General features: G+C 55.6%; 7 protein-coding genes across 13 annotated transcripts; 5 read left to right on the top strand and 2 right to left on the bottom strand.

Annotated features, from left to right (window-relative positions):
* The first annotated feature begins 3,562 nt into the window (after positions 1-3,562).
* Positions 3,563-123,963, top strand: TMEM214 (transmembrane protein 214). Of its 2 annotated transcripts, XM_063123698.1 has the most exons (17): positions 3,563-3,567; positions 97,784-97,815; positions 99,500-99,650; positions 101,041-101,175; positions 102,028-102,110; positions 102,457-102,562; positions 104,720-104,801; positions 106,408-106,509; positions 117,562-117,703; positions 118,961-119,052; positions 119,323-119,371; positions 119,705-119,818; positions 119,905-120,022; positions 120,163-120,259; positions 120,471-120,639; positions 121,294-121,445; positions 122,714-122,939. In XM_063123698.1, exons 4-17 carry the CDS (start codon positions 101,148-101,150, stop codon positions 122,838-122,840), a joined length of 1,461 nt encoding a protein of 486 aa, XP_062979768.1. In that variant the 5' UTR covers positions 3,563-3,567; positions 97,784-97,815; positions 99,500-99,650; positions 101,041-101,147; the 3' UTR covers positions 122,841-122,939. The 2 variants fall into 2 exon arrangements, with proteins under 2 accessions (XP_062979768.1, XP_062979767.1); XM_063123697.1 differs by lacking the exons at positions 3,563-3,567; positions 97,784-97,815; positions 99,500-99,650 and adding an exon at positions 123,885-123,963 and having other exon boundaries at positions 101,049-101,175; positions 122,714-122,872.
* Positions 8,035-37,289, top strand: DPYSL5 (dihydropyrimidinase like 5). 2 transcript variants are annotated; one of them, XM_063123695.1, is made up of 12 exons: positions 8,035-8,295; positions 24,872-25,030; positions 26,337-26,516; positions 27,364-27,432; positions 28,058-28,102; positions 28,346-28,421; positions 28,833-28,989; positions 29,337-29,478; positions 30,700-30,842; positions 31,951-32,158; positions 33,768-33,936; positions 37,092-37,289. In XM_063123695.1, exons 1-12 carry the CDS (start codon positions 8,035-8,037, stop codon positions 37,175-37,177), a joined length of 1,695 nt encoding a protein of 564 aa, XP_062979765.1. In that variant the 3' UTR covers positions 37,178-37,289. The 2 variants fall into 2 exon arrangements, with proteins under 2 accessions (XP_062979765.1, XP_062979766.1); XM_063123696.1 differs by lacking the exon at positions 33,768-33,936 and having other exon boundaries at positions 8,041-8,295.
* On the top strand, positions 50,206-94,333 carry MAPRE3 (microtubule associated protein RP/EB family member 3). 2 transcript variants are annotated; one of them, XM_063123707.1, is made up of 7 exons: positions 50,206-50,230; positions 87,784-87,911; positions 88,053-88,198; positions 88,476-88,632; positions 90,262-90,413; positions 92,857-93,009; positions 93,178-94,333. In XM_063123707.1, exons 2-7 carry the CDS (start codon positions 87,791-87,793, stop codon positions 93,244-93,246), a joined length of 798 nt encoding a protein of 265 aa, XP_062979777.1. In that variant the 5' UTR covers positions 50,206-50,230; positions 87,784-87,790; the 3' UTR covers positions 93,247-94,333. The 2 variants fall into 2 exon arrangements, with proteins under 2 accessions (XP_062979777.1, XP_062979776.1); XM_063123706.1 differs by having other exon boundaries at positions 88,476-88,677.
* A 5,767-nt stretch (positions 123,964-129,730) lies between the features above and the next one.
* Positions 129,731-154,472, top strand: AGBL5 (AGBL carboxypeptidase 5). Of its 4 annotated transcripts, none has more exons than XM_063123676.1 (18): positions 129,731-129,783; positions 132,063-132,381; positions 132,793-132,964; positions 134,538-134,704; positions 139,324-139,461; positions 140,054-140,231; positions 141,297-141,475; positions 142,018-142,543; positions 143,206-143,375; positions 143,939-144,074; positions 146,978-147,165; positions 147,828-148,033; positions 149,369-149,536; positions 152,363-152,490; positions 152,854-152,900; positions 153,166-153,317; positions 153,462-153,553; positions 153,771-154,472. In XM_063123676.1, the coding sequence occupies exons 2-18, from the start codon at positions 132,128-132,130 to the stop codon at positions 153,840-153,842; spliced, it is 2,973 nt and encodes a 990-aa protein (XP_062979746.1). In that variant the 5' UTR covers positions 129,731-129,783; positions 132,063-132,127; the 3' UTR covers positions 153,843-154,472. The 4 variants fall into 4 exon arrangements, with proteins under 4 accessions (XP_062979746.1, XP_062979748.1, XP_062979749.1 ...); XM_063123678.1 differs by lacking the exon at positions 139,324-139,461 and adding an exon at positions 138,676-138,732; XM_063123677.1 differs by lacking the exon at positions 129,731-129,783 and adding an exon at positions 130,541-130,619.
* OST4 (oligosaccharyltransferase complex subunit 4, non-catalytic) lies at positions 154,435-155,128 on the bottom strand. Its single transcript, XM_063123711.1, has 3 exons — positions 155,022-155,128; positions 154,722-154,876; positions 154,435-154,626 (listed from the first exon to the last, which is right to left on the bottom strand). Exon 2 carries the CDS (start codon positions 154,873-154,875, stop codon positions 154,762-154,764), a length of 114 nt encoding a protein of 37 aa, XP_062979781.1. The 5' UTR covers position 154,876; positions 155,022-155,128; the 3' UTR covers positions 154,435-154,626; positions 154,722-154,761.
* A 20,491-nt stretch (positions 155,129-175,619) lies between these two features.
* Positions 175,620-189,678, top strand: EMILIN1 (elastin microfibril interfacer 1). Its single transcript, XM_063123675.1, has 8 exons — positions 175,620-175,919; positions 180,575-180,700; positions 181,387-181,586; positions 183,686-185,737; positions 185,855-185,962; positions 186,853-186,870; positions 188,069-188,206; positions 188,716-189,678. Exons 1-8 carry the CDS (start codon positions 175,741-175,743, stop codon positions 189,048-189,050), a joined length of 3,156 nt encoding a protein of 1,051 aa, XP_062979745.1. The 5' UTR covers positions 175,620-175,740; the 3' UTR covers positions 189,051-189,678.
* Positions 189,679-194,317: 4,639 nt separating this feature from the next.
* Positions 194,318-217,192, bottom strand: LOC134398253 (cGMP-dependent protein kinase 2-like). The gene is made up of 20 exons (XM_063125509.1): positions 217,117-217,192; positions 215,787-215,946; positions 215,517-215,683; positions 213,521-213,634; positions 211,924-212,029; positions 211,328-211,391; positions 211,122-211,199; positions 210,382-210,470; positions 209,916-209,981; positions 206,811-206,849; positions 202,099-202,143; positions 199,947-200,076; positions 199,420-199,565; positions 199,025-199,114; positions 198,664-198,805; positions 197,734-197,897; positions 197,277-197,393; positions 195,750-195,812; positions 194,690-194,765; positions 194,318-194,571 (listed from the first exon to the last, which is right to left on the bottom strand). Exons 1-20 carry the CDS (start codon positions 217,190-217,192, stop codon positions 194,485-194,487), a joined length of 2,019 nt encoding a protein of 672 aa, XP_062981579.1. The 3' UTR covers positions 194,318-194,484.
* Between the last annotated feature and the right edge of the window lie 17,617 nt (positions 217,193-234,809).

Raw genomic sequence — 234,809 nt, 5'->3', positions numbered from 1 at the left:
TTATTATTATTATTATTATTATTATTATTATTTATTTATTTATATAGCACCATCAATGTACATGGTGCTGTACAGAGTAAAACAGTAAATAGCAAGACCCTGCCGCATAGGCTTACATTCTAATAAAATCATAATAAAACAATAAGGAGGGGAAGAGAATGCAAACAGGCACAGGGTAGGGTAAACAGGCACTGGGTAGGGTAAAACTAACAGTATAAAGTCAGAACAAAATCAAGTTTTAAAAGCTTTAGGAAAAGCTTTTAGGAAAAATTTTAGGAAAAATTTAATAGGGATAAATGCCAAGTTCTACATTTAGGGAATAGAAACCAAATGCACAGTTACAAGATTGGGGACACTTGGCTCAGCAATACTACAAACGAGAAGGATCTTGGAATTGTTGTAGATCACAAGCTGAATATGAGCCAACAGTGTGATATGGCTGCAAGAAAGGCCAATGCTATTTTGGGCTGCATTAATAGAAGTATAGCTTCCAAATCACGTGAGGTACTGGTTCCTCTCTATTCGGCCCTGGTTAGGCCTCATCTAGAGTATTGTGTCCAGTTCTGGGCTCCGCAATTCAAGAAGGATGCAGACAAGCTGGAGCGTGTTCAGAGGAGGGCAACCAGGATGATCAGGGGTCTAGAAACAAAGCCCTATGAAGAGAGACTGAAAGAACTGGGCATGTTGAGCCTGGAGAAGAGAAGATTGAGGGGAGACATGTCAGCACTCTTCAAATACTTAAAAGGTTGTCACACAGAGGAGGGCCAGGATCTCTTCTCGATCCTCCCAGAGTGCAGGACACGGAATAACAGGCTCAAGTTACAGGAAGCCAGATTCCGGCTGGACGTCAGGAAAAACTTCCTGACTGTTAGAGCAGTGCGACGGTGGAATCAGTTACCTAGGGAGGTTGTGGGCTCTCCCACACTAGAGGCATTCAAGAGGCAGCTGGTGTCATCTAACCATCTGTCAGGGATGCTTTAGAGTGGATTCCTGCATTGAGCAGGGGGTTGGACTCGATGGCCTTGTAGGCCCCTTCCAACTCTGCTATTCTATGATTCTATGAATCTCGCACTTTGAACCAGCCTTTGTGTTTATGGGTCTGATTCCAGTCAAAGAGATCTTGGCTTTGGATTTAGTTCCAGCTCATGGAAAACCACTGCCTGTAGTTCAGAGATTTGCATGCGGAGGCCCTGGGTTCAGACCCTGGCCTCTCTGCTCAACAGGCTGAGGTTGGAGGTGATGACAAAGGAAGGCCCCGGAGAGCTGATCCTACTGCTAACACCATCACCAGCCAGATCAGAAAATACTGGGCTGGGTGACAGAGCAGCCTGGCATGGCTGAATGGGTTCCAGTGGAGCCTTCATTGAGGATTCCCTCTTTTAACTAAGACACACCTTCATCTGTGACTCTGTGGAAGGAGTTTCCATGGGCCTGGCATTTGGGGCAAACCCGGGAACGGTCCTCTGTCCTGGTCCCCCGCTTCACTCAGCAGTCCCTGCAGGACTGATCCACACAGCTCCTGGTTGCTACAGCGGAGAGCCAGGCCCTGTGCAAAAGCAGGAGGGGGCGGACTGCGCTGTGGTGGGGGTTCTGTTTTGGTTTTTACTAGGACGCAGAGGTCAGAGCCAGACACAGAATGGTGGCGCAGGGGGCAAAGTCTATGATCTACAGCCCCCACCCCAAAACCATTTTGTTGTTTATTCGTTCAGTCGCTTCCGACTCTTCGTGTCTTCATGGCCCAGCCCACGCCAGAGCTTTCTGTCGGCCGTCGCCACCCCTAGCGCCCCCAAGGTCAAACCATACACTGGGATATATACAAATCTTCTTGTGACTTCCCAGAATTCTAAGACAACACTCTGAAGCTGGCCAGCAGAGCTGAAGGAAGAGCTGGTCCAAAGCGACCCACTAATACTCCTGTTTCGCAGGTGTGGCCGAGTCAGGCAGAGAGACGTGGTCCTTGCAGCGTTTGCTAAAAGTTTTGGGAGTCAGAAAGCCTCGGAGCTCTTCTGCCAGTCACCCAGCAGACCCTGATCTGCCTTCCGCTTGCCCCCGCCGCGCAGACATGTTGAGACGGTGCGGCGCCTCCCTCCGAGGCCTGGGAGAAGAGTCCTGCGCGAACCGCAGCTCGTACTAGAAATGCACGATTCTCTAAATGAGGCCAGGGTGCGATCCGTCTGCGCTGTTTCTTTGCCGTCCTCGGTCCCTCAGATGTCTCTAATGGCTCTTGTCATCAGCAAACTGTCAACACTCACTGGGAGGACTTCAAAGCAAAGAGCTGTGTAAAAATCCACAGCTGCACTGATATGTCGTTGCTTGAATCTGCACAACCCCCCTTTCTGCTCAGTACACTTTCCTCAGCCGCTGCGGTCGTTAAAAAGGACCTGCTCTCATCTCTGTGCTGCTGCAATGCACCAGGCGTTACCGAAAATGGCTGGTGCTTCGGCAAGAGGTGAAGGTCTGGCCACTGACTCGGTCGGAGAGTCTTTGTGGGCACGTGACCCCTGCTGTCGAAATCCACGGCGGCCAGTGCCAAGCAAGGACAAGCATCCTTTCTCTTCTGCAGCGGCCAAAGTGTTGAGCCTCAGTTGCCCCCGCCCCCATTGAAGGGGGCCAATCTACCTTTGCCCCCCACCCCAAAGACTCTGCCTAGGTGAGGCTGCCTGCTTTCGGAGGTGCCGGCGGCCTCCAAAGTGTCCAAAGGGGGGGCTGGGCGCTGCGAGCAGAGGGAGACCCGGCCTCTGGGAAGTGGGCCGGCTGCCACACGGGCCGAAAGTGCCTTTGGGAAGAGCTGTGTCCTGCCTCATCTCAGGAGGCCTCGCAGCCACGTCCAGAAAGAGCAGCCGTAGCCAGGAGCCGGTAAGGCGGCGGCGGCGGTCTCTAGCCATGCCCATCCTTGGACTGATGGGAGGGCTGCCTTTGCCCCTCCGAGCCACTGCAGTGCGTGGCCCAAGCGGTGGCGCCTTGGGGGCTGCATTGCATCCTCTGGGCCCTCGCGAAGGGTCTCGGGGGGCCCCTCTGGCCTCACCGGCTGCCTCGCTGGCTGTCACTTGGATGCTGGAACAGGGCTGGTGGCCCAAGGAATTAAAAATGACTGAAGGTTGGGGGCGCGGGGAGGGGAGGGGAGGGGAGCATCACACAGCGGATTCTGTGGGCTGGGAGGAGGGAAGCTCACACAATGGCGATGGGACTGTCGCTCCCTCCCAGGGCACAAAGGCTGTTGTGTGTGGTGGGGGCTTCCACTGTCTCATTGTGGCTTCTCTTCCCTGGGGAAGAACAATGGCTGGCATTTACCAGCCCCAGCCGATGACTGGGAAACATTCAGTGCCACCTGTGGGCCAAAGGGCTCCCGGGCGAGGGGCTCCTGTTTGGGAAGAGGCAAGAGCACTGAGAGTCTGGGGGAGGGGGGTCTGGGACTGAAAAGTGAGTGGCAGGAAGGAGCAGGCAGAGGAAAGACGTGGATTCAGAAGTGGATCTCGAGGAGGAGGCGGCACCGCACCCCTTCCTTGGAGCTTGGGTGTTAGAACGTCTGTCCGTATTCCAATATGCGAGAGAGGAGGCCGGCCCTTCTCCAGGGTAAACGGGCCAAGAGCAGCTGCAGTCGCCTTGCGTTGCTTCTGGAAGGGATCCAGGCTGTGGCTGGATCCTGCGTGAGTCTCTAGGAGAAGCAGATTCTGCAGCTTGGAGGCAGCCGTTGGACGCGGCTTTGTGTGTGCCGGCCAGATTGGCAAGTGGATTGGAGAAGTCACCGTGGGGTGGTGGTGGTGGAGGAGGAGGAGGAGGAGGAGGAGGAGCCTTTGTTACAGCAGCCACACAGTGGGTTGAGCGCTAACCGACGCGTCAGCTGGGGTGGTGAGGGGTGGTGATTAATCCAGGTCTGAGTAGAGGAGCTGAACCCTTTAGCCTGAAAGGCGACGGTCATGGACCCAGCTTCCCCAGGCATGGTGGGATGCTTAGTCAGCACCCAGCCGATAGGCCTAGAATTGAGGGGCTTTAGCTGGCTCCCGTCACAACCAGGATCCGCGCGCCTGGAAACAATCCCTCAAAATAGTCCTTGGCTTTACCAAGGGCAGACACAGTGCCACCCCAAAGCCTCCCCCGCCCCCGTTGCTCAAGGCGTTTCCCTCTTAAGGACTTGATCCGCGAGGTTGCAGTGCCTTGCCAGGACGTTGCGCCCTTCTCTCTTGGCAGCTTCCTGCTGGGCCGGGGGGGTCCGTTTTCATGGCCTCCCTTGGACAGCAGTGTCAGGAGCGTTGTGCTCTGCGTGAGCGGCTCTGTCCCAGCACAGCAGGGCTGCTGCACAGGGTCCAGCTTCCTCTCCTAACTTCCTTCCTTCCTCTCTGTCTTCCTCCCCAGCTGCTGCTCTTGACACATGCTCAGCTGCTGCAGGAGAGACAGGGTGATGGTCTCAGGGTGATAGCTCTGTCCTGACTCCGTGGAATGGGATACAGGGTCAAGCAGGCAGCTGTTGGCTGCACTTGCTGTGCAGGGCTTTCTCGCCCGCGTCCTCCATCTCTCCCCGTACAAAGAATAGGCACCAAATCAGACCGTCCCAATAAGGCTACGGATGGAATGGGTTTTTTGGCAGGGCGGGGTCATTTTGCCTGAGGTCAGCCCGTTCATGAGAACTTCAGCAGGGCACTGATGCTGGACCAGACCGAGGATCCATCCAGTCCAGCACTCTGTTCACAGAGGGGCCAACCAGCCATCGGCCAGGGACCCACAAAGCAGGACATGGTGCAACAGCACCCTCCCGCCCATGTTCCCCAGCAACTGGTGCCCGCAGGCTTGCTTCCTCAAATACTGGAGGTAGCACACAGCCATCAGACCTAGTAGCCATGGATACTGTTCAGTGGGTTGCAGGGTCTGGTCTCTGTGAATGGGCTGGGAAGGGCGAACGGCCCATATCAAGCAGTGGGCTACCCCGCTGCCCTGATCCACGGCTCTGGTGCGGCCACACCTGGAACAAGGCTTGAGCAGTCTAGCAGTGTGTCCCCCCCCCCGCCCCCGCTGAGGGCAGGCTGTTGACAGAGAAAGACGGGAGGGAAGCAGAGAATTCTGGCTGGCCAGTGAGGTGCAGGGAGCGGCTGGGGAAACGGCTGGGCAGCGCCCAGGGAGCTGTGACCAACCGGAGCAAGTCTTGCAAGAGGCAGTAGGGATAAATCCAGAGCAACTTTGGGAGAGGAAGAAGAAGAAGGAAGAACCCAAGTATTTATTTATTTATTTATTTAATTACATTTATATACCGCCCCACAGCCGAAGCTCTCTGGGCGGTTTACAACATTTAAAAATAGTAAACATTAAAAGTATACAATTTAAAACACACACACACACACACACACACACAAAAACAGTATAAAAACAACAGTATCCATTTAAAAACAACAATTGTGGGGTCCATTAAAAACAAACTTAACGTTGTTAAATGCTGTTAAAATGCTGTTAAAAATGCCTGGGAGAAGAGAAAGGTCTTGACCTGGCGCCGAAAAGATAACAATGTTGGCGCCAGGCGAGCCTCATCGGGGAGATCATTCCACAGTCGGGGGGCCACCACTGAAAAGGCCCTCTCCCTTGTTGCCATCCTCCGAGCTTCCCTTGGAGTAGGCACTCGGAGGAGGACCTTAGATGTTGAGCGCAGTGTACGGGTAGGTTCATGTCGGGAGAGGCGTTCCATCAGGTATTGTGGTCCCAAGCCATGTATGTCCCTTGTTTCAGAGCAAGCGCCCTCCGAGGACCTCACGGCCTGGTGGGGGGCGGATACCTGGCAACTCAGTGGAACCTAGGGAGAAAGGGAGCTGCCTCGTGCCTCAAGCCGCATCAGGCCGTTGATCCATCTTGCCCAGTATTGTCGACACTAGCTGGCAGCAGCCACTCCCTAGGGATTCAGGCAGGATTCATTCCTCACCCCACCGGTGGAAGCCGGGGATTGAACCGGGACCTTCAGCGTTCCGCGCACGTGCTCCGTCACACTGAGCTGTGGCCCCTTAATGAGTGGACACAGGCTACCTGCTGGTTTACAAGCTTGTGGACAAAAAATCCAAATGGGGGGAATCGTCACCCTGGCTGCCGGGACCGTTTTGCGCACCACATTGTCTAGGGCTGATGGGTCCAGAGACGGTTGGACACCTGAGCCCAAGGCGAGGCTGAGCGGCTGATGAAGCTGCTCCTGGGGCGCCAGAGCCAGACCGAGTCTGCTGGCAGAAACAGAGCTTGGAAGGGAGCAGCCCTGAAGCGAAGGTTTCTCCTTGGATCCTGTTGACTCATAAGGACGTAAGAACAGCCCTGGATGCTGGGTCAGCCCCAAGGGTCCATCCAGTCCAGCCCTCTGCTCACACAGTGGCCAAGCAGCCATCGGCCAGGGGCCAGCAGAGCAGGACACAGGTGCAACAGCACCCTCCCACCCATGTTCCCCAGCAACTGCTGCACACAGGCTTACTCCCTCGAGTACTGGAGGTAGCACACAACCATCAGGGCTAGTAGCCATGGATAGCCTTTGCGTCCAGGAATTTATCCAGACCCCTTTTAAAGCCATCCCAATGGGTGGCCATCACGACATCTTGTGGTAGTGAGTTCCATAGTTTCGCTATGCGCTGTGTGAAGACGTCCTTCCTTTTATTTGTCCTGGATCTCCCACCCATCAGCTTCATGGGATAATGACCCCGTTGGGTTCTAGTATTATGAGAGAGGGAGAAAAATGTCTCCCTCTCCACATTCTCCACACCAGGCATAATTTTGCACACCTCTGTCAGGTCTCCCCTTACTCTGAGGAAACCTTTAGAAAGAGAGGCAAGGGAACTTGGGAGAAGGAGGCAAGGCGGGGAGGCTGGGGTCATGTACGTGTGTGTGTGTGAGAGAGCGAGAGAGAGCGCAAATGGTCAGGAAGGTGCTGGCACGCACCCAGAGTTCCCCAGCTTTGCACACTGCAAGAGGGCAACTCCTCCGTGGTTCAGTGAAGGCAGAGGGCACCTAGGTCATGCGCCACAATGGCAATAAAGGCCTGGTGCTCCTAGCTGCCATGGAATGCTTACTCTCAGGATGACAATCTGTATTAGACGAGGCGCCATGGCGATGCCAATTAAGTGCTGAAACATGGAGCCCTCATGGCTGAGCCTTTCAGTAAAACGAGCTCTCATGGGTGTGGTGATAGGCTTGAAAGTAAGCAAGCACTGCCTGGAGAAACCTTAGGAGTCAGGGCAGTGGCCCTGATGGCGTTTAAACCCTCTGCCCAGGACCAGGACCGATTGTGTAGACCCGTCTGTCTTGACTTTTGGCATGGGAGCAGAGGTCTCCTTTGTGTGTGGTTTAGCTCCGAGTATGCAGAGGCCTGCCTGGAGGTTGGGCAAAAGTGCCGGTAGGGAAGCTGTGGATCTGTTGACCTGGCTTTGCTTGGGTCTGGGAATTTGGGTCCCCCACCCACCCCCTGCCCAGAGCAAGTGGGGAGCCCCTGGGGGGCTGTTGCCTTGGGTGCTGCCGCTGCCACCGCCACCAGAAATAGTCGTTTGGGGGTGGGTTCGCATCAGGCAGCGAAATTCCCTCCCCAGCTCGGCTCCATTGCAACTTTTGGGGGTCCTTTTGTTCCACCGAGCCTGCTTTCACTCCCCCCTCTCTTTACCAAGCGCGCCTCCTTGGAGGTGGAACAACGACAAGAGCCTCAGAAGCTGAGCAAAGGTCACACGCCGCCTGGCCTGGGAGGTGGTGGCCCCGGAGGTCCCTGCCTGGTTGCAGCCTCTGTGTTTTGAGCCGGTCACATCCTGGTGACCATGGCTGCACGGGAGCAGCCCTGTTCTTGGGCCTTTGCGCTCCCTGAGCCCGGGGCGGCCTTTGGGTATCTGGGTCTGGGTGGTTCTGTGCCGCGGGAACGTGTGTCAGGCCTTGGGCAGGGTCTGTGAATTGGCCGCGTGGCCTCCCGGCTGTGGCGCTCTCCACCCGTTGCGTGGATTCCGTGCGCTGGGGAAATGGGGTCTTTGGGATGGCCGTTGTGCCTGGGCAACCTGCGCTTCTCCTGACCTGCTTCCTGCTGCGTCCTTTCCCAGAGCCATGCTTGCCAACGCGGCCACCATGCGGATCCTCATCAAGGGGGGGAAAGTGGTGAATGACGACTGCACCCTGGAGGCCGACGTCTACATCGAGAACGGCACCATCCAGCAGGTGGGCCGCGAGCTCATGATCCCTGGCGGCGCCAAGGTCATCGATGCCACCGGCAAGCTGGTGATCCCAGGGGGCATCGACACCAGCACCCACTTCCACCAGACCTTCATGAACGCCACCTGCGTGGACGACTTCTACCACGGCACCAAGGTACGTGTCTCTTGCCCGGGAGGCTGCGGGGGGTGCGGCGGAGGGTGGCCTCACCCGGGGCAGTGGCGTAGCGCCCAGGGGCTGGCTTGCAGGGCCGAGAAGCAGGCGGTGGCTGGGGAGACGTGAGTTCCTTGACGTTGTCTCGGGATGGGGAGTTATTTATTTATTTAAAACATTGATATCCCTCCCTATATCAATAAGACCTCAGGGCAGCGTACAGATAAAAGCAGATAGCATAAAACAGTAAATATACACAGCTAAAAACAAACCATAAACCAAGTTAAAACGATATATAATTTTAAAGCAGTAAAACTATTAAAACCATTAAAACAATGTGTCAACTTGGTGAATTCAACCATTAAATGCTTTGTTAAAAAGCCATGTTTTCACTTGGTGCCGGAATAAAATCAGCGTTGGCGCCAGTCGGGCCTCCAAGGGCAGGGCATTCCACAGTCGGGGTGCCACCACAGAGAAGGCCCTCTCCCACGTCCCATCATAGCGAATGTGTTGTGCTGGTGGGATGCGGAGAAGGGCTCCTCCAACAGATCTCAAGTCTCTGACAGGCATGGGCTAGGCCGGGACCTGGAGGCTGGCCCCGGGTTTGAAATGCCTCGGAATACACGGGGCATTGTTGGAGCGGCCGCCTCCTCTTTGCCCACCTGGCACTCAGTCAGCTGGAAGAGGCTGCGTCTCTCTTCTCCCGTCTCTGAACTGTCTTTGCATTGACAGATTGGGTGCAGTTTTGCGTAGCCTGGAACGCAATGGATGGTTTGGGGGTTGGAAAGAGCTCCCAAAGGACCCTTCCAAACTTGCGGAGGTGGGCATTGAAATGGCCAATGCAGTTCAGGAGAAGCAAGTGGGCGCGACAAGGGGAGCGTGACCTCAGCAGCCTTTGGGACTCTTGTCCATGGGAGCCTTCTGGGCCAGCTCAGTGGGTTGGGAGCTGGATGCCCTGTATTGCAGGGGGGGGGGCACTCCCACCTGCAGGGTGGATTCCAGAGGGAGGCGTCGAGAGGCTGGCTCTCTCCCCCTCCCCCCCCCGCCCCTGCTCCCAGCTTTTCTGCAGGGCATCGTCTTGTCCCCGGTGCTGTGTAACATCTATATGACGCCCTTGGCAGTGGCCGTTCGGGGATTTGGAACAGAGTGTCACCAGCCGGCTGGAACGAGCCCCAGCTCTCTTTCTCTGTCATCAGGCGTGGCCGTGCAAGTGCTGGGGCTGGACCAGTGCCTGGACGCAGCGGTGGGCTGGATAAGGGCCAGTAAAATGAGGCTGAATCCTGGCGAGTGGTTCTCATGCCTGGGAGAGAAGTAGGCCGCCTGGGCTGGACGCAGTTGTGTGCTCTCCCAGAGGGATCAAGTGCTCAGACTGGGGGGGATTCTGGATCCGTCCTTTTTGCTGGAGGTCCAGCTGGCCGCAGTGTCTCAAGAGTGCTGTGTACCACTTTGGCTGGCATGCCACCTGCAGCTGTTCTTAGACCAGGGTAGCCATCGAGGTCCAGGCTCAAGGTTAGATTATTGCAGTGTGCGTCACGTGGGGCTGGTCCAGAAGGTGCGGCTGGTGCAGAGGGCTTCAGCTAGGCTCTTGAGCGCACCTGTGCTGAAGGAACTTCGCCGGCTGTGTCTTTGCCGCCAGGCCAGGGTTAAGGTTTTGCTGGTGTAGTCTATGTGTTCGTATTGTATTTGTATGCTTTTATGCCTGTACTACTTTGGAATCTTGGGATTGTGGTGGAGAGCTCACGGAAAGTGTCCACAGCAGTGTGTGGAAAAGGCAGATTCCATCTTGTGGATCATCAGGAAAAGAATCAGAAATAAAACTGCCGATCTCATAATGCCTTTTTACAAACTTTTCAAGCAGAAGAAAGGGAGGCAGCTGCAAAAGGGCAGCGACAAGGCCTCAGACTGAGGCTTGGAAGTAAAAAGCAAAACTGTCAATATGGTACTCATCCATGGTGCAACCTCCGCTTGGAACGCTGTGCACTTCTCCGGTCACTGCGCCTAAAAACGGGTATTGCAAAGTAGGGAAAAGGGGGCTGAAAGGGGCGCCCGAAAGGGTCCGGGGGCTGGAGCATCTCCCCTTTGGGAGGATGCCTACAAGGTGTGGGGCTGTTTAGCTTAGCAAAAAGGTGAGTAAGGGCAGACATGATAGAGGGGTACAGAACGACGTATGCTGTGGAGAACGTGGACGGGGGGACCTATTTTCCCTCTCTCCAAGGAGGTCATCTCTCGAAGCTGATCAGGGTCAGAGAAAAGGAAGGGTTTCTTTACACAGTGCAGAAGTTAAGCTATGGAACTCACTACCACAAGTTGTGGTGATGGCCACTGGCTTGGATGGCTTTGAGAGGGGATTAGACAAATTCCTGGAGGAGAAGGCTATCCGTGGCTCCTAGTCCTGATGCCTCTGTGCTACCTCCAGTATCACAGGGGGCATGCCCCCCGAATACCAGTTGCTAGCATTTGGGGGCAAACACGAGTGGGAGGGGAGCATCGCCCTCATGTCCTGCTGATGGGCTTCCTGTTGCGGGGGCACATGGTTGACCTGTGTGTGAAGGGAACGCTCTATGGACCCTTGGTCTGATCCACCACCGCTGCTCTGACGTTCTGACCTTGAAGGCCCAACACACTGCAAATCTTCTTCAGGAGCAAGATGATGTTGGGCCTGTTCCACATCTGCATGGAACCATTATTATTATTTATTATTATTATTTATTTATATAGCACCATCAATGTACATGGTGCTGTACGGAGTAAAACAATAAATAAATTGGCAGGAAGTGGCTATTCAGAGGTGTGGCTGAGGTGTCACCAATATGCAGATGACGCTCAGCTCTACTTCTCCGTTTCCCATCAAATCCAGGTGGGGCAGTGGGCGTTCTGAACCAGTCTGGCCTGCATGAGGTAAGGGCCTGGATGAGGACAAATCAACTGTTATCCCAAGTGATTGGGGATTGGGGTTAAGGGAGGGTTGTACCCTGCCCTTGACAGAAAGGATGCCAGCAAATGACCCTGAACAGCTCTCAGGCTGTAGTTCCTTCTCTGCTTCGACTCAGGCTCCAAAGGTGGAGGTCTGTCTAGCAGATGGGTTGCAGTGGGTCTGTGCTGTTCTGTGGGGGCCGTGGGGGCCCCCCAATGCCCTCCCTCCCTCCTTCCCTCTGGGCCAGGAGGCCCTTACTTTCCCCGCTGCCCATTCCTGAAGGCTGCCCTGTGTGCCTCCTCCTGAGAGGGCAGTGATTGCGCACTAGAGGGGCAACGGATCACTGGTGCTGCCTGGCATCTGCTGGCGGATGCGCCGAGGTTTAAAGCGGAAGTTGGTGCTTTGTGGAAGAAGTGGTAGGAGTCCCTGCGTGCGTGTGTGTGTGTGTGTGTGTGTGTGTGTGTGTGTAGCAGCGCTCCCTGCGGTGGACTCAGTGGGCTGCCCACGGCTACGTGGCTGTATTATTATTATTATTATTATTATTTATTTATATAGCACCATCAATGTACATGGTGCTGTACAGATAACACAGTACATAGCAAGACCCTGCCGCATAGGCTTACAATCTAATAAGTTGTAGTAAACAATAAAGAGGGAAGGAGAGTGCAAACAGGCACAGGGAAGTGTAAACAGGCACCGGGTAGGGTAAAGCTAACAGTATAGAGTCAGAACAAACTCAATATTTGAAGGCTATAGGGAAAAGAAAAGTTTTTAGCTGAGTTTTAAAAGCAGTGATTGAGTTTGTAGTTCTCAAGTGTTCTGGAAGAGCGTTCCAGGCGTAAGGGGCAGCAGAAGAAAAAGGACGAAGCCGAGTAAGGGAAGTGGAGGTCCTTGGGAAGGCGAGAAGCATGGCAGGTTTCTTATCTGGAAAATGGCAGCTGTGGCGGTCCACCAAGTGGGGACAAGAACATCAGAAGAGCCCTGAGGCTGGATCAGACCGAGGGTCCATCTAGTCCAGCACTCTGCTCACACAGGGGCCACCCAGCCATCGGCCAGGGATGAACAAGCAGGACATGGTGCAGCAGCACCCTCCCGCCCATGTTCCCCAGCAACTGGTGCACACAGGCTCACTGCCTCGAATACTGGAGGTAGCACCCAACCATCAGGGCTAGTAGCCATGGATAGCCTCCTCCTCCAGGAATTTATCCAACCCTCTTTTAAAGCCATCCCAATGGGTGGCCATCACTACATCTTGTGGCAGGGACCGCTAATATGAAGGCTACGAATGAAAACGTGGGGAGGGGAGGGGGGCCGTTCTCAGCACCACTGGACTGGTCTGGATGCAGGAGCCGCGGGTCCTCGAGTGTATCTGCTCAGTGCCCAGACTCTGAAGTCTCTCAAGAGAGCGTGATTGTTAAAAACCGCTCATAGCCGCTCAGCGGGCAAGTGAGCACCGGATGGGGTGGCTCCACTCAGTGGCACGCATAGAAGGAGCGCACGTGCGCCATCTCTTTAGCTTGATACACACACCAGCATTGAAACATCCACAACGCTTTAGTTAATGCTACTGTAAATACACTGGTGCCTCCACCCCCGGAGGTGTGCATCAGCAGACAGGTATAATCATGGACTTTTGCCTGTTGCAATGTGTGGTTACGCATCTTTGACTGTGTGGGATGTATGCTGTTCGTGAACGTTGACAACGGAAGAACTGCACAAACTTTTTGCCTTCTTGGTTGGAAATCTTTGCATCTATAATTCCCTTTCTAATTCCTTTTTAAGTTTTTCAATAAAGCTCTTTTGGTTATTTATTTATTTATTTATTTCATTTTTTTGTCACCCAATAGCCAAAGCTTTTTGGGTGGTTCACAAAAATCAAAACCATAAGTACAGCATAAAATATAGTATAAAAGCTTAAAACCACAATATAAAAGTACAACCAGAATAAAACCGAGCAGCAATGCAAAGATTTATTTATTTATTACATTTCTATACCGCCCAATAGCCAAAGCTCTCTGGGCGGTTCACAAAAATTAAAATCATAGTAAAACAATCAACAGGTTAAAAGCACAAATACACAATACAATATAAAAAAGCACAACCAGAATAAAATACAGATTTAAAATGCAGATTTAAAATAGCAGAGTTAAAAGTCTAGGATAGTAAATTGCTGAAATACTGGGAAAATTAAAAGGTCTTCATCTGGCGTTGAAGAGAGTATAACGTAGATGCCTGGCGAACTTCTCTGGGGAACTCATTCCACAGCTGAGGTGCCACAGCAGAGAAGGCCCTCCTAGTAGCCACCTGCCTCCCTTCCTTTGGCAGGGGCTCACAGAGAAGGACCCCTGAGGAGGATCTTAGGATCTGGGCAGATACATATGGGAGGAGGTGTTCCTTCAGATAACTTGCCCCCAAGTCATTTAGGACTTTATACCAGCACTTTGAATCGGGCCTGGACCTGGACTGGCAGCCAATGAAGCTGGAAAAGGACTGGCGTGATGTGGTCTCGTCGGCCAGTCCCTGTTAGTAACCGTGTTGCCCTGTTTTGGACCAGCTGAAGTTTCCAGACCATTTTCAAAGGCAGCCCCACGTATAACGCATTGCAGTAATCCAGGCGAGAGGTTATCAGAGCATGGATAACTGTAGCTAGGCTACCTCTGTCCAGATAAGGGTGTGATTGGTATATCAGCTGTTAAAAGTGCTCCTTGCCACTGTGTCCACCTGTGCTTCAAGTGACTGTTCTGGATCCAAGAGCACCCCCAAATTACGAACCCGATCCTTTAGGGGGAGTGCAATCCCCACTCCAGAACAGGTCAAACCTCACTTAGCCATAGTTGATGTTCAGGCTGATATCTTACTTTGATGTAAATGTCCCTGGGAACCATTTGGCTGAAACTTGGTGCAATGACACGTTCTGTAGCACCGTCCCTTTCCAGAGTGTTTCATGGAGGCGAATAAACAGTGGGTGATTCCCTGCCATGATGAGCTTACAATCCCAGTTTCAGCAAGGATGCTCAGCCTTCCCTTCCGTTGTGAGCACGAGAAGGCCTTGTGCTGCCAAGACTCTGCTTCTATGGCAATGTGGAAGGCAGCAGTTTGGAAGGCCCCCTACCCTGCTCCATCGTCTGCCACTGTGCTTGAGACCCCAGGACCCAGAGCGGCCTGCGCAGAAGCAGGAAGGCAAAGGTCAAGTGGTGGCTGACTGTGAGCCGCCCCAGAGCCAGGCTGGGAGAGTAAGTGGTCCTTTTTGCTCCCTTGGGCCCCACCTGAGCCTCCCCAACCGCTCTTCAGGGTCTGCGGCTGATCCTGGAACCTGGCGCTGCTTCCTAGGAACATAACCTATGATGGGCTGTGATGCTGCATCAGACTGGGGCTCGCCTGGAACAGCATTCATAGAATCATAGAATAGCAGAGTTGGAAGGGGCCTACAAGGCCATCGAGTCCAACCCCCTGCTCAATGCAGGAATCCACCCTAAAGCATCCCTGACAGAGGGTTGTCCAGCTGCCTCTTGAAGGCCTCTAGTGTGGGAGAGGCCACAACCTCACCAGGCAACTGATTCCATTGTCGTACTGCTCTAACAGTCAGGAAGTTTTTCCTGATGTCCAGCTGGAATCTGGCTTCCTTTAAGCCCGTTATTCTCCCACAGCAGCCTGCCAGCAGCCTGTGGGAAGGCCTCAGCCTGTGGGAAGGCCTCGGTGGGGGTGGGGGTGTGTCTCTAGATGCAATGGCTCCTCCCCCCAGGAGCCTTGGGCCATGGAACTGAGACCCTGGCCCGGAAACAAAGCCCTACATTCCTCCCTGTCTTTACAGCAGGCAGCGCCGTCATAACGGGTCCAGACGGCATCGGTGCGCTGTCGTGGGTTCCTCCACCTGCCATTGCCGAGAGGCTGCTGACGTCCAGCAACATTTTACTCCAATGCTCCCAGGCCAATCTGGCGCACAGGCAGGAACAGGCACAACCCTCTCGGCCCTCCCTCGGGCCATTCCTCAACTCCTTTTGCTTTGAGGCTGGAGCTCACCATCAGCTGTACTGCCGCATCTCTTGGCTGGGCCAAGTGATGGCTGTGTGTGTGTGGGGGGGGAGAGGGCTTCTTTGCTATTGCTTTAAATGGGCTTAGCTGTTATCTATGTATTATAGGGGTTTTAAAAAGAAAGAACGCAAAACCGTGGCAGAGAGCGAAGGCATCTGCCTGCTGGATCCCCAAAGTCTGGCCGGCAGCAGCAAGGCCTTTGGCCTCCAGCAGGCCCAGGGCAGGGCAGGGGCACGTGCTACGCTGGCCATTCTGGGCCCCGGGTGCCGCGACGGAGTGGGCTCTTCCCTGCGCTCCACCAGCCACGCCTCACGGGGAGGCAGAAGTCGCCCGAGGACAGCGTCGTGGCGGCAGAGGTGGCCTGCCCGGCATCCTGCTCCCAAGTTGTGTTGGCCGCTGTGGCCCTGTGGGGCTGAGGCTCTGTGGCTCCGGTCTCCCTCCATTTCTGGGCAGTCGACCCCTCCGGCTTGAAGCTTGTCCAGTTCACTTCCTCGATTCGTGGCCGGCTGCTCTGCCTTTGGAACAGGGCCCCTCTTTGTCTCTCTCATCTGGTGAAACAGACTCTCCCCACCACCACCACCGTGCCTGTATGCACATACATGTGTGCGCACACTAGATCTCTGGTGCGAGACCATCACCATCCACAGCATGTGCTTGAGGGGGAGGGGGCCTTGCCTATGGAAGCTCGATGAGCTTGTGAGTCCTTAAAATGCCCGTTTTGTCCCTAGAATTCGGGGGGGGGGTTTGTGTCTGGTGTGCTGTGAGCCCCTTTGCATGCCTGGCGAGATCTGGCACCTGCCCATTCCCCAGTGCTCTCTGCCTCACAGGATACCGGCCTGCCTCTGTGGCAGGGCCACGGCTGCTTTGTGTGGTGTGCCGTGGCAGCCTGTGGCAAGGGACTGCTGGTCCTTGGGAGAAGCAGCCGTGGTGGGGGTCGTGGGTGGTGCCATTTCCATGGAATGCGAGCAACCTGGATATTCCTCCCCACACCCCAGCCCAGCCCAGAGGAGTCTGCTCCAGTGAGGGTGGATTCCTCTTTGAGGCCACTTCTGGAGGCCACTACCTGTGGGGCCTGCGGCAGGCAAAGCCGGTTGTGCCTCTGGACACCCCCTTAGAACTCTGCCGCCTGCATCTCGACCGTGACTGGCCCCGTGCCCCGGTACAGCTGCCTGCACAGTCCCACCGTGCTCCTGCAAGAGCATCATGGATCCTTGCGTGGGACGTCACAGGGCTTTAAACTTCCTGGGAGGGGGGAGAGGCTGCGAGAGTTTTAAAATACAAGAAAGACCTATATAATATAATAACTTCCAGGAGGGTGACTGTGTTAGTCTGTTGCAGCCGAAACAGGTTCTCGTGGCCCCTTAAAGGCTGACATGAGCTTTCATAGGCTATAGCCCACGTCATACATCTGATGAAGTGGACAGCGTCCTTGGAAGTTTATGCCGGAATAAATGTGTTCGTCTTTAAGGGGGCCACACGACTCTTTGTTGTAAATAAAGAAAACGGCTCTTGACCCTTTGTTACACTGTGTGCACGCAGTTGTGTTGGAAGGGCCTGGCTTTACAGCTGTGGGCTGAACCAGCCCAACCACTCGACTCTGTATAAATCTTGGGGGGGGGGTAGGCCTAGGCCCCCTCCCCCAATGCGAGCCACTCAAAGGCCTGGTGTGGAATAGCCTTGAAGAGAGGCAAGTCCAGAACCCCTCGCTCCCCTCCCCTTGGACGCACAGATGCCCCCCCCCGTGTGTGGGGGGGGCCTGCGGGCACGGTGAAATCCCTTCCTGCTCTCCTCCTGGCTCTGCTTGCAGAAGCTCCTTCGCCCCTGTTGCCCCCCTCGCCCTAGAGGCAGCAGCCTCCTCCTCTTGCCTCTTGCCCCCTGGCCCATCCCTCCCTCGGCTTGTGCTCTGGCTGCCTGAGAGTCCCCCTGCCCAGGCTCCCTCTTGCTTTACACGACCGACTGCTGCTGGTCCTGGGTGTGGGGGGGGGGGGACGCCTCGCCCCTCCCTTGAGCATGCACCGAAAGCAAGGAAGAGGCGAGGGCACGGAGGGGGGCCGGGAATGACAAGGTGGGGCCTGCAGTGCAAAATGACCCCCTCCGGCAGCTGTTGCTGCCTCTCGGTGGAGCGGAAGGGGGGCGGCCAAGCGGTGCGGAGCAGGGGCAGCTGTTTGTGTCACTTGCAGGGCAGGCGTGGCGAAGGGCCGGGCTGCTCAGGTCTCCCTCGGCGGAGGGGAAGCAGAAACATTCTCTGGGTTCGAAGGGTCGGCAGGGGAAATGACGCAGCGCCGATTCTTTCCCCGCCCCGCGTGTGCCGTGGCAACTGAGCCCGCATGTGGCGCGGGCGTGGTGCCTTTTCACACACACCCTGATGACCCCTGCTGTGAGCTGTGGCTCATAGGCTGGGTGAGAATGCGCCGTGAGAATGTGAGAATGCAGATGTAGCAGCAGCAGCAGCAACCCCTGATATGGGCATTTAGGGTGGTCCCAGGTTATGAGAACCTCCGCGGCTGATCGCCTGAACAACCCCACGGCTTTGCACGGTCAGGCAGAAAAAGCGTCGGTCTCCAAAGCTCCGTTGCGGCTGGGTGGGCGGGCGTGAGGGCGAGGGGCCCGCCTGCTCTGGCAGGCAAAGCGCCGCCGCTCCGGCCGGCCGGGATGGGCCCTGATTCGCCCAGCAGCCAGCTCCCCACTCGCCGTGAAGCGCCTGCTCCTGTCGCTGCTGTGCGCTGTCCAGGCTGCTGGTGCTGAAGGCGAGGGGCTCGCTCTGCACTCCGCCGGGACGCAGCACGTGGACGGGCTGCCAAAAGGCGCAGGCGTCAGGCGCAACATCCCGCCTGCCTGCCTGCTGCCTCAGCCGGGCCTGGAGCTCTGACCTGCGCCAAGGCGAGAGCCCCGTCCCAGCTGGCTCTTCTGTCTCCCCGGGGCGCGTGAGAGCCCTGCGCCTGTGCTTCAGGAGGCCGTGGGCGCTCTCACTTGGGCAACGAACGGCATCCTCGGCCTAGCATAATACGGTCGAGGCTTCTAGCTGGTCCTGCCCCAAGGTCACACACTGCTACGGGGCACTTTTTGGATCCAAGAGAGTCATTGTAGCTGTGGTGTGACCCCAAAAGGGATTCCCGTTTGCTTCCGTCCCACCCCCACGGGCCCCTTGCTGATCCCCGTGGGTCATTTGTGGGTTGGTTTCTTTGGCTGTGTACAGACTCCTGTTCCCTAAGCGGCGCACCTGCGGTGGTTCTGCACCCCTTCTTGGCCAGATGCCCAACTTCCCTAGCAGGTCCAATCTCAGGGGCAGCTGGCTCCCTCTGTTTCTAGCAGACGCCAGCGATGCAGCATGGCGGCTGGCTGTTACCGATGGTTACGAAGCCCCGTCCCTCCCGGGCCGGCTGTGCAGCATGCCGATTCGCTGGCTCTTGTGCCAGTCATTGGACCCTGTCCAGTTTTTAGAAGATGGGCTGGCTTCTGAAACAATAATACTGAATATTAATGGCCTGGATAAGGAGATTGATGGGCTTCTTATCAAATTTGCGGATGACACAGAACTGGGAGGTCTGGCCATGACCCATGAGGACAGAATGAGACTGACAGGTTGGAAGACTGAGCTGAGAGGAACAAGACGTCCTTTAACAGGGAGGGGAATGGAAAGTATGACACTTGGGGAGGAAAAACGTGTGGTTCACATACAAAATGGGGGGATTCGTGGCTAGGGAGCACTAGGGAGCATTGCTGCTGTTTTTATCTGGTTGAGCTTTTATATTTTATTTTATATTATAGTTTTATACTGTTGTTTTATACGCTGAATGGTTTTAATTTTTGTGAACCGCCCAGAGAGCTCCGGCTATTGGGCGGTATAGAAATGTAATAAATAAATAAATACATTGGGGGAGGATTTGGATGTGGTCGTCAACAGCAAAGTGAATGTGAGTCAGCCGTGCAAAATGGCCGCTAGCAGGGCGAACGCAGTTCTGGGCTGCATCAGAAGAAGCTTTGTAGCAAAGACGCATGAAGTCCTTCTTCCTCTCCACTCGGCACGAGTGAGGCCACACCTGGAGTATTGTGTACGATTCTGGGCACCACATTTCCAGAAGGACATTGAGAGGTTAGAACAGGTTCAGTCGTAGATCTGATCACTTTAAAGCAGCTGGGGCATTCTGGGAGGTGCAGTCCAACACATCTGGAGCGCCCCAGGTTGAGGAAGGCTTCTTTAAATAGTGATAGAATGGACCAGGATGCATTGTCTCTTTAGGTACCGAAGAAGCTTTTGGGGGGGAAATGTATTGGTAGTTTATTTTTGCTACTTTGACTAAATTTGGCTTTCTTTTAGAACTTTTGAAGTGGGTTAGAATTTTATATTCATTTCCAAGAGCTAGAGTTATGACTTTTTTGCCGGGGGGGGGGGAATTCACCTGAGAGGAGAACCAGACAGGGATGTCCACTTTCTCCTTTGAGATATGATTTATATTTGAAAACTCCGGCTTGTGCTATTTGACAGAATAATAGTATTCATGGATTTGTGCATAATTGAATAAAACTTAAAATTACTTTTTTTTAATGCAGATTATTGTTTATTGTTTATTTCTGAACTCCAGTTGCCTGTGCTGGCACAGATGCAGCTGATTAAAAGGTTTGGTAATTTGTCTGCTTATTCAGTTAATTGCTCAAAATCCAGACTGTTGCTGATTGGAGATCAGTATCTTGTAGTGTATTAGCTGATTGGCAGCTTTGGTCGTGCCTGGATGTTATTACTTACCTTGGGATACTTATTCCCAGAGATACAACTCAAATGATTTGAACTTAATTTGAACAATTGATTATCATAGAATCATAGAATAGCAGTGTTGGAAGGGGCCTACAAGGCCATCGAGTCCAACCCCCTGCTCAATGCAGGAATCCACCCTAAAACATCCCTGACAGATGGTTGTCCAGCTGCCTCTTGAAGGCCTCTAGGGTGGGAGAGCCCACCACCTCCCTAGGTCACTGGTTCCATTGTCGTACTGCTCTAACAGTCAGGAAGTTTTTCCTGATGTCCAGCTGGAATCTGGCTTCCTTTCACTTGAGCCCGTTATTCCGTGTCCTGCACTCTGGGAGGATCGAGAAGAGATCCTGGCCCTCCTCTGGGTGACAACCTTTTAAGTATTTGAAGAGTGCTATCATGTCTCTCCTTCTCTTCTCCAGGCTAAACATGCCCAGTCCCGTACAATCCGCCCCGCACACTCAGGTCCTCTGGGAAGAATTTACTCCAGTCAACAAAAACAAGGCTGACAACTATTACTCAGAGGACCTTTTCTTCTGCCTCTCCCAGTTTGTGGAATGGCTTGCTGGGAGAGATTCGTCAACTTAACAGTCTTCCAGAATTTAAGAAAGCCATAAAGACTGGTCTCTTCCAGCAGGCCTACCCAGATAAATTTTAAATTTGCCTTTTAATAATGTGCTGCTTTTAATAATGTATTAGTTTTAAATGTTTTAATTAGTTATATGATGTTTGCATTTGTGTTGTACCCCGCCTCGATCCAGAGGGAGAGGCGGGTAACAATTATTATTATTATTATTATTATTATTATTATTATTATTATTATTTTAGTCTCTCCCCATAGGGCTTTGTTTCCAGACCCCTGATCATCCTGGCTGCCCTCCTCTGAAACCCCTCCAGCTTGTCTGCGTCCTTCTTGAATTGTGGAGCCCAGAACTGGACGCAATACTCAAGATGAGGCCTAACCAGTGCAGCCTAGAGAGGAACCAGTACCTCACGTGATTTGGAAGCTATACTTCTATTAATGCAGCCCAAAATAGCAGTTGCCTTTCTTGCAGCCATATCGCACTGTTGGCTCATATTCAGCTTGCAATCTACAACAATTCCAATTCCAATACTCATTTGTAGTATTGCTGAGCCAAGTATCCCCCATCTTGTAACTGTGCATTTGGTTTCTTTTCCTAGATGTAGAACTTGGCATTTATCCCTATTAAATTTCATCCTGTTGTTTTCAGCCCAGCACTCCAGCCTATCTAGATCACTTTGAAGTTTGTTTCTGTCTTCCAGGGTATTAGCTATCCCACCCAATTTTGTGTCATCTGCAAATTTGATAAGCGTTCGCTGCACCTCCTTATCATTAATAAAAAAGCTGGAGAGCCCTGGGCCCAGGACTGAGCCTTGCGGTGCCCTGCTCGTTAAATCCCAAGAATGAGATTTCTCGGGATTTAGATAGATGGGCATCCTTATAGCGGAGTTTGTGGGGTAAGGTAAATATTCTTAAGATTAATACTATACCTCTGATAGTTTGTGTTTTATGTGGGAGTCTCTTTACCTGGCAAATATTTTCAGAAAATCAATCTATGTTTTGTAAATTTGTGGGAGTTACCTCTCTGCCAAGATTATCTCTGAAACAGATGCAATTTCCAGTGAACGAAGGTGGGTTTGGCTTTCTGGGTTTTGCCTCCTATCATCAGGGCTTATTTGCTGACTCAATAGTGAATTTTGGTCTTTCTGTGTCAGATCTTCCATCTTGGTCCATTTTGGAATCTTTTTGTCTATTTCCTCACCGTAAATGGATGGCATGAGGTCCTAGAGACATGTGCAATGTCGTATCAATTACGCTTTGACCCTTTTCTCATGCTAATTTGACTTTATGGGGCAATCCAGATCTAAAGACTGGTAAGAAAATGTTTTTGTGGTGGGCATGGACAGAAAAGGCAGTTTTTACCTTGGATCAACTAGGGGGTTCCAGTGATGAGTTTTTGTCGTTTTCTGTTCTGGGTGCCAAATATGACTTGAGAGCTATGGCTGAATGTTACTATTTGCAATTGCAGCATTTGTTAGTATATAAGCTTGGCCCAACCGCTTTTACAGCACCAGAAACTCTGTCGTTACTGGAAGCAGTTATTGGGGCTTGTCAAGTAAAGCGACCCACAATCCATGTCCATTAATAACTAGTATTGGTGGATAAATATGAGAACTTTTGTTTCATGTCTATTGGACATCACAACGTCTCCTTAATACAGGATTGTCTAATTTGGCTAATTGCTGGCGGTGTAACGCAGCGAATGCTTCTTTTAAATATATGCTTTGGCAATGTCCAGTAGTTGTTTCTTTTGGATAGGGGAGGTTATTATATGGATAAATATTGTATTGGAACAGTCTTTAAAATTTGCTGATGTGCACACTCTTCTAAATTACCTGTTTTGTGGAAATTAATGAATGGTCAGCATCAATGGATTCTCTGTGCCCTTTTGATTACTAAAAGACTGATATTACAGCATTGGAAGGGTAAACACTCACCTACTTCAATGCAACAGATTGAGGACTTTATAATGATATCAGCATTTGAACAGGTGGCATATAGCTGCCATCTTCAAATGGATACTCATTTGGATATCTGGTACGCTTTTGTTGAAGCCTGTGTATAATTGCTAGTAAGCTATATATATTTATTTTATTTTATTTATTTATTACATTTATATACTGCCCCACAGCTGAAGCTCTCTGGGAGGGTTACAAAATACATATTCCACATGTATTTCTTGCTATGGATATATGCAAATCTATATATGTATATTTAAAAAGCTCAAAAGGATAAAAACCACATCACGCCAGTCCTTTTCCAGCTTCATTGACTGTCAGTCCAGGTCTGGGCCCGATTCAAAGTGCTGGTATTGACATTTAAAGCCCTAAACAGCTTGGGGCCAGGCTATCTGAAGGAATGCCTCCTCCCGTATGTACCTGCCCGGACCCTAAGGTCATCCTCAGGGGTCCTTTTCCCCGAGCCCCTGCCAAAGGAAGCGAAGCAGGTGGCTACCAGGAGGAGGGCCTTCTCTGCTGTGGCACCTCGGCTGTGGAATGAGCTCCCTAAGGAGGTTTGCTTGGCACCTACATTATATGCCTTTAGATGCCAGGTGAAGGAGACCTTTTTATTCTCCCAGCATTTTAAGAGTCTATAAATAAATTTTAACTAGGTGTTCTAAATTTGTAATTTTGCATTGCTGCTGTTTTTATCTGGTTGAGCTTTTATATTGTATTTTATATTATGGTTTTATACTGTTGTTTTATACTTTGAATGGTTTTAATTTTTGTGAACCGCCCAGAGAGCTCCGGCTATTGGGCGGTATAGAAATGTAATGAATGAATGAATGAATGAATAAATAAATAAATAAGAAAAGACAAATTAAGCCATGGGCTAAGACCTCCGTCCCCCTTTGGCCACATGCAGATGGCTCACTGCCCCCCTTCTATTCCTGTTACTTCTCCTGACATGCCTGGAGAAAACTGCAGGGGCTTCTAGGCCCCAATTTGGCCATTCATGGGCTTTTGTTCCACTCCCCATGACCCTCGCCCCCCACCCCTGCCAAAACATAGTCTTGCAACCGTGTGGCCTGTACTGCCCCTCTGGTTCTGTGTGGAAATGAAAGCAGGGAAGTTGGCTTCTCCTCTCTGGGGGGCCTCTGCCACCTCCCCCCCACCCTCCAGCCTCCAAAGCAGCTTTGGAGATTAGCTAGTGGATTCCCGGTGTCAGCTGAGGACACAGCCTTCCCCTTACACCAGCAGGAAAGACCCCTTGCAACAGAAAGGCTGGGGTGGGTGGGGGTGGGGGTGTTCACAACTAGGGAGGGGGCTCTTCCTCAGGGCCCATCTCCCTAAGGGTCCACCGAGGGCTCCCCGGGACGCGTGGGGAGTGGGTCTGGGGGAGCAGGACCCTTCCAGATCATGCGGTGTTTCTTACTTTAGATCTGAATTAGTGCAGTCATCTGATTAAAGAAATCTTCATTTTTAAAAAATGCCCGCCTGTTATTTTAATAATGTATTAGTCTTACATGGTTTTAATCATTTATATATTTTATAGTATTTTTATATTTGATCCAGAGGGAGAGGCGGGTAATAAATAATAATAATAATAATAATAATAATAATAATAATAATAATAATAATAAGATTGTTTCTGTCTTAACGGATTCCTTCGCTCCTGTGCGAACATGCCCTTGCAGCTGAGATCCTTCTTTGGAGGCCCTTCATCTGCAGCGTTTAGATGGGCAGCTGCCAGGGTGAGGGACGGGCATTTCTGTGCTTGTGCCCCAACACCTCCCTTAGTTGTTTCCATTTTCTGAAGGCCTCCAAAGGTTGAGGCCGTCCGAACGGTCAGTGGTGCAACGGCCGCAGCCTTTCCTCTCCCCTCCTGTGTGGCCCTTCTAGAGTTGCGGTCCGCAATTTAAGGGCGATGTTAGGACGAAACTACGCCGTGGCCAGGAGATGCCTCCTCTTTGCCCCCACAGCCTGTTCGCTTCATAGAATCATAGAATAGCAGAGTTGGAAGGGTCCTACAAGGCCATCAAGTCCAACCCCTTTCTCAATGCAGGAATCCACCCTAAAGCATCCCCCCCTCCCCGAAATGCCTCTACCCCAAACTGACAGTTATCTTTTCAATGCCAGGTGAAAGCCTTTTTATTTGCCAGGATGCTTTGGAGGACGTGACACTGTTTTCTCTTCCAGCGTTGGGTTTTTAAGTGGTTTGACATCACCCCTGTGGCGAATGCTTTATTGTGAGGTGCCTGATGCTTTGGAAGTGGTTGAGTTTAGCTGTCCTAGAAGCTCTTGGGACCATGGGTAGAAGTACCTGTAAATCCACCCCAGGGCTCCTCTCTCTCCGCACACAGGCTGCCCTGGTTGGGGGAACCACCATGGTGATTGGGCACGTGCTCCCGGACAAGGACGTCTCCCTGCTGGACGCCTACGAGAAGTGCCGCGACTTAGCTGACCCGAAGGTGTGCTGCGACTACGCCCTCCACATGGGCGTCACCTGGTGGGCCCCCAAGGTAAGGGGCTGAGAGGGGCCCTGGCAGCTGCCTTAGACCGGGCACTGGGCCATGCTGCTCGGGAGGGTCTCTTCCGTCTTCAGCCCCCTGACGTTTCTGCTACATCTGAGCGGGAGCCGCTCCTGCTGTTGCCCTCCCACCGGAGGTCAGGCTGAGGCCCGGTAGGGGGGCCTGACCCACCAGGAGGAGACCACGGGTTCCCTACCTGGGGCCTGCTGTTGTTGTTGCTTTTGTACTACAACCTCCGTCCCTCCTAACCTTTGGCTCTGCTGGCTGGGGGTGATAGGAGTTGCAGCCCAGCCACATCTGGGGATGGCGTCACTGGTCCGCACTGCCGGGGGTCCAGCAGCGGTCTTGGGCAGCCCTCCCTGGAGCTGGGGGGCCTGGGCCGGGGGGAGCCGGCCCCACGTGTGCGTGCCCCACGTGTGGGGCCTGGGCTCCGCGGCTCAGTCCTCTCCAGTCCCTGCAGCCTGCTGGGGTTACCTTGGGCAGGCCTGAGGGCAGCTCCTCCCCGGCCTCCTCTCAGGGACGGGGCCGTGGGTGTTCGGCCTGTCTGGGGCGACGCTGCTTCCCAGGCGCAGACTCCCCTCCCCGGGGCTCCGGCAGGAGCTGCAGGACAGCTGTTGGGGGGAGGGTTTCATTCTGGTGGGATTAGACCCCTCTCTGCCCAGAGCCATCCTGTCCCCGAGCCGCTGCTCCTGGCTGCTTGACTTGATCTCATCAGCCTCTTGTTTGGGCTTTTGTGGTTCAGCCCTTTTCCTCTGGCCGACCTGCCTTTTCCCTCTACAGCGTCTCATTGGCGGCTCTTTTCCCGGCTCCCTTTGGCAGCTTTTGGGGGGCTACTTCCTGCCCTCTAGTGGAAGAAGATGCTCTCCTGCCCCCCCCCGTCTTGTCCGTAGAATGACTGGAGGCCCCTTGTGGAGCTGGGAGGGGGGGAGCCGGATAGGAGGGGGCGTCTTGGGGCCCGAGTCCGTGGCGCTAGGAAGCCTCCGTGGACTTCAGGCCTAAAAGCTTCAAAGCAGACGTTCCCAAGCGCTGCCTCCCGCAGGAAAAGACACCCCCCCCCCCATCCAAGATAGGACCCGCAGGCTTGGCTTTAGAGCCTGGGCACCCTGGAGCTGTGCAGCTTTTGCCCGCGGCCATTGGACCCGGGAGCCCCCTGACCTTGGGGCTCCAGGCTTGCGACATTCGCCCGTCATTTCTGCTCTTGGTTCTTTTGGCTGGGTGGGAGGTCCCCCTTGAAGCCGTGCATGGTGAATAACGCAGCCCGCCCCCCGCCCCCGCCCCCGCCCCGTGCGTGCCTCAGGTGAAGGCCGAGATGGAGACCTTGGTGCGGGAGAAGGGCGTCAACTCCTTCCAGATGTTCATGACCTACAAGGACGTCTACATGCTGCGGGACAGCGAGCTCTACCAGGTCTTCCGCGCCTGCAAGGACATCGGGGCCATTGCGCGCGTCCACGCCGAGAACGGCGAGCTGGTGGCGGAGGTGAGCTGCCCCTGGGGCTGGGGGCGGGGGGCAGGGGGGCTGTCCCCGGGGTCCGGTCACGGCGCTGGGGAGGGGGTTGGGCGTCCCTGCAATCCCAGCGGGCCAGAGGTTTGGGGGAAGGTGTCGCCCCCCCCATGCACACATCTGGATGGCCCTCAGGCCTGTGCCTCACACGGGCGCCCACCTGATCCGGGCTGAGTGTTTGGCGCTCCTTCCGTTCACGAAGCTGGTCCTCCTTCCTCCGAGGGCGGCAGAGACCGCCACGGTTCTCTCTACTGGTGTTGGATGGGACCGTGGCCATGCCCTGTGCTCGGGTGGCCCCTTTGGGCTCCGTGGGAAGGAGTTCAGGCCTCCCTGCGCTTCTCCCGGCCCATGCCGGCGGGCGCCAGGAAGGCCCGCTCCGCCCCATCGCGCTGGCCCTCTCCAGGGGGCTTCCCCCAGCTGGGTGCTCGGCCTCTCGCCCTCGCTGTGTGGGCCACGTGCAGCGGTCTTAAGGCAGAAGTCACCGTGGAAGAGCTCCGTGGCAGCGAGCACCAGCCGTGCCGGATTCACTGCCCCTCTGGGTCCACGTCCTCCGTGAGGGCCGTGGGTGGCCCCCGTCCCGTTGCCCACAGGAGCGTGGCAGAAGGGAGGGCCCAGCCCATGTTAATCTGGTTCTGAGGTTACAAAGGGCCACGTTTACAGCGCGCAGCATGGGAGCGCGTTGCACCTTCCACCGGGCGGATGGGCTAAGCAGGGATCAATGCTCGCTGACCCTCAGGTTGCAGGCAAAGCCACAGGGGCCCGGAGGAGGGGGACACGCCCCCTTGCCGTCCCCCCACCCTAGACTAACCCCCTCGTCCTGCAGGGCGCCAGGGAGGCTCTGGACCTTGGCATCACCGGCCCCGAGGGGATCGAGATCAGCCGCCCGGAGGAGGTGAGGCCCTCACCAGACCTTCCCTTCTCAGCCGGCTTCTGGCTGTCAGGGGCTGGCTGGGGGTTCTGCGTGGTCTCGGGGGCCGCTGGCACCCTCCGGAAGAGGCTGCGGTGTGGCCTGGGGGGAGGGGGTTCGGGGGGGTGGCGGAGGGCTTCCCTCGACTGGGGCAGTGAGAGCAGAAGAATGGTGAGCGCCTGGGGGGGCTCGCGGCAGGCACAGGGCAGCCTGCGTGGATTGGGCAGAGGACCCTTGGGCAGTGCGTGGCGCAATCTCAGCACCATTTTGTGGCTGAGGAGGGACGGCAGTGGCTGCGGGAGGGGGCACGTCCCCCTCCGCTTCTGGGGCCAGCCCCCGGCGCTGGGAGAGGCAGAGCGGTTTGCGCTGGCTCGTCCATCCCTTCCCGCTGGCTGCTGCGGCAGATCCCTGCCCTGGCTCCCTGGGGGTGGCTCCCTGGGGGTGGCCAGTCGGAGCTCCGTGCCCTCTGCCCTGGCTCTCCTCAAGCTCAGCCTGGCACAGCCTGGCACTGCCTGGACGACGGATGGGAGGCGTGGGCAGGCACGGGCACCGCCTCCCGGCTGGCTCCCCCTCCCCCCATGCATCATCTCTCCTCCTCCCTGCCTTGCAGCTGGAGGCCGAAGCGACACACCGTGTCATCACCATCGCCAACCGGGTGAGCAGCCGGCACCGGGTGGCCCCGAGCGCCAGTCCGCCCCAGCGGCCTTGGTCGACGCTGGGATGCCTTGGTCCCCGACTTCCCTGGGGCTGTTTGATCCCCAAACGCCCTGCAAGGGAGGGCTGGGTGACTCCCCCCTTCTGTACACCCTCCCCACCCACCCCGGTGGTGGTGGTTGTGGTGGGGGCAATGCTGCCCTGCAGCCAGCCTGATCCCTCCCCCCTTCTCCCCTCTTGGCAGACTCACTGCCCCATCTACCTGGTCAATGTCTCCAGCATGTCAGCCGGGGATGTCATCGCCACGGCCAAGATGCAAGGTGAGAGCAGCAGCGGCAGCAGCAGCAGCAGCTCCTGGGCTCTGGGGGCTTTTCTGGAGCCCCTCCCTCTGTGCCAAAGGGGTGACTCATGTCCTTGTAGCAGCTGGAGGAGGGCTTGGAAGCCAGCCCCCCGCTCCGGCCCAGTCCAGCCCCTTCCAAGTGACCAAGGCAGGGAGTGCCTCCCCCACCCCACCCCACCCCACCCCACCCAGGCCCAGAGGATTCCTGGGGTTGTAGGATAAGGACTGGTGAGGGTGAGGGTGAGGGTGAACCCCTGCCCAGGCCTCCCCTCTCCTCCTCCTCCTGCCACACCTCCTGGCCATCCGAGGGGGTCTTCCAGCCTGGGCTGAGCTCCCCCCGCCCCAGATGTGTCTCACCAGGCCTGAGGCTCCTGGCCTTGCTTCCCTGCAGGGAAGGTTGTGTATGCAGAGACCACCACCGCACACACCACGCTGACGGGCTTGCACTACTATCACCAGGACTGGTCCCACGCAGCAGCCTACGTGATGGTGCCACCCTTGCGGCTGGACACCAACACCTCCACCTACCTCATGAGCTTGCTTGCCAAGTAAGGGGGCTTTGGGGGCTGAGCGATGGACCGGGCCGTCAGTGCTCATCACAGCTCCAGCTTGGAAGGGAAGGAAACGGGCGTTGCCAGGAGGGACGAATTGGGGAGCCCTGGGCTGGGGAGGGGCCTGGCGCCAGAGCCCCCCACGGCTCACCAAGGGAGATGGGAAGGAGCCTCCTGGCAGAAGTGGGGGGGAGGAAGGGAGCAGAGCAGAGGTCTCTGAGATGGAGCGTCTCTCAATGGCGAGGCGGAGCAGCCTCGTCTCTGGAATGGCATCCCCGGGGACGTGAGCTCTGGCCTCCCTTCCCCCTACGTCACCCACTTGTTTGCCTCTCCCCTCCTGCAAGTGACACTGTGAACGTCGTGGCCTCTGACCACCGGCCATTCACCACCAAGCAGAAGGCCATGGGCAAGGAGGACTTCACCAAGATCCCCCACGGAGTCAGCGGAGTGCAGGACCGCATGGCTGTCATCTGGGAACGTGGAGTGGTACGTGGCAAGGGGCAGCAAAGCAGTGGCTGGGGGAGGAAAGATGGGAAAGTGGGGGGCCTCCCCTGGGATCTGAAAGCAGCATTTGGTGATGGAGAGGGGAGGAGAATAAGGCTGTTTAGTAAATTAACTGAGTGGCCAATTTCAGAGCTCCCTTTGCCGTGTTTTGCTCTCTGGAGACTGATTGAGAAGGAAACAGACTGGGTTGTGAAGGGGAGCTGCAGCCAGGAAGGAAGAAAAATCTGGAAACGGTTCTTTTGGGAGAGAGGGAAAGGCTGGGTGACCCAGCATTTTTACCCCTGGTTTTGAAGACGCGTGCTTGCTGCGTTGCGCTGGGACTTGCCAGGGAAGTGGGGGCAAGGCTTCATTGGAAGAGACCTGCAGGGCACCCAGGCTTAGGGGGAGCCGTGGCATCTGGACTGTTGGCCCGCCTCCTTAATCCTGTGGCAGGGGCAGGCTGCCACTTATGGGGTGGAAAGGGGACGGCACTCTGCTTGAAGTCAGAGGCGCTTGCTGCTAGTAGAAATAACTTGTGGCTACTAAGCCATAGATTTGATGTGGTATGTGTGTGTGTACACGTAATTATTTTTCTTATATCGGAAACCTCAGAGAAAACTTTTTGTTTTGGGGGGCATGCAAATGCTACTGCTCCCCCACCACGTTCTTCAACAACCGCTTGTCCCTGATCAGCGTAGAAACGAAAGCTGTGGGGCTGCTCGCCGGCAAATCTGTCCACAGGGCTCCGCCTGCATGCCAGAGCCGCCCCCTTCCGCCGTGGTTCCCTCCCACGTAGGCTAGGGGCCAGTCCGTAGGGCAAGGCAAGAGGGACGGAGGCAGCATCCCAAAGGCTACGGCAGGGAGCAGCCCGCGGCAAATGGGCAGGAGGCAGCTGGCAGCTCCGTTCCCAGGGTGGGAGGCCAGGAGCAGGATTTGAAGAAAAATTAAACAAATGCTTTCATCTGCGTAAGCTTTAACAATAAAGACATCAAAATTGGCACAGTAATAGATATTAAGGAGAGCTTTAAGCATACCAAATTTGAATCGGATTGGGTCATCCGTTGATTTTTTATGATTTTTTTACATTCCTCCCCTTAAACCCACTTGCTGGTATGCAAAGGATCTAGCCGCCCGGTAGCAACAATGGCGACAGCTTAGCGCTGCAGGGGATAATTCGAGGGAAACAGGTACGTGGGACGAAGCTCTTCCTTTGCGCCATTGCAGGTCGGGGGCAAGATGGACGAGAACCGCTTCGTCGCCATTACCAGCTCCAACGCCGCCAAGATCCACAACCTCTACCCTCGCAAGGGCCGCATCATTCCCGGGGCCGACGCAGACGTGGTCGTGTGGGACCCTGAGGCCACGAAGTAGGCACCGGGGAAGGAGGGGCGCTGGGAGGGAGGGGCCCTGCTTAGCCCGGGGTGGGCGGGTGGGAGCTACAGCGAAGAGACGGACATTAGGGCGGGCCTGTGGCAAGTGCTCCTCCGCGTCCCTGCCACATCCACGCAAGCCATGCGCCCCTCCGTCCGTCCGGCCTGCCTGCCACGGACAGGAGGAGCCACAGGCTGGCGGGGAGCTGTGAGGGAGGACTTTTGCCCTGTGGGACGATACTCCCGCATATGGTTTTCCGTGCCCGGTTCTCCTCCGCACTGTCGGCTGCCCCTGCAGACTCCGGAGCTGAGCGTCCTTGCAGCTGGATTAGCCCCGCGTGCCGTGAGTCAGGGCCTGGGCTGCCGGCCTGGTTTCAAAACCGGGACGTGACGCCACGGAAGAGTGGGCAGTGGAGCCATCTGGGGCGGTCCCCTGTTTTATGTCTTTCTGTGTCCTAGCCAGTAAGCGATTTGTTTTATTTATTATAAATATCTTTACATTTCCTTCAAATGAAAGTTCTCAGCATGGCTGACATAGAAAGAAAATACAAAACAACGGAAACACAAATAAAAACATTGGGAAGGATCCTAAAATATATTAAAAGCCAGATAAATCTAATCAGCGAGACTAAAATTACGTCAGATCAAGCAGTGGGTACCTGCAGCCCGATCCAATCATATTTACTTGAACGTAAATTCTCCTCTGTTCAACGGGGCCTCCTTCGAAGTCAGTCTGCATCAGTTCGCAGCCATAACTAGCCAACGTTATGTAACCACAAAGAGTATAAATCCAAAATAAATAGGAATAATAATAATAATAATAATAATAATAATAATAATAATAATAATAATAATAATAATTTCCCTTTAGTTCAGCCTTCCCCATCCTGGTGTCCTCCAGACGTGTTGGACTACAATTTCCAGAATCCTCCAGGTAGCATGGCAGGCTAAGAATGCTGGGAGTTGTAGTCCAACCTATCTGGAGGGCACCAGGTTGGGGAAGGCTGCCTTAGACATACAAAAACTGTGACCTCTGGGAGCCCTCCCCTTCCTGGAAGGGCCACAGGGTCCCGGCGGGTGCTGAGTGCTCCCTGCTCTCCCGTAGGACCATCTCCGCCAGCACCCAGGTCCAGGGGGGCGACATGAACCTGTACGAGAACATGCGCTGCCACGGGGTGCCGCTGGTCACCATCAGCCACGGACGCGTGGTCTACGAGAACGGCGTCTTCATGTGTGCCGAGGGCACCGGCAAGTTCTGCCCGCTCCGCTCCTTCCCGGACTCCGTGTACAAGAAGCTGGTGCAACGGGAAAAGGTACCATGACAGGCTGGCCGGCTGTGTGCGTGTGTGTCTGTGTGCGACTAGCGGGGGCCCAGGAGGGAGCTCCGTGCACTGCCCGCGGCCTCCCCCACAAGGCCCTCTCGCCTGGCAGCAACATCAGCCCCAGCACGGGAGGCCTTGGGGAGCTACGGGGCTGAGGGGATGCGGACGTCCTCTCGGAAAGGAAGCCACGTTGACCACAGTGCTGGCCTGCCTTCTGGGGTGCTGTGTGGCTCAGGACGGAAGGCCACGGGCGTGAAGCGCTTTGGGCGCTCTGGCGGAGGGAGGGCTGGCAGCGGCGGCGGCTGTGCTGTGCATTGAGCATCCTTTTCCTCAGCTGGAGCGCGGGGAGGGGGCGGCTTTAGTCTGTAAACCATCGGTGTAGCTGTCAGATGCTGGAGCAGAGGCCAGGGGTGGGCTTGTTGTGGGCAGGGTGGGGTGGGGGTGGGGTAAGAACTATGCGCGCACCCACCCACCCCATGCGCGCTTGTGGCTGGGATGCTCAAGAGCAGGCTTTGGGCCATCAGGAGTTTAAAGCTGTTGTCCAGCGGTTTTCCTGCAAGGGAAAGAATTGTGCCACGTCCAGACTCGGCGTGGTCAGCAAGGCTTGCCGGGAGAGGAAGAAGGGTGGAGGTGGCATTACTCACACACCCCGGGCGCTGCCCCTTCGCTCACGTAGCAGCCGCAGGAGAAGGACGCCTCGGCAGGGAGGGGGACGGTGGCGAAGGAGGGGCGCCTAAGGAGCTCAGGCGGCGGAGAATCTCCATTCCCAGGGAGACACTTCCGAGCCTGAGGGGAGCTCTGCCCTCGGGGCCGGGGCCGGGCTGGGGGCAGTTTGGGCCCCAGTGCCCCCTGACAGAGCCCCTTCACCCACGTGCCCGGATCCTCACCTGAAAGCCCCTCCCGCAGGCCCAAAGGGTGGGGCTGTGCAGGTCGGGGCAGGCTCCGCGGGGTAGTAGGTGAGTGGCGCTGGGAGGAGGGGGGGCACAAGTAGAAGTGGGGGAGGGCATTTGTACGCGTGGGGGGGGGGGGAAGCCAGGGGAATATTTCTAGGGAGGGGGATGAAAGTGGAGCATGAAAGGACGGGGCGGGAAGGAAAAGGACTGGAGGCCCCCCCCTTCGTCCCAACTTCCCCTCTTTGGGCCAGCTGAGGCTGCTGGGCAGGCCGGCCGAGGGAGGGGGGAGGCCTCTTTCTCCGTAGAACTGCAGTGGGGCGGAGGGGCGCAGGCAGGCAGACAGGCTGCAAGGCCTGGATGATGAGGGCCCTTGGAGGCCAGGCCCTCCGGCCCGACACAACCCAGCTGCAGGTCAAGCGGCGCGTGCTTGGGGCGCCTGCCGTGCCGCAGCGTCCTCGCCACGAGACACACGCCCCGCCCCGCCCCGCCCCAGTGCAAGATCTGTGTTGGCGCAATCCAGCCCTGGCCAAAGGCGGCTGCCTCCCCCTCTCCCCAAAGTCTCCTCCCCCCATCCCACCCCACCCCGCCCCGCTCACTTCCCACATGGGCACCGTGGCTCCCCAAGGGGTCTTGAGTTTTCACAGGTAGCATTTTCGGGAGGGGCTGACAGTTAACTTTTATTTTGTGTATTTATTTTGTTTGATTAGAGTTTAAAGCTTAAGGGCGTGGACCGCACCCCGTACCTGGGGGACGTGGCCGTGGTTGTGCACGCTGGGAAAAAAGAGACGGGGACGCCACTTGCAGACACCCCCACCCGACCTGCCACGAGGCACGGGGGCATGCGAGACCTCCACGAGTCCGGGTTCAGCCTTTCTGGTAAGAAGGGGGCTGGAGCGGGTCTTCGGTGGGGAGGACGCCACACTGGGAGGCGCTGCCCCCGCCACGTGCCACGCTCCTCTGGCCCCCATGCTCAACCCCCGCCCCGAGGTCTCTGCCTCGCGGACCCCCTGCCCCCCCCCCCCGGCAGCTTTCCCTCCCTCCTTCCCGGAGGCCCGGAGGGACTGGCAGATTCTGCACGCCCTGCCAATTGGACCCGGCTTCCGGGGGCAGGATCCAGGCCCCCTCCCCCTCCCTCTTCCCCCCGCTTCTGCTTCTAAGCCAGCTGCCCCTGCTCCGACCCAGCTTGCTGCCTTCACTGCCTGCCCCTGCAGCCTCCCCTCCTCGGCTTGGGTGTGTTGTGGACAGGGCCGTGGGTCTCTGTATTGGCTGGGCGGGGCGGGGGGGAGGAAGGGAGGGGGCTAGAAGGGCGGGCCGGAGCGCGATGCGGGGCGAGCGGGAAAGGCAGGAGAGGGGGCCGGGGGGGGGGGGGAGATGGCTGCTGCAAGAGCTCCAGAAATGGGCCCCCGCCAGGATATTTGGGCCTCATCCAGGTTCGTTTGTTTCAAACGTTTCCTAGCTGCCTCTCAAGACCGCTGTCTGCCCGAGGCGGTGTGCAATAGGAAACACACCAATAGAACTGACTCACCAAGCTGCACATCAGTTCATCTGGAAAGAGCTGGTTGCAGTGAAATATGAAGAGAGACTGAAAGAACTGGGCATGTTTAGCCTGGAGAAGAGAAGATTGAGGGGAGACATGATAGCAGTCTTCAAATACTTAAAAGGTTGTCACACAGAGGAGGGCCAGGATCTCTTCTCGATCCTCCCAGAGTGCAGGACACGGAATAACGGGCTCAAGTTAAAGGAAGCCAGATTCCGGCTGGACATCAGGAAAAACTTCCTGACTGTTAGAGCAGTGCGACAATGGAATCAGCTACCTGGGGAGGTTGTGGGCTCTCCCACACTAGAGGCCTTCAAGAGGCAGCTGGACAACCATCTGTCAGGGATGCTTTAGGGTGGATTCCTGCATTGAGCAGGGGGTTGGACTCGATGGCCTTGTAGGCCCCTTCCAACTCTGCTATTCTATGATTCTATGATTCTATGATTCTATGAATGAAACCCTACTGCAGACCCATTATCACCTGGAAGGGCTGCAAGTACGACAACGAAGGCGTTGAGAGGCCGCGGTGGACGGGGCTGGCTGTCTCTCCCTAGGGAGGGCATTCCTTCGGGGAGGGGGCAACGCCGAGAAGGCCCCGGCGTTCGTGTCTGCCAACCTTCAGATAACCTGGACTCGAACAGTTTAAGGCTGGAAAGGTCAACACCAGCACTTTAAAGTTGGGTCTGGAAAGGCGCTGGCGCCAGTGTAGCGCGTACAAAATGGGTGCGCTGTGATCCGAGCATCTAAGCCCCAGCGAGGTGACAGGCAGCCGCGCTCTGCACTAGTTGACGTTTCTGATTGGTCTCCAGAGGAAGTGTTGTCGTTGTCGTCATCCCCCCCCCCGCCCCCTCCGTAGAGCACGTTATTCTAGCCCAGCCTGGAAGTCACCAGTGCATGAAGAACGGAGGCAAACTCCGCTTCCCCCAGATGAGGTTTGCAGCTGACGTCCCAAGCCGGTCCGAGGCGCTCCTGGCTGGCATCCCCACCTGCGCTTCCACAGCCCGCAACGGGTCCGGAAGATCCCCAGGCTAGAGAGGCGGTCCTTCAGGGGGAGGGCGGCCCCACCGGGCACCAGCTGGGCCCCTCCATCTGGATGGGAAGGTTTCCCACCGTACGTCTGTCGGCAGCCTTTGTAGCCTGGTCGCCGCCTCTCTCTCCCCGCCCCCCAAGGCACGATGGCTTTTTGGCACAGGGCGGGGGCGCTTTGTGGTCAAGGACTCTCTCCAAAATGGGGAGACGCTTCGTTACGGGAGCTGGGCAGCCGCGCTGACGTTTGTGGGGGGAGAGGGGGAGGTTTTGCTCTTTCTCTCCCCCGGCCGAGACGAGAGCCTCACCCTCCCTTCAGCCCCCATGGTGAGAACGGCTCCCCGTGAGCTGCCTCTAGCAGCTTCAGACTGTGGGTGGGGGGCTTCTTTTCCCCCTTAGGGGAGCCGTGCAGGGTGCCGGCTCCTCTAGCGTCGCCGAAAGGGCAAACAGTTCTCCATACCGCTGGACGGGTCTCTGTGCGTTCACTTCTGGGCTGTGGGTCTGGGCTCCACCGGCTGAGCGTGAGGGGCACTTGGGTTTAGGGGGTACCTGTTCTGTGGGGCCAGTCCTGTAGGGTGGCCGGCCTCGCTGGGGCATCCATGATGGGACACTCTGGGCAAGGGCGTGGGCCGATGTCTTTGTCACGTGGGGGGCCGGGCCGGGCCGGGGGTGAAATGTGCCCTATAGAGCGAGAGGGGAAGGTTGTGAGGCCGCCTCTCTTGGCTCGCTCATCTGGTTAGTCCACCTGGGCACATCCTGCGTCTCACTGAAGCCGGTAGTAATGCATCTAAAAGAGTGAAATACTCGCGTTTAAATTTCGTCAGTCCAAAAGAATGGCAAAAATGTGAGTTTTTATTCTGGACTCTGAAGTCCTGTTTTGGAATGATCAACACATAAGAACCGCCTTGCTGGTGGGTCAGGCCTGGAAGGTGCAAGTTGTCCAGCACCCTCTTCCTAACAGATGCCCCCCTCCCCGGAGCCCTGGCCCGGGAAGAGGGCCTGAAAGCAGCCCCCCCTCTTGGGGATCTCATGGAGAAGTATGGGGGTGCCAGTAATGGAGAGAGGGGCCCCCCTGCTCTTCCTCCTTGGTTTGGCCCAAAGGCTCCGGGCAAGGGGGGAGGGGGCCCTGCCGCTCCTCCCGTCTCCTCCCCCTCCCCACGTCTTCCCACTGCTTGAGTCACCCGCCCACCCACCCACACAGCCTCTCTCGCCTCGCTTCCTGCAGTGCTGCCCTGTGCCCCAATCGCTGCAAACTGTTTCAGGACCTGAGGTGGGTGGGGTGGGGTGCGGAGGGCTCTGAGACCTGGTGCCCAGCACGGGGAGGGAGGGAGGGAGGGAGATGGTGAGCTGTTCCCGGGATCCCCCCTGCGCTGTTCCCCTCCCGGGTCCTTGATGGAGAGGGTGCGCCCCTCCCCCCGCCAGCCAGCTTCTGACCCCCTCTCCCCCCTCCCCGCTTCTCTCGCTGCAGGTTCTCAGATCGATGACCATGTTCCAAAGCGAGCTTCGGCCCGGATTCTCGCTCCCCCCGGAGGCAGGTCTAGCGGCATTTGGTAGCTGCCCCCCCGACTTGTCCCCCAACTAAGGACACCCTCGCCACCCCCGCCCTGCGAGCTCCAGGCAGCCGCCTTCCACCGGAGCCAGCGACCCCGGCGCGCCCTGTGCGGACCCCCACGGGAATGAGGCTGAGAGGGCGGGGCCCGGCCCAGCCCCTCCCCACCCCACGGCTGCACGGGACGGCCCGAGGGGGGGCCTGCCTCTGTCTCCGGGTTCCTGGGGGGGTGAGGGGGGCTGGCCGGGGGAGGGCGCGGGGCCACGGGGGCCTGTCTGTGCCGGTTCCTTTCTGTTTTGCACGTTGGGTTTTGGATAAGTGACATTTTGACTTGTTTGTGCATCACGTGGAAAAAAAATACTGAAATGAAGGTGCTTTGTGTGACTAGCGGTAGGATAGAGGGGGGAGGCTTGGGCCGGGGTGGGGCGGGGCTGGAGATGGAAGCCCCCCCTTCAAGCAGCTGCATTTGTTGGGCTGGGGGTGGGTGTTCAGCCGAGCCCCTGTGGGCTCTCTTCCCTCGGGGGGGGGCACGAAGGCTTCTGCCCTTGGTCCCAGCGGACGGCTCTCATGAGGGCGCTGGTGCAGGCGAAGAGGGCAGAGCTCAGAGGGCAAACCCCTCCTCCTGTGTCCCACTGGGCAGGAATGGGGGGGTGGGGGTGGAGGTGGGGGGGCTGTACGCCACTATGTGGAGCCAGGGCTTGGAGGGGGCTGGTTGCCGGAAGCCCTGTGCCCCCCCCTCTCCTCCATGATCCTGGACGGAGCACAGACTTCCTTCTTGGCCTGTTCCAGGAGCCATCTTTTCAAGGGCCTGGAGTGGCCTGAAATCCCCCCCCCCCACTTATGAGTCTCAGTGTCCCAAAGTGGGTCAGCCCCATTCCCAGACGCCGTGAGCCCTTTAGACCTTGCAGAGGAGCAGCTCCTGGAGCCCTTACAAAGGGGGGGGGCAGCTGCGGAACCCCGTTTGGCGCTGAAACGGCTTGTGGGGAGGGCCAAGCCAGTGGCCCAACCCACGCTGCTCCCACTTTGGCCAGGCATGCCGGTTGGCCTGGCAGCTCCTCTCTTGGCCCTGGGCTCCAGAGCAAGGGTGCCCTCGGCCATTGCGATAGGCCGAGCCGAGGAAGGTGGGAGGGTGAGGGATTCAGCCCCAAATGTTTTGCCAGCCTGCTGAGCCGGGGGTGGGGCTTCTGAACGAAGCCAGCACGCTCTGACGCGCCCCGTCCCTCCCACCCCGTCCCTCTCCCAACACCATGGTGCTGCTCACCCCACCTTATGCCCACCTGACGCTGGGGGCCCAGCGGAGCCCCGTCCCAGCCCTGCCCCCAGGTCTCCCTCTGGAATAGCGTGACATGTGAACTGTTCCTTGTGCACTCCCCCCCCCTAGTTGGTCCCCGTAGGTGTGTGAGGCCGTGCAGCCAGGCGCGACGGAGTCCTCGGCTCCCAGGACCGCAGTGGAGGACTCGGCTTCGGCGCACAGCAGCCCTGTGCCGGTACATGTTGGAATAGTCTCGTAATGGCTGTTTAGCACCTGCAGTGCATTTCTGTTTCCTCATTAAAGATTGTTCTCACGGTACGAGGCTCCTGCGTCTGTGCTTCTGAGCCGGCCCGTTAGCGGGGCTGGTGTGTGCGTGTGCGCTCTGGTGCCCTGCGGGCTGAAAGATACAAGGACTGCCTTCATGGATTGGGCCAAAGGGCCATCATAAGAACATCATAAGTGCCCTGATGCTGGCTCAGACCCAGGGTCCATCTAGTCCAGCACTCTGCTCACACAGGGGCCAACCGGCCATCGGCCAGGGACCATCAATGCAGCACATGGGGCAACAGCACCCTCCCACCCATGTTCCCCAGCAACTGGTGCACCCAGGCTTACTGCCTCGAATGCTGGAAATAGCACACAACCATCAGGGCTAGGAGCCATGGAAAGCCTTCGCCTCCAGGAATTTATCCAACCCCCTTTTCAAGCCATCCAGATTGGTGGCCATCATAGAATCATAGAACAGCAGAGTTGGAAGGGACCTACAAGGCCATCGAGTCCAACCCCCTGCTCAATGCAGGAGTCCACCCTATCTACCACATCTTGTGGTAGTGAATCCCAGAGTTTATGTGCTGTGTGAAGAAGTCCTTCTTTTTATTTGTCCTGGATCTCCCACCAACTAGCTTCATGGGATCATGACCCCCCACTGGGGTTCTAGTATTTTGAGAGAGGAAGAAAAATGTCTCCCCATCCACATTCTCTACTCCAGGCATACTTTTGTCCACCTCTATCATGTCTCCCCTTAGCCTCCTCTTCTCCAAGCTAAACAATCCCAGCTGTTGTAACCTTCCCTCCTAGGGGAGATGCTCCAGCCCCATCATCATTTTTGTTGCCCTTTTCTGCACTTTTTCCTGCTCTATAAATATCCTTTTTTAGGTGTGGTGACCAGAACTGTACACAGTATTCTGAGTGTGGTCGCACCATCGATTTGTATAAGGGCAGTACAATACTGGCCATTTTATTCTCAATTCCTTTTCTTATAATGCCTGACATGGACTTTGCCTTCTTTACAGTGGCTGCACACTGGGTGGACATTTTCATCGAGCTGTCCACCACAATCCCAAGATCTCTTTCTTGTTCGGTCACCGCCAGCTCCGATCCCATTAGGTTATAGTTGAAGTTGGTTTTTTTTGCCCCAACGTGCATCACCTTACACTTGCTTACGTTGAACCGCATCTGCCATTTGGATGCCTTTTTCTTCCAGCTTGGAGAGGTCCCTCTGGAGGTCTTCACAATCCCTTTGTGTTTTAAGCACCTTAAATAATTTGGTGTCGTCGGCAAACTTGGCCACTTCACTGCTCACTCCTATTCCATATCATTTATGAACAAGTTGCAAAGCATTGGTCCCACTACCGATCCCTGTGGGACCCCACTATTTACTTCCCTCCGTCGGGAGAATTGACCGTTTATTCCTGGTCTCTGCTTTCTGTTCTTTAACCAGTTTCTGATCCATAAGAGGACCACCAGCTGCCTCTGGGAAGATGGCAAGCAGAACCCAGGTAGACTGCTGCTGAACATGGAGGCCCCGTTTCTAGCTCATTCAGCTGAAGGCTTCCAATAGGACCTGCCCCTGCCCTCTGTTAATTACCTCCTTTCCTTTGGAAACCGTGTTACTTAAGGAAATATCTCTGCTCGTTTGCCCTGAACTTGACTGCCAGTCAATTTAAATAGGATTTATTTTGAATAAACAAGTTTCCCATTGCGGCAAATTCTAAAGCAAAAGCGGAGTTGCAGCACACAGAACAAAGTGTCTTCCGGCCCCTTAAAGACTACCAATGATATTGTGGCCTAAGTGTTTGGGATCCCAAAGCACACTTTGTCAGCCAGAAAGTCAGAATGGTGGTCAGGGGGCGCTTTGGGGGGCAAGGAGCCCTCTGACCTGGTCCTGTTGCGTTTCATGGCTTGCTGCTGGGTCACATGTGCAGACCTTCACGTGTGTGTGTGCGCGCACACATGGCCCCACAACTTGCCAGCTGCGGGTAATACCTCGGGCATCTGAGAAGTGGGCTTGCTCCTGTCCGCAAATATTCATGCTTCCATCAATTTGTTTCCAAGGTGCCTCAAGGCTGTTCACTCCCTCCACGTCACCATTCATAGTCTACAAGCCATTCCTTTGCTCCTCTTCTGGCACGTGCTTCCCTTAAGCGAAAGTCCTCTGCTGTTTAGCCACAAGGAAGACAATCCCACCTCTGGGAGCCCTCTGGCCATCTTTCGCCAGTCCTGACGGGCCAGGGAGTGCTTCCACCACGAGGACAAAAGCGCTGCTACCCAGTGGAGGGCGAGTTTCATAGTTCATAGCTTGACACTCTTCCCTTTCTCTGATGCCTCCTCGCATGCTCATTTGGTCAGACAACATAAATTAGTAACAATTTTTTCACAGGGGAGTTGCTGGCTTTGTATGGGGAGGGTGGTCTTCTCTCCCCACAAAATCGGGGGGGGGAGAGAATACGGGGCCCCACAGCAGCTGCATCACCTTCTTTTGTTGCCCCCAATGTGGTCCCTCCAGACCTGGCTTTGGGCCAGGCAGGATAGGCTGCAGCTGAGGACCGAAGGCGCCTTACGCCCCAGCTCCCGTCTGCCAGGTGGGCACGTGGGTCCCACGGCATCCATCAGCCTGCTTGTCCTTCCTTTGTACATCTCGGATGGCTCTGCAGGAGGCGGTGCCGTGGCCTTCTCTGTGGCTGAGGACGCTGGCAGCCCGGGCTGCTTCCACCCCAGCTTGTTCCTCTAGACATGCCACCCTTTGTTCAGTCTCCATACAAAACGTCCTGATGATGTCACTGTCATACCAGCAAATTCCAGTATTTACTGGGTCATGCTCTTGCGGGGTTGGTTTGTGTTTTGGTGATGTGTGTGTGCGCGCTGATTTGTGGTTATTTGTCGCAATAAAATGCTATTTCAGGGCCAGCTTGTTTAGTCTAGGCAGACAGAACACTGCTAAAGTTTGTTTTTTTGAGGGGGGGAAGGCAATTAGTAATGAAGCGGTCTCTCAATTTCTCCTTGAATAGCTCTCCTTACTTGCCTCAGTGTCAATTCCATGTTTATTTACTAAGTGTATCGACTGCCCTTTGGTACAGATTTCCCAGGAAGGCAGAGAATTCAGAATCCATAAAATAAAAATGCTTAGAATAAAAACAATACAAACTTACATTAAAAGAACAGCAGCTATGTCAGCATTAACAACATTAAAATCCAGTGGATCTATAGAACCACACATTAAAATGAGCTGCAGAAATCTAGAATGTATGGGCATTTTTTAAAAAAGAAAAGAAATCAAAGTGTTCTTTGCGTGCCAAAATGTAATCCGGATCGGTCCCAGGTGAGCTTCCCTGCAGAGGCCGTTCTTCACCTGGGAAGGTACCACAGCCCCAACTACCCTCTTCTCAGGTGCCTTCAGAAGGTGACGGCTTTGGTAGGCTGACAGGGTGGCAGGCAGGCCTTCCAGGGAACCAGGTCTTTAGCCACTTGGGCTTTCACTGGTACACTTGGCACCCTGAATCGGGCCCTGGGATGAGTCCTCAGCACAGGTAACTATCTAAGCCAGAGTGGAGAACTGCAGGCCCAGGGTGCCAATTTGCAGAAGGCCCGCCCCCTTTCCCCTGGGGTTATTTCTGTCGTCATCATCAAAATACCGTATTAAAACCTTTAAAATTAAATTCTCCAAAATAAAACAGTATGTGGTTATGCAGGGATGACTTGCATAAATAAAAAATGTCTTCAGCAGGTGCTGAAAACGAAACGTTGGTGTTTGCCTGGCATCAACAGGCAGGGAGTTCCACAGTGAGGGAGCCAGTATGCGAAGAGCTCTCCTTTGAGGGGACTCCGGATGGACTGCAGGTCCATGGGGAAGTGCCCGGAGTGCCTCACCAGATGACCTCCGTGACTGGGCAGGCTGGTAAAGGGAGAAGGCGCTCCCTCAGGTCCATGGGGAAGTGCCCGGAGTGCCTCACCAGATGACCTCCGTGACTGGGCAGGCTGGTAAAGGGAGAAGGCGCTCCCTCAGGTCCATGGGGAAGTGCCCGGAGTGCCTCACCAGATGACCTCCGTGACTGGGCAGGCTGGTAAAGGGAGAAGGCGCTCCCTCAGGTATCCTGGTCCCAAGTTGTCTAGGGCTTTATGCGCTCATATCTAAAACTTTAAACTTGGCCCGGTAGTGGACAGGCAGCCGGTGCCATTTCCTTTGCAAAGGAGTTCCATGCTCAAAAGGGCCAGCTCCTGGCAAAAGCCGAGCTGCTGCATTCTGCACTAGCCCCGGCTTCTGGACCCGCTCTCAGCACAGCCCCACTCAGGGTGTGTTGCACTAATCCAGTCTTGAGGCCACTAGCGCCTGTGCCACTGGGGCCAGGCCGTCCCTGTCCAGGAGAGGCTGAGGCTGGTGGAAGGCACTGCGAGCCACCCACACATGCACCCTTAAGCTACAATAAATGGGTGTTTTGGGGACCCCCACCCTTTCACTTTGATTCCAGACCCTTTGCTGTCACCCCCTGCCCACCACTAGAATGTGGTGCAAGAGCTTCTCCAGAACTGAATCCAGTCCTTGGGTTGAAAGAAATTCCTCTGATTTAAGAAGGGAAAAGATGTCACTCCTTTTGTTTTATCTTATTTGGGTTGATATAAATAGAATGCAAAAACAAATGTAAAACAGAGCAGCATAAATAGCATAGTTGTCAAAAACAATATGTTACAACCTTAAATCATAGAAATTGCTTAAATATCATAGAATAAATAGCTTAAATGAATAGATAAGAATACGATAGTGCAAGGCTTATTACTCAAGATCTGTAAGACAAATTTTGCTAATTTTTGTTTTAAACTGAAGCTTGAGTAGTGTAGATGTGCAGAAAAATTTGAACATTAAAAAAAGTCCATAGCTCGAGCTTTAATAGCGATTCATTTCCTCTGCACCAAACAGGCGGGATGATGGACAGCCCTGTTTGGCCAATCAATGTGGCGTGAAGGTGAGCCCTGGGTGCAGCTGCACAGTTAGGTTGCCACCGCCAGGACAGGGAAGGGGGTGGAGGTGGACAACCAGGGTGCACAAAGGAGGGGCCGAGACCATGATGCATGCAAATTCCGGGGGGGGGGATTCACTATGCATGAGTGACACTTACATTATTCATGTGCTTCTCTGTGGTGCATGACTATGAGCACCCACCGTGACATGAGCTCTACACTGGTGCATAAGGGTGACTACCTGGGAACCCCATGTACATTGATTCCTGCATTGAGCAGAGGGTTGGACTCGATGGCCTTGTTAGGCCCCTTCCAACTCTATGATTCTATAAATGATTCCTGTATAAGAATACGATAGCGTAAGGCTTATTACTAGAGATCTACCAGACTGATTTTGCTCATTTAAAAAAAATGAAATTGAAGCTTGAGTAATGCAGGTGTGCAGAAAATTTTGAAACTGCGAAAAAAGTTCAAAGCTCGAGCTTTAATAGAAAAACACTATTTTTCTTGGCTCTGCGCCAGTCTCCTATTCCTCTGGCAACGGCAATCTCACGATAGCGTTTGTATTCCCATCGCTGCCCAGAGCAAACATGGCGGCTCTTGTGAGGCCCACCCGGGCTTCCCTCTTGTGCTGAGGTTGACCTGGGGCAACGCGTGCTTGGCCGGAGAGGAGCAGCCCAATCCACCTGCTGCCCTCACTTGTGCAGGTGCAACAGCAACAGCGCGTCCTCCCCTGCTCCGCTCAGGCCCATCACGGGCCAACCCCATAGCCCTGAGCCCAGCCTGGCTCCAGAAGAAAGGAAGCCCCCCAAGAAAGCAGCCACCACATGCTTTGGGAGTTGTAGTTTTTAGTGGGTGGTGATGGGGGGGGCCTTCACCCCCCCCCCAAATCCACATTCACAGGGGTGGTGATGGGGAGTAACCCTCTGCCCAGGGACTTGTGGCTCTGGAGATTTAGCTTTTCAACTTTAAAAATTAGTAAATGCTCTTTTAAAAACCAACATAGCATAGAATCGCAGAGTTGGAAGGGGCCCACAAGGCCATCGAGTCCAACCCCCTGCTCAATGCAGGAATCCACTATAAAGCATCCCTGGCAGAGGGTTGTCCAACATCTTTTCGTTTTGTTTTCACCTCTGCTGTTTTAGGTGGAGTAGAATTATTTTTTAAGTGTACAATTCTCCCAGTGGGAATGGAAATGGGCAAAGATATTTTTATCCAGTCATTCTCACACCACTAGCCCCTCGGGCAATGTGGGGTTTACACTAGTATGTGCAGAATGAAAGAGCGTAAATAGTAAATATCATGAGCAAGGTGCCCAACATTTAAAGCACAAATGGCCATCATAAAACACCAAACTAACGCCATTTTCACAGGAGCCACAATGACCCAGAGGGGCATATGCCCCCCTCCCCTCCCCCGGCTGCAAGCCCTACCCCAGGTGCTGCTTTTAGGCCAGCTGGCCTGTTCTCAGTCTCTCAGGCACACGCATGCCGTGGCAGCTCTAGGGCCCTCTTTCCAGGCTGCTCATGGCCTGGTCACCACCTTATCCATGATGCCCAGAAGGGTTTAAGCCTAGTTCGCCCTACACACACACACACACACCTGTCTCTTTCACACACACACACTGACCCCCCCCCCACCAGTGTAGCTGGGAGTGAGGAAACCCCAGCAGGGAGGGGACCCCTGACCACCGTCACTTAGCAACCGCCACGTTCCCTGGCGGCACGGCAACCACCCAGGGCTTCCTCCCTCAGAAAGTAGCCAAGCTCCCAGCTGGGACTACCACATAGCGATGGCAGTGGAAGGAGACTCACCTCCAAGGTAAGCCGCAGGGGCCCCATTGGAGATGGCACGGGGATCGTGGAGGGCAAGACAGAGGGGCCGCCTCGGGGGCCTTCCTCGGAGAACGTGCCCCTCTCTCCCCGGCTTGGCTCTCGCTCCTTGCTGGCCCCCCCCCCCCGGCCCTCAGCCACGGTGCCCCCTGAGCTGCCGGCACAATCGCTGTGGAGGGACAGGAACCTGGGCCCAGTGGCCCTTGCGTGACTCCCCAAGGCAGATCCTGGCCAGCCAGTTTGGTACTGGAGTGGCCTGGGATGCAGCCAAGAGGCGGCTGGGCCAGCTGGTCCTTCGGTCCACGCTTTATGTAGCCATCTCCCAGCGGGGCTGCCGGGTAACCTCAATTTCCCTCTGGCCGTGGTTTCTGCATTGAGGTGGATTCCTGCCTTGAGCACGGGGTTGGACTCGATGGCCTTGTAGGCCCCTTCCAACTCTGCTGTTCTATGATTCTCAAGGCAACAAGACCCAGGAGCTCCAGGCGGGGAGTGAATACACATCTCTCTCTTATGGGGGGAATTCATGTGCAGCTCCTGGCTCCGGGGCTCCGCCCTGAGCATGGAAGGAGGCAGCGCAAGCAGCAGCGCCCAACATAGCTGGCCTGAGTGCACAAGGAGCCCAGGAAGCCGGGGGCCACCAGAGAGGTTGCGGGCTCGGGGGACCCCACGCACCAACCACCACACACCGACACGTGGTGCAGCTGGGCTGCGGCTCAGTCCGCTTGGGCCAGCCCCGCTTCTGCGCATGTGCTCAGTCCGCTTGGGCCAGCCCCGCTTCTGCGCATGTGCTCAGTCCGCTTGGGCCAGCCCCGCTTCTGCGCATGTGCTGCACACCCACAGTGGAGCTGCTGCACTTTGCCTTTGGACTTCCATTTGCAGGCCAAGTTCACCTGAGCCCTGTAAGGCGCCAGCCTCAGCCCTGGCACCCCATCCCACAGTTATTCACGCGCAAGAGCACCTTTTTATCCCTTGCCATCTCATTGTATGAGCCTGACCACCTTGGCTTTTGTGGACCGCATGGATCGTCAGCCACAGACCTCGAGCGCGGCCCGGTCTGGCCCACTACAGTTCGACTGGCGCCAACTTCGCAAGGGCGACATCTTGAATGAAGCAGAAACCCAGACGGCTTTTGAATTCCTCCTTCAAGTTTAGATGTTGGTGGGTGGGAAATGTTTTCGGAAAGCAAAGGTGTCCCCCTTCGGCAGGCCCCGTTCGATTGCAATGTGCATTTTTTAAAATTTTGGTATAATTGACTGCTTAGAATCATAGAATAGCAGAGTTGGAAGGGGCCTACAAGGCCATCGAGTCCAACCCCCTGCTCAGTGCAGGAATCCACCCTAAAGCATCCCTGACAGATGCTTGTCCAGCTGCCTCTTGAAGGCCTCTAGTGTGGGAGAGCCCACAACCTCCCTAGGTCACTGGTTCCATTGTCGTACTGCTCTAACAGTCAGGAAGTTTTTCCTGATGTCCAGCTGGAATCTGGCTTCCTGTGACTTGAGCCCGTTATTCCGTGTCCTGCACTCTGGGAGGATGGAGAAGAGATCCTGGCCCTCCTCTGTGTGACAACCTTTCAAGTATTTGAAGAGTGCTTTCATAGAATCATAGAATAGCAGAGTTGGAAGGGGCCTACAAGGCCATCGAGTCCAACCCCCTGCTCAATGCAGGAATCCACCCTAAAGCATCCCTGACAGAGGGTTGTCTCCCCTCCATCTTCTCCATCTTCTCTTGCGCTGCAACGCTTTCCAATTACTTGGAACTTCTTTCATCGCATCCTCTGCAGTGCCTGCTCTTCCTTGGGTCTTCTCCGGTGATGCCATCGGCACAGTTTCCCCTCCCTGCTGAAGGTGCTGAACGGTGCTGAGTACAGAGCAGCCCCTTTTGGCACACCAGGGACTTCGCTTTCTAGCCCTGTGTGGCAGCCCCTTACCACGCGTGGCTTCCTTAGGACGCCCGGGCAGCCTGTGGACGAAATGGGGAGGCGCAATGTCACAGCGCACCCCCCCCCCTGGCCCCTCTGGCAGCCAGAGGCAGCCAGAGAGTGGGCGCTTCAGGCAAGCATCGGCCACAGAGGAGGGAGGGAAGGAGCCACGGGGAAGCCACGCCAGGGGGTGGGGTGGGGTGGGCAGGCATCCCCACAGGGCGCTCTCTGGTGCCAGATATTTCCGGATGCTTCTGCCATGATGTGCTCTCTCCTGCCATGGACATGCTAGGCTTAAAAGAAAGACATGGATCAGTTGCGGACCGTCCTGGCTTCTCACTCACTCGCCCTTCCTTTACTTGGCTGGCTGGCTGGCTTGGCCCAGCCTCCCCAAATGGATCAGGGCCGGTGGATCCGAAGGAGATCCCTTGACACACACACCCGGAGCAGCCGCACAGTGGCAGGGAGGCTGCTGCGTACTGTCTGGGCAGCCCCACCTCTTGCACTAAGAGGGCTGTCGTTCCAGTGGCTGCTGGAGGAGCCCAATCCCATCCCATGGGCCAGAATATCGCTCTCCTGGAAGCAAGTCACATCGTCAGCCGTTCCATTTGTTTCCCGTCCTTTTCCCACGTCCTTCTGACCGTGGCAGAGAGGCACGGCGTCATTTTGTACACCTCTATCAGGTCTCCCCTTAGCCTCCTTTTTTCCATGCTGAACAATCCCAGCTGACGTACCCTGCCCTCACAGGGGAGATGCTGCAGCCCCTTCATCATCTGAGTTGCCCTTTTCTGCCCTTATTCCAGCTCTATAATATCCTTTTTTAGGTGTGGTGACCAGAATTGTGCACAGTATTCTAAGTGTGGTTGCACCTTTGATTTGTTATAAGGGCAGTGTGATACTGTCCGTTTTATTCTCAATTCCTTTTCTTATATTGCCTAACATGGAGTTTGCCTTCTTGCCACACACTGAGTGGACATTTTCATTGAGCTGTCCACCACCATCCCAAGGTGGGTTTTTTTTGCCCCAACGTGCAGCACCTTACACTTGTTTATATTATTTATTTATGTATTTATTTATTTAGAATATTTATATACCGCTCCCCATTGAAAAATTTCAGAGTGGTGTACAAGATAAAATGAAAATAAAAACGGAATAAAACAGTTAAAACAAAATTTAAAAGAAGCAAAAACAGAGATCCAAGGCTGCATATTAAGGAAAGGCTTCTTGGAATAAAGATGTTTTCAGGAGGCGCCGAAAGGAGTACAAGGTTGGCGCCTGCCTGACCTCCAGAGGCAGGGAGTTCCACAGGAGGGGGGCCACCACACTGAAGGCTCTTCCCCTGGTGGATTCCAATCGGAGGATGGATCCAGGTGGAACCACCAGGAGCAGGCCCTCGGATAACCTCAGTGACCAGGCAGGTTGGCAGGGGAGAAGGCGCTCTCTCAAGTAGAATCATAGAATCATAGAATAGCAGAGTTGGAAGGGGCCTACAAGGCCATCGAGTCCAACCCCCTGCTCAAGTATCCTGGTCCCAAGTTGTTTAGGGCTTTGTACACAAGTACCAGAACCTTCAACCTGGCCCGGTAGCGAATAGGCAGCCAGTGCAGCTCCCTCAGCAGAGGAGTTCCATGCTGGAAAGGGGCAGCTCCAGACAACAGCCGAGCTGCAGCATTCTGCACTAGCTCCAGCTTCCGGAGCAGCTTCAAGGGCAGCCCCACATAGAGCGCGTTGCAGTAATCCAACCTTGAGGTTACCAATGCCTGTACCACCGTGGTCAAGCTATCCCTGTCCAGGAGAGGCCAAAGTTGGTAAAAGGCACTCCGAGCCGTGGCAGCTACTTGAGCCTCCAACGACAGAAATGGGTCTAAGAGCACCCCCAAACTACGAACCTGTTCTTTCAGAGGCAGAGCAACCCCATCCAGGACAGGCCCTGAGCCTCCCTCCCGGACTCGGGAACCGCTCGCCCACAGGGCTTCCGTCTTGCCAGGATTCAGTCTGTTTATGGGTTCTCATCCAGCCCATTACAGAGCCTTGGCACTGGTCCAGGACCTGCACAGCCTCACCTGGTTCAGTTGTCACAGGGAGACAGAGCTGCGTGTCATCAGCGCATTGATGGCATTTAGCGCCAAATCCCCCAATGACCTACATCATATTGAGCTGCATCGCTTAAAACGGGGCCCTTCTGCCCGTGGCTGAGAGGCAGGGCGTCCTGTGCGCCATTGAAAAACAGGCAAATAACCTGGTCTGCACATGCTCAGTGCACCTTGCCTATTTTTTTTTTAATAAAGCTTGTTCCTCTGCCAAGGCTAAAAGCACCCTGCACATGCTCAGAGGCATTCGACCCAGTGGGGGTTTTTTTTGAAGACAGAAAGAGGGTTGCAAAACGTACAAAGCGGCGCTCGAGCGGCCCAGGCTGAAGCGGTCCGTGGGGAGCTGGGGACCGAGGAAGGGGCCCTGCGCGTGTGGGGCAGGGCCGGCCATGGGTCGCCGGTCAGAGGTCCCGGGGGGCGTGGCGTGGCGTGTGGGCGGAGCCTTTGATGCCGCCGTTGCCATGAGAGCAGCAGCAAGTCGCTCACTCCCCCGCCCTTTGCGGTTGCTATAGCAGCGGAGGGGGCGGGGCGAAGGACGAGGCCCGGTCTGTCGGTGCTGAGGGGGCGGCGCATGCGCGGGAGTCCCGTTTCCCCCCTCCCTCAGAGCCGGCCCGGTCGGTGCGGAGTGGGAGGAGGAGGAGGAGGAGGAGGAGAAGGAAGGCAGGCCGGCCGGATCCGGAGGAGGAGGAGGACGGAGCCCGGCTGCCAGCCGCCGTTGCCGCATCGGCACCGCCGTGAGTGCTGGACGAGGGGGGAGGGGAGGGGAGGGGAGGGGGGCGGCGGCGACGGGGGTCCCGGGGCCGCGGCCGCCGCCGCCTGCCGGCCAGGTGAGCCCCGCGGGCGGCCGCGGCTGGGCAGCCCCCGGGGGCCAGGCGAGGCCAGGGCGCCCTTGGCCGGTGCGTGCGCTGCCCGGGCTGCGCGCCTCCTTGGGCCCAGGCGGAGCCCGTCGCGGGAGCGCTTGCAGCGCAGGCCGGGGCTCCGCACCTCCTCCGGGCGGCTGCGCGGGAGGCGGGGAGGGTGGCGGTGGCCGGGAGGGGGAGCAGGGGGAGGGGGAGGCGATTGCGGGGCTCCCCCCCCGGCCTCTCTCCCTCCCTCCCTCTCTCTCTCGACTGCGGCCCTGCGGGGCTCCCTCCCGGCCTCCCCCCCTCCGGGCCCCGGGTGCGTGTCGGGCGCGCGCCGTGGCTGGCTGTAAAATGGCTCCTGCCTGCGCGTCCTTCGTGGAGGGGCTCGCCCCCCTCGCCCCCCCCCCATGGCGCATCCGCACAGGTAGTTCGCAGGCGGGCGGGAGGCAGGGAAGGCGCACGTGGGCCCCGCCGGCGGCCGCCCTGGTCCCCGTGCACCGAGGCGAGCCTGCCGCAGTTGCTGCGAGTCCGTCTCCCTCCGGCCGGTCCCGCTGCCGTCGAGCCGTGGGAGGAGGAGGAGGTGGTGGAGGAGGAGGTGGTCCCGGTCTCGGTCTCGGTCCCGGTCGCGGGCCTGGAAGGGGCCTCGGGGCGCTTCCGCTCGCCGCCTGTCAGGCCAGCCCAGGCGAAGGGCCGCCCAGGTGGGCGCGCTGGTAGGACTCGGCTCCCGAAGATTGTTCAAGGGAGCCAGTGGGGCTTCGTCGCTGCTTGAAGCCTAGCCCTCAGTTGTGGCCCCGAAACTGAAATCGGGCCCTTTTATCCCAAACCCCGCTCGCCCGTCTGTGCCTTACTGGCCACAGGTATGTGCCCCCTTAGCAAAAGGTGGGTTTGTGTGGCACACACCAGGGAGGCAGGTCTTGTTCAGGCGGAGACCAGCTCAGCAGCAGAACAAGCCCCCTGGGTGAGCGTGGTGCTTCGCTTCTCCTTCCGCCTTGCCTTTTTATGGGACCTTTGGGTGAGCCGGATGGCCTTTGGGTGGTTTTGTGAGTTGTATGCGTATCCAAGTGCTGGATCCTATTGCCAAGACAGTTCATGATATTTTTGGCCCTTTATTAAATACGTTTGTGCATCGTTGTTGTTTCATTGGCCTGTTGGATGCCCACAAGTCGGCCCCTTAGGAATTCTTGGCATCATGTGAGAGGGTGTGTCTGAAGGGCCCTTTCAGCTGCAAGCCACCTGTGGCCTCTGCTTTTGCTCACAAGAGGCCGGGCAGCAATGTAGCTGTCAGCTGGCGGGGCTGCTTGGATCGGGGCGTGACTGCTGCTGCTTATGAATCCTGCAAGCATATTTGGGTGAATGCCCGGCCCTGGGGCTCCAGCAGGCCTTCTCTGGGCACCTGCTGCAGAGGGCAAAGGCAGGTGTGGCTGTGCTCAGCTGTTGGGAGTCCATTTGCTACAGCCAGGGGCCTCTGATCTCGTCCACCACAGGGTGCCTTTTTTCACTTCTTCCTCCTCGGCTTTGCTGTCGGCTGCTGTGGTGTCTCAGCGTTCTCTCTCAAACGGTAGATGCTCGCGTGTGGCGCTCTTCCTGGCATGTGCTTCTCTTTATGCTGTGTCACAAGAGAGACCTAGGTGATTCTCACAAGTTACTGGCTGGCCCGGCCCGGCCTGGCCCACTGTATAGCTTGACTGATCAGCAGTTCTTGCCGGCGCTCTGTGCCAAGAGGGCTTTTAACCCCCCTTGCACGCTTCCCTTGAAACCCATTGGGGGTGGGGGAGAACATGAAATTATCATATAGAGGTGCGTGTCTGACGAGCTGTGTGAAGAGGCTCGGTTGAAAAGCTGTGTTTGGAACGGTGTGACAATCCTGTCCGTGATGGTTTATTCCTCCGCGCAACCGTTAGACTTGGTACTTGGTACGGGTAGCCTAAGGGAGAGCAAGAGACCTTTTCCTCCCTGCCATGGTGGGAAAAGGGCTGGGAAGAGGCTGTCGCTGTTCTGCATGGCCTGCTCATCACCTTTGCACTCGGAGGCCATCAATATTTATGTGGCTGCCAGATGGAATAATTGGTGCTTGTGTCCGAGACGCGCTTTCCCTAAATGAGCATTGCTGGTACTGCCTGCCTCTGCATAGGCTTCAACAGGTAGATTTGGCATGGGGTGTGTGTGCGTGTACGCATACTATTCAGATGGATCAAAAGCTGTGCACCTTGCTCTTGACTTGCGTGTGGGAACAAGGTCCGCTCTATGTTACATCCGAGGAGCCCTCTTAGGTAACTGGAGGAAATGGGGGGGGCACGGGTGGAGGAGGATGGAGCTGTATTTGTTTTGTCGTGTCCCTTTTGGATGGTTCACTGAAAACAGCATTTTCTACCTTTACATTCAACTTGCATATCAAACTGGCCTAGTGAGGGAAGGGAAGAATGACAGTCAGAAAGAAAGATTGCTGTCATTCTGGTGATGACTGGAGGAGGGAGGGTGGGGGGGACAAGGTTCCAAGTGATGGCAGGAAGTGCTTGAGGAGGCAAAATCAAGGCACAGGGCTGGAGAAACCGGGTGGAGCTCTTGGCTGAAGCCTCTGCCTTTTCGGGGGAGGCAGCCTAAGAATTTTACGCTCCGTTCTTGCACAGGCCTGTGTAAAATTTCAGATTTCTCAGCAGCTGGGGATTTTTCCAGCTCAGACAAACAGCTGCTGATAGATGTCTGTCTGACCTTCCCTAGAAAATGTTCAAGGAAAGAAATTCCACAACCTCCCCAGGCAGCTGCTTCAGCTGATCCTTGCCTAATCCTGATTTCGCCCCTCTCCCTTTTGAAACACTTTTAAATATTTGAAATCACTCAGCATTTCTGGATTGGGGTGGGCAGAGACTGGAGTCTCTTGCTTCGTTGCAGGGAGGAATTTAAACTTAAGAAGGCAATGATGAAGCAAGTGAACTGATAGGGGAGCGAGTAGTGGATGGACGAGCTGCCCAGCCACGAGGGGGGTGCTGCCACCGCCCTCTTGTTTCATGGCGTGCCGTTGCTGCTCTTTGTGCCCAGGTTCGAGGCACACGTGCTGAGAGTACCAACTGGGCCAGGCTCTCTGCAGGTTTTGCTGGCACTGGAAACTTCTTCTGCTCTCCTCAAGCTAGTCAGCAAAGCCCAGCTCACCTGTGCCACCTCTCAAGGCTCAGCACTCAGCCTTGCGATGACATTTCTGTTGGAGAAATCCCATGTGCCTGCTAAATTTGACATTGGCCTCCACAAATACATTTTTTTGCTGTTCCAAAAAATGTGGAGGAGGCCTCCTGGTTTGGCTTCTCACCGGTCTGCAGTGGGAACCATTTTAAGGTACTGTCTGAGGGCATTTCTCAGTTCACGTTGTGATGTGGGCTCTACCACCTTGGCAGTTATGATTTTTTTCTGAAGCTAGATATTTGCAGCATCGTTTGGGGCAGACAACAGCAGCGGAACTGCAGGAGAGGCAGAAGTTCAGAAGGCTCTCAGTGGATTTGATAGTGCTCATAGGCCCACCTGTTTTGGAAGAGGAGGGTGTGGGGTTTAGCATCAGTGATCCATTGTGGCTCTGGGGGAAAGCTGAAATCCACACCCACACACCCCTGTGTAAGTGTGTGAGCAAATCTTCCTTTTATTTATTTATTTATTACATTTATATACCACCCCATAGCCGAAGCTCTCTGGGCGGTTTACAAAAGTTAAAAAACAGTGGACATTAAAAAGTATGCAAAATTTAAAACCATCAAAAAATATAAAAACAACAGTATACAGTATCCATTTTAAGCAACAACTGTTCTGGGGTCCATTAAAAAACAAACAAACTTAGCATACGTTGTTAAATGCTGTTTAATGCCTGGGAGAAGAGAAAGGTCTTGACCTGGCGCTGAAAAGGTAACAATGTTGGCGCCAGGCGAGCCTCATCGGGGAGATCATTCCATAATTGGGGGGCCACCACTGAAAAGGCCCTTGTTGTCATCCTACTCCGAGCTTCCCTCGGAGTAGGCACTCTGAGGAGGACCTTAGACGTTGAGTGCAGTGTACGGGTAGGTTCATGTCGGGAGAGGTGTTCCGTCTGGTATTGTGGTAGTTTTGACAGTCACCACAGCTCACGTCTGTCCGAGACAGCCCATCTGTGTTGGCATTTTCCTGGCACCGTTCTCGGTGGCCTGCCAGGGGTTACCACCTGGGTGGTTCACATGCTGATGGCCTCGATTGTCGTCAGTGCTAAGGTGGAGTGGTGGCTGGGAACCTGCTGGGGAATTTGCTAATGACGTTTTGGTGGTGGCAGTGGCTGTTTTGCCTGCGTTCAAAAGCCGCCGCCGCCACCGTGGTTGTGGCGGCGGTGGCGGCAGCCCTGTGCAATCCTGCTTCCTTTGACTAGAGCTTTGCCACTTCATTCCAGATGGGCCCCCGCCCACCACCACATACAATGTTTGTTTTTCCAGCATTTGTTTTTCCAACATTTGTGGCAGCAAACAGGACTGTTCTTCTGGAATTCCCTGTGGAAGGAGATGCAGTCTTGTGTCCCAGGTACTGAAATTCAGAAGTTTTTCAAGAAAAAGTGGCTGTGGAGTTTTGCAAGGACTGTTACCGAGAGGGGTGGTAGTGAAATGCAGACACAGAGGTCTTTTTGGTTGTTAGATGGAAGGCCAACGCTACTGCTTCTTCAGATGTATGTGCACGAAGGAGAGCGTGCTTATGAGCTGAAAATGTCCCGTAATGGCTGCCTTATGCAAAAGCCCTGAGGACAGCTGCGTGGCCTGGGTTAAATTCCTGATCTCCACTGTTACTGCTACTATAGAGTTCTTTATATAGTCTTTTAATTTGCAACATGCCCTGTCAGATAGGTCTTCTTTATTCCCATTGCATTATGAGGAGAGGTTTGAGGTCTGATCCATGTCTACCAGACAAGAGTGCAACATGGGCCTGGGTGTGAGTCCCCCCTCCTCTGCTGGGGAAGTTTAGGGGCAACTGTATTATTCACTTGGAGCTTTGAATATGTGGCCTCACAGAATCAGTCAGAAACGTGCTGCCACTGTGTGTGTGGCAAGTTGTGGACATGTAACGCAATGTCATGCGCACAGACCTCTGGCAGGAGAGCTGCAAAGAGCGGAATCGGCCCTGTTACGCAGCAGGATGAGGCAGCCTCCTTCAGGTGCCGCTGGGAGCGCTGGGGGATGGATGAGTGCAGGAATTTGTATCTGAATGGTACAGGGAGGCTTTTTTGAAGTAGTGGTGCTACTGGAGGGGGCAGTGGCAGAGGGCGGGGGAGACACCGTTTGGCTCAAAAATGTCTTGTTCTGGAACTGGCAAAATATTTTGGAGGGTGGGGTTGTAGCAGTGGGAACGCTGGCCAAGACGCAGCCTCTTTGGGTTGCCCCCGAATCTTGTCCCTTCAGCTCCTTCATGGCTCTTCCTGTTCTCTTGAGTTCCTGGGAATCCAGAGGTTTGAAAATATTAAAAATACACAAATAGAAGGAATTAATCTTGAATGTTAAAGCAGATGTGGTTGATCACCTGCACTCTGTATTACCCCACTCCTGACTAGTCTTCCTTCAAGCGTCCCTAATAGGTTGAGACACTCTGCTTGACTTGCTGTTTGCACTGGCCAGATCACAGAGAAAGTGCTAGATGACGGGCAGGGCGGGTGGGACGGTGGCGTGCATGCATGGAGTTCCTCCCCTCCTGCCCCCCTCCCACTTTCTTCACTGTCTACATGGACTACTGGACGTCTTAGGCTAGGATCTGGGGTTGGCCAACTCACCACTACTTGAGCTGTCCAGCACACCTGCTTATAAGATCTTAAAAGAGCGTAAGAAGAGCCACGCTGGATCAAACCAAGGCCCTATCCAGTCTAACATTCAGTTGCCAGCCTGGTGCCTGTGGGAGGCCCACAAGCAGGACACGAGCGCAGCTGCCTCTGAACAGACAGCCATCGTGACGAGTAGCCATTGATAGCCTTACCTTGTGCACACAGTGCTTTGTGAGTGGGGTATCCCCACTTTTCCTCCCGCCCTTTGGAGTTGCCAGGATGTCTGGGCGTGCCTGGCTTTGCCAGTACCACGTGGCCCTGTGGCTTTATCAGCACACTCTTGTGACAGCAGGGTTTACCACATAGGCATAACAAACTGTTTCCAAGCCATATGCTTCCTCTGAAGAGTCTATAGACACGGAAACTGTCAGCGGGAGGCCGTGTTGCAAACCTTCCAGATGGAAGGCCATGGGAAGGTGGGGGGGGGGGTGACGGTGCAAGGGTTGGGCTTGCGGAGGGGTGCAGCACTGTCAGGTGGGCACAGCCGAGACCTGGGGCTTCTCGCAAAGAGCCAGGGCTGGCCTCACTCCTCTTGTATGAGCAGAGCCCTGGAGTTCACCGTTGCCACTGGAACGGTTCACAGCCTGCTCTGCAGGTCCTTCTCCCCAGTCCTAGAAGTGTGGTTGGTTGGGGAAAGGGCCTTGGGCCTGTGTTTCGAGGGGACGCGCTCCTTCACATGTTCTAGGGCTGAACCCTTATCCTGAGTAGCTGCACTGAAGTAGTCCTGGCCTATTTGCTCTGTGCCTGTGTTTTCCCAGGGCTGGTAAGGGGCAGCTAGTGGGAGTTGAGAGGTTGGGGCTTGCTTTGGATTTGCAGGCAAATGAGCTGGGAAATGCTCAAAAGAAGTGGTGTTTGTGAAGCAAGCGGTGAGGAGTTGGAGCTAGGCTGCCCCTTCCTTGTTACGGCGAAGGTTGCAAGCGGCAGCTTGTGTTGACAGCAAATTCCCATCGTTAGGCTTTAGAAAATGGTGCGCTCTTCCAGTTTTGCATACGCAGAGCAGATCTGAATAAATGAGAGGGATGTTTGCTCTCCCAGCTCTGGGCTGTGTTTGGGTTGCCCTCCAATCTCTCTTCCTTAGTTTGTCTTTGTAGTAGCAGAGTGATACTCTGCGGAGGATCCCAGGGGCCTAGAAATGAGATGCTGGTGCTGAGGGATGCAAAACATTTTTTCAGCCCTGCTTGAAACTGTTCTTGGTCGGCTTGTAGTCTGTTGCCTCATTGCTTTCCTCCTGAGCAAATGTCTGTATCTACTGTTGGAGCTGGGGTGTCAGTCTTGAGAGGATTAATTTCTCTGGCCTTCTTGTCCCAGAGGATCTTATGCCACGACACAGGCTCTGAACACCAGACCTCACGGCTGCCACCACTTCTTACGGGGCGACACAGGCTCTGAACACCAGACCCGGCCGAGGCTACTCCCTGCTCAAGCCAAGCACCACCGCTTGATACTCCTGAGGCAAGGGATAAAGCCCACCTTCCTCCAAACTATGTGGAGGAAGGGGTTTAAAATGGAGAAGGATTATTAATGTATATAATAATGCGCTGTGAGTTATACCTGCTTAGGTGAATGATTGTCAGAGAGGGTGTTATATGTGTAAACTTAAGATGATAAACGCCAAACAGACACGTGGGATTTTTGTGGTAGTTTTAAAAACAAAACAACCAAAATTTATTTTTAAAAGTTCATAAGCTTTGTTTCAAATAACAACATTTAAAAACCTTTTTGAAACCTTCCATACAATCCGGTCACTCATTCACATTCGCGCTTTCCTTTCTCTCACACAATCACTCTTGAACTTTCTTTATTCTCAGTATTGATTAATATGCTTCCACTACGGGCACACCACACTCCAAAGACAGCGCTCTCTACACTGACCCTCAAATTTCCCAGAACTTAAGTACCATAAACACAGAGAGCACTACAGACTCTAAGAGGACCTAACAAGTCTCCCTGAAAAGCTTTCCTGAAAAGAACAAGAACAAGGACAAGAACTCTCCATCCCCTCCTCCGTCCTTCCCTTATATATGACTCCTCCCCCCTCCCAAGACATTCTAACTCCGCCCACTCAGGCCAACATTCTAAAAACCACAGACTTACAAACTGCAGACATACCTTTGGGAACTGACTTGTGGGGTGTAACGCCACACTTACCAGTAGCTGATAAGTCTGGAGTGGAAGGCCCTGCCCATTTTCCTGCAAACTGTGGCTCCTGGAAGAACATTGGGGGTGTGGTACAGTATCTGCACTGTCTTTGGTCAGCCCTTTGGGCACATTCAGAGAACTGATCTTGGCTTACAAAGGTTGAGCCTAGCATACTTAGCTGTTGCACCATGTCCTGCTTTGCTGGTCCCTGGCCGATGGCTGGTTGGCCCCTGTGTGGACAGAGTGCTGGACCAGATGGACCCTTGGTCTAATCCAGCCTCAGGGCCCTTCTTTATGTTCTTATACCCTAGAGACCATTACTTCCTTTTTATCTCATTACAGTCTGTATGTGTTCTCTTAACAGAGTAACCTGTACCACAAATCACAAACACGGCTGAGAGTCATGGCTGCCCCTGCAGCTATGGCCCCCCTGGCCCCCCATCAAAACCAGATTAATAACCGTCCAGTATCAGAGGCAGTAAACCTATATACACCAGTTGCTAGGGAAAGTGGGTGGGAGGGTGCTCTTGCACCCTGTCCTGCTTGTGGGTCCCTGGTCGACAGCTGGTTGGCACTGTGTGAACAGAGTGCTGGAGTAGATGGACCTCTGGTCTGACCCAGCAGGGCTCATCTTCTGGAAGATGTCTAAATCCTTCTGATCTGGAGCCATTTTTGCCAACTGGTGTTAGGTGGAGTACTTAAACTGGTTGCATTTTTATTAGTGTATTTGCAGTGTAACCACTCCCCCCAGCCAAATATCATTAGAGCCAGAGTATCTTGACAACTATAGGCCAGTGGCTAATACCCCCTTTCTGGGCAAGGGGTAGACTGTGAGCTGACCAACCAGATCCAGGCACTCTTTTACACTTGGTTTTGGCACTGAAACTGCCTTGGTCACCCTGTGGGAGCTCCTATGCTGGGAGCAAGATGCAGGAAGTATGACCCTGTTGGTTCTGTAGGACTTCTTGGTTCTTTTGATAGCTTTGATCATGGGTATCCTTCTGAGTTGGGAGTGGATAAGATGGCTTTACAGTGAGACAGTTGGCATGTAACCACAGAGCATGAGTTGAAGGAGCCATGGGCTGTCGGGGAAGAGTGGGAGAGGGCAGACATGCTGCCTGCAGTTGCCCGTCACTTCTGCTTTTACTCAGCAACTCCTTCGTAGGTTGCTGAACCAGTTGGGTTATTTAGGGGCTAAATAACCCAGCAGTTAACCGAATAATAAACCACGGGTTAATTGCTGGCTTCTTTAGCCCCTAAACAACCCAGCGGTCCTTGTTCGCATATCACATTGAACAGTCTACAAAGAAGCCACGTGTGGGTTGCTGAGTAAAAACAGAAGTGGCGACTGCCTTGCTGGCAGCACTCCTGCTCGTCCACAATAGCCCATGAGTTGTTTAACCCATGGACTGTTGTTATGTGCGAACCAGGTCAGTGTTTCCTGTCATGTCTGCGTGACCATTTTTAGCAGATGCTACTGGGGGATTTCTGCTCTACCCCTTGGCATTTATGCTGTATGGTTCCTGAAACTTCCACCTTGTCCCTGATGCTGTTCAGCATTTGTATTAAACTGCTGAGTGAGGTTATCCGGAGCTTTAGAGTGCAGTGCTATCAGTATGCTGATGACATGGAGCTCAATCTCTCCTTTTCATCAGATCCAGTTGAGATAGTGAAAGTGCTTAATCAGAAATGGACTGGATGAGGGCCAGCAAACTGAAGCACAATCCAGCTAAGATGGAGGTGCTATAGGCTGGCAGCTTGTCTGTCTGCGGTAGTGGTGCTCAGACTGTTTTGGAAGGGGGCTGCACTCCCCCCACGAGGATCATGTTTGTTGTTCAGGAGTTTGGTGGACCCACCCATCACTAGAGGCATAGAGTTCCTTCTACCTGCTTAGGCTGGTATACCAATTGCACCCCTACCTTGGTGGTGATAGCTTGTCCTCAGTGATCCATGCCCTTGGCACCTCCAGTTAAGATTAGTGAAAAGTGCTGTTTGTGGGTTTGCTTTCAAAGACTTTCTGAAAACTTCAGGTAGTAGAAAATAAGGCAGCTGCCAGTTCATTTCCAGGCTCAGGGTTTAGTTAAAAGTGCTGGTTTTCATCTGCAAATCACTTTGTGGCGTGAGGCCATGGCCTCTGAAGGATTGTTTCTTCTCCTGTGTTCATAGAATAGTAGAATTGGAAGGGGACTATGAGGCCATCAAGTCCAACCCCCTGCTCAATGCAGGAATCTACCGTATTCCTTCGATTGTAAGATGCCATCGATTGTAAAACGCACACTAATTTCAGTACCACTAACAGAAAAAAAAAACCTAAGACACACCCGCGATTCTAAGATGCACCCCATTTTTAGAGATGTTTATATGGGGAAAAAAGTGTGTCTTAGAATCAAAGAAATAGGGTACCCTAAAGCATACTTGACAGATACTTGTCCAGCTGTCTCTTGAATGCCTCTAGTGTGGGAGAGCCCACAACCTCCCTAGGTAACTGATTCCATTGTCGTACTGCTCTAACAGTCAGGAAGTTTTTCCTGATGTCCAGCTGGAATCTGGCTTCCTTTAACTTGAGCCCGTTATTCCGTGTCCTGCACTCTGGGAGGATCGAGAAGAGATCCTGGCCCTCCTCTGTGTGACGACCTTTGAAGTATTTGAAGAGTGCTATCGTGTCTCCCCTCAATCTTCTTTTCTCCAGGCTAAACATGCCCAGCTCTCTCAGTCTCTCTTCATAGGGCTTTGTCTCCAGACCCCTGATCATCCTGGTTGCCCTCCTCTGAACACGCTCCAGCTTGTCTGCGTCCCTCTTGAATTGTGGAGCCCAGAACTGAACGCAATACTCTAGATGAGGCCTAACCAGGGCTGAATAGAGAGGAACCAGTACCTCACGTGATTTGGAAGCTATACTTCTATTCATGCAGCCCAAAATAGCATTTGCCTTTCTTGCAGCCGTATCGCACTGTTGGCTCATATTCAGCTTGTGATGTACAACAATTCCAAAATCTTTCTCGTTTGTAGTATTGCTGAGCCAAGTGTCCCCCGTCTTGTAACTGTGCATTTGGTTTCTATTCCCTAAATGTAGAACTTGGCATTTAGCCCTATTAAATTTCCTCCTGTTGTTTCCAGCCCAGCACTCCAGCCTATCAAGATCACTTTGAAGTTTGTTTCTGTCTTCCAGCTATCCCACCCAATTTTGTGTCATCTGCAAATTTGATCAGCGTTCCCTGCACCTCCTCGTCCAAATCATGAATAAAAATGTTGAAGAGCACTGGGCCCAGGACTGAGCCCTGCGTCACCCCACTCGTTGCCTCTCCCCAGTTTGAGAAGGTTCCATTGATAAGTACTCTTTGAGTCCGATTCTGTAGCCAACTGTGGATCCACTTAATAGTTGTTCCATCTAGCTCACTTTTAGTTAGTTTGTTAATCAATATCATGGGGGACTTTGTCAGAAGCTTTGCTGAAGTCAAGATATATGACATCCACCGCATTCCCACAGTCCACAAGGGAGGTTATCCTATCAAAAAATGAGATCAAATTAGTCTGACAGGATTTGTTCCTGACAAATCCACATTAGCTTCTAGTAACCACTGCGTTGTTTTCAAGGTGTTTACAGATTGACCCTAATCTGCTCCAGAATTTTCCCAGGGATGGATGTCAGACTGACTGGTCTGTAGTTCCCAGGTTCCTCCTTTTTACCCTTTTTGAAGATAGGGACAACGTTAGCCCTCCTCCAGTCGTCCGGCACCTCACCCATCTTCCATGATTTTGCAAAGATAATAGACAAAGGTTCTGAGAGTTCTCCTGCTAGCTCCTTCATTACTCTAGGATGCAGTTCATCGGGCCCTGGAGATTTAAAGTCATTCAAGGAAATTAGTTGTTCCCTGACCATTTGTTGATCAATCTCAAGCTGCAATCCTGCCCCCTCAACTTCTGCTCCACTTTTCCCAGGGGTGTGTGTGTGCCTACCGGCACTCTGAGATCGTCATCTGAGGCCCTGCTCTGAGTGCCCTTGCTGCGTACTGAGATTCAGCAGGTGGCTACTTGTTTCAGGCTCCAGCTCCTGGGCGAAAGACCAGCACCTCCAGGGACTATTCCGAACAGGACCATGTGTATTCTGTGTTTTGTACAGGTTTAACAGGTTGGCGTAATCACTCATAGTTGGCATAATTTTGCTTTTGCTTGTCATGGGGAGGAACAAGGAAGATGAACTGCTGGCAAGGGACGGGTTGCACCTCACAAGGGCTGGGAAGAATGTGTTTGGCCGCAGCGTGAAGAACTTCATCAGGAGACTTTAAACTGAATCTTACAGGGGCGGGAGACATAAACCTGGGGGCAACAATGGATGAAGGCTTATGCACCATAACAGGGAGAACAGCTCCAATAGTGCCCCCAAATAGTCTTCGCAATAGCATAGGAACGGAGCCAGACTATGAAGCACATGGTCTTCGATGTCTATATAGTAACACCCAGAGCATGGGAAACAAACAGAACGAACTTGAACTCTTATTACATGAAGGCAAATACGACTTGATAGGTATAACTGAAACTTGGTGGGATGACTCCCATGTCTGGAAAGTAGCCATTGAAGGATATAACTTGTTCAAAAAGAACAGAAGAAATAGAAAGGGAGGTGGAGTTGCACTGTAGGTTTAAAATACCTATCCCTGCACAGAAATACAGGAGGATTAGCCTGGGAGCCCCATCGAGAGCATCTGGATTAAAATAAATGGGGCAAGGAAAAAAAAGAACATGATAGTCGGAGTCTACTACTGACCACCCAATCAAGGAGAAGACGAGGACGAAACTTTTGAAAAGAAAGTTGCCAGTGTTTCAAGGAAGTGTGACGTAGTAGTGATGGGGGACTTCAATTACCCTGATAACTGTTGGATTACAAATTCTGCCAATTTCCCTTCCAAGAAATTCCTGACATGTGGGTGATAACTTTCTCCTACAGAAAGTTATCCTTGGCTATCCTTGACTTGATACTGACCAATAGGGATGACTTAGTGGATAAAGTGACAGTTATGGGAACTCCGGGGGAAGTGACCACGTCATGCTTGAATTTTTGATTTTAAAGGAAGCAAAAGCTGAGTGTCGCCATACACAGACTCTGATTTTAATAAACTCAGAACTAGGATAAGTAAGGTCCCGTGGCCAGTGGCCCTAATGAGGAAAGGAGTCCAAGATGGGTGGGAGTTCTTTAAAAAAGGAATTTTTAATGGCACAATTGCAAACAATTCCAGCAAGGAAAAAAGATAGAAGACAATAGAAGAAAGAAATGTGGCTCCACAAAAAGCTTAGAGACGACCTGAAAACAAAAAAAGGACACATACAGGAAGTGGAAGGAAGGCCAGGCTACAAAAGAAGAGTACAAACTGATAGCACAGAAGTGCCGAAATGGCGTCAGGATGGCTGAAGCTGAGAATGAACTGAGGCTAGTGAGGGATGCTAAAAGCAACAAAAAAGCTTTCTTCAGGTAAGTGCATAGTAAAAGACAGAGAAAAGAAATGGTGGTTCAACTGCTTAATGAGGATGGCAAATTGATAACAAATGACAAAGAAAAGGCTGAAATGCTCAATTCCTACTTTGGCTCAGTCTTCTCCCAAAAGCGGGTCTTGACCCTCTTGGCAAAAGGGCTAATATTGTCCCTATCTTCAAAAAGGAGGCACTTGGGAACTGCCAGACTAATCTGATCTCATTTTTTGATCGGGTAACCTCCCTTGGGGACTGTGGGAATGCTGAGGACACAATATATCTTGAGTTCAGCAAAGCTTTTGACAAACTACCCCATGACTTTCTGATTATATATTGTATTTTGTATTCACATTTTTAAATTGTTGGTTGTTTTTATGCTTTTCATGGTTTTAATTTTTGTGAACCGCCCAGAGAGCTTCGGCTATTAGGCAGTATAAAAATGTGATAAATAAATAAATAAATATTAGTAAACTGGCTAAAAGTGTGCTAGAATGGAACAACTATTAGGTGGATTCACAGTTGGCTACAGAATCGGACTCAAAGAGTACTTATCAATGGAACCTTCTCAAACTGGGGAGAGGCAACGAGTGGGGTACCGCAGGGCTCAGTCCTGGGCCCAGTGCCCTTCAACATTTTTATTAATGATTTGGACGAGGAGGTGCAGGGAACGCTGATCAGATTTGCAGATGACACAAAATTGGGTGGGATAGCTAATACCCTGGAAGACAGAAACAAACTTCAAAGTGATCTTGATAGGCTGGAGTGCTGGGCTGAAAACAACAGAATGAAATTTAATAGGGATAAATGCCAAGTTCTACATCTAGGAAAAGAAACCAAATGCACAGTTACAAGATTGGCTCAGCATTACTTCAAGCGAGAAGGATCTTGGAATTGCTGTAGATCACAAGCTGAATATGAACCAACAGTGCGATATGGCTGCAAGAAAGCCCTCTGAAGAGAGACTGAAAGAACTGGGCATGTTTAGCCTGGAGGAGAATAATAATAATAATAATAATAATAATAATAATAATAATAATAATAATAATAATAATTATTACCCGCCTCTCCCTTTGGATCGAGGCAGGGAACAACATTAGAACAGGAATCAATACATCTTAAAAAATCATGATTCAACATTGATCTGGATAGGCCTGCCGGAAAAGGCTAGTCTTTAAAAATGCCTTAAAATCTCACATAGTGTTAATTTTACGAATCTCCTCCGGCAGGCCATTCCACAATCTGGGGGAGACAGAAGAAAAGGTCCTCTGGGAAACTGATGTCAGCCTAGTTTTAGCTGACTGAAGTAAGTTCACCCCAGAGGACCTGAGTGTGCGGGGTGGACTATATGGGAGAAGGCTATCCCGCAGGTAACCTGGACCCAAACCATTTAGGGCTTTAAAGGTGATGACCCAGACTTTGTACTTTGCCCGGAAACTAATTGGCAGCCAGTGGAGTGATTTTAATGTTGGTGTAATGTGGTCACCCCTAGGTGTACCGGTGACCAACCTGGCTGCCATATTTTGAACTAGTTGAAGTTTCCGAACTAGGTACAATGGTAGCCCTATGTAGAGCGCATTGCAGAAGTCAAGCCTTGAGGTTACCAGCGCGTGCACTACTGTCTTTAGGTCTTCTGACTCTAAGAAGGGGCGCAGCTGGCGTATCAGCCGAAGCTGATAGGAGGCACTCCTGGCTGTTGCATCTATCTGGGCTGTTATTGGAGCGACGGATCCTGGAGCACCCCCAAACTGCGAACACAGTCTTTCAGGGGGAGTGTAGCCCCATCCAGAAGTGGTTGCCACACCTCTAAACTTAGGTCAGAGCCCTTGACAGCAAGCACCTCTGTTTTGTCTGGATTCAGCTTCAGTTTGCTTTTCCTCATCCAGCCCATTACTGCCTCCAAGCATTCATTCAGAGGAGACACACTATCCTTAGCTGATGCTGTTATTGAAGGCATAGAGAAATATATTATATATAGAAGAGAAGATTGAGGGGAGACATGAGAGCACTCTTCAAATACTTCAAAGGTTGTCACACAGAGGAGGGGCAGGATCTCTTCTCGATCCTCCCAGAGTGCAGGACACGGAATAACGGGCTCAAGTTACAGGAAGCCAGATTCCAGCTGGAGATCAGGAAAAACTTCCTGACTGTTAGAGCAGTACGGCAATGGAACCCATGACCTCGGGAGGCATTTAAGAGGCCGCTGAACAGCCACCTGTTCAGCGATGTTTTGAGGTGGATTCCTGCATTGAGCAGGGGGTTGGACTCGATGGCCTCATGGGATCCTTCCAACTCCACTATTCTATGATTCTGTCAAATACAACAGTGCAGCATCCCTGGGAGGTGGGGGCTGCACTTCCTGGCCCAGCAGGAAGGAGTGGTGTGAGCACGCTCCCTGTGCCATGGTGGTTGGCTTCCAGCACAGGCATGTTATATCTGGGGCATGGGGGGCAGAAAGTGCTTTGGTCTGGGCCCCTGTCTGCATGCTTTGTGTAAGGCCCTGCCTGGGAGCAGTTGGTGTACAGAGCAAAGTACCAGGGCTTATTTGATCTCAGAGGGAGCCGCTTGGCGAAGGCTGGTGCGGATCCACTGCAGTTGCCTTCCTGAGCATAATGGCAACCGCTTGCTATCCTTCCATAAAGCAGCAATAACTGGGAAAGGGGGTAAAAGCTGCTCTCTTTAGACTGCCCAAACTGGGCTGCTGCTGAGAAAAACTCCTGGAAATGGAAGCTGGGCCCCTTCTCTTAGGCCTGCTGTTGCCGTGCTGCACCTCCCCTTCTCCTTGGGCCTGGGCGCACTGCACGTGCTTGATCCGGGTCCGTCCTGCGAGGTTGGTTGCTGGCGTGCTGCCCGCTTCGGCTTGGTTCCCCTTGTTCGAATGCCTTTGCTGCTGTTCACGGGCGGATGGCTCTCCGAAGCTGAGCGCCCTCTGGATGCTGCCGCCCTGGGACTTGAATAAGCAAGACGGAGCAAACAATGGGATTGCTGGCCAGAAAGAAGAGCCCGGCTATTGTTGGGCGGGTGGGCGGGGGCACCGTCAGTGTGCGAGCGGCCTGGAACATGCTAGCTGGGCAGCCCGTGCTGAGTGGCACCCACAGCTCCCTGGGCGCTTTGTGAGCTCCCGCTGTGCTGAGTCGGCGGCGGGGAGCTGTGCAAACACAGGGGATTCAGCGGGGAGATTAGAGCGGCATTGTACCTCGGGTGGCCTGCGTCTGGGCTGGCACCGCATGTGTGGCTAAGCAGAACCTGCCAGAGCCTTGTCAGTCTGTTGCAGCAAAACCAACCAAGAGTCTTGTGACATCTTAAAGGTGAACAGATTTATTAGGGCAGAAGCTTTCATGGACCAGAGTCCATCAGGTGCCTGAAGTGTTATCCTAAGTTGGTAGGCATATTCGCACATGGATGTAAAGGGAGGAGGAAATGTAAAAAGTGGAGCTGGCTGGTCATGAAATGCACAGCCTACGTGATGCTTCAATGAGCTGCCCTCTGGGATTGCTGCAGGGTTTGGCCCCTGTGCTTGTTTCATCTTTTCAGTGGAATAGACACGCACGGATCAGACCCTGCAACAAACGCAGATGCCAACTCTGTCCCCACACCCACTTGGGCAGCACCATCACGGGACCCAGTAATGGTGATCATCCACAGCATGAGGGGTTCATTCCTGGCTTGTCCCCAATGTGACTCATGCTCTTGCCAGCCAGCAATGCCCTGTTGCTGTCCACGTGGGTCAAACAGGTCAGTCTCTGTGCAAAAAAATAAATCTGATACTGGATAGGGCAATATTCCAAGACCGGGGGACGGGACATTTCAGCCTCCCAGGATACACTGGGCTGACCGGAACGTGGCCATTCTCCAACAACAGAATTGAAGGGGTGACTCCAGTGTGAAGCTGTGAAGTTTGATTATGTTTAGCTTTGAATTTGAAACAACAGTTTCCTGTTCACTAAAGGTGCTAATTAACATGACAAAGCTCAGATAATTGTGTGGTCACCATTTTCTGCTGTTTTATTATTCATTTATTTGGATATTCATCAATATTCTGTTGCGAATAGCCACAGAGCATGTCATATACATTGGAGCTTTACATAGGATGGCCACAGACGATACCTTGTGCGTTTCATAGCCAGTCGGCCTCACTGTTGACAGTGTTCTCGCTGTACCCCCACGTGCCTCTACTTGCCCCTGCCCATGAGATTGGCCTCTGTTGCCCAAGCTGTGGGCCTGTGGCCTCCTGGCCAATGGGCCTCTTCACTGGCTGTTTCGCAGTTGGCACCGTGTTTAGAAAATGGAGTTAGCTTCTTTCTTTCTTTCTTGGATATTAAACGGAACGTTTATTGTTAGGTGATTTCTTATTGTTTGGTTTATTTTATTGATAGAATTGCATTTGCTTTTTATGCTTTTTATGTGTTAGAAACTTTGGGCTTCTGTGAAATGAAAAATGGATATAAAAACTTAAATGAAATAATATACCTAACCATTGGAGGATAACACTTCAGGCACCTGATGAAGTGGACTCTAGTTTCTGATACAATAAATCTGCTTTACTAAGTAACTCTGTCCTTAAATAGGCAGGGTGCAGAGAGACCTGCCTAGAGATGGGGGCTGCAGTCTAGTGGTAGACCACTTGCTCGGCATGCAGAAGCTCCCAGGTTCACCCACCCACTGGTATCACCAGGTGGGCTTGGAAAGTCTCCTTCCTGAAACTCTGCAGAGCCGCTGTTGCCCGTCAGCGCTGACAAGACTCTACCATAATGGGAGAGAGATGTGGAGTGGGGCCGGGGGAGTGCCCAGCAGGAGGGAGCAGTCTGTGCTTGGCCTTAAAGCTGGGGAAGCAATTCAGATTATCATTATTTTAGGCTACTGCTGAAACCATTTTGGGATGTACGGATTGTAGCAGTGTCTGAAAGGCTTCAGCAGCTCGGTGCTCGGGGTCATTACCAATATGTGGATGAAAGGACCTGTCTGGAAACTGCAGCCTGCTGGGTGCAGATGAGTGTCCTGCCTCTGTTTCCTTCTGCATGGAGCCAAGCTGGTGTGGTGGTATCCTTCCAGTAGCTGCTGTCTCGAGAGCTAGGGCTGATGTTGTTGATCAGCCACGAGAATTCCAAATCCTCTAGCAATAATAATCTGGCATCCTCTTCAGATAACCCACATTACACCATTGAGCAGGCTTCCCCAGCCTGGTGTCCTCCAGATGTTTTGGACTTCAGCTCCCATCAGCCCGAGTGAGTACGGCCAACGGTCTGGAATGCTGGAAATTGTAGTCCAAAACATCTGGAGGGCACCAGGTTGGGGGAGGGCCATACCTCAGTGGTAGAGATTTGCATGCAGAAGGTCCCAAGTTCAATCCCCGGCAGCATCTCTAGGCCTCCAGCGAGAGAGACGGATCTAAGAGTACCCCCAAACTACGAACCTGATCTTTCAGAGGGAGTGCAACCCCATCCAGAACAGGCCATCAGCCTATCTCCCAGACTCGGGAACCACTCACCCACAGGGCCGTCTTGCCAGGATGCAGTTGGCCCTCATCCAGCCCATTACTGAGTCTGGGCACCAGTCCAGGACCTGCACAGCCTCACCTGATTCAGTTGTCACAGGGAGATAGAGCTGCGTGTCATCAGCGTATTGATGGCATTTAGCTCCAAATCCCCCAATGCCCGCTCCCATCGGCTTCATATAGATGTTAAATAACATTTGGGACAAGATGTGGTGCCCTGTGGCAACCCATACGCAATTGCCAAGGGGCCGAGCAATGGTCACCCAATGCTGCTCTCTGAAAAGAAAACAACCCCGTAGGAAGGACTGGAACCTCTGTACCACAGTGCCTCCGTTGCCCATCCCATGGAGTCGATCCAGGAGGATACCATTGGTCAATGGTAGCAAAAGCCGATGAGAGATCGAGAAGAATTAACAGGGTTGCATTGCCTTTGTCCCTCTCTCAATAAAGGTCATCCACCAGGGCAACCAAGGCTGATTCAGTCCTGCAGCCAGATCGAAACCCAGACTGGAATGGGTCTAGATAATCAGTATCCTTCAAGAGTGCCTGCAGATGCTCCGCCAAAACCCTCTCAAGTATCTTCCTTAAAAAAAGGGGTGTTTGCGACTGCGTGGTAGTTGTCTAGTACCATCGGGTCCAGGGTGAGTTTCTTCAGGAGTGGTCGCACTACTGCCTCCTTAAGGACAGCAGAGACCACCCCTTCCTGAAGGGAAGCATTTATCTCCCCCTGGACCCACCCAGTCAAACCCCGCGGCTTGCTTTTATAAGCCAGGAGGGACAGGGATCGAGAGGGCAAGTGGCTGATTGCATTGCTGCAAGCACCTTGTCCACATCCTCCGGCCACAATAACTGGAAGTATCACGCCCACCTGGATGCTGGTTTTTGATAGTGGCAAACATTCTAGAGGCCTGTCGACTTTGTTTTCTTGGACATCCAAAAGGCTTTTGACAAAATCGCTCACCAAAGACTCCTGAGCAAACTCGTCAGTCATGGCATGGAATAAGAGAAGTCCTCTTATGGATCAGTAACTGGTTAAAGAACAGAAAGCAGAGAGTAGGAACAAGCAGTAAATTCTCCCGATGGAGGGAAGTAAATAGTGGGGTCCCACAGGGATCGGCACTGGGACCAATGCTTTGCAACTTGTTCATAAATGATCTGGAATTAGGAGTGAGCAGTGAAGTGGCCAAGTTTGCCAATGACACCATTATTATTATTTTTAGAATGGTGAAAATGAAAAGGGATTGTGAGGAGTAATAATGGAATAACGGGCTCAAGTTACAGGAAGCCAGATTCCGGCTGGACATCAGGAAAAACTTCCTGCCTGTTAGAGCAGTACGACAATGGAATCAGTTACCTAGGGAGGTTGTGGGCTCTCCCACACTAGAGGCCTTCAAGAGGCAGCTGGCAACCATCTGTCAGGGATGCTTTAGGGTGGATTCCTGCATTGAGCAGGGGGTTGGACTCGATGGCCTTGTAGGCCCCTTCCGACTCTGCTATTCTATGAGTTCCAAAAGGGATCTCTCCAAACTGGGAGAGTGGGCATCCAAATGGCAGATGTGGTTCAATGTAAGTAAATGTAAAGTGGTGCATGTTGGGGCAAAAAAATCCCAACTTCAAGTATAAGCTGATGGGATCTGAGCTGGCTGTGACTGACCAAGAAAAATGAAAACGTTGATCCAGTGTGTGGCTGCTGTTAAAAAAAAAGAAAAGGCAAACTCCATGTTAGGCATAATTTAAAAAGGACTTGAGAATAAAACTGCCTGTATCATACTGCCCTTATACAAATCTATGGTGTGACCACACTTAGAATACTGTGTACAGTTCTGGTCACCATATCTAAAAAAGGATATTATACAGCTGGAAAAAGTGCAGAAAAGGGCAACTCAGATGATGAAGGGGCTGGAGCATCTCCCCTAGGAGGGAAGGTGACATCAACTGGGATTGTTCCGATTGGAAAAAGGGAGACTAAGGGGAGACGTGATAGAGGTGTACAAAATGATGCCTGGGGTGGAGAATGTGGACAGGGAGGCATTTTTCTCCCTCTCTCAAAATACTAGAACCCAATGGGGTCATGATCCCATGAAGCTGATGGGTGGGAGATTGCATACAGATAAAAGGAAGGAATTCTTCACACAACACATAGTTAAACTATGGAATTCACTACCACCAGATGGCCACCAATTTGGATGGCTTTAAAAATTCCTGGAGAAAGCTATCAATCGCTGCTAGTCCTGATGTCTATGCTATGTCCAGTATCAGAGGCAGGAAGCCAATGGCTGCTAGTTGCTGGGGAACATGGGTGCTATTGCCCTAATGTCCTGCCTGTGGGTTTTCTGTCGACAGCTGTTCAGCCGCTGTGTGAACAGAATGCCGGACTAGGTGTACCCTTGTTCTGATCCAGTGTGTTACGTTCTTATGTCTCCTCAATATGTGGGCCCCCATTGGGGGACCCTCCCCCATAGCCCAGTCCCAGCTACTTCACTTCCGTGTGTAGCTGCATCTCATACCCTAACGAAAATGGAATGGCAGCTGTCCCAGGACACCAGCTGGCACTGTGAGCGGTGCATGTGCAGGACAGAACATGGCCCAGGGCAGCAGTTCACGAAACGATGGTCCATTGCGTAGCTGACTGAATATTGCTCCTTTGATCCCAGCCTTAAGACAAGTCAAGCGCAAGCCTCTGGCTGCTCAACTCCCCTGACGTTTGCAGAGTTTCTGGGTAGCCCAGGGCAGAAAGGGCCCAGCACTGCCCAGGGCACGAGTTGTTTCCCTGCAGATAACAAAGCCGTCAGCTTCCCACTGGTTTGCTCTCTTACCCGCCCACTGGTTTGGTCCGCGCTGCGGACGTGGGCCCTAGCAGGGCTTGCTTTCATTCTCCATGCAGACGGCTGCTCTGTCCTCCTTCCAGGTTGCCCACGAAGCTGCAGCTCAGTGTGTGTGTTTGGGGGTGGAGGTGGCTGTGGTCTGCGGTGTCCTAGCAGAGTGCCGATGACCTATGTCCCTCTTGCCAGGGCCTTTTGGGACTCTAATCCCATCTTAAAATGAGATTTGGTAACTGTCTAACTTTGCTGGGATTTAGGTGCCTTATTTAGACTTGCTTCTGGAGGTGCCTTTGTGAGTTCAGGAAAAGAGAGAGTCAGGCGCAGCAGAAGGGACTGGGCAGCCTGGCTGCTTACTGTCTAGCAGGGAGGCAGGCACAGGGAATGTCCCTCTCCACGCCCGGCTCAGCAGCAGCAGCAGCAGCATCACAGGCTGGCCCCCAAGGGAGCGGGTCTTGAAGGTGTGGTCTGCTCTGTCCCAGCCAGGTAGGTGCTGCGGCCTGAACAGGGCGTGCTCACTCCAGCAAAGGAAAGCAGAGCAGAAGGGGGCTGATCCCGGAGGGGTAATGGCCTGCTGTGCACACCTCCCCCCCCCCACAGGTATGAAGTCATCTGAGGTGCTGTTTAGGGACAGGGCGCCCCCTCCCTCCCTCCCTCCTGGGGAGGGGTCGTGGTGCAAGCCCCACCCTGGCACCAGTCGCACGACAGACAGCCCAGGAGGAGGCGGGCCTCTTGCCCTCAGAAGAGAGCCCCAGATTTATAGCTAAAGGATCTTGCAAAGCGAGAGGGGCGGCAATTTTAATTTGGGCTGAAATTGTTTTCAAAGAGACAAAAATAATGAAAGATAAGGAAGGAAGATTTATCTTTGTGGAAGGAATTTTGAAATAATACTAAAAAGTAGAAATCATAATTAGAAGGAAAAAAAACCTGTTGAAGTTTTAACATTTTACAGGGAACACATCTACCAGATACGTGGAAACAATCAAGGATAACTCTTTTATTAAAACCTGGGAAAGCTCCAGAACTCGCTGATATGTATCGGGCCATTACATTATTAAATGTGGATTATAAATTTTTTGCTACTGTATGGCAAACAGACTAAAGACAGTAAAATACCAGTTTGGATGTATTCCAAAAAAGGTATATAGCGGATTCTGTTAGAAGACTTTATAGCGTAAATACTCACATAAAAAAATTGGAAACACAATTAGTGATTTTGGCTTGGATCTCTATAAGGCAGCCTTCCTCAACCTGGGGCGCTCCAGATGTGTTGGACTACAACTCCCAGAATGCCCCAGCCAGCGGCATTCTGGGAGATGCTGTCCAACACATCTGGAGCACCCCAGGTTGAGGAAGGCTGCTATAAGGCCTTTGACAGTGTAAACGTAAAATTTCTATTCAATATTTCACGTATACAAATCCGCACCCAAATTCTTACATATTCTACAAATAATCTATGCCCAAACATCAGTGACAATCAGATTTAATAATTTGGAAACATCCCCCTTTAAAATTCAATATGGTACCAAACAGGGATGTCCTTCATCCCCCATTATTATTTGATCTGGTAATTTAATTTCTACCAGACAAATTAGGAAACAATTATAATATCAAGGGAACCTCAATCAAAAATCAAACCAATTTAATAAATTTGTATGCTGACGATATGGTACTCATGCTAGAACACCCCAAACAAACATAATGCCCATTCAAGACGAACTAGAACGTTTCCAGAAAGCATCAGGATTGAAAGTCAATTACACAAAAACAGATTTGCTGTGTTATAATATACTTCTCACCGATCAAATTGCCATTAATTTTTGTGAACTGCCCAGAGAGTTTCAGCTATTGGGCGGTATAAAAATGCAATAAATAAATAAATGTCTAATCAACTAAAAATCCTGTTAGTTTGCAATTCCTTTTATTCCTTCCTTTTAAATTATGGAAGAATATGGAAGCAAATAATATCAGATATTAAAAGATGAAACAAAATGAACTTGTCACTACTGAGCAGAATATTGGTTATAAAGATGATGATGGTGCCGAAATTTACATACCTTTTCTATGTATTATGCACTGATATTGCACTAAAATTATATTAAAATTTGGCAATCGACAATTGACATGAATTCATCTGTTAAGGTTAAAGACCTAGGACACCAAAAAATTTAGGGCAGAGGATGGGGGATACCCCAGTTAAAATTATATTATGAATCCTGTCAACTTAGGTTATGGAGCCTATCAACTTAGACAAGACAAACATTGAGTTCATATAGAAAAGGCTTAAAATAAAACGGGTATTCAACAACAACAACAACAACAACAACGTGGTGAGCCTGTGAAGGTATCCAAAAGTTCTGGATGGAAATATTTCAAGAAATATCTATTATAATGGAAACAACAATAGTAAAAACACCAGAATTGGCATTACTTAATAAATTTGCACTTTTGCAACAGAATAGTGGTGTTTTATTACACATCCCAGCAAAAGAACCACATCAACACAGGTTCCAACTGCCTTTAACAGCTTACGGCTGCAATAACATTTCATAGAATCATAGAATAGTAGAGTTGGAAGGTGCCTCTAAGGCCATCGAGTCCAACCCCCATTAACCCAATGGAAGGAGCAGAACGGTGATACGTGTAGAATTTCCGATTGTTCTCATTAAATACTTTCTCTGGAGAAAAAATAGTGGACAAATATACATTGTCAATCCGGTTGTTGTTACAGTTGAAGAGTTTATAAAGATTAAAATTTAGTTGAATTGTAAGTAATAAAGCTGAGAAGACAAAAGCATACTTACCTATCTAACCGTATGGGAAAAATATTGAAGTGATTGAATTGTATACTGTGCTGTATGCTGAAATGGAAAAAGAAATAAAATCCATTCATACAGACGGAAGAGAGGTCTGCCCGCCCTTTCCCCTCCCCACCTGAACTCTGCTATTCTCACTGAGAAGAGGCCAGGGCCCTGTTACGCGGATCTTGTCACTGTGTGCATGTAGGGTTAGGCCCCCTCTGTGCTGCTCAGGGGCCAGTGGCTGAGAGAGGAAATGGGCACAGCGCCAGTTCGGAGAGGAGTCCGCAGCTGCGGGAATACGGGCAGAGCTCCAGCCATGGCAAGTGCAATTTGTGCTGCCGCTGCCCGGTGCGATCAAGCACCAGCCCCACCTGCAGCATAACGGCACTGCTTCTGGCGGTGCTGCTGATGGCACCGAAGGGGGGAAGTGTTGAAACTCAGAACATCAGAAGAGCCCTGATGCTGGACCAGACCGAGGGTCCATCCAGTCCAGCATTCTGTTCACACAGGGGCCAACCAGCCATTGGCCAGGGATGAACAAGCAGGAGATGGTGCAACAGCACCCTCCCGCCCATGTTCCCCAGCAACTGGCGCACGCAGGCTTACTGCCTCGGATACTGGAGGCAGCACACAACCATGGGGCTAGTAGCCGTTGATAGCCGCCTCCTCCAGGAATTGATCCAGCCCCCTTTTAAAGCCATCCAGCTAAAACAAGTGATGTGCGTGCTTTGATTTATAGAACCAAAGAAGGTTAATTCTGAGCAGCCACCGTTCATTCATGTATAGAACATCCACACACACACAGAGCAAAGAGAGACGGCAGTTTCTTCCTTCTCTCCATGAAGTGTTTGCATTGTCCTCCCCACGGACTGCGGAAGCTTGGACTTCTAATAGGGCTCTCAGTGCTGGGACTGATGTTCCAGCAAGACCAGGAAAAACCAAGCCAGCAGCTGGACCTTCGAAGGGATATGTGAGAGGCCTGCGCTCCTCTGGATACGGCTGGCCCGTTACGTGGCTGGGTCGGTGCAACGTGCAGCCTCTTTAAGACACGGGTGGGTGGTTGTTTGTTCAATGGACTTCTATCACGCCCTTCAATATATTGCGTTTCCACTACAACGAGGCAAAGGCAGGGGGTGGATTTGGGGTGTCACAAGGCTTGCCAGAGTGGGAGAGGCAGCTCCGAGCCATGGGGCACAGCTGGCTGGGAAGGCCTTATTTGCATGGCAGCGCTGTTCCTTGATGAGCTCCCATCCATTTCGGCACATACATGGAAGAGCGCCCTGCTGGATCGCGCCCGTGTATGTGCTGTTTGACTGTTTCTGCATAATGCATCGGGCCAGTCTGCATGTCGTTAATTTTATAGCATTCTGTGACGGTGTGCTAAAGTCACGATTGATGAGACGGTGTGAAAGAAATAATGTGCTGCTTTTTGCCTATGTGGAGCGTGCTGGAAACCAGCGTGCCGCAGACTGGAAGGTGCCCCCAGGGAGTAGCCCGTGCTGCTGCACTCCGCCTCCTGAGCTCTGCCCTCCTGCCTTCGTTCTCCTGCTGCGGAGGGTTTTCGCCGGACGCTGCTCGTTGCTGTTCCCTCCTAGAGCCCCTTGGCTTGACGCAGATTGGCTGGTGTCCTACTTCAGGCGTTGGCTGTGTGCTACACCTGATGCCTGGTTGTGCTGATCAGCTCTTAAAGTCACGGCGTTCCATAAGCGAGCGTATCAGAGCGCCTGTTTAATGCGTGGAACACTGACGTTGGCTCCAGTCAACTGCAGAGGACAGCAGCCATGAGCTGTAAGTTAACGACCCGTTAGGCTAGCAGTTCATTGTGTAGCATGGAGAACGCTGAGATTTCAGGATTGTGATTAAACGAAGAGTGTTTTGAAGCTTTAGCTGTGCTCACATCTCTGCGTCATGTCGTTGCATCGTGTTTGTCATGTATGCGGTTAGAGCTTCCCTCTCTGAGAGGTTTCACTACATCCAGGGAGCAAACCTGCTTGAAGCTGTCACCAGCTGTGGCTTGTGGAGCTGCCTGGGCTGCAAGGAGGGCGAGGCCTGAGCGGGGGCTGGGCTGGGGCTGGGGAGACCCACACCTGCAGCCCCAGAGTGGCCTGCTCCCTCGTGAGGTGTTCCGTTCTCGCCTGGCCCTCCATGCCAGGCGCTGGGTGCGTGGAAATGGCTGCCTGGGCCTTCTGCCTTGTGCCGCTCGGAGTGCGGGCTCTTCTTTCCTGAAGTATGCCTGGTTTGTCGCCCGCAGCCTGGAGCCGTTCTTCCCCAGGCAGCGGCTCTGTAAGGAGGAGACGGACAAGGAGACAGCAGGCAGGAGCGTCAGCAACACTTCCTGCCCTCTGTGATGGTCTTCCCTTAAGTGCCTTTTCAGACATTCGCCAGATTCATGGGTTTATCCATCCTTAGGTCTTCCAGCCATGAGAGCGGAAGGAGGAAAGGAAGCCTTGTCTTGGGAGGCAATACACCTCTGAGTCCCACGTGCTGAGGCCCCGCTGTCGGGCACTGCCTGGGACTTTGTGTATTTCCAGCAGTGCGTGCGCACTCCTTTGGGCTTCCCATGTGGGCGAGATGGACGTTTGGTCTGACCTTCTGGCAGAGCCCTCCTGCTGCTGCTGTGTGATGCAGGCCAGTGATTCCCGCATCCTGCATTGAGCAGGGGGTTGGACTCGATGGCCTTATGGGTCCCTTCCAACTCTACTATTCTATGATTCACCCCAGCAGCCTTTCTGCATGCACAGGCTCTGCTGGTGAGCCTGAACCCAAGTTGCTGCTCCTGTGCTCAGCTGTCCGTGGGGTTTCTGGCCCCCCTCCTTCCTCCCCTCCCTGCCTTGCCTCCATGGGAGCATTGGCGACTCACCCATGGCTGGTATTTCTCCAAAGTGGCATCCAAATAATCTCCCCCTTTCCCTGGCTAAATGGCCCAGCATGTCGTGTTCCACCCGCAACGGCATTGCAGCGGTGCCCGTCAGCAGCGGTCCAGGGAAAGATGCACTTTGGGGCGGCAAGCCGTGGAGGCTTGTCAGCGACACAGAACGTTGCAGCAGCCTTGGGGTCTCAAGCCAAGCTGCCTCGTGGCTTCTGCAGGTGTGTCTGATTCCACGGGCCTGGTGGCCCCAGATGCATTTGGTGCCCTCCCCAAAGCAAGGGAGGGAGCGATCCTGCTCGTGGGACCTCTGTGGGACTTCCTTTTGCTGGAAGCTGCCCCAACCCTTTTCTGGGCTTCTGTTCAGGATGGTTTCCTCTGGAAGCCTATTTGGGGTTTTAGTCATCTTGCAGCTGAGCCGTGAGGGTTTTTTTTAATGGCTGAGCCACTTACGGTGTGACCAATCGTAAGCTGCTCGGGGGGTTGGACTCGATGGCCTTATAGACCCCTTCCAACTCTACGATTCTACGAAATGCCATTTTGGAGCTGCCTGGAGGCTGCTTCAGGAGGTGATGGCCTTGGCCGTTGCCTGGGAATGGCTTCGCGGGGGAGGCTTTTCATCTCTGTTTGGGAGGGGGGCTGCAGGGCTTGCTAGAGCGGGTGCCTCTGTGTCCCTTGGTGGACGGGAAAGTCACGCTCTCCCATGCATCGCTCCGTCCCGGCGTGGCCTCTCGACAGACCAGCTGGAAGCTGCTCGCCAAGCAGCCCTTGGGCAGCTGGGGGCTGCCGCCACCTTGGTCCTCTTGGACAGCGGTTGCGGGCTGCCCTGGGGCTCGCTGCCCCCTTCCTCGCACTGCAGCGCAATCTGCTCTTCTAATCCCCTCTGGAAAGAGCCTTGCTGGAGCCGGGTGGTGGAGCGCTCTCAGCGTCCGGCCAGATGTGTGCTGCTGCCCGGCATCCCTTGCGCAAGCAGGAGGGAGCTTATTGGCTCACGGCCTACTTTGCCCATTCTGCCCTCGGGCAGGGAGGCAGCCAGGAATGGGGCTCCTGAATAGGGCTCTCAGCCCTGGGGCTCCGCAGAGGGAGGGGGGGATTCTGGCTTGGGCAAGGAGGGGAGGCAGCAAGAGGCCAGCAGCCTGCTGAATATTCAGAAGCCGCCCAAGAGAGGTGTGTGTGTGTGTGTGTGTGTGTGTGTGTGTGTGTGTGTGTGTAGACCACGCTCCCTGGGGTAGCCAAGCAAGGAGCAGTGGGGCTGCCAGGGGTTCCTGGCAGCCCCCCTCCTGCTAATCCTGACACTCATTGTTGCTCTGTCTCTGCTCAAAAAAGCACTCAATCTCTGCTTTTTCAGCAAAAGTGAAAGCAGATTTAGCCCCTTAATCTGATCTGGTCCAGCCTTTCCTCAATCTGCCCCCAATTCCTGGCTCTTGTGGATGCAGTGGGGACAGTTTAGGGTCCGAGCAAAGGGCAGGCTTTAAGTACCTGGGGGTGGTGAGTGACTTTGGTGGGGGGGTTAGACATTGACCAAAGGGGAGCTGGAGGTGATGTGACAATGGGATCTGGCTCCACTGGGTTCTCTGAAATCAACTTGGATTGTGTTGGAGATATGCTTTAAGGTGGATTCCTGCATTGAGCAGGGGGTTGGACTTGATGGCCTTGTAGGCCCCTTCCAACTCTACTATTCTGTGATTCTATGGAGGAAAAGAGTGGGGTCTGCGAGTTCCTTGGTGGCCTGGAGGCCTACAAAGCCTTTAGGGTGGAAAGAGGCTTCCTATGGGTCAAGGAGGGTTAAAGGGGTCCTTGCTTTAATTCAGGGAGGTAGAAAAAGAACATTTCTGTGGCAGCTGCAGATGATGACGGAAGTGGGCCGAGCTCCACAGAAGTGCTTTCTGTGGTAGGGAAGGAAGACGAGGGAATTGTGATCTCCTTAGTAAAGGTTGCTTCTGGTTTTCTTATTTATAAGAATATGAAAAGAGCCCTGAAGCTGGATCAAACCAAAGGTCTTTCTAGTCCAGCATTTTGTTACCACAGTGGCCAACTACTTCACACAGCTGTTGAATTCACTACCGCAAGATGTAGCGATGGCCACCCGTTTGGATGGCTTTAATTGGGGGTTGGATAAATTCCTGGAGGAGAAGAAGGCTATCCATGGCTACTAGTCCTGATGGCTGTGTGCTATCTCCAGTATCCGAGGCAGGAAGCCTGTGTGCACCAGTTGCTGGGGAACATGGGTGGGAGGGTGCTGTTTGCACCCGTGTCCTGCTTGTGGGGCCCTGGTCGACAGCTGGTGGGCCCCTGTGTGAACAGAGCGCTGGACTAAATGGACCCTTGCTCTGATCCAGCATCAGGGCTCTTATGTTCTCGATGCCCCATGGGGAAATGCCCCACAAATAGGACGTGAGCACTCTTCTGGTCATGTTCCCCTGGTACTGGAGGGGGTATATGGTAGCTATTGATAACCTTATCCTCCATGAATTTATCTAATCTTCTTTTAAAATTGGTGGCCATCACTACATCTTGCGGTAGCGAATTCCATAGTTAAGCGAGTGAAGAAGGCCTTCCTTTAATCTGTCCTGAATCTCTCAGCCATCAGCTTCGTGGGATAATGACCCCACTGGTTTCTAGTATTATAGGAGAAGGAGAAGAGAAATGCCTCCCTGTCCACGTTCTCCGCACCAGGCAACATTTTGTACACCTCTGTCGGGTCTCCACTTACCCTCCCCTGGAGGTGTCCATCTGAATTTGCATTCCCATTTGTCAGTGCTGGTCCGTTCCTCCTCCTCATGGCCTGTAGAACTGATTTGGCAACGGCAGCCTGTTTACTGCTTGGTCTGCAGAGGCCTCATTCAGGTGCTCTGCAGAAAGGTGATGGAGCAGTCAAGAACGCTCAGATTAAAGCATTTCATTAACGTTTATGAAGTGCCAAAACACCCAGCAGTTTTCCGGTGGTCTCCAGGGAGCTCTAAGCAGACCGGCTGAGCCTTAAGTTCTGCCGTTAAGAGGTGTGCAGACGCACCTGGGGTCACAGACGTGACTCCTTAAGGCCAGGGCATTGCCAGGCGGGCCCAGTGGGCCAGGCTGCAGTTATTTATTTGTTTCATGTATATGCCGCCCCATAGCCGAAGCTCTCTGGGCAGTTTGCAAAAGACTTGTAGCCCCTCTTCACTTGAGGTGACAAGATGGGGGGGGGCAGGGTTGCTCAGGAGCGCCCCCTAGTGACTTGCGCTCTCCTACAGTGGCTCACGGTAGGTGGTCAGCTGCCATGTGGTGACTGGGGTGGGGCTCTGTGCCCATGTCCTTCCTTGGCACGATCCTAGGCTGCGCTTGTCCGCCCTCCGCGCCACCTCTGCTCAGGAGTTTGGGGAACAGGAAAGAGGGCCAAATGAGAGGGGGGACACAGCCTGAGGAAGGAAGCCACCCTTCCCTTTCTCTTGCTGGTTGTCTCTGGTTTTGTGGGCAAGATTCAGAGCTGGTGGCTATCGGGGTAATTGCTTACCCAAAAATATAGCAGAGTGCGAAATAGCAGCAGCGTAGAGTCTGGAAATGGTTTCAGCTTGAATTTAGGAACAAAAAGAAGCACTCACGGTCTTTGGTCAGTAAGAAGCTTTACTGACACTAAATAAATTACTTACAGAATAAATGGTCATATATACAGTCCTTTCACAGTACAGCAACAACGTAGCAGTATAACATCAGCAGTAAGTTCCAGCAGTAAGTTCCAGCAGTAAGAAGCCATACAACATGGACTTCTTAAATACACTTTTCTCCTTGGCCCAATTAACCAATAGTCTCTTCATCTTGTACATCTCGTACCGCACGTAGGCCAGGGAAGAATCTGCTTCATACTGGACTTCTCCTGGCAGAGACAATCTGGCCAAGGACATCTTTTTAACTCTTTAGAGTCCTTTTCCTTCTGTGGTTAAAAACCTAACCACAACACCCTTTCATTTTTAACTACAGAAAAAATACAATTTACATTTCATTACATTTCACCTGTAAGAAATCAACTTTACATGTTTACAACAATCCCAACATTGTGTACATTTCTCTGTGTGTTACATTTCCCAGAGACTTATTTATATGTAAGTTTTTCTTTTCTTCTTCTTCCAAGCACTGTTGAAAAACTTTGTGCTTTGGGGCGTTGAACTACTTTGCAATCTTCCAACTTGCAAACTTTCAGCAATTTTAAAACTTTCTGCTTCTGGCTTTTTAGGTAATTTCCTTTGGAAACTTTTCTACCTCTACACCAAGGTAACACCTAACTTTCCCCAGAGACTTCAGTTTCAACCCTTCCTGCAGCTTTGGGCTGAGTTTTCTTGAATGTGGTCTTGGGAACTCCCTGCCACCAGTAGACGAACCACTAGCTCCACAATCATGTACTCTTTTGCTTGCCCCTTTGCATACAGACACGTGTGTTTGAAAACACCCCCTTTCAGTTTTCGCTGCCTGAAAACACTTTTCTTGCTCTTGTTCAGACAATTTCAACACATCACTGTAACTCTCAGGTTCAGACTTCACACAACACACACTGAATTCATCTGAATACTTTAAAGGTGGAATTCCTTTGTTTTTTCTTTGTGAACGACGAGGTACACTGGCAATTTCTTCCTCCCTTTCATTTCCCTCCTCCCTTCCACTTTTGGGAGTGGAAACACTCTTCTCAGAGATGTGAGGGCTCTGAGAAGTTAACCCTTGAGTTACTGTTTTCTCCTGGTTGTTCACGGTTTCTAACAGAACTTGGGAACCTTGAATCCTGTCCCAACCTGCCTCCTGAAAAGTAGCAGACCTAGAAACAACCACCTTCCCATGACTTAGGGAAAAACGCCAAGATTTGGATTGCATGCCAGAATAACCCACAAAACGTAATTTCACAGACTTGGTTTCACCTTTAGACCTTTTGGACTTTGGGATATGCACGTATGCCCAAGACCCCCATGTTCTCAAGTGAGACAAATCTGGCTTTGAACCAAAAAGTAAACAGTAAGGCGAACTGCCTGTAACCCTGCTCCAGGTTCTATTACACAGATAGTTTGCGGTTAAAAATGCTTCTCCCCACAAATCTTGCTCAGCGTTTGCATCAGCCATGAGAGAATCTTTCTTCATTTGAAGTACTCCAATTCTTCTCTCAATTGACCCATTTTGAAAAGGAGTTTGGGGATCTATTAACCTGTGTGTGATTCCTGTCTTCCTAAACCACTCACAGAACCTTCCAGAAACAAACTCACCCCCACGGTCCGACTGCACAGAAATAATGGGCTTGTTAAAGAACTTTTCCGCCCAAGTTTTCCAATCCCTAAAAGTTTCAAAAGCTTCTGATTTTCGCTTCAGTAAATAACACCAACTAAAGCGTGTGTAATCATCCAGAATTACAAGCACGTAACTGGATCCCCCTTGTGTAGGCGTGAATGGCCCTACCAAGTCAATAAACACCAGTTCAAAAGGCTTTTGTGACACCCTGTCACTTTTCCTGCAGATGTTCTGCACCCGGGATTTGGTCTGATGACAGATTGAACAATCCAAGAAATTTTTACAGTTTCGCAAGCTTAACCCTGTACACACTTGAGGCATGTGACTTAACACTTTAAAACTTGCATGACCTAAACGCCTGTGCAACTCATGAACACAATTTTTATGGTCTGGCACGTTACCAGTTTGTGCCACCCTTTCTTTACCTGCACCCATGTAGAACAGTCCATTTTTAACATGTCCCAGTGCCACATTTTGTCCATCCTTAATCACTTGGCACTCATCCTTCTGAAACGTAACAACGTATCCTTCAGACGTTAGAGCACTAACAGAAAGGAGACAAAAATCTAAATCTGGAACATACAGAACCTGTTCACACTCCTTTTGCAGACATGGAACGTAGCAACAGCCAATTCCTTCCACCCTCGACGTTCGTCCATCTGCAAGCGTGATTGACTTCACCTTGCTTGGTTCCAACTTCCGAAACGCCTCTGGATTATTAGAAATTGTTCTGGACGACGCAGAATCAATCAGCCAAACCTCTTGGGCCTCGTTACACCTCACTGTGGCTGAAACAAATGCATTCGAGCATTCCTTCTCCTCTCCAGCCTGTGTAACTCCCTTCTTCCTCTTTTTACAGAAGCGTTTGATATGACCCGGCTGTTTGCAAAAATAACACTTTCTTATTGCAACTGCGGTTCTCTCCACACTGTTGTCTTGGAAACACTTATCTTTCTGCATTCTTTCTCTGCTGCCAAGGGCTGACTGCTTAACCCTTTCCTGGCAGTTTTCCTCCTTCCTGGAAAGACGCCGTTTCTCTTCTTGGAGCAAACGACCCGTCAAATAATGAAGAGTGAGTTCATCAGTCTTCATACTTTCCAGACTGGTTGTCAGAATGTCCCAGCTTTGAGGCAACGACCCTAAAATCAGGTAGCACTTATGCTCTTCCGTAAAAACGATTCCGACCTCCTGCAACTGGACAAATAGAGATCTCACCTGTTGGAGATGATTTGCCAAACTTCCAGCCTCCTCCAACTTTAACCGATACAGCTCTCTGGTGAGGCTCAGCCGTGTGCTTGCCGACGCACGCACATAAATCTGTCTCAGCGCATTCCAGCTGTCTCTTGCCGTCTCATCTCTGTTGATATGGACAATTTGCGAGTCCTCCATACTCAAGACAATGTTTGCTTTGGCCCTTTCATTCTGCTCTTCCCACACTTGTGCTTCTTGAGCAGTCTGACCAACCGGCCTCGGGACACTCACGACGTTCCAACATCTGTCCCGCTTCAAAAACATTTCCATCTTGAATGACCACGTTAAGTAATTTCTCTCATTCAGCCGTTCCACCGGAATACTGGATGCCATCTGAACCTGGGCCATCCTCACCGGCTGGGCTGGAGCGCGACTCACACTGGATACAGACCCGTCTGAGCTCGATGAACTGCCTGAGCTCGACTCCGTCTTTCCCTCCAGCGTTCCTTTGCTCTCAAGCTTTCCAGCAACCAAAAATTATGCCTTCCAGACTTTCTCTGGGCCCATAACCTATCGGGGTAATTGCTTACCCAAAAATATAGCAGAGTGCGAAATAGCAGCAGCGTAGAGTCTGGAAATGGTTTCAGCTTGAATTTAGGAACAAAAAGAAGCACTCACGGTCTTTGGTCAGTAAGAAGCTTTACTGACACTAAATAAATTACTTACAGAATAAATGGTCATATATACAGTCCTTTCACAGTACAGCAACAACGTAGCAGTATAACATCAGCAGTAAGTTCCAGCAGTAAGTTCCAGCAGTAAGAAGCCATACAACATGGACTTCTTAAATACACTTTTCTCCTTGGCCCAATTAACCAATAGTCTCTTCATCTTGTACATCTCGTACCGCACGTAGGCCAGGGAAGAATCTGCTTCATACTGGACTTCTCCTGGCAGAGACAATCTGGCCAAGGACATCTTTTTAACTCTTTAGAGTCCTTTTCCTTCTGTGGTTAAAAACCTAACCACAACAGTGGCCTGCCGGCCTGCCAGGGAGCCCTTAAGCTGCTCCTCAGCCATTCAGTGAAATGCCCTCCCACTGGTGGCGGTGGGGGGAGAGCTGTGAAGGAGCTGGACTCTGGGCTCCAGCTTCCCCCCCCCCCTCCAGCCCAGCGTAGGGAGCAGGCCTCTGTCTTGGCAGGGCCAAATCGCAATGCAGCTGGTGGGCCCCCGCATCCTGCAATGTGCGGAAGTGGAGAAGGTGGCGGCCAGGGCCCAGGGGGGATCCATCGGGATCATCTCTTTGCAATGGCCCTGCAGGGTGATTCCCCCAAAGAGCCGTGGCAAAGGGATGGATCTGGGGAGGCAAAGTGCAAACTGGACCGATCTGCCTCATGGGGCACCACCCACCCGGAAGCCCTGCTGAAGCCCGGTTTGCCCTGCTCCTCCCCGTGGGGCTTCCCGGCGGATCGTGGCCTCGTGATGCTAGTTAGGCAGGGCGCCGTTTTGGCTTCTCTGCTTTCGCCGCCCCAGGGCCAAGCAGCAAACGTGCTGCTCTGGAGGCAGAGCGGTCTGGCCTCTGGGCCCCCGGACTTCAGCACCGAGCGGGTGTGGAGCCCTGCCCCTAACCCTAACCCTAACCCTTCCCCGGTCCCTCAGGATTTCTCCTCGCCCTCTCTGAAGTTCACCATAGTTCAGCACTGGAGCCCTGAGCCTCCCGTCTAAGGAAGCCAGAGTGGAAGGCCTTCTCCCCAGGAGGGACTGCTGCTTTGTTCCCAGGGACCCGGGGCTCGCGAGGGTGGGGCGTGGGAGGACAACCGCGCTCCTTCCCCTCTGCTGCCCCACATGCAACGCTTTGCCAGGGCTGATTGGAGGGCTGCCCGGGGGTGGGGGCGCTGGCTTGCTGGCCGTTCCAGAGGGGGAGGAGGGGTGCTGGCCACCTCTGTGTGCCTGGTGGTGATGTGCCAGTTCTGCCGCCTGATTGGCCGAGAAGGTGGGGGGCTTTGTGACATGCCCAGGAGTTAGTCGCTGTGGCTCTTCCCCAGGCCTGCCCCTCTGGAGCTGCATGGCGGGTGGGGGTGGGGCTGGCCAGAGCCTCTGTCCAGGTGAATGGATGGCTTTGTCCCTCAGCCCCTCGGGCAGGGGGCAGGGGGCAGCGGGTGGTCTTTCCCCTGGCGAGGGCCCCCCTCTGTGCTCAGTGCCAGCCGGTCCTCTGCTCTGCAGGGCAGGCCAGACCTGCCTTGGGCATCTCTGCAAGGGCAGCTGCCCACCACAGCCAGGAGCGGCGGCCAACGTGCCCCTGGGCGCCCCCTGGTGGTGCCACAAATGCTTGCAGGCAGGGAGGCGGGGCTGTGCCGGGTGGCCTGGCCCTGGTAGGGTGCCTCTGCCGGTGTCTGTCGGCAGCTCTGCAGAAGCTCTGCAGAAGCGCAGAGGCTTGGAGCCTCTCTCGTGTTGGGAAGGCCGGGTGAGAGTTGGATGAGCAGAACTTGGGGCAAGTGCCGAGATGCAGAATCCCAGAATCGTAGCGTTGGAAGGGGGCCTCTAAGGCCATCGAGTCCAACCCCCTGCCCAGTGCAGGGATCCGCTTGAAAGCCTCCCTGGCAGGTGGCTGTGCTGCTGCACGGTGGGGCCTGCGGGTGGCGGCTGCAGTCTTTAGAGAGCGGCACCCTCCTTTCGTGCTCTCGCGTCTGTGCTTGAAAAGTGGTGCCCTCTGTGATTTTAAAGCAGCTTTGAAGACTGGCCTTTTCCGGCAGGCCTACCCAGATTAATGTAAAATCAAGAGTTTTAAAAAATGTGTTGATTCCTGCACTAATGTTGTTCCCCGCCTCGATCCAAAGGGAGAGGCGGGTAAGAAATAAATAAATAAATAAATAATAATAATAATAATAATAATAATAATAATAATAATTATTGAAAAGTGGTGCCTTCTGACATATTTTAGCACAATTGGCGTCTGGATCGGCCCTGAGCATGTGGCCATCACACAGGCAGCCTTGGGCCATTGCCTGTGCGAACTGTGGGCCCCAGCAGAAGGAGGGGTGCTGGGTCTGCCAGAGGGGCGTTGGGGGGGGCTGCCCACCGGGGCATGGAGTCTCCTGCCGTGGGGAGGAGCAGCTCTGGCTAGCGCCCCTTCATGCCCTCCCCCTCCTGGCTGGAGCGTCCGGGTCTTGTGTTGCGTCCGTGAATTACGTTCCGTGATACAAGCGAGCCCCCGCACTGAGGCTCCTGGGTCTTCCTTGGGTCCCCAGCGCGTCCCCACCGGCACCTCTTCTTTCAGCGGGATCACAACGGGGACCAGGCTGTTGCTCGGCCCTTTCAATTTCCTCTCCCCCAGATGGGTTTTGAGGGTGCCAGGGAGCGGGGACTTGGCGTGTGGGTGCGGAGACGTGTTTGGCCTTTCCGTGTCGCGCACGTGCATCACCCAGAGCCGTTTGCTCACAGGCGGAGCGAGCGCCCGGTGTGGGTGCAGAAGGTCTCGGGTTCGGTCTCGGGCAGCTTCTCCCGTTCACCTTCAAGGACTGGGGTGCTGGGCAAGGTCTTTGCCTTCCGGGCCTCGCCCATTTGGTGCTGGCTGGCCGGCAGGCCGACTCGATGGTGACGCCCACCTCCCTTCTCCCTGCAGTTGGGGCATGGCCGTCAATGTGTATTCCACATCTGTGACGAGCGAGAACCTGAGTCGCCATGACATGCTATCCTGGGTCAACGACTCCCTGCAGCTCAACTACACGAAGATCGAGCAGCTCTGTTCAGGTACCGCGTGGGCCCAGTGCCGCCGCCGCCTCTGGGGGTGGCATCGGTGGCAGGGAGCCGAGGGGCCGGGATCCCTGCGGGAGGCCACGGACCAAGGGGCGTGCGGGCGTGAGCCAGTGCTCATGTCTCTGCCCTCGGCAGGTGCTGCCTATTGCCAGTTCATGGACATGCTGTTCCCGGGCTGCATCCACTTGAGGAAGGTGAAGTTCCAGGCCAAGCTGGAGCATGAGTACATCCACAACTTCAAGGTGCTGCAGGCGGCCTTCAAGAAGATGGGCGTGGACAAGGTGGGGCTGGGCTGGGGGAGGGGCTGCTTTCGGCCCCCGCTCTGCGCCTCTTGGCTCTCCTCCCCTCCGCCCCCAAATGAAAGAACGGCCTCCCAGGCCTCCAGCTTGCTGATGCTGAGGCCCATTGAGCAGCTGCTGCGACCCAAAGCGGACCTGGGCGTGGGGGGCACGCGGAGCAGGGCCCTGTGGATTGGGCCACGGGCATCTGCCCCACGGGCGGGAGCCGTGAGCCGCTGACCCCCCCTCCCCCCTCCCCTCGGCTTGTGCGTCCCTGCAGATCATCCCCGTGGAAAGGCTGGTCAAGGGGAAGTTCCAGGACAACTTTGAGTTCATTCAGTGGTTTAAGAAGTTCTTTGACGCCAACTACGACGGGAAGGAATACAACCCGCTGCTGGCGAGGCAAGGCCAGGAGGTGGCGCCCTCCCCAAACCCAGGTGATCAGACCTTCAACAAACTCAAGAAACCCATTGGCACCGCAGGTAATGTTGCTGGAGACAGCAGGCGGGCCAGGATCCGGCCTCGAGCATGACCCCGGCGCCCCGGCATCCGGCTTGGCAGCTCCTGGGGCACGGAGGGAGGGCCGGCTCCGTTGGCTGGGGAGGCCGCGACCTGCTGCAGGGCACGTGGGCTTTGCGGGGCAGTGGGGGGGGCACTGAGCCAAGGCCCCGCTTGCCTCTTCCGGAGGAGCCACCCTCCCCCTGGCATGCACCTCTGCCGAGGCAGGCGAGGACTGGTGTGCAGGAGGGCGCCTTGCTGCTCTTCTCTGCAGGGGTTCAGCACTGCGGCCGGTCAAGCGCTGCCTTCGCGGGAGAGGGCCTGGGCCGGGCCGGGCCGGGCCGGGCCGGCCTGCGCGGCTCAGCCGCCGAGAGCACCCCTGGTGGCTCCGCGTCAGCTTCCCCTTCGGGGGCTTCCTCACGCGGTCACGCCTTCCTGTTTGCTGCTGCTGCAAAGCCGCGCGGGCCGCCCCCAGGGCCCAGACCTCCCTGATGCCAGCCCACAGGCCTTTGGGGCTGCTCCCCGCCTACGCACCACACCGGCCAGCGCTGGGGGGTCTCCCGGTACCAGCCTGTCTGTGGGCTCTTTCCTGCCCTGACAGTTGGCTGGGAGGGAGCGATTTGCCCCAGGCGCCGGCCTGGGGAACTTCGGGGCCAAGAGCAGATTAGAACCTGGATCTCGGCATCCAGAACCTCCCACAGGTGAAGGGCCCCTGCTGGGGTGAAAGAAGAGGCCCCCATTCCACACGCAGGCTCTGGAGTCCATCTGGGCCATCTCCACCAGCACCAGAGCTCCCGCTGGGTCTCCGCGTTCTGCCTCCCGCAGGAGTTGGTCTTGCGGGGTCCACAAACGGCCCAGACGAAAGGCGCAGGGGGCTTTGGGCTGTCCTGGGCACAGGTGCCAGGTGCACCCTCCCCTGGAGCTCCTGCTCTCGAAGGGGGGCAGAGAGGCCTGCCTCTTGGGTCGAGTCCCGCCACGTGCACGTGCCGCCGGGAGGGGTTGTAGGCGCCGTGCGAATGGGCAGCGCCTGTGCCTGCCTGCGGAGTCAAGGAGAGGCTGCGGGTTCCAGGGAGGCTCCGGAAGCCGCCTTCTGGCTCTGCATGGCGCCCCCCAGTGGGGCTCGCTTGCTCTGGGGTGGAGTGGCGGCGGCGGCGGTGGCAGCAGCACACTCCTGGGTGGCTTTGGGTCAGCTGAGGGGATGCCGGGGGTCACGGCTCCCTTCCCTGCATGTAGCTTTCTTCCCTCACTTGTGGCTAGGGTGGGCAGGGAAGGCCTCTGTTCCTTCTGGTGGGTCGGAATGCTTGTCCTTGGCTTTGGGGGGGCAGGGAGGGGAACCCAGAGCCAGGAGCCTGCCTTTCTCGGGCGATACGTGGCTCAGAGGCACCCGGTTATGGCTGGTTGATCCCCCTCTGCAGCCTCTCCCGGGGGCTCCAGCTGGGCCCACTCACTCGCTCACTCTCTCTCTCTCTCTCTCTCTTACACACTTACACACACACACACTCTTCTGATGGGTGTCAGACGCGCGGGGTGATGCCAGGGTCTAGAATAACCTCTCTCTCTTCATAAAGTTCCACAGAGAACCTCCCCAACAGGCCCCAAGAACTTGCAGAACCCAGTCCGAATGAACGTCGCTCCCAGCAATATTGTACGGAAAAATCCTCCTTTAGCCCGGAATGGGGGCAGTGAAGCTGATGCCCAGATCGTGGAGCTCAACCAACAGGTGCGCTGTGGCGAAGGAAGGGCGAACGCCTCCCTCACGCAACCCCGCCCCCCTCCTCTCCCTCCCTTGGCGGTGGCTGCGCCCCGAGCAGGAGGCTGACCCGGACGAGCCGCCGAAGGAAGGGTGCTGAACGGGTGGGCCAGGAGCAAGAGGCGGCAGCTGGGCCTGCTCTTTGGACGGACCGGCAAGCAGCGCTGCGCCTGGCTCTCCTCCTCCTGGTGATGGGCGGACGTGGGTGTCACCGTCGCGTGGGCGGGAGGGGGCTGTCTCCAGCCTGCCTTGCTGGTGGGTCCTTGGCGGGCCACTGGGTGAACAGAGAGTGCTGGACCAGATGGAGCCTTAGCCTGGCCCCGCGTCAGGGCTCGCCTCATGTTCCTAGGGCATCGCTCAGCGGCAAACCATCTGCTTGGCATCTTGGGATTCCCCCCCCCCCCCCGGGTTAATTGCGGCCTAGGAATTGTTAGTGCGTCAGGAATTCCCTGCCACACGTAAAGAAAAGAATTCTTTCCTTCCTAGTCTACTGGGCTTGGCAATTCTGCTTGCCTGCCAATCACACACGTGGGGCGGGGCTTTCAGGTTCCTGCTCCTTCTCCCCCACCCCCCAAATAACTGGAGGCTGTGGGGGGGGGTGGCATTTTCATAGAATCATAGAATAGTAGAGTTGGAAGGGGCCTATAAGGCCATGGTGTCCAGCCCCCTGCTCTTGCCTTTTCTCTAAGGAGCTTGGGGTGGCGTACATTTTGTGGGATGCTGAGGGAGAGGAAAATAGGAGGAGCCCTGCCCCTGGATCAGGCCCACGGCCCACCGGGGTCAGCAGCCTTTTTCCCATCATGGCCAAAGCAAATGCCCCTGAGGAATAACCCCCCCACACACCCCACACCCCATCCCCAGCAAGATGTGAGGGCAACAGCTCTCTCCCCGCCCCCCTAACAAGGCGTCTTGCTTTCAGAGATGTGCTCCCTCTAGGCCTGAGATTCCGTCCCGCCATCTCCAGCAGGGTGGCCCACGGGACTCTGTTGTAGCAAAACCGGCCAAGAGCTCCGTGCACATTGGGACGAACACATTTATTCTGGCACAAGCTTTGGTGAACCCGGTCGAGGAAACAGCCGTCAGGGTCCATATTAGCTTACCCAGGGCCGTCTAATAAACTTTGTGGGTGATGATGGGCAATTTGAATCCAGGTCTCCTTGGTCCCGGTCTCTAACCATTGCACCTCACCGCTTCCCCACCAAATAGATGCCCCCCAGGATTTGTGGGGTGAGAGGGTCCTTCCAGACAGTCACCCTCCCCTGCCAGAGGCAAAGACCACTTCCTTTCCAGTGCTCACGCGGTGGCATCTACGTGCCACGGTCCTCGGGACCTAGGACGCTAAGCTGCCTGATCGTGTACCAGCCCTGGGTCCCTCTAGCCCAGTGTTGTCGACACGGACTGGCAGCCAGGGATTCCTTCCTCGCCCTACCTGGAGACAGCGGGGGTTGAACCTGGGGCCTTCTGCCTGCCGAGCAGGGGGGCTTTGATCCACGGAGCTGTGGGTGGATTGTGGCTCTCTGGCTACTCCCTGCCTGCTCTTTGTCACCGAGACTGGCCTCTTTGCTCCTCTTGGGCCGCAGCAATTTTCCCCAGGAAGGCTGGAAATAAGAGGCGAGTGAGCCAGTGCCCCCCTCCCCCTCCCCGAAGGAGCATTTAGCCTTTAACCATAGAATCATAGAATAGCAGAGTTGGAAAGGGCCTACAAGGCCATCGAGTCCAACCCCCTGCTCAATGCAGGAATCCACCCTAAAGCATCCCTGGCAGGTGGTTGTCCAACCCAGGGAGCTGAAGCTGGGGAGGGGGCAGGGCAGAGGTGAGAAGGCAGGGGCCCCCGTGCTGTGAGCCACAGCCAGTGAGCAGGGCCTGGGCAAGCCCCCTTGGGGTGAATGGCCCCGAGAAGAGTGGTGGGGTGAGGGCTGGGGAGCTTTCTTCCCAACCCCAAAAGTGATGATGAAAGGGAGGAATCCGAGGCTTCCCCTTAAGCTCTGCCCCCCGCCCCACCCCCACCCCCACTTGTGGAATGGGAGGGATCGGTCCCGCCATGACCAAGGCCCACTCTTTGGGGGCGAAGGTGTGACCTTCCGAAGCAGAGCAGGGGCCGGACCCAGCCGTTTCCCCCCCTGCCCAAACTCTGAGGAGCTGGAGGAGGGGACGGCCCCCGCGGTGGCGTGAGTGGGCTCTCCCTCTGCATCACCGGCAGCAGAGAGAAGCCGCGCCCCGGGGGAACTGGCCCGAGCAGCCCCTGCCCGACGCCGTGTGCCCGGCTGAAGCGCCCGCCTGCCTGCCTGCCTGCCTGCCTGCCTGCCGGCAGGATCGCCCTCCGCTGCGGGGGTCAGGGCACGCTGGGTCGGGAGGGCGTCACGCCTGCAGGGGCCAACCTGCTCAGACGTGCTGGTTGTCTCCTCTGGGGCAGCTGATGGACCTGAAGCTGACGGTGGACGGGCTGGAGAAGGAGCGCGACTTCTACTTCAGCAAACTACGGGACATCGAGCTGATCTGCCAGGAGCACGAGAGCGAGAGCAGCCCCATCGTCTCGGGCATCATTGGCATCCTGTATGCCACAGAGGTTGGTGCGGAGTGGGCTGGGGAGCGGGCGGAAGTGCGTGAGCAGGCCTGGCCGCAGCGTGCTCTGGAGAGGCCGGGACGCCAAGGCTGGCCCTCGGCTGGCCCGTGCCCGGCGGGTGGGATGGCGAAGAGCGCGGCCTCGCTCATGCCCCTGCCCGTGCCGTTGCAGGAAGGCTTCGCCCCGCCAGAGGACGACGAGCTGGGAGAGCAGCATCCGGAGGACCAGGACGAATACTAGCTGTGCGCTCGCCCGCCTGCTCGCCCGCTCGCTGTCCCGCCATTACAGACCGCCCCACGCTCCTCCTCCTCCTCCTCCTCCTCCTCCTCACTGACCATGGACATTTAAGGTTTTGCATTGTACAGCCTCGTCCTGCACAGTCACACATTATAACAGGTTTCTACCGACACGAGAGGCCCACGGTGGTTTCTGGGGGTTTTGCAGATGCCGCGGGAGGCCCACAGCGACCTGGTAGCTAGGCGTCCGTGGAGAGAGGGGGTCAGCGCCATCAGTGGGCCTGCGGTGGGGCAGGCGGGGCCCCCGGCTGGCTGCCCTGGGCTCCTCCTCACCCCTCCCCCTCCTTCCCGGTCCCCAACTCATCTTCCTTATTTATTGATTTTAGTTGTCTTGGGTGTGAGCGCTCCCAATTCCTTGTATTATATTGAGAGACAAATTCCTTGTATATTTTTCCGTACTGGATTTCACTAGCACTTTGCCTGTCGTGTTCATGCCCAGCCAAGCTCTGCTTCCCCCTCCTGGCTTCAAAGAATTTGGGAGCGTTTGAGCCTGGAGGCCAGGCTCAGCACTGGAAGCGCGCCCAATGGGTGGGTGCAGGGGGAGGGCTTGGGCTCGGAATATTTATTTATTGGGGGGGTATTTTAATGATGCTGCTGAGCTGGGGGCAGATGGAGAAGCCGCCATCAGACATATCAAGTGGGCTTGCGGGGAGGAGAGCCAAGCAGATGGTGGCTGGTTCTGGTTGGGGCTTCGTTGTGGAGGTGGGGGGGGGGCAGCCCCGGCGGCAGGGCAGCCTTGGCGTTTGGGAGGGAAGGGGAGCCCCCCCAAATGTTTTGTTCCCCAGAAGCACCTCTGCGTTTGGCCTGTTGCACTTGGGGCCCACCGTTGGGGGCGGGGGGCACCGGCCTCTGCCCCTCCTCCTGCTTCTGGCCCCACCCAGGCTTGGCTCATGCTGTTTTGACCAGATTGCCACACAGACCCTGCCTTGATCTGTTCCCCGTTTGCATTGCCTGTTCGGTCACAGACACTGGTGTGCAAAGCCCTGCATCTGTGTTGCATTTTATTTGAAATAAACTTGTGTGGTTAACAATCCGACCCACTGTGTCTGTGCTGTGAAGGCCCACCTCCGTTCCGACGGGCAGCCATGGCTGCTGTCCTGTGTGCCGGGTCCAGGGCTGTGCTCTTTGCCGAGAATCATAGAATAGCAGAGTTGGAAGGGGCCTCTAAGGCCACCGAGTCCAACCCCCTGCTCATTGTAAGAATCCACCTTAAAGCATCCCTGACTGGTGTCTGTCCGGCTGCTTCTTGAAGGCCTCTCGGGTGGGAGAGCCCACGGCCTCCCTTTGAACCTGCCTGTGGAGGTGTAAAGCAAAATGGCAGTTTCTGCCTCTGGCAGGCCACGTCTATGGCCAGGGGAGGGCACGTGCAGGCTGTCTGTGCTCAGGGTGATCTCCTAAGCACCGTGGCTGAGGGGCAATTGGAGCCCAGGTGCAGTTTTCAGAGGAACAGGGAGGCAGCCCCGTTACAGCTCGAAAGCGAGGCTCCATGGGGACGAGCCGGCAGCCTCGCCCCTCAGCCTGGCTGGGACGCTCTTCTCCGCTGCTCTTGTATCCCGCCAGGCATTTGTCGCGGCCTCTTTCCCCAGCCCAGAGCAGGCGCTTGACCTGCTGCGCCCCACCACTCCCCGTCTCTCCTGCCAGCTGTCACCTCGGCTTCTACAAGGGGCTTGACGGCGTCTGCCGTGGGAGCCCAGCGCCTTCTGCCACAGGGCCAGGGGCGGTGATGCCGGCGGCTCCCTCACCAGGGAAGCAGCCTGGGGCTTGGGTAGATCTTGAGCTGTGCCCCTCTGCGCCCCTTACAAGCCCCAATTTGGCCCTTGTCCAGAGGAGCAGCAGCAGCAGCAGCAGGGCATTAAAACTATGGCCACAGCTTGGAGGCTGACTAGCTGTGTCTCACCAGAAGCTTTGGTGGGTAAAAACCTCCATCAGCTGTGTGAGGTGACAGATATTATACCTGAGAGGTGCACTGGGGGGATAAACCAAGATCATGCATCTTAGGGATTCAGACCCACCCCTCTGGGGTCTTTGTTTGCCCAGACTATAACCCCATGGTTTTCTAACTTCATAATTTACAAGCACCCAATTAATGGGACAGGTGCCGGGGGGGGTGGGGGAAGGAAAACATGTTGGGACTCATCCATTCTGTGAGCAGGAGGCAGGCTGGTTACCCTGTCAGCATCTATCTATGGTGCTGTGCTTCCTTGCTCCTTTGGAGGCTGAACTCGGGTCGCTGTGTTCTGCATAAGCCTTGAAGTGGGCTAAACACCTGTGTCAGTCCCTGAGCCGGGCAACTCCAATGCTAGCCTTCCTCCCCAGGTGTTTTGCACTTCAACTCCCAGCAGCCCCAGGCAGCATGTCCAGGACCCAAGGAGTTGGTGTTCCAATCCTCTCCACCACCACCCCCGCTTTCTGGTTCCCAGGCACTTGCTGTGGCTTGGACGTTAGGTGAGCCCGTTCTCAGTTCCGCAGGGGGCGCTTTGCCACATCAGTCTCCCTGCAGTGGTGCTGTGCCCTAGTTTGTTTATTTATTATTACATTTATATACCGCCCCATAGCTGAAGCTCTCTGGGCGGTTTACAAAAGTTAAAAACAGTAAACGTTAAAAAAGTATACAAGATTTTTACAAATGTAAAACATCCTCAGCAGCAGGCCGAGGCCAGAGAACACTGGCCGGCAAGCAGTGGCCTAGCGCTGGTGTGGATAGCCTGGTGTGGATAGGGAGACATTTTTGTCCCTCTCCCATAATACTAGAACCCAGTGTGGATCATTATCCCATGGCGCTGATTGGTGGGAAATTCAGGACAGATAAAAGGAGGTCCAGAGTTAAATAATAATAATAATAATAATAATTGTTATATTTATTTGTATCCTGCCTTTTGCCCAATGTTGGGCCTCAAGTTTACAAAGTTTAAAACATACATGGGGTGGGGGTGAGGGTGGGGGAAACGAAACCATAAATGTTTAAAATACACAACAAAATTATAAGACATTAACATAGATGGAGGGCCAGATTATTCTCCAAAGGCCTGTCGAAACAAACAAGTTTTAGCCTGCTTCCGAAAGCCCATCAAGGAGGGAGCTGGTCTAGCTTCCCCAGGGAGAGAGTTCCAGAGCACGGGAGCCACCACCGAGAAGGCCCCCTTCTCCCATGTTCCCACCAAGCGCGCCTGTGAAGAAGATGGCGGGACTGAAAGAAGGGCTTCTCCAGAAGATCTCAAAGCACGGGCAGGCTCATAAGGGAGAAGACGGCCTTTAAACCATGGAACTCACTGCCACAAGAGGCGGTGTTGGCCACCCCTGGGGGCCGCTGACTCAGGCGGTCGTCATAAGTCGGCATCGCCTTGAAGGCGCCTAAGACTGACTAAGAGGGTCCCATTTCCCCCCATGGGAAACCCACAAGCAGGACTCGGGCGCCACAGCACCCTCCCACCCATGCTCCCCAGCCACTGGCGCACGTAATAGGCTCAACTGCCCCTCTGGCCCTGCAGGGAGCACGGAGCCTCCCACCGCGGGGGCCTCCTCCCTGCCCGCCCCCGCTCTGCAGGTGGACTCAGCCGCGCCTCGGGCTGGGCGGGGCCTGAACCGGACGACCACGGCCGCGAGGCGGCGCCCGCGAGCCGCTCCCAGGCCGGAAGTCGGGTGGCGAGGATTCGCGGAGCGTTTCCGCCGTCCTCTCGGCGCCGCGCCAGAGCCGCCCAGGAGGCGGGGCTTGGGACGTCACGTGGGGCGGGGAGGCGGGCTAGAGGGGGACGTGGCACGCAGAGCGGCCGGCCGGGGTGCGCGCGCGAGAGAGAGAGGGAGAGAGAGAGGGAGAGGGGCGGGCCCTTCCCATCAGCGCCGCCAGCTGACCGCGGAGAGCCAATCGGCGGCCCCGTCCGCCCGGCCGTTGCGCGTGCGTCGTCCGCCCGTCGTTGCCCCGTGTGTGTGTGTGTGTGTGTGAAGCGGCCGGGGTGGAGGAGCGATGGCGGCGGCGGCGGCGCCGGTCCGTTGGGAGGTGGTGCGCAAGCCCGGGCGGAGGGCGGCCGGCGGAGGGCGAGGCGGCGGCGGCGGCGGCGGCGCGGCGGCTCGGAAGGCCCTGGGCGAGGCCAACGGGGGCCGCGGGCCGGCCCAGCCGAGTGAGTGAGGGGAGCCGGGCGGAGAGGGCGGGGGCCGCGGGAGCCTGGCGGGCGTTGGTGTCTGGGCGAAGGGGCGCCGCTGCCTGCCTGGGCCTGGCGGAGGGCGTCGTCGTCCCCCTGCCCCTGCCCCTGCCCTCGCGCCTGACGGGCCCCCTCCTCCCTCCCCCCCCGCAGCCCCCCTGGCGCCTTCGGAGACGCTCTTCGAGCTGGGCTTCGAGAAGCCGGCCAAGCGGCAGAGCAAGGAGCAGGTGCCCCCGCCGCACGGGCAGCAGCAGAGGCGGCCGCCGCCCGCGGGCAGGAGCGCCAAGAAGCTGCCCGCCAACGCCGCCGCCCCCGGTGTAGAGGCGCCGCCGGCCAAGCAAGCCCCCTTCCGGGCCCTGGAGGAGGCGCTGAAGGCGGTGAGTGGCGCCGGGCCAGGCCCAGGGACCACCAGCCGCCACGTGCGGGTTGTGGATGGGAAAAGCCACGCCGGCCCCTTCCACACTCCGGAGGGACCGTGGGCCGGCCCAGGAGCAGCGGAGGATTGGGGGGGGGCGCTTGAGGTACCTCACGGGTGCAGGCGGTGGGGTGGGAAGGCGACTCCTGAGCATGTGTGGAGGGTGCCCTCCGGAGGCTCACCCTCAGCCCGTGGGCACAAGACAGGCAACACGAGTCTGAAAGCCAGGCGTTCTTTGGGGGCTTTCACTGGCTGCGAAGCGCCCAAGGAGCTTCAGCGACTGAGTGGTATAGATAGGGAATGAACACATAAATAAATGGCAGCAACCACCTGCCAGAGGGAAAGAATCCCCGGTCTGCCTGTGTCTGCTTTACAGCCCTCAATGGTCCACTTAAAAGGTTGTGTCGCACAGAGGAGGGCCAGGATCTCTTCTCGATCCTCCCAGAGTGCAGGACACGGAATAACGGGCTCACGTTAAAGGAAGCCAGATTCCGGTTGGACATCAGGAAAAACTTCCTGACGGTTAGAGCAGTACGACAATGGAACCAGTAACCTGGGAGGTTGTGGGCTCTCCCACACTAGAGGCCTTCAAGAGGCAGCTGGACAACCACCTGTCAGGGATGCTTTAAGGTGGATTCCTGCATTGAGCAGGGGGTTGGACTTATTATTATTATTATTATTATTATTTATAATGGCCTTGTAGGCCCCTTCCAACTCTGCTGTTCTATGATTCTATGAGCTGCAAATGCTTTGCCTCTTTTCCTCCTCTCTCTCCTCCCTCAGCTTGAAAAGCAAAGGGTAGAAAACACGCCTCACATATTTGGAGAAGAAACAAGGGCTGAGTTCAGACGACACAGGCTAATCACCGAGGCGGGTAATAGGGACAGAGCGGGGAACAACCGCTGGTTAGCGTGTCGACCGAACTCAGCCAAGCAGAGTTGTGGAAGGAAAGATGCAAAGAGCTCCAGGTGTGTTAAGGAGTGTGGGCAGGATTTTATCTGTACGCTGCCCTGAGATCTTTGTGATATAGGGCGGGATACAAATGCCCTAATAAACAAAATAATAAGTAAATAAGTAGCTCATAGTGAGCTGTGTGGGATACTTCTGCCTGTCTCTAAGAACATCAGAAGAGCCCTGATGCTGGATCAGACCGAGGGTCCATCTAGTCCAGCACTCTGTTCACACAGTGACCAAACAGTTGTCAGCCAGGGACCAACGAAGCAGGACATGGTGTTCCATTTGCTGTTCTACTTTGGCGTTTTATTTATTTATTTAATCCTTTCCTACAATACTGCCGTTCTGCCAGGAGTCTGAGGTGGCTTACATTTTTGAAATGTTAAAAAAACACACACGTTACCAAGCCCTCACCCCCCGCTTCTGATATAGTTCTCCCAGGAGGATTGACCGCCTCTTCAAGAACCTCCTGGCCTTGGCTTCTCCTTTTCTGCCTTCCTTCGGGGCACATCGGTAGCCCCAGGGAATGCAGGACAGGTGTCGCCAAAGAGGCAGTTGGTGCTCTCTTCAGTTGTCTCTTCAGCACTCAGACCTTACCCTCCACACACACACACACCCTGTCAACACTTAATACTGGACTGGCAGTTCCTGCTTTCCAGCTGTTCATTTAGATCTTTTCCCCCCCACCCCAGCTTGATCTGGTAGAACTTCAGAAGGAGTTGGATAAAAGCCTGAGCCTCTTCCCGGAGAATCCTTCCGTGTGGGTCAAAGACTTGGCTGGATATCTGAACTACAAGTTGCAGGCCCCAAAGAGTGACCCCACCCTCAGCCCGCACCCTCACGGTCAGTGGCACCTTGGAAATGGCTTCGCTGTCAGTCGTGCTGGGGAGGCTGTTGTCGCTTGCACACGCTTGGTGGGCATGCCTGGTGCGGGCGTGGCGTGGCGTGTGGGCTGCACAGCTCCTTGCACGGCATTCTGACCTGGTAATTCATTAATCGCTAAAGGAGAAATGAGACAGATGTTAGTAAATGGCATGCTGATACGCTCTTGTGTGTGGGATTTCCAATTCTACAATTAGAAAAAAAAATTCTGTGGTTGAATTAAGTCTTGTAAATTGCGGTGGGTGGGTGGATTTACCGGTATTTGCATGCTTCGTGAATTTGCATGATTGAACAGTTTGTTTGTTTATTAAATGTATATATCTTTCCGCCAAATATGGCACTCAAGGCAGCTAATAGTAATAAAAAAACAAAGACTAGATATTCAGAATATAACAGCACAACAGATCAACGCAATTAAAAATACAATAAAAGAAATCGACAGCACCCAATCAAGTAAAAGCCCTTCCATAGAGGTCCTCCGTTTAGCTCTTTCCCGCCCCTGAACCAGTTGAATTGCAGCTTCTTTTAAAGAACGTCAACACCGCCTTTGTCTTCTGTGCTCAGAGTGCCCTTCAGAAGAGCACTTTCCAGGCAGGGCAGAGGTCAGCTGAGCCTGCGGGAGTCAGATGGTCTCAAGGGGCTCCGCCTGAGTCCACAGGGACGTGGGCTTTGCGGCTGCGTAGTAATAGGGCTGTGTTGGCAACAGTGCCGTTACTTGGGCTGAGACTCTGCAAACTCTGGACTTCATCCATTGCTATCGCCAGCAGTGCAGGCAGGGTATTTTGCTGCCTCCTCTGTTACACTTTGCTTCCTCCACTACATTGTGCTGGTTCTGTTCCTGATGAACAAGACCAGAAACCTTGACCTTTTTAAGAAAAAGCCCCCTCCCCCAGCCATGGAGGGCCCATACTAAAGAGTCAGTATTTGTGGTAGAAGGTAGGCCGGCATCCCTTGAAGTCTGACAGGGCAAACCTCCCTAATGGCGGGGCCGGAGGCACTGGGCTCCTTAGAGCACCTCCTGCCGTGGTGCTGGCAAGGCAGCAGCTGAGCCCCGTCTGTCGGTTCCAGTCGGAGAGGCCGGGAAGAACCCAGCATGCTCCTGCCCCCACATTATTGTGCCCCCACCACCACTGCTATGTCTGTTCAGTGTCGTCCTTGGATGGTCAAGGCCAAATGGGGTGTTCCTGAGAGGTCCTGGTGGTGGGCTGCACAGCTCATTCAGAGGGGGCCTCCCATCCATGCCTGGTGTTTGTCTCCAGGCACCAGCTACGGGAAGCACAGGCAGCAGTGGAGGGTCAGTGGTTGCCGGCCACAAGCCTTCCTTTACGCCCCCTATTCTGTTTGGTTGCAGACTATCCCTATTGCCTTGTGAGCAAAGAGCTGAGGAGCATCATCAAGTCCCTCCTGGCGAAGGCTGTGGGTGTGCTGGAGCTGTTCTTTGACCACTGCCTTTACACAATGTTGCAAGAGCTGGACAAGAGTCCTGGTGAGGCTGGAGCAGAGCCTGCTCAGCAAATGCATCTTTGGGTCAAAGGTTCTGCCACGTGGGTGTCCTTGAAGAGAGAGGACAGCCCAGCGTGGTCACCTGGGGGGGGGAGGGGGGCACTGTGTGTGGCTGAGGGCCGGCAGGCAGGCAGGTCCCGCTTCCAAGGGGGGCGCACTCTGGAAGCAATGTTCGGGAGAGGGGAAGGGCCCCAAAAGGGACCAGGGCCGTCAGTGAGGCGGTGCGCCTATCTAGCTTCGCTCCTGCCTGATTCCTCATGCTGTGAGGTGTGGCAGGGAGGGGAAAGGGCCGTGCGGAAGACGCGGGCTTTATGCTGGGGGGGCTGGACAACAGAGGAGCACGGGCCGAGGGAGAAGTGTGCCAGGCATGTGCTCGGACCCCTTGAAACCACACCCTTCCTTTCATTACACTGACCCCGTTCAGACAACATGCAAAGCCACGGTGGTTAAGCATGCCGAGCTAAACGTTCAGGCTTAGTGTGTCATGTGAGCCGTTCCTAACCCTGGTGGCTACATAACCATGGTTTAAACACGCTCACTAACCATTTGCTGCAAAGGGGTTAGTGGCATAACCATGGCTTAGCACGTTGTTGTTGTTTTTATTTTTTACATTTATATACCGCCCCATAGCTGAAGCTCCCTGGGCGGTTGTCTGAGCAGGCCCAGTGTGAGGAGCTAAGAAGGTGTGAAATCAGGTTTGCTCACTCTCGGCAGGTCCCTCCCAGCCTGGCCCTACAGTAGCTTTGCTGGGGGCTCAGGGCGGGCCTGATCCCAGGCCGCCGTGGCCTGCTCTTGGTGTCGCCTAATTGTCTGCCCGGCTGTTCTTCCCTCCCAGGGGAGTCGCTGCACGGCTACAGGATCTGCATACAGGCTGTGCTGTTGGACAGGCCTAAAGTGGCCACGGTGAACTTGAGCAAGGTGAGTAGTTGGAGCCGCCCCCTGCATAGCGCATGGGTGGCAGCGGTGCCCTTGCTCTCAGTGGCAGCATGTGTATGAGCATTATGATGTGCCTTGGCGGTTCTGAGCCATTGGGAAGTGGGGAGCTGCTCCAGCTGAGCTCTTCCTCCGGCCGGCAGGGGCGAAGGTACCTGAATCAGCCCAGCAGCCTGGCGCTGACGCTGTGTGTGGGATGCAACCCGTTGGGTTTCGGCCGTTGTCCCTGTTGCTTGGAGAGTTCCCCATGCAGCTGCTCTGCATGCCTCCCTCCCTTCCCACTGGGAGCGTTGTATTAATGCTGCTGCCTTTTGCTTGTTTCTTGCTTCAGTATCTCGAGTTGCTGAGGTCCCATCAGAACCGGCCAGCTAAATGTCTCACAGTCATGTGGGCCTTGGGGCAAGCTGGATTTGCTGATCTTACAGAAGGACTTAAAGGTGAGGACAGCAGCACCTCCTGGGAGGGAGAGTGAAGGGTTTTAGCAAGGCCTCTTTGTGAGCACCAAGTCAGGCGAGATGCGGCAGAGGTGTACAAAACGATGCCTGGTGTGGAGAATGTGGGCGGGGAGACATTCCCCCCCCCCCCCATAATGCCAAAGGAATCATCCCATGGAGCTGATTGTTGGGAGATTCAGGGCAGAGAAAAGGAACGACTTCTTCACACAGGGCAGAGTTAAACTATGGAATTTGCTACCACAAGTTTCAGTGATGGCTTCAATACATTCCTGGAGGAGTAGATCGCAAGCGGAATATGAGCCAACAGTGTGATATGGCTGCAGGAAAGGCAAATGCTATTTGGGGCTGCATTAATAGAAATATAGCTTCCAAATCACGTGAGGTCCTGGTTCCTCTCTATTCGGCCCTGGTTAGGCCTCATCTAGAGTATTGCGTCCAGTTCTGGGCTCCACAATTCAAGAAGGACGCAGAAAAGCTGGAGCGTGTTCAGAAGAGGGCAACGAGGATGATCAGAGGTCTAGAAACAAAGCCCTATGAAGAGAGACTGAAAGAACTGGGCATGTTTAGCCTGGAGAAGAGAAGATTGAGGGGAGACATGAGAGCACTATTCAAATACTTAAGGGGTTGTCACACAGAGGAGGGCCAGGATCTCTTCTCGATCCTCCCAGAGTGCAGGACACGGAATAACGAGCTCAAGTTAAAGGAAGCCAGATTCCGGTTGGACATCAGGAAAAACTTCCTGACTGTTAGAGCAGTACGACAATGGAATCAGTTACCTAGGGAGGTGGTGGGCTCTCCCACACTAGAGGCCTTCAAGAGGCAGCTGGACAACCCTCTGTCAGGGATGCTTTAGAGTGGATTCCTGCATTGAGCAGGGGGTTGGACTTGATGGCCTTGTAGGCCCCTTCCAACTCTGCCATTCTATGATTCTGTGAAGGCTATCCATGGCTACTAGTCCTGATGGCTATGTGCTACCTCCAGTAGCAGAAGCAGTAAGCCTAGTTGCTGGGGTACATGGGTGGGAGGGTGCTGTTGCACTGTGTCCTGCTTGGGGGTTCCTGATCAACAGCTGGATGGCCACAGTGTGAACAGAGTGCTGGACTAGAGAGGCCTTTCATAGGAAGGATCACGGAGTTGGAAGGGGCCATTTAGGCTAGCGAGTCCAATTCCCTGCTCAGTGCAGGAAACCAGTTTAGAGCAGCCCCTGCGGACGGATGTCCAGTCTCTGCTTGTACACCTCCAGGCTGAGCGTCCATCCAGTAGCTCTTTCAACAGCCTCGGACGCCGTTCATCTGGGCCTGGTTTCCAGTGCTTGGATGTTTCCTCCATCTCTCTGCCAAGCCCCTTCGTCACATATGGCAAAGGGGCCTGATTAATCTCCAGCTGCTGCTGCTGCTGCTGCAGCGGTTTCTTGGAGTTCATATAAGCAAGCGAACTGGTCCGAGCGCTCATAGTTGCCATTTCTCATTGTAAGGTTTTTGCCTTTCCAATCTCTGCAGGATTGCTCTGTGTGAAAACAAGGGCTCTTCGCACACGGTTTCCGAGGAGCGATGCCGCCTCCTGTGCCTGGCTTCAGGGATCCCCTTGGGAATGCTTTAAGGGGCTTCCCGCTCTGTGAAGGGGGGGGGGCTTCAGGCATGTGTCTTCCACGGCATCAGGGCCCACTGGGAGGGGTCAAGCGCAGTGTGCCTTGCTGCCCATCGCCTTTCCCTATGCATCTCATTGCTAACAGCAGTTTGTGAGCTGTGCTATAAGGCAGGGCTCACGCCAGAGTCGCCGGGTGGCGTGGGATGGTTTGTGTCCCAAAGCGCCTCGCTTTGCGAAGGGAGAGGAGGGCGAGGCTCCGCCCTGAGGCTCTCCAGGAGGAATCCGCGGCTGGAAGTAGAGCCAGAGCCTGAAGGGGCTCTTCCAGCCCTTCCTTTTCCGCCCCTCCCCAGTGGCCCAGCCGAGAGACGTGTGGTTGCATGGTCTGCAGTGGCCCTTCGGAAGGCGGCAGGACTGGGTCTGGTCTGCACCTGGGAAAGCCCCGCGTGCGCTGCCTTGAGCTCCGTTGTGAAAGAAAGGAGAGGAGAGGAGAGGCGTGTGTGTGTGTGTGTGTTTTGTTTTTAAGCGCTGCTGTACCAACTCTTCTCTCTGCAGTGTGGCTCGGCATTATGCTCCCTGTTCTGGGCATGAAATCTCTCTCTCCGTACGCCATCACCTACTTGGACCGGCTGCTAATGTGAGTTCCTGCATACTTGGAGGCGGCTCTTGGTGGCAGGGCGTCCGTCTTGACTCGGTACCATTGCTCCCGGGGCCCTGTGGGCAGAGCCCCTCCTTCTTTCCCTCCGCCATCAAATGCCTCCCTGGATCTTGACTCTGTGTGGATGTGGCCAGGATCCGTGAAAAGTGCCTCCCCTTTGCCATACAGCTTGTAGAACAACTGATGTGAAATGGCGTGAACCGGAGCCCCTCGCCGGTGGTCAGAGCGAAGGTCTGTGCTGAGCATCCAGCTGTGGGGGGGGGCTCCCCTCTGCCTGGCGGTGGAGCTGCGGCCCCCTTGGAAGCACCCGCTCCTCGCCCTCATGTCGTCTCCCTCCGTGTTCCTTCCTTATGGAGCCGGTGAGGAAGGGGGCTTCCGGACATTTCCCCCTCGCAAATCAGGCTCATTTGCATCGGAAAAAAGGTTCAGCTTCTATCAGAAAATGTCCTGTTGCCCTAGAGCAGGGGTGGGCCCCCAGAGGTTTTGGCCTACAACACCCACCCACCCCAATCACCCCTCCCCGTTGGCTATGCTGGCTAGAGCTGATGGCACCCTAGGCCACCGCCCCCTGCCCCAGAGAGATCACGTTTAGCAGGGTTGTTTTACTTGAATTTAGTAAACTAAATTTTTAAAAAAATACCCCATCATAATTAACCCCCCCTCCCCCAATACACAAGTATTTGACCTGAAATATTTGAGGGGGAAATTAAAGCATACTTACTGTGATTTAAATGTTGTATTATGTATACAATTTTTTTAACAGCTGTAAAAATTTAAAGACAATAGCATGCATTTCATCATCATTTCCTTTACGTGGTTTAAATTGAAGGCAAAGGTACTGAAAACTGTTGGCACACTTAACTAATTTAGCCAGCCCAAAGTCCTGGGCATGAGAAGCTGCCAGCCGCTGGCCTGTTTCTACAGAGTTCGGCTTTCTCCCGTGCAGGTTCTTCGGGCCGGGGCGGGGGGGCATCTTCAGTCTCACTGAGCCGTTTCAATGACCTCTTTGTATTCTCTCACATACTGGTTGAGGATACTCACCTGAAAAACATCTGAACCTGCCGCGCTTAGCTAATATTGTGCTTGTGATTGGTGTTCTTTCATTTTTACTAATGAACTTATGAAAAGGGGAAAAAATCCATTGAAGAATAAAGCACCGGAAAACGTTCTGCTCCACATCGCTGGTGTTTAGCCCCACAGGGAAGGGAAGGGGGGGGGCGTGTGCTGATGCGGAGGCAGGGAGCTCAGCGTGACGAAGGCCGAAAGCATCGTCTTGCCCAGGGCTCTCTGCATGCCCAGTGCCGGGGCCTTGGGCTGTGGAGCTTCTTCCCCGGAGGGATTTCCTACCGTGGGAAATGTGAGCCAAATGAGGCTCCTAGGAGGACACATCCGGTGACTTCTGGCAAGAGGGACTGTGGACCGGGATGGATGGATGGTGCCGATTTCTCTTCCTGCCGTTAGTGCCTTGCACGTGGGGAGGAGGCTGTGGGCTGGCAGAGGGGCGGGGGGAGTGGAATTGGCACTGCATCTGGTGGGGCGTGGCTGAACTGTCCCGACTGAGACGTGCCGTTTCTCTCTTTGGCAGGATGCATCCCAACTTGACAAAAGGCTTTGGCATGCTAGGACCTAAAGACTTCTTCCCTCTCTTGGACTTCGCCTTCATGCCCAACAACTCCTTGTCCCCCAGGTATGGCAGTCAGGGGGAGAACCGCTCACAGTCTGTGTGCGCGTGAAGAGGGGACCCTCCCCCAAAGGTGGCCAGGGCTTATCTGCTGCTGACGCAGATGGCCGTGCGTTCAGGTGTCGGGCAGGCGTGCTGCTGCTCGAAAGAATGGATGCTGCCTTTCTCCCCCTTCCCTTTGGGTCTTCAAGGTGGCTTCTTTTCTGTCTGAGCAGAGGTGGCTCTCACCTGTAGGTCTTTGGCCTTAGGACAAGCCAGCAGGCTCCTCGCCTTACGCCGGAGGGTCTGCCGCCAGGCATCGCCCCTCCCCGGCAGCACTGACCCCTAGAGCAGTCTGGGGAGGAGCAGAGCACAACCGCTGCTCAGGGCTGCCCCCCCTTCCCCCATTCTTCCCATGGCTAGCTGGCTCGATGGCCCTGAGCATCCTCACAGGAGCAGGTGGGGTGGAATTTCTGGCTGTCTCAGCAGCATTAGCAAAGGTTACGGAAGGGAAGAGGGTCAGCCGGGTGTCGTGCTGGGGCTGCCAGGCAGCCTTTCCCTGCGGGGGCTGGTCCTGGTGTTAGATCAATGTTCTTTTCACCCAAGGACGAGATCCAAACAGCCCTTAAGCACGACTCCACCATTCCAGCGACAGAGGGTTCAAAAGCGCTTTATTGATTAGTAATCAAGGCCTGGTCTCTTCAAAGGGAGCAATCAGACAAAAGACATAGGGAATATGGTACAGTATTAAAGCTTTCAAGGGGCAGGGCCCAGTAGCAGCATTAACCAATCAGAACATAACACTGAGGCATAGTTAATTATGCTAAACAGTCCTGTAAACAATACCTTTGGCCTGACAGTAAGTTACAGAGAGTTAACTCCAACACAGACAGCTGGAGCCAGGACTCTTGTTTATATTAGTAATCAAGGATGCAAGGACGCACACAAGGAGACATTCTTATACAGGGCATTTTGACATTTTGCTTGGAGTGCAATGGAGATTTTACAGTTTCCTGTTAAAAATGGAGGTGGTTCTGCTAACAATTTCCCCCCTTTTAAAGCAATTCAAAACTTAAGCTTGCTAGCTTCTTTTAGATCATCTGTGGCTAAGGCTTCACAATACAAATACATTTGCTGGTGGATTACAGACTTTGCAAGACTTTTCACAAAAGACAAAATACAGGGAAGGCAAAAAGCAAGGATAAACAAAAATCATTACAATGGAACAAAATACAATGCAAGAAATCCCTCTTTTAACTACTCCATATTGGATAACTAGTGAGCCATCTAAATAGATCATCAGTGGGTGGTTCAACTGCTTAATGAGGAAGGCAAATTGATAACAGACAACAAAGAAAAGGCTGAAGTGCTTAATTCCTATTTTGCCTCGGTCTTCTCCTAAAAGCGGGTCTATGACTCCCCTGGAAAAAGTGAAGCAGAAGTTGAGGGGGCAGGATTGCAGTTTGAGATTGATAAAGAAATGGTCAAAGAACACCTAATTTCCCTGAATGAGTTTAAATCTCCAGGGCCCGATGAACTGTATCTAAGAGTAATGAAGGAGCTAGCAGAAGAACTCTCAGAACCCTTGTCTATTATCTTTGTAAAATCATGGAAGATGGGTGAGGTGCCGGACGACTGGAGGAGGGCTAACGTTGTCCTTATCTTCAAAAAAACAAAAAGGAACCTGGGAACATGGGAACTACAGACCAGTCAGTCTGGGAAAATTCTGGAGCAGATTATAAAGAAGTCAATCTGTAAACACCTTGAAATCAATGCAGTGATTACTAGAAGCCGAAATGGATTTGTCAGGAGGTGTAGGGAACGCTGATCAAATTTGCAGATGACACAAAATTGGGTAGGATAGCTAATACTCTGGAAGACAGAAACAAACTTCAAAGTGATCTTGATAGACTGGAGTGCTGGGCTGAAAACAACAGAATGAAACTTAATAGGAATAAATGCCAAGTTCTACATTTAGGGAATAGAAACTAAATGCACAGTTACAAGATGGGGGACACTTGGCTCAGCAATACTACAAACGAGAATTGTTGTAGATCACAAGCTGAATATGAGCCAATAGCACAATATGGCTGCAAGAAAGGCAAATGCTATTTTGGGCTGCATTAAGAGAAGTATAGCTTCCAAATCACGTGAGGTACTGGTTCTTCTCTATTCAGTCCTGGTTAGGCCTCACCTAGAGTACTGCGTCCAGTTCTGGGCTCCACAATTCAAGAAGGACACAAACAAGCTGGAGCGTGTTCAGAAAAGGGCAACCAGGATGATCAGAGGTCTAGAAACAAAGCCTTATAAAGAGAGACTGAAAGAACTGGGCATGTTTAGCCTGGAGAAGAGAAGATTGAGGGGAGACATGATAGCACTCTTCAAATACTTAAAAGGTTGTCACACAGAGGAGGGCCAAGATCTCTTCTCAGAATGCAAGACACGGAATAACAGGCTCAAGTTAAAAGAAGCCAGATTCCGGCTGGACATCAGGAAAAACTTCCTAACTGTTAGAGCAGTGCGACAGTGGAATCAGTTACCTAGGGAGGTTGTGGGCTCTCCCACACTAGAGGCATTCAAGAGGCAGCTGGACAACTAACTGTCAGGGATGCTTTAGGGTGGATTCCTGCATTGAGCAGGGGGTTGGACTTGATGGTCTTGTAGGCCCCTTCTAACTCTGCTATTCTTTGTTAACTTTCATTTACAACTACCGTAGGGCTCTAAAAGTCCTTGGGTGGAATCATAATATGTGTACACAATTCTGATATTTTGGCTTGTGTGGTGATCACAAGCTTTTGCAGGGCAGGAAGATAAGCTTTTGCAAAGAACATTTGGCAGTTGTGGAACGAAGCCAAGTTACTTATGAGTGGTAAAAGGCACAAATCCTTTCTTAAAAACATTTGCTATGACAATTAAAGAAACACTTGGAACCTACTAAAGTAAGAATTATCAAAATTACAACTACACAATCTTCACACACATGTAAGATAACTTTAGTGTCTTTTAAATGTTGGGTTGAGTACCTAGGTTGCTCCGTGCTGGTTTTTTCGCCTATGTTGCTGGTGGCTTCCGGTGCACCAGAAGGCAGATGAACTTTGCTTTGCCTGTGTCCTTCTGGCACAGGGGAGGCTTTATTTTAGAACAATGTGTCCATTTATCTGTCTATAATAATTTCACTTACAACTTACAAGTACAAAGCAGCAAGGGCTTTCTCAATCCTGGGGTCCTACTTTAAGCAGGTAGGCTGGAATAGGCAGGGTTCTTCTAACGACAATCTCTGGAAAGGTGCAGGTAACGATGGAGCTGGAAAAGAGAAAACTGCAGGGCAATTACATATTCTTGGAATAAAACATTTCCCAATTCCTATTTAATTCTTTCTTGTTCCCCCACTAAAAACTGAGAGGAAAAGCCAAACATTAGCTCAAAATGAAACAATTTAAGACCTTTTTCTGATTTTAACAATGCAATTGGAAATACATCCACCCATTTCAAGGAAATTTCTAATTTAATTTTTGCTAGGGTCTCTTTTCAGGGTCCTATTAACTCTATCTGCCTACCAGACTGGAATCTTCATGAGATGCCAGCCTACTTTTAGGACAAAAGTGCCATGTTCTACACTACCTAAGAAGTAAAATAGCTTTCTAGATCTGATTCTATGGTTTCAGGCCTGAACAAAACAGTAGGTGTTCAGAAAAAACTTTTACATTTCAACAAAGTCAATCTGGATTCTTAAAAAAAGATAACAAGTCCATGTCTGCAGAGGCCTCTCTTTTGATGCATTTACAAATGAAGCCAGTAAAAACAATTCACTGTGCATTTATATTCTTTGGCTGATTCAGGGAGGTCATGACAGGGAGGTCATGATGATTCTTGGCACATCAGGGGTAACAAATCCCATCTTTCTGGGTTCTCGAAAACTTAGAGTTATTGTGCTAATTCCAAGTCTTCTTTTTCTTAAGGTGGATTCAAATACTGAGAAATGGGCTAGCTCCAATTATGGCAGCTCGCTTGTAGACAAATTAGCCAATTCTTTTGGCAACATCAGGGCTTTTAACAGATCAACTGTTAATTCTCCATGGGTCACTGCTCCATGGGCAGTCACAAATCTTCTTTCTTTCCAAATCTGTCCATGTGATATTTTGAATCAGTAAATATAGTCCTTTGCCTGAAACAAGCATCAGGGCTTCTGTGCATACTACGAGTTCAGCTGCTTGTTGTACAATTGTAGCTGGATCCATCAGTAAACAACTCGAGGTCATCATATAGGTCTGGGCGAAGTTTGGTGCCAAGTTGCAAGACTTCAAGGCATTCATGCTCTGGAACTTCTTTTCTTTGTAGTTCAGGTATCAACGTGGCAGGATTCAATGAGGCAAGCCTTGGGTCCACGAGGAGGTTGATCTCATATCTGGACTGGCAGGCAGGGTTCAGGTGTTAGCTTCTGCCACTGTACTCCACTGGTCTGTGCCACGTTTTTGGCACAGCACACTTGAGGCTGGTAGGGCAAACATAGTGATGCAAGCTGGAGTTTTTAATTGCTTTAATCATTTCACAAGTCCATTTTTAAAAAGCAATAGTTGTATTCTTCTTCTGGCTTCTAATTTCAAAGGATACTGATGCAAGAACACAGGGGTGCTTTTAGGCTTCAATTGTAGTTGCATTTAGGGCTCAGGCTCAGGGCTCAAAGCATTTCAAAAGTTCTATTAGGCCAAAGTTAGAATATCTCTGCCCCCAAAAAAAAGAACCACTGGGCAATTTTCAGAACACAACGTTCAAAACACACACAAAAATATAGCAATTCAGTATTTCCAATCTTCATCAGCAGAGGATGCAAGATTGTCCATTCACTAACTTTTTCAAGGCAGGGCTTCTTCACCCCCCTTTTCCTTCTGGTCAAAAACCATGCCACGTACACTAACCTTCAAACACTTTCCTTTTTCACTACGTTTCAACTTCTCATCTTCTTCACCTCTGCTATTCACATACTTTACTCTTCTTCAAATCAACTTCACTTCAAATCAACTTCTTTTCAAAACAACCCAAACAACCTTTTTTCAAACTATCTCTTCTGCACAGCCTTCGCTCTCTCTCTCTCTCTCTCTCTCTCTCTCTCAGACATTTCTCTTATCCACTTTTAACAACATACTTTTTCTTTCTCTCATCTTGGCAAAACGGTTGGCAAAACTATTTGTACAAGGACTTGAGCTTTTCAACTCAGGCAGTGAATCTTCAAAGCTATGGAAGACTATATCTTCCATGAAAATGGGGTTCTAATTATCTGAGGTTTGTGAAAGAGAAAATACACAAAGTCTTCAAAATCTAAAACAAAAACTTTCACTGAATAAAACTGCTTATCTCTAGCTGCTAAGCATAGGAGAAGCAAAAAACACTAGGGAGGAGAAGGAAAACAAAAACTTCAAATTTCTTTCACTTGGGCCGGGTGGAAAACACAAACTGACAATTTTTTTCCTTTCACTTTAACACAACACCAACTTTTCTGTAATTCACATTCCAACACTAAAGGGCGATCCTTTGAGAGGTACATTTACTCAATTACATTTCTATGTTTGCAAATTGATTCCAATGACACAGCTGAAATTAACTTTGGATCAAGTTCAAAAAAATCCACAATCTAACATAAAAAAGACATTCATTCACAGTCACAAACATTTTTAACTCATTGTTACACTGTTACAGTTTCAAAATCTCAATTTCAATTTCAATGAAAGCTTTCCCAAAGACAACAACCCCAATGGGCTCGGGGACTCTTTTCCAATACTGACTATAAGCTTCCCATTTCTGAGGTCAATTGTGAACACCCACTCCCTCCATTTCCCGTCAGGGTCCATGGGATTAAAGGTTTCACTCACCAAATAGCCGTCTCCCGTCTTCGCCCTTTCTAATCACGTCTGATTGCAAATTGTTGTTGCCTGTTCCTTTCCATCTGTCGGGTGGAGTCGATTTTGTAACCTTGGCTCGAATGGTCCCGTCAATTCGGTCTCCATGTCTGCACAGTGCATGTTAACCTACTTGAGGCAAGAGAAATCTCTCTTGGCGATCGCTTCTCAATCTAGGCTCCACTGGCAGGCATGAATCCGTCTTGGGGTAGATCCGAGTCAGGCGCCATTTGTTAGATCAATGTTCTTTTCACCCAAGGACGAGATCCAAACAGCCCTTAAGCACGACTCCACCATTCCAGCGACAGAGGGTTCAAAAGCGCTTTATTGATTAGTAATCAAGGCCTGGTCTCTTCAAAGGGAGCAATCAGACAAAAGACATAGGGAATATGGTACAGTATTAAAGCTTTCAAGGGGCAGGGCCCAGTAGCAGCATTAACCAATCAGAACATAACACTGAGGCATAGTTAATTATGCTAAACAGTCCTGTAAACAATACCTTTGGCCTGACAGTAAGTTACAGAGAGTTAACTCCAACACAGACAGCTGGAGCCAGGACTCTTGTTTATATTAGTAATCAAGGATGCAAGGACGCACACAAGGAGACATTCTTATACAGGGCATTTTGACATTTTGCTTGGAGTGCAATGGAGATTTTACAGTTTCCTGTTAAAAATGGAGGTGGTTCTGCTAACACTGGGACAGAAGCAGCCATGGGAGGAGGAGGAGGAGCAGCTCCCCTCCTCCAGTGGTGGCAAGCGGCAGGCGAAGCGCACAAGCCGCCAGGTGCATGATCTTTTCTCTAGCCCAAAAGGCTAAAGGGGCCAGAGGAGGCGCGCCCATGGATGGCACTCAAACACAGCATCGGACGGCATACACGCCGCGTTCTCCAACCTGGTGCCCTTCCGATGCTTTGAACCCAACTCCAGCATTCCTGGCCATTGGCAGTTCTGGCTGGGGCTTGATGGGAGTTAAAGTCTGAACCATCTGGTTGGGGGAAGGCAGGTGTACAGGGAGGAGCTGGACCTGTTTCCTCGGCCCCCTGCAGCCACACGCAGTTCACGGCGTCCCTCTTCCCTTCTCCGTAGTTCTCACCGAAAGGTGGACGTTTCTCCAGCCTCCGCCTGTGACTTTGAAATAGCATAGAGTTAAAGTTCTCTCCATAGTCAAAGGGACATCAGTTGTCCTTTATCTATATTGTTCGCTAAGGGTTTTAAAAAACGCATGAAATGGTGCAGGTGTGATGGTGGGGGCAGTTGACAGCCATCAAACACTTGAAATTTAGCTAGGCTGAATTTGCATCCCACCAGGACACTTGGGATCAGTCCAAGGACCCGATCATCAGAGTTTTCCCCTCAGAAGCTCTCCTTGGCAGTTGTGGGGCCAGTCTGGGAGCTCGATCAGTTTTTTCTTTGGGGTTTGAAGCTGGTCTTAAGTCAGGGATGTGCTGACTTAAGGAAAACGTGTTGTGCTTTCGCAGCTGTTTTACAGAATGACAGAATAGTAGCGTTGGAAGGGGCCTATAAGGCCAATGAGTCCATCCCCCTGTTCAGTGCAGGAATCCATTGATGTTTTAGCCTACGTCTCCCATCATGCCTCATCATTCGTTATGACGGCTAGGACTTTGAAGCTCTGGGAAGGAAACTGAAGAACTTTGGGGCCCAGGTAGTTTTCTTATCCATCCTCCCGGTTCTTGGAAGAGGATTAGAAAGGGAAAGAAAAATACTCCGGATGAACGACTGGCTTCGAAGGTGGTGCCGACGTGAGAGTTTTGGATTCTGGGACCACGGGCTACGCTACTTGGAACATGGACTGCTGGCAAGGGATGGGTTGCACCTCACAAGGGCTGGAAAGAATGAGTTCGGCCACAGCATGAAGAACTTCATCAGGAGGGCTTTAAACTGAATCTTGCGGGGGTGGGAGACGTAAATTTTGAGGCAACAATGGATGAAGGCCAATGCACCACAGTACAGAGAACAGCTCCAACAGTGTCCCAAAATAGTGTCTGCAACAAGGTAGGAACAAAGCCAGACTATAAAACACATGGTCTTCGATGTCTATATACTAATGCCCAGAGCATGGGAAACAAACAGAATGAACTTGAACTCTTATTACATGAAGGCAAATACGACTTGATAGGTATAACTGAAACTTGGTGGGATGACTCCCATGACTGGAATATAGCAATTGAAGGATATAACTTGTTCAAAAAGAACAGAAGAAATAGAAAGGGAGGTGGAGTTGCACTATATGTTAAAAATACCTATCCCTGCACAGAAATACAGGCGGATGAGACTGGGAGCCCCGTCGAGAGCGTGTGGATTAACATAAATGGGGCAAGAAATAAAAAGAACATGATAATCGGAGTCTACTACCAACCACCCAATCAAGGAGAAGACGAGGATGAAACCTTTGAGAAATAAATTGCCAGTGTTTCAAGGAAGTGTGATGTAGTAATGATGGGAGACTTCAATTACCCTGATATCTGTTGGGAGACAAATACTGCCAAAAGCAGCCCTTCCAAAAAATTCCTGACATGTGTGGGTGATAACTTTCTCCTACAGAAAGTGGAGGAAGGAACTAGTGGATCCGCAATCCTTGACTTGATATTGACCAATAGGGATGACTTAGTGGATAAAGTGGCAGTTACGGGAACTCTGGGGGAAAGTGACCACGTCATACTTGAATTCTTGATTACGAAGGAGACAAAAGTTGCATGTAGCCATACACCTACTCTGGATTTTAGGAAAGCTGATTTTAATAAACTCAGAACTATGATAAGTAAGGTCCCGTGACAAGTGAGCCTAATGAGAAAAGGAGTGCAGGATGGGTGGGAGTATTTAAAAAATGAAATTTTAAAGGCACAGTTACAAACAATTCATCGGGCACTGCAGTTCAGATCTCCAGGGCCCGATGAACTGCATCCTAGAGTAATGAAGGAGCTAGCGGAAGAACTCTCAGAACCATTGTCTATTATCTTTGCAAAATCATGGAAGACGGGTGAGGTGCCGGACGACTGGAGGAGGGCTAACGTTGTCCCTATCTTCAAAAAGGGCAAAAAGGAGGAACCTGGGAACTACAGACCAGTCAGTCTGACATCCATCCCTGGGAAAATTCTGGAGCAGATTATAAAGAAGTCAATCTGTAAACACCTTGAAATCCATGCAGTGATTACTAGAAGCCAACGTGGATTTGTCAGGAACAAATCCTGTCAGACTAATTTGATCTCATTTTTTGATCGGGTAACTTCCCTTGTGGACAGTGGGAATGCTGTGGACGTCATATATCTTGACTTCAGCAAAGCTTTTGACAAAGTACCACATGACATTCTGATTAACAAACTAGCTAAAAGTGGGCTAGATGGAACAACTATTAGGTGGATTCACAGTTGGCTACAGAATTGGACTCAAAGAGTACTTATCAATGGAACCTTCTCAAACTGGGGAGAGGCAACGAGTGGGGTACCGCAGGGCTCAGTCCTGGGCCCAGTGCTCTTCAACATTTTTATGAATGATTTGGATGAGGAGGTGCAGGGAACGCTTATCAAATTTGCAGATGACACCAAATTGGGAGGGATAGCTAATACCCTGGAAGACAGAAACAAACTTCAAAGTGATCTTGATAGGCTGGAGTGCTGGGCTGAAAACAACAGAATGAAATTTAATAGGGAGAAATGCCAAGTTCTACATTTAGGAAATAGAAACCAAAGGCACAGTTACAAGATGGGGGATACTTGGCTCAGCAATACTACAAACGAGAAGGATTTTGGAGATCGCAAGCTGAATATGAGCCAACTGCGATATGGCTGCAAGAAAGGCAAATGCTATTTTGGGCTGCATTAATAGAAGTATAGCTTCCAAATTACGTGAGGTCCTGGTTCCTCTCTATTCGGCCCTGGTTAGGCCTCATCTAGAGTATTGCGTCCAGTTCTGGGCTCCACAATTCAAGAAGGACGCAGACAAGCTGGAGCGTGTTCAGAGGAGGGCAACCAGGATGATCAGGGGTCTGGAAACAAAGCCCTATGAGGAGAGACTGAAAGAACTATTTATTTATTTATTACATTTTTATACCGCCCAATAGCCGAAGCTCTCTGGGCGGTTAACAAAAATTAAAACCACAATAAAACAACCAACAGGTTAAAAGCACAATTACAAAATACAGTACAAAAAGCACAACCAGGATAAAACCACGCAGCAAAATTGATATAAGATTAAAGTACAGAGTTAAAACAGTAAAATTTAAATTTAATTTAAAATTAAGTGTTAAAATATTGAGAGAATATTATTATTTATTATTATTTATTTATATAGCACCATCAATGTATTCACCATCAAATGTTTTATTCACCATCAAATGTTTTATTCATCAAATGTTTTATATAGCACCATCAATGTATTCACCATCAAATGTTTTATTCACCATCAAAGAATAAAAAGGTCTTCAGCTGGCGACGAAAGCAGTACAGTGTAGGCGCTAGGCGGACCTCTCTGGGGAGCTCATTCCACAACCGGGGTGCCACAGCGGAGAAAGAACTGGGCATGTTTAGCCTGGAGAAGAGAAGATGGAGGGGAGACATGATAGCACTCTTCAAATACTTAAAAGGCTGTCACACAGAGGAGGGCCAGGATCTCTTCTCGATCCTCCCAGAGTGCAGGACATGGAATAACGGGCTCAAGTTAAAGGAAGCCAGATTCCAGCTGGACATCAGGAAAAACTTCCTGACTGTTAGAGCAGTACGACAATGGAACCAATGACCTATGGAGGTTGTGGGCTCTCCCACACTAGAGGCCTTCAAGAGGCAGCTGGACAACCACCTGCCAGGGATGCTTTCGGGTGGATTCCTGCATTGAGCAGGGGGTTGGACTCGATGGCCTTGTAGGCTCTTCAAACTCTGCTATTCTATGTGGGGCAAGGAGGGGACAGCATTGTTGGGTACAGAATGTTGCTGCCCCCAAGTGCAGGGGTGATGGAAGGGAAATGCGACGCACATCTACTGAGGCGTTGTTGCACATTTCCTGCACGCTCTGCTGATGCTTTGGAAAGATCTCTCTCTAGCTTGTCTCCCAAGGCTGCTGCTCACTCACTGGGGAGGTCCTGCCCCTAGCAGCGGGGCGTCTTTCTTTCTCATCCGCGGGCATCGTTGGGCTGACCCGGCCGGTGGGTCTCTCTCTGTGTCTCTCTGCAGCCTGCAAGAGCAGCTCCGGCAGTTGTATCCCCGCCTGAAGGTGCTGGCCTTTGGGGCGAAGCCCGAGACTGTCCTGCACACCTACTTCCCTTCCTTCCTCTCCAGGACCATCCCCAGCTGCCCCGCTGGCATGAGGAAAGAGGTGAGGCCCGGAGGGAAGCGGGGCGGGGGCGGGGGCAGGGGCAGGAGCCGCCCTCCTCCTCCTCCTCCTCCTTCCCCGCAGAAGCGGCTGGTGGGGCGGCAGCGTTTGTAGTCCAGCCAGCGAGCTAGATGTTAAGACATGTTCCCAGTTCATGGCCAGGGCAATGGGCGGATTTTTGCCTTCTGCCTTTTGTTCCACCCCAAGGCCACCGAACGGGTAGGGGAGGGGGCGGGGGCCTCCGGGTGACGCCTCCAGGCACTGCCGGGACTCACCCTGGGAGGCTTGGCTCCAGGCTTTCCTGGCTTGGCACTCCTCCGCCCAGACCCCAGCTTCTCCCCCTCACCTGGGATGTAAAGCAACAGGGAGGAAGGCAGGGGCTGGTGAGGGGTCCGGCAGCAGAGCCCGGGTGCAGGCTCCCCTCTCTGGAGACCTGGCACTCTGGTCCGGAAGCGAAGTACTTGGGTGGACTTTCAGCTGGCTGAAGAGCGGCAGACGCTGCAGCACATGCTGGGTGGTCCTCCTCCTCCTCCGAGAGAGAGAGAGAGAGAGAGAGAGAGGGCTGTTCTGAAAGCAAAGGCAAAACCAAAAGAGGGGTGAAAATGGATACGGATCAGGAGTCCTGGGGCTGCCTACCTGAGCCTCTTGAATCGCTTTGGGAGGTTCAAGACAGTCTTGCAATGTGGATGGTGGCCTTAGGCCAGGCCAGACGGTGGCCTGTTCTGAGTGGCGGCAGCGGTGGCTTCCCAGAGCCTCAGGCCGAGCCTGGCCCGCCTTCCCGCTGGATCCAGGCGTGCAGAGCTTGTGCTCAGCCCTTGAGCTGCGGGCCCTCCCCGGTGTGCTGGGAATCCAGAATGGCTCCACGCTTTGCTTCCTGCACCTCTTCCCATGCCTCTCTCTGCTGCAGAGAGATGGAGGTGCCTGGAGGGCCAGGGGCTGCGGAGCGTGGCACGCGAGAACCATGGCTTCCCCCAGCTGCCCCTATTGAGTTCTCAAGAGACCTGGGCAGGAAATCCTCTGGAATTGTGGGATCCGGGGGAGAAATCTCTTCAGGCCCTCTGGATGGCTGCCATGAGACCTGCATGCGGAGAGCAGCCGGCTCAAGAGGCAGCATCCACTCACTCCTGGAGACAGGCGTTGGGGCAGAGGGGGCGTCGCCCATGCGCCCAGCTCCCCTGGAGCCACTGGCATCCGCCGGTCCCTCCTGGGGGGTTTCAGGGCCTGAGCCTTGAAGCTCTGAGAATCGTTCTGCTCTTGCAGCTGCTGAGCTGTCTGGCCGAGTGCCTCAGCCTGGATCCTCTCAGCTTCAGTGTCTGGAGGCAGCTGTACATCAAACACCTCTCGCAGTCAAGGTAAGGCTGGGCAAGGGCTGCCGGGAGAGCGTGCGTCCTGCGTCCTGGCAGCCCAGCCTGCCATCGGGGTGCTGGTGGGTGTTGGGATCAGGGCTGTGTCTCTAGATGGTGGGAAGTGAGAAGGCAACCGCTTGCATTTCCCATGGGGTCGGTTCTGTTCAGTGCTGTGGGGCTGGAGCTCCTTCCCTGGCCCCGTGTGCGGAGCTCCCGAGTTCCCGTAGCCAAGAGGTGGATAGACCCGTCTCTGAAGCCTTTGCTTTGTTTTCCCAGCCTGCTCCTGAATCACTTTTTGGAGACCTGGGACAACACTTCCAAAAAGGTTTGTGGCTTCTGCTCTTCGGCCAGGAGTGCGTTTTGCTGGGAGGAGCTGGGTGTGCCGGAGGCAGAGCAGGGTGAGGAGCTTCCAGCCAAGGGCGGCGTCGGTGCCTGGCTGTCTTGAGGTCCGGCCAAGGTGGGGCAGATTCCCGTTCTAATAGGCTATGAAGTCTCCGTGGTGTCGCTAATATTTAGTTATGCCGCCTCATGTCTAGAACCTTCCTCAATTAAAGCGCCTAGCTACCTGGTCATCATCACGCTGTTCCTGCTGGCTTTGTGCCACGGGAGCCCACGCTGCTGCTGCTGCTTCACGGCCGTGTTTGTGGACCTTTTCTAGGTGCGAAAGTCTTTACAGGAAACGGTTCATTCCTTCAAAGTCACGAACGAAGAGCTGGCCGCGAAAGGCCCCAACGGCGCTCAGGACGTAGCTGCCTGCAGTGCCGCCTGCAAGGTAATTTCCCGCCTTGGGAGGCGCACCGGGGCCGGGAAGCCCCTCGGACTCCGCCCATCTGATTCCTCATGGTTTTGCTCCTTTAGAACCTGCTGCTCAAGATGAAAGCCGGCGGGTTCCCTTGGCCTCGGCTGCTGCTCATCGCCCTCGTCTTCACCGCCGGGTTTCTCATGCACGACGTCCGGACCCACGGCTCCTTCCAAGGTCAGGCTCTGCCCATGGCGGACCGGGGGAGGGGCTTCAACTGCCCGTGCAGTTGGACCCCAAGGTGAAGGGTGCGTAGAGGCCGGGGGGCCGCCAGGCAGTTCTTGGGCGTGAAGGGCTGGGTTCATTGTGTTTTCCAGCTTCGGCCTCTGCACGTGCCTTCCGCTCTTCCGGCCTCCTGTCGGCATCCCAGCAAGCCTGGAGCAAAGTTTCCCATTTCTCTGTCGAAGGGTACAGGTCAGTGTGGCTTGCTGTGGATCTCTTTCCGCAGAGAGGCGCGGCCGGAAGGGGCCAGAGCAGATCAGCGCTGTGTGCGCTGATTGCCGGCAAAGCCAACGGCAGGGTTGAGGGGGGCCCCTGGAGACGGCCCCGTCTTCTAGGCAAGGCCTGATTGCGCCTCCCTTCCCTCCCTCCCTCCCTCCCTCCCTCCCTCCCTCCCTCCCTCCAGCTGGCTGGAAGCCAACGTGCCGCTCTACTACTCTCATGTGGCCAAGGCGCTGGGACCGAACCTGGAGCTGGTCTGGGCCAAGACAAACGAAACGGCCACCTACATCTCCGGGAAGTGCTCCACTCAGCTAGCCTGGCTCAGAGACAACCTCCCCAGGCTCGTCGAATGGGTAAGGGGGTGGGGGGTGGGGCGCCTCGCCCAGCCTGCTTGCTAGCTGGCTCTGGGAGATTGGAATTGGTGGGCTGGGGGGGGGGGAAGGGGGGCTCCATTCCATCTGCATCTCCCAACAACCCTCTGGGTTGATGCCTGTCGCTTTGACGTGGCTGTGAACTCCAAAAGGCAGACATCGGCCTGGAGGATGATTGGAGAGGGCTGAGGAGGGATGCAGCTGCGACAGGGCACAGCCAGACCGGGGCACTTGTGGCTCGGTGCCGCCAGTGCTTCGGCTGGGTCTGTTGCCCCGGCAGGGTAACGCCGGCCATCCGGCCGTGTCCTGCCAGCGGCGTCTCCTTTGGCCTCTTTAATCTTGGCCACCAAGTGAGGTGGGAAAGGCCAGCTGATTCGCACGCAGCGTTGAGGGTGCTGGCTGCCCTGTGCGCCCGCAGCTCAGGAGGGTCTCGTGTCCCCCACTTCTAGCGGCGCAAAGGGGCTTGCACACGCACGCACGGCCGGCCTGCTGCTAGCTGCCCTGTCCCTTGGCATAGAAGCCCACAGGACGCCTTGGAGCTCCCTGTGGGCCGCGGCCGTTCGCCAGGCCGGAGTGCCGCTTCTCTCCCGCTGGGCGCTCCCTGCCCAGCTGAGCGGCCTTTGTCTTCTGTGCCAGCTGCAGACCAGGCTCCCGGATTCTGTGCTGCACGGAGCGGAGTGCCTCAAGGAGCTGCTGCTCTTCCTCATGCGGAACTACTTCCTGCCTGCCGTGGACTACGTTGCGGAGTCGCTGGAGGGCGCCTGGAGCCTCTGGGTGGCTTCCTGCAAGTGAGCATTGTGGGCACCTCCTGGGTTGTGCACTGAGCAGATGTTGGTCCTTCCGGGCATGGTCAAGAGGGGAGTTCCAGGCTGCGGGGAGAGAAGCTGCTTCAGGATCCCCTCTTAGAGGGCCGTCCAAGCCGGCTCTGCTGGGAGATGCACGAGGCAGACCCCAAAGTGTCCAGGAGGGGGCGCTGAGAAGCTGGGGCAGGGCGGGGGCTGATGAGCTGCGGGTGGCACTGGCAGGCGCACGGCCTTGGTCACAAGCCCGGCATGCAAAGTTCGGCCTCCTGAGCAGCTCCGCCCGGGCACCAGCTAGGACGGGAGATGGACGGCCAGGCCTTGGAGGCCGAGCTGGGTTCCCAGGGGTCACGGCATGTAAGGACGGCTCCCTTGTCCCAAAGAACGAATGAACGATGCCAAATGCACTGAGGAAAGAGACGCAGATGGCGGCGCCGTTTTCCACTTCTGCATCTCCCTAGTTTTTTGGGCCACGTGGATGTGGAACGTGTGGCTTCCGGTTTGTAAACTCACCGGGATGCCGCAGATGCATTCCTTCTTTGCACAATGGCCTTGTGGGGTGCGAACATCCCGGTTGGACGAGATCCCGGGCTTGTAGCAGCACCACAGAGCAGCTGCTGGAAACTGGAGGGATCCACGCATGGGAGGTCCTTACCTGGGATCAAGGCCATTTTGAGGGGGGCAGGCAGCCCCCTGTCCTCCAGCCTGTGATGGGTCAGAGGGTCAGAGCACGGCTGCATAGGCAGCGGTGGCAGCAACTGCCAAGGCAGGGCCCTCTTCAGCCAGGGCCCTCCTGGGGCTGTGGACTGTAGCTGCCGGCCGGCCGGCCTCGGCCCATGCTGGCCTCCACTGATGGTCAAAGGCTGAAACACGGGGCGTGGAGGGTGCCGCCACCGCCCAGGGGGAGCTCTTTGGCTCTGCCCAGCTTTGCACGCTTGCAGCACCCTGGGGCCGCCTTTCCCAGCCTGGTGCCCTCGGCACATTTTGGACTGTGCCCAAACATCAGCTGTCCTGGCTGGGGTTGATGAGCCTTGTAGTCCGAAACCTTTGTAAAGACCCAGGTTGGAGAAGGCAGACCTAGTGCTTGGCAGTGTGTGTGTGTGTGGGGGGGGCTGTGTCTCCACACCAGCCCTGCTTGCCTAGGGGGCGGAGGGGGAGGGGGCCATCAGCTGCCCCATCTGCCCTTCTCTGTCTCTCTGGTGCATGTCCGGAGCGTGGCGCTGTCAGCCTCTGACCACCTCTGTTCCCTCTTCTAGTGGCGAAGGCTCCTGGGACTGCGTAAGGAAACAGCTGACCAGCTTCACCCATTCCTCTTGGACCTACCTGCAGGCTGCGACAGTGGCCGTCAAGGACTGGGCCGTGGCCACCATCTCTGGGCACTAGCAGTGGCCATGGGCTCAGGAGTTGGGGGTGAGGTTAGGGTCGCTGCTCTCTGGCTGCCGGGGAACGTGCCCAACTGCTGCGTGTTCCAAGGGCCAGGGACGGCCCACCGTTGACTTGCTGCTGAAGCCCAGGTCTCCGGGCTCCACCCCACCCCCTGGGCTCCGCGGCTCATTCTCAGTTCAGGCCTTGCCAGGCCAGTCCCTTGGGCTGGAGGTGAGGCAGCAGAGCAGGCCCCGGCTCCTGCCCACCCACCCACCCCCTGCAGCTGCGGGAGCTCGTCCTCGCCCCTGCCACCAGTGCTGCGGTCCCCAATATGTGGGGGGCTGTTGGGTCCTGGACCTGCCACCTCGCCCAGCCCTTTCGGCGTATTGCTCCTGTTCGTGCCCTCCTCAGCCTTTTGCCTACAGCTCCCGCGGGGCGCAGTGGTGGGTTGCCGCTTAGCTGTCGCGCTGGGCCTACGGTCTGGTGCCCTCGAGGGCTGCCCTCTTGCTAATTTCCTTCCCCTTCTCTCAAACGGTGGTGGATTGTGCCGCTGCGGGCAGTCGCTGCTACGCGACCAGAGCCGGGGCTTTGCCTTCCCCCCTCGAACTGCCTTTGCTTTACTGTGGGGCCAGCTTACACCGCGGGGTGTGTGTGTGTGTGTGTGTGCTCATACAGAGGGTGTGAGCTGACACGAGGGGCATAGGAAAGAAGGTACAGCATGGAGGGGGGCAGCTGGGCTAGAAGACCCCGCCTGAGGTTGCTCCTGTAAAATGGGGTGAGCTGTGACGGAAGTTGGGGTGGGAGAGGGACGGCGTCTGCTGCTCTCCGTACGTCCTGCAAAAGGCTTGCAGGTTCCATAGAGGGCAGCTCTGCTTCCTGCTCCTTTGGAGGAAAACGAGCTTGGGAGTGTTGCCAGGGCGCTGGCTGTTCCTCTGCTGCCTGCCCCTTTCCACACTGTCACTCTCTCTTCCCGGGCAAGTGTGTCAGTGGCTTATACGTGGCCTTCTGGCTTTGAGACGTGGCCTGTGGCTGTACCCTGAGGTGCCCTCGCCCCTCCTTCAGCCAAGTGACAGGAATAATCAATTGGCGGAAGCTGCTTCCCCCTGGCCCGCTCGCCAGGCGCTACAGGCACTGCCAGACTCAGGTGCAAATCTGTGGGGAAGCCGGTCGGTCCTCTGCCCTGTGGAGGGCTGGCCTGGCCACTGCCCAGCAGATGCAGATCCCCCTTGCCTCAGCCAGACTTACAAAGGTGATGGGACTCCGTCGCAACCGTTGTGTCCGGCTCTTGTCACGTGCAATAAAGGAAACTCTATTGGGTTACATTACCTTCTTTCATGATGTTTTTCTTCGTTACTAGGCAGACGTATTAGGAAATAAGGGCGCTCCGGGTGTCTGTCCTGGGGGGCCCAAATCTCCAGGGCTTGGCTGAGCAGCGGTGCATAACGTCGCACTTGCAAGGTGGCTCAGGCTGCCTTTCCCCTGTTGCTCTTGCATACAGAGCTCAAGTCCGCGTATCGGTGACTCTGCTTGCTTGCTTGGAACCGGGGCACGGCGCAACTGGCCGTTCGGAGGAAGCCGGCAGCCTCCTTTCGTTGTCTCAGCAAATTAGTGGCCATTTGCCATTAGCAAGGAGAGCTGCTGAGCTGCCAATTTGTAGTGTTTATACTCAATGGTTAAGGAGCCAGGGGTGCTGGTTGGCAGGGGATCTGCCCCCCCCCCCCCCCACACACCCTGGACTAATTGGAGGCAGGCAACCCACACTGCTTAATGGTCCTACATTGAAGCTTGCATTTTTATAGACTCTGCTGAAAATACTGGGCTGTCAGAGGGATGGAGAAAAGGATTGGGCTTAGAATCATACAATTAGAACTATGGAGTTGAAGGGACCACGAGGATCATCCAGTCCAACCCTCTGCAATCATAGAATCATAGAATAGCAAGAGTTGGAAGGGGCCTACAAGGCCATCGAGTCCAACCCCCTGCTCAATGCAGGAATCCACCCTAAAGCATCCCTGACAGGTGGTTGTCCAGTTGTCTCTTGAATGACTCTAGTGTGGGAGAGCCCACAACCTCCCTAGGTCACTGGTTCCATTGTGCAGGAACACCAGTTAAGCCATCCACGAGAGGTGGCTGTCCAGCCTCTTAAAAACCAAAAATTGAGAGAAGGCTCAGGATGTTGTACAATAAATGTTTCTACAGCATCCTGAGACTTCTCTCAATTTTTGCGTTCATCTTGGATGTTCACCCGTCTTGCACCCTCTTCTTAAAAACTTCCAGAGATGGAAAACCCACAACCTCCATAGGTAGACTATTCCGCTGTTATACAGATCTTACTGTCATTTGATTGGAATCTAGGTAGCTGTAATTGGGTAACCTCCCTTGTGGACTGGGAATGCTGTGGACATCATATATCTTGACTTCAGCAAAGCTTTTAAGAAAGAGCCCCATGATATTCTGATCAGCAAAATAGCTAAAAGTGGCCTAGATGGAACAACTATTAGGTGGATCCACAGTTGGCTACAGAATCGGACTCAAAGAGTACTTATCAATGGAACCTTCTCAAACTGGGGAGAAGTAACGAGTGGGGTGCCGCAGGGCTCAGTCCTGGGCCCAGTGCTCTTCAACATTTTTATCAATGATTTGGACGAGGGGGTGCAGCCCAGCACTCCAGCCTATCAAGATCACTTTGAAGATTGTTTCTGTCTTTTTTCTATCCCACCCAATTTTGTGTCATCTGCAAATTTGATAGTTGTTCCATCTAGCCCACTTTTAGCTAGTTTGTTAATCAGAATATCATGGGGCACTTCGTGGTTTAGTGGCTGAAGTGTCGGACTGGGGGTCGGGAGATCCGGGTTCTTGCCCCCGCTCGGCCATGGAAACCCACTGGGTGGGTTTCCCACTAAGAGTCCAAGAGGGAGTGAAAATGACGCTGGACTGTGCCCAGGCAGCCTTCATCTCCTATGACAAGATGGTGATATCGCTGAAAGGAGGGGAGATGTAAGGCCTCACCTTGTTCTCGTCTAACCAGGTCCCGTCGCTTTGGCAAGCTTTCAGCAGGGCGCTGTTCTTTTCAGCCTTGCGATGTTTCTGCTCCTGGCAAGGCTGGCTTGCCGGCGGCTCTTGGGATTCTTCCACGGAGGCCAGTTCTTGTTCTCAAGCGCTTTGGGAAGGCCTCTCGTCCCCTAGACGGCCAGATCTGGAGAAGCTGTTGACTTCTGTCGTCCCTCAGAGGCCACCTGATCCGGGGTGAAGTCAAAGGCTCCTCCAGGAGGCTGACCTCTAGGCTGCCTTGCCTCTGAGGAGGGTCCTCTCGATGCAGTGAAGTAGATTAATATTTCAGGGCTTCTAAGAGAAACCTGAAGCCTAAGATGAGCCTCCTGTAGGGTAGGGAAAAGCAGATAGGTCTTCAGAGCACCAGAGAGAAGACTGTCCGCTGGAGAGTATTGGACCCCTGGCTGGAAACTTGGGAGGGCTGAGTCCGCTTCCATTTAGGGTATGTACATTTAGAGGCTTGTTTGCAGCATCAAGCAAGAGGCCAAGTGGAACTTGGTTGTCTGAACAGCTGCAACTCTGGACTTGTACAATATTCATTTGACAACTTGTGGAATCAGCTACCTGGGGAGGTTGTGGGCTCTCCCGCACTGGAGGCATTCGGGAGGCGGCTGGACGGCCATCTGTCGGGGATGCTTTGGGGTGGATTCCTGCGTTGAGCGGGGGGTTGGACTCGATGGCCTTGGGGGCCCCTTCCAGCTCTGCTATTCTATGATTCTATGATTCTATGTTTCAAGATGTGGTGATGGCCTGAAAGAGGGGTTGGATAAATTCCTGGGGGAGAAGGCCATCAATGGCTAGTAGCCCTGATGGTTGTGTGCTGCCTCCGGTATCTGAGGCAGTAAGCCTATATACACCAGTTGCTGGGGAACATGGGTGGGAGGGTGCTGTTGCACCGTGTCCTGCTTGTGGGTTCCCTGGTCCGCAGCTGGCTGGCTGGCCCCTGTGTGAACAGAGTGCTGGACTAGAATCATAGAATCATGGAATCGCGGAGTTGGGGGGGACCTACGGGGCCGTCGGGTCCAGCCCCCTGCTCGGGGCGGGGGTCCACCCTGGGGCGTCCCTGGCGGGTGGTTGTCCAGCTGCCTCTTGGGTTACTCTGGGGTGGGGGGGCCCGCAACCTCCCTAGGTAACTGGTTCCATTGTCGTACTACTCTAACAGTCAGGAAGTTTTTCCTGATGTCCAGCTGGAATCTGGCTTCCTTTAACTTGAGCCTGTTATTCCGTGTCCTGCACTCTGGGAGGATCGAGAAGAGATCCTGGCCCTCCTCTGGATGAACCCTGGGTCTGCTCCAGCCTCAGGGCCCTTCTGACTTTCTTATGTTCTTAAGCCGCAACCCTTCAGACCATCTTAGTTCCCACTATGGGGCAATTGCAAGCATCAGTGGGGTGGGGGGGAAGTAGAGGTGGGGTGGATTCCTGCACTGAGCAGGGGGTTGGACTTGATGGCCTTATAGGCCCCTTCCAACTCTACTATTCTATGATTCTATGACTCTGGGCCAGTCACAGTCACTCAGCCCAACCTACCTCACAGGGTTGTTGTGAGGGTAGAAATGGAGAGGAGGAGGATTATGTATGGCGCCTCGGGTTCCCTGGAGGAAAAAAGCGGGATATAAATGTAATAATAAATAAATAAGCAGCATAATAATAATTAAATAAGCAGGCTGTTTCTTTGAACAGATGTTAAGGATGGCTCCATCGCTGGGATTGGAAGCACCCCAACCTTCCCCAAAGGTACAGGACCCAATAATAATATTTATTACTTGCCTCTCCCTCTGGATTGAGGCAGAGAACAACATGGAATACAAAATAGTATAAAATACATAAAACGGATTAAAATATATAAAAACGAATACATTATTAAAATATTTATTACATTATTACATAACAGCCTAACCCTAAAATTCGACTGGGTCGGCCAGTATTTGATGCACCAGTTTCTATTCCTTTCTTACTAACCCCAATACATTAATCCGTACAGCAATCTTGGAAGCCTCCATTGTCCACGGCCCCTACCCTACCTCTAAGAAGTGGGAGAACAAGTGCAAGAGGAGGATGCTGCATGGAGAAGCCTCTGGGCCCAGTATTGTGCCTTCCCAGGGGAGGGGTCATAGCATTCGTGTGCAGCCTGGGACTCAGATGAGAACAGTAAGAACCAATGGGGTGTGTGTGTGTTAGGTAATACATCTATATGTAGGAAATAGAAACCAAAGGCACAGTTACGAGATGGGGGACACTTGGCTCAGCAATGCTACAAACGAGAAGGATGTTGGAATTGTTGTAGATCGCAAGCTGAATATGAGCCAACAGTGCGATACGGCTGCAAGAAAGGCAACTGCTATTTTGGGCTGCATTAATAGAAGTATAGCTTCCAAATCACGTGAGGTACTGGTTTCTCTCTATTCTCTCTCCCCTTACGCCTGGAACGCCCTTCCAGAACATTTGAGAACTACAAGTTCAACCACAGCTTTTAAAGCTCAACTAAAAACTTTTCTTTTTCCTAAAGCTTTTAAAACTTGATGTGGTGCAGACTTCTACTGTTACTTTCTACTGTTAGTTTTTCCCTACCCTGTGCCTGCTTACCCTACCCTGTACCTGTTTGCATTCTCTTCCCCTCCTTATTGTTTTACTATGATTTTATTAGATTGTAAGCCTATGCGGCAGGGTCTTGCTATTTACTGTTTTACTCTGTACAGCACCATGTACATTGATGGTGCTATATAAATAAATAATAATAATAATAATAATTGGCCCTGTTTAGGCCTCATCTAGAGTATTGCGTCCAGTTCTGGGCTCCACAATTCAAGAAGGACGCAGACAAGCTGGAGCGTGTTCAGAGGAGGGCAACCAGGATGATCAGGGGCCTGGAATCAAAGCCCTCTGAGGAGAGACTGAAAGAACTGGGCATGTTGAGCCTGGAGAAGAGAAGATTGAGGGGAGACATGAGAGCACTCTTCAAATTCTTGAAAGGTTGTCGCACAGAGGAGGGCCAGGATCTCTTCTCGATCCTCCCAGAGTGCAGGACACGGAATAACGGGCTCAAGTTAAAGGAAGCCAGATTCCTCTTGCACATCAGGAAAAACGTCCTGACTGTTAGAGCAGTACGACAATGGAACCAGTGACCTAGGGAGGTTGTGGGCTCTCCCACACTAGAGGCCTTCAAGAGGCAGCTGCACAACCATCTGTCAGGGATGCTTTAGGGTGGATTCCTGCATTGAGCAGGGGGTTGGACTCGATGGCCTTGTAGGCCCCTTCCAACTCTGCTATTCTCTGATTTATGTATGACCCTCCGGATCGAGGCGCGGACCACACAGAATACAAAGCAATAGACCCGTGTGCGCCCCTCCCTCCCCCGAGCCTTCCAAGGGGCTGCAGCCCCGAGGTCGCCCAGAGCCTTCCAGGAGGGCCAGCCTGACATGTCGGCACTCTCCGCCTCCTCCTGGGGCGGGCGGGCAGGCAGGCAGCGAGCGCCCCCCACGCCCCCGGGCATGTGCAGAGTACGAGCTACCCTCTTCCAGCCCGGCCGGCGGTGCCGAGAGTGACGCGAGATTACAAGGCGGGGGGGAGGGGCCTTTCCTGTCTCCGGGAGGGCTGTCGGAGGCTCCGCCAGCCAGCAGGGGGCGGCCGCGAGGCGCTTTCAACCCGCGGCTCCGCCCCCGTGGGCCGCCCCCGCCCCCGCCTGGTTCCATGGCGACCAAACGGTCGCGTCTCCATGGAAGGGACGCGGCCAGCCAATGGTGCGTCGCGTTGCTATGGAGAGGCCAGCAGACCAATGGCGGGCCGGCTTGCTATAGCGGGTGAGCTCTGGCCAGTGAGCCGCCGCCTTGTTGTTGCCTGGGTAGCGGGGCGAGGGTAGGGTTGGGCTGGCCCGGGGCCCCTGGCGGCGGCGGCGGCAGCAGAGCAGCAGCAGGTTTGTGGGCTTGAAGCGGGGGGGGGGGGGGGTGGCAGGGTTTGGGGAGGGAGGCGACAGCCGCGTCCGCCCCTCCCGCCCGCGCCCGCGCGCCAGGCTTGTATGCAAATATAGGTAATGACGGGGCGTGTCCGGGCCGGTGGCCCCGCCCCCTCACTCCCCCCCCCCCCCGCTTCAGGGCCTGGAGGGGGCAAGAAGTCGGCGCCAGAGGTGCTCGAGCCCCGCGTGAGGGAGGGTCCGGGCGGCCCTCAGCGGCGGCGAGCCAAGGCCTTGCGCCCCCCCCCCGGATCAGCCTCCCGTCCCCTCCCCTCCCCCCAGCGAGCAGCCCTGAGAGGCTCCCTGTCCCTGTGGGTCTCAGGTGGGGAGAGGGCGGCCCTCCCTGCCGCTCCACGCCGCCCTTGGCTCCACGCTAGACCGGCTCCGCTGCTCGGAGGGGCGTCGCTTCCTCCCCCCTCCCCTCTCCCCCCCGGTGATTTCGGCGGCGGCCCCTTTCTGCGCCCTTTTCAGATCCTGCAGGGCCTTTTGGGGTGGGGGGTGGGATGACCTGAGCTCTACGTAGTACGACGACTGTGGGTCGGTTTGCCGTACTTGTGCCCCCCCCGCGTCCCCCCCCCGCGACCACTTCCAAGCGCGGTTCTGCGCCTTGTGTCCGCGTCTGGCTCCGGGCATCTCGGCCTCACCCCCCTTCGCCTAAGCCCCCCCCCCGCCCCGGCGCGGGAGGCGCCTCCTCCCCTCCTTCGCTGCACGCGGAGCTGCTCTTTTGTCGAGCGTCAACATGACGGCCTCTTTCCTGATTAGTTGCAGCAAGTTCAAAGCCTCTCCATCTATATGCGGAGGTGGGATGTCTTTATGCCTTTTGAGAGTTGGGAGGTCGCTTTGGAGCTCTTTGCGTTCCTTTTTGGTTTCCACCCTTTTAAAAATTGGCTGTCATCTCCTTACCCGGACAATTCCTGCTCCCGCATAAACCCCAGATAATTTGTGAGCGACTTTTAAAGCACCAGCCCCCACGCAGATGGCTGGAGGACCCCCGTTTCCCCGCATGCTGGCTCTGCTCGCTCCCGTCTCTATGGGCGAGCGGACAGGGAGGGCTTCTTGCAGGACCCCTCAAAGGAGGGAGGTTTGCAAAGGCAGAGGTGCCTGGGCAGCCCTTCGGTCCGGGCCCTGTGCCAAGTCCTAGTGGTCTCTGCCTGGCAGCCTTCTTTCAGCCTTCGACATGAGGGTCGGTCAGAGATTCAACCAGAGTTACAGCTGCCCCTGATGACGGCACAGTGGCGAGCACAGGCCAGTTCAAGAAGCCTCGCGCTGGACGTGCCGTTACAATTCTGCCTGCCTGCCCCCCCCCCCCAGGTCTTAAAAGCCAGTGGTGAGGGGATACCGGTTGCCCTGCTTGAATGGAAAGCAGTCTCCATTGCAAGGCCTCAGACATGTTCTCCCAAACAATGGCTCCTATATAGGAGCTTCACAGGGAAGAGAGTTGCTGGGGAACATGGGCAGGAGGGTGCTATTGCACCATGTCCTGCCTTGTTGGTCCCCGGCCGATGGCTGGTTGGCCACTGTGTGAACAGAGTGCTGGACTGGATGGACCCTCGCTCTCGTCCAGCCTGAGGGCCCTTCTTAAGAAAAGAAAAGAAAAAGAAAAGAGAGCAACCAGGATGATCAGGGGTCTGGAAACAAAGCCCTATGAAGAGAGACTGAAAGAACTGGGCATGTTCAGCCTGGAGAAGAGAAGATGGAGGGGAGACATGACAGCACTCTTCAAATACTTCAGGGTTCCATGTTCATTTTTATGCCATTGTGATTGTAAAGCTTCAAAGCAATCCGTTGAGATTTTTCAGTTGTGTCTCTTAGTGTGTTTAGGTAAGACTTAAGACTATAAGAGCAGCCCTGAGGCTGGATCAGACCAAGGGTCCATCTAGTCCAGCACTCAGTTCACACAGTGGCCAACCAGCTGTCCACCAAGGACCCACAAGCCAGACACGGTGCAACAGCACCTTCCCACACATGTTCCCCAGCAAGTGTTGACAGAGGCTTACTTCAGGGAGATTGCTTGCTGCTCGGCTCATAAAGTGCTCCAGATAGACAGTTCAGGCAGGCAGGCAGGGGAAGAGGAAGGATGCTGGAATATGCCAAGACCAGAAATGGACTTGTACGTTACTCTTGGCTTACACTCTTGTGTGCCATCCTTCTCCACCAGCAAAACAGGGAAGCTGGATTTCCTCCTCAACATGGAGGGGAGGAATTGTGGGTACAAAACATGACTGTTCCGTTCTGCTCTGTAGGGAGGCCTCCGAACAACCTGTTGCAGAGAGGAGGATGAAACCACTTTGCTGCCAGCGAGGTTACGATGGAGATACGCTGCGGCGGCCTCTTGTTCAGCTCCAAGTTTGACTCTGGGAATTTGGCTCACGTGGAGAAGGTGGAACACCAGGAGGGTGATGGCGACAGCACTGGGAACGGTGGCGGCGGCGGCAGTAGCAGCACCACCACCACCTTGGCTGCCTCAGTGGGGTTTGGCAGCTCCCTCCCTGCTGCGGACTATGAGTTCAATGTGTGGACCAAGCCGGACTGTGGAGACACCGAATATGAGAATGGGAACAGGTAAAGTCTTTTGTCACCTCTGTTTGCCGCAGTTCCTCAGACTCCCTTCCTGAAAGCATCAGTTCAGGCATCTGTCCTGCATCCTCTGCAGTGAACACCGATGCAAGGAATTCCTACCTCAGTCCCCCATTGTTACCCTTGGTTTATTTGTGCTATGAAGGAGGCCTTCCTGGTCTTCTGGGGCGCACTTTGTCAGGGGCGGGTAGTGATGGAGGGAAGCTGTCCTGGCATGAGAGCAGGTGTGTGTGGTGGTGGTGGTAGGATGCAAAGCATTTGTGGTTTCTCGATTGCCCATCTGCCTGGTCTCTCTGGGTAGGCGAGGGCAGATGGCCTGGGGAGCATCAGCTGATGGATGACTGGAGTTCTGTGTAACCCTCCTCTCTCCTCCCCACTGTCTTCTTCCCTTCCCAGGTCCTGGTTTTACTTTAGCGTGAAGGGGGGAGTTCCAGGCAAGCTGGTCAAGATCCACATTGTCAACATGAACAAGCAGACCAAGCTCTACTCGCAGGGGATGGCTCCCTTGGTCAAGACGGTGCCTGCAAGGCCCCGCTGGGAGCGCGTCCGTGAGCGGCCTGCCTTTGAGGTACCTGCGTGGCTTCCTTAAGATGGGCGGTGTCGATGGGAATGCAGATGGGTCCCAGCCAAGACTGGCTTAGGGCTGGCTGTGGATGGCAGGGGAAGGGAGGAGCCAGGCCTGCTGGCGCTATCCAGCTTGCAAACATGAGTCCGGGGATGCTTCTGCTTGGTAGGTTCCTGGTTAGAACTCTTCTTCCATAGTCCTAAGGGATAGGACAGAGTAGGGCGGATGAAAATTTAAGCAGGGGGTGGGGGAGGGAATAGGCAACTCACCGTGTGTCACGTTGCCGGTGTTCCCCACACGGCACATTGCACACACACACACCGTCGCGCAGCTGAAAGTCCCGTCATCCTTCCAGGCGGCTGGTGCTCCTCCCTCAGCCCTCCCAGCCCTATCCCATCATGCATTGCAAGTTCTGCCGGCTGTACAGGAGCGGCCAGGCCGCTTTTGGCTGCTCCTGCCAGAGAACTCTATGGCCAATGGAAATAACACGCGGTACGTGCAACGGAGCCCGCCACAGGACATTTTAATCAGTGGGTCTCTGGATAAGCAACGGAGCGGCCCATTGTTTTTCTCTGTGGCTTAAATGGGGAAAAATGGCGTAGCCCATTGTGTCCCCGCCCCCACCCCCCAACGACACAGTAAGCAACACAGTGGACGATGGACTCTTTATACACACTCCCCCGTTGCTTATCGTGTCGTCTGAACGCAGCCTGTCCCCTTGGCCCTGAGCTAGTGCCGGCTTGGTTTGTGCTCAGGCCATTCTGTTCAGGCACATGCTTTTGTTTTTCTTCTCTACATTGATCATGTAAGAAAACACACGCGTGCTGCCAGCGCAAGGCCTGCGTCTTCTAGAGTTTTTCCAAGCCCCTTTAGCTCTGCCCTGCTGTGGCTGCCTGCTCCCTTCTATCTATCTTATGTGAACCGCCCAGAGAGCTTCAGCTATGGGGAGGTATACAAATGCAAATAATAATAATAATAATAATAATAATAATAATAATAATAATAATAATAATAATGCAAGACGAGGAGGGAGGGAGGGTAGAGCGCGGAGGCCTTTGGAGGCACAGGAACCAGCAGGTGCCTTCTCAGCAGCCTTGTAGGATTTGCTCTGAACTGGCAGCTGGAGGGTTGTGGCTGTCGATCCCCTTCCAGGTGTCTGGGGCAGAGAGATGCTGCTTCCGGGTTTACCGGGGGAGGGGGGAGGGGCTTGGCAATTTGCCAGCGTCAGCACTCTTCCAGCCCTGGTCCCTTGGATGGACTCCAGTGGAGTGAGCTCTTGGCACCTGGAAGGATTTGGTGATGGATTTTATGCCGTGGCCACAAAGGGACGGGTTGAGGGCTGGAGCGCTAAGAGAAGGCGAAGCTGGTGGGAGGCGGTGAGCTTCCTAGGGCTAGGGGTCCAATCCAGGCAGGGGACAAGGGCTCGTCCGCCCCACCCAGAGCCACAGCAGGCAGCTCGAAGCAGCGTGTGTGTGTGTGTGTGTGTGTGTGTGTGCTTGCGCCCGTTCCCCCGGTGCAGCGCTTCGGGCAGCCTGGACCGCTCAGCGCCAGCTCTTCCCTTTCCCTCCTTGCGCAGATGGTGGAGGCCCAGTTTGTCCTCTCCTTCGTGCACCGCTTCCTGGACTGCCGAGGTGCCACCACCTACTTCGCCTTCTGCTACCCGTTCTCCTACACCGAGTGCCAGGACATGCTGGCGCAGCTGGACGCCCACTTCGCCGAGTGCAGGCACCTCTCTCCTAGCAGGTGAGCCCGGCCTCTGGCCGCCGTCTACTCTGCCGCCCCTCCGCTGCTAGCCGGCCCCATGGCCTCGGCTGGGTCGGGGGGCCCAGGCATGAGGGGCGTGTTGCCCCTACGCTGGGAAGCCCTGGCTTGGCAGCAGCACCCTGGGATGGATTTAAGAATGTAGAGACGGTGCGTTCGTCCAAAAGAGGATTCCAGGGCAGTTGGTAGCAGGTGTGTGCCCCCCCACCCCCGGTGGGAGGATTCTCCAGGGATGGGGCACCTCCTCAGTTAAGGCCCACTTTTTGTGGTTAATGAAGGCTCTTTCCTTAGAATTGGGACCCAGAGAAGGGCCTGCTCTCGTGGTTGGAGCCCTTGGGCCGGTTGCTACGGAATCATAGAATAGCAGAGTTGGAAGGGGCCTACAAGGCCATCGAGTCCAACCCCCTGCTCAATGCAGGAATCCACCCTAAAGCATCCCTGACAGAGGGTTGTCCAGCTGCCTCTTGAAGGCTTCTAGTGTGGGAGAGCCCACAACCTCCCTAGGTCACTGATTCCGTGGTCGTACTGCTCTAACAGTTAGGAAGTTTTTCCTGATGTCTAGCTGGAATCTGGCTTCCTTTAACTTGAGCCCGTTATTCCGTGTCCTGCACTCTGGGAGGGTCAAGAAGAGATCCCAGCCCTCCTCTGTGCGACAACCTTTTAAGTATTTGAAGAGTGCTCTCATGTCTCCCCTCAATCAGAAGGATAGACTCCTTCTGCTATTTGGGTCCCAAGGAATCTGGGGCTCCGAAGGTCAGCCCCGGTACCTTGAATTGGGCTCAGTAAATAGGCAACCGAGGGAGCTTGTTCTGAGCTGGTGTGATGTGGCTCCACCGAGGCAACCGGCTGGAAGCCTAGCAGCTGAACTCTGTACTAGCTGGAGCTTCCATGCCCTTTTCAAGGGCAGCCCCACATACCTCGTAGGACAGCAATCCACGCTGAAGGCCACCAGAGCCTGGGACACGGTTGCCAGGCTCTCCCTATCCAGGAAAGCTTGATGCTGACGAACCATCTGAAGCTGGTCAAAGGTGCTCTGGGCCTCGGATGACCATGTTGGATCCGAGCGCACTCCTGCTCCTTCAAGGCGAGCACAGCTGCATCCGGAACAGGCTGCACGCCGACGTCCTAGACCTGGGGACCACCTCCCCACAGTGCCTCTGTCTTGTTAGGACTTCGCTTCGGGGTCAGCAGCTGCCCAGGCTCCCCCGACAAAGAGCGAGCGAGGTGGGTGTCAGCCGCATACGGAGGACAGCTCCCTCCAAACTCTGGGATGCTGTCACGGGGGATCGCAAGGAGCCTTGCAGGCCTCCACAGCTCACACCTCAAGTGCCCTCCTCCCCCCACCGCCGTGCTGCTTTCTGGATCCAAGCCAGCAAGGACCTCCGAGGGGCCCTCCCCCCCCCTCCTTGCACACCCCTGCCACTAATGTTCTTATATACCTGTGGATAGTGAGCCAGACAGAGAGCAAGTGAGTGAGTCGTGATGCAGAGTGAGCGAATAAAAGAGATGGTGGGGAAATGGTTTGACTGGCAGAGCAGTTTGCCGCCTGTGAAACAGGTTTCTGTGGGCAGCAGCACCTGAGTTCAAAGGCGCCTGTTGGTGTGTTGGGGCTCCGACCCCGGCTCTGCCTTTTCTCAGGCTTTGGGGCTGGTCACTTCTCTGTTGTGAGACTGTTGTGCCTCCCGTGGCAGCCATTTTGTGAGGGTGCTTGGGGCAGTGCCTTAAATTGCCACATGTGCCTGCAGGCCCATAAAGGGTGCCTGTCCCTGGCCGAGATCTTTGGTGTCCTCCAACAGCACTCGGATCACTGCCCCCTCCAGAACTTTGCCCGAAAGGGGGATGTTCAAAAGCGTAGCAGTAGTTATTTCATTCTTCTGGGTCCAGCGAGGGGAACGAATGAGACACGCGTTGCCATTTCTACAGTTTCCAGAGGGGCTGGCCTGTTTGCCTGTTGCAGCCGCAGCGGTGCCGTGGCTTGTGGTACCCGAGAGACTAACTCGGTAATTCTGCCATAATAGATCGTCTTCAAAACCTTCTGCCATAATAAAGGTGTCACTCTTTGAGGTTCTACAATTGGTTGCTTTTGCCAACGATAGTTATTTGTACAACTTTTGGCATGCAAATCCTGGCCTGGCTCCTGGGGCCCTGTGAAGGCAGCTCGGTCATGAGGGGAGGCGGAAGTGGCTTCCCTTGGTGCCCCCAGCAGAGCGTGCTCTGACGCCCACCCACCCCCGGCCTCCCGTGCCACGTTCTCACTGCTGGGGGGGGCCTGCCCTGGTAAGCTGTGGTCCTGCACAGACTGGCTTGTGGGGAGGGGGCTCCTTCTCCTCCTTTCTCTCGCGTGAAATAAAAGTGCTCTGCAGTGGAGCCCCAGCGTCTTGTGGAAGCTGCCCCTCAGCTCACCTGAGCCCACCCCACCCACGGTCCAGCCCACCTTGCGTGCCGTTGAGCCAGTCCCTCGGATCGTGTGTCTCCAGGGAGCGTCATGGAGCCGCCGATGGGTGCAAGGCAGCGCCAGGGGTCCCACGTGGCTCAGATAAGCAGCCGCCCACCTAGCGCCAGGGCCTTTTGGGTGGCATCCCCAGGATTCCCAAAGGGAGCAGAGGCCTGACTCCCTGGCCTGATCCACCTCCTCGGAGCAGCACTTGAACCCTGCTAGGTTTTGGGGTGGGGTGGGGGTGCTCCTCCAAGGCCGGGAGCCTTGCCGTGCGCCCGGCCTCCTCGCTGGGGCTCCAACGCCAGTGAGCAAGCAGGGCCAGCAGCGTCCCCATGGGAAGGAGCCCCCGGCTGCGCGGGTGTGGCTCACATATCTCCTGGGAACTCCGGAAGCGGCCTTGCACTGAGCCACGCTACTACGGGTCCATGTAGCTCAGCATTCCCTACGCCAGCCTCTCCCCCAACCCCCGGGGGCCTTCCATGTGTGTTGGACTGCAACTCCCAGCATCCCCCAGCTGGCCCAGGGCTTGTAGTCCAACCCATCTGGGGGGCAGCAGGTGGGGGAAGGCTGGCCCACCCTGCCTGGCAGGGCCTCTCCAGGGTCTCGGGCGGGGGGAGGCTTCCCTTCTGCACGCAGAGTTCGACTGCTGAGCTGCAGCCCGTTTGCCCTGGGGAAGCGTGGAGGGAGGGGCCTTTAGCTCTGGAGGGCTACTCAGTGCTCAGCAGGGTGGGTGACGAGCTGGGCCCAGAGGTCTAGCGGCAGAGCCGTCGGCCCTCTTAGGTGCACAGCAGCCCCCGGCCAGGGCGCCGTGAGACCCCCCCCCCCCCCCGCATGCCTTGGGGGCTCCAGAGCTGCTCCTCGGTGCAAGAGGCCCCCTTCCGCAGCGTGGGCCACGTGCCGCCCTTTGCGCTGAGGCCGCTGCACCCGGGCTGCGGGATTCCGTTCCCCAACAGGTCCGTCGGGCCCCTTTTCCGCCCAACTTCCCACCGGGGTGTGAAAACCTGCCTGTTCCTGTTTGGGGGAAAGAAGGTGTTTTGTTCTTCTCCTTTGCGTTGATTTCCATTGTGTTGGTTCGTTCTTTGTTGGCTGTTATTTTAAGTTTGTTTTACTGGGTTTTGAATTGACCCTTTTGCTGTAAGCTGATTTGGATACATTTTAGGCCAGAAGGTGGGATGTTTTTTTTTTTTTAATGACATAAATACCTGACCGTTTGACTTGTTTCCAGAGGAGCCAGGAAATGTGGGGAAGAGCTGGGGGGGGGGGCTCTTGCCCACCATTGCCTCTTGCTCTCGGCGAGGTCAGGCATTGTGAACGCTGCCACTCTGGGCCTGATCCAAGGCCTCTCTGATCCACCCCTGGCTCTCCAGAAACGCTCCTGGGGAAGCCAGGCCCAGCGGAGGCCCCCTGGCCCTGCGGCACCCGGCACATGGCCGCCTTCTGCCTCCGGTGAGCAGGTGTCTCTCGTGGCTCCTGGCCCTCATCTCCCGGATCTTCTGTTTATTTCTCGCACTTCAAGGGTAAAGACCTCCCTGAAGGCAGCTTCTAAGAATAGCGGCCTCCGGCACATCTTGTGGTAATGAATCCCTGCAGCTAATTGGGCCTTGCGTGAAGGAGGGATTGCTGAGCCTGAAGGGGAATGGAGCCAGCTGCCCTCACTGCAGGGTTCTGTGCCACCCTTTCGGCCGTGATTCAGGGGGCAGCAAGCCCAGGGCCAGATCGACACCAAGCAAGATATAGCGGCATGAAGGCGGCATGTATGGTCTGTGTCCGGGGGGGCCCAGCAGTTGTCCATGCCCTTCAACGCCACTCTTGAGCAGCTGTGTGGCTCCTGCCTCTTACGCCCCGCTTTCGTAGCGCCCTATCCTGCTTGGTGCGGATCTGGCCCAGACCTCAGAGTTCCCACCCCTCCCTGACATGGTTCCCACCCCTCGCTCGCTCCCCCCGCAGCATCCCTGCCTCTGCAGCATCACCTGGGGCTGCTCTAGCTGGGCTGGGGGGCAGGAGAGCTACCTGCCGCCACTCAGGGCATCTGCGATGTGCAGCCTGAACCCGTGAGGACCCGTGCTGGGGAGGGGTGGGGAATGGTCTGGAGTAGCCCTCGGAGGGACAACAACTTACCCAGCCCCCCTCCCTTGCCCATCTAAACTAGTGTCCAACATTGTAGCACAATTAGTCGGAGGGCAGGCGCAGACTCTAGAAAGGCGGAGGGGAAGCCGCGCTCCACCACCCACAGAGCGAGAAAGTGCCCTAGAGGAGGACGCGCTAGAGGGAAAAAGGAGGAGGCCCCGCCCAGGGGGACACCGTAAGTGATGGCTTTGATTCCCTCGCCAGGCCCAGGCGATGCCTCTGAAGGGGGAGGGGGAGCTGGGGGGCGGTGGGGGCCCCAGTTCCTCCTTCACACCGTTGCCCTGGTCCGACTGGCAACTCCTGCGCTCCTCTCCTCGGAGGAGCCGATCCTCAACTGGGAGTCAGGGCTTGTTGGAGCGAAGGCCAGCAGGAAGTCCCTCCTTACACCTCTTCACCCACTTGGGGCCGGGGAGAGGAGGAGGAGGAGGAGGAGCCCAGGCTGCAATGGGTCCGTCCTGAATAGGCGGTCAGCCAGCAAAGAGCCTTTGAGCATTTGGGGGGGGGGAGGTGTTGGATCATAGACTGGCCACCAAAGGAGGGGAAAGGCAGCTGGCCACAAAGAGAGAGTAGCAGCGCCTTCCTCTCCCCACCCCCACCCTCCTTAAGAGAAGAGTCTTCTTGGGGGACCTTCCTTCCAGGCAGAAGAGCAGGCAGGTGCTGGGGGCGGCTTGGGCAGAGCGGGGTGGGGTGGGGTGGGGTGGGGGCAGCGCTCCTTGAGTGGGGGTGGGGCCGCGCTGATGGGGCCTGCTGCTTCTCTCTGTCTCCAGCTGCCTGGATTCCATCTATTACCATCGGGAGCTGCTGTGCTATTCCCTGGACAGGCTGCGCGTGGACCTGCTCACCGTCACGTCGTGCCACGGCCTGCAGGAGGAGCGGGAGGCCCGCTTGGAGAAGCTCTTCCCCGACAAGAACACGCCCCGGCCACACCGCTTTGTGGGCAAGAGAGTGAGTTGGGCCGCTGCCCGTGAGGCGCAGGACGCCCTGTCCCGGGGGGCTGCAGGCCTGGCTCCCAGGCAGGGGCTTGTTCAGGGCGGGGCCCACGGTGCCTAGGAGGTCATGGCTGCCCCTGAATCTGGGTTCCAGGGGAGGACGGGGACTTTCATAGACTCCTCGGATAGTAGCATTGGGAGGGGCCTCTAAGGCCATCGAATCCAAGCCCCTGCTCAGTGCAGGAATCCGCCTCAAAGCCTCCCTTTGGACCTGCGCAGGGGGCCTTCTCTGGCCTGCATCGCCCTGGGTGCTGTGACCTGTAGCTCAGTGACGGGGGGAGCCCCTGCTGCGCATGCAGAAGGACCCGGTTCCCATCCCCAGTGGCCTCTCTGGGGAGGGTGAGAAAGGGACCGGGCCTGACCCCCTGGAGAGCCATGGCAGCCAGTCCGTGTTGGCCATACTGGGCGAGATGGAGCAGTGAGACGCCGCCGTATAAGGCCGCTTCCTAGGTGACCCCGGACTTCCACCATCTTGCTGCTCTGTGCTTCACTTGCAGCTCGTACTGATTCTCTCCCACTCTTCTAAATTCCCGCCGCCCCCCCCCCCGCTCCGTTCCGCTCTGCCTCGGCTCTGCCCTCCCCTCTGTGTTTTCAGTTTGTCCTTCCAGCATTTATGTTCTTCAGCTGCTCTTTCTCTATTTCCTTTTCTCTCCCTTTCTCCTCCTTCACCTTTTCCTGTTCTTTTGGTATCCTCCTTCTAGGCAACAAACCCATCTCTTCTCATCCTTAAACAGCTTTGAAAACCTCACAGTTTTAAAATGGCTCTCGTGGCTTCCAGCTTCCCCCTTTCTTCTGTCTCTTCCTCCCCTTTCCTTATGCGGTCTGTCTGTAGAAGACAAAGCGCCTGCAGACAGGAGGGCCTCCTGTGCTAGTTCAGGAGGGGCCTAGAAATGGTCTGTAATGTCCTAGCCCGCTGGGTGGGCAGCCCCGTGGGACCCCTGCCTGGGAGCTTGTGGAAGCACGAGTCCGGGGCTGGAGCACGCTGTCGTCTCTTCCCCCCCTCACCCCCCGCCCTGCCCAGGTGTTCTTTCTCAGCAGCCGGGTCCACCCTGGAGAAACGCCTTCCAGCTTTGTCTTCAATGGGTTCCTGGAGTTCATCCTGCGGGAGGAGGACCCTCGGGCCCAGATGCTGCGCCGCATGTTTGTCTTCAAGCTCATCCCCATGCTGAACCCGGACGGGGTGGTGCGGGGGCACTATCGGTGAGTGCCGTGGCAGAGCAGCCCGGACTCCTCGGGCGCCAGGCTGCGGGGTGGGACGTTCTGCGGCAGGCGAGGGGGCCGCGGAGGCGGAGCGAGAGCCTCCCGCCTGGGGATCCTCCGGACTTCGGGGCCGTCTTCCTCTTCAGCCGTCACACCTTTGGTCCACCCGGCAGTGCTGCTCTTGCCCTCAGAACAGCGGCAAGCGGTTCCAAGGGTTCCGACGTCCGTGAGCCTCAGCCAAGGCGCAAGAGACCGCGGCCTGGCTGGGCGCGTTGGGGCAAGGCCTCCGGGCTCCAGCGAGACCCTTGTTTGGAGGGGTGCAGGAGCTGCTGGAGCCTCCTGGCTCTGGAGAAAGACTTGAGTTGGGTGGGGCCTCAGCCGTGCAGGGCTCCGCCCATGGCAGTGGCCGCAGAGTCCCTCCCTGCCTTGGTAGCACCTGCCCCCTCCCCCTGCGTAGCTGCCCTCTGCGGAGGCCCCAGCGCCCAGTCTTCAGCAAGGAGGGGCCTTTGCCCTCATCGCACGGCTGGTTCTCCTCCCAACAGGACAGACGCTCGGGGAGTTAACCTGAACCGCCAGTATCTGAGCCCCGACGCGGAGCTGCATCCTGCCGTGTACGGGGCCAAGGCTGTCCTGCTCTACCACCACGTCCGCAGCCGCGTCCAGCCCGGCTCCCCCGACTGGCGGACGTATGTCCCCCCTCTCAGCGCTGCAGCTGTCAATCAGCGTCCCGCCCACAACTGCCTGCCTCGGGAGGAGCCCCCCCTTTCCGAGCTGGAGAAAGCCAACAACCTCCGCAACGGCCCCAGCCATGCCGGCCGGCTCTCCTCTCAGAGCCCTGCGCCCTCGGAGGCCCCGAGAAGCAAGGGCCAGGACGTCTGGATCCTCGCCGAAGAGACACCGCTGCCCTCTGAGAGCGGGGAGGGCGAAGCGGAGAGCCCCCCTCCGCCCGCCCCGCAGGCCGTCCCCCCGCAGCAGAGCGGCCTGGCGTACTACGTCGATCTCCATGGACACGCCTCCAAGCGCGGCTGCTTCATGTACGGAAACCACATCCTGGACGAGAACCACCAGGTGGGCGGGCAGGAGTGCGACCCCGGGCCCTTTTGAGAGGGGGGGAGGGACGGGGGCGGGGTTTCCAGCTTTCGAGATCGTCCCTCACGGGGCGCACGCGAGGAGAGTTTCCCGGGAGTAAAGGAGGGCTGTTGCGGAAGGGCCTGCGCTTCCAAAAGTGTATTGGGGAAGTGGGCGGGGCTGGGCAGGTGGTTCCGGAGCCCTGGAGATATATATATATATATATATTTAATACCGCCTCCAAGATGCGCACCAGCACTAATACACAGGGGAGAGGGCCTGTGTCGAAGATTCGTTCCTACGCATTGCTATGTTCGTGTTAAGAAAAAAATACACATGGTTGGGGCCAAAGCACACCAAAAAACAATCAAAACGTGCCCAAAACGGCGGCCAGCCGCATCCCGAACCGCTGGACACGCCCCTGACAGCGGGTTGTCTGTTCTCTGAGCTGGGAGCTCGCACCAAACAGCAGCAGCTTTGGGAAGCAGGGGAAGAGGCCCAGCAGCTGCGGACTTCGGGGTCCCAGCGAGAGAGCCGGAAAAGCCGTGGCAAAAGCAGTCTGCGACATTCCTGAATGTCTGAGGGGTCACCCTGAAATCCCCACGGGAGTAGGTGAGCGTCATGTGGCGCAGTTGTGAAATGCTCTCTGGTTGCTCTTGCAGGTCGAAAACATGCTGTTCCCCAAGCTCATCTCCTTGAACTCGGCCCACTTTGATTTCACGGGCTGCAACTTCTCCGAGAAGAACATGTATGCCAAAGACAAGCGGGACGGGCAGTCCAAGGAGGGCAGTGGGCGCGTGGCCATCTACAAGGCCTCCGGCATCATTCACAGGTCTGTGGCCCGGCGGGCTCCTGCCGCACGGCGGTTCCGCCCCTTCCCTCGCCCCTTCCAAGCCCTCCTCTCTCCCACCTCTAAGTAGCTTCAGAATGTAAAAGCTTCTGCTTCCTTAAGAGGGTCTTGGAGAGGAGGAACGCCGTAGAGCGGGCCGTGGACTGACGGGGCCAGAAAGCTGAGCCCACTCGCAGGGCAGGCTGGGGGGCTGCTCGGAGGGGGATCCCGGCAGAACGTGCAGCGTCTCGTACTGCGGCAGGATCTGTGGAGCGCAAATGCAGCTGGCCGGGAGGGAGGGGGAAGGAGGGTGCTGATGCTGGCCTAGGGGTGAGCTGGCGGGAGCCTTGCCCAGCCCACACGTGAGCAGAGGCAGAGCGCTGGCCAGGTGGGCCCCGCCCTGGGGCTTGGGCTGCTGCCGCTGCCACTACTGCCACGTGTCTTCCTGGTCTGGGAGGGGCAGCGGTGGGCTCCCCCCCCCCCAACTATTAGTATGTCCTGGTAGTTGCATCGGGGCTGGTAGCCTAACACCTTCCTCCTCCTCCCCCCCACCCCGTCTTTTCTAGCTACACCCTGGAATGCAACTACAACACGGGGCGCTCCGTCAATACTGTCCCAGCAGCCTGCCATGATAATGGGCGGGCAACGCCTCCGCCTCTCCCAGCATTCCCCTCCAAATACACCGTGGATCTGTTTGAGCAGGTATGGGGCCTCTTCCTCCCCATCCTTAGCTGACCCATGCCTGAGCCCCATGGCCTGCTGCAGAGCAGCCTGGGCCTTTGCAGAGCAAAGGTTCCGGTCCCGCCAGGAAAGCTCCGGCCGGCCTGTGGGAAGAGGAGGGCCCGGCGCTGTCGTGGCCCTTCGTTCAGTCAGTCGCAGGAGTCCATGCAGAGGAGAGCAGGACCTCCCCCCCCCCCATCTGATGGCCCCCCCCGAAGGAAAGCAGCCACAGAGCAGCGCTCTGGGTCAGGACTGCAGGCTTTTCTTGGCAGCCCTGGGAGGGCCTCAGGGGCAAGCATCGCGTGGAGATCCCCGGGAAGGCCCGTTGGCCCGGAGGGTCTTGGGGGCAGCTGCAGAGGGGCCGCTCGTGCTCGGGCTCTCCAGGCCCAGTGGTACGTCTGGGCCGTGGCTCTTCCCTGGGTGCCCAGGGACGGCTGTGGACTGCAGCCTCTGCCGCCCAGGCGGAGCAAGACCCAGGAAACGTGTCCAGGGTCATTCATCTCATGGGGACTGGGGCTTGGTTTGGGGGCTTTCCAAGTACGTGACTGGTGTGCTGCATCAAAGCCCCACATCTGGGCTGCCCCCCCTTGCCAGCGGCCTCCCCCGGCTCCTTTGCCTCTTCCAAATGATTGCTTCCCACGGGACGGATCGGGGTTCCGTCTGTGCTCCGAGAGGCAGATGTGTCTTTGGCCCAACAGGCCACCTTGGGCTGGAGAAGCTGAAGCAAGGCCGTGTCCTGAGCCACCGTAGGGCCCCAGGAACCACAACAGGCTTCCGCCCCTCCCAGTTGCTTCGCTGGCACGTTCCCTTCCGAAAGGACACAAGAGCTCAGCTTTACAGTATTATTTATTTACTAATTTGTTCACAGCAAACCAAAACATAATATAAAGATTTAAAAAGTTTAACAATACCTCACAACACAAAAATAAACCCAGCAGCAGTTACAGCCCAGGGAAACACTGTGTGAAAAGACATGTTTACTGGAGGCATTTCAAGGATGTTACATTTTCCGCCTCCTGAACTGCACGAGGGAGGGTTTTCCGGAGGGTGGGGGCCGCTACAGAGAAAGCCCTGCCATCACGGTTCTTCATGGCGGCCTTCCGTTTGTCAGTAAGTAAGGACAATGTGGCCGGGAGGACTCAAGGCCCCACTGCTGCTGTTGAGAAGAGCTGGTGGGATGGGATGGGGGGCTGTGCTGGCCCTAGCTGCAATTCCATGGGCTGGTTCACACGATCACTGCAGCGATGGTGGGTTGTGGCGTGTGCCAGTGGCTGTCTTCAAAATTCAAGCTGCAGGAGGCAGACACCATGACTTAACATAAACATGACCCAACAGTGCTACATGGCTGCAAAAAAAGCAAATGCTATTTTGGGCTGCATTAATAGAAGTATAGCTTCCAAATCACGTGAGGTACTGGTTCCTCTCTATTTGGCCCTGGTTAGGCCTCATCTAGAGTATTGCGTCCAGTTCTGGGCTCCACAATTCAGGAAGGATGCAGACAAGCTGGAGCGTGTTCAGAGGAGGGCAACCAGGATGATCAGGGGTCTGGGAACAAAGCCCTATGAAGAGAGACTGAAAGAACTGGGCATATTTATTTATTTATTTATTTATTTATTACATTTCTATACCGCCCAATAGCCGGAGCTCTCTGGGCGGTTCACAAAAATTAAAAACATTCAAAGTATAAAACAACAGTATGTTTAGCCTGGAGAAGAGAAGATGGAGGGGAGACATGATAGCACTCTTCAAATACTTAAAAGGTTGTCACACAGAGGAGGGCCAGGATCTCTTCTCGATCCTCCCAGAGTGCAGGACACGGAATAACGGGCTCAAGTTAAAGGAAGCCAGCTTCCAGCTGGACATCAGGAAAATCTTCCTGACTGTTAGAGCAGTACGACAATGGAACCAGTTACCTATCGAGGTGGTGGGCTCTCCCACACTAGAGGCCTTCAAGAGGCAGCTGGACAACCGTTTGTCAGGGATGCTTTGAGGCGGATTCCTGCACTGAGCAGGGGGTTGGACTCGATGGCCTTAGAGGCCCTCTTCCAACGCTACTATTTTATGACTTCTGACCCTGATGAGGCTGAGCTGTTGTGGCTAATAATAATAACCTATGGGTTGGGTTTTTTTAACTGCCTTTTTGACAGTTAAAAGACTGATATTACATTATTTATTTATTACATTTCTATACCACCCAATAGCCGGAGCTCTCTGGGCAGTTCATTATTTGAAGGATAAATGTTGTGCCCTGTATTGAAGACCTTTCAACATTTGAACTGGTAGCGTAGAGGCACCACTTGCAAATGGACACGTATTTGTATATTTGGTCTGCTTTTGTTGACGTTTATGTATAATTCTTCGCTGTAGTTTCATACACACACATTTCATATACATGCATTGAAGTTGATATTTTCAAATCTATTTAGCTACATTTCCTCCCTTCCGCTTTTTGGTTTTGTTTTTTTAAAATTTTACAATAAAGAATTGATTATTAAAAAAAGCCACGGTGGGCGGTGGTGATCATGCAAACCAGGCCAACATGCCAACCCACACCCAAGGTCGAGTGTGGGTTATTGTTGAGCCATGGTTGGTTGTGTGGTGTGAATCCAGCCAGTGTTTGGAACTGGGTGCTCACTATGATTGCAGTCTTGCCTGTCTTCTCTCCGTGGTCGGTCAGCCCACGTGGGGCAGGTTCAGAAGCTGCTTCTCTGTCTTGTTGGGGACCCCTGGGGATGGCAGGACCAGCAGCAGCAGCTGCTGTGGGGAGTCCCTCTGGTTTGGGGTTTTGCTGACTCCAGAAGCCCCGCCCCACATTTTCAAATGCGTGCACCTTTTGTAAGGCCCTAGTGCCCAGGGGCTCCTGACATCTTTTCACGCCCGTGCAGGTCGGAAGGGCCCTGGCCGTCGCAGCGCTGGATATGGCTGAATGCAACCCCTGGCCTCGGATTGTCCTCTCTGAACACAGTTGCCTTAGTAACCTGCGGGCCTGGATGCTGAAGCACGTGCGCAGCATGAGGGCCGTGGCAGGCTGCTCCCGGAGGAAGGGAACCAAGACCCCGCCCAAGGGGGCCAAGTGAGTGGCGGGCGGGCGGGCTGGGCTGGGCGGGCAAAGCCAGGGCTTGCAGGGGCGGCAAGAGGGGCAGGTGCTGGAGCACAGCCCCCCCCCATGTCCCTTTGTGGCTGGGCCAGACTCTGGGAAGTTGGATGTCTGTCCCAGAAGACGCTTGGGAGCCCCTCCTCCTCCTCCTCCTCCTCCTGTTGCTGTGTCCCTTGCCTGCGGCGCTGAAGGTGGCTCAGCGCCTGCCCCTCAGTGGAGGGACCGCAGGGGAGTGGTGTGGTCCATGGGAGGGGCCGGAGCAAATGCTTTGCCTGCAGCAGGGCCCAGGTTCGACCCCCGGCTTCTCCTGCTAGGGCGGAACCCTGGAGAGCCGCTGTTGCCAGTCTGTACTGCCAGGACGGGGCTAGATGGACCCGGGGTCTGACTCTGTTGAGCCCCGGGGGGGGGAGGGGTTGGACTCAATGGCCTTATCGGCCCCTTCCAACTCTACTGCACTATGATCCGTAGAAGGCCGGTTCCTGGGGATTTTTCGCCCACTTCAGGGTTAGGATTTGAGGAGGGTGGCGTTGGTGGCTTTCAAGGCTGCATTGAAAGTTTGAAGAGGTCCGGCCTTTGAAGCAGACCTTGCCTGCCGGGAGCAAAAGCCCCTGAGGCTCTCCCTGCCCGTTCCTTCCCAGCGGGGTCTTGGCCTCCAGCTCGGAGAACTCCCTCTGCCGGACCAGGAGCTTCAGCAACGGGAGCAGCAGCAGCAGCCAGCAGGCCTCCCCCCAGGCCCAGGCCTCCCCCAGCTTCACCTTCAGCTGCCCCCACCCCACTGCCTCCATGGGGGGCCTGGGCCAGAACCCTCCGAAAGGCTCCTCCAGGGTGCTGGCGCTTGTGCGAGGTAAGCTGCCTGGCGGAGCTCTGCTGGGAGCGATCCGATGGATCTGGGAGTGGATGAGCTGCCGAAAGAGGCAGCAGCCTTGAACGAATGCCACTGCCTCTCCTCCGTTCTCTCTCGTGTGAAATAAATGAAATGCTCTTCAGTGGAGCCCCAGCGTCTTGTGGAAGCCGCCCCTCTGTTCACCTGACCCCCCCCCCCCCCCGGTCCAGCCCAGGCTTGTGTAGAGGGCCCTGTTGCTCCTCGACAGACACACACACACGGGATATTCTGCCCCCTGGAACAGGCCTTTGGGGTGCCTCCTTTCCCGCCCCTCCACACAAAGCTGTGCTCTTGCTGCCGTGCTTTGCTGCCGCTTACCAGCTCCGCCTCCCGCCTGCCCCCGGGGGGGCTTCAGAGCAGGGACTGTGTCGTTACTCCATTGTGTGCCCCCCACGGCCCTGTGCGGTTGGAGGCCAGGCCAAGGGAGAGCAGCGTCACCCCCTCCTGCTCCAAGGGATCAGCCTGGACCCAGCGCCCTCTCCTGAGTGCCTCTGGGGCCCCCTCAGTGCTGCTGCTCCTCCTCCTCACCTGGAGGGGCTCCCAAGAAGCTCCCCATGGCCCAGGCAGGGCTTGGCATGGTGGCCTTGCCCCTGTGGCCAGGGGCTCCACGTTGGGGATGGGTGGAAGGCAGCACTTGTGCCTCGGGAGCGGCCTCTTCCTGCCAGAGGCTGCCAAGGGGGCCGCCGACTTACAGCTGTGATTGTGGGCGGGGAAGGGGGCCCAGCAGGGCAGGAACCCCTGGAGCCAGAAAGGGAACGCTCCCCCTTGCCAGACCCGTCTTCCTCCTGCCTGTTTGGCAGGGACTGGGGGGGCACCCCGAGAGCCAGGCCATTGTCTCAGCTGAGCCGGCTCGGCTCTCAGTTCAATGGTGGCCTCTGGATGCGTTGACTACAATCCCTATCATCCCTGGCTGGGGCTGAGAGAATTTGTCGTCCAAAATATCCGTAACATAACATAACACGTTGGGGAAGGTTGCTTTGTTTGACAGCCCTTCAGGCCTGGCTGCCACATTTCCCCGTTTTCTGCCCCAGAAAGAACTGGCCCCCAGAACTTCCGTGAGCCTCCAGGCGCCACAATCCCCCCCCCCCCCGCCCCTGATTCAATACCACACCACCACTCTCATGCACCTGGAGTTGGCCTTGGCTGATTGTGGATCACCTGCCCTCCGTGAGCCAAGCCGGCTGATGGGGCTGGGGTGGACGGACCCCTTTCCCTGGAGGATGAGGGGGCGGGGCGGGCAGCAGCCGCAGCAGCAGCAGCAGCACTGGCTCTTTGCTTGTCCCTCCCCCTGCTTAGAGCCTCGGGTCCAGGAGAAGTGGCACCACCAGCACCAGGCCTTGCTCCGAGCAGCGGTGAGCAGCATCCAGGCGCCGCCCCCTCTCCCCTCCTCCAGGACGGCCTCCCACCTCCAGCTGCCTCCCAGGCTGGCCTCCTGCTCCCTCCCAGCCAGCCTCAACATGACAGGTTCGTACTGCAGCCTGGCCCTCACGCCCAACCCCGCTCCTGGCCAGAGGCCTCCTCTGCAACAGAAGCCACGGGCTGGCTTTGTCCTATTGTGGGCTAATGGCAACAGGAATGTTGGCCTGTTCCTGACAGTTCTCCATGGAGTAGCCAAGGTGGTGGCGGCGGCAGTGGCAGCAAATGGCAACTTTTGGCCAGCTGCAGCTTGGCTGGTCAAGCCTGAGCATAAAGCATTTCCTTCTTTCCTGCCTCGGAGTGTCCTCCTCCTCCTCCTCCTCGGCCCGGTGGGCAGGGAGATCCTTCCTATTGAAACCAGTGGCCCTGATCACTGTGGGAGGGGGCTGGCACCGTCCCTGCTGCTCTGCTTGGTCTGGGGCACAGCCAGCCGCCTGCTGCTCCTGCTCCCACTGGGCCAAGGCTGCAGCTCTGCGTGTCTTACAACAAACCCAGCACCTAGTGCTCTGGCAAAGATTTCCAGTGTGTCGGTAGATTCACGGGCTGCCAGGGGAGCTCCACCTGTTCAGCTTGCGGGCTGCAGCCGCCGGGTCCCCAGGAAGCCTGCAAGGTCTCCACTTACGCACCCAGGAGTGATTGGTTAATACATTTAAAACAATGGCATATCACAAAAGATCAAAGTGCTGCCTTATAAGCACTGTTACAAAGGCTTCAGATCTGCGGTCTCTTACTTAGGACGCAGCATCAGGACTACCGAATGAGTTCTCATTTTCTTTGCAGCTGTTGCAAGGAGAGATGCTCTAAACGTGACCATGACGTAACAGAAGCTGCTTCTGCCTGTCAGGCTCACACGGCTTCCAGGCCGACAGTGATGCCCTTTACGCCATTCAATACAAAACGTAGAACATAGGAGGAGCCCGGCTGGAGCAGGCCAACGTCTTTCCTAACCTGTCCCAGCGGAACCGCCCAATGTAGAAGCAGCTTCCACTTCATTTGTAAACCAAATGCTCTCTAAGCCTTCCTTGGAGACTGAAGTACTCACAAAAATGTGACACTGGGAGAGGGAGAGTTCTAAAGACAAAATCTCTGCGAGAATTCAGGCTTCTGGCTGCATCCCATATTTGCTTGTATAGCAGACTTGTTTTTAATCGAACTATTTACTTTGTTACGCTCAAAACCTTTAATTTCTTCCATCCTATGCTAACGATGCTTCTGTCTTCAACATTACGACTGATGTATCAACTAGTGACTGGCTAAAGCAGGGGGATGCTTTAATAGTAGGTTATTCCACAGACCTCTGTGTTAGGCCATGAATTTCCTCTTCGTACCCAACTAGTCGGGGCTCTGGGGTAGAAGAGAGTTTTTGTGGCCTCCCCAAACGGGCAGCAGCTGGAAGACTAGCACTGCACTCTAATTTGGGGTGGGTGGGGAGAGGATTTTGAGGGACACCAGTTAGAAATGGGTGCTGCAGGGAGTGGCCCAGAAGCCTTGGCCGTGCTGGACTGCTGAGCAAGGAGACCGGGTTTTTGTTAACTTTTAAGGAAGGGTTTCCTTATGAAGCTCTCCTGCTGTGTGGAGCTTCGGTTGAGCTGGACTGCCAGGCTCATAGAATCATAGAATAGCAGAGTTGGAAGGGGCCCACAAGGCCATGGAGTCCAACCCCCTGCTCAATGCAGGAATCCACCCTAAAGCATCCCTGACAGGTGGTTGTCCAGCTGCCTCTTGAAGGCCTCGAGTGTGGGAGAGCCCACAGCCTCCCTAGGGAACTGATTCCATTTTAAGTCTTTGTCTTAAAAAAACAAAGCAGAAAAGCTCCTGAGCACAGATTAGGCTGCAGAAAAGGTTCCCAAAGTTTATCTGAAGTGTGCCGCCCTGCTTTGTGAAAGGGAAAGCCAAAAGTGGCACAGGCAGCCGTGGTGGGCAATCCTGGGTAGCAACCAGAATGGCCAAGAGAGCCTCCTGCCGGGCTGCTGCAGCCTGAGACTGCTGGTAAAGCCACTGCATGTTGCAGGCAGGTACCGCAGCGAGCACAAGAGTAGTCTGGAATCGTGGCTCACCTGCTAACTATCTTGTCCAATCTTATTTTGAGACCTTTTCCTCCCCTGTCTGTACTGGGAGCAGAACACTCTGGTGCTAAGGAACTGGGGTGGAGGCCACGGAGGTTCACGCCCACTCCCTGCCTGTATTGGGGGGTGGGGTGGCGGCCGAGATTCTTGCCGTGATTTGGAGGAACCGAAGTGTGGCTGTGAGCTGCAAGAGCTTGTATGCCTAACTGTGGACTGGAAGGCCATGGCCAATGGCTGCGTGAGGACCGTCGCATGGGGTCCGGCTTGACAGGCACGCAAGTCTCGCTCTGTCGTTTGCCTCTTCCACCAAACTCGACGTTGCTCTCTGACGCAGTGCAGCCAGCCTCCCCTTTGCCGGCCCTACCGTTTCCTTGGTGGAGCTGATGACCATGACGTTTTGCTAGCGTGTCCCAATGGGAGCAGCTCTCTGCCCTCAGCATGCCATTGTGGAAAACTCTCCGTCCCAGAGGGCACGGCCAGGCCTCCCTTAGGGCCGAGCGATACCCCAGCAGAATTGCTCCGTGTTCCCTCCCCAAGCAAACCTTGGAGTTGGTAGCTGGGGCTGGCTGCGGTGTTTGGGGCTTGAAGGGACCGTTCCAGAAGGCCTGAGCAGGGCAGGCAAAGCACAGCAGGACCGGTCTCCTCCGTAGCGTGAGGCTGGGCTATTTTCGGCAACAGACCCCAACGGAAGAGGCATCAGAGCCTGGGGAGCCCAGCCTGAGCTGCCGTGCCATGAGCCACTGCCCCGCCTCCCCCTCCAAGGGCGCTGATCTGCCCCTCATCCGGCGCTGATCTGCCCCTCTCTCAGGGCCCGGCTGCTCCAGGCTACTTGTGGCTGCCAAGGCGAACCCGGTAGCAGCTGTCTGCCATGGACTGCAGGAGGCAGGGAGCCCCCACAAGGAGCTGAAGCCACCGTGTGGCCTAGCAGTGCTGCAGGTAAAGGGCAACGGTGGTGGTGGTGGAATTTGGCAGAGGCAGCCATTCCTCTCATTTGCTGGACGGGCTACAGCTCTCCCCGAGGAGTCAAAGTCCAATGCGGGACTGATGCAGAAAATATGTGCAGTGGCCTGGCACTACCAGGTTCTAGAAAGGTTCCTTTGCTTGACCCACCTTCATTCTACCCTCTGCGACCACAAAGTGACCGGGGAGGGGGGATTGGTTTCCTCACCCCACCCCCAAGGAAAGGGCTGCCTGCTGTTTTCCCCACACCTACGTCTCTGCTTGTGCTAGCTCAAAAAGACCAGGCAGCCTTTGCACGAAGGCCCCGCTGACCCAATGGATGTTCCTTTCTCTGTGCAGAACCTGTCAAAGCGGCTGAGCAGTGAGAAGCTATCAGAGAATCCCAGGTAACGGTGGCAAGCGCAGAGCAGACATGGCTTATGCAGCGTAGGGGTGGAGAGAGGAGCTACGTGCGCCCTTTTCAGTGGAGCTGGCAGCACGGAAGGACCAGGGTTGGAACAGCCTCCTGTCAGCTAGAGAGCAGTATTCCCCTGCCCAAGGGGTGCACACTCCTGGTGCTGCCCGACATTCTCTTAGCCTTCCCAGGTTTCCAGGGTCTTTGCAACCAGCTGCCTTTTGGGCACAGTTTCCAGCCCTCTGCTCTGCCCACAGCCTGGAGCTACTGATGCCTCGGCCTAGCCGGATCCCCATCCGCAGGAGACCAGCAGGACAACCCCAGCGCCTGCTCAGGCTTCACAGCTGCAGCAATAACTCCTCCCTCAAGGCGTGGAAATACACCACCTCAGCCCAGAGCTCCCTGCCAGGTAGGTTTTTGCAGTGGTGCCCAGGAATGGGCGGGCGGGTGCTGCCCTGTGTCTGAGCCTACCGTGCTTCCAAAGAGGCCCCTGGAGCTAGCCCCCGCTTCCCCGCATCAGGGAGTGGCCTTCTTCTGTCTCTTCTGCCTACAGAGTTCCCACTGGAAGTCCCAGAGCTGACGGTAGCGGGTCAGAGGGAAGAGCCGCTTTTTCTGTGTAACCCTCCCAAAGTTTTGCTGGACGAGGTATGGGGAGGGGGAAGCTTTGCAAAGCTAGCTGCTGCAGCAGGCCTTAACCGCTGCCCTCCCCTTGAGCCCCTGTCCTGTAGGGAGGAGGAGGAGACGCAGCAGCAGCAGTGCCCCCACCGTGGTCTAGGCAGCGCCCACCCTCCCCCTTGATGCTTTGGGCAGCGGCGCCCCCGTTGACCTCTCCAGTCTCTTGAGCCGGATCTCTCTGTTGCAGCATCTCCCGGGGCGAGCAGAATCCCCCCAGCTCACCTACCACAAGATCCTGTCATTCTGCTCCGAGGCCTGACTGGCCAGGGGGGCCCCAGCAGCTGTGGCCAACCCGATCCAGCTTCTTCTCGGGTGCTGCCGCCCCATCGCACGCCAGGAACCAGCCGACTCCGACTCAGCCCTTGGCGTGGAAGAGACTGGTTGAACCCCGCTGCCTGTTGGCACCAGACGAGCCCCCGACCCAGCCGTCCCCCCTGCCCTTTCAGACCAAAACTGCTCTTCAGGACCCAGTAGCCCATGGCTCTCGGCCATCTTCCAAAGTAAAGGGCCGCATCCAGCTACACGGAACACTGAAGGCCTAAAGGGGGCCTAGATCCCCTGTGGCCCTTTCCCCTGTGCCTGCAGATCCGTCTCCCGCTGCTCCGCTTTGTACCAAGGACCCACCGGCTGCCTTCCCGGAGGCCAAGGGGACGACTGCCCAGGACCCTTCAGGGACCCCCACCCCACCCGGGGGACCTCTCCTTTGCAGCAGGCATCGCCACCAGCGGCCCTGGAAGGCTCTGGCTGGAGTGTCTTGGGGAAGTGATTCGCAGCCAGGCAAAGGCGCCCCGAGGACACTTCCGCAGCTGTACATAGTTGGTTACCGGTTGGAAACTATTTTTGAAACGAGGTTTTCTTGTAACAGGTTTCTAATTAATAAATTTGGTTTGGCAAGAAAATACTTCCCCTCCCCTCCCCTCCCCTCCCGGTGCCTGCGGCATCGCAAACAGGAAGGCCCCGGTGCACGCGGGCTGCTGAGAAGCCATTTATTGTAGTCCGTGGGGCCGCCTGGGGAGATCCGTGCTTCGCTCGCGCCGGCGCTGCTCTGTGGAGGGAAACGAGGACGGGGTGAGGCCGCCGCCGCCGCGGAGGAGGAGGAGCTCGGGGGTGGGGGTCCCGGAGGGGCCTCGGGCGTTACCTGCGGGGGGGGCGGGAGGCGGGCGGAGGCCCCGGCCCGGTCACTCCTGCTTCTTGGGGTTGTTGACGGCCACGTAGTGGTAGAGGACCACGAGCAGGAAGAGCGACACGCCCAGCATGTTGGCGAAGATGGCCAGTTGCACGTCCGTCACCATCCTGGGCAGGAGGAGGAAGAGGAGGAGGGGGGTCAGGCCGTGGCTCGGGGGGGCTCGGGGGGGCGGGGGCGGGGAGGCGCCCCCTCCTTCCCTCCCTCCCCCCCTCCCGGGAAGGGGGCGGGGGGCCGTCGTCGTCGTCGTCTCACCTGTCGGCTGGAGCTGCCTCGCGCCACGTCCTTCCCGCTTCCGTCGCGGCGTCGTCTCGGGGGAGGGGAGAGGCGGGGCAAGCCGAAGAGCGACGCGCAGCCCGGACTTCCGGCTTGAGGCCCCAAGGTAGGGACGTAGAAGGGCGGCGCTCTGCCTCGCGGCTTCTCTATGGTGGCGCCTTCCCGATGCTTGGCCGCGGAAGTGCTGAGGGGAGGCTCCTCCTGCGGCGGCGCCCCCTGCAGGAAGCGCTCGGAGCCGCGCTCCGCGCCGACGCCTGACGTCGCCTTTCCTTCCGCCGCAGATGGCGCCCGTGTGCAAAAAAGGCCTCTGCCCCGCAGCCTCCGTCTCCTGTGGAGGGGGGGGGGAGATTGCAAGCAGGCTCTCTCCTCCCCTCCCTCCCTCCCTTCCTCTGCGGAGCCGGGGCTGCCCAGGCCCCTCCGTCCCCGTCCCGGCGGGCACGCGTGGCTGGGCCCCCATCTAGGGTGACCATACGAAAAGGAGGACCGGGCTCCTGCACCTTTAGCAGTTGTACAGACAAGGGAATTTCAGCAGGTGTCATTTGTATATATGGAGGACCTGGTGAAATTCCCTCTTCATCACAGCAGTTAAAGCTGCAGGAGCTATACTGGAGTGACCAGATTTAAAAGAGGGCAGGGCTCCTGCAGCTTTAACTGTGGTGATGAAGAGGGGATTTCACCAGGTTCCCCATATATACAAATGGCACCTGCTGAAATCCCCTTTTCTATGCAACTGCTAAAGGTGCAGGAGCCCTGTCCTCCTTTTCATAGGGTCACCCTACCCCCATCGGGCAGCAGCCTCCCCTTGAAGCAGGGGACGAGCCATGAGCACCCTGCGAGGCCCAGCTCAGCTCTCGGCCGGTTTCAGCCGCCCAGGCGGGCTCTGTTCTTCCCTCGCCTCAGGCTGCACCGCCCGAAACGTGGCCCTAACTGCTCGCCCAGGCAGCCCTGCGGTGGTCACTCACAGCCAGCCCCGGCTCTGTTGAGGGTCTACCTCGGCCCACCAGCCTGCAAAGGGTCCAGGACGTGGTGGCTAAAGCGTTGGACTGGGGGTCGGGAGATCCGGGTTCTGGTCCCCACTCAGCCATGGAAACCCACTGGGTGACTTTGGGCCAGTCACAGACTCTCGGCCCAGCCCACTTCACAGGGTGGTTGTTGTGAGGAGGATTATGTACGCCGCCTTGGGTTTCTTGGAGGAAAATGGCAAGATATAAATGCAATAATAAATAAAATTAAAAAATTGTCCCATAATTAGTATGCTTCTGTTCCCTGTGGGGGAGGGGAGTTTCCTTCCGTTAATATTTTTCTTTCATTCATAGTGAAATGGTGGGGAGTAGAAGTTGACCAATTAAGGGGCAATAAACTGGCAATTCATCAGGAACCCCCCAGATGCGCTGAAGAGGAAGCCATGCGCGGATCCTGTCACCATTGTCTGATTCTCAGTGAGAAAGTGAGTCCGCAGGCGGTTGTGGCAACCACAGCGAACCCTCAGTTCACTGGAAGCCTTCAGTGCTTGCAGTCCAGCGAGTTCATTCGGCATTTAAAAGCAGCTTGAAAGGCCTGCTGAGGAGGCCTGGCGTCGGAGTCACACCCTGTGGTTTTGATCTGCGGCCACTCCAGACAGCTCTGGCCCATCTGGAAAAACGGCTGGCCTTTTGAAGTTCTGCCTTTATGAGAGATCCTGGATTCAAATCTCATCTGAGTCAGCTTTATAAAGCAAAGGCCCCAAGGAACTCAGGCAGCAGCGGGGGTGGGGGGTGGGGGGGCTGTGGTCAGTTGGAGGTGTTTGGCCGGCTGAGGGGAGGCAGCCATTTCTGTGGAACTGAACAGTCCATTTCAGGTGGCTTTAGTGGCTCATGGGCTAATTGCACTTCCCCTGGGATCCATTCCTTGCAATGTCACAGAGGATGCTGGGGTACAGCTTCGTGGGTCGCATACCTGCACCCCAGGATCCATGGTTTTTTCAAAGTCTGCAGTGAGCAAATGTGTTTCGGCCAGAAAAGCACCAGAGAGAGCGTTAGATTTTGAATAAAGTCAGGTTGAAGGATTCATTTAAAATTCACAGCAGAAACGCAGCGGACACGTCCCAGCTTGAGAGAGGTGAAGACCTATGAGAACGTCCAATGACCATCAGAGGAAAGACTAAAAGCCTACAGGGATGACCAGGAAGGAAAACTCGGCACGCAGGAACACACCACAAGGTGGCGCAGCTGTTGCACACAAGGTGGGCTGGCCGGGGGCGGGGGCGGCGGCGGGGGGGCACAGGCACGGCTGTATTTGTGTATTTAGATGGTTGGTTGTTTTTATGCTCTTCACGGTTTTAATTTTTGTGAACCGCACAGAGAGCTTTGGCTATTGGGCGGTATAAAAATGTAATGAATAAATAAATAAAAAACCTCACCCTGGGAAAAGAAGTGCAAAGCGAACTGTATGTGGGCAGTGGGCGAAAGACAGGCCAGGCCAGGCCAGGCCAGGAGCAGCTGCAGCAGAACCATTGTTCATTTCAGCCCCACCTGAACTCCACCGGCTCAGCTATTTAATTGAGGCTTATGATATTCCCCACTCCGCAGCAATTTGGCCTAAAGGTGATCGTGTCACAATGGATGTAGCATGTAAAATTGAGAATATTTTACAGGATTGATCAGTTTGATATATGCTAAGTGCGAGTTGTGTTCTTGGAACAGCGACAAGGGCGATTGCCACAGGTGAGTCGGTTAGCTCCTGGAAGCAAAAACGCTCCTTAAGGTGGGAGGAGACGGCCCTTCCTGAGGGGACTTCTGAGGTGAGCTACAAGTCTGGCCATTATTATCATCGTCATCATTTATATATCGCCCCATAGCTGAAGCTCTCTGGGTGGTTTACAAAGATTAAAAACATTGAATGTTTAAAAACTAATACACAAAATTAAAAAGCATAAAAACAGGCTACATACCAGCTATTCAGGGGTCAGTTAAAAGAACTCAACATGTTAAATGCCTGGGAGAAGAGAAAAGTCTTGACCTGGTGCCAAAAAGATAGCAAAGTTGGTGCCAGGCAAGCCTCGTCAGGGAGATTATTCCACAGTCTGGGGGCCACCATTGAAAAGGCCCTGTCCCTTGTTGCCACACTCTGAGCCTCTCTCGGAGTAGGCACCCGGAGGAGGACCGTAGATGTTGAACATAGTGACCGGGTATATTCACGTCAGGAGAGGCGTTCCGTCAGGTATTGTGGTCCCAAGCCGTGTAAGGCTTTATAGGTCAAAACCAGCACCTTGAATAGGGCTCAGAAACATACAGGCAGCCAGTGCAAGCGGACCAGAGCAGGTGTTATATGGTCAAACCTTCTGGTTCCCAAAATCAATCTGGCCGCTGCATTTTGCACGAGCTGCAGCTTCCGAACCGTCTTCAAAGGCAGCCCTACGTAGAGCACATTGCAGTAATCTAACTTGGAGGTTACCAGAGCATGGACAACTGAAGCCAGGTTATCCCAGGCCAGATAGGGGCGTAGCTGGGTCACCAACCGGAGTTTGTAGAAGGTTATCCCTGTCCAGATAAGTTGGTAGAAGACCCTCCGTGCTTCTCACTGCTCACTCAGGACAAGATATTAGTCTAAATAAAACTGAGGAAACATGTTTAAAAATAAAATAGTAAGATTTTACTAGATAATAAACAGGATAAGAAAATATTTTAAAGGAAAATTTAGGAAACTAGAATCATCATCAATTCAAACTGTTCCTGATCCAGGAATCCAGAAGGGGCAAGTTTTATTTATTTATTTATTTATTACATTTTTATACCACGCAATAGCCGAAGCTCTCTGGGCGGTTCACAAAAATTAAAATCATGAAGAGCATAAAAACAACCAACAATCTAAAAACACAAATACAAAATACAATATAAAAAGCATGACCAGGATAAAACCACACAGCAAAAATTGATATAGGTTAAAATATTGAATTAAAACAGCAAAGTTTAAATTTAAGTTAAATTAGGTATTAAAGTACTGAGAAAATAAAAAGGTCTTCAGCTGGTGACGAAAGCAGTACAGTGTAGGCACCAAGCGAACCTCTCTGGGGAGCTCGTTCCACAGCCGGGGGGCCACAGCAGAGAAGGCCCTCCTCCTAGTAGCCACCTGCCTCACTTCCTTTGTCAGGGGCTCGCGGAGGAGGACCCCTGTGGATGATCTTAAGGTCTGGGGAGGCACATATGGGAGAAGGCATTGCTTCAAATAACCTGGCCCCAAGCCGTTTAGGGCTTTGAATGTTAGTACCATCACTTTGAATCTGTCTCGGAGCTGGACTGGCAGCCAATGAAGTTGCAGAAGTTGCGAGTTCAAACCAGAAGTACCTTTTTCTCACTAAATGAAGGTATAGAACAAACTAAGATCCTGGAAACAAGTCCATAAAACAAGTTGGTTAGCTCCATCAATCTGTCCACCACAGTCTGTGGTCCAATCATGTGGTTCTTCTTATGTGCCAATATGAATCTGCCAGCAAAATTGGAGCTAAGCAAAATGTTAACTAAGTAAATGAAAAAGTGGGCTTTAATACTGAAGTTCAGTCTCTTGCTGATGACTTCATATCCCCAAATTTTCTTTGTTCGTTTTCTCTCTCTCCAGTTATCAGTCTGTTGTGGGGGTGGGGCAGAAAACAGCCAGGAGCCCCCCCCATTGCTCCAGGGGATCGGCGTAGCCTGAGGCCTGAGCAGGACTCTGGGGAACGGAGCCGTTAGCTGCAGGGAGCAACAAACCAACCTAATTTTGCCTCATACTGGTCTATTGTTTTGTAGCTTGACCACAGCTTTGTCAGCATATCTGTCTCTTCCTGCATCTCAAATCCTGACAGAGAGAAAATTTGGCTCTCGAGAAAGCCAGGCCTGCGGGGGAACCAGTATTTGCTCCGATTCCATTCCAAGCCTTTCTTGTTACCCCCCCCACCTCCTCAGCACACAACCTGAACCCACGAAGGGCTCACCTGAGCTACTAGGGTGACAACACTAGAACGGACCCCGTGTCTCCTCCTTGCCTCCTGGGGTGGAGCTATTTGGGAGAGCCAAATGTTCGGGCCCATCAGCCTGCCCTCCTCCGCCCTTTCTGACCACCCTAAGTGGGGAGGATCTTGGGGTCCATAGAGACACCCAGATCTTATAGGACTCACAGTGAGAAATTGGCACCATGTCACAAAAGCCAGACAGTCCTTCTAGGAAGAAGGGAAGCAATGGCTTCGAAGTGGCTTTTCGGTTCCCTCTCACTTCCTTGGTCTAGAGCACTTCCAGGGAAATGGGGGTTGTTTCCACATGCACCTCTTCTCTGGAACGGCCACCTTGGATTGCAAGGACGCTCCATCCGCCTGCTCTTGTGAAACAGTGAATCACGCTCGCTCTCTCGCTCTCCACCCAGCGCGCCTCCTTACCTCTTGGCCTGTTGACAGGGGAGGGGATCAGTGCCCCGGCCAAACTTGCTGGGGCGTGTGAACCAACCCGAGCTCAGCAAGGAGCCCCCCAGATGCGGTGGGAGGCTGGTGCCCTTTGAACCTCTTGGATTTTTGATTTTGAAACTTGAGAAACTGTCCCAGGGACAAGCCTAAAATGGCCTCCATGGCTGGACACAGCTAGTCCCAAGGGGCAAGTGACCGACCCAGAGGAATTCCTGGGAATTAAGATGGCAGCAGCTAGGAGCTCCCACCTCACTTTGAAGCAATCCCAGCTTCCTGTAAGAAAATATGCAAACACTTTCAAAATAGAAAGCAAGAGGAGCAGGGTGTCTCGGTGGGCACCAAGGACCGTGCCTGGGCCACAGTAGTGCTTGTGGGCACCCTCTTGCCCATGGGAGGCCGTGGCACCTAGATGGGGAGGGCTGGGGAGGGCGGGCGGGTGGGTGAGCCAGCATCTCAGTCCACCAGAGCGCCTGCCAGGATCCCCGTCTTTGCCATGCTGGTCTTACGGGCACCTTGTCAGTTTTGCAGCAGGAGAATGGCAGAGTTCCCCTTCTGGACTTTTGCAGGTTTCCCCCTGCCTGAGTGCTGAGCCAGCACCCGGGCTGGATGTGTGCCGGTGGGCCATCAAGCAGGTGCGGGGAGTGCAGCGCTGCTTTGCCCAGCTGTGTCCTTGTGCCAAGTGGGATGCTGGGCACAAGTCTCGGCCCGAGGGAAAGACACCCCCCTCTCCACTCTGCGAGAGCCAAGGCTTCCAGCCTGAAGCTCTCTCCCGCACTACCCCTCTGGCGGCTTCTGGGCTACAAGAAGAACTGTGAGAGGTTCCCCCCCCCTTCGGAGTGGGGGGGGACCAAAAGAGGGGCCGGGACTCTGCTTGCGCACAGCTGGAGGTGGGAGGGCCCGGCCCGGGCTTCTGCTGGCTCAGCTGCTCCAGGCTCCGGTCACCTTCTTCCTACAGCAGCTGGAAGGCAGCAGGAAATGGGGGGTGGGGAGGAGGGGAGGTGGCAGGGCCGGATGGTGGTGGGACCACTGCTCTCCCCCACCCCACCCCCCTGCGGCACAGGGCCAAGGCTGTTGCTGCAGCCACCTCCCCCCTCGCCCCACCCCCTCTTTGCTGCTGCAGAGCAGAGCCTTGGCACCCGCCCAGGCCTAGAAGGGGACGACCCCCCCCCGAGGACTGGCCAGGTGGGTGCTGGCGAGGGGAAGCACAGGGTGCTGCGCCCGTGCCCCCTGGGGGCTCCTGCCCAAGGATCGAGGAAAGGGCTCCCGGAGCAGCGCGGGGCTGTGGCGGAGGAGCCGGGGGAGCGGGCCCAGGCGCCTGCCTCTTCTCCCCGGCCAACGCAGTCCTGGACGGCCTCGGCTCAGTACCGTCGGGGGGGGGAAGGGGGCTGTGGAATCCCGCTTTTACGGGGAGATCTGAGCGCCCTCGCCTCTGGGAGCGGAGCAGGCCAGTCCCTGAACGGCCCAATCCTGCAGACGTTTACTCAGAAGTCCGACCCCACAGGTTTGGCGGAGCTTGCTCCCAGGAAGGCGTGCAGGGGATTGCAGCTAACGCAGGGGGGGGGGGAATGGCCCTGCCTCCTGGATGTTGGAGGGAGGCCCCCAAGCACACGCCCAGGGTGGGGGGGCAGCCGAACACAGGAATTCCCGGGAATGGCTGCAATGCCTCCGTCGGGAAAGCTGACTCCAGTGGCGCGCCCCCCCCCCGCCGCGCATTCCCACGTAGTCGCAATTCCAGAGGAGCAGCAGCAGCAGCAGCTGTGGTGACCTGTTGCAGGCACAAAGGCACCAACCCAACCCGCAAGAGGCTTGCGGCACCTTAAGGCCGAACACATTTATTCTCCTGGAAGCTTTTGTGGCGTGGAGTCCACTCCGTTAGCGGAGATGGACGTGTGCTCCTACACGGGTAAGCCTGCACGCAGGCCCCAGGGTCGTCTCTATGAACGACACACACGCACCCGGGCGGGGGCTTTCTTAAAACCTAGCTCCCGCTCGTCCGCCGAGTGATCTAGTGCATGAGTAAGACCAGCCTCCAGGTTAGGGCGAAAGAGCTAAATCAACTCCAGTTTCCAGTGGAATGTATTTACTCAAAAGCCAGGAAACATGAGATTACCTAACTAAAACTTACTAATCAAGATCCTAAGAATAACGCACTGAAGCAATTTACGGGGGTGGGGGGGGGCGGGCGGCGGAGGGGGGTCTCACAAAGCTGGACTCCTTGCCAGCTGCTTGAAGAGGAATGAAGATTTCACATGGGGCGCGGGTGGGGGGGGAGATCCATTGCTATGCGGGCGGGGGCAGGCGGGAGAGGCAGGAACTCCAGAACGGGACTGGGAATTCAAACCAACCAATCAGTGCCTGGCATGACATGATCATGTCCCCTCCAGCTAATCCCTGAAGCAACATAAGGCAGTGTCATGGGGGCACGGAGGAGACAGGGGGGCGTTGACCCCCACCCCACCCCACCCCACCCCACATGAGGAGTACCTAAAGGTGCCTGGGCTGTCCTGAGTGTTGTCCAGAGCCATTTCCAGAAGGGAGGTGGGGGAGGCTGTTGGAAGAGGAGCTGCTGGGTGAGCCCTTGTCTATTAGGGCAGCCACCTGACAGGGATGCTTTGAGGGGGATTCCTGCACTGAGCAGGGGGTTGGACTTGATGGCCTTAGAGGCCCCTGCCAACGCTACTATTCTATGAGTGTATCATAGAATCACAGAACAGCAGAGTTGGAAGGGGCCTACAAGGCCATCGAGTCCAACCCCCTGCTCAGTGCAGGAATCCACCCTAAAGCATCCCTGACAGAGGGTTGTCCAGCTGCCTCTTGAAGGCCTCCAGTGTGGGAGAGCCCACAACCTCCCTAGGTAACTGATTCCATTGTCGCACTGCTCTTAACAGTCAGGAAGTTTTTTTTAGAGCCGTACGACAATGGAACCTGTTACCTAGGGAGGTTGTGGACTCTCCCACTCTAGAGGCATTCAAGAGGCAGCTGGACAACCCTCTGTCAGGGATTCTTTAGGGTGGTTCTATGAAATTATGATTCTATGAAAAGCCCCCCCCCCCACTTCCCCAGGGTAATAATAGCCACTCCACCACAGGTGACAGGTATGCCCTTCTGTGGCCAGCTTGTGGACATGGCAGCATCTTCCTGGCTGCTGTGCTGTGGCCCAATCCAGCTGCAGGCTCAGCGCTTCTTCCGTTCTTCATGGGAAGGATGGGGGGCTGGTTTTTCTGGGGGTGGCCGGAGGAGTCTTTCTCCCAATAGTGGGGAAGACACCGCTCTCGGCTGGGGGCTCCTGGGCCGCTTTTTTTGCTAGCAGCAGCAGCAGCAGCAGCACTTTGACCAGCACAGTGTCCCTGGCCCCGGCTCAGCACTCTCCCAGCTGTGTTGCCCCTGGTTCCACCCATCCTGGGCGATGGCCACAACAAGCCAGACGGCTTTTGCATAAGGGGCAGCCACAGGTGCTGGGTTCAACTGCAGGGTGTGCATCACAGCCTTGCCGGGAATCTTCCCTAAGGAGGGAGGGAGGGAGGGAGCAGGGAGCAGGCCTCTCCCTGCCTCTGGAGTTCAGCCACTGGGGAGGAAGCACCTGGGCAACCACCCTGTGTGTGTGTGTGTGTGTGCTGTGTATCATGTGTGTGGGGGGGCAGCCACGCTCCCTTCTGCTTGCTGCCCTTTATCCCCCACTTCCTTCCCCAGGAGGGAGGGAGCCAATGGGAGGGCGCTCTGGCAGACAAAGGAAGAGCGAGAGGACAACAGAGCAGCAGCCGCATACGGGCACAGGCCTTCCCCCAAAGCCCAGGAGGAAGAGAAATTAGACCTTGCGTCTGCCCCGAGGGAAGGATGGCAGAGTGAGCACCCCACCCTCCGCCCCAACTGCCATCACCCCTGTGCCCAGTCCAAAGAGGAGGAATTCCCAGAGCTGGGGGGGGGGTCCTGTGCGGCCCCCTGCTGACCTTTGGGACTCTGCTCCAAGCCGGGGCACAGCAAACTCTGAGTGGCTTCTCAGCTCCGAGGGCCGCAGTCGCTGGTTGGCTTGTTTGTTTACTTATTTACAGGTTGCTGACATCAAAAGGGTCAGCGCAGTGGAGAAAGTCAAAACAAACAGTTGTTACAATAAGAAAATCAAAACAATGAAACCCTATCAGAAAACAGAACAACGTAGAACAAGAAAGAAAACAAATAACAACAGTCAGTAAAACTGAAAAGAAGCCATTGATGAGATAATGAAACCACAGCAAGGCAGTAAAACAGAACAGACGCAGAAGCCGTGCCTCACTGGCCGGGAAAAGGCCGTGGTGGACGGTGCAAAGGGAGTGTCCCACCAGTGCCTGCAGAGAAGGCAAAGTCCACGATGATCCGGCATAACTAGAAAAGGAACGGAAAACGAAACTGCCCTCGATCGTGTGCCCCATATCCACATCTATGGGGCGACCACACTTGGAATACCGTGGACAGTTCTGGTCCCTGTGAGATGAGGAAGGCCTTCCCGCTCCAGCCAACATTTTTCTCCCTCCCCCATAATACTTAGAACCCGGCAGGGTCATTATCCCATGAAGCTGAATGGCGGGAGATTCCGGACAGCAAGAAAAGGGAGCCGGTCTTCGCACAGCGCAGCGCTGAACTCTTGAACTCGCTGCCACAAGATGACGTGACAGAGGCCAAGTTGGGCAGCCTTAAAAGGGGTTTAGAAAGGAGCCAGGACGGCAAGAGATTGCCCGCACTCTTGGAGGGTGTAGGCCTCTGAACACCAGTTGTTGGGGAACATGGGCGGGAGGGTGCTGTTGCCCTCATGTCCTGACAGAATGAGAGAATGCTGGACTAGAGAGGCTTTTGGTCTGATCCGGCATCAGGGCTCTTCTTAAGTCCTTATGGTGAATAGAACACGCTTACATTCATGAGTACATGATAACCACGTTGATGTCTTGCAGATTTGACTAGAGACATGTTGCCACCACTAAGAAGGCCTCTCCACTCACCACCAGGAGCTTCTTCTCCTCCAGGAGCATCTGAGGGCGTCTGAGCAGAACTTAGAGACGGAGCAGGCCCCATGCCACTGGGCCATTATTGGTCGACACAAGCACCGTGAAGTGTGCCTGGACATGGACTTTTTGCCCTCTGGGCCTGAGGCCCAAGTCTTTTAGGTACCTAGCACTGCCCCTCCTTGGGTGGCTGGACAGAGCAGGGCAGGAGTGGTGCTGACTCGGCAGGATGGGTTTATTCAGGCCTGGAGCCTCCCTGGTGCTGCCCTGATGCTAAACACATTTCCGGAGGTGGGGGTGGGCGAGTAAGCATTATTTGGCCTGTGAGCCTCCCTGCCCCCCAACCCCAGGGCTAGGAAATGCTTCTTAGGAGCCGGGCTGGTTCTGCAATCACACTGGGGGCAGACACCGCCTGTGCTCTCCCTGCCTCTGGGTGTCATGGGGGGGGGGGGTCAGCTCCAAGATCCAGCCCCAGCAACACCAGGCAGGGCAAGAGGGGGAGCGCCTTGGCAACCCCTCCTGCCCCTCTTTGCTGGATAAATGCCCTCCGGGCCTGGGAGGGGGGGGGTTGTCTCCCAGGAGAGGAGCAAGCCACGGCCCCTCGGAGCAGCCCCGTCTTGCCGGTGCCCCAGGAACGAGGGGACATCATCTGTGGCTTCCCTCCCTGCCCTCCTCCCCGCTACTTGGGAATCCTCTCCCACAGATGCGCCCCCACCCCCGGGAGGGGGGAGGCGGACGACTCGCTCTCTCCGGAGTTCGCACCGAGGGGAAACCTGGGGGCGGAGCACGGGTGGGATTGGTTCAGTGGAGCGGGGGCGCGCGCGTTTGTCTCGCGGGGGCGGGAGCCGTGGCTTGGGGGAGCCGCGCTGCCGGTCCGGTCCCATCCCAGGGCTCGCTCAGCTCGGCGGCGGGACATGCAAGCGGGTGGGTGGGGGAGGCTGCCGCCCCGCCCCCACAAAGCCAGGCCCCGCCCGGGTCAGGCCAGGCCCCTCTGGGGTTCTGCCAGGAAAGTGCCATTGGGCCGTAGTGCGGTGGGGAGTGGCTGCCCCCCCCCCGCCATGCCTCAACCCCCAAACCGCCTTCCAGATGCTTTTGCCATAAAAGGGAAAGTGCCTCCACTGGGACGGAGCTGCCAGAGCGAATGGGAGCCAGTCCGGCCTGGGGGAGGGTTCTTTTCTTTTGGGGGGTGGGGGGGTGGAGGGTCAAACAGAAGAGTTGGTTAGGAAGGCGTGGGGGTGGCCCCCGTCTCCCCCCCCCACAGCGAGGAACAAATGGCAATAGCAGAGAGGGAGGGGGGCTATCAGGCAGCCCCAAGACACCCCCCCGCCCTTGCTCAGCGGATCTCAGAGAAGCGGGGCTGGGCCCCACCAGGGCCCCTCTCCACAGGGCCTCCGCCGGGCTTGGCGCTGCCAGGGGTGGGGGGCGACCCTGGCATGCCATCGCCGCGGCTGCAGCAGAGCAACTGAGAGAGAAGCGGGGCCCCCCCTCCGCCAGCTCGCGTGCCAGGCCTGCGGGGAGCCGTCTGCCCGAGCCCCGGGCGGCCCTCGCGATGCTGCCGGTGGCAGGGCTGGGAGCAGCGTCGCTCCCAACAAACCCCACTTCTCCTTTGATCGACAAGCTCCTGGGTGCCTTCGGAGTGGGAGCATGCGCAAGAGAGTCGGGGGCGCGTGCGCGAACGGGTGCTAAGCCCCGAGGAAGTGCAAAGCGGCGCCTCCGCTCGCCAGCGCTGGGCTGGTTTGCAGCGGGGGGGGGGGGCAGTCCCGCGCCTGCAAGAGCAGACCCAGCAGCATGGGGGGGCCCACCCCTCCCTTGGCCCTGGGAGAGAAGCGCCCCCTCCCAAGACTTGGCCCCGCAGGGGCTGCCCCTGCGCCTTTCATCCCGAGCCCTTTGAGACGTCCCCCATCAGACTTCTGAGCGAACTTGGCAGTCATGGAGTGAGAGGGGAGGGCCTCCTGTAGATCAACACGGCTTTTGTAAACGCCCGGAGAGCTTCAGCTATGGGGCGGTATATAAATTTAATAAATAAATAAAATAAATAAATGAAGGCAAATCCTGTCTCACTAATCTACTAGAATTCTTGGAGAGTGTCAACAAACATGTAGACAGGGGTGATCCGGTGGATATAGTTTACTTGGATTTCCAAAAGGCTTTTGATAAAGTCCCCCCACCAAAGACTCTTGAACAACCTTAGCAGTCGTGGAATAAGAGGAGAGGTCCTCGTGTGGATCAGTAACTGGTTAGAGAACAGAAAGCAGAGAATAGGAATAGACGGTCAATTCTCCCGATGGAGGGAAGTAAATAGTGGGGTCCCACAGGGATCGGCATTGGGACCAATGCTTTGCAACTTGTTCATAAATGACCTGGAATTAGGAGTGAGCAGGGAAGTGGCCAAGTTCGCCGACGACACCAAATTATTTAGGGTGGCTAAAACACAAAGGGATTGTGAAGAGCTCCAAAGGGATCTCTTCAAGCTGGGAGAAAAAGGCATCCAAATGGCAGATGCGGTTCAATGTCAGCAAGTGTAAGGTGATGCACGTTGGGGCAAAAAACCCGAATTTCAAGTATAACCTGATGGGATCTGAGCTGGCAGTGACCGAACAAGAAAGAGACCTTGGGATTGTGGAGGACAGATGGATGAAAATGTCCACCCAGTTTGCGGCCGCTGTAAAGAAGGCAAACTCCATGTTAGGCATTATAAGAAAAGGAATTGAGACTAAAACGGCCAGTATCATCCTGCCCTTATACAAATCGATGGTGCAACCACACTGAGAATACTGTGTGCATTTCTGATCACCACACCTAAAAAAGGATATTATAGAGCTAGAAAAAGTGCAGGAAAAGGCAACTAAAATGATTAAGGGGCTGGGATTGTTCAGCTTGGAAAAAAGGAGGCTAAGGGGAGACATGATAGAAGTGTGCAAAATGATACCTGGTGTGGAGAATGTGGATGGGGAGACGTTTTTCTCCCTCTCTCAAAATACTAGAACCCAACGGGGTCATCCCATGAAGCTGATTGGTGTGAGATTCAGGACAAAGAAAAGGAAGTACTTCTTCAAACAGCACATAGTTAAATTCTGGAATTCACTACTGTCAGTTGTGATGATGGCCACCCCAGGGCCGGTGCTACCATAGAGGCCACTCAGGCAGCCGCCTAGAGCACAAAAGTAGGGGGTGCCGAACGCCACACACAGAAAGAAGCCACTCTCCCACAGCGGCTCTGAGAAGGCGGCTTCCGGTCGCGCAGTTATGAAGCCACCCGCCCGCCCCAGCGTCCTGCCTTCACTTCGGCTGGGCACCCACCCAGCCGAAGCAAAGCCATGCCTGCCCCCCCACTCCAGCGTCCTGGGTTCGCTTTGGCTGGGTGGGCGCCAAAGCGAAGCCAGAACGCTGGGGTGGGGTGGGGCGGGCAAGAGGCTTCGGAACGGTGCACCCGGAAGTCACTCTCCCAGACCCTCCCACCCCAGCTTCGGAACGGTGCACCCGGAAGTCACTCTCCCAGACCCTCCCACCCCAGCGTGCTGGCTTTGCTTTGGCTGGACAGGCAAGATGGCGCCCCGCACCCAGGTATACTGGGGTGGGGGTGGGTGGGTGAAAGCAGTTCACCTGCCTAGGGTGCAAAATAGTCTGGCACCGGCCCTGGACCACCATTTGGATGGCTTTAAAAGGAGGTTGGATAAATTCCTGGAGCAGAAAGCTATCCATGGCTACTAGCCGTAATGGATGTGTGCACCTTCAATATCCCAGGCAGTAAGCCTGTGTGCACCAGTTGCTGAGGAACATGGGTTGGAGGGTGTTGTTGCACCATGTCCTGCTTTTTGGGTCCCTGGTCGACAGCTGTTTGGCCACTGGGTGAACAGAGTGCTGGACTAGATGGACCCCTGGTCTAATCCAGCATCAGGGCCCTTCTTCTGTTCTTACACCCACACCCACAGCAGCCGCTCTACAAGTGGAAGTCATTTATTTATTCATTTATTTATTTAAAGTATTTTGATCCTGGGCCCAGTGCTCTTCAACATTTTTATTAATGATTTGGACGAGGAGGTACAGGGAATGCTTATCAAATTTGCAGATGACACAAAATTGGGTGGGATAGCTAATACCCTGGAAGACAGAAACAGACTTCAAAGTGATCTTGATAGGCTGGAGTGCTGGGCTGAAAACAACAGAATGAAATTTAATAGGGATAAATGCCAAGTTCTACATCTAGGAAATAGAAACCAAAGGCACAGTTATAAGATGGGGGATACTTCGCTCAGCAATACTACAAATGAGAAGGATCTTGGAATTGTTGTAGATCGCAACAGTGCGATATGGCTGCAAGAAAGGCCAATGCTATTTTGGGCTGCATTAATAGAAGTATAGCTTTCAAATCATGTGAGGTACTGGTTTCTCTCTATTTGGCCCTGTTTAGGCCTCATCTAGAGTATTGCGTCCAGTTCTGGGCTCCACAATTCAAGAAGGACGCAGACAAGCTGGAGCGTGTTCAGAGGAGGGCAACCAGGATGATCAGGGGTCTGGAAACAAAGCCCTATGAAGAGAGACGGAAAGAACTGGGCATGTTTAGCCTGGAGAAGAGAAGATTGAGGGGAGACGTGATAGCACTCTTCAAATACTTGAAAGGTTGTCACACAGAGGAGGGCCAGGGTCTCTTCTCGATCCTCCCAGAGTGCAGGACACGGAATAACGGGCTCAAGTTAAAGGAAGCCAGATTCCAGCTGGACATCAGGAAAAACTTCCTGACTGTTAGAGCAGTGCGACGGTGGAATCAGTTACCTAGGGAGGTTGTGGGCTCTCCCACACTAGAGGCCTTCAAGAGGCAGCTGGACAACCCTCTGTCAGGGATGCTTTTGGGTGGATTCCTGCATTGAGCAGGGGGTTGGACTCGATGGCCTTGTGGGCCCCTTCCAACTCTGCTATTCTATGATTCTATGATCCCAACTTCAGCCGAACCAGAAAACAACTCCCCGACTGGCTTACGAAGAGGAAAAGGAAGTCCGTCCCTGGCCTTGTGATATAGTGATATAACCATTGGCATCACCCCATTCCATGTCTTGGGGTGGGGTTCTATCCATTTCCAGGCCCAAACAAGCCATCTAGAGGCAGCTAAAAATAGCAAGAGGGTCTGAGGAGTAGCCCAGCAGATCTACCTGGCAATGTCCCCTCTCCTAGACTCGGGGTGGGGGTGGAGGTGGGGCGGTGGGGCCGCCTGCTGCTTTTAGAAAAGAGGGGGGACAAACACACACACACCCCAGAGCCATCCCTCTGTGGTAACCTGAGCTGTTCTGAGCAGCTCTGAGGTTTCCTTGGCTGGAAATCCCTCCGTGCCTCAGACTCAGGAGGGAGGGGGCCCCCTTGGCTGTCAGGGGCTGCGGCGGCCCCGGCCTGGCCCCGGCCCCTCCCCTGGGAGCCCATCCAGGGCTTTCCGCAGGCCACGTCCAGGCTGGGGCTGGGCCTGCTGGATCCCAGGCGCCTGCAAGGCCTCCCTTCTCCCCGCCCGCGCAAGGCCAGGCTCTGACAGGGGGCGGCAGACAAAGCACAGGCCGCAGCATGGGAGCGGAGCCCAGGCATGCCGGGAGGGGGGAGGGGGAGGTCCAGTGGAGAGGTCCGGGGGGCCCAGCTGGCGGGGGCTTCTGCAGAGCCAGCTGGGAGCCGCGCGGGGCTGCTGGCTGGGAGGGCGCGGTGCTCCAGCCCGGTCCCACAGAAAACGCCCCACAGGCGCAGGGCTCCAGGCAGGCTCCTCTCTGCCCGTGGCACTGCTGCCATCTGAGAGGGCATCCCTGGGCCAGACCATCTGGGGGCCCAGTCTGCCCTCTTGCGAAGCCCCCCAAAGCCCCAGGGGGGCACGGTGTGGCCTGGGCGCCCCCTGCCCGCGGGCGCTCTCAGCCAGGTCACTCCGTGGTGCTGGGCCTGGCAGTAGAGAAACCATAGAATCGTAGAGTAGTAGCGTTGGAAGGGGCCTATAAGGCCATCAAGTCCAACCCCCTGCTCAATGGAGGGCAGGCAGGAGATGCCAGCGGCCGAACGAGACCCTTTCGAGGGAGGTCGCCAGCCAGGACCTCCCTGCGCTAGTTTGCAGTGCCCGCCACCCTTGCCCTGGGCCTGTTCAAAGAGTGCCTGGGATTGGGTCCCTCTGGCCTTTGTCTGCTCGAGTGGTGGTGGTGGGACGCCTGCCCCAGGGCCTGCCTTTCCGGTAGACCCACCATGTGCCAGGACCAGTGGAAGCGGCCCTCAGGCCAACGCATCGGTCAGGCTTCCCCAACCCCGGGCACCTCCACATATGCTGGAGGACTCCGAGTCCCATCCTCCCCAGGCAGCACGGGCAGCGGCTAGTAGGTGGGATGTTTTAAATGTTCCCTTCTCAGAAGGTGACCGCCCCACTCTTTGCCTCTGTCAGCAGGCGGAGTGTGTTCCCAGGGCTTCCTTAATCCTGCCCCCCCAAACCCTCTCCCGGCCCCCACCTCATTCTGTTAGAGGGGCGGGGTGGGGGCGGGGAGAGATGCTCTTGAGAGTGGGAGCCTGGGGCTTGGCAGGGGACAGGAGCGGCCCTCGACCCCTGGTGCGTGTTGCTGGCTGGTTTAAACAGGAGCATCTCTACGACTGTCTTCTTTTGAAGTTTTTAATGCTGGATATTTATTTATTTATTTATTTATTTATTTCACTTATATACCGCTCTCATAGCCAGGGCTCTCTGGGCGGTTTACAGATAGGTAGCAAAAGGCATCCTCCCCCTTCCCCCTCACCCCCATGCCTGGAGCCTCCTCCCCACCCAATACTTCACCCCTCTAACCCCCCCTTCCTCAGGCCCATGGCGGAATCTCTATTTGATGACCTCATTCTTCTCTGCTCAACGACGTCATCACTTCTACAAGTGATGCCAACTGTGACAGGGGCGATCAAGGATGCCCTGCCCCCCCCCGCCATAACATGAAGCCCTCTTCTTCCCCCCCCCCGTCTCTCCAGCAGAACAGGGGGAGGGGGGGGCGACGACAAGGCAGCATCAGCTGCATCTAGGGCTTGCCCTAACCGCGAGGCAGGCGGTGTGGGATAGTGCTGGAGGTGGGGCCGTGGGGGGCTATCACACAATGCGTTGTTTGTTCTGCAGAGCAGGGGCTGGAACGGGAAAGACCGACATCCCGCTCCCCCCTCCCCGGGTCTCCTCCTGGTTTTCGGGTGGGGAGTGATCGGAGGCAGGCAGGTCGACGAAGCCAGGCAGCCCGAGGGCGCTCCCGGCGCCTCCTCCTCCTTCTTCGGGACCTCCCACCCACTAAGTCACCCCCCCCGTTGCGCGCTCTCTCTCGCTCCCGCCCCCCCCCCCGCTAGAGCAGGCAAACAATGAACTCTTGGCCCGGACTGGGGTGGGGGGGCGGCTGCGTGCGGCATCCTGCGTTTCAGGCCTAATGCGAAGCGTGTGAGAGGAGGGTCTTACGAGGGACACGGGGAGGGGGTGCGTGCGAGGGAGGGGTGCGAGGGACGCCCCACGTCGCTCTACTCCTGGCTGCGGTGCAGGGCGAGGGTCTCGGGCGGAGGGGGTCTGCCCCGCGCCGCTCGGGCAACGAGGCTGCTGCTGGAAACTGGTCCTGGCCGCTAGTTACAACGCCAAATATTGGAACACTGCATCTAAGCGTGTCAAGAGCGCACGTCTCACTTCCTCCCCCTCCCCTGCTCATGTGAGATTAGCGGGGTGTGCTGCCTCCTCCTCGCCCAGCGCGCCTTGGGCCGTTCGGGGCCGCAGTGCGGAGCAGGCCACGCTCCAGTCCCCGCGCCCCTCGGCAGGGCAGCCGCGCCCGCGAGAGGCCTGGCCGCCGGGCGCGCAGGGGCGGACGGGGGCCCCGGGGCCCTGCGGGAGGCAAGCCGGGCTGCGCCCCTCGCTCAATCTGCGCGCGGGGCCAGGAGGGGTAGACGCCCTCGGAGGTCCGGGAGCTGAGGCGCCCGTCGCAAAGGGGAGGGGACTGGGCTCCCCTCCGCCGCAGCGGATCGGAGCAGGAGTCGGCCTCCCCCGCCCCCGGCCGCCTTCTCCCTGCAGGCCAAACATCTCGCCCCGTCAAGAGGGAAACTGTCCGCTGGCAATTCCCAGCTGGCGGAGCGGAGCGCGTGTGGCGCGACCCCCCCCCCCCCATCGCATCCCATCCCACCCTTCACAAACACACACGCGCGCGCGGAGTGTCAGAGGGCAGAGGAAGCGCGGGCGCTGGTGCTGCCCGGCCTTTGCGTGCTGTCCTCACACTGATGTCTTTTGCAGAGAGAGCGGCCTGCAAGCGCCAGGCCACGGGCCAGCATGAGGATGGGGGCTGGGGGTGGAGGAAAGACACACTGTCAGGGGCAGGGAAATGACCCCCCCCCCCGGGAGGGAGCGAATGCCCGCTCCGCCGGCGCCTGCCTGCGGGCTTCGGTGGAGTCCCTGCGCAACGGGGTGCTGCACCCGCCCTCGATGTGTGCCACTCCTTTACTTGAGCGGGGGGGGGGGGGGAGGCTGGGGGCGGGGTCTTGCTGCCGGCGGTCCCTCTGGGAAGGGGGCAGCTCTCGCTCCCGCCCCGCTGCCATTTTGGAAAACACAAGAGAGCTCCATTGACCCCCAACAAGGGGCGAGGGGGTGCTACAGAACGGACCCCCGCCCCCTATACGCACATCCATCTCCTTTTACAAGCACCAGCTCCGGAGACCTGCTGGGGAAGGCCGGGCTGCTGGCGGCTGGCTGGCAGCCGGGCTGGGCCCGTGGCCCGAGGGCCATCTGAGCAGCTTGCTTCTCTCCAGGATGGGGGGAGACCTGGCTGCCCACCGCCAGGCTTCCCAGCCCCCCCCCCCGATCATGGAGACGCTCCTGCAAGGCTGTCCCCCCCCCGTTTAGTTTTGGGGGTGGGGCCAAGGAGCAGGGCCAGGCCGGCTGCCCGGTGGGCGGGAGCCAAAGGCCTTCTGGGCCCCCGTTGCCAGCGCGGAGGCCCGGAACCTGCTTTCTGTCCCGGCACCAGCGAAGTGGGCCTCAGCAGGCGGCCTTTAGCACTGCGCAATCACAGCTAAAGGCGGGGCGGGGGCAGCATGGCTTTCTAGGGCTTGTGGGTCCGGGGGAGGGGGGCTCCCCGGATAGACTGAGGCGCACCATGCAACAAACCCTCCCCCCCTCTTTGGTTTCTTTGCAATGCGCGCCATCGCGCGGCCTCCCCCAAACGGCCCGGTTGCTTTGGGGTCCCTGGGGAAGTCGGCCGGGCAGGAAACCCAGCGTGGGACGGCTGAACCAAGCTGCCTTCGCGACTGGGGGTGGGGGGCGGCGGCAAGGCTGGCCTGGGATGAGCAGCGAGGGCCCGGCTCGGATGGCAGGAACCTCCAGGGACCCAGGCCCAAGGGAAGGGGGCGGGCGGCGGCAGCCACCCCACCCCCACCCCACCGGCTACCCTGTCTCCGACGTGCCCCGGACGCCCTCGCGCACCTCCCCCCTGGGACCGGCCAGACGGCCGCTGACTGGAAACTCCTGGCTCGTGACGTGGGAGGACTGGGGGGGGGCAGAAGCCGCGCCTCGGCCCCTTCCCGGCCCTGGGAAAGCACTGCCCTGCAGGGACACGGGGTGACAAGACCCGGGGCCCAGGCGGGGTGGGCGCGGGGTGGCCGCCGCCGCCGCCGCCGCCCCGTGGCAGGGACCCCGCTCAGTAGCAGGGCCGCGCCGCCTCCCGTGGGCCGCGCTGGCTCCGGGCCCAGCCCCGCTGGCTTTCCCACTCCTGCCCCCTCCCCGACGATTCCCGTCCTGGCTGTAACGAGAAGCAGATGTGAGCAGCGCAAGCCCGGCTGGGGGGGGGGGGGCGGTTGGAGAGGAAGGGGCGGCGAAGCAGGCGCGGGAGCTGCGAAAGAGCCCCTCGCGCGCTCTGGCTGGCTGGCTGGCTGGCTGGGGACGTGCGGCGGCCCAAGGCCTGCCCAGGGGCGAGGGCGCCAGCGGTGGGCAGGGAGCGGGGAAGCCCAGGATGGGGGCGGCCAGCCGGCGGGGGGAACGGGGCGCTGGGGCCCAGGGCTGTCAGGCAGGAAGTCGGGGGGAGCGAGCCAGCCCGCGCTGGGAAGTTTGCAAAGCTGTCAGTGTGTGAAGAGCGAGCGAGCGAGCGAGCGGGCCGCTGAGCAGAGCCCCGCGTCCGCCCGGCCGTCCTGCAGGCGAAGGCGGCTCGGGAGAGGGCCAGGAGGCAGGCAGGCAGGCAGGCAAGCAGGCAGGCGAGGCGGAGGAGGCCACGGGGCTCTTGCTCCAGGCCCCCTCGCTGGCCCGGCTCTCGGGGCCCGGCCGCACGAGCCATGCGCAGCTGACCAGCCCCCCTCCCCCAGGACAGACGGACGAGCACCGGGCATGGCCCCCCCCGTGGCCTTCGCGTGGCTCTGCCTCTGCTGGGGCCTGGTGGCCAGGCAGGCGGGGGGCATGAACTACCCCCCCAGGTACAGCCTGTACACCGCGGCCGCCCTGCCCTTCACGCAGCTCCAGGGCACCTCGCAGGCACCCAATGGCGCACGGGTGGCCAGCCGCCACAGGTAAGCGGGAGAGTGCGCCCCCCCCCCCGGTGAGCGGCCACAGGGCCAGCGCGGGCAGGCAGCGAGCCACGTGGGGCCTCCAGAAAGAAGGAGGAGGTGTGATTGGCGAGGGCGTCGGCCAGGATCTCAGGAGCCCCCGGAAGCCTCCGCAGGCATGGGCTGGGTGGAGCCCTTTCTCGGCCTGAGGCCGTGGGGACCCAGCCACGAGCCCACTGGGCTGCTGGGCTGGGTGGGCAGCTGCCCTTGTGCCTTGGGGGCCCAGTTGAAGAGGACTGGGGAGAGGAGGCCGCGAGGAAACGGAGGGCAGAGGACTTTGTCATCAGGGCAGCTCTCCCTTCTGGGCGGTTGCTAATCTGCATATGCTAATTAGCTGGAATGCATGCACTTTTGAAACCGCATTGCTGAACCCTGAAGTTGAGCTTGAAGAATGAAGGCGGTTTTAAACCTACCCCCGCCCAGCCACCATTCAATGGGTTTCATTCATGGTTGGGTTGTATTTTTGCTAAGTTTTCTGTCCCCTGAGCTCCTACAAAGGAGGATAGGCGATGTAACAACGTTTTAATTAGTTGATTAATTAATTTATGATGGGCCTTGTGGGGAAGGGGCTGGGATAGCTGTGGAGCAACGGGTCTCCGGGCCTGCCGGGGGGGGGCATCTCTGCTAGGAGAAGGTGGGAGTTGCCATGGCTGCCCGCCCCTTCCTCAACACCCCCCTTCTGAGTGGGGGTGGCTGACTGGTTGTTTGTGTGTGTCGGAGGCAGGGTGGGTGTGCCAGGAGCTGTTAGCGCCTGTGTGAACTGCGGTGTGTGTGTGTGTGTGTGTGTGTGTGTGTGTGTGTGTGTGTGTGTGTGTGTGTTTTACTCTGGGCCTCATGAGGCTGCAACAGATTTGTGACGTCTCAAGGACCCAAAATGGAGATGCTTCAGAGTCTGCATTTGCGGGGGAGGGGGGAAGAGGCTGGGCAGTGGGGAATGGGGTCCCTGGACTTTCAGCAAGGCCCTCTGGACTCCTCCTTGCTGGTGTGGGGGAGGCCGAGGGGAGCGGAAGCTGGGAGTTGGAAGGATGCCAGGCCTGGGGGAGCCAGACAGGCAGCTCAGCTGGAGGGGGGGCAGTGGGGGCACTTTGCAAGCCAGGTTTTGTGGCCAGATCAGCAGAGAGTGGGGGGTCGGCAGCAGCATTGCTGGGGATGGGGGGGGGGAGAAATGGGTTCAGCAGAAGGCAGGGGTGGTCCAGCCACAAAAGTTCGGCTTATCTGTGTAAGCTGTCTTCCTTCCCACCCACCCCTTCTTAGTATTCCGGGCGCTTCCCAGCATAACCTAGGAGGGGGGGCTCTTCCCAGACCAGGCTTTTCCTCGTAGGCTGGTTTGGGGGCTTCTGAATTACAAAATCCGTGTGTAGTTAGAAGAAACACTCACATGCCCCCCAAGCAGCTCACAACAAAGACGGTTGAGGCCATCCAACAATCGTTACGAAAACACACAGTCAGCGCACAAATGTAAACCTAAAATAGCTGCTAGACAGGGGAAAAAACCACGTTGTCTCAGATCTCTGAAACTTGTCCAAACCGATGAGTTTTAGGCATCTGCCGGGAACTCCCAACGGAGCGGGGCCCTGCCCCTTGATCTCCCTGCAGATCGCAGCAGAGAAGAGGGCGGAGCAGGCAGAGAGCTGGAGTGCCCAGGCTGGGCTGGGCTGATGAGGGCCTCAAACAGTCCCGTCCTCTGAGGAGAAGCCCCATCCTTTGGGATCCCTCTGTGGGGCAAAGAAGGCACTCTGTCCATGCTCAGGGCAGCATATGGAAACCATTCTGGAGCTGGGGTGGGGGGAGGCTGGCTAATGTGAAACGCCTGGGGGTTCCTCTATGCTGATGGCAAAGGTGACAAGAGCAACTCAGCAATGATTAACCAGCTGCAGGGCAGCCTGTTGCTTGCTCAGACCAGCCAGCGCCAAGAGCGGCTAGAGGCCTCTCCCTCCCTGGTGGTGTCCTCCTGGCCAGGTCACCCCTCCTTGATCAAAAGTCCCTGGGCCGCTGGGACCCAGCCAGGCAGAGATGAAAGGCAACCGGGACGCAGTTGTGCCAGCACCCAGCCGTGACCAACGGATGCTGCTACTGGGGCTGGGAGGGAGGGGGCCATGGAGCTCTGACCACCCTTTGCAGAGTGCACTGCCATCAGCCCCTCCAACATCCCCTCCAAGAGAAGGAAGTGGCGGAGGTGCGCGGGTGCCATTTCCTCTGCTGCTCAGGGAGACCCAAGCGCAGCTCCTGCTGCTCCCAGGCATTGGAGTGGCTGAGCGAGCCCTCAGCTGTCCTCACCTGAGCACCAGGCTTCGGTAGCAGCTCCAGACAGGCCTTTCAGTGCAGGTTGCTTTGGGCCCCACCTGGCACAGGGCCCTCGCTGCAGAATTTGCCATCTGATGACTCTGTACGGCCTCCAGAATTTCCCACGGTCCAAGCACCCTTTTCGTCCTGCAGCAGCTCCTTCACTAAGCAAGCCAGAAGTTTGTAGTAGAATAATCATAATCATAATAGGAGGAGGACAAATGAGATGAGCAAATCATAGAATCATAGAATACTATTGGAAGGGACCTACAAGGCCGTCGAGTCCAACCCCCTGCTCAATGCAGGAATCCACCCTAAAGCATCCCTGACAGAGGGTTGTCCAGCTGCCTCTTGAAGGCCTCTAGTGTGGGAGAGCCCACAACCTCCCTAGGAAACTAGAAGTAACAGTTAGGCTGCATAGTAGTAACAGTTCTACTATGGCCGACGCGTCTGTGGACAAGAGTCCAATGTAGTGTGTGGTGGGCCACAAATGCTCCTGCCACAACCAATGGCTCCACCCCCAGACTCTGCTGTTCTTTCTGCCAGAGACTAACTAGCCCCTCTCTCCCCCCCCCCACTGCCATCAAAAGCGTGACATCTCTCATAAGAACGGTGCTGGATCTCGTCCCTCTAGTCCAGCAGTCTGTTCACACAGTGGCCACTTTCACACAGGAAATGCACAAGCAGGACAGGGGGCGACGGCAGCCTCCCACCCAACTGTCACAGCATCTCCCTCGCCACCAAGGTTTCAGAAACATCACAAGACTTTCCGGATCCAGGCCGACTTGACCAGAGAGGCAAACATGGGAAGAGGGTTCACACCATAAGCAACAAGCACTCCTCAGCTCTTTAAAGAAATTATCGGGCCCTTCACACAACACAACCACCCACCATGAGCTATTCACACCACGGGAGGCCACGAGGCAGGTGCAGCTGCCATATGACTATGCAACCCCGGCTTGTGTCATTTCTGTTTTAGGATCCCACAAGGGTTGTTTAACCTTCGCATAACACACGCTCGCCAGGTTCATATAACACAACCCCGATTGTGGGTTGCGTGTGGCTCACCATAGGTCATAGAATCATAGAATAGCAGAGTTGGAAGGGGCCTACAAGGCCATCGAGTCCAACCCCCTGCTCAACGCAGGAATCTACCTGAAAGCATCCCTGACAGAGGGTTGTCCAGCTGCCTCTTGAAGGCCTCTAGTGTGGGAGAGCCCACAACCTCCCTAGGTCACTGGTTCCATTGTCGTACTGCTCTAACAGTCAGGAAGTTTTTCCTGATGTCCAGCTGGAATCTGGCTTCCTTTAACTTGAGTCCCTTATAACCATCATCTGAACCTGGCCATTGTCTGTCTCCAGCCTACCGACAGGCTTGGAATTAAGATCCGCTGGATCCCACAGATCTAAGCTGTGTCCGTGTCTCAGCCTTGTTACTGAGCAGCAGAGGGCAGCAATTTTAAGTGGGTTGAGGGCTCCTTTTCAGGACGTGGCCCTACTGAGGAAGCTGCCTTGTCATATGGCGAGAAAGGGGGAGGACACGGGGGGGGTGGCATGCGGCCCCACAGCGAGAAGGTCCTGAGGCCAGCTGCTCCCTAGGCTCCAAATGTGATACAAACACAGTCTGAGGATGGGTGAAGTGTTGGTGATCCATTTCTATCCCACCTTTCACCCAAGGCAGGATCCATCCTCCTCCCCATTTTATCCTCGCAACAGCCACCATGTGAAGCAGGTTAGGCTGAGAGTCTGTGAGTGGCCCCAAAGGCACCCAGTGAGCTTCCATGGCCACGTGAGGACCACAACCCGGGTCTCCCCAGTCCAACACTTGCACCAGTGTTTTGTGGCTGCAGCTGCCTCTGGCTGCCCTCCCTTGAACCCTGGCCTGAGCAGCTGCAATTTCATTTCTAGGAAAAGGCGCTGGCTTTCAAGCCTGCCTCAAGGCCTCGTCCTCTAACCTGGAAGTTCAATCCCTGCATCCCAAAAGAATGGGGCAATTTCCCTCTGGTCACTTGGGGCAGGTGGGGATTGCACTCTGCACCTGCTTATTTATTTATTTATTGCATTTATATACTGCCCCATAGCCGAAGCTCTCTGGGCAGCCGCTTCACTTGGGGGTGAAGCTATGGCTTCCCTCTGAGCATTTTGTTCCCCGGGCTGCATCCTTAGTCTAGCCTTGTGGCACCTCTGGACGCGGGACGGTCTGGATGCAGGAAGGACCCTGGCTCAAGTCCTACTGGGTGCAAGAGAGGCTGGGCAGGCAAAGGGGTTCAGCAGTGGCCAGCCCCTCCCCCCAGCACTCCTTCTCACCCCGCCCCCCTGCAACTGCTTCCTTGCAGGAACTGGTGCGCCTACGTGGTAACGCGCAGCGTGAGCTGTGTGGTGGAGGATGGCGTCAGCACCTACGTGAAGCCGGACTACCAGCCATGTGTCTGGGGGCAACTCCAGTGCCCCCATGTCATCACGTGAGTGTGGGGCAGACAAGCAAGAGGGGTGGTGGTGGCTGATGTTGTCCCGTAACATCTCAATAGGCCCTGCAGGGCAAGTGGAATGGGGGCTGGGATTGAGGGCCCTGGGGCGGGGCGGGGCGGGGGGGGGGGAGAGCCAGGGACAGCGGCAGCTGCATGCCCTGCTGTGGGCATCTCTGGCTGGGTGGAGCACAGGGTCACGGCCTCCATGGGCAGATGGGGGGAGAGGCCGGATGCCTGTGGCTGCCGCCTGGCGCGTGCCCAGCCCATCAGGGAAACGCACCGGCCCTGGCGCCAACAAGAGCTGCCAGCGTGGGATGGGCCAGGCGCACGGGAAGGGATCGGCTGCCCCCTGGTGGGGAAGCCCACAACTGCAAGGGGACGCAGCAACTGGCCTGTGAGGAGGGTGGTGGTAGGGCAACACCTGGCCAAGCTGTCTTGGTGCTCCAGGCTGCTTCCCCAGAGCTCCCGCTGTGGTGGGCCCAGGCTGGGGGCGGGGGAGAAGGGGGAGAGATGGATGCTGAGAGGGATGGACCCCTGCCTCACCTTCAAGGCCCAGAGGGAAACGCAGCCCAAGGAGTGCCGGCTGGCCCAGACGCAGCCCACCGCCCACCGCCCACCGCCCACGCCTTCCTCCATGCACAAGTCCCAGCTGCGGCTCCTTCTGTCTTTCCCACTGGCAGGTACCGGAGTTTTGTGCGCCCGCGCTACAAGGTGGCCCACAAGACAGTGTCGGACATGGAGTGGCGCTGCTGCCCTGGCTTCTCAGGTGACGACTGTGCTGAAGGGGGCGTGGCGCTGACCACCACCCGGCCACGACCTCAGCCGGCCCGCCCCAACCTGTCCGGCTTTAGCAACACGCTCAGCGGCCTTGGCGGAGAAGGTACCTGCACGGCGGCGAAGGGAGAGATGCTGCCCCCAGCCATGACCACGCCACACAGGGAAACCAGAGGAGCCCTGAAGCTGCATCAGACTCAAGGCAGCTCCCCCGCCCTGCGCTCTGTTCCCACACTAGCCAGCCAGATGCCCCAATGGGAAATCCAGAAGGCGGGCAGGAGCGGAACATGTTCCCCAGCAACTGGCATCTCTGCAGCCCCCCTGGGTTACCCCATGCCCCTTGGGCTCTGGCCCCTCCCTCCCTCCCGCTCTGCTCCCCTTCCCTCCTGCCACAAGGCCAGCCCAGCGGAGAAGCCCTATGCATGGCCCAGCAGTGGTGTGTGTGGAGAGGGGGGGCTCAGGGCTGCAGCTGGCACTCTGGTGTCTTGGTGTTTAAGCCTTTGGCAGCTGCTCTGTGTCCAGCACACCAGTTGTTCCAGTACCCCCTTCCCAGATTCCCTGTCCACTGTGTCCTTAATAGCATAGGAAGTGCCCTGATGCTGAATCAGACCAAGGGTCCATCTAGTCCAGAACTCTAGTCCATCCATCCATCAGCCAGGGACCAACAAGGCAGGACATGGTGCAACAGCACCCTCCCACCCATGTTCCCCAGCAACTGGTGCACACATCCTTACTGCCTCGAATACTGGAGGTAGCATACAACCATCAGGGCTAGTAGCCACGGATAGCCTTCGCCTCCAGGAATTGATCCAACCCCCTTTTAAAGCCATCCAAGTTGGTGGCTATCACCACATCTTGTGGTAGCCAGTGCCCTAGTTCAACTCTGTGCTGTATGAAGAAGTCCTTCCTTTTATTTGTCCTGAATCTCCCACCCATCAGCTTCATGGGATGACTCCGTTGGGTTCTAGTATTTTGAGAGAGGGAGAAAATGTCTCCCTGTCCACATTCTCCACACCAGGCATGATTTTGTCCACCTCTATCATGTCTCCCCTTAGCCTCCTTTTTCCCCAAGCTAAACAATCCCAGTTGATGTAACCTTCCCTCACAGGGAAGATGCTCCAGCCCCTTCATCATTTCAGTTGCCCTTTTCTGCACTTTTTCCGGCTCTATAATATCCTTTTTTAGGTGTGGTGACCAGAACTGTACACAGTATTCTAAGCATGGTGACACCATAGATTTGTATGTGTAAAGCTGCGTGAAGTGGTGGGCTGTGTGGCTTGGGGGAAGCCCTGAATCTTTATTTATTTATTGCTTTATTTATTTATTGCATTAGAGGAAGAGGGGAATTTAGTGCTGGGGGGGGGGACTTCTCTCATGGCTGCACTTGCCAGAATCCCCTCTTCTGCAGGCAACAGAAGCCCTGCTGCCCCCTTTGCCACTGCCCATCTTTGACGAGGAGCGCACGAGGGCCAGTTCTTGGGAGAGCCAAGCTCCTCAGTGCAGCTGTGAATGCTGACTTTGGGGAGGAAAGTGAGGTGTCCACAGAGAGGACAGAGATCCACAGGGATTTGCCAGGCAGAGACAACGCACCTCTGAGGACCAGATGGTGGTGGCAAGCCCCAGGGGATGGCCACTGGCCAAACCCAACGGCACCATTCTCTGGCCCCAATCCCTGTTACTTGATCTGTGGTGAGAAGAAGCCCTGGCACGCCTCACTGTGCCCTTGGAGAGCAGCGAAGCCCTCCCTGTAGGCAACAAGCAAGTGCAGCCGAGGCAAGTTTGTAACTTTTGTAAACCGCCCAGAGAGCTTCGGCTATGGGGCAGTATATAAATTTAATAAATAAATAAATAAATAAATAAGGGAGACCAGCGCACCTCCAGGCTCTGCTGCCCAGGTGAAGATCCTGTCAGTCTAATCTAGGCATTTCCTACCTGAGCAGCTTCAAAGCCGAGTTGTCAGACCTCTGCGTGCAGCTGTCCAGCAGCTCAGGTTGAGCACAATCATAGAATCGTAGAGTTGGAAGGGGCCTACGAGGCCATCGAGTCCAACCCCCTGCTCAACGCAGGAATCCACCCTACAGCATCCCTGACAGGCGGCTGCCCAGCTGCCAATTGAAGGCCTCTAGGGTGGGTGGGACCTTGGATCCCTGGCCAAGGCCCGGAGAAAGCGTGCCGACGCGTGCCCCCTCTTTCCCGTCTCGGCAGGGTCGAGGGACGCGGAGAAGGTGCAGCAGCTGGAAGAGCAGGTGCAGAGCCTGAGCAAGCAGCTGCACGAGCTGCAGTCCTCCACGCGCGCCAGCCACGCCAAGCTCACCGAGGACGTGCGCCGCGCCGTCGAGGCCTCCCTGAACGGCAAGCAGCCCGCGGACGCCGCCGCCAACCCGGAGATGAAGGAGACCCTCAGCGAGATCCAGCGCCACCTGGAGCGCCTCGACAACCGCATCTCCAGCCAGGAGAACGGCGGCGGGCAGGGCGCGGGCGGCGGCGGCGTCGCGGGGGGCGACGTCCGCGGCGAGGTGCTGCGCGAGGTGGAGCGGCGCTTGCAGGGCTCGTGCGCCTCCTGCTTGGCCGGGGTGGACGGGCTGCGGCAGCAGCAGGCCGAGGAGCGCGACCGCCTGCGGGCCCTCGAGAAGCTGGTGGCCACGGCGGGCCAGCGGACCCGCGACGCCGTGGACGCCCTGCAGCAGCACGTGAGCCGCCTGGCCGCCGAGCAGCCGGGCCGGGACTGCTGCCCGCAGCTGGAGAGCCGCGTGGCCGCGCTGGAGCGCCGCCTGGACGCCGTGGCGGGCGCCGTGGCGCAGCTGCACGAGCATCCGCCCTGGGGCGGCCGGGAGGCGCCCTCGCTGCCGCCGCCCTCCTCCTCCTCGCCCCTGGACCGGCGCATGGCGGAGATGGAGAGCCGCGTGAACACCACGCAGCGCAGCCTGGAGGAGCACCTGGCGGACCTGCAGGTCATGCTGGACGGCGCCGACGGGCGGCTGCGCCGGGCCGAGGGGCAGCTCGACTTCGCCTTCTCCCGCCTCAACGACTTCCAGAGCCAGGTGCACCGCGCGCTGGCCAACCTGTCGCGGGACGTGGGCGGCCTCAAGGACAGCAGCCTGCAGCAGCAGGGCGCGCTGGAGCGGGTGCGCGGGGCCGTGCACGCCTGCACGCAGGTCTGCAGCCCGCCCGGCGGCGGCGGCGGCGGCGGCAACCAGCACTCGCGGATCAGCGCCATCCTGAGCGACCTGGAGCGGCGCGTGCTCGACAACGAGGGCCAGCTGCGCCTGCTGGGCTCCAGCCTCCACCAGCTCGACGTGTCCGGGAAGCTGCGTGGCCTGCACGGCCTGGTGGGCGCCCACGGCGAAGCCCTGAGCAAGCTGGCCGGGGACGTGGGCGAGCTGGAGAACCGGCTGGCGGGCCTCTCGGCCAGCGCGGGGCCGCCGGAGCTGCAGGCCAACCGCACCCGCCAGCGCCTGGAGAGGCTGGAGCACGCCCTCGACGGCCTGGCGCGGCAGCCGCCCTGCCGGCAGGCCTGCGCCGACCTGCGGGCGGAGGTCGCGGGGCTGCGGGAGCAGGTGGAGGCCTGCGCCGCCGGCTGCGCGCCAGGAGGCAGCAGGAGGCTGCCGGGGCTGGCCGGGGCCGAGGCCGAGGGGGAGGCGGGCAAGCAGCCCCTGGACGGCTTCAGCGTGATCGGGGGCAGCTCCAGCGTGCACCTGCAGTCGCTGCAGGGCGAGCTCTCCGAGGTGATCCTGGGCTTCAGCTCGCTCAACGAGACGCTGGCCGGCCTGCAGGCCCGCGTGGAGAAGCACCAGACGGACCTGCGCCAGCTGGGCGTCACCAAGGACCGCATCATCTCCGAGATCAACAGCGTGCAGCGGGAGGTGGCGGAGCACGTGAACCACAGCGAGGAGCGCTTCCAGGGCCTGGGCCGCGACATCCAGCACTTCGGCGGCGCGCTGCGCGTCGAGGCCGCCGACTGCCGGCGGGCCTCCGGGGGCCTGGGCGAGCGCCTGGCCAAGCTGGAGGGCGCCTGCGAGCGGCTCGACCGCGTGGCCGGCAGCCTGCGCAAGATCAAGGAGGGGCTGGACAAGCACGTCTCGGCCCTCTGGGGCTGCCTGCGCGACGTGAACGGCACGCTGCGCGACCACGGCGCCCTGCTGGACAAGATCCAGGGCAGCCAGCTCGGCACGCTGCACGGCCGCCTCAACACCCTCAACGGCTCGCTGCGCGGCCTGCAGGACCAGCTGCAGCGCCTCGGGCTGCAGGACTTCACAGGTACCGGGCCCGGCGGGTGGAGGGGGGAGGGGGGAGGGGAGGCCTCCCGCCCCGCCCCACCCCACCCCACCCCCGCACTCCCTGGCTGGAACGTCTCCTTTTCCTCCTGCCTTTCAGGGCCTCCAGGACTCCCAGGCCGAGCAGGCCCAATGGGGCGGCCGGGGCTCCCAGGCCCCGTGGGGCCCCCTGGCAAGGACGGAAGGACGGGTTCTGTGGGTCCCCCAGGTGAGGAGCTGCACGGGCCGCGTTTGCCTGGCGTTATAGTCCGTGGCCCGGGCCTGCCACGCCTCGCGCGCCCAGGAGGGGCCGTGGAGGCAGAAGCGCTTTCCTGCCCAGGACCAGCACCACTGCCCAGATGTGGGGGGGAGGGGGCGAAGGCAAGCCAGGGCCCCGGAATACGAACCGCTCCTTGCACATTTCGCTTAGCGTGCTTCCTGCCAGTGACACAGCCCTGGCGGCGGGGGGAGAAGGGTACCAGAGCTGGGAACCTCCCAAATGACCCATGGTTTGGGAAAGTGGTGTGAGACCATGTGGGCCCTGAAGGAAGGCAGAATTGGGGGCTCTGGCCGCTCAGAACGATTTTGCCCCAACACCCACCCACCCATCCCATTCTCCTTCTGCCTTCCCAAATAATTACCCACCACACTCTTGCTTCCACTGCCACCCCCGGGCAGAGGATAATCAGCTGCAGCAAGCCGGACTCTTGGGTCCACAGTGTCCTCTCCTCAAAGAAGAGGGGAAGGTCCTGGGGGAAGGGTCCCTGTTTGCTGCTCTGCCTAGGAATTTAGATGGCAGCGAGGCTGTGGCTTTCACAATGCGGAGGGCCGGGGGGGGGGGCTGGGCTGAGCTGAGGGTGAGGGGGGGGAGGAGGGACCTCTGTTCAGGTGAGGCTGCATCCCCATCCCCAGGAGCTGGCTCATCTCTGCAGGTGTGTGCAGAATGGTTGGGTTCCCAATGGGCTGTTTCCAGACTTTGCCCGTCATAGCAATTCCAGCCCCTTCTTCCCTGGAGGCTCATGGGTCAGGGAGACCCATCCCCCATGTGAGGCAGAACAGTTTCCCCAGCAGCCCTTCGGAGACGCCCCGGTGCTCATCAGCCTCCCTTTTCTCTTGCAGGTCTCCCTGGAGAGCAAGGTAATGGCCTGGAGCGGGTGGGGTCGGGTGGGGAGCAGGTGTCACTCCTGTCCTCTGCATGGGAAAGCTGCCATGGGAGGAAGGTTTGAGGCTGGGAATGTGAGGAGCTGCCCTGCGTGGATCAGGGCCATGTCCCCATCTATCTCTGTGTTGTCTGTACGGAGGACTGGCAGTGGCTGCACCTCAAGGCCCCGGCAGAATCCCGGCAGGTGTGGCAGTCCCTCCGCAGCCCCCTGGGCTGGGACCCAGGACCGGAGTACCCTGTGCCGGGAGATTTGCCCCTTTGCAGTGGCTTTCCTCTCTTCTCTGTATCATCATCATCATCTGTATTCCGCCCCATATCATAGAATCATAGAATCATAGAATAGCAGAGTTGGAAGGGGCCTACAAGGCCATCGAGTCCAACCCCCTGCTCAATGCAGGAATCCACCCTAAAGCATCCCCGACAGATGCTTGTCCAGCTGCCTCTTGAATGTGTCTCTAGTGTGGGAGAGCCCACAACCTCCCCAGGTAACTGATTCCATTGTCATACTGCTCTAACAGCCAGGAAGTTTTTCCTGATGTCCAGCTGGAATCTGGCTTCCTTTAACTCGAGCTGCCTGTCTGACGCTGCCTGGGCAGTTTTTACAGATATTGGAGCAGAGATGAGAAATACTTGCAGGCAAAGTATGGATTGTGGGTGTTGGGGGAGGGTGTCCTGGTAGTCAGCCCCAAACCTCCAGTGTTCTGGCTGCTACATTTCAAATCAATGGATAATCAGATTAAATTGTTTGATCAGATCCACCTAAAGAAGTTATTGGGTAGATTAGAAATGTAATAATAAATCAATTAAATAATGAATTGCCTTTAAGCATATGTGCAACTTCAAGGTAGGTGTTTCTCAGTGAAAGTGAGAGGGGAGTGGTGTTCCCTTGTAGTTCCAGACTAGCAATGGTATCAAAGCACTTTGTTTTTGCATCAACCTGCCAGAGAATCAAACCAAATGAGGGGGGCGGGAGCTCAGGACTCAGCCCACCAATGATCACTTTTCTCCCTGATTAAAATGGATTAGTCAGCCAATGAAAGGTGCATTTCTCTCTCTCTCTCTCTCTCTTTCCCTGAGTGTGGTGTGCAGAACTGGGGCTGGAGGGGGCCATGAGAAAAGGTGGGAGGAAGTGGCAGAAAGGGCCTCCGTTAACCTGCCTCCCTCCTCCTGCAGGGTTGCCAGGTCCAGCTGGAACGATGCCCAAAGTCTCCTTTGCAGCAGCGCTGACAGCAGTGTGGCACGTGGAGACGGGCACCATCGCCTTCGACCGGGTGCTGGTGAATGACGGCAATTGCTATGACCCAGACTCAGGTCAGTGGTGAGCAGGGGTGGGCGTGGTTGTGGGGGATAGGCTGAGGGGAGGGCAGAGCTCGGGGGGGGGCATCCTCATAAGAACACCAGAAGAGCCCTGCCACTGGATCAGGCCACGGGTCCACCCAGTCCAGCATCTGCTTCCCACGGTGGTCCAGTGGCCGGCCATATACCTCTGGAAGGGCTGCAAGCAGGACTCTATGGCTGACTGCGATTCAGAGGCCGCCTCCAACCCTGCGACGAGCCATCTCTGACAGGAGCCGGGGTGGCCATCTCCGCCTGCAGGAATGACTCCCACCTGTGACCCCTGTTCTGGCCAGCGACCGTCCACTCCGAGCTCATAAGTGCCAATGTGAAGTTAGGACCCCCATCCCAGATATTCACCCCTTTACGCTTACATGGAGCTCTGGACCCTGGATTGGGGGGCTGGGCGGTGAGTCGGGGCCAGAGGGAAACCTGACCCCTGCCTTGGGGATTCTCCTGCCCTACGGTGCCTCTTCTCTCCCCAGGGATCTTCACGGCGCCTGTCTCTGGCCGCTACCTGGTCAGCGCCATCCTGACCGGGCACAGGGGTGAGAAGATTGAGGCCGTGCTGTCCCGCTCCAACCAGGCCATCGCCCGCAGTGACTCCGCCGGGTACCAGCCCGAAGGCCTGGAGAACACGCCTGTGGCTGAGCGCCAGCCCAGCGCCGGGGCCCTGGCTGTCTTCACCCTTGTTGTGCCCATGGATGCTGAGGAGACCCTCTGTGTGGACCTGGTGTCTGGCCGGCTGGCCCATTCTCCGGACGAGCCCCTGACAGTCTTCAGCGCAGCCCTGCTCTATGAGCAGGGGTTTGGGGTCTAGGTGGGGGTCGCTGGGCCGGGATTGGAGGCAGGTGGAAGCCAGCCCCCAGCCCAGCCTGGTCAGGGAGGACCAAGGGACCCACCTTTCAGCCCAGCCCAGCCCCCGCCCTCCCCTTCTGAGCTGCTGCTGCTGCTGCCGCTGCTGCCGCCACTACACATCTGGTGCTTCTGCCACCCCAGCGTTTAGGCTGACAGCTGAGCTCAGGAGGGCATGAGTGGGGAGGGGTCCGTGCCGCGCCGGATGCTCCCACCCTGCTCGGTGCTCTTGCTGGCAACACCTGCCCCTTTCTGCCAGCCTCAACGCTCTGCCTCCCGGGCCCTGGGGTAAAAGGGGTTGGGGGAGGGGGTGCAGCTGTCCAGATCAATGGAATGCATCAGCTAGGAGCCATTCCAGACCTGAAGGGAAGGGGAGAGAGTATTTTTGTTTGTTATTTATCTGTGTCTGTCCTACCCCAGAGAAAGTACTTTTTCTTCCCTCCCCCCCTCCCCCCGTCACCACCACCATCCGCCACCTCACTGCACCACAATGACCCGTCTTTGTGCCTTGCTCACGCTTTGTCACACTGGGGCTGCCTCATCTAGCCTTGCCCACTGCAGAGCTGCTGACCAGCCATGACAGGCCTGCCCCAGAAGTGCCAGACCCCTGGATTCCCACCCCATGGAACCATCACCTCCAGGTCTGGGAGGAGGGGGAGGAGGAGAAGGAGGAGGAGGAGGGGGAGGAGGAGGAGGAGGAGGAGGAGGAAGCCTTTGCAGCACTTTTAGCAGAGATGGAAGCAGGAAGAACGAAGGGGTGGGGGGTGGGGTGGAGGCAGAGAGGAAGGTGCCCCTGAGGGCACGTCTCCCATGCAGTTCACCCCTCATGTATATGCTGTATAATGGTCAAACTCAGCTATAGGTATAATGATAAACACACCTTTTTCTAAAAAAAAAACCCCAAAAAACCCACACATCCCAAAACATCTGTGCTTTTGCTTCTGTGCGTGTGTCCTTTCTTTGCATCTCAGGTGGAAACACCCTCCTTCCGTGGCCGTCGTCGCCATACCCTCTTGTTCCATCAGTGCTTTACAGAATGATATAAGCAAAAATCACTTTCCGGTCCCATGGAACTTGCAGCCTTTGTTTGAACAGAAGCCAGGACAAGAGGGGGAGGAGGAGGAGGGGCACGGATGCAGTTCAGTGCACCTGTGGCTTCATGTTTGCTTGAGGACAAGGACTCCCTGCAGAGGACCGCACCAAAGGCTTCCCAGAGGAGCTGGTTCTTTGAAGAGGAGGCGGCAGCATCGGATCACGGCCGAGAGCTCTCGGCTCCTGTCGCTTCCCTTGCTGAGGCAGCGGTGCAGGCGCTGAGCGCCAGGTGGCCCTGCCATTCAGCAGTGCGCTGGATGGGGCTGCTCTGGGGGGCTTTTCCAGCTCTTGAGTATCAGGGAGGGTGATCTGAGCGGAGGCAGCCCTACCTCGAAATTTGGTGGGGTGGCTTTGGGGTGCCATTAAGGGCAGTGTAGTAAGACACTTTGGTGATGGGGGTCGAGCGGAATACAGGGAGGGACCCTCAGACTTAAAACCACCTTTTCAAAGAAGCCCCAATAGCCACGGGGAGTCCAAAATGAGCGGCATTTTCAGTCACAACACAGGCATGGTGGGGCATGTGGGGGGTGGGTGGGGGTGGGGACACACTACGTTACCCCTGCCTAGGGATAGAAGTATTAAAACAATCAAAGAATAAAGTTGCCTTTATTTAAGGAAATCAATAGTTCACATGGCATTTTGGAAGGAAGAAGTTCCAAGTTATGCACCTGGCCTGGGATGTCTGACTGGGCAGACCCTCATTTATTTATTTATTTATTTAATTACATTTACATACCGCCCCACAGCCGAAGCTCTCTGGGCGGTTCACAACATTCACTCCTCATGGACTTGGCTGAGGAGCTGAGCAGCTCGTTTCCTCTCATGCGCAGCGGGCCAAGAAAAATCTTCTGAAGTAATGAACGCTCTGGTGCTCCTCTTGGAGGGAACAGCACAAAGTCACATCGTAACAGGAGAAGGAAAATTGGTCTGTGAGTTCCTGGGTGCTGCAGTTTAAGCAAGAAACTGTTGTGGGCTCTCCCACACGAGAGGCCTTCAAGAGGCAGCTGGACAGCCATCGGTCAGGTATGCTTTAGAGTGGATTCCTGCATTGAGCAGGGGGTTGGACTAGATGGCCTTATGGGTCCCTTCCAACTCTGCTATTCTATGATTCTATAACTCCCTCTTTTGTCCCTTTCAATGGGCAGAAAAGCTTTGCGATGGCCACTCAGATGAAAGGTGAATTCAGGGCTCTTCACGAGAGAGGAATGGGGGTGGGGGTGGGGCAGTTCTTGCTGGGAGAATTCCATTCCTAAAAGGCACACCTCTCTGCTCCCCAAAGGAGGTCTTGGGCTTCAGGTGCTGGTCAGGTTGCCTTTCCAACTTTAAAAATCCAACTCATTTCCTTCACCAAGGTAGGCAGATCTGATGAGTGGGGTGCAAGGCAAGTTAGTTCATTATTAATTGATTGGTTAATGGTTACATTTATCATAGACTCATAGTAGAGTTGGGAGGGGCCTCTAAGCCCATTGACTCTCACCCCCTGCTCAATGCAAGAATCCACCTTAAAGCTCCTGTCAGTCTAATCTAGGCATTTCCTACCTGAGCATCTTAAAAGCTGAGTTGCCAGACCTCAGTGTGCAGCTGTCCAGCAGCTCAGGTTGAGCACAGTCATAGAATAGCAGAGTTGGAAGGGGCTTCTAAGACCATCGAGTCCAACCCCCTGCTCAATGCAGGAATCTGCCCTAAAGCATCCCTGACAGGTGGTTGTCCAGCTGCCTCTTGAAGAGACCACAACCTCCCTAGGTCACTGGTTCCAATTTCGTACTGCTCTAACAGTCCCCTCCCCCTCCCCCAGCAATGATCCCAAGTCAGCATACATGGTCTTCCTTCTCTCCATTTTATCTGCACAACACCCACCCTGTGAAGTAGGTTAGGCTGAGAGTCCATGACTGGCTCAAAGTCCCCCAGCGATCTTCATGGCTGAGCGGGGACTAGAACCCGGGTCTCCCCAGCCCAACGCTCGTAAGCGTTGCAACACCCAGGCCCCCTTCAGTTCCCCTGCACAGCCTCATTGAGACGAAGGGGCACTGGGCAAGAGCATGGTGCCCCTGTTCATTACCACGAGTCCTGCGCAGGAGAGTTTCCCCAGTGGCGAGTGCAAAATGAACAGCATGGACTGGTGCCCGCAGGAGGCACTGTCACTGGGTCTGGCAGGCTCTTGGGTAGCCTGGCATCTGGGTCCTGAGGTTACAACCCCTGCAGGGGTTTGAGGAGGTGGGATTAGGAAAGGGACAAGCAGCAGCAAGGCTGCTCTTTCTAAACTGAAATGGGGATTCTTCCGACTTCTCTGGGTCTGTCCCGTGAAGCTCAAATCTGCCTCCTGATCCTGTGCACAGTTCAGCATCCAACCCCGCGTGTTCCTTTTAAGTCAGCTGCTGATCCCCAACAAATCCCCTTTCCTTCTGCCTCCCCATTTTGTTTCAAAAACCCCAGGGTTTTTTTGAAGGGAAAATGGCAACAAGTAGTTGCGCAATTCTGGGCCCTGCTCTTCTCCACAGCGTTCGAGGCCCCTTCGCTGACCGTCCAGGTTCCCAAGCGCGCTGGTCCCTCCCCTGACAGATCCACGTAGCCTTGGCTGTGCCTTCGGCTGGTCTCTCGCCCGCGTCTCCCTGGGCAACACTGCAAAAAGGCGCCCCTCCCCCCCGGCTCCTGCGGCCCCACCTGGGCTGGATGGGCACGAGGTGGGGGGGGGAGAGGGCCCAGCACTCTGCTGCCCGGCTCGCTCGCCTCCCTGGTCGTGTGAAGCCCCTCCCTGAAGCCCACCTCGGCTTCCTGCCCACTCCAAGTCCAGACGAGCGCCAAGTCCCCACCCTCCGCCTCCTGGCTCGGCTGCTTCGGCCAGCTACGATGCCTGCCCGAGGCCTTGGCCCCTCCAGCTCCACCGCTCCTGGCTGCCAGGGCGCCCCAGCGACTCTGCCGCTCCCGCTCGCACGCCCAGCAGCACCCCTGCCAGGGACTGCCTGGGCCGCATCCGTAAAAGACGCGCCCCCCTCCCATCACTCACTATGGGTGTCCTGCCTTCTCTCTAGCCCCCCCCCCGCCTTGAATTTGATCAGCGTGAGGCCTGCAGGAGGGTCAAAGCCTTTGCTGCATGGGCAGCGGCCGGGGGGCAGGACGGAGCGCCCAGGGGCTGCTGCCAGGAGCGGCCGGCGGGCCCTGGCGGAGGCTGCTGCAGCCTGGCCGCGGGAGGCGGCTGGCCTTGGGCGGGAGGAGCCGCGCCGGAAAGGCGAGCGATGCCAGGGCGCCAGCGCACAGGAGTCCCAGCTCGCCTTGGACGCGGCCCTCCCTTGCCAGGGGCGCTGCGGAGCGTTCCCTCTCGGAAAAGGCGGCACACGCGCGGTCGGCTGCCTGCTGCGCGTCCACCCTGGCCGAGCGCTTTCCCCAGGCGTCCAGGGGCTGCGCCTCCGCGTCGTGCTTGGGGAAAGCAGAGCTGAGCCACGTGCGGGCACTTCCGGGCAGCAGTCCTACGGGGGAGGCACGTGGGGCTGGATCATGCCCTTACCAAGCGCCAGGCCTTCGGTCTCCTCACCCCCAGATTGAGGAGGAGTCCTTTGAAAAGCTGTCTTCCGAGTGCGCTTATTGGCTGGACTCGTGTGCGTCTGCAGCCCTTTGGAAAGGGGACGCAAGGAAGCCCCCGAGCAGCGTTTCAAAAGCATACCCGTATTGAAGTCCGGTTTGTCTTTGCGTGATTGTGCTGGGAGGAAGGGACTACGCTAACAGCCCCCCTCCCCTCCCCTCCCCAGCCTTCCCTGCTCCTTGCATCAAGGCCCTCCAATCCGCCACTATTTCCCCGCAGCACACATCATGTTATGGCAAGATCAGGGCTAAGTGTCCTGCGGGGTGGGGGCGTGGGGAGTTGGCTTCTATAGAGCAGACACACATACTGAAGACCTGTAGCACCCGATTGACAGGCTGGAGGCCGGCCACGGCCGCATCCCAGAGGAAGGAGGCCCAGGCAGTCCCATGAAAGTATGTATTTATTCCCCAGGGGAGCAGCAGCAGCACAGCAGGACGGCTTCCCCTCCTGCGTCCATCTCCCACAGGACACAAGAGCAGCTGGGGGGCGAGGAGGGGGGCACACTGGATTCAGTCAAGCACTGGGGAGGAAGGGGGGCAGAGGCGGCCACAGGGGAGGGGGGCAAAAGGCCCCAGCCCCCTCTCCGGGAGCATCCAGCTGAGGAGGGGCTGCTGGGGTCGCTCTGCTCTGGTTCCAAAAGCACATCTGGCCCACGGGGGGTGGTGGTGGTGGTGGTGGTGCAGGGAGCAGCTCCTGGGCAGAGCCTTCCTCAAGACGCCCAGGCAGGAGCTCAGAAGTCCTCGTCCCAGCCAGAGAACTCCTCCTCAGGCAGCTGCTGTGCAACGGAGAAGCGCTTGAAGTTGGCGTAGGAGGGGCCCTGCAAGAGAAGGAAGAAGGGGCGAGTGGGGGCAGCCACCGCCTCCCCGAGTGGCCTGCGTGATCTGGGACAGCAGGAGGGGGGGGAGAGAAGGAGTTGCCAACAGTCCCCTCCTCACCTGTTTGAGCAGCACTGTGGTGGGGGCGTCGATCTGCCGCAGTGCCAGCTTCTTCCAGGAGAGGGAGCTGAACCACCTGTGGGCAGGAGGAGGAAACAGCCCGGGGAGACCTGACCCACCGCCAGAGACCAGGCTGGCCCAGGCCCTCAGGGGTGGCTGGCCCAGCAAATAAGCCTTTAGAGCAAGGGAGGTGGCTTGGGCCTTCCCTCCCCCTCCTAGAGATTGTCCTCTGGGGTCGTGGAGAAGGAAGCAGCAATGGACAAGAGCCTTGGGAGCACATGTGGGTTCCTGGAACTCGGCAAGGGGGACCCACGCAACCACATAGTCCACCAGTGACCGTTTCTAGTGCAGGAGGGTGTAAACGTGTGGGGTGGACACTTACAAAGGGGCTGGACCATAAACGGAGAGTAGGCCTAGCAATTGGCCATGATATCTGAATAGAACTTCCATGTACAGGAGCAGCATATCTCCCTCTGAATACTGATGCTGGGCACAAGCAGACAGGAGGAGCCGGCTGACACTTTCGTCGTTCCTCGCTTCTCCTTTGCTTCCCAGAAGCCCCTGACTGGCGGCTGCTGCTGCTGCTGCACTAGTGGAGGTTTGGTCTGATCCATCAAGGCAGCCCTTCCGCTCACCTGGTCTTCCCCACACGAGTGGCCTCCTCCTGCTCCTCCCCTCACGCCACACACACAGGTGCCATCCTTGCAAAGCAAGCGGAATCACCTGACTCCAGCCCTGGTAGCCTATGCTTTTGCTAGTGCAAGAACAGGACACCGTTTTCAGGAAAAGTTCAGGGGCTAGGAGCTGCAGCAGCAGTGGTAGATTCCTGCATGGAGCAGGGGGTTGGACTCGATGGCCTTGTAGGCCCCTTCCAACTCTGCTATTCTATGATTCTATGCTCATCGCCACTCCACGATGATGGGATGCAGTCAGAAGCACGGGGCACCGTGGACCTCTTATCTCACCTCCCCTGTACCCCAGGAAGGAAGGTGAGCTCTTTGGCAGAGGGGGGCCAGCTTGGAAACTCCCGCTTGCCTGGACGTCTTTCCTGCAGACCTACCGATGCTTCCGGATGCCGCGGATGCCGCTGCTGGTGTTGCCCAGACGCTGCCCTGGTCGGCGCCTGCCATGTGGGGGGGAGTGAGGGGGGTCAGGAGGAGAGGGTCAGTTTTCTCTCTTTGCAAACACCAGATTGATAACCGGGGAAAGAACAGAAAGCATGCAGGAAGTGGGCAGTTCTCCCAAGGAAGGGGTGCAGGAAGTGGGACCTCCCAAGAATCTGTATTGGCACCAGGATTCATAAAGAACATAAGAAGAGGCCTGATGCTGGATCAGACCAAGGCGCCATCTAGTCCAGCACTCTGTTCACACAGTGGCCAACCAGCCATCGGCTAGGGACCAACAAGGTAGGACATGGTGCAACAGCACCCTCCCACCCATGTTCCCCAGCAACTGGTGCACACAGGCTTACTGCCTCGAATACTGGAGGTAGCACACAACCATCAGGGCTAGGAGCCATGGATAGCCTTCGCCTCCAGGAATTTATCCAACCGCCTTTTAAAGCCATCCAAATTGGTGGCCGTCTCTTCACCTTGGATCAGGAGTTGGGGGTGAGGGAGCATCAAGGCAGCCAAGTTTGCAGATGACACCAAATGATTGCTGCCGAGAACCGAAAAGGACATCAAAGGCCTCCAGGCCGGCTTCCAAACTGGCGAATGGAATTCCATGCAAGCACTTTGGGGCCATGAGCCCAGCTTCACGTATGCACTGATGGGAACTGATGAGCTGATGAGAACAGCCCAGGAAAGGGGCCGTGGGGTGGGGTGGGGTACAGGACTTCTCCATGAAAATGGCAGCCCAGTGTACAGCTGCTGTGAAAAAGGCAAGTTCCATGCTGGGGATCATTTGGAAAGCGATGAAAAATAAAATGGGAACTACTGTAATGCCTCTGTGCAAATCTATGACGCTGTAGCTGGAATAACTGAGGGTCAGGACAGGCGAAAGGAAGGACGTCTTCACACAGTGAAACTACGGGATTTGCTACTCAGTGACGGCCACCAATTTGGGTGGCTTTAAAAAGGGGATGGGCAAATTCCCCGAGGAAAAGGCTGTCGATGGCTACTAGTCCTGATGGCGATGTGCCACCCCCATGATCACGAGTCTCTCGATTAACAGTTCTTTTCAGGGGGAACAGCCTGGGGAGTGGGCTATGCCCTCAAGTCCAGCTTGGAGATTCCCAGATGAATCTGGTTGGCCATTGTGGGGGAAGGGATGCAGGATGAGCCGATTGCCTGATCCAGGAGGGCTTCTCCTGCGTTCTCCAGGCTTCCTTGCAACAACTTCCTTGGCCCTTGGGAGCACCAGCTAGCCTCGCTACGTTTGCAACAATGCAGCAAATGCCGGTCAAGCTGAAGACATTCAGTGTGATGGGGGAGGCGCAACGGCCCTCAATCCACACTCCTCCTCGCGCCCCGCGCCCCCCCGTTCTCACTTCACCAATGTGCTAATCTGAGTGTGGTCCCCGCCCCCAGCCATAGCCCTGCCTGCCTTCAGGGTGACCCACAGCAGGTATCAGCAGGAGACACACCTGCAGAGCCTGGAGACGAGGGAGCAGGCGGCCTCACTCACAGAGACAGGGAAAGAGAAGACGCCATCCATGATCTTGCTGTAGATCTTCTGGGGTTCAGCGCTGTGGAATGGGGGGCTGGAATTGGGGGAGAGGAAAACAGCGGGAGGTGAGTGCCACTGCAGGGCAGACCCACCCACTCCCTGGCAGCCAGAAGCTTCCTTGCCTCTCGGTCCTTGGCTCTGGCTGGCAGGGCATGGCGGGGGTGGAACTGGGGTGCCCCCAGCAGCAACAGCACCGATGGCTGACTCTGCACCCCACCCCTGGTTGGTGGTTCTGGCTCACCCTGCAGAATCTGCAAGGCACCCCGATGCTCCCCCCAAGCTGCTGTGGCGAATGAGGAAGGGGGGAAGCCTGCCCCATTGCCACAGCGTGCGTGTGGGTGTGTTGGGGGGGGCGGATGTGGGGAAGGCCTCACCGTCCTACAAGCATCTCAAAGATGAGCACACCAAGCGTCCAGAAGTCCACAGCGTAATCGTGGCCTTCGTGGCGCAGGATCTCGGGGGCCAGGTACTCTGGGGTCCCACAGAAGGAGTAGGTCTTCTCCCCCCGCCTCAGAGCCTTGGCAAAGCCAAAATCCACCTGCAAAGAAGCTGGCGATGGCGAGCTGTTGGGGGGGGAGGAGGGGGAGGAAAGAGCCAGAGCCCCCCTTCCCTTGTGGGAACCACACAACCACACAAACGAGTGGCAAGATGTGGCTCCTTTGCTGGAGCTGGCCACCGGTGGAGCTGGCTTTAGAAGGGGCTCAGGAGGAGGAGGAGGAGGAGGAGGAGGAGGAGGAGGAGGAGGAGACGACAACATCCATCTGGGGCTATTAGCCATGGCAGCTAAGTGGAACCTCCATGTTTAGGGGCAGTCTGCCTCATAAATACTAGCCACCTGTGGGAGGGGGGAACAACTGGGGGCCCGTTGCCTTCTGGCCTGCTTGTGAGCGTTCTGTGGGTCCCTGGCTGGCTTCTGTGGGGAAACACAGATGCTGGATGAGATGGGCCATTGATCCTCCCAGGGGGGCTTTTCATACATTCCCACCTCCACCGCTCCTGGAGAAGAGACGTCTTTGTGCCCGTCAGGGTTCATGGGGCATTCTGCCCCAGCAGAGCTACCCTGGGGTCTTCTCTGGAGGCAGCAGGGCTTGAGGCGCCAGGCCCAGCACAGCTTTTCAGCGTGGTGCCTTTGGCTAATGAAAACCCCCTCTGTGTATGCTGGGAGTTCCCCCCCCTCCCGTTGGCCACATTGCAGCTCCAACATAGCTGACCCACTTCTCAGGCAGGAGGGCGCCTGCCCCAGCACCTCTCTTTCCCAGAAATTAACTCTTACACACACACCCCACCGACACCCCCATCGGTACCAGCTTGACGTATCCCTTGGCATCCAGCATCAGGTTCTCCGGCTTCAGGTCACGGTACACAATGCCCTGGGCGTGCAGGTAGTCCAGCGCCTCGACCACGCAGGCCGAGCAGAAGACGGCCACGGGCTCCGAGAAGCAGCGGCTGCAGGGGCAGGAGGAAGAGGAGGAGGAGGAGGAGGAGGAAGGGGCTCAGGGGCCTTGGAGCCTGGGCTCAGGCGGGCGCAGTCAGCTGCTCCGGGCTCAAGCCCTGGGCCCAACCGCCCCCATGGCAGCTCCCCTCCTTGCCCATGAGCCCCTGCTCCTGCTGGCATTCTCTGCCCCCGGCCTTGCTCCCCCCCCAGCGACCCCCGCCTCTCCGTACACCTCACGCAGCTTGGCCCACATCTCGCCTCCTTGGCAAAACTCCAGCAGCAGGTAGACGTGGCGGCTGTCCCGGAAGGTCGCAAAGAGCCTGCGGTGTGGGGGGGGGGGAGATGGAGGGAGTCACCCTGGAGGCTGCGAGGGGGCGGTCTTGAGCGGCAAGCCCCGCCGACGTGGGGCCCCGCAGCCAGCCGCCCCCGCAAGGCCCCCTTGCCACAGCCCAGGCTCAAGGGAGCCTTCCCAGCACTTGCTCTCCAGGAAGTCCTCACGGGCAGAGCAGCAGCAGGAAGCCAATCAAGGGGTGGGGGTGGGGGGAAGCACAGCACACACCCCTCCCCGCAGCGACTGGGCTGGGTGGCTTCAAGCGGGGTGGGAAGGGCGACTGGATGTGCCCACCTGACGATGAAGGGGCAGCGGCTCTGCTGCAGGACCTTCTTCTCCATCAGCACGTGGTCCTGCTGGCGCTTCTGCACCACGTGGTCCTTCCGCAGCCGCTTGAGGGCAAAGAAGCCCTCTTGGGCCCCGTCTTCTGCGCTTCGCACCTGCGGGGAGCGGGAGGGGAATGGGAGGGGGCTCAGAGAGGCTGCCGGGGCTCCAGAGGGGGGACCCCAGCAAGCTCAGCCGCTCCTGAAGCAAGGTCGCTCTGCCAGACCCCCACCCCCCACCCCAGGGAAGAGAACTCAACTTTGGAGGAAGCAAAGGTGGCAGGGGGGGTGGCGGGTGATGACAAAGAGGCCTCCGCCATGAGCAGGGGGTTGGACTATATGGCCTTTTAGGACCCTTCCAACTCTACTATTCTATGATTCTATGATAAACTGGCACTATCAATGGCAGGCGCGGAGTGGGGGGGTCTCTTGCAGCCAGATGCCCCCACTGCCCCCCCCCAGTCTGTGGCATGTGTTCCTCCCCTCCCCAGCTTTTACCAGCTCCACAGTGCCAAAGCCCCCGGTGCCCAAAACCACCGGCCTCCCTCGCTGCTCGCCCTCCTCATAGAAAACCGGTAGCAGGTCCTGGAGTTGCCGTGGGGTTGTGGGCTCCTCCAGGTAGGACCCACTGGGGTGGGGGGGGGAGAAAGAGAGAGAGAGAGAGAGAGAGAAGCGTGAATGCCTGCCAGGGGCAGCGGTCCTGTGAGCGCACAAGCCAGTAGCCTCCCCAGCACCGGGTGTGCCCCCTGCTCCCCCCCCCCCCATCCCTGCTGCAGAGGAGGAGCTGCTGCTCTGCCTCCATCCCCCTCCCCTCCCCCTCCCGCCGGGTATCTGCAGTGGGACGGGGGCACACCCAGAACGGCTTCTGCTGCTGCTGGAGAGGTTTGGGCAGCCCCCTTCACACCGTACATCCTTGCCAGCTTCACCCGCTCCTACGACCCGGGCTTAGAGAAGCCCCGCCCCCTCTCTGGGCTCTCTCCGAGCATCCTCTGAAGCCTCAGGCTATCCCCCCCCCCCCACCGCCTCTTCCGGGATCCTCAGTGGCCCTCAGCATAATCGACTTGGCCCTTCGGTAGCCAAGGTCAGGGCAAGCCCACACGACACGCCCCCCCCCGCCCCCTCACGCCTGGAGGGGTAAAGCGGCCATTGCTGGTCTGTGAGGTACGTCCAGGTGGGCTAGAGCTAGAGGGGCCGCCTCCCTCTGGATCCTGAGGGGAGGGGGAGGCTGTTGTTGCCTCCAGCCCCTGCCTGCCTGAGGACCTCCTGGGTGCACCTGGATGGGCCCCTGGGGAAAGAGGGGGCTTCCGGGCAAGAGGGTGCCGTTTTGGCCTGACCCAGCGAGGGTGTTCTTCCGCATGTATTTGGGGTGTGGCTGGTCCCATCCCTCCATCGCACGTTCTCCAGGCATCCCTGGCGAGTGACTCAGCAGGCTGTGGGAGGAGGATGGCAGTTCTTGCCTTTGCCTGTGGTGTGCGGTTTGACTCACTCACGCGAGCCACCTGGACTCTGCAAGCCCCGCTTTTGGCATGGGCTCCAGGCTGCTCTGCTGGCTGTCATCTGGGCTGTGTGGGTTGGTTTGCAGAGGGCAGGTGGTTGGATGACCCTCTGGCGCACCTGTGGGTGGAGCCCCCTGGGCTTCCAGGAGTGACGAGTCCCTAATTTTAACTCAGACCTTTCCTACAAGATGTTGGGCTGAGCTACACAAAACAAAGTCCATGCTGCGGGGAGCTTTCCCAGAGCACGGCAGGGGTGTTTCAGAGACGGGCAGACGCATCGCAAAGAAGTGGGTCGCTCCGCACGTGTGCTGTGCTGATCCCCACGAGGAAGATGGAGGGCTGGGGGCGGGGGGGGGAGGATCTCTGGAAGGACGACATTCACCCGGCTTCAGTACTGTTGCCGTTCCATCTGCCTCAGACCCCCCCCCCCCACAAGGACTGCTCAGCTGGGCTGCCAGCCTGAGGCCCAAGTGCTGGCACAGCCCACCCCCCCTACAAACATCCAGTACTGCTGCTGCAGCCGCCATGGGGGCCTCCCCCCGCCACACACACTCTCTGAATACTCAGCAGAGGGAAGGAAGGCTGGATCTTTGAGCGGGTTCACATGATCGCCATAGCTCGTCATGGCTTATTTAAGCCACAGCACCACCCAGAACATGTGTGGCTTGTCCTATAGACTGAACGCAGGGAATGTAGGTTATGCAAGACCCAAAGCCCCTGGGTTCAGACAACACGACAAGCTGCAGTTGCGGCTTGTATATTCAAAATGTCCACCAGCACATAACCCACTGTGGCTTAAATAAATTATTATTATTATTATTATTTATTTATTTATTTATTTATTTATATGGCTGTTTGATCATGTGGACCGACCGACCTCCTTGAGTGGATGGTACAGATCCTGTGTGCTCCAGAGCAGGTCTTCCCAAAGTTCAGGAAGCTAGCCAGACAAGAAATCAGCCCTGATAGCTCCATGTCTGGACCAAAGGCAGAGTGCCTTGTAGTGGCTGTCTAACTTCCTCTTCTCATGATGGGGCTGCCTGTGGCCAACCCAGGGAAGCTCAGCTGAGACTCACACACACACGCACACACACGCACACACACACACACACACACACACGATCCCACACTGGCACGATCATGCAAGCACTGACCGCCTGGACTCCGAGAATGGGAGAAACTCTTGCACCGTCTCTTCCCTGGGGAGCGGGGGAAAGAAATAAAGGAGACATTAGCAGAACAGCCTGTCTATCTCCCCTGTCTACACACACACACACACACACACACACACACACTCCTCTTTCCAGCGCCAATAAAGCCACCCAGCCTTCTGCCATAACACAAGCGGTGCTTCCTAAGGTGGGTGGATCCAAGCCCACAGCCTCCTCTAAGGACTGCTGGGTGGGGATAGGGAGTAGTTGTTTAAACACCACCACCACCATAGCCCTCAATGGCTGGCTTTGGGTGATATGCCACAACCCCACTGGGAATTGCATATTCAAAATGGTGCTCGGCACACATCCCCATTCATTGTGGGTTAAATAACCCGGGGTCTCTCTTTAAGGCTCCTTACAGCCCAGCCTATATCCCAGAAGAGGAAGGAGGAGGGGATATGCAGGAGAAACACAGCAGCCAGCGTGCAAGCTTTTGAGATCTCCAGATCTCTTCATCAGGCAAGATCTTAAAAAGAAATGGGGTGAGGAGAGTGGGAACTTGATATAGAAGTCACGAAGGGGCCTCTCTGAATGAGTGATTTATAGAATCATAGAATCATAGAATAGCAGAGTTGGAAGGGGCCTACAAGGCCATCGAATCCAACCCCCTGCTCAATGCAGGAATCCACCCTAAAGCATCCCTGACAGAGGGTTGTCCAGCTGCCTCTTGAAGGCCTCTAGTGTGGGAGAGCCCACAACCTCCCTAGGTAACTGATTCCATTGTCGTACTGCTCTAACAGTCAGGAAGTTTTTCCTGATGTCCAGCTGGAATCTGGCTTCCTTTAACTGGAGCCCGTTATTCTGTGTCCTGCACTCTGGGAGGATCGAGAAGAGATCCTGGCCCTCCTCTGTGTGACAACCTTTTAAGTAGTTGAAGAGTGCTGTCATGTCTCCCCTCATGGCACGCTTGTGACTGGAAGTTTCCGGGTGGACTGCTTGGATGCTTGTAAACAAGCAGGACATCTCCCACGGTTCCCCCTTACTCCTTTTTTAAAAAAAAATCAGAGAAAAGCTGGAATAACAGGTCAAAACTGGCAGTGTGTAAAGCTGGCATTGCACTATGAACATGCCAAGGAAGGACTTTCCCTGCCATCAGAGGAAGAAGAGGGTAAAATGTCTCCCTGCAACAAAGGAAGGCAGATCTGCCTTACTCCCAAGTAAGGGAGACCCTACATTATACTAGATTAGAGTTGTTCCCCATATGTCTACTCAGATGTAAGTCCCATTGTGCTCAATGGAGCTTACTCCCAAGTAAGTGTGCTAACTTGCAGGCACACAACCTCCCCTCTTGCTCCTTTACTCACATGCCAGGGAGGGAGGGGGGAGGGACGTGTCTGTTGAGCCCCGGGACACAGCGGGATCTTCCCTCTTGTCATCCCTCTCCTTCCATGTAATGCAGCCCATATCAGTCGCACCAAAGAACCAGGAAGCACAACAGCCCCGATTTCCCTTAATGCAGAGGCGCTGGAAGCCTGCATGGTCAGAGTCTTCATGTAAAAGGCAGAAAGAAGGTGCAGACACCGTGGTGGATAGTTGTGCATTGGATGAAGGAGGAGGCAAACCGTGGCTGATCTGCCGTTTTTGAAATGATAAAATCTAGCTGGTACCTAGAACTGCTTTTATCCTTACATGAAACACTGAGGTCCCTTGGTAGATGGAAAATGGGAGAAGAGGGAACCGTAACCCTTTATTTCTGTTAACTTTTCCACCTGCCAAGCAACCGGTGTGCTTCTTTGCCCGAGGATGGAGAAAGCCCAATTGGCCCAATGCCAACACCAGCCAAAAATATGTAGAAAAGGGGGGAAGGAACTGGGCGAGTGAACCCCACCGTAAGCTCTGGGGCAGCCCCTACACCCACAAGCCCCAGAGAGAGTCCTCTGCACAAGGGCACTGAAGGCGGATTAAGGGGCACATATGATTGACAGCACTGTGGACCAACAGGAAGCCTTGTGCTGGATGTGACCGCTCAGTGCCATGTGGTCCGGGAGACACTCCTGGATCTGTGGTGGCCCAAAGCTTGCGACAAGCTGCACAGCCCCAGTTCTGTTCCACACAATTGGGCTGGCAGACATGTGCACCCATAGGAAGCCTTGCGTTGGATGTGACTCAATGTCGTCATGTAGGGGTCGTCCTCCTGCACAGTGGGTTGAGCAAGGGGGTTGGACTCAAAGGCCTTATGGGCCCCTTCCAACTCTACTTTCTATGATTCTATGATTCTATGGGTGTATGATTTCGGGAGGACCAAAGCTCATTTTCTGGGGTCCATAGCTCCAGTTCCTTATTCATAGATGGCGTTCACCTGGGTTATCACCCATTAACAGGCCTTGTACAAAAATGTCAGTTCTGACTGAAAGAGGGAATAATTGTTGTTCGCCTTGAAGGGAGCAGTTCCCTAATCATGGAGGGCTGTGATATGGGGCCATCCCAGGCTTACCTGGGGACACATAAGCTGTAACTCCGTTCCATTTACCACTTGACCTCTGTTTCACACTTTCATGTGGAGAAGGAACTGGGAGTAATAACCCAACTTCAGCATCATTGCACAAGACTGTGTTGGAAAGCAAAATCAAGCTGCTTCATCTCTACAGCTACCAAGGGAACCCATCCTGCAAATGCCTTGCAGAAGCCCAGCCTTTTGAGTGGTGAGTGGTGAGTGGTGTTCAACCTCTTCTGGAAGGGGCTGCACTCCCCCTAAAGCAGGGGTGCAGAATTTTTTTTAGATGGGGACTGAATACCTTCCCCACCCCATGGGCTGGATGATGGCAGTGCCGCCGCCGCTGCCCCCATCTTGTCTTTCTTTGTGCTGGGAGAGGCATAGAGTTACTTGCCGCTGTCAGGGTGGGGCTTTGCACACCACATGAAAGGAGATGGCCGGTGCTCAGAAGAGCGGCCATTCTTCCCAGCACCAGAGAAGTCCCCCACCTCCCTCACCTCTCTGATGTTACCTCTGATCTCAGGTTCGGAAGAACAGTGGGGATTCCTCCCCCATGCCCACGTGTGTGTGTGTGTGTGTGTGTGTGTGTGTGTGTGTGTGTGTGTGTGTGTGTGTGAGAGAGAGAGAGAGAGAGAGAGAGAGAGAGAGAGAGAGAGAGAGAGAGAGAGAGAGAGAGAGAGAGAGAGAGAGAGAGAGAGTGTTCCTCTGGGGTTGGAGCTTGGAGGGCAAGCCCCGCCCCCTGGAGGCACCCAAGGAGGTCCTGTGGGCTGGATGTAGCCTCCATAGGCCTTCCACAGTTCTGCATTCCTGCCCTGAAGAATCAAGCTTGGATCTTGGGAAGTGCTGGTAGAACCAACTTCCCATGAGAGGCACGAGTGTCTTCCATGGCATGGAGTACCTTTTACCAGCTTGGGCTGGGTAGCGCAGCTGTGACCCAACCCAGGCAGAGACAAGCTGGCTCCAGTGATCCTTCCCTTGGCAATCTCCCAGCTAGACTACTGTAATGTAATATATATGGGGCTGCCCTTGAAGACAGCGCATAAACTGCAGTTAGTACAAAAATATGGTAGCTCAGGTACTGACTCAAACTGGACATTATTACCTTGTTACACCAGTATTGTACCATCTTCACTGGTTCCCAGTTTGTTTCCAGGCCCAGCTCAAGCTGTTGGTGTTAAGCAGTAACATTCTTCACAGCTCAGTGTCCCAGTATCTGAAGGACCTCCTCTTCCAACACCTTCCTGCTGTGCCCATAGATCCTCACCTGAGGCCCTGTCTGGGGCCCACACACTGAGGCCGTAGCTAGACCTAAGGTTTATCCCAGGATTGTCCTGGGGTCAAACCTGTTCATCTAAGTGCCGCACAGGGCATCTTAGACGAACCCGGGATGATCCTGGGATAAACTTTAGGTCTAGCTACAGCCTGAGATTCAGTGGGTGGCTACTTGTGAGCAGGACTCTCCTGTGTTTGTCCCTTATTTTGGAATCCTCTCCCTAGAAAGGTCCACCTGGATCCTACTTTGCAGACTTTTTGATATCAGGCAAATACCATTTTATTCTCCCAGGCCTTTAAAAAAGGGGGGATTTAACTACTGCAAAAACTTCCTGACTGTTAGAGCAGTGCGACAATGGAACCAGTTACCTAGGGAGGTTGTGGGCTCTCCCACACTAGAGGCCTTCAAGAGGCAGCTGGACAACCCTCTGTCAGGGATGCTTTAGGGTGGATTTCTGCATTGAGCAGGGGGTTGGACTCGATGGCCTTGTAGGCCCCTTCCAACTCTGCTATTCTGTGATTCTGTGATTCTATGATACTGGTTGTTTTGTTTTCAGTAGTATGTTTAAAGCTGCATTTTAACACCACCTTATTCTGTGCTTTAAGCCTTTGACATTTATTTCTCCTTTTAAAATTATTTTAAAATTATTATCGTGGCTGCTTTTAAAATTGTTTACTGTTTCATTGCATTTTATTTTTATTATTGATTATTAATTCTTATATCTGCCGCCTTCAGAAATTTAGCTACAGGGCAACTCATAAACTGAAATGACAACGACCACAACGTTTTTAATGTCTTGCCTGCACACATGGCTGGAGACTTGAGGCCCAGTTTGGGTAGGGAAGTGTGCTTTGTATGGGTGGGGGGGATGGAGACACTCCAATGATTCCTGCTCAGAAGCCCACTCAGCACCCTCTCCCCCTCAATGGGAAGCCAAGTACTTACGGCTCACGAGCGCACATTGGGCTCAACTCCTGGAAGTCTCTGTAGGTGGGGGAGGGGGAAAAGAAGCCATCAGCAGAGATCCAGCTTGGAGCATCACCTAGACCCCCACCCCCAACTGGAATAGGAGTGAGTTTCTGGGACAACGAAGCCAGCACCATTAAGGCCAATACAGTTGTGGAATTGGATGTCCAGGACCAGCTGGGACACTGTTGACCTTAACTGGGAGCCCTCATGAAATGTGGAGTGGTAGGACATGGCACCCGTCCCTCGTATGTAACAGAACCCCAGGAGTCTTAAAAATACAAGAACTGATGAAAAGCTGCTTTTGGAGGGGGCTATTTTAAGCAAGGGAAAGGCCATGAAGCCCTCTTGCTCTGAACTGCCCTCTCTTCAAATGGCACGCCCTCAAGCAGCAGTAGCAGCAGCAGCAAGAGCCATGGCTCTGACTGGGTACAGATGACACGATAATCAATGGTTGATTAAATAGTCCATGGTAGACTAAATAGTCCACCATTGACTAGTGTGTCGTCTTTCAAGGAAAAAACACACACCATGGTTGGTTATTTCCCTGAAATAACCAACGCAAATAATCAACAGTGTGCAGAGTTGATTGTCTGCACAACCGGTGATTATTGTGTTGTGTGGCAGGCTCCGTGGATTATTTCCCCTGCCTACAGAGTCTTGCCCAGCAGGGCTCTATAGGTGTGGGAAATAATAATAATCCTGTCCCGGGAAGCGCTTGGTGAGTTGATGATCATGCCATCCCTGGGTGGGGCGCCGTGATCGGTGGCTCCCCACGCACTTCCAGGGATGGGCACACGCCATCCCTGGGTGGGGCACCACCAATCACAGCACCCCACGTGTTCCCGGGGATGTGCACATCCTTTGCTCCCCCGTGCAGAGAAAGTGCTGGCAGGAGAGTTGTCAGGAGAGACTCTCCAGACAGCATTTCCCTCCGCCATAGGCAAGCAAAGGGGACGGAGGCATGGTGGAGGGATACCATCCCGATAAGGGATGATATCACTTCGCAGTGCCTCCTTCCCCAGCGGGGCCATAGCAACAAGGGGTGGGGCGGCCATAGCAACAAGGGGTGGGGCGATATCTCCTCCAGACAAGATAGGATATCGCTCCTCCACCTCCTTCTTGCAGCAGCGACGGCCGCAGCATAAGACACGCTGCAGCGAAAGACACACTGCAACCGTTGCTGCAACAACAAGTGGCGTCTTCCCCCCCTCCCCTCCCCACGGAATGGCAGGGCCCTGATATGGAAATTGGGAACCAGCGCCACCATTCGGTGGGGAGGGTGGAGGGGGAGAGAGCGAGCAAGAGCCAACCCAGCCTTTACAGCCAACTCCATGGATGACTCTTAGCATGTTGGCCAAGCGTGACGGGCTAACAGTCCTCATGGACTATTCACGCTGGGTTGGCTGTTGTGTCGCCCGAACGCGCCCAGCTCTCTTGATGCGTGAGGCACCTCGCTTCCCCCAGACAGTGTTTGGGATACATGTAAAGCATGTCTGCATTGTAACTGTTTCTCCTATTTGGACTGTAAGCCTCCTTGAGCATTCGCTGGGAAAATGGGATTAGGATGACAGCCACAATGACGAGAATAGCAAGAGCAGCAATAATTTGACTTTTCCCTTCTGGCACTTTCAGAATGTGAGCCTGCAAGCAGGCAGCTGGTCTCTTTTAAAACTGCATCGCCCAGGGGGCCTAGAAACGTTAGGGCATTTTGTATAGAAGTAAAACCTGCTGTTGATGGAGCCCACATTTGACTTAGAAACTTCGTTTATTTTTATTTATGACATTTCTACGCCGCCCAATAGCCAGAGCTCCCTTTGAGCCTGGCATAGAAATGGCCTCCACGGGGCCTCCTTGGCTCTCTTTTGGCGCCGCCCTCTTTGGTTACAGGCGGGAGATGGGGTTTTTTTAAGAGCCCTGAAGGTGTTTTGCAAGCAGGAGGCCCTGGTGGCCCCCGCGTTCCTCGCGCTTTCAGCCTCCCTGGGCCCACGTGGGCCTTCCCTCATCTTTTGTTTTGTTTCAAACACCTGCCAAATCTGTTGGACCACAGTGGCGGTGGGGTCGAACGAAATGCGTGGCTCCATCCCAGGAGAAGCCGAGCCTTTCTGAATCCACTTTCAGCTCTATCAGAAACTATGTTCTGCCTATAGCCTTTGTTTAACCGTGTCTTAACCCAAAACTTTGAACTTTAAAGCTCCTGAATCAACAAAGCATCATGTGGCCCCTTAAAGGCTAACAGCTTTATTGGGGCAGAAGCTTTCATGGATTAAAGTCCACTTCATGAGATGCCTGAAACGTTCTCTGTCGCTCTGCGCATTTGCCAGCTCCTAGAAATATATGGCCATGGAGGTGGTGGAGTCAACAGCGGGGCCAGAAGGCTCCTGAGGGGCTCTGGGGCTGTGGACATTGCCAGGCAAAGCTCAGATTTGGGCACTGGGGGTCCCCGACAGGCCGCCCGCTGACTGTCCTGACGCTCTTGCGTGCATTTGGGCCTGGCATAGAAATGCCCTCTTGGTCTCTACGGAGGCCACGAAGCCTTCTCTCCACCCTCTGTCTCCGCAGGGATGAACATCTGCCTGCTGAAAGCAACGTTGCCTGTGCCGGATGCAGCGGCTGCTAGTCCAGGAAGATTTTTCCTCAATCAATTGGTTCACCTTTGAGTGCCACAGGACTCTTCCTTGCTTTTGCTGCAACAAGCTCACACAAGGCCCCCCCCCGCCCCCCTGAACTGCCTGTGTCTGTTGTTCCTGCAGCTGGGCCTCCTTCTGTGGGCTGCCTGGTGCCGAGGGGGGGTGGCTGGACTCCTCTCAAGTGCCTTTGCCTCTCGGGAGCAAACAAACCTCAAATATGTCTGGTAAAACTCCCATCCGCCGCTGCAGCCCAGGGCTCTGTGGATGAGAGACCTCCCCAGCGGGCTTCCGAGGCAGGGGCTCAGCAGTTCCAGCACCCAGCCAAAGGGCACGGAGGGCTCCTGACGGGCCGTTCTGGGCTGCAGGAGGGCTGCGTGGGTCCCCGAGGCAGGTGCCCCCATGACACACACACCCCGCACACACACGTTGGTAGCACCCCGCCCGTGTAACTTACTCCTTGGCTACTGCGATGCACGTGACCTCGTCCTGAGCCCGACAGCTGGCCGTCCGGCGGATGTTGCTGCAGGCACAGGGAAGCGGAAAGGTGGGCCTGTGAGCCAAAGCAGCTGCAGCTCCAAGCACGGAGGAGCAGCCCAGGGCGGGTGTGCAGGCCTGGGTGGCCCAACCCAGAGGCTCACAGGCAGGCGGCAGCCAGCCTCGGTGATGATGGCATGGTGTGCCTGCCCCACGGCCCAATTGCAGCCTCCCCACTGCCCCAGCCCCACCTGACCCAGGATGCAGAGTCCGCACAGGTTCTGCTGGGTCGTTGTGCGGTTTGAGTTCCAGCCCCCTCTTCTCATGTTCCTCCCCCGGGGCATGGAAGCTGGAGCCTGCCAGGCTGCCCCAACAGGGAGCCTCCCACCCCCACCCACCCCCTCTTCTCTCCCAGCCCAGGGAGCCTGCCAGGGCCCCACACGTACCGGATGAGGGCGAGCTCCCCAAAGTGGTCCCCAGTCTTCAGCACCCGGATGTGTTCCTCCTGTCCCTCCACATTCCTGGTCACCTCAACCTGTGGAGGCCGGAGGGGAGGAGAATGAGGGCCCGGCAGCAAGGCCAGAGGAGGAGGAGGAGGAGGAGGAGGAGGAGGAGGAGGAGGAAGGGGGTCCGGCCTCCATCCCCATCCAACATGGAGATGCCCACCTTGGCAGCAGGACAGTGGTGGGTCTGGCCAGCTCCATGGCAAGCATTAACTGCAACAGGCAGAGCTTGGGGGGGGTTGAAGCGGTGGGGGGCAGCGGAGAACCTCAGGCCTGGCCCTCTGCCCTTTCCACTTCTTGCCAGAAGGGCAGGGACACTGGTAGGGGCCCAGCGGCCCTCGCCAAAAAGGGGTGGGAGGAGCTGATTCCCCAAGGCAAGGGTGAGAAACAGGGAGGCAGGACCCCAACAAGTGGGGGGATGCAGGACCCGCCCTGCCTGGCTGCCCTGTAGGAACCTAGTGGGGGCAGGCAGGGCAGTGGTGGAAATAGGTGCGGGGGCATAAGCTGATCTGGCAGGCCCATCCTTTGACCTGGAAGCTTTCCCCCTGATCCCACAGGTGTGACGGGCCCATGTAAACCTTCACTGGCAAGGGGCAAAACTCTGCGCACCCTCAGAGGCTCTCCATATTGACTTCACAAGCTCCGGCACTGAGCCGCAGAGCAGAGCGCAAGCTGAGACCCACCTGTCCGCGGAGGATGAAGAAGAAGGTTCTCCCCTCATCCCCTTCCTGGATGATGACTTCATTGTGGGCGAAGGTGCGCTGCAGGGGGGCACAGACAGACACAGAGGTGCTCCCTCTTCTGCGAGCGGCAGCAGCAGGGGCCACCCGCCAGGGCCCTGCCTCCCGAGCCAGAGCTATGCAGGAGGGAGGGGGGGTGTTTGGGTTACCTCCTCTGCGGAGTCCAGCAGCTGCGAGAGGGCAGCGTCTGACAGGCCTTGCAGGGGCTTCACCCTGCGGAGGGAGGGAGGGAGGGAGGGAGGGAGAAAAGGGATGGCCCAGATGCCCCAGGCAAAGAAGTGGTGGGGCTCAAACCCACTTGGCAGCTGGGCACAGTCATCTGGAAGAGAAGCTTTCCCTCCTCCCTCATTCCAGATCGAGTTACCCAGCACTGGCAAGGCAAGGCCCTCCTCACATGCTCAGAGGCACCTTCTTCTCACTTGAAATTCAGTTCCACGGTATATCAGTTCCCACAGTATATCAGTTCCACCTGCCCACCCACCCACCCACTGGCCTCCGGCTACTCCTGCCCTCGCTAGTGCCTCACTCCAAGCATTAAGCAGCCACCATTCTGGGGACCACGGAGGGAGCAAAGAGGGGCGAAGCTTTCATTTTGCAAGAGGTGCTGCTGCCCTGGCACCTTATTTATTCATTTCATGGATGCCCACCTTCCCCCACTGAGCTCAGGGCCACGTACAGGGGTCTTCTCCCTCCCATTGTCTGGGCTCCTAAAATGACCCCTTCCTTCGCACCCTGCCTCACTCACCCTCGCAGGCCCGCAAGGACCTCTGCACGCCGTTGCTTGGCCTTCTCGGTGATGATGGTGCGGTATGCCTGCCGGTCAATGGCCCACAGATGCACCACAGTGAGCGCTGGGGAGAGGGGGCAGGGTCAATCAGGGAGGGGGACCCCCCCTGCACCCTTCACCCTTTGGCCATGGAGAAGAGGCATGCGTTCTTCATTTCTGGCCGAAGAGAGAGCTAGCTGTGCGTCCGCGTGCAAACGGATGCCGTGGCACGTGCGGTGGCTTCCCCGGCTAAAGAAGCTGGCAAGGTTTGTTTCAAAATACATTTCCCCACATCTCACGAACCACAGAGCTGTCACACTTCAATGTCATAAATGTGTACGAGGGAGTTTCAGAACAGAACGGCAATTTCCAACCTACAGCGTGGGCAGCTCTTTTGCCATTAACGCTCTAAAGCACCCTTGTACGTTGTGATTGACACCTAACGCTTCAAATCTTGCAGTGTTTCAGGAGTTTAGAACGCACGCAATATGGTACCAAAGTTATCATCTTGGTGTTAAAGCAAGAGAGCCCACATTCAGAGGAGTAAACATGCCCTGGCAGGAAGGCTAGGTGCAGAATACACCACCAGCCGCTGGCCAGGCACACCGGGAGGAAACAGAGACCGCGGAGAGGGCCTCCCTGTCGATAAGCGGAGTGAATTAGAGAGGATGCCGTTGTTCCATTGCCATGGCAACAGAGCCAAGGCTGCCCCAGCAGGGCTTGCGAGAGCAAGGCCCACCACGGCCCGAGTGCTGATGCACCGCTGCCTTGGCGTCTCCCCCGCGCCCCCTCGCAGCTCCCAGGAGACCGACGTGCCCCACCCACCCCGCCATCGGTGGTCCGTGGCTGGAACCCTTGGCACAGACAGGCACCCGTTGGGGGCTGGCTCACTGCTTATGGGGGAGGTGCAGGAGGAGAAGCCTTACGAGCACCATCTTGGAAGTAAGGGGGTGTACGTCAATGTTTCCTCTCCTGGTTCTTAGTCTAATTATTTTAGATGGGTGGAACTATTTCCCAGCCATTAAATGTTATGAGGAGCTATGATCAAATTACTGCATCAAATTCCAGAGGGTAGCCACATTAGTCTTTTATAGCAAAACCAATGGAGAGATACTGAGCACGTTAAAGACGAACAAATATCAGCATGGAAGCTTCCGCCATAACACATTGGTTTGTTTTTAAGGTGGCCCCAGGGCCCGTTGTTCTGGCATAATTTTAAATGTTCGTTCTTGACAACGCACAAACCTTGGAAGGCAAGTGGAGCTGACACTCACCCCACTGGGTCCCCGCCCCATCACCCCAGATTCTCTTCCCATCCCCCACCTACTCAGGGAGCCCCAGATGATGCTGGTGGGAGGGAGCAGGGGCCGAGAAGGCTCTTCCTCCATGGCTCCCAGAGAGCCTGAGCGTGGTGCATCCACTGCGGATGGAGATATGGAGGGCGAGGGCCAGCAGGAGTGGGGAGCCACGTCGCACCCCAGCGAGGAAGAGAAGGCGGAGCTGATGCCAGTGGCGGAGGGCACGGGAGGGGGCAGGAACACCCCAGCCCACCCCGCTCCCCACCCCCCATCCTTACCCGAAACAGTTGCTGTGCGCTGGCAATTGTACAACACGGCCAGCTCCCCAAACACATCCCCTGGTAGCAGCACACGCAACTGGCGCCCCTTCTGTGTCACGCTCAGCTCCCCCTCTGCAACACAAGGACAAGGGCTGGTTCACATGCACGGAAGTGTCATGGCCCCTCACACAGTCTCAGCCCTGGGCGGGGGCAGTGTTGACTCCCCGACACAAGATGGCCACTGGCGTAGGAGTTGTGGCAAGGAGATCAGGCGCATTCCTGGGGGAGGCGGAGGTCTCTCTATATGGCTGTTAGCCAGGTCAGTGCAACTTTGCCCGCTCTGTGGACGTCCTTCAGCTGGACATTGAGGGTTCTGTTGCTGCTCAGCCACTGGGCCACCCCACTCCCTGGCCTTCCGCACTGGATTTGTGTGCAGCCCATCAGGGCCTGCACTGTTGTTCCCCCCCCCGGGGGGGGGTTAAGGCCTGAGTCAAGCATGTGCGCGCCTGGGGTGCACCTGGGCAGAGAGCCAGGTATTTGGAGGGAGGCAAGCGGAAGCTCACTGGTGCCAGTTTGGGAGTTACAGCACTTAAGGGCTGTGAGGCGCGAGTCCCCCTCTTCTTCCTCCTCCTCCTCCTCCTCCTCCTCCTCCTCCTCCTCCTCCTGCATGAATCCATCCAACCCCCTTTAAAAGCAACCTCATCCCTGCTGGTTCTCCCTTTAGCAACAGGCCTATGATCAGCAGGTCATAGAATCATAGAATCATAGAATAGCAGAGTTGGAAGGGGCCTACAAGGCCATCGAGTCCAACCCCCTGCTCAGTGCAGGAATCCACCCTAAAGCATCCCTGACAGTTGGTCCTTGCTGCCTTTTCCTTGATTCTCTATGTGGGGCTCAGCCCCTCCCGCAGCCAAGGGGGGATCCAGCCACTTCTGAGGTCCCAGGAAAGAGCAACATCTGGGATACAAAAGACGCTGCAGGTTGGAAGAGCTTCCGGCAGGCCAGGCCAAGGGGCACCGCTCCAGCCCCAGGGCTTGTCAAGGAGCTGCATCTCCAGGAAGACCAAGAGTGCTGCGGCTACTAGGGGGTAACTGGGAAAGCACTCAGCACTGGCTCAATGATACCCATTCCAGATATTACACTGCACAAGCCCAATCCCTGCTGAGCCCTCCTGCCTGCAGCGAACTGCCGGACCCCCTCCCTGTCAGGGCCAGTGTGGCCTCATCCGGTGCAATGAGGAGCCAGCCTTTCCCCACTGTGCTGCTGCTGAGGTCTTCTTCTTCTTCTTCTTCTTCTTCTTCTTCTTCTTCTTCTTCTTCTTCTTCTTCTTCTTCTTCTTCTTCTTCTCCTTCTCCTCCTCCTCCTCCTCCTCCTCCTCCTCCTCCTCCTCCTCCTCCTCCTACCTCCCCCCCCCACAGGGCCCACAATGCCCAGTAATGAGGCTTGGCTTGGGTCATTTTGGAGGATGCAGAATGGCGGCCAGCTGGCCAATGCAGGGGCTGCCCCCCGCCCCCCCTTGAAGCAGCAGCAGAACAAAGAGGCAGAGAGGCGAGGTCCTGAGGGGAAAGGGGAGCCCCCTGTGCTGTGGAATCCGAATAGTGAGCCCCACCCTGAGAAAGTGCTGGAGAATTTCTCCTCCCCCTGGAGACATTTGGCAAAGTTGAACCCCCAACCCTACCCCAACCTCCCTTGCTGTCAAAGGGGGTGGAGCATTAGGCTCTCTACGCAGGTTCGGAAGCAAGGCAGGAGAGACGTCTCCTGGGTCCTCGTTAGGAGGGGCCCAGCTGGGTGTCGTGGGTGAAGGGCTGGCACGGCAGCAAACCATGCTGGGGAGGGGGAGGACCTGCCCCAGGCATGGGCCGGGGAGGGGCAGGCAGTGGGGCTGCTGCTGAGAGGCTTCTCCTCCGTTGCTGGAGTCATCCAAGCCAAGGGCTCGTTAGGACAGAGTCTCTGCAGCTGGGCTGGCACCCCCCCCCCCATGGCACTGAGCACAGCCCCCCCTCGCCCCGCTCACCAGCCACAATGTACATGGTGTGCCCATCATCGCCCTCAGCCACGACAGTTTCGCCGGGTTGGCGCTGCTCGGGGGTGAAGCTCTCCACAAGCGGCTGGCTCTGCCCGTCCCCCAGGCACCGCAAGAATTCATTGCGTTTCACTGCTTCCAGGATCAGGCTGGCATCCCTGGGGCAAGGAGGGGAAGACGTGAGTGGGGTGGGGACATCTGCTGCCTCCACAGCCCACCCTGGGGAGAGGGACCCCACCTGGCCAGGCAACGTGGGGTTACCTGGGGGACTTGGGGAGACAGGGCACCTGCCAGTCACCGTCTGTAATGAGGGGCTCAGGGACAATGGCCTGACCCCTCCGGGCCTCTTCCTCCTCCTCCTCGGGGGACCAAGGCAGAGCACTCTCACCCGCGGGTCCTCTGGCATGCTCTGGATTCTCAGCTACAACTGGGGAGTGGGGGAGAGAGAGAAACTGAGAGCGAGAAGTAGAGCACTGTTGTCAGCCCTCTGGCCCTCCCTGCCTTCCCTGCGCTGGAGCCAGACCCCTGGCTGGCTTCCCTAGAGACACCGGTGGTGTTTCCCTCCCTCCAGCCACCTTCCCACCAGACTCCCCAGGACACTCTTCTAACTGGCTTTGGCTCTTCTCTTCTGCCTCACCCCCCGCCACCGCTGGATTGCCCTGAAGTGTCCTTCACTCCGACAGCACCGTTTCAGAGCCAGCCTGGGGGCGCTATGGTTGGATGGAGCGTGGATGAGGACCACACGTGGACTGGGGGACCTTGGGCTGGCCCCGTCTCTCTGCCCAGCCTACTCCACGCAGTTGTTGTGGGAAGACATTGCGAGGGTGGGGGTACTATGTACGCCCTGCTGATATTCAATCAACCACCCCAATAGGTCCACAGCTGCCCTGGCTGAATGGGAGCTGGAGGAGGGGCGGCCTTGGAGCAACAGCGCCCCCTGCCTGAAAGGGGCAACAGCGGGGCTCCTTCCGACCAGATGCCCTGGGGCCCAGTGGGGCCAGCTTGGCCTGGCCCTGGGCTAGGAAAAGCCCCTGCGGGAGTTGCCAAGCCTCTCCCTGCTAGAAGGAGGAGTCAGTGGGGCAGCCTTCCCCAACCTGGTGCCCCCCAGAAGTGTTGGACTACAGCTCCCATGCTGTCTGGGGATGATGGGCGTTGTAGAGCAATCCCTGGAGGGCACCGGGGAAGGCTGCAATAGGGCCTCCCGGAACTGCCGGAAGGGCAGTAAGTGCGTGGAAAGCCCACCTGTGGAGCTGCTGCTGAGTTTCCCCGGGCGGCGGCGGTGGGCGCACTAGTTGCCCCGCAACCAGAGCGGAAGAGCCTCGCGAGCACTGGCGGGCCCCCCCCCGGGCACCCTGCGAGAGCCCCCACGAGCCCACAGGGGGCGCCAGTCTGGAAAGCGGGGCAGCTGCGCCGGAGCGGCGTGGGCAGAAGTTCTCCTGCGCGAGCCCCATTCCAGCGCGGGGCAGCCGGCGGGCAGCAGGCGAAGGCTGTGGCGAGCGGAGGGGGCCCTCGCCGGTGGGGCGAGCCGGCCCGGGTCCCTCCCGCAGCCCCCGGCCGGTGCGAAGGCGCCGCCGCCCCCCGCCCCCGTTACCTGGCTGGGGCAGCGCCATGCTCTCCAGAAAGTCCCGCTCCTCCTGGAGGCGCAGCTCACGCAGCCGGCGGTCCATGGCCGGGCCCGCCGCGGGTCGACTCGCGAGTCAGGGCGCAGCAGCGGCGGAGAGTTGGACGCGGCTCTGCCACGGGAGAGGAGGCACAAAAGTCCGGCGGAGTTCGGGGAGCCCGAGGAGAGGCCAGCCTCGGCGCGCCCCCCCCCCCGGCACCTTGCGCCTGGGGGGAGGGGCGGGCCAAGCAACAAGGGCGGGGGGCAGCAGCCCACCCCCAGCGCCGGTGTGGCGCGCGCCCAGGCCGCACGCGGGGAATCTGCGGGTGGGGGGGCGCGCCTCCGGCCGGCTCCCGATGCCCGCTCCTCCGTCCCGCGGCCAACCCCCCCCCCCCGGTCACTCGGGGTCCTCCCTCAGCGGCGCCACCCCGCCCGGGCAGCGGCACCTGAAGCTCAGCTCCGAAGGCGGCTCCACCGCGCTCTGGCCGCCGCGCCAGCAACGAGCGAGCGAGCGAGCGACGGAGTGAGGGAGTGAGGGAGTGAGTGAGGGGCTGCGGCCGGGGAGGCGGTGAGTCAGCCCAGCTTCTGTGGGTGGAGGGGGTGGGCAGGGGGGCGTGCCGCCGCCGCCGCCTCGCCAGGCTCGGACAAGACGCCGCCGCCACCGCCGCCGCCGCCGCCGCCGCCGTGCCCGCCTGCCCCGGGCGCTCCAGCGCCAAGCGAGATGCCAGGGCGTTACTAGGCAACCAGCCGGGCCGAGCATCTCCGTCACTCAGGATTTTCCCACAGCGGCAGCCACCAACTGGGGCAGGCGGGCGGGGGGGGGGCGGGGGCGGCACGGGGGTCTCTGAAGGATCGAAAGCCCGGGGGGGGGGCAGGGCTGGAGAAGGTGCCTGACTGTGGGCGCAGCTGGGGGGGGGGGTCAAGGGGAGCAGGTCGGGGGCGCAGCGGAGCCCTCCACCTACCCAGGAACGTTTCTGATATGAGAACGGCGCGAGCTAAGCCAGCCCACAAACATCGCGGCTCTTCTGCACTTGACCCCAAGAACGGGACAGCAGGGCACACTCCGTCGGGCGGGGCGGGGCGGGCGGGGCGGGGGCGCCTACATGCGACTAGCTCCATATTTCGCAAGCGGCTTCACGCTGCTCTCTGCAACTGGTGGCAGCAGCAGCTAATGCGCCCCCCCCCCTTCCAGGCGCCAGGACTGTCTGTGGGCTCTCCTGCCCCCACCCACACAGGCCACCTTTCAGTGTCATGGCTGGGCACAGTGGAGGCCGGTGGCTCCTATGTCAGTGGGGCATTGAATCCTCTCTGGGTTTCAGTCGGAACTCTAAAGGAGCTCTCCAGAGTGCTGAACCCCATCTCCCAAAAGCTCTTGGCCAGCTCCTTTAGACGACCAGCTGAAGCCCATAGCGGATTCAAGGCCCCACTGACATAGCAGGCTCCGCACAGCTCAACTTGGATGCACCACTTCGGAACGCCCTCTGAAGAGGAACTTAGGGTCTGGGCAGGCACATATGGTGGGGCCAGCAGCCCCGGCACCATCCTTGCCTCGGGGCCAGTGAGACACCTGTCAAGGGCCTCTGGCATGCTCTGGGCACTCTCGATCCTGGCCCTGCTCTGTGGGACGACCTTTCAAGGATTTGAAGGGTGCTCTCATGTCTCCCCTCAATCTCCTCTTCTCCAGGCTAAACATGCCCAGTTCTTTCAGTCTCTCTTCATAGGGCTTTGTTTCCAGACCCCTGATCCTCCTGGTTGCCTTCCTCTGAACACGCTCCAGCTTGTCTGCGTCCTTCTTGAATTGTGGAGCCCAGAACTGGACGCAATACTCTAGATGAGGCCTAACCAGGGCCAAATAGAGAGGAACCAGGACCTCACATGAATGGGAAGCTATACTTCTATTAATGCAGCCCAAAATAGCATTGGCGCTTCCCCCCCTTCTTCTTTTTACAACCCCACTGGGAATTGCATATTCAAAATGGTGCTCGGCACACATCCCCATTCATTGTGGGTTAAATAACCCGGGGTCTCTCTTTAAGGCTCCTTACAGCCCAGCCTATATCCCAGAAGAGGAAGGAGGAGGGGATATGCAGGAGAAACACAGCAGCCAGCGTGCAAGCTTTTGAGATCTCCAGATCTCTTCATCAGGCAAGATCTTAAAAAGAAATGGGGTGAGGAGGGTGGGAACTTGATATAGAAGTCACAAAGGGGCCTCTCTGAATGAGTGATTTATAGAATCTTAGAATAGTAGAGTTGGAAGGGGCCTACAAGGCCATCAAGTCCAACCCCCTCCTCAGTGCAGGAATCCACCCGAAAGCATCCCTGACAGATGGTTGTCCAGCTGCCTCTTGAAGGCCTCCAGTGTGGGAGAGCCCACAACCTCCCTAGGTAACTGGTTCCATTGTCGTACTGCTCTAACAGTCAGGAAGTTTTTCCTGATGTCCAACTGGAATCTGGCTTCCTTTTACTTGAGCCCGTTATTCCGTGTCCTGCACTCTGGGAGGATCAAGAAGAGATCCTGGCCCTCCTCTGTGTGACAACCTTTTAAGTATTTGAAGAGTGCTATCCTGTCTCCCCTCCATCTTCTCTTCTCCAGGCTAAACATGCCCAGTTCTTTCAGTCTCTCTTCATAGGGCTTTGTTTCCAGACCCCTGATCATCCTGGTTGCCCTCCTCTGAACACGCTCCAGCTTGTCTGCGTCCTTCTTGAATTGTGGAGCCCAGAACTGGACGCAATACGCTAGATGAGGCCTAACCAGGGCCGAATAGAGAGGAACCAGTACCTCACCTGATTTGGAAGCTATATTTCTATTAATGCAGCCCAAAATAGCATTGGCGCTTCCCCTCCCTTCTTCTTTTTACAGCTACATCACACTGTTGGCTCATATTCAGCTTGTGATCTACAACAATTCCAAGATCCTTCTTGCTTGTAGCATTGCTGAGCCAAGTATCCCCCATCTTGTAACTGTGCCTTTGGTTTCTATTTCCTAGATGTAGAACTTGGCATTTATCCCTATTAAATTTCAATCTGTTGTTTTCAACCCAGCACTCCAGCTTATCAAAATCACTTTGAAGTTTGTTTCTGTCTTCCAGGGTATTAGCTATCCCACCCAATTTTGTGTCATCTGCAAATTTGATAAGCGTTCCCTGTACCTCCTCGTCCAAATGATTAATAAAAATGTTGAAGAGCACTGGGCCCAGGACTGAGCCCTGCGGTACCCCACTTGTTACCTCCCCCCAGTTTGAGAAGGTTCCATTGATAAGTACTCTTTGAGTCCGATTCTGTAGCCAACTGTGAATCCACCTAATAGCTGTTCCATCTAGCCCACTTTTAGCAATTTTGCTGACCAGAATGTCATGTGGTACTTTCTCAAAAGCTTTGCTGAAGTCAAGATATATTATATCCACAGCATTCCCACAGTCCACAAGAAAGGTTACCCAATCAAAGAATGAGATAAGATTAGTCTGGCAAGATTTGTTCTTGACAAATCCATGCTGGCTTCTAGTAACCACTGCGTTGTTTTCAAGGTGCTTAGAGACTGACTTCATTATAATCTGCTCAAAAAATTTCCCAGAGATGGATGTCAGACTGACTGATCTGTTGGTCCCAGATTCCTCCTTTTTGCCCTTTTTGAAGATAGGAACAACGTTAGCCCTCCTCCAATTGTCCAGCACCTCACTTGTCTTCCATGATTTCGCAAAGATAATAGATAGCGGTTCTGAGAGTTCTTCTGCTAGCCCTTTCATTACTCTAGGATGCGGGTCATCAGACCCTGGAGATTTGAACTTGTTCAAAGAAATCAGATGTTCCTTGACCATTTGTTTATCAAGCTGCAATCCTTCCTATTCAGCTTGTACTTCACTTCTACTGGAGTGGGTGGATGTCATAGACCCGCTTTTTGGAGAAGACTGAGCTAAAGTAGGAATTTTTGTTGCATTTAGCATCCCTCGCTAATCTCAGCTCATTCTCAGTTTTTGCCTCCCTGACGCCATTTCGGCACTTCTGTGCCACCTGTCTGTACTCTTCTTTTGCAGCCTGGCCTTCCTTCCACTTCCTATGTGTGTCCTTTTTTGTTTCCAGGTCATCTCTAAGGTTTAGAGTTTATTTATTTTATTTATTAAATTTATATACCACCCCATAGCCGAAGCAATCCAGCTATTGGGCAGTATAGAAATGCAATAAATAAAATAAAATAAATAAAAATAAATTTACAAAAAATGTGGCTCCACAAAAGTTTAGGCCTTTTGTGGAGTCACATTGGCTTCTTCTGTTGTCTTCTATCTTTTTTCCTTGTTTGTCATAGGGCCTTTAAAAATTCTACTTTAGAAACTCCCACCCATCTTGGACTCCTTTTTTCATTAGGATCACTGGCCATGGGACCTTACTTATCCTAGTTCTGAGTTTATTAAAACCGGCTTTCCTAAAATCCAGACGTGTTTGGCTACACTCAGCTTTTGCTGCCTTTAAAATCAAGAACTCAAGTATGATGTGGTCGCTTTCCCACCCCGAGTTCCCATAACTGCCACTCTATCCACTAAACAGGGGCAGCGAGGGCCCCCTGGAGAGCAGCCGGTGGCCATGTGCAACCATCTGGGAGTTGCTCCCTTCCCCAGTTGTGAAGGCCCATCCAAGAGGAGGAGCTGCTGGCAGGCCACAGACGTTGCCCAGAGGCCATCTTCTTGATCATCCCAGAGTGCAGGGCACAGAAGAATGGGCTCAAGTTACAAGAAGCCAGATTCTGGCTGGACATCAGGAAAAACTGCCTGACTGCTAGAGCAGTACAACAATAGAACCCATGACAATGGAACCCATGACGAGGAGGTGCAGGGAACACTTATCAAATTTGCAGATGACACAAAATTGGGTGGGATAGCTAATACCCTGGAAGACAGAAACAAACTTCAAAGTGATCTTGATAGGCTGGAGTGCTGGGCTGAAAACAACAGAATGAAATTTAACAGGGATAAATACCAACTTCTACATCTAGGAAATAGAAACCAAAGGCACAGTTACAAGATGGGGGATACTTGGCTCAGCAATACTACAAATGAGAAGGATCTTGGAATTGTTGTAGATCACAAGCTGAATATGAGCCAACAGTGCGATAGGGCTGCAAGAAAGGCCAATGCTATTTTGGGCTGCATTAATAGAAGTATAGCTTCCAAATCACGTGAGGTACTGGTTCCTCTCTATTCGGCCCTGGTTAGGCCTCATCTAGCGTATTGCGTCCAGTTCTGGGCTCCACAATTCAAGAAGGACGCAGACAAGCTGGAGCGTGTTCAGAGGAGGGCAACCAGGATGATCAGGGGTCTGGAAACAAAGCCCTAGGAAGAGAGACAGAAAGAACTGGGCATCTTTAGCCTGGAGAAGAGAAGATTGAGGGGAGACATGATAGCACTCTTCAAATACTTAAAAGGTTGTCACACAGAGGAGGGCCAGGATCTCTTCTCGATCCTCCCAGAGTGCAGGACACGGAATAACGGGCTCAAGTTAAAGGAAGCCAGATTCCAGCTGGATATCAGGAAAAACTTCCTGACTGTTAGAGCAGTACGACAATGGAAGCAGTTGCCTGGTGAGGTTGTGGGCTCTCCCACACGAGAGTCCTTCAAGAGGCAGCTGGACAACCATCTGTCAGGGATGCTTTAGGGTGGATTCCTGCATTGAGCAGGGGGTTGGACTCGATGGCCTTGTAGGACCCTTCCAACTCTGCTATTCTATGAGTCTGTGAAAGGCTGCCTGCTTGGCTCATGGGCGCTGCTTATAGGGCTCCTCCCCCAGCCGGCCACCCACTGCTTACAACAGGCATTTCACCTGTGGTTGCACTGCATCTCATGTGTGTGGACAAGCGACAGGTGTTGTCCTCCCTTGGGACCTGGCTTCATCAGAGAGCGTGACCCGTCACCTGGGGCAGGTGCTCCACTTGCACATGTGCAGGCATGACAGCGAAGTGTAAGGCTGCCAGTTGGCTCCGCCCAGGCTGCGAGCTCCCCTTCTCCCTCTTTCACATCATCTGGTGTGGGGCCCTAGCTCTAAAGAAAAGTTCCAGGCGGAGTCTTGCCATGGTCCCAGGTCTGTGCATGCTGCCATTTTCTGACTCTCACAGCATCAGAGGAGGGGAGAATCCATGCTGCATACCCCAGGAGACGTCCCTGCAGGGTAGGGGCCCTGTGTGTCTCCTTTCACCCCACCCCAAGTTGGGGAGGATCCAGTTGCAAGGCCCGGCCTGGGTCAAAGCATGGCTTCTTCCCTCCCCTCCGCACCAGGCAGGCCCCATGCTGACGCCTTCCCTAAGCAGAGGGCAGCCCCCCAACTCCCCCCTCCCATTCACCTCTTGCCCCAGCCTTGGCCAAACCTACCCTACGCAGGGAGGGCGTCATGTCAGCCTCGCTGGAAGCCTTGTGGGTCCTTGACCTGCCTGTTGCCGGCCGCACCCTGCCTGTGTCAGTTACACATTAATCTGGGAGCTGCTTTACCCTCCTCCTTGCCCTCTCCTCCCCCTGCCGTGCGGAAGATGCCACCGGTAAGAGCCCTGCACTTGCTGCTGCTGCCACTGCTGCTTCTGACAGCAAGGAAAGGAGCCGGGAGTCCTGGGCGCCTGGCACATGGCGAAAGTAGCAGGCAGGGTCTGCATATTGCCAGACTTGGACCTGGAGGCAAAGAGGTGGTGGCTGGAAGGGCCCCCTTTTCTCACCTGGCAGGTGTGGCTCACATCCATGAAGAGGAGGTTCGCTGCCACAAGCCCTTGGCCAGGTGCTCCCAGGTTTGACAGAGGGTTCGTATACAGGGCGGTGGGGGGCAGCTCTAACAAGGACAAGAATGGGGAAGAAAGAGAGAGCATAGGGCTGGAACCCCCAAACAAGGCCTGAGCCCATCCCCCACCAGGGAGAGCCTGAAGGAGGCACCAGTTGCCCATCATAAAATCATAGAATCATAGAATCATAGAATAGCAGAGTTGGAAGGGGCCTACAAGGCCATCGAGTCCAACCCCCTGCTCAATGCAGGAATCCACCCTAAAGCATCCCTGACAGATGGTTGTCCAGCTGCCTCTTGAAGGCCTCTAGTGTGGGAGAGGCCACAACCTCACCAGGCAACTGATTCCATTGTCGTACTGCTCTAACAGTCAGGAAGTTTTTCCTGATGTCCAGCTGGAATCTGGCTTCCTGTAACTTGAACCCATTATTCCGTGTCCTGAACTCTGGGAGGATTGAGAAGAGATCCTGGCCCTCCTCTGTGTGACAACCTTTCAAGTATTTGAAGAGTGCTATCCTGTCTCCCCTCCATCTTCTCTTCTCCAGGCTAAACATGCCCAGTTCTTTCAGTCTCTCTTCATAGGGCTTTGTTTCCAGACCCCTGATCATCCTGGTTGCCCTCCTCTGAACACGCCCCAGCTTATTCAGAGGAGCCAGCAGCCCCACTAAAGGGTGGTGCACGGCAGAGAGAGGAGGGGGAGGCAGCATTGATCTCCAAAGCTGGTGGCCCTCCCTCGCTGCCTTCCCCCCCCCCCCCCCGGCTACCTTGGAGCAGCAGAGCTGAGCTTTGCAGTGCCACTGCCCGCCTGCCCACCTGCCACCTGCAGAGCTTGTAGGATGCCACAAAGGGCAGAGCAGCCTGCACAAGTCCCTCCACTCTGTGTGTGGACCGAGGGGGGGGGGGAAGCAGGCGTACAAAAGGCGAGGCGGCTCTTCACGGACCAACTTCCCCTTCCCCTTCTCTTGATCAAACATTGAGGGAGGAGACGCAGATGCAAAGCCCAGCTGAGTGGCCTTGCTGCTGTCAGCAGGAGAAGAGCCGGAAGAAGGAAAGCAAGGTGGGCCTAAACCGTACAAGGGGTGGCGTTCATCCATTTAGTTTTAGCATGTGTGTACTGAGAATGCAGACGGGGTGGGGGTGGGGATGATGACCCAGCATGGAAGTGGCAAGGATGCAGCGCTCCCATCCCATAGGGACCGAGGAGCAGAAGAAGCCACCTTGTTCTGTGGGGGGGGGGGGCTTGGCCCCTCTAGCCCACTGGTGCCTACATACTGCCTGAGAAAGGCCTTTTGCAGCCCCCAGCAGCTTCTGAGCCGTGGGCCCCCACGACCACCATGTGGCCAGGTGGCAAGAAGCAGTGGCTTTGGGGTGCCATGAAGGGGAGCAGAGAGGCAGGCAAATCCCATGCAAGGGACACAGTCCTCCCCTTGTCTGCCTCTCTACTCCCCTTCGTGGCACCCTAAACCCACCTCTCCTTGCCACCTGGCCACGTGGTGGTGGTAGGGGCCCACGGCTCAGAAGCTGCTGGGGAAGGTCATCCCTATACACAAACCTCTTTATATGGGGAGCTGTACAAGATCACAGCAGATCCAGTTCGGGAGGATGTAAGGATCATGGAATCATAGAATAGTAGAGTTGGGAGGTGCCTCTAAGGCCATCGAGTCCAACCCCCTGCTCAATGCAGGAATCCACCCTAAAGCATCCCTGACAGAGGGTTGTCCAGCTGCCTCTGGAAGGCCTCTTGAGTGTGGTTGTACAGCTCCAACAGTCAGGATCGTGACCTCACACACCTGGGGGGGCAGGCTTTAGATTTTCTGTGTCAGGTACAGCCTCATCTTTGGCCAACCTACGTGCCTTTAGTACACACACGCACGCACACACACACACAGTGTGCCCATCCTCAAGTGGCGTCGAATGACACGTGACACACCTTGCAACTTCTGGTTACATTCTCCCCTCTGGGCCTCCGAGTCTCCTGCAGGTCCAACTGATTCCAGCAGGGCTTTGCACCCTGCCCGTAGATTGCTCCCCATGTAATCAGGGCATGGGTAGGAAGGCCTGGGGGAGGCTGTCTTCTCAGGGGTGGGTGGGTTTCCAGGCCAGTGGGGGGCTGTGGCCAAGGCGGGGGGGGGGGGGGGCAGCTGGGGCTGGGGCCTCTTTTGACCTGGTGATTCCACCACAAAGAGACTCATTCCTGCACCCCCTCCTGCACGCGCATGAACAAACACTTCCTTTGCAAAGATCTGCCCACATACTCATTTTGTTGTCTGTGCACAGCATTGTGGGCATTGTTAAGCTCCCCTTGAAGTCAAACACATTTTGATGGAGCCACAATGAGCAAGCAGAAAGGAATATTCCATTGTTCCGTTATTTAGCACCAGCCGCTTGCTTGCTTTAATGCACTGTTCTTTTCTATGCCTTCCCTTTGCACGGCTGTGATGTAGCGCAGCCGCTGTGCTACATTTCTGGATGGGGAGCAGAAGCCAGCAGGGAAGTGACTTGGCCTGCACCCTCACTTGGCAGGTGAACCGGGGAGCAAGACAGAGATCATTGGTGTCCCCCCACCCACCCCATTTGGGCAGGAAGCAGCAACTATCTCCTATGGCCCTGCGCAAGCCTCCCGGCCCTCTCCAGAGAAGCAGGAGCCAGCCAGGGCGTGTGGTGTTCAGGAAGGCAGGGGATCCGCCTAGGGGCAAAGCAGAAGGGATAGAAGCAGAAGCAGCAGACAGAGAGACCAGGGTCCTGCCAGGCAGTCAGATTGACAGGTGCTCCACAACAGGAGGCCCAATTAAAATACAGACCTATCTTGAGATGAACTGGGGTTGAGGGGAGGCATGATAGCACTCTTCAAAGACTTGAAAGGTTGTCACATAGAAGCGGGTCAGGATCTCTTCTCGATCCTCCTGGAGTGCAGGACACGGAATAATAGGCTCAAGTTACAGGAAGCCAGATTCTGGCTGGACATCAGAAAAAACTTCCTGACTGTTAGAACAGTACAACAATGGAACCCATGACCTAGGGAGGTTGTGCGCTCTCCCATACCAGAGGCCTTCAAGAGGCAGCTGGACAGCCATCCGTCAGGGATGATTTAAGGTGGATTCCTGCACTGAGCGGGGGTTGGACTCGATGGCCTTAGAGACCCCTTCCGACTCTACTCTTCTATGATTCTATGAGAAACAGCAAAGTGAGGTTTGATGCAGAATTCAGGGTCGCCTCGTGCACACACTAATCCTCATTCTGCACTGGAATCAAGGCATTTGCTCACCTTCCCTCCCCCATGACAGCATCGCTCAGCTCTACCAGACAGATAGCAGCCTATCCTCCAGCACATACCCTCCATTGGGAATCATAGAATCATAGAATAGCAGAGTTGGAAGGGGCCTACAAGGCCATCGAGTCCAACCCCCTGCTCAATGCAGGAATCCACCTGAAAGCATCCCTGAAAGAGGGTTGTCCAGCTGCCTCTTGAATGACTCTAGTTTGGGAGAGCCCACAACCTCCCTAGGTAACTGATTCCATTGTCGTACTGCTCTAACAGTCAGGAAGTTTTTCCTGATGTCCAGCTGGAATCTGGCTTCCTTTAACATGAGCCTGTTATTCCGTGTCCTGCACTCTGGGAGGATCGAGAAGAGATCCTGGCCCTCCTCTGTGTGACAACCTTTTAAGTATTTTAAGAGTGCTATCATGTCTCCCCTCCATCTTCTCTTCTCCAGGCTAAACATGCCCAGTTCTTTCAATCTCTCTTCATAGGGCTTTGTTTCCAGACCCCTGATCATCCTGGTTGCCCTCCTCTGAACACGCTCCAGCTTGTCTGCGTCCTTCTTGAATTGTGGAGCCCAGAACTGGACGCAATACTCTAGCATATATTTTATACACCACTAGCATATATTTGAGCTAATTTCCCTGGCCATCTGTTCCTGGAGGGCTTTTCTCTTGACATGCAAGAGTAGTCCGCATGTATTTAGAGACACACGACCTGAAAAAGTGTGGTAACAGGTGATTGACACCTGCAGACATTGGATTACTCCTCTGTTCTAAAAATAATAATCAGGTTTTCTGCAGTCTGAGAAAGATGTTAGAACCATGGGGGAAACACAGGAGGACCGAATCTGATTATGAGATATTTATTTATCATTATTATTATTATTATTATTATTATTAATTTATTTATATAGCACCATCAATGTACATTATTTATTTATTTATTACATTTTTATGCCACCCAATAGCCGAAGCTCTCTGGGCGGTTCACAAAAAATAAAACCATGAAAAGCTTAATAAAACAACCAACAGTCTAAAAACACAAATACAAAATACAATATAAAAAGCACAACCAGGATAAAAACCACACAGCAAAATTTATATAAAATTAAAATACAGAGTTAAAACAGTAAAATTTAAATTTAAGTTAAAATTAAGTGTTAAAATACTGAGAAAATAAAAAGGTCTTCAGCTGGCGACGAAAGCAGTACAGTGTAGGCGCCAGGCGGACCTCTCTGGGGAGCTCATTCCACAACCGGGGTGCCACAGCAGAGAAGGCCCTCCTCCTAGTAGCCACCAGCCTCACTTCCTTCGGCAGGGGCTCAAGTAGAAGGGCCCCTGTGGATGATCTTAAGGTCCAGGCAGGTACATATGGGAGGAGGCGTTCCTCCAAATAACCTGGCCCCAAACTGTTTAGGGCTTTGAATGTTAGTACCAGCGCATCATGTTTGATGTCTTGGAAAGGCGGCAGGATGGAATGTGGCAATTCTACACCAAATGCCTTGTGTGGATGTTGCCGTGTTCTTACACTGACTTTAATTAATGAGAGGGAGTAAAAGCTACTGTGACCTTGTGACAATGAAATGTGCAAGATTCCCCCCCCCCCCCCCATGCACAGGTATGTAACTGGGACTTCTGCCAGGCCTCCACCCACCATTTTTACCTAATTGCTGGGTCGGCTCATAGCGGTCTGGTGCTGAGGCTTCCTAACATGTTGGTCCTGGGGTACTTCCACATCAGTGCTGAATTTTTCACTGTAATTGCTGTGTTGTGAATTTTCTTTATAAGCTTTTTTAGCAGCGTATTTAGGGCTCTTGAGATAAGCCATAAAACCCATGTTCTGCAGAAAAGGGAAGAGTCTATTTCATTGCTTCTGGCTGATCAGTAACCATAAGGCTTAAGGAAAGCAAAGACTTCCATTGGCCAAATGTCTTTAGACCAGGGATGCTTTAGGGTGGGTTCCTGCACTGAGCGGGGTGAGTGTGGACTCAATAGCCTCAGAGGCCACTTCCAACTCTTCGATTCTATGGTTCTATGTCCCATGAGATTTGGTTGCTGTTGTATTAAAACTCCTGACATTGAATCCAGAGATAACTCTCATAGAATCATAGAATCATAGAATTGCAGAGTTGGAAGGGACCTACAAGGCCACTGAGTCCAACCCCCTGCTTAATGCAGGAATCCACCCTAAGGCATACCTGACAGAAACATTCCAAACTCTGAAGTTTTGAAACATTCACAGACTTTGTGTGGAGACAATCCAGTTATTCTAGTTTGGGAAAGGCTGGAGCACAGGAAACACACATTGTCCAGAACTGAGATGAGAGAGAGAGGCTTGGGAATTGGACAAGCTCCCAGGAAGATAGGAGGGATTCGTGGCACTACGTTTAACTATCAAACACATCAAAAGTGCATCGCCTGTATCCCATCCTCTGAGATCATATGCCTAAATACATTGTAATGTATTTCTTAAGGTAGATCACTAGTTTATTAGAGGAGGTGAAAATTGAAGGGTCTGCTGTTGACTGAGAGTGAAATGGCAATATGGGAGTTGGAGAAGGGGGGTAGACTGTGTCACAGCTTCCCTAAACCATTCACAGGTGAATTCCATCAACATTGCCACTTTGGAAAGGATGCTGAATTTATTTTATTTATTCGAATTGTTAGAATTACACATCTATGCAGCCCAACAGTTGAAGTTGTCTGGGCAGTCCACAACAATCAAAGCCTTGTCCGTCCTGAAGCGAAGCAGAAGAAGCTGGCAAGACCTCTTCCACACTGGAACGGCAGCACCAAAGCAGCAATGCCCATTGAGTCAGGAGGCCTCCCCTTCCCACCATAGGGGTGTGCAAGGGCTGTGCCCAGGCACACGCTAATGTCGCAAGCAATAAGCACCGAATTGAGGGGGCCATTGAATAGGGATCCAGAGGGGGATCCAGGCGCAGTGGGAACGCTCCTCTGGCTGCCCTCCAGCTGCTTTGCCACCACGCCAAAGAACCGCTGCCTCCCAGAGACCGTCATTGCTCTCAGCAGCAGGAATGAAAAGGCCTGGTGTCACCACAAAGACCCACCCATGCTGGGGCTTGAGGAGCATCTCATCCTTCTCCCCCTCCCCCCTCCTGCAAAGGCCCTCCAGCAAGTCAGGAGAATTATTATTATTATTATTTATTTATTTATTTATTTATTTATTTATTTATATAGCACCATCAGTGTACATGGTGCTGTACAGAGTAAAACAGTAAATAGCAAGACCCTGCCGCATAGGCTTACAATCTAATAAAATCATAGTAAAACAATAAGGAGGGGAAGAGAATGCAAACAGGTACAGGGTAGGGTAAGCAGGCACAGGGTAGGGAAAAACTAACAGTAGAAAGTAACAGTAGAAGTCTGCACAACAAGTTTTAAAAGCTTTAGGAAAAAGAAAAGTTTTTAGTTGAGCTTTAAAAGCTGCGGTTGAACTTGTAGTTCTCAAATGTTCTGGAAGAGCGTTCCAGGCGTAAGGGGCAGCAGAAGAGAATGGACGAAGCCAAGCAAGGGAAGTAGAGGCCCTTGGGCAGGCGAGAAACATGGCATCAGAGGAGCGAAGAGCACGAGCGGGGCAATAGTGTGAGATGAGAGAGGAGAGATAGGAAGGAGCTAGACCGTGAAAAGCTTTGAAGGTTAACAGAAGTTTATATTGGATTCTGTAGTGAATTGGAAGCCAATGAAGAGATTTCAGAAGCAGAGTAACATGGTCGGAGCGGCGAGCCAAGAAGATGATCTTTGCGGCAGAGTGGTGAACAGAAACCAACGGACTGATGTGAGAAGAAGGAAGGCCAGAGAGAAGAAGGTTGCAGTAGTCCAACCGTGAAATAACCAGCGCATGAACAAGCGTTTTGGCAGAAGAGACAGACAAAAATGATCAAATCCTGGAAGGGGCCTACAAGGCCATCGAGTCCAACCCCCTGCTCAATGCAGGAATCCACCATAAAGCAACCCAGACAGATGGTTGTCCAGCTGCCTCTTGAAGGCCTCTAGTGTGGGAGAGCCCACCACCTCCCTACGTAACTGATTCCATTGTCGTACTACTCTAACAGTCAGGAAGTTTTTCCCGATGTCCAGCTGGAATCTGGCTTCCTTTAACTTGAGCCTGTTATTCCATGTCCTGAACTCTGGGAGGATCGAGAAGAGATCCTGGCCCTCCTCTGTGTGACAACCTTTTAAGTCTTTGAAGAGTGCTATCATGTCTCCCCTCCATCTTCTCTTCTCCAGGCTAAACATGCCCAGTTCTTTCAATCTCTCTTCATAGGGCTTTGTTTCCAGACCCCTGATCATCCTGGTTGCCCTCCTCTGAACACGCTCCAGCTTGTCTGCGTCCTTCTTGAATTGTGGAGCCCAGAACTGGGCGCAATACTCTAGATGAGGCCTAACCAGGGCTGAATAGAGAGGAACCAGTACCTCACGTGATTTGGAAGCTATACTTCTATTAATGCAGCCCAAAATAGCATTTGCCTTTCTTGCAGCCATATCGCACTGTTGGCTCATATTCAGCTTGTGATCTACAACTTTTTTTTTTGCTTCTTTTTAAATTTTGTTTTAACTGTTTTATTCTGTTTTTATTTTCATTTTACCTTGTACACCGCTCCGAAATTTTTCAATGGGGAGCGGTATATAAATATTCTAAATAAATAAATAAATAAATAAACAATTCCAAGATCCTTCTCGTTTGTAGCATTGCTGAGCCATGTATCCCCCATCTTGTAACTGTGCCTTTGGTTTCTATTTCCTAAATGTAGAACTTGGCATTTCTCTCTATTAAATTTCATTCTGTTGTTTTCAACCCAGCACTCCAGCCTATCAAGATCACTGTGAAGTTTGTTTCTGTCTTCCAGGGAATTAGCTATCCCACCCAATTTTGTGTCATCTGCAAATTTGATCAGCGTTACCTGCACCTCCTCGTCCAAATGATTAATAAAAATGTTGAAGAGCACTGGGCCCAGGACTGAGCCCTGCGGCACCCCACTCGTTGCCTCTCCCTAGTTTGAGAAGGTTCCATTGATAAGTACTCTTTGAGTCCGATTCTGTAGCCAACTGTGAATCCACCTAATAGTTGTTCCATCTAGCCCACTTTTAGCTAGTTTGTTATGTTTGCCTTAAAAAAAAAATCCCTGGGTGCACCCCCTAATGAAATGTGCTGCCCATGCCTATGCTTCCCACAGCGACCCCGAAGGAGTCAGCCCTGCCCCAGAGATCTTGCCTGGATGGTGTCTGCCAGCACTCGGAGCCAAAAGGGTTGTGCATCCTGATCCATGCTGCAGGTGTGATGGCCGTGGCCCCGCCTCTCCACCATTGGGGCTGTGAGCTCATAGACAAAGGGCTCTCTGGATCCACTGAGGGGCCCTTGGTGGCCTGTTACGCCATCTTCTACGTTGGGGAAAATGGGGGGGGGAGGCATAAGGCAGCAGCTGTCCCTCCCAGCACCAGCTGAGTTCCTTCTTCCACGCGGAGAAAAACATCAGCCCAGAGCAAGACTAAAGTGGGTGGTGGGATCAGGTCAGTGGCAAGTCCACACCCACCGAGACTATCCAGCCCGCAGAGGGCCTGGGAGGGGGGGATCCTTCCCCCAACACAAATACACTTCTTGGTTGAGGGTTTAGATGGAAAAGGCCTAGCAGCTCAAACTCATACATATTGACTTAGAATTAGGTCCTGCTGCATTCAAAGTTACTTGCTCCCAATAAAGTGTACACAGGATTGCTGCCTTAGCTGCCCTGGCTGACAGCCTTCATTTGGGAACAGATGTGGCATGGGGGTGGGGGAAGGGTCCTTCTTGATTCTTCTGAACTTTATGGCTTTGAACTGGATTGACTGGCAGTTCCTCGTGGTTTCACTCCTTCGTGTCCTGTCAGTTCCTGAGGTGAGTGCTGGGTGACCACGGCTCGACCCCTTGGGAGTTATCCTGTGGGGTACTGAAAGCCGCTTTTCTCTTTTTCCCCATGCCAGATCCAGGATTGTGGTGTCTGGACGTAGTGATGGGTTGGATGAGGAAGAAGAAATGGCCGCTAAATAGAGGCAAGATTCAGGCTGATCCTCCATGGACAGCAGGAGCCAATGGTGGCTTTTACCAACTTCGCTTTGCAAGCTGGCTGCACCCCTCCTCTCAGACTTGGGCCTGGCAGCTGCTGCCCATCTTTTGATAGCCTCTTGCTTGGGCTGCTGGGGCTACTGCAACAAACTCTTGGAGGGGCTGCCCTGGGAGACAGCAGAGGGGCTGCTGCCCTTGGCACAGAGTTCTGCCACCTGTCTTTGGCTAAGGCACCTCTCCCCCCCCCCTTGCACTAGATGCAGGCAATTCCTGGGAACAGTTTGAGGCGCTGGTGTCCCCTTTAAAGCCTGAAAGCAGGGGTGGGTGGGCGGCAGGCGTGTGGGACCTGCCTGGTTTTTTTAGTAGAACACTGAGACCCACCATGCAAACGACAGGCACACTTTAAATGAAAGGATCCAGAGCTCAGGAACTCCTTGCAAGCTCCAGAGCTCACTGCCCTGCCACACAACAACAACAACAACAACAACAACGATATATTTGTTTCTTACCCACCTCTCCCTCTGGATTGATGTGGGGAACAACATTGAATACAATATCCTATATGATCCACCCCTTGTCACCTGGCAGCTTTCTTCGCTTCAGCGTGTGTGTGAGTGAGTGATTTTATTGCTTTTAGATAGTTGTCATTCAGAAATCTGCTGCAAATCACCCAGAAACCTCCCAGTGGCTCCAGAGCTTGGCTCCTCGCCTGTGCATTTCCATTCCCTCCCTGACAGGGAAACACCTGTTCCGGGATCCGTAGCAGTCGGATGGATGAGAATTCGGCGCAGGCCCTTTTGGAGGATGGCTCTGCTGTTCCTTGGCGGGGCGGGGCGCTGTCTGGCTGCATCTTGTTGCAGGAGGAGGCGGGCGCAAGACTGCCGAGCGACGGGGCGGGACAGGGCTCCATGCCAGGGGGTGGGAGGCGCCTCCCAGGCAGGCTCAGCCCTAAACAGGGAAACTGCCCTAAACTGCTGCCAGGGGAGCGTGGGCCCCGCCCCGCCCCGCCCTGGGAAACCTTGCGCAGGCCAATCAGGGCGCATAATCAAGCTGAACATCGCTAGCAGGATCTTAGGATCTGACTCCATCTGCTTGGTGAGGCAGGCGACCCCCAGCCAGGGCACCCGGAGTGGAAGGAGCGGCTGCTGCTGCCAGACCTCGGGGGTGGGGGTGGGGGTCTCCAGCCGCCTTTGTGCCCGAAGCAGGCAGACGCAGCGCCGCACAGAAGAAGCCCACCTGCCCACCCACCCAGCCTAGGCACAGCAGGACTCCTGGAGCTGGCGTGCCCCTCCTCCTCCTGCACCCACTACTTGGGTGGGCAGGACAGTCTCTGGGCGGCGGCTTTGCAGCCTGCCACTGGGCTTCAAGGCACCTGATCCTTCGGTGGTTCCGTCCAAGGCAGAGCAGCCCCCGGTCGGAGGACGGGGGGGCCTCTTCCATCGCCGGGCGGTGCACTTCGCAGCCGTCGCCCTGCCCACGCAGCCCCGCGCGCGCTTTTCCAGCCAGGGAAGCGCGCCCCGCCTAGGAGGAATCTCCTGCCCTGCCGCCCGGGACTCGGAGCCCGGGGGAAGTGGGGGGCAGGCAAAGAGCCCCAGCCTGGCCGGCTGCCACG

Source organism: Elgaria multicarinata, chromosome 4, assembly GCF_023053635.1.
Source record: "Elgaria multicarinata webbii isolate HBS135686 ecotype San Diego chromosome 4, rElgMul1.1.pri, whole genome shotgun sequence".
In the NCBI taxonomy this organism is placed as follows: Eukaryota; Metazoa; Chordata; class Lepidosauria; order Squamata; family Anguidae; genus Elgaria; species Elgaria multicarinata.
This window is presented reverse-complemented; position numbering and strand designations above follow the sequence as displayed.

Coding starts and splice junctions, on each gene's coding strand:
- LOC134398253 (XM_063125509.1), bottom strand. CDS start 217,192: ATGGACCGCCGGCTGCGTGAGCTGCGCCTCCAGGAGGAGCGGGACTTT. Junction 213,635..215,516: donor CACCATGTACATTGTGGCTG/GTGAGCGGGGCG, acceptor CTTGTGTTGCAG/AGGGGGAGCTGAGCGTGACA. Junction 211,392..211,923: donor GTCCTTGCGGGCCTGCGAGG/GTGAGTGAGGCA, acceptor CTCCCTCCGCAG/GGTGAAGCCCCTGCAAGGCC.
- OST4 (XM_063123711.1), bottom strand. CDS start 154,875: ATGGTGACGGACGTGCAACTGGCCATCTTCGCCAACATGCTGGGCGTG.
- TMEM214 (XM_063123697.1), top strand. CDS start 101,148: ATGTTGCAAGAGCTGGACAAGAGTCCTG. Junction 101,176..102,027: donor AGAGCTGGACAAGAGTCCTG/GTGAGGCTGGAG, acceptor CTTCCCTCCCAG/GGGAGTCGCTGCACGGCTAC. Junction 120,640..121,293: donor TCCCCAGGCTCGTCGAATGG/GTAAGGGGGTGG, acceptor CTTCTGTGCCAG/CTGCAGACCAGGCTCCCGGA.
- EMILIN1 (XM_063123675.1), top strand. CDS start 175,741: ATGGCCCCCCCCGTGGCCTTCGCGTGGCTCTGCCTCTGCTGGGGCCTG. Junction 175,920..180,574: donor CGGGTGGCCAGCCGCCACAG/GTAAGCGGGAGA, acceptor GCTTCCTTGCAG/GAACTGGTGCGCCTACGTGG. Junction 185,738..185,854: donor CGGGCTGCAGGACTTCACAG/GTACCGGGCCCG, acceptor CCTGCCTTTCAG/GGCCTCCAGGACTCCCAGGC.
- DPYSL5 (XM_063123695.1), top strand. CDS start 8,035: ATGCTTGCCAACGCGGCCACCATGCGGATCCTCATCAAGGGGGGGAAA. Junction 26,517..27,363: donor ACGGCGAGCTGGTGGCGGAG/GTGAGCTGCCCC, acceptor CTCGTCCTGCAG/GGCGCCAGGGAGGCTCTGGA. Junction 28,990..29,336: donor CTCATGAGCTTGCTTGCCAA/GTAAGGGGGCTT, acceptor CCCTCCTGCAAG/TGACACTGTGAACGTCGTGG.
- AGBL5 (XM_063123676.1), top strand. CDS start 132,128: ATGGAGATACGCTGCGGCGGCCTCTTGTTCAGCTCCAAGTTTGACTCT. Junction 142,544..143,205: donor TCCTGGACGAGAACCACCAG/GTGGGCGGGCAG, acceptor TTGCTCTTGCAG/GTCGAAAACATGCTGTTCCC. Junction 153,318..153,461: donor AGCCCAGAGCTCCCTGCCAG/GTAGGTTTTTGC, acceptor TTCTGCCTACAG/AGTTCCCACTGGAAGTCCCA.
- MAPRE3 (XM_063123706.1), top strand. CDS start 87,791: ATGGCCGTCAATGTGTATTCCACATCTGTGACGAGCGAGAACCTGAGT. Junction 88,678..90,261: donor GAAACCCATTGGCACCGCAG/GTAATGTTGCTG, acceptor CTCTTCATAAAG/TTCCACAGAGAACCTCCCCA. Junction 90,414..92,856: donor TCGTGGAGCTCAACCAACAG/GTGCGCTGTGGC, acceptor CCTCTGGGGCAG/CTGATGGACCTGAAGCTGAC.